At 41.4% G+C, this 288,358-nt stretch overlaps 2 protein-coding genes across 3 annotated transcripts in view; one reads left to right on the plus strand and one right to left on the minus strand.

Moving 5' to 3' along the window:
* The first annotated feature begins 105,410 nt into the window (after positions 1–105,410).
* ARHGAP20 (Rho GTPase activating protein 20) lies at positions 105,411–230,258 on the plus strand. 2 transcript variants are annotated; one of them, XM_063430021.1, is made up of 15 exons: positions 105,411–105,752; positions 128,220–128,305; positions 154,026–154,196; positions 165,393–165,542; positions 178,294–178,335; positions 180,822–180,906; positions 187,063–187,140; positions 190,132–190,198; positions 195,290–195,478; positions 208,404–208,582; positions 213,263–213,424; positions 220,069–220,178; positions 222,651–222,840; positions 225,608–225,722; positions 227,002–230,258. In XM_063430021.1, the coding sequence occupies exons 1-15, from the start codon at positions 105,654–105,656 to the stop codon at positions 228,798–228,800; spliced, it is 3,522 nt and encodes a 1,173-aa protein (XP_063286091.1). In that variant the 5' UTR covers positions 105,411–105,653; the 3' UTR covers positions 228,801–230,258. The 2 variants fall into 2 exon arrangements, with proteins under 2 accessions (XP_063286091.1, XP_063286101.1); XM_063430031.1 differs by having other exon boundaries at positions 105,677–105,765.
* Positions 230,259–271,953: 41,695 nt separating this feature from the next.
* The window catches only part of FDX1 (ferredoxin 1), a 21,990-nt gene continuing 5,585 nt past the window's right edge, over positions 271,954–288,358 (minus strand). The window contains exons 2-4 of the mRNA XM_063444906.1: positions 286,425–286,549; positions 275,362–275,491; positions 271,954–273,009 (exon numbers count right to left, since the gene is read on the minus strand). Of these exons, the coding sequence (XP_063300976.1) occupies positions 272,898–273,009; positions 275,362–275,491; positions 286,425–286,549 (367 nt within the window). The 3' untranslated portion in view covers positions 271,954–272,897. The remainder of the gene's footprint in view (positions 273,010–275,361; positions 275,492–286,424; positions 286,550–288,358) is intronic.

Here is a 288,358-nt window from a genome sequence, read left to right on the forward strand (position 1 = left end):
AATCTCCTCCAACCTTCTAGCCATCCTATCCCCCAGCACTGCAGACCCCCTTCCGTTTAGGTGCAATCCTTCACTACTATATAGGTTGTACCCAATCGCAAAGTCAGCCCAGTGCTCTAAAAAACCCAAACCCTCCTTCCTGCACCAATACTTCAGTCACGCATTAACCTCTCTAATCTCCCGCTGCCTTTCCACTGTAGCACGTGGCACAGGTAATATCTCAGAGAATACCACCTTGGAGGTCCTTTTCTTGAGTTTGCTACCTAATTCCCTGAAATCATTCTTTAGGACCTTCCATCTTCCTCTTACTTTGTCATTGGTACCAACATGGACCATGACCGCTGGGTCATCCCCAGCCCCTCCCAATAATCCATACCATCTACATCCCAAGGAGGGGATTATACCACCCATGCTGTTTTAACTAGAGCAAGTCTTGCTCTAAAGAATGTAAGTATATTTATTTTTATTTACTCAATATACCAGTACTTACTGCACCACTGGAGTTGCTTTTGTTCTTTCTACCTTCTATATATACCATTGGCATCTGGAGGACCATCATCACTCCAACCACCATATATCCTTAGACCAGGATTGTACCATCCATGTGCTACACAGCAGAGCTCTAATTAGCTCTATTATATGTGAGTGGTTTTCTTATAGTGACTACCTATACCATTTGTACTATATCATATTGTATTGCACTATAATTGTCTATTTTTTTCCCCTGAGGTTTACTGCTTTTTCCTGAAGGTTTATGTATGTATGATTTTTGAGGCGCAGTATACGCCACACTTTATTTTTTGTTTATCCATCACACAAGGTTTTTGGGAATCCTTGCATTGTATAACGCAGCCTTTATTGCAATATAGTTAGCGCCTACACCCCCTGTTTTCTACAGAATAAGCAATATGCAAATCTACCTGAATATGCAAATTATCCAGCCTTGCTATTCAGGCACTGCATATTGCTGTTGCTACCAACAGAGGGCACTACACAAGTTCCATAGAAAACAATCCACCTAGTTGGTAGCAATCCTCAGCAGTACAGGAGAGCAGGCAATACATTTAACAGTATACACACACACACACACACACACACAATATAATCAATTCATTACACACACCCTGCACCTATAATGGGTACAGGGTGATTAAAACATTCAAAGAAAGTAAAACAACCTACATAAATAGTCTGTCTGAAGGTACAGGTGATGGGGATTACCGTTACAGTCTGGTTACAGTAGAATCCCCCACCTTACTCAAACAATGGATGAAATGCAGTAATAAGGAGAAAAAGGAATTTAATGTAAGATGGCTGTTGAACGTTTTAATATAAGTTATTCATTATAGTATTTGGAAAGCATGAGCAAATTAAAATGAAATATGAGATGGAATGTGGTAAATGCAAGATAAAATAAGGTCAGGGGCATGAAATATACCGCATGATATAGAATGAATAATGGCATATAAGGTAAAATGTAGAAACATGTTGAAATATGTCAAAATATGTCAAAAGGAAATTAATGACAAATGAGATTAACTGTGGTTTATGAGAAAAAAAATGGAGCAACTAATAATATCAAATAATTTAACAGGGAAATGTTTATATTTTCTAGTTTTTAAGTATATCCCATGGGCGTAGGAACCAGGGGGGGTAGGGCAGATGCTTCCCCCCCCCCCAGCAAATCATGCGGGGGGGACAGGTTAAGGGGAAATCCCCCCCAGCTCCGTCGCCCCCCCTCATGCTGCAGCCGCCCGAGCTCTCTGTAGAGAGCCTCAGGCGGCTGCAGCTTTGCCCGGGCTGGTGCGTCCAGGGAAGGAGGGAGGGGGAGAAAGAGAGTGACAAGGGAGGGAGGGGGAGAAAGAAAGTGACAAGGGAGGGAGGGGGAGAAAGAAAGTGACAAGGGAGGGGCGGAGGGGGAGAAAGAAAGTGACAAGGAAGGGAGGGAGGGGGAGAAAGAGAGTGACAAGGGAGGGAGAGAGATTGACATCCATCACACACACATACACACACACAATCACACAATCATGCAACCCTTACACACACAGAAACACACAATGCATTCCTTACACACACTCAATGCACCCTGTACACACACTCAATGCACCCCTTACAGATGCACACACTGCATCCCGTACATACACAGAAACACACCTTGCAGCCCTTACACATACAAACACAGATTCACACAATGCATTCCTTACACACATATCAGGACATCCCCTACACACTCCACCCCCTGTGAGCAAACTCATTGGTGGAACATGAAGGTGGGCCCTGGGACCCAGACCTTGAGCTGTGTAAAGGGCCCCCAAAAAATAAAGCTGCTTTCCGTTCTCCCAGAACATTGATTTTTGTGACCACAGTTACAAATAGCCTCCAGAGAGCCTGTTCTACACCAGACCAGTGGAGCCAGACTGCAGCTAGAGCCCATCATCATCCTCATCTGGTTGTAAGTAGGCAATCTAGCATATTATTCGTGGCACTAATCTCTAATTTACCTCACATTAAATAAACACTATATTCCCCAGAAGCACTGCAGCTTAATGTAGTGGTTCTGGTGTCTATAGCCTGTCCCTGCAGGCCTTTTAATGTAAACACGGCGGCACTCCAGCACTGGCGTTAGTTAACATGGCAGAAAAATAATTGGAAAGGATTAGGGGGGCTACTAATAAGGATAGGGGGAGAGGGGTAGGTAGAAAAATAATTGGAAGGGTTTAGGGAGGCTACTAATATGGATGGGAGGAGGGGGGAGGTAGAAAAATTATTGGAAGGGGTTAGGGGAGTACTAATATGAATAGAAGGGGTAGGGTGGGTTCTAATATGCGTGGAAGGGGTTAGGGGGTACTAATATGCATGGAAGTGGTTAGGGGGGTACTAATATGCATGGAAGGGGTAGGTGGGCTTCTTTTGTGCATGGAAGGGGTAGGGGTGGTTCTAATATTCATGGGAAGGGTAGGGGTAGTTCTAATCAGGAGGATCCCGGCGCTGTATCCGGGTAAGTAAAACCCCTTCCCTGTAGTGACCCTTTAATGTTATTATTTAATCATTTATAGAGCGACTGCAAATTCCGTAGCGCTGTACAATGGGATAAACAACTCCTAGTTTACGGAATAAGAATATACCCGGCGAGTAAAAATGCTACCCCCCCAGATTTTTTTGGGTTCCTACGCCCATGGTATATCCTGGGCATCGCTACAATTTATTACTACTTGCCTTAATGGCAATCACAGTACCAGCCTTCTTAGCGTTAAGGACTTTGCTGGCTCTGCTGGGAATCTAACCTGATACCATCTACATCCCAAGGTGGGGATTATACCACCCATGCTGGTTTATCCATTTCAAAACCCTTGGCTGAGATAACTTAACCTAAGAATTGCACCTCTGTTTGATGAAATAAACATTTCTCCAATTTACAATATAAGCCATTGCGTAACAGCGTAGTGAGTACCTGAGAGACGTGAACATAGTGAGTAGTAATGTCTGGGGAATAAACGAGTATGTCATCCTAATAGACTAGAACACACAAGTGGATATACTCCCTTAAGACATCATTTATAAGGTCTTGGAAAACCGCAGGAGCATTACACAACCAGTGGCGGATCCAGAGCCTGATCTCGGGAGGGGCACTTGTAGATTATTTAAATAAATAATCCAGACACAATAACTACTACAGCTCAGTGTAGTGATTATGGTGCCAATAGTGCCAGGACCCCCTCCCAGAGTAAGTAGTCAAACCGTTTAAGAACAGTTTGACAACTTACCTGAGGTCTGCTGGGAAATGGGGCTGTCATAGGGCATAGGAGCAGTGGTGTGTGTGAGTGGTGCAGTGTGTGTGTGTGAGGGGGACAGTGTGTGAAGGTTCCTTGTGTTAAATGCGGTCATATATTCATGTTTTAATCTTGACCAGATTGTTCACACTCCTAAGGTCAAGTTGGTAAACACAGTGACCCCTTTACGTCTAACAAATAATTCCGTGATGAGGGGAATAGGATAGATGTTTCTTATAGTAATTTTGCTAAGCCCTCTATAATCAATGCAAGGTCGTAGATCTCCCTCTTTCTTGGACACAAAGAAAAACCCTGCACCTGCAGGAGAGGGAGATCTACGTATGAAACCCTTGGCAAGAGCGTCCTCGATATACGCTTCCATGATTTCACTCTCATGGAGGGACAAAGGATACACCCGACCTCTGGGTGGCATAGTACCTGGCAGGAGGTCTATGGCACAGTCATAAGGTCTGTGTGGGAGTAAAGAGTACAGATATGGCGTAAACGGTATGCAAGCCAAAGGTCAAGGAATATAGAAGTCAGAATAATCAGGAGCCAAGCCAAAGGTCAAGGAATATAGAGATCAGAATAGTCAGTAGGAAAGCCAAGGTCAAAATACACAAGAAACAATACCAGAAACGCGCTCTCGGATAACCAGAATAGAAACCACAACAGGGCACAGAGAAATGAAGTAAAGAGGTTTAAAAAGCGTAAGGTGCTCCTTGATTGGCTACAGAGGAGCATGTGACAGTGAACGCGTGTGTGACGTCACACACACACGTTTCCCAAGTTAGGCACTCAAAGGGTTAAGTAAGAACCTTAAAAGGTTCTTACTTGCAGCGGCCGCCGTCTCTAATGATTACAGATCCGGCCACTGTGTGATGGGAGAAGTGCCTGTCAGAGGACAGCAGGCATCGCAGGAGGAGATAAGTGATAGACGGCATTCCCATTACCACGTGGGAATGCCGCCACAACGGGATTCGCCTGCCGGATCCCAGTCCATTCCCGGGCAGGAGCGGCCCGGCGGGTGCCTGGAGACAGGGTGAGTATTCGGCGGAATTCCCCTTGCAATGAGTATTCGGCGTGACATACCCACACTGTCACACACTTATACAAACACATACCTACACAGACACATACACACAGATACAAACATATACCTACAGAGACACATTCACTGGCACACAAACAGATACACACACATACTGGCACACACACAGATGCAAACATATACCTACACAGGCACATACACACGCTGGCACACATAAAAACATATTTCTACACACACAAACAGATACACGCATATATACACACACACATACATATACCTACATCAACACACTGGCACACACAGATACCATACCCACACACAGATACACACAAACACTCACACAGATGCAAACATGTACCTACACAGGCACATATACAAACACACACACAGACACACACATACCTACATAAACACACTAGCACACAAACAGTTACACACAAACTGTCACACACACAGATTTACATATACACACACACACACACACACACATACACATACAAACATATACCTACACACAAACACATACCTATTTACACATAGTGAGACATGCCTGGATGTTACCTGCCTGGATTTCTCCCGGCATAGCTGAATCTGCCGGGACTCGATCAGAATCTTAAAGGGCTGCAGCTCATGACCAGGCTCTTGTTTAGCAATATTAACCACTGGGTGGCCCTTAGTGCATTCACTCGATGGCCCCCTGTGGCCTATGGGCCCCAGTGGCTGCATCAGCAGTTATTCTGCCACTGGGCATTTTCTTGTTTTACTAAAAAAGTGACCATTTGCAAATACCATATGTTCCATATGGCATTTTGTTTGCTGCTGGGAAAGCACAGACAGGGTTGGTTTACCAATGGTTAGGTCTTAGAAAATGGCTTTTTTTAAATTACTTTTTTTATTGAGGCAAGGAGAATGACATGGTACGGGCTATACTTGAATTAAGCTTCATAGTGTGATTGGTTGTTTTTACAAGTTCTTACAGTTATTGGTTGACTTGCGCTCCCTGTAAAAACAATGGCGTATATAATAACCCTGGGTTAGTCTCAATAAAGTTGTACAGTACTGTTTCCCTACATTATCAAGTGCATGGCTGATATTTGTGTAGGAAGTTCTACTATAGCTCTCTCTCTGTGGAAGATCCTTGGCTCTATTAGTCGGGTAGTGCTGGAAAGAAAGACTCCCTTAGCAGAAGGGACAAACGTTGATCAGAATAGGTCTGGGTCCGAAGCAAATAACATTGAGTTTAGCAGAATTATGTTCTCTCTAAATTATATTATTAAATTGTGGACTGGACCTTAGCTCTGTGCAAAGAATCAGAATATTGTTAGCAGAGACATTGCTAGTAGAAATTATTCTTCACCCAAAGATGTCAGTGAATACTCCTTACAAGATTAAGATGTACTTTACTAGGGATACATTTAAGAAAAATAAAATAAAAATCTAGACTGTTCTCTTTTTGCCTAGAGTCTTTAGTTCAGTGTCTCATTTCTTTTTCTTTAAACCATTAGCTTACAGATATCACAAGCACATTACTTTGCATGCCTCCGTCCAATATTTCTACAGCAAAATGTATATGATACCACCCTAAGCATTTTCCTAATTAAAAACATATTTGCTGAGTTGCATATTCTGTCAGTGAGTCACAAAGAATGAGATCTGAATGTAAATATACATCGGTATTTTTCAATATACATAAATCCAAATGTAGATTCTGAATTGATACAAAATTCTTGAGAATTACTGTGTTTGGGATAATTGCCCATATATAATTTACTGCACCTTCACCTCTATTGACCTTATATTCTTTTATCCCGTAGCTAGGCTTCATTATTTATGTATGTATGTATAAACTTACTAATACATTTTCCTAAAATGTGGCATAATGGAGTTAAAGTCCAGAAAGTATATAATGTGGTTGACAGTGTGCATAGTGTGTGCAATACAGTCCATAATGTGTGTCTTTGCACCTTTTTTTCTTAATATTATGGAAGACTGAATTATGTTGAGGTGTGCAAAGTACATGAATATGGACACTTACCTACTACCATATTTTCTATCATTTTCTATCATTTCTATCAGTTTATTAACTGCAAAAGCAAAGAATCCAATAATTTGGACCACTCAGTATACCAGATGGAGGCAGACACACAGTTTAGAAAAATATTAATAATTATATAAAGAAATCATCTGTTTAAAGTTCTTCAAACCCCACTTAAACAAAGACAGGGCATAGACTAGCTCATCCAACTGTCCTTATCCTTTGTTCTGCAGGCTAAAGGTTAAAATAGTATGCAGCAGTATCCATGAGTCACGGATCAGTATCAGAATGCCACCGATGCCCCTGTCGTCTTCTCCTCCCTCAATCAACGTGCAATGGTATGTGCCACCTTCAGACTTAGCAGTGCATCATAGAGGTATCCAACTCTTTCCACTGGCAAATGCCATGCTCATGTCCACTTCTCCAGGCATCAGTAGTCACCATAATCCAGTAAAGTGCTATAACCCCCCACCTCCCATACATCCTAATATATAAGGCATGGGGAACGAATCTTACCCAAACTTTACATATAAACAAAAACAACCATTGAAATTCTATTCTGATTTACCAAATGCAATAATCATGCTCAGAGGATAATGGTCATGAAACAAAGTTAGATCATCATGGCGGCGTGAGAAACTGACTGCAATTGGCGAGACTATGATTGGTTGGTTTGGCTTCGATGAAAGATGAGGTAAGGACCATTCACTGCACATATAGTCAGCATTTTGTTCAAAGTAAATGAGGTTAACCCCTTAAGGACCAAACTTCTGGAATAAAAGGGAATCATGACATGTCACACATGTCATGTGTCCTTAAGGGGTTAAGGAAGGGGTATGAGCTGTTTTTGTGTTCCTGCCTGATTATTTCCTCCATCTCCCATAAATGGATACTAGGCTGCAAAACTCCCACATTAACTTAAGCACTTTTTAAAACTGGCCCTATACAATGCCCTAAGTCCTAAACCTTAATTTGTCCTAACAATTACACTTGGGCATGATAACTTTGAAGAATCCAGAGTATTACAAGAACCTATATTTATAAATTCCCCAAGCTATGCTGTACTTACCCTTTACTGCTCTATATATATATATATATATGATTAACAGCATTCTAAGTGTATTTTAATATTAATATATTAATATTAAAATACACTTAGAATAATGGATTGTGTATGTGTATATAAAATTACTTAGATTATATATATATATATTAGCTTTTAAAATGTTTGTACAGGCTCTAGGGGGACAGCCTGCACAAGCTGGCTATTCCGGCCATGTAATCGTGAGGACACCACAATCACATGGCCCGAGGGTGGGGTGGGGGGCAAACAGCCGCAGGGGGGATCGCCAACGATCAGGTCCTTAACGGCCGTTTTTTGTCCGTGGTCGTTAAGGCATTAATGTCACACTCATGGCACTGAAATAGAAGCTGGGTGGGTGCCCAGATGACCCCAATCGCTGGTGGTTACTGCAGTTTCAGCATTTAAATGCATGAACATTGAAAATGTAGAAATACACAAAAATAAGTCCTGCGCTCAAACTCCTGGGCGGCAGCAATGGCCATAGTACATATCAGCCCCAATACATACAGCAAAAAACTAAAAAATAGTTACTCACGTACTATCCTAAATCCTTATTCATATTTAAATAAATGGAGGTTATTTAGTACCACTCCAATGGCCATTAGATGTAAGCCCACCCGCCACGTCAAGGCAAACCTCTTAGGTGGGTCCTACACAAACAATTCACCTTACTTTCTTCAGCTTCAGGCAAAGAGAACTACGAGACAGTGAGTGGTATTTTTCTAAACCCCTACATACATATTAACTAAATATGCAGAGTTAAGGATTGGACTAAAATTATTTCTATTCTTAAAATCTTTTTGTTTTGTTGTAACTTTTAACTAATTGTATGTTAATATTTTATTTATAGTGTTAATAATGCAGTTAGTGTATCCCTTTGTTATATCCATAATATTTACAATAATGTTTGCCTTTCATACAACACCCTCCTAAGTTTTTTGTGGTACGGTTTACTTGCAGGCCAGGTAATCTTACATGGCATATTGATTTCATTTTTGTGAAGTACTCTCTGAATCATTACATTTAGAAAAAGGATGTATCAAATTGCTCTGTTTGAAATCATTTTAGGAATTAATATTGAAAAAATAAACAGAAGAATAAAATGTGGTGCAAAATCATAAGAACATAAACTAATCTAGAATGTTTACACAATCTGGGAATGTCAGCAATGTTTACTTTTATTTTCTTAATTATGTAAATCTGTTATTACTTGACTCTTGTTTACAGATGGACCAGTAATTTGCTATTTTGTAAACTAACAAATTAAGAGCCCGTGCTTATAAAAACCCATGTATCATGTTACATTAAGTATGTATGGAAGTCAGAAAGTAGCTCAATGCTATTTACTAATATGATTTTACTTCCTAGTTTAATGTCCCACTTCCCATGCTTAGATAACCCGATGCTAGGAGGAAACATGCAGGAAGTGGTACATTTTAGCTGTAAAGAAGCAAGTTTACTGTAAACACTAAGAATGAAACTAAATATTTAGAAGAAATCAGGTCACCATCAGCTTTGGCACATTATTCATTTCTTCTCCTCTCCACAGGGATGTTGCTAGAGTAGAGCTGATAAGGGCTGGAGTCCTGGATAGGGTCCTGAAACATCCCTGGTGTAATTTTAGAATAATTTTATTGCTAGCCATGTGTGTCCTGTAGTAGTGAAAGAGAAATAGCACCTCCAATTACATAACTTGTGGCAGTGCCATATTAATGGACCATATTTGGAGATAAAGAGTTACTCCAAGCATCATTTCCACTACAGCTCACTCTAGTGGTTATGATGTATGGGGTACCCTGGGCCAGTTTCCTAGTAATGGGGCAAACTGATTAGCAATGGTTTGCTACCTTACCTGGGCCCAACTGGACTCTGATGCAACCTGGTGGTGAGGTTACAAGCTTCCAGCTTCTGTAGAGTTGCAGAAGCCGAAAGACATGGCCAACCCTAGTCGCCGAAATTTCAACAGAATTGATTTTAGTAGACTAGAACTCTAATTCCGGTCTGGCTGATGACATCCCAGACCTCCCATAGCAGAGGGGATAAATGCTGTATGTGCAGCATTTCATAGAGAAAAGCTACACATACAGACTCCAGCAACCATGATCATTTCAAATCACTGAGGTAGTTATGGTGCTTGGTGTTACCCTTTAATTATACCGCTCGATGTGAGAATATTGCTGAGGGTGCATAATTTTTATATATAAATAAAATAAAAATAATAAATAAATAAATTGAAAAAATAAAAAGTACATTTTTCTTTTAAATTAAATTTAAAAAAACATTATATACTGGTTTACATTTGTTCCAACTGTATTTTGATATTAATATATATATTTACATCAAAATACATTTAGAATGATGTTATAAATACATGTATGTATCTATATATATATATATATATTTAAATTCTACTAATATATTTATATAATATGTTTACATAATTAAGTCATTTTGTTAATTACAATTTGAGGGAAGTCTAGAGAATTTGGTTTGCATGCCTTATATTTAACCCTGTAACTTTCCAGGATACCATAAAATCTGTACATAGGGGGGTACTGTTTTATTTGAGAGACTTCGCTGCACACAAATATTAGTGTTTCAAAACAGTGAAACGTATAACAACATCAGTGAAAGTGCCTTTTTTTCTTTTCACACACAAACAACACTTTCACTGACGATATCATTGTTGTGATATGTTTTACTGTTTCGAAACACTAATATTTGTGTTCAGCGAAGTCTCCTGAGTATAACAGTACAGGTTTTAATGTCTTTTCGAAAGTTAAAGAGTCAAATATAAGGCTTGCGTTAGCCGGCGATCGGGCCCAAGACACGCTGGGGCTGCTGGCACACAGGGCATAACCAAGATAGCCGCCCAGCATAACTATAACAAGCGGAGCTCCCAAACCCAGCCACCCATGTCTCCCCTGGAGATATTTGATCAACTCTGCACAAGCCTTCAGGTCATTTTGCGTGGCAGAGGACAATCTCACCGTCAAGCAGAGAAAACTGTGATATCGTGGATACGGCCTGCTGCGCGACACAGCTATTGTAGGCAGATACCACGAACCTCCAAGATGGCCGTCCGGTAACACAAACAACTGCAGGCCCTAAGCAGAAAAACGGCGCCAAGTCCAACGGGCACATTCTCCTACCCGCAAAATAAAATGCCTGGCGACACAAAACAACCGACACAAGCAAGGAACGCACACGATCAAAAGTTCGACGCCCAGCGCAGCAGGTACAGACCTCACACGAAGAACGCTGCACTTCCAGCGACTGAGCGGCTGCTCGTGCTGCAGAGCACCGCTGGAGCTGACCCACGAAGCAGAGAAAGCAAACCCAGGGACAACGACGGAGAGATGAACAAAGAAAACACCCAGGGCTTACCAACGCTAGGCATCGGCTGAAGCGACCACTAGCTCGCCTCACACGAGCACTCTGAGCCTGGACTGTCCGGAATCCTCATAGCGGGCCACCCAGACACAGATGCCTCATGCACATCCCACACAGATTGTGCCCCAAGCCGGCATAAGGACATTCATGATGGAACTTGTAGCCAGTGATATGCTACTTAGTTGCAGAACCATAAGTTCAATATGTTTAGAGAACATAGCAATGTTACTTGATAACCTAAACAGGTTTTTGTGATGTTATGCAATAGAACATGCCTCCTAGCAAACACACAGAGCATAATGCGTATGTATACCGTATAGTACCCAGCTACTGCCACATTACGAAACGTGTTAACATGTTATACTCTCTCCTGCAGAAACCGTTGATCTGACTTTACCTAGTACGCACTCCTAAAACGTTTTTGTGCAGCATTTTACAATGTGTAAGATTCAGCGATTTAACATGTGATCTAAGCGTTTATATAATGAGCCTGCAATGCTAAGCAGGTTATTATCTATAAATCTTGGTGATGATCACATAAGCATAAGACAAGCAGCTTCAGAGTTAATATTAAACTACACACCAGATGTAACAGACAAGCATTGACTCAATTTCGCCCTTCTACCCTAGTGGCCAATTGCCGAATTGTTAACTTACCGGACAACTTAGGCTGATATTCCTCATGCCTGATGTTTATTATTTGTATATTTCTTACATTGTCTGACACTCAGGCACACATGTAGCCATACTACACTAAGCTCTCACAACGCAATCACACCCCACAGGCACACCACACCACAACACAGTGGATCGTCAGACAAGTTTAGCCATTAGTACACTAATACTGTTGTAGGGATTGGCGAGCTGCTGCTACCCGTGTTAGCCTGCTCTTATCCTGTGTAACCGCTCATGCCAACATCTAGCCTGACAACTTGATTAACTACCGAGCTCTCTATAATAGCATTGATGTTTTCTATTAGCTTACAGTTGTATTTTACAGTTGCACTGAACTCCCAAATGTATACGCTAATTAAGAATCTAAACCGTTACAATTTTGTTATCTGCAACCTACAAAAAAATGTGCCTGACAATCGATTGCCACAACATGTAACGCAAATGTTCATTGATGTACCTTGATGTCGCTGTTGTGGCACACCAAGGCGTAATGTTATTTCATGCACACACCAAAATAAAGAATTAAATAAATATAAGGCTTGCGTTTCAGTTTTTTCACACTGAAATTTGCCAGATTAGTTTTGTTGCCTTTGAGACCATATGGTAGCCCAGAAATGAGAATTACCCCCATGATGGCATATAATTTACAGAAGAAGGCAACCCAGGGTATTGCAAATGGGGTATGTCCAGTCTTTTTTAGTAGCCATTAGTCACAAATACTGGCCAAAATTAGCGTTAAAATTAGTTTTTTTTCACACACAAACAAATATGAATGCTAAATTTGGCCAGAGTTTGAGTCTTAGTGGCTACTAAAACAGACTGGACATACCCCATTTGCAATACCTTGGGTTGTCTACTTTTGCAAATGGTATGCCATCATGGGAGCAATTTTCATTCCTGGGCTACCATTTGGTCTCAAAGGCAACGTAACCAGTCCGGCGAATTTCAATGTGTATAAACTGAAAAATGTAACATACTATATTTGACCCTGTAACTTCCCAAAACACCCTAAAACCTGTACATGGTGTGGTGGAATCTCAGTAAAAATAAATTTACTAGGACAAGATTGCCATGTGGCATATTCCCCTCCTCCATTGTTCTGGGTGAGCCATGTGGTCTAACAGGTAAGGGAAGTTAGGCTTTGTTCAGCTGATTGTGTAAAGAGTATATGTGGGTAGAGTTAACTATAGGAGGAGCTATATGTCTATATTATGCATTTACACAGTCAGTTCTGGGCTCAGATCTTGTTGTATTTTGGTGACATTAGTCCCTCTGAGCCCCGGTCGGTGAATCGAATAAAGAATCTCTTCCTTCCTGAAGAAACCTGTGTCCACTTCTCTGTGCTTGGCTTTCGTCAGTTTCTCCGGTATCATTTGGTGCATTGGGCCAGGAAGCTCATCGTTCAACGGTAGCTGAGAAGCAGAGGCGTGAGACGGTCTATCTTTGCCCACGTTCTCTACGGCTGCACCCCTGAACTTCTGCGTGGACCTCCTTTCGTCTCGGCGCCACTGGTCTGTTGTCCAGGAGATCATCGGCCTCTACGTAGTAAGTGCTGGGGTGCCCCCGTCGATGAGTGTGAACCCAGGTTCAGGAACGAGGAGGTAAGACGACTACTGTTTTAAACGGTGGACCCACTAGGGGTATTGGATACCGATTGTGCGGTAGGCCCATAAGGGGTTATTTGTGTATGGAATCTGCCCCCTCCAGTGGAGGGAAGGAGCGAAGGCGCACCGCTCAATTAAACGCCCTTTAGTAAGCCCATTTAATTTTGGTTTGGAGTCAGGCGGGGTTCTGGTGTTTCTCCGTCAGTTTCTCCGGTATCAATGGGAGGTACTGTTTTACACGTGTGACAATGATAAATACAAATATGTGTATTTTATTGCAGTAACAGCTAACCATATTGTGACATTCATAGTTAAAATGTCATTCAGAACTAAAAAATTAACAACATTTCTTAATGTTTGTGTTCCTGACCCTATAGTGCTCCTTTAACGGTAATAAAATCGAAAACCGGTCTGTTACATCACAAGAAAGTTAGTTACTTCACAAGAAAGTTTTTTTTTAATAAGGTGCATAACATTATTTGCATCATGAGCATATATTCATAGTGATGTAAATAATGTCATGCACATAACACATATTTCAGCTATGACCACATAACGTTAATGATGTCATGCACATGGCATATATAATGGAACATTAGAAGTAAGTTACATCGTATGCCCATATTCTAACTAAGAGGCTAGCAATCCACCTGTCATTTGTTCAGCTTTCCCAAGTACCAGATCAGTATGGCACTTTTCTAATTCGCTACGCAGAAGAATTGTGTTTTAATTTAACTTTCTTCTTTTGATTTCTTATAATGTACTATAGTTCCCAGAAATTAGGATATTCTTTCAGTGGTTTTAGTCCTTTCTTCTAGATACATTTAAATGAATAGAACCAAGGACAAAGCCTATCAGCACTTGATCTAGTGTAAAACATATTAACAGCAATCTTTTGCAATTGTGCTCTCTTTCAAGCATAGTACACAAGTATCATGGCACAGACAAGAAAGCTATCACATTCAGGAGTCTTTGCATAGTTTAATGCTGGTAATTCAGCCTTCAATTCTGCGTTATTTCTTGTTTTCATGTTACGCTTCACTGACTTTGACCTAAATGTTTCTAATTCAGAGTTCTCCACAACTTCCTATTTAGTGGATAAATCTATTTGAGTCCTATTGATTGTTCCATATTTAGCCCTTTGCACCAGCATTTAATCGTTCTTGTTTCGATCTGTAGGCTTATGGCACAAGATTGACCTCAATTTTAGAGATGGATCACGGTTAAGAGTTAAAGGGACACTATAGGCACCGGAACCACTTTATGTAGTGGTTCTGGTGTCTATAGCCTGTCCCTGCACGCTGAGCTCTGTAAACAATGCCTTTTGAGAGAAAAGGCAGTGTTTACATTGCTGGCTAGTAACACCTCTAGGTGCAGTTGGTCAGACGGCCACTAGAGGCGCTTCTTATCTCAGTTCTGCACAGTGTGCAGCACCTACACTTCTCGTCGCCACACTCTGCATTGAGGTGCTGAATGTTCCCTATAGAGATGTACTGCTTCAATGCATCACTATGAGGAGATGCTGATAGGCACAGCACTGCATTTTGCTGCGCATGCACAATAGCCTCTCAATGCTTTCCAATGAGAAAGTATTGGATTGGCTGAGATTATCAGGTTCAGAGGCGGAACCAGGTGGGGTAAGTTTAAACACTTTTCATTGTGATCTAATGTAGGCCAGGGATCTCAATAGATAAACACTATAGTGTCAGGAATTCATGTTTGTATTCCTGACACTAAAGTGTTCCTTTTAAGAGTGAATTTATAAACCACTAGTCCCCTCTTGCCTGGATAGAACATTCTGACTTACAGGAGCTACATATCGCTCTCCCATCAACATGCAGAGCTCTGTAATACAGACAAAGAAAACCTACCAATCAGCTCAAAAGCACTAATTACTCCCTGTAGCGTAAATTATTAACTATATATTGGAGGATGGAGCCTGCATACATAAAACTATAGAGAGATTGTAAAGACTTTATGTGTTTCTTTCTTTAGAAATAAAGTTATAGTTATTGTTTGTTTATATTGTCTCACTTCCTCCTCTGTTCTATGCCTGTTTAGAACAGTTATCAAAATGATTTCATTTTATCAGATTCCAGACATTATGGTAAGACAAATCATATATAAAATGACATCTAAATCACTGATAATCGCAACACTGATATGTGTAAACAATGTAATACAAAGAAAAACAAAACATGTTCCAAATGTCACCACTAGGTGGTTTCTGTGCTGCTGGAAAAATGAGCACTAAGCTTTGTCTATTATGTGAATTCTGGCAGAAGACATGATCCCTGTTCTAACATTAACAAGGGCTACGGGCTAATGATCTGGTCATGTTAGTTCATTTAGATATCCCAATGGGAATTCACACACTTTACAAAATACAGAAAACTGCTTGAAAACAACAACACACTGTTTTCTAACACAGATATTCTGTACAAAAGGTAGGTAAAAAAAAATCTAGAAATGTAAAAGATATCACAACAGAAAGGCAGTAACGACAAACACAAAGTACATTCAACCTTGTAGAGAGGGGAACAATATAATAGATGTATGTAAAAGCTCATATAGGCAGTCAACTTTGTATACAGAAAGCATATAAAAGATACAGAATGGATTCAGTCTGTGGAAGGTATAATTTATTAAAAATACCAAAAATAATACCGCACTCAACATAAAGAAAATATAAAGATTTACTATAACATTGCCATATATCTAAGCACAGCTATAAATACCAAATATCTTAAGAGTGAAGATATATAACCCATCATAAAGTGACAAGTGCATAATTTGTGCATAAAGTGCTAATATTTATAAAATACACTATCAACGTATATTTTATATCCTATATTTTTTATATCCTATATTTATTTTCATAAATTTTTTGCTGAAATGAATTATGTATAGTGCAATCAGCGAGACATTTTGTTACATCAAATGTGGTTATTGTCCTGCAGGAGCTATCATTTGGTTGATGGAACTTCCCTTTGTATATTTGATTCTTTGGTCTTTGACAGACATAATTATATATATATATTTATGATGGGTTATATATATGGCAATGTAATGCTAATAAATATTTTTTTATTTCCTTTATGTTGAGTGCGGTATCATTTTTGGTATTTTTGATATTTGATATTTTGGTCTGTGGGGGAGACCAAGATACCTGCACCTAAATTTTGATTAAGTGCTAGCACACTTGAGCGCTTCTTTCGGCATATGAGCTTGCGCGGTGGTCGCAAGGATGTACCGCCTTGGGAGGCCCACATTCCAAGACAGCAGGCCCATGTGTGTAGAGGCATTTTCAAAGTAGATTTGCTCCATGGGGGATCCCTCCTCTCCAGCACTGCGCCTTCGATCGCCTAACTGCTGTTGAAGCAGAGCTGCTTTACAGCGCACCTGAATTTTTCTCCAGAAGGCCGAAAGTGCCCCTCCAGATGCAGCAATAAGTAGTTGCATAAGTGATTATCATGAAAAGCAGCTGCCATCTTAAATGTTGGAGGTAGCTGGAGTATGTTTCGGGGGCAACTCAGTGTGTGAGGTAAATGCGGCAGAAGTTGCTCAAAACAGTCCAGTGGGGACCAGGATAACCCACACCGGTCCAAGAGGGGGGGACATAAGAGCACTGTGGCTCTGCGACAGGAAATGGAGAGCGGAGAGATTGTCCGCCTCTCTGTTACACCAACCACAACTGGCCGCTACAAAACTGCTTGGAATCCCAGTGGAGTGAGGACACGAGTAATGTCTCTATTTGTTTGTCCGGGATCCCCCGACCCACAGAGCACACTTGAGTGGTCAGAATTGGTCCTTGGCCAGGATTAGCTTTCCTAAATCGGCCAAGAAGTCAGGAGCCGTGTAGCACATGTCTATTCCGCTCAAGGGACAAGCTCCAGCCCGTGACGGACCTTTTGAATCAACTTTTTGTCAATCTATTATAATGTAATTTTTTTTGCCTCTTTCACTAGATTTAAATAAAGTTGATTGAACATAAAATATTAGGATTAATATTAAAAATTAAAAATGGTCTCTGCCCTATTTTACATAGTAGAGTAGTCCTTTTAAAACATGTATTCATAAAGGGACTCTCTAAGCATCTGAACCACCACATAAATGTAATGGTTTGGGTGCAAGAGCCTGTCCCTGAGAAAAGGAAGTGCTTTCATTGCTTCTTCTGGGACACCCACTAGAGACCCTTCTAAGTGCAATCCAGAAATGTTTGCTCTGCATGAAGATGCTGTATGATCCCCTGGACATGCTTTAAGCTAATGTATCTCTATGAACAGATGTTGATTGGCCCATTAGGCAGAGTAGGCAACTGTCTATAGGTGCCTGTAATGTAGGGGGCACCTACACTTATAATGTGTCTTTTTGAAGTTTAGGTGGGTAGGTAAGGGACGATAAGTAACCGGAGTCTTGCCCTGTGTCCTCTGTAGTCCAGTCAGCCTCCTATGCTTGATGGCAGAGCTATAGTAACAGTTAGAGAAGTTGTAAACCTCAGTGCTGTCCCAACTCCTCAAGTGTCTGTGTGTGAGGCTGGACAGGAAGTGTAAGGGATCACTTCCCATCTACCACTAGCAGCCACTCACACAGGAAATGCCTTGCAGGAGGAGCTCTGACGCTCTGTTATCAAACCTAGGAGGCTGAGTATTTAGCAAATAACCCTTTAAACCAGTTCCCTCATGCATTGTGTACATGTTCTGGTTCTGCTTTCTATCCTGCTCCAGGTCCTGGGTTCTTCTAGCCTTGTCTTATCTTGTTTGGTGCCTATTCTAGTCTTGCCTTGTTTCAAGTACTGGATACATATCTGCATAATATCAAGCTCCTGTCATCCGCTAAGCTACATCAGGGCTCTGGTATGTTGCCGCACAAACCCTGGTGCTCAACACCGGGGGGCATGTGGCTACCTTGCACCAGACCCTGTTTATCCATTTCCACGCTGAGACTCCTATCTTCATCATTAGGCATACAGGGGATTCGCGGTCTTTGGACCGCCACCCGTGACAGGAACTAGGAGGCTTAACTGGAACTATTTTCCTTGATTTTGGCAAGGCCTTTGACACAGTAGACCATGGTATTATTTTGCAAAAACGTAAAAACTTGGTGATGATCCGCTAAACCTGGTTTCGATCATATGCATCAAACGGATTGCAATATGTTTCCATTTCTGATAGTGATTCCCTCCCTCTTCCAGTTACGTATGGTGTTCCCCAAGGCTCCATGGGGAACTGATCGCCTGGCACCCCGACTGTGCACCTCCGTCTATCGCTGCTTCCTAGTACTTGCGAGTACCATAATCACTGCACTGGAACACCATAACCACCGTAGACCCCATGAACCGCCGCAGCTTGGTTGGGGTCTCGCCGTCCTCCACCCACCCTGGACCCAAGACCAGGATCCAGCTGGGTAGACCTCTCCTAGTCCAGAGAGCGTAGCAGAAACAGGGGAAAAACGGCAGCACTCCTTGCCCTCAGTCGCCGTAGGTTGACTGGGGCCCTGGAACCACCACCTCCTTCCTGGAGCCGAAGAGAAAATTAGCTCTGACACCTCCAGGCACTGGACGACACTCAGTTCTGGGAACTCTGGAACTGAATGGGGAATTAGCTCTAGTCCTTACAAGGACTTTCCCCGTTGAATCTCCTGCAAGCTGAAACAGCAGACACAGGAGCAAATCTTCTCTCCCTTCAATAACTGGACGACACACAGTTTTGGAGTGTAAGCAGGGATCTCAAGTTTAATGGGGCACACTGGCCTTTTATACAATTTTCCAGGGTAGAGGAACACAAAGGACATAAACAAATGAGAACAAACATACAGTCTGTGACACGCCCATGTACAGCACACAATCCCTCCACTCTGTTTAGGAGATAATTGAGTAAAGTCCTGTAAGTAACTTAATTATCTCCAGGCAGAAAAAAACAAATTTTCACAAAGTTCAGAAAGTACCCCAAAATCCAACATATTCCCAGTCACATCCTCTGATAGCCCCGATCTGGGTGAACAACATATCCAAAAGTCACCCAGATCGGTTCAGGGGTTCAGGGGTTCAGGAATTTCCTAGAAAGTCATAGTTTTGACCAACCGCAAGCATGGCCCCATGCCCAAAACAGTTCCAGGGAAATCAGTGCTAACAGTCGGTCAAGTTCGGTAATCTTTTACAGGTTTCCCTGCAGGGCCCATAGTCTGTGGGCAGGAGGCTAGCAAGCAGGCTCCTCCAGGAGCTCATAGCAAACTCACTTGAAAAGGGGAGTTTGTCACAACCTGTTATGTGTTTAACCCCTTAAGGACGCATGACAGAAATTTTCCGTCATGCTGGTCCTACCCTTAAGGACGCATGACGGAACATTTCCGTCATGCAGTATTTTTCCAGCAGGGTCTATTACCTTGCTGGTAACTATGAGCCCCAGGTATCATTTGATTCCTGGGGCTCCCCTCTCTCACCTGGGGCCAGAATTAGTGTCCCCAGACTGACTGATGCTCTGTTTGCAGAGCTCAAAGTGAGCGCTGCAAACAAGCATTTAAATGGGGATTTAAATCCCCACTATTACAATTTGGTGTGATCAGGGTTAAATCCCTGCTAACACAAGGGAGTTCCAGGTATCAATGGAAACCTGGGGCTCCCCTCTATCAGCTGGGGACATTTTTAGTGACCCCAGCCTTTTTGATGAGTTACATGCAGTGCTGGAAGTCAGCGCAGCATGTATCTGCTTAAATAGGCATTTAAATGCCTATATCTAGATTGTGGTGTAAGCAGGGTTAAATCCCTGCTCACACCAGGAAACCCAGGTATCATTAGAAACCTGGGTCTCCCCTCTGTCAGTTGGGGTCATTTTTAATGTCCACAGACTGACAGCTGAGCTGCATGCAGAGCTCAAAGTGAGATCGGCATGCAGCTGTTTAAATGGGGATTTAAATCCCCATAGAGCACAATGCAGTGTGAGCAGGGTTAAATCCCTGCTCACACTAGGAAACCCAGGTATCATTAGAAACCTGGGTGTCCCCTCTGTCAGCTGGGGCCATTTTTAGTGGCCCCAGGTTTTTTGATGAGCTGCATGCAGAGCTCAAAGTGAGGTCGGCAAGCAGCTCTTTAAATGGGGATTTAAATCCCCATAGACAGCAATGTAGTGTGAGCAGGGTTAAATCCCTGCTCACACTAGGAAACCCAGGTATCATTAGAAACCTGGGGGTCCCCTCTGTTAGTTGGGGCCATTTTTAGTGGCCCCAGACTTTTTGATGAGCTGCATGCAGTGCTGAAAGTTAGCACTGCATGTAGCCATTTAAATCCACAAAGAACACTGCAGCTGAGCGATCAAGCTCAGCTACAGTCATTCTCTCAAGTGATCTGGTGCTTGGGAGACCCCCAGGGTCTGAACAAACCCTGGAGGATCACCCTCTATGCCCAAATGCCATTCTGATCAGTGCTGGGCATTTTTAGTTGCCCAGCACAGATCGCATTGCATTGGGAATAATGTCTTCAATGTAAGAGATGGGAGACTGCAATACTGAAAATAGCCAGTAGATGGCAGCAACATACCACTGTGTTTTAGTTTAAAATCCCTTTACTAATATCAGCACTGATATTAGTAGAGGGAAACCTTTGGGATTAAGATTAAATTAAGGATTACAATTAAGGATTATTATTCGGTTTAGCATAAGTACTAGATTTATTATCAGGTTTATTACTGGGTTTATTATTAAGTTTATGTTTGAGATTAGGTTTATAATTAATTGTAGTATTGGGATTATGTTTCAGATTAGGATTCAGATTATGGTTCAGATTAGGATTAGGGTCAGCACGGGCATCCCTTGCTGAATATAGCAAGGGAATTCCTCGGCTGACACCAGCAGGGGGAATCATTTTAACACTATTGCTAAAGGTAGGATTGAGATTTGGATTAAGGTTATAATTAGGGTTACACATGGGATTACGTTATGGGTTAGGATTGTGGTAATGGTTTATTATTAGATTGAGGGTTAGATTTAGGATTAGGATTTGGTTTAGAATTAGGGCTTGGTTTGGGATTAGAGATTTAGATTAATATTAAGATCGCTACTTTCCAAAGATATGGGGTATGCATATGGGGTATGCATATGGGGTATGCATATGGGGTATATTTGTACTGAGAAGATGTTGCTGAGTACAGCTAAGATAATTTTATGACAGTGGGAAACAGGATATTTAAAAAATAATCATCAGAAATACTATGTGTATGTAAAAATGTTAAAATAAAAATGAATACCACAAACTTTGAAACAAAATGGTAACAAAATGTCACTTCAATAAAGCTTATAATATTTTATATGAGGGTCCCCATGTTGTCCACTTTTGTAAATGGTATGCATTGGTGGCGTTATTTAAATATATGAGCGACTAAAATGCCCCAAAATGAAACAATGACCATTCGTCAATTTGTCATTTAAAAAAAACTGTAATGGGCCGGGTATGATTTTAGCCCTGTATTTTTTCACAAAAACCTGGCTAAGGTGTACAAAGGGGGTAATTTTGTACTCAGGAAATATAGCTGAGAATAATTTCGTGATTTAATTTACAGTAACATATCAAGTTTCCAAAATTAACTACTAAAATACAACATGTGTGTATAAAAATGCAAAAATAAAACAATATGATAACATTTGAAAGTAATTGGTGCTAACATAACTGTATAATAAAGCTCAAAATATACCATATGACATAGCCCGTGGTGTCTACTTTCACAAATGGTATGCATTTATGGAGTAATTTTAACTGTCAAACTGCTACAATGCCCTAAAATGTGATATAGACACACCAAATCCATTCATCAAAATTCTAATTGTAAAAACTGTAATGGTCAGGACTCGTTTAAGGCACTGTAGCTTCACAGGATAGTGTCAAAGACATACATTGTTTTATTCAGAAGAGTTTGCTGAGCATAATTATGGGGTTTTGATCACAGTGGCACATACCAGACTTGAAAAATGACCCCCAAAAATGTAATGTGTATGTAAAAAATGCAAAAAAAATATTTTACCACAAAGTTTGACATAAACTGGTGAAAAAATGGCATCACGCTAAGGCACAATATATACCATATGAGGGGGGCGGAGCCTGGCTAGCGAGCGAGCAAGACGTGCTCAGCTCGAGCTCCCGCTGAACGGGGAATCTCACGCCGAAAATCAGGGCGCACATATCGGGAAAATATACGAACGGGGGCTCAATAGATGGAGGAACCCGGTAGGCGCCCGCAGATACCGGCCCCGTCTCCCGGAGAGCCCGGGACCCGAAACGGCGGATCGAGGCAAGTGAGGGAAGGGGAGTTGGGAAGGCGGCCGCTTCCCGCTCAACACCCCGAGCCACGAGCACGCACGGAACATCCCCCCCCCCTTTGGACCGGTGGGGGACATCCCGGTCCCCACCACACAGGCCCAACCCGGTCACTGACCTGCTAATGCAAACAACGGCTCCAGCAGACGGACCAGAGGGGAAGGCCTTGAAAATGGCGGCCAAAAGCGACGACCGCACTTGTAACATGCAGCAGCAGCATGCAACACATTACCCCACTCCTAAAGCGAGAGACTCTCTGGACATCATTTTTGATAAGTTTTGGGCCCAGCTAATGGCCCATATACGACCAACTACAGTCATACCACTCCCTGACCCACCTAAAAGGCAAACCAGCAGCCCTGGGCAGACCGGGAAACCTCTAAGGGGCGCAAAAAAACGCCAACCCACAGCAACCAAACTGAAACGCCTGCCTGGACAGAGGGCAACGAGGGGACCAACCCGCAGGTACCGGCCACACAAACGGAGGGCTACAGAACCCGTACGACGACTCGCGTCAGATACCCGCAAGGCTCGCCGCAGCCGCCCGTCGGGAAAGACCCTGGACCCAAGTGGACCCCAGGCTCGTGGTCTGAAGATACCAGCCCTCAAACTGATCCAGGGCCGAGGAGGCGCCAGGCCTACGAAGGGCTGCATGGCTGACCAGCTAAGCCTCTTCAACTGCTCCTACACCCAGCTGCGTATAGGGATTGGATGATCGATCTGTAGGAGAGATGCAGCTGAATAGGCCTCACACACAGTGGGGCTGTAATGCTTAAACCATACCTGGACTTTCCTAAACACACTAGTAACGTTTACCTTTTTGTTCATAACCGTTGCCAGGGGTTTTAAAATCTGCCGTATTATGCAGTATTTATACATGCATAAATTTTCTCCATGTTGATGCCTTTAGCGCGATAATCAATAGGCCTAGCATAGTTTATTTTCTATCAATGTTATTAGCATATTGTTTGTACGATTCTCCAGACGCATGTTTGCTTATTCATTCGACCGACATGTTATTACTCTTACTTTAAAAATATGTGCAAAAGTTCTAGCATGTTACTTTTAAGCGATAACCTACTTATATGTTTATTAAGCCTGCTAACTAAAAAATGTGCCAGTAAGCAATTGGAACTTGTAACTTTGCACGCAGCTAAACGCACACTGATTTAGCGTGCTCCTACTCTTTAAGTTAAATCCATATAACAGGGCAATATTGAACTTGCACATTAATCTTATGCGAAGCTTAAACACTTAATCCCATACAACTAGTCTATGTTAAGCGACTGGAACTACATATTGACCAAACCTGATTGCAAGAGCGACGTTAATTCATAATATTAAAAAAAAAAAAAAAAAAAGAGGTACGAGTACTATGGAAATGTTAGACACCATTGTTATTGAACCCTTTACTGTATACTAAATGCGCATTTCCCTCTTTATATTCTGTATCCCATCTAATATGCCTCAATAAAAATACAGATTGACAAAAAAAAAAAAATATATATATATATATATACCATATGAGATACACTGTAGTGTCTACTTTCACCAATGGTAGGTCATTGAGGGATAAATTCAACAGTTAAACTGCTACAATGCCCCAAAATGAGACTTGCTCCATCAAATTCATCTATCAAAATTATCACTGTGAAAACTGAAATGGTCAGGTCTCTTTTATGGCACTATAACTTCACAGGATAGTGGCAAGGACATAGATTGGGGGTATAATTTTACTCTGTTGATATGGCTGAAAACAATATGGGGTTTTCTACAGCAGTAGTATATATCAACTTTATGAAATACACATTAAAAATCCTTGTTTTATGTGTGTATGTTAGAAATCTGAAAAAAACACAATTTTACTACACGATTTAGCAGAGATTGGCAGCGAAATGGCTACGTAAAAAGTGTCAGAATACCCTTTGGTAAATAGCCTGTGATGTGTGCTTTATATAAATATATACTTTTGTGCAGCAATTTTGCTTTCTGTGATGGCTATTAAGCTTACAAGACAAACATGCCAAATTCTAAAATTGCTCCACATTAAAAAAAGTTTTTACTCCTTGTATTTTGTGACCTGTAACTTTCAAAATAAGCTGAAATCCTAGACATATTATGTACTCTGAAAATCAGAACAACTAATTGAATATTTTTTAAATTACTTTCCTTAAGCTGCACTTATTATACACACGTTATTATTACCTAAACTGTGAAAAAAAACAATTTATTTCATTTTTTTTTCATTTTTTTGGATTTTTTTAATAATAAATAAGAATTTATATATGTATATGTCACATCAGATTAAAGCCCTTTTTGTCCTTTAAAAAAACGATATATAACATGTGTTGGTGTAATAAATAAGAAAAATGCAAACAGAGGTTGAACACAAACAGCAAAAAATGCAAAAAATGCTTGTGTCCTTAAGGGTAAATCCAGTTTTTGAAGCTGCGTCCTTAAGGGGTTAATTTATATATGTGTGTATGTGTATATATATATTGTTTGTATACAGTATTTTTTTGTAATATTGTAATAATCTCAATGTAATGCTCTTATATGTAGAAGCATTGAATTGGCTGAGATCATAATTACTGATGATCTTAGTCTAGGCAGACAGGCGGCTGCAGGGGCCCTGTGTGGCACGGGACTATAAGTGAGTAAATATATTTTATTTCCCTTTTGAAGGAGCAATGGGCAGTTTAGAAATCTAAACCAGTAGAAAAACACTTTAATATTAAAAGCACATGCTTATATTTCTAACATTAGAGTGTTCCTTTAATACTTTCAAATGAACAAAAATTATATTAAACTTTAAAAGAAATAATGGAGGCCAGACCTTTTAGTTACCCGCATTCAGCATTGCAAGTCGCTCATTGTAGCTCCTACAAATATTTTATTGTTTTTTATTTTTTTTTGTATCCATGCTTAAAATCAAATTCATTCATACAGGACAATGTTGCATAATTTAAATAATGGTTCCCTTGAGTCACTCAGTTCTTTCGAAGTATGTCTTTTGGTTTACAGACTTTTATTCTACAGATAAAAAATGTTGTCATGAGTGACACATTATAACATGCCATGTGAGTGGTACAGCCAGGGTTATTTACAGATCAAATCATTATCTAATCTGGAGGAATGGTTGTTTAATAGAGAAACAAGTATATTTTCTTACCATCTCAATCAATTAAGTTACGGTTGGTATCATATGACAGACATGCTCAGTAACGTAAGTTAGGACATATTTGTTCCACTCATTTTGTTCATCCCAGTTCAGATAAAGCAGTATGCTTATATTATTGGGTAAATTTAGCAAAACTTTAACAGTCTTAACACATCACTTGTGATATCAGTTAAAATTTCATAGATTTTTAGCCAGTTTTGAATACGTGGAAAATGATTACATGCCAGTTCTAAATTAAATATCCAATGGAATCGGGTACATTCCATTCTACCATAAATGTCATGCAGGATTGTTTTGTATCTAACCAATTGTATAATGTTTTTAAAAATATTCATTTGGCAGTGAATCCAATCCACCATTAAATTCTCGGCAATTATGTTAGAGCTTAGTCTTCTAACAACACAATTTGGTTCTTTAATCTTAATTATGTGAAATAAACCTGCTATTTGTGTAAAGTAATATTAGCACGTTAGTATAATTTTGCATTCATCTGAAATATTTGTATTAACCTCTCCAAAAATCTTCAAGAAGGTGATTAGGTGATTTACTAAAGATAAGTAGTGCTGTTTCAAAGGTATGAACAATAAAAAAACAGGGACTGACTTAGGGGCATTGCTAGGTGGTTTACATTCTAGTGGCTTCAGCCCCCAACATATATTCGATAGCCCCCTTGTGTATTTTATTAATGCGCCATGCCACACTCTGCTATATAGCTTTATATAATTATATATATATAGAGAGAGAGAGAGAGTGAGAAAAGGAACCGAAGACTGCAGTGGTGGTGGATGTGGCAATACTAAGTGACTGTAACATCAGAAAGAATGAACATGTGAAGATGGACAAATACCATGGATTGAAAGAAGAGCTAGAAAGGATGTGGGAAGTGAAGGCAGTAGTAGTCCCAGTTGTGATAGGAGCAATGGAACAGATTGGAGGTGGGACATCTGAGACGCTGTCCAGAAGAGTGCAGTTCTAGAACCCTCAGACTCCCATGCCTCTAGTAGATGACTTGAGAATGAAGAGTAAATATACCACCCAGGAGGGGTATAACATTTTACAATTTGTTTCAAATTATTTTTAAATTTTTTATTTATTGTCAATTAATTAGTATTTATTTTTTATAATAATATATATATACAATATAAATAGTTATTATATACATTATATATATACACGTGTGTAATTTTACTCTAAGTGTATTTTTTTTATTAATTTATGTATATATTAATTAAAAATACACTTAGTATGACGTTATATAAGATGTGTATATATATTGTGACAAAAGTACTCCTTTCCCTTGGTACCTTGTCCTGGGATTGGGGTGTTACACACAGTCTTTTCAGGATTTACAGACACTTCACACGCTGGATGAGGTAAAAGGACTTGCTCTTTTTATTGTGGTTCCAAAATAAATGCACAGTAAGTTATAAAAGGTAACAAAATATATAAAACAAAATCCTTGCTCTTCTGAGCACTAACTAAACAAAATAATTAGCTAACTGGGTTGGATGGCTTGTCCATTTCCCAACATAAACAACAACCTTACTGTTTCAGGGTTTTTCAGCTCTCCGTTTCCACTCACAGAAATCAAACACAAAATCTCTCTCCTCCTTTGGCAGGGGAGTACTTAATGGCACCTGTAATTAACAATTCTTTTCAAATGAGTAAAATTAGGATTGCAACTCTGGAACTGGACTTCTCACCTGTAGATTCCAAGCAACTTCCAAAATGTGGAGTGGAGCACTGGCCCACCCTACTCTCCAAGTGCTCCACCCCGGGGCCCAAATATACACATATTTAAAGTGCAACATTAATTATAACATAACACATTTCCCTGGGGCTAATTACACAAAGTAGGAACCTTGCAAAATCTGGGGAGGTATATAGATTCCCTCCAGCACAATTCCTTGCTTTCGGTCACACATCCTCCCCCCCAGCTCAGACCTCTTGGGTCGAGCGACCATGGACATTAGCGAGTGCATCCGCGAAAGACCATCTGCATTTCCCTGGTTACACCCAGCCCTATGCTCTATGGAAAAGTTATAGGGTTGCAAGCTAAGGAACCAGCGGGTTACTTTATTATTTTTCTCACTGTTTTTTTTTTTTTTTTTTTTTTTTTAATTCTTTATTTTTCTTGTGCATGGAGAGACAGGTTACATTTTCTTGCGATGCCACAACAGCATTAGCAAGTCGATTAGGAACATTAGATTTAGCATGGCATGCAATATGACGGCACATTTTTGTATTAAAGATATAAGTTTAAGCTATTGATTCTGGTAATACAAGCATACATGAGGTTAATAATAAGCATTTGCGCCAGTATACTTCAATGTCGCTTTGGATCCTTAGAAAAGAAAAAAAAAAAATTAAAAATTAAAATAAAAGAGAGCTTAAACATGTCAGGCTACATTAGACAAAGCAGCGCTATGAGGGTTAAATGTGTCCAGGCGAGAGGTTTGCATTTTATGTACCAGCAACGGACCTGGCCTCTGATAGTTCAGGTTAGGTATAGCTTTGAAGCTCAACTTATGTGTGTTTAGTCCCCTTGCTGGGTGCATAGGTGATATACAGTCCAGGTAGCGTGGTGTATGGCGTGGGCGACATTAATGTGAGACAACTGATGAGCTTGTTTCATGCCTTTAGTGTTAACCGCTTGGGGTGTAGAGAGGGCTTCACCGCTTGTGTAGATGATAAGGGGGTCAGGAGTCAGTCCCGCAGCCCAGTTCCTCGGGGGTACTCCCAGATGGTACAGGCTTACCCGAGTCCCGATCTGCTGGGCCTTCAGTGTGGTAGGGATGTGTTCAGCATAATTTGACCAGCATGGAAGGTGGTGAGAGGGGTTAGTGTGCCTTTCGGTTATAGTCCCTTGCTGCTGTTCAATCCTCCCGAGGGGGTGATTTAGAGCACTGGGGTGTCCGATATGGCAGCAGGGTTGTCGGCGTTGTGTGGTGTAAGGTCGGGTAGCAGATACCGGCTGTATGTCACCGCTGGGTTCAGGGTTCCCGCATGTTTGCAGGTCGGGTGTAGCTGTCTAGGGGAACCCCTCTGCCTGTCCGTCATCCGTGGTTTCCTAACGGTGCTGATCTGCTGTGCTCTGGTGGTTCCTTTCTTTGCCGCCATTATAGTGTTGCTCCAGAAACTGCCATGTTGGCAGCGGAGGTTCCTCCTCACTCTGGGTTCTTCGGGCCGCGGGAACAGTCCCCTGGGACCGGGATGACCCCCACCGGTCCAAAGGGGGGGGGAACGAGGCCTCTACCGCGTGGCTTCAGAGGTCCGAGTGGAACCCGCAGGGCAGGATAGCGAGGCGGCGGCCGTCCACCTCACTCACCGCCTGTGTAGGCCTCAGATGTGGCTGTGCCGATGTGCCTTTTCCAGTGTCCGATCGCTTGTAGTTAGATTGGCCTCAGCACCAGCGCCTCTTTGCCCGCAGGACCGCTTCTGCCAGACTGCAGGTAGGTAGTTTTGAGCTTTTTTCAGGCTTTAAAGACGATTTTCTGCAGGAGCTCGCCTTGTGTGCGACCTCTCGGCATGGCGGTCCGGCCCCGCCCCCCTATTTTTCTCACTGTTTTGGCTCATCCAAGTAAGGGGTGCATGGTCTGTCACTAGTCTGAATTTTCGTCCCAAGAGATAGTATTTAAGTGTGTCTACTGCCCACTTTATAGGGGTGCTCCTTACCCTGAATTTCCTGAGAGCGAACAGCACCAAGCCCTACATCAGATGCATCTGTCTGTAAAATAAATTCTTTAGAAAAATCAGGTGTTACCAACACTGGTTGGGCACAAATGGCTTCTTTAAAGGGACACTATAGTCACCTGAACAACTTTAGCTTAATGAAGCAGTTTTGGTGTATAGAACATGCCCCTGCAGCCTCACTGCTCAATCCTCTGCCATTTAGGAGTTAAATACCTTTGTTTATGAACCCTAGTCACACCTCCTTGCATGTGACTTGCACAGCCTTCCATAAACACTTCCTGTAAAGAGAGCCCTATTTAGGCTTTCTTTATTACAAGTTCTGTTTAATTAAGATTTTCTTATCCCCTGCTACGTTAATAGCTTGCTAGACCCTGCAAGAGCCTCCTGTATGTGATTAAAGTTCAATTTGGTGATTGAGATACAATCATTTAAGGTAAATTACATCTGTTTGAAAGTGAAACCAGGTTTTTTTCATGCAGGCTCTGTCAATCATAGCCAGGGGAGGTGTGGCTAGGGCTGCATAAACAGAAACAAAGTGATTTAACCCCTTCAGGACAGAGTCAATAGTACACGTTCTGATCAAAACAAAATGTAAACAAAAACTGGAATTTGCGCTATATGTCTGTTCAACCGTAATTCACCTCTTTTATATTAAATGCACCCACACTTATTATATATCTTTATGTTCAGGAGAAACAGGGCTTTCATATCAAATATTTATATATGAAACATAACTTATTATGAATAAAATTAAAAAAACTGTGAGAAATTGTAAAAAAAAAAAAAAAATTGTAGTCCCGCCTCACATTTAAGCTGTAAATGTTTTACTGCAATAAAATGCACATATTTGTAATCAGCGATGTCTCACGAGTACAACAGTACCCCCCATTAACAGGTTTTATGGTGTTTTGGAAAGTTACAGGGTCAAATATAGAACATTCCATTTTCAAATTGAAATTTGCCAGATTAGTAATGTTACCTTTGAGACGGTGTGGTAGCCCAGGAATGAGAATTACCCCCATAATGGCATACCATTTGAAAAAGTAGACAACTCAAGGTATTGAACGTGGGGTATGTTTAGTCTTTTTTTGTAGCCACTTAGACACAAACACTGGCCAAAGTTAGTGTTCATATTTGTTTTTGTGTGAAAAAAGCAAAAAACTAATATTTGGCCAGTGTTTGTGACTAAGTGGCTACTAAAAATGACTGGACATACCCCATTTGCAATACCTTGGGTTGTCTACTTTTGCAAATGGTATGCCATCATGGGGGTAATTCTTATTCCTGGGCTACCATACGGTCTCAAAGGCAAAATAACTAATCTGGCAAATTTCAATGTAAAAAAAATGAAATGCAAGCCTTATATGTGACTCTCTAACTTTCCAAAACACCATAAAACCTGTACATGGGGGGTACTGTTATTCTCGGGAGACTTCACTAAACACAAATATTAGTGTTTTAAAACAGTAAAACATATTACAACAATAATATAGTCCATAAAAGTGCAGTTTGTTTGTAAAAAATGCAAAAAACTTCACTTTTACTTAAAATATCATCATTGTAATACAATGTACCAGTTTTAAACACTAATATTTGAGTTCAGCGAAGTCTCCCGAGTAAAACAGTACCCCCTATGTACAGGTTTTATGGTGTCTTGGAGAGTTACAGGGTCAAATATAGTGCTAGCGAATTAAATTCTCTGCACTTTCTCCCTGTGTTGTCAGGCATGTCAATCAAAGTCTAATTAACAAAATCACATAATTATGTTAAAAAATTACTTAAATATACACGTAGAATTTTAATACATTTGCATTTATAGGTATTTAAATTCTACGTGTATACTAATGTAATCTTTTATGTAATTATATGTATTTATCTCTATATATATATTTGCGGTTATTTGTATTTTATATATAGATAGATATATATATATATATAGAATGTCATTCTAAGTGTATTTTGTTACCAATATATATATATTAATAACAAAATACAGTTAGAATGAAATTACATATGAATATATAATTTATTTTAAATTTTGTTTCAATATTTTATTTATTTATTTATTTTATTTATTTATTATTGTAATTATACGTATATATATAATATATGTGTATATATCTATTATATATAATATATATATACATATTATATATATGTAACGTCATTCTAAGTGTATTTTAATACTAATATATATACTAATATTAATATTAAAATACATTACGTATGACGTTACATATATATAATATGTATATATATTATATATATATAATATATATACATATAGCATATATATAAAAATGAATTTAATATTTTTTTATTTTTTTTTCAAAATTCTTTATTTTCAATTTTTCAACTGTTAATGTGGGGTACAGAATGAAAAGAGGGGAGGGGTACAAGTACAATTCACATATTTGAGTGAGTAAGGATTTGGCTTGTCTGAGCCGGAGAGAAAGAGGCCGGGATAACCATGGCTCATGAATAAGATGTCCTTTAACGATGGTCTCTTTAGCTGACGTTGTCTGATGGTCTTGAGGGTGTCATGGGGGTGAGCTGTCGCTCAGTGATTGTGTCTTTAGGTTAGTACCCTATGTGTCTGGGGGGGTAACAGTGGTGGGTAGGGTAGTTGGGAGATGGGGGGGTTGCATGTCCGCTCGTGTATCTCTGTGGTCTCCATGAGACCGGCCTCTCGCGGTCTGGTGCGGGGTTGGTCGCTGTGGTTGGGCCATGAGCTGTCAGAGTCAGTGATCTGTGGTGGCCGTTTCGGGACAAGAGCCCTTCCAGGGCGGTGGGGGCCTTGTGGTGAAAGTTATGGGGAGAGGGGCGTGGGGGTGTTGGCCCTTTGAAGGTTTCGGGTAGTGAGGGGTCGGTGTCTTTGGGGGGGGCGTGGTACCCTCGTTTCCATTGGAGAATCTTCAGTTGTGTGAGGCAGGGGTTGAAGTGTCAGTTTAGGTTGGGAATAACATTGGTGGGTCGATTGTCAGTGGTCTGGCGAAGTTGCATGGGGGGTCGGTGGGGGGTGAGGGGGTTAGGGGAGGTCGAAAAAGTGGTATCTTGGAGGGGTCGTAGTGGAGTAGGACGGCTGATGTCTGTAGGAGTTGGGAAAGTTTAGGGGTGGGTCAGCCTATATATGATCCAGGGGTCCCATATTCTGTTGTGGTGGTGGGTTGTGTCGTGAAGTAGGGCCGAGAGATTGTCCATTTCCCTGGCTTCCTCTATTTTCTTAATAGCTGTGTCCATGGTGGGAATGTTTTTGTTGCCCCATTGTTCGGCAATTGTACGCCGCGCGGCCAAGGCGATTTTAGCGAGTAGTTTGTTTTGTGCCCTAAATAGGGGGGGATGGGGTTTGGATAGTAACCAGACCCACGGATCAAGAGGGATCTCAGTATGAAGGAGAGCTGATGCTAGGTCTGCGATTTTCGTCCAGAGTTGTGCGATGTGTGGGCAGTGCCACCAGGCATGAATGTAGGTGCCCTGTGACCCACAGCCCTTCCAGCAATCGTCCGTGGTCGAGCATTTCCTTTGCTTCATCCGTAGGAGCGTCAGGTACCATCGGAGGAGCGTTTTGTAGGCCTGTTCTCTATGGTTAACGCATATGGTTAGGGATGCAGTTGCTTCCCATATTGCCGACCAGTCTGACGGGTCATTGGGGGGGCCGATGTCCCTTTCCCACGCTTTGGTGTATGCGAGTGCTTCTGACGGGGAGGAGGAGTTTAGTTGGAGGTAGATGAAGGAGATTTGGCCTTTGCGTATCGGGGTGTGTAAGCAGTCTCTTTCGAATTGGGTCAGGGTAGTGGTGGCCGTGGCGGAGTGAAGGGGGTGTTGTAGGAAGCTGCGGATCTGGAGGTATCTAAAGTGGTCAAAGGTGTTCAGTGGTGTGTGCCTGGGCAGATCTGGGAATTGGAGCAGCTGGTTGGATCGAAAGAAGTGGTAGAAGCGGTAGAGTTTGTTGTCTTCGAAATGTGCGAAGTCTCTGGGATTCATGCCGGGAGGGAATTGTTTGTTCCGGAGGATTGGGGTTAGGGGTGAGGGGGAGTTGACAAGTCGGGTATGTGGTACGGTCTTGTCCCATATCTGGAAAGAGGTGTTAAGGGCTGGGGGCGTTTGTGGAGTGGCGGGTCTGGAATGTTTGGGAACCCAGAGGAGCAGTGAGGGGTGGTCCCCACCCAACAGATCGTGTTCGAGGTCCACCCATAATTTAAGTCCTGGGGGGGCGTGTAGGTGTTGTATTTGTGTCAAGTGGGCCGCCTGGAAATAGTGTAGGAAGTTGGGGAGCCCCAGTCCGCCTGTTTTCGTGGTTTTGTACATCGTGGATCTTTTTATTCTGGGTTTTTTGTTAGACCAAATGAAATTGTCGATTTTCGTCTGAAGTGCTTTGAAGTCCTTTCGGGAGATAGGGACGGGTAGGGTCTGAAATAGGTACAGGAATCTGGGGAGTAGATTCATTTTAACGGAGGCTATCCTCCCCAACCATGAGATAGGCATGGTGTTCCAGGTCTGGAGGTCCGTATAGGCTTGTTGGATTAAGGGGGGGTAGTTTAAATCGTATGTGGAGTCGGGGTTAGCCGGTAGGAGTATGCCGAGGTACCGAATGCTGGTGTCGTGATACCTAAAAGGGTGTGAGCGTCGTAGGTCATTCAGGTCATGTTCTGGGATTCCGATTGGGAGAGATTCCGTTTTGTCTAGGTTTAATTTGTACCCCGAGACTGCAGCGTACTCGTCCAGTAGTGCCAGCAGGGGAGGTATGGATTGTAGAGGGTTTGTGAGTGTGAGGAGGATATCGTCGGCATAGGCCGATATTTTGTACTCCTTTTGTCTCACAATGAGACCGGTGATTAATGGGGAATCACGAATTTTTTGCAGGAGGGGTTCAAGGGAGAGGGCGAAGAGGAGCGGGGAGAGAGGGCAGCCCTGCCTGGTACCATTTTTTTTTTTTTTTTATAATTCTTTATTTTTCTTGTGCATATTAAAGAACATATAATTTGTCTTACAGTGCCACAGCAGCAACTGCAGGCTTGTTATGAACATTGACTTGTTATGGCACGGATTGGCTAGCACATTTTTATAACATTTATCATGAGAAACAAACGATTACGAACTGTTCTATAGCGTAAAAGGTTAAGCATTGGCAGGAGCTTTTTCGTATACGAACTGTAGGATAAGGATCGTTAGGTACATATATAATTTTTACGCATCAGAGAGTAAAGTGTTGGTCAGTTGTTATTGGGGATTCTACTAATTATCCCAAAGTAGGTGGCCAGAGGTGCCTGCTTAATTTTATATATGACCTAAATAAATTAGCTCAGCTCGATGTTATAGCATTCCCTGGTACTAGCTAGTCGTCCGAGTATGCCCTTTGCGCCTTGCTCTCAGGTTAGCATAACGGCACGCTCAGATCAAGCATAATCATGCAGAAACGATTTTCGTTTTAAGTAAGCAAGCTAGCTGGGCTTCCCTCTGCTTTAAACAGTATATCGCTATTGACTTGCTTGGTGTCTAATTCCTGCGTGTGTGTTGGTGGCTGCGTGAAGCTACCGTGGTTACATTCTAAGAATACGTGGATTAAACATGCATGAGACACTGTAAGTATATATAGCAGGTCAAGCAGAGAGAAGAGAAGTGCATAAATTAACGGCATAATAAAAATAAAAAAATAAACATAAAAACATAAAAATAAGTCACATAAAAGAGGGTCCGTTTTAAATAGGCTTGGTGGCGTGTATCTAGGGTGTAAGAGATCCAGAGGATATACAGCCGACCTGACCCTGTCATATGTTGCTGTCGTAAATCAGTCCACTGTTGGCCCCTGGAAGTAGGCCTCTTGAGAAGCCCGATATGCATGGCTGGCTCTGTGGAGCTGGGGTATTCTGATGACATTGCGCTTGTAGGTACAGTTCCCTCTCAGATGCCTTGTCGGTGGGGTTAGAAGGCAGGTATACTTCGAGGCAGAGTCAGCATTAGCCTGATATTCTGGAACATATGCATTACAGCTGACAGTCGACTGCCTCAGAGAAGGTTCTGTGCTGCATGTTGCTCATTGCTTGAAGTCTGGACAAGCCGCCATCTTAGGTGAGTATAGCATATTTCGGCCAGGGAGGCACGTGTTGCGGGCAGAGGGTCCGGTGGTTCTCTTGGTCCCTTCCACTCTCCAGCCGGTGTTCACTGCGTGCTCGTTTCGCCCTTCGTGTAGGTCAGCGGTGTGGTTATGATTGTGAGTTGCTGGAGCGTGTAATTAAGTGCTCTGGGCCGCCGCCATTTTCGCTTGTGGGACCTGGGTGTACAGCGCCCTGTAGTCGGCTCTTCTTTCAGCTTGGTAGTCCCAGTGGGGACCGGGATGACCCCCCCGGTCCAGTAGGGGGGGGGAACAGGACCGGCAGCCCCCAATCCTCCAGCACGTGGCAGTGTGGTGGGGAGACAGGGCAGCGGCCGTCCACCCCGCTCCCCCCAGGTGGGCCGCAGCCTCCGAAGCCTCGTGTTCCCCGTGTAGGTTCCGAGGCTCCCGATCTCAGGGTCCGCTACCTCTCCCACCGCTGTGTGGGTATTTTCAGGCTCTGTTCGGGTATGATAATCCGCTTATTGTGGCCTAAAGGCCCGGTTCCTCCGGAGCCCCTCCGCCATGCGACCGGTCAGCATGGCGGTCCGGCCCCGCCCCCCTGGTACCATTTTTAATCGTAATTGATGTTGGGATGGAGTTGGGTATAAGGAGGGTGGCCCTTGAGTTGTTATAGAGAGAAGACAGGGCCTCTATCAGGGGTTCGGGGAATCCAAATTTCCTGAGGGTGGTAAATAGGAAAGGCCAAAGGAGGCGATCAAATGCCTTTTCGGCATCCATGGACAATAGAAGGGTCGGGATCTTCCGGTGTGTTGCTACCCAAATGAGATCTAAAGTGCGTCTGGTATTATCATTGGCCTGTCTCGAGGGGATAAATCCCACCTGGTCGGGGTGGATTAATTTGGGTAGGGAGTGTTGGATGCGGTTCGCCAGAAGTTTCGTGAAGATTTTGATGTCTACGTTGAGGAGGGATATCGGTCTATAGTGGCCTGGGTCGGTGAGTGTCTTGTTTGGTTTCGGGATGAGGCTGATGTTTGACCGCAGCATATCGTCAGGTAGGGCCTCACCTTGGAGTAGCGAGTTGTAGAGCGAGGCGAGGTGTGGAAGGAGGGCAGCCGAAAATGATTTATAGTATTGGCCCGTGAAGCCATCCGGACCTGGGCATTTATGAGGTTTGATTGATTTAATTATGAGGGCAATTTCTTCCGTTGTGGTGGGTGAAGTGAGGTATTGTTTGGTTTCATCTGGCAGTGCAGGGAGGGGGATGCCTCGGAGGTACGAATCGATGGCTTGGGGGTCAAGCGAGTGGGATTGATCGTGCCTAGGGTGTGTTTTATGGTCATAGAGTTCAGTGAAGTACTTGGCAAAGGTGGCGGCAATTCGGTCTGGGGTAGTGTGTGTGGTGCCGCCGGGGGAGTTGATCTTATCGATATTTTTGGCTTGCACTTTGTGGCGTAGTTTGCGGGCTAAGAGCGAGTCCGCTTTATTGGACTTATCATAATAGAGTTGTTTAGTCCACAAGAGCGCCTTTTGGGAGTCCTTGGCCATGAAGGATTTGATAGCCTGTTGGTGGATCTTTATTTGGGCCAGCTTGTCTGAGGAGGGGTCTAGTTTGTGTAGGGCCGAGGCTGTTCTCAAGGAGGATATGTGGTGTTCCAGTTCTCTGAGCTTCTTTTTTTTGAGCCTGGTGGCCTGTTCAATCAGTGTGCCCCTAACCACTGCCTTGTGTGCTGCCCACAGGGAGCTGGTTGAGGTGACCGAGTGTGAGTTTTCGGTAAAGTAGTTTTCTATGGTTGCGCGTGTGTCCCTCGTGATGTCAGGGTTTTGCAGTAGAGTGGGGTTTAGTCTCCAATTCCAGGGCCTGGACGCTATGGGAATGTCCATTTCAAGGGAGATTTCTGCATGGTCGGACCATGCAATGGTGCCTATTGTTGAGTTTGTGACCTGGGGTAGCAGGGAGGGGGAGATTAGGAACATGTCAATTCTAGAGTATGAGGTGTGGGGATGCGAGTAAAATGAGAAGTCTAGGGTGTTGGGGTGTTGTAGTCTCCATACGTCCTGGAGGTTTGTGTGGAGTGCGAAGTTTGAGAGCAATTTGTCCAGTCTCGTTGGGTGGGGGGTGGACCTTTTCGTGTGGAGCGTGGGGTGTTTGCGGTCAAATTCAGGGGCCATAGTCGCATTAAAGTCCCCACCTACAACCAGGTGGTGGGAGCTAAATAGTTTTAAGTGTGCCCTGAGGGTCGACCAGAAGGACGGGTCAGGGGTATTGGGAGCGTAAATGGAAGTGATTGCGTATTTTTGGGTCCCCAGATGTCCCACTATTGTGAGGTATCTGCCTTGGGGGTCCGGGATAGAGCGCGTGAAGTGAATCGGACAGGATTTGTGGATCAGGATGGCCACTCCGTTGTTTTTCCCGTGATGGGAATTAGCTAGGTGGCATGTGGTGTAGTGTTTGTTGCGTAAAGGAAAGGGTCTAGAGTCAACGTAATGTGTTTCTTGGAGGAGGATTAGTTCCGCTCGCGAGCGGGTTGCCCATCTCAAAAGTTGGTGTCTTTTAGCTGGGTTGTTGAGGCCTTTGCAGTTAAGTGATACACACGAGAGTGTCCTAGGCATTTCAGGTGTTATAGGTGTGGTGGGGGTACGGTGGGACGGGGTGGTCCCCGAGAGAAGTGGTAGCTTAGTTGCGAGGGAGGGCTGTGAGGCAAGGGAAGGGTGGGGGTGTAACATCTTGGGCTGGAGGGTAAGGGTGTGGGGAATCGGGTCTGTAGAGTCCCTGGTCTTATAGAGTACTAGCCAGGTGGTGTTGTTTGGGGGGGTGTTGGTGTTGCCTGAGGGGTGAGGGGTCGTATGTGCTTCGTGCCCTGTCGTGGGCGTTTGTGTAAGTCTGGGGGGAGAGGAGGAAGGTTTTCACATTCCCTCTGTCCTCCCCCCCCAGCACGCAGTGGTATGGTACACTCACGGTTGTAGGTTTCTCAAGATAGCTGTCCTAGGTAGTGCCGGGAGTGGTTTCTCTGTGGAGTCACAAGTGGGAGATAGAAGTCAGTTGGCGTCCGGGATGGGTGTCTCGATGTGGGGTTGATGGTCTGTGAGGTCCGTCATTGAAGTGGGGTCAGTCCCATGTCGAGTCCATTGTTTTCAGCTTCTGGGGGTGAAGTGCTATTCCGGACTGGAACAAACATAAAAATAAAAGCATTTGAAGGCATAACTGAACAGTAATTAACAACATTGAACAAGTAGGGATTATAGGTTGCATTTACCCGCAGTTGTGTGCATAGACAATAGATATCAAGGTGTAGGGGCGCCAAGTCAGGAGTTACGGCTCCCAGCATTAGTGACTTCTTGTTTGCCCAGTACCTATGTTTGGGCTTAGTCAGTAGGACATGGAGTGTTAGAGCAGGTTAGGAGGGTTATGAGAGCAGACCCCTCTCTAGGGTTGGTTTAAAGTATAATTTCTAAGGTCCTAAGGTGTATCTTAGTGTCTGCTCCCCCCTTCCCAAGAGCTGTTCCCTATTCTGGGGCCTGTCCTGAATGTCTCAAGGTCATCTCCCTGTATCCAGGTAAGACATGAGTTAGGTAGGGATCCGTCAGGAGTGAGGGTGTCCATAGGGAGCTGCCGTGTACCCCAGTGGTCTCACTCCCCCAGATAGAGGCATACCTGGGGATGTAGATTTCACCCTTCCTTTCCCTTATCCGTATAACGTATATGCTCCCCTGTGTAACCTCCTGTTATTGGTTTCTATGGTATTATAAATGTTCTTTTTTTTTTTTTTTTATTAAAGTATTGTTGTTTTTTTTTTTTTTTTTTCCGTTGTTTTTTTTAATGTCTTTTTTTTTATTTTTTTTTTATTTACTTATTTATTTATTGATTGATTCTCCCCCTTCATTGTCTCCCCCCCACCCTATTTCTTGTTTATTTTTTATAATTTTTATTGTTCTTTTTTTTTTTTTTTCCCCTTTTATTATTTATTATTATTTATTTATTTATTTTTTGTTAGATTTTTGTATTATATGTAAATATTGTTTCCCTTCTATTTTATAGTGCTATGATAGAGGTATGTTGCTAATGGGGGGGTTAGGGTCCGGTCTTGTTACCCAGCCGTCTATCGTGGTCTTGGGCATTGAGAGCTGTGGGGGGTGATTCTCCTATCTTGGCTAGTGGCAGTACGCTCCGGTCCCTTAATAGGCCTACTTTGGGTGCGTGGAGAGACTATGGGGCAAGAAGTGACAGGGGGTCGGGTCGGGGTACCTGTCGGGGGAGTAATCCAATGGTCCTGACAGGAAAGCGTAAGTATGCCCCCCAGGTGGCTAAGGGATTGTGCCATAATTTCAGGGATCTCGACCCACATACATAACCCCGTGGACCCCCCACCCCAAGTCCCTCCGGTCCCACCCCAAGGTCCCCTGGTATACTTGCTATATCGTGGCATAGTCCGGTGGTAGAGTCCCTTTTCCTGGGCTCGGCAGGTGAGTCATATGGGCCCGGGATGGTGTCTTTGGTTTAGTTGTGGTGGAGAGTTCGGGGGAGCGCTTCCCAGGCCTGACCAGAAGATCAATGATCGGGGCAGGTGGAAGTTTGAGGTCTCGTTCAGCAGAGGGGGAGTTCATCGGGTAGCAGGGCGTCTGGTGTGTCATGCAGGGTTGTGGTGAGTGTCATCTTGGTGCAGGTAATGCTGGGGTCAGGGAAGTGTTGCGGTTACCAATCTTGCGAAGCGTTGCCGGTCTCCGGTTCTCGTGGCTGTGGTCTTTTCTTTTTAGGGGGACGTGGAGAGCGGGGCCTGGTGTCTTGGCGGGCGTCGGTCTCTCGTCGGAAGGCGGAGGTGTTTTGCAACAGTTGGACTCCCAGCGAGTCCGCAAAGGGCCCCATCTCTGCTGGATGCAGGAGTATGTGGGTTTGTTCGTCCTTTCTGACAATCAACTTGAAGGGATGGCCCCACATGTATTTCAGCCCTTGTTGGTGGAGGGCCATAGTGAGGGGTTTGAGGTCTCTCCGCTTCTTCAACGTTAGCGGTGAGAGGTCCTGAAAAAAGGTGAGCATGGTGTCTTTGTATTTGGGCTGTTCGTGTCTTGCCGCCTGGATCAATTTTTCCTTTGCCGTGAAATGGTGGAGGCGGGTGATGACGTCCCTCGGGATAGTTTGGTTAAGGTTGGGCGGTTTCAAGGCCCGGTGAGCCCTGTCTATTTCCAGGTCGATGGGTGTGAGGTCCGGGGCCATCCTTTGAAATATGGCTTTAAGCGTGGGTAGTAGTTGCTCGTGGGAGACCGCCTCGGGTAGGCCGCGGATGCGGATATTATTTCTCCGCGACCTATTATTAAGGTCCTCCATGCCGTCCTCTAGGGCTGAAATTTTGCCATGGAAATATGCGATGTCTTGGGCATGTTCCTGTGTGGTAGACGCTAGTTTAGATATGCGGGTCTCCGCCTGGTCTGTCCTGGAAGCTAGGGTAGTCACTTCAGCTTTGAGGCCCTCAAGCTGTTTGGTGATTTCCGCGGCCACGTGGGTTTTGATGTCGGCGGTGGCCTCGCGGAGCATGCCACGGAGTACCCCGATGGTAAGTGGGGCTGTTGTGTCCGATGAGGGGACGGTATCCTCGGGTTCAGAGTCATCCTCTTCTGTTAGTTGGGAGTTAGTAGGCCTCTGTGAGGTGGTCGGCGTACGGAAGAGTGTTGCTACCGACGGGGTTTGATCCCGTTTTTTCTTCCCACCGCCCATGGTGTTGGAGGTTGGGTAGGATGAGTGGCACCGTTCAATGTTGTTTGTAGATGGTTGTGACTAACAGGGGTGGCGATGTTAGTGGATTAGCGTGCTGTGGGGAGAGAGAGCTCGGGAATCAGGCGTCCATCTTCCTCCGAATTTAATTTATTTTATAACATGTTTAATTGTTTTTTTTTACACTACCTACCAGCAGGGGGACTGTCTGATATTTCAGACAGCACCCCTGCTGGCAGATCCACAGCCAGATATAGGGGGCCATGTGATCGCTCTTTGAGAGCGATCACATGGCCCCCGGGGGCCTCATTTGCTGGAAGAGGGCTGCCTGGCTGTAAGGCAGCCCTCCAGAAGAGGATCGCGGCGGAGGTAAGTACGCCGGACCTCCAGGGGCTGCAAGCCGTTACGGCGTTCTATGCCACCGCAACGGCTTTAAAGCTAATATTAATATTACTAATATTAATATTAAAATACATTACGTATGACGTTACATATATATAATATGTATATATATTATATATATATATAATATAAATACATATAGCATATATATAAAAATGAATTTAATTTATTTTATAACATGTTTAATTGTTTTTTTTTACACTACCTACCAGCAGGGGACTGTCTGATATTTCAGACAGCCCCCCTGCTGGCAGATTCACAGCCAGCTATAGGGGGCCATGTGATCGCTCTTTGAGAGCGATCACATGGCCCCCGGGGGCCTCATTTGCTGGAAGAGGGCTGCCTGGCTGTAAGGCAGCCCTCCAGAAGAGGATCGCGGCGGAGGTAAGTACGCGGACCTCCAGGGGCTGCAAGTCGTTACGGTGTTCTATGCCGCTGCAACGGCTTTAAAGCCCTTTAAAGCCGCGATGGCATAGAATGCCGTAACTGCGTTAAGGGGTTAACTCCTAAATTACAGTGAATTGAGCAGTGAAATTGCAGGGGAATGATCTATACACTAAAACTGCTTTATTTAGCTAAAGTAATTTAGGTGACTATAGTGTTCCTTTAAGCTTTCTGAATGCTTGTTCAGTCTCTGGGGACCATTTTACCACTACTGGAGCATTAGCTTTAGTAAGGTCAGTTAATGGGCTTCCAATTGTAGCAAAATTGGATATAAATATCCTGTATTATCCAATGAGGCCAAGAAATGTTCTCACCTGTTTCTTAGTCAGTGGTCTTGGCCAATTTCGTATGGCTTCAATTTTAGCAACTTGGGGTTTCACTAGTCCCCTACCAATAGAATAGCCCAAATATTTTGCTTCCTCTAGGCCAATCGTACACTTATTGGGCTTAGCGGTTAGGACAGCATTTTGTATTGAGTTAAGGACAGCATGTACTTTTGGAAGGTGAGATTCCCAATCCTCACTGTGTACTACAACATCATCCTAGTATGCGGCTGCATAGCGCACATGTGGCTTTAGTATTCTGTGGCAGGGGCACCACGCAAGCCGAAAGGCAAAACTCTGTACTGAAATAGGCCATCAGGAGTAGAAAATGCTGTCTTTTCTTTTGCTCGCTCTGTGAGTGGTACTTGCCAATAACCTTTGGTTAAATCTAGTGTAGTGAGGTACCGAGCTCTCCCAAGTCGTTCCACTAGCTCATCAACTCTAGACATGGGGTATGCATCAAACTTAGAAATAGCATTCAGTGTGCGATAATCATTACAAAACCGTACTGTATTATCAGGCTTTGGTACCAGCACAATTGGACTGCTCCAGTCACTTTGTGACTCCTCAATGACTCCAAGATCTAACATTTTCTTAACCTCTGCTCTGATAGCTTCTCTGCGAGCCTCGGGTATTCTGTATGGTTTGAGATTGACCCTTTTTCCTGGTTCTGTCAAAATGTCATGTTTAATCACACTAGTCTTTCCTGGGACTGGGAAGAATACCTCTTTATTTAATCTAATAAACTCCTTAACTTCCCTTGTCTGGTGTATTGACAGGGCCTCTGAGATAGTTACTTCGGGGTCAATATAAAACTTATCAGGGAAGGTTGAAGTCTCTGTAGTAACAAGAACTTCCCTTTCTTTCCATGGTTTTAGCAAATTGACATGGTATAATTGCACTTCCTTTCTTCTACCTGGTTGCCTTACTTTATAATTTAACTCTCCCACTCTTTCAATAATCTCATATGGCCCATGCCAAGTTGCCAGGAATTTGTTCTCTACTGTGGGAACCAGGACTAATACTCTGTCTCCTGGTTGAAATACTCGAATTCTAGCATTCTTATTATAGCTATTCTGCTGATTTTGTTGAGCCTTTTGCATGTGTTCTCTGACTATTGGCATAATGGCTTCAATACATTCCTGCATCTGAGTTATGTGTTCTATTACACTGCGATGTGGGCTAGCTTCTTGTTCCCAAGTTTCCTTTGCTATGTCAGGTAATCCCCTGGGGTGTCTGCCATATAATAATTTAAAAGGTGAGAAACCAGTAGAAGCTTGGGCTAATGGCAAACATTAAATAGGGCAATAGAAAGTCCCAATTTTTCCCATCTTTATCAGTTACTTTGCGCAGCATAGCTTTTAACGTTTTATTAAATCGCTCAACCAAACCATCGGTTTGTGGGTGATAAACAGAGGTTTTGAGGTGTTTAATGTGAAGGAGCTTGCAGAGTTCCTTTGTTGCCTTGGACATGAATGGAGTACCCTGATCTGATAGGATCTCCTTGGGAATCCCAACCTGGCTAAAGATCATCATTAACTCTTTAGCAATGGACTTTGCTGAGGTTGTACGCATAGGTATTGCCTCAGGGTAATGGGTAGCATAGTCTAGTACTACTAATATATACTGATGCCCCCTAGTGGATTTTACCAGAGGACCCACAAAATCCATAGCAATACGTTCAAAAGGCACTTCAATAACAGGCAAGGGTACTAAAGGGCTACGGTAAGCCGGAAAGGGCGCAGTGACCTGACATTCAGGGCATGACGAACAATAGTTTTTGATAGCTGCGATTACTCCAGGCCAATACAATCTCCTAAAAACTCGCTCTCTTGTTTTGTCAACCCCTAGGTGGCCACCCAAAACATGGCTATGTGCAAGGTTTAACACAGTGCGCCAATAGGCTTGTGGTACTAACAGCTGCTTTGTAATAACGGACTCTTTTTTCTCAACTCTGTACAACAGATCATTACCCACTTCAAAATAAGGGTAAGTAAGAGAATTCCTTGGATTGACAGGGGATCCATTCCTTATAGAAATATTATTCCTGGATACCAATAATGTTGGGTCAGACCACTGTGCACAGAAGTTACCAGGCCTAACCTCTAAATCAATTAACTCTATTTCTGGTTCAGAACTTCTAGAAGGCCCTGCATTATTTTGCTCTGGGTTTTCACCAACTAATGTTTTGATACGGGAGTGCTGCATATTGTTAGGTCCATCATCATGATCTCTCTCATCTGCCAGAGTATCTGCAAAAGGAAATTCATTATTCTGTTCACCTGATGGGTTTTCAAAACAGGCCCATAGGTCTAGAAAATGGGGAAAATTCCTTCCAATAAATTATCTCATGTGCCAGTTTTGGTACCAGCCCCACTCTGCAGTTTACAGGACCACACTGGGTCTTAACAAGTATATCTGCAGTAGGGTAGTTATGTATATCCCCACGCACACAAGCAATATCAACTTTTTCAGAGTTAACAATATGAGTATCCTGTAATAAGGATTTGTCTAGAAGGGTAATCGTACTCCCTGAATCTAGCAATGCCTGTATATTTTTTCCCTCCACATTCACGGTACACCCAGGGTGACTATTCAAATAACCATTTTTTCCACAGAACATACAACCTGTGAATAAAGTGCAATTCCTTCCCAATTATTACCAACACTCCATTGGTTCAACATTTTCAGGACAGTCTTTTGCAATATGCCCAAAGTTTCTGCATTTAAAGCATTTTATACCATAATTAGTACTTTTTGATTCCTTTGTAGGCTCTTCCCACCTCCCAAAGTCTTTTTCTCTTTTAACAATGTCTCTTGGGTAATAAAACCCTGTTCTCTCATCAAAAGACCCCCTTTCCCCTGCAACAGTCTTACCAGATTTGCTGGGGTTGTAGGTTTTCTGATTCTTGGGTCTCTCTTGGCCAGGAGGTTGAAGCAGTTCTCCCGCTGCTATATACCGTTCAACCAATTCAACCAATTGGTCTGCTGTTTGGGGGTTGCTCTGACTGACCCACCGACGAAGTCCAATAGGTAAGCCTCTCAGGAATCTTTCCATCACCAGTTGCTCCACAATGCGGCTGGGGAAAGGCAGCAATCGGTAAGAACATGGGAGAGGGAGGGAAGGGGTTAATTTAAAAAAAATAAAAAAATATTATTTATTTTACTGAGTGCCTCGACCCCTCGAGTTACTCAGCACAGGCAGAGCATCAGAAGCCTGCCTGATGACTTCCGATGCTCTGCACTACACGGTCGGGCACCACGTGGGGCAACACCAACACGGAAGTGATCACTCATGGGGAGCAATCCCCAGGGAGCCCGGCAGTGAGAGGGGATATTGCACAATGCCTCGACATTGAGGATCGTTTTTTGTCGGGGGTACCTGATATGTCCCTGGTCGGGAAGGGGTTAAATGGAAAAAACTGCTGGGTGAACAGACCATTGTTCTCCATCATGCCCTCAGCCATGGACAGCAGGATGGGGCTGTTAAATTTATAACACAGACAGGACAACCTTATGTCCCCTCTGCTTCCATCTGTGGTTAATGGGTGGGGGCTACTTACTGAAAGGGGAAGGGACACACACACACAGTCAGACGGCATACACACACAGGAAGACATCCACACACACACAGAGGCAGACAGTCACACACACACAGTCACACACAAAGGCAGACAGTCACGCACACAGGGCCGGACTGGGGATGCAAAGCAGCCCTGGAAAAAAAATCTATGCCAGCCCCATAAGTCAATGCGACATATATTGTCGCATGTAATATGTAAAGCTATGTCTTGCCACCCCAGATGATTGAGTAATATATATATATATATATATATATATATATATATATATATATATATTTCTATATATTGCTTTTTCTAATATAAAATATTGGTCCTTTCAGAGTAAAACGTTTAATTATATAGTAAGCATACTCACATGCCGACACAGACAATCTCACTGACACGCACAAGCTCATTGATACACAGCCTCATAGACAATCTCACTGATATACATAAGCTCATTGACATAAAAACACAAGCTCACTCACTAGCAGACACACACACACACATACATGCGAGCAAGCTCACTAGCAGGCGCACACACACACAGCTTAATGTAGTGGTTCTGGTGTCTATAGCCTGTCCCTGCAGGCTTTTCAATGTAAACACTGACTTTTCAGAGAAAAGGCAGTGTTTACATTGCTTCCAAGTGACACCTCTAGTGACCGTCATTCAGACGGTCACTAGAGGTGCTTCCTGTGTCAGTGAGTAAAAACACTATTTTTAAAACACACACACCATGGCAGACACACACACACATAACACGACAGACACACACACACACCATGATAGACACAAACGTGACACAGACACACACACACCATGACACAGACACACAGTCAAACACACCATGACACAAAGTCCATGACACACACACCCACACTATGACAGATAGACACACACACCATGACAGACACTCGCACACCATGACAGACACGCACACCATGACAGACACGCACACCATGACAGACACACACACCATGACAGACACACACACCATGACAGACAAACGCACACACCATGACAGACAAACGCACACACCATGACAGACAAACGCACACACCATGACAGACACACACACGCACACGATGACAGACAGACACACACACCATGACAGACAGACACACACACCATGACAGACAGACACACACACCATGACAGACAGACACACACACACCATGACAGGCACAAACAAACACACACACACCATGACAGACAGACACACACACAAACACACATGCATACACTGACAGCATTACACATGTGGGTGATTACCTGTGGGTGATTGGCTAGGGGGTCATGCAGGGCAGAGAGCTGGGAGTGCTGTCGGCCGCAGAAGGTGCTGGGAAGGCGGCCACGGAAGGAGCTGGGTAGGCGGCCGCAGAAGGAGCTGGGGAGGCGGCCGCGGAAGGAGTTGGTGAGGCGGCCACGGAAGGAGCTGTTCTGGCGGCCGCAGAAGGAGCTGTTCTGGCGGCCGCAGAAGGAGCTGGGGAGGCGGCCGCAGAAGGAGCTGGGGAGGCGGCCGCGGAAGTAGCTGTTCTGGCGGCCGCATGGGAAGCTGTGCTGTCTCTGCTCCCCCGCCCTCGAGCGCTACTGAATGAGACCGGGGCCGGAATATGACGTCATATTCCGGCCCCGGTCTCATTCAGTAGCGCGCTGGGAGCAAAGGCAGCACAGAACAGATCCTTCTGCGGCCGCCAGCAGACCCAGATGTCTGCCCGGCCCCAGGTGCCGACGGCCCACCGGGAAATTTCCCGGTGTCCCGGTGGGCCAGTCCGGCCCTGCACGCACACAGGCAGACAGTCACGTGCACAGGCAGACAGTCACACACACACACACACACAAGCAGTCTTCACCATAACCCCCAACCATCTGCAGCAGGTGAGAGCTATTATAATATTAAGGTAAGGACCTAATGTCTCCTCTAAGCTCCCACCCATGAACTTAGGGAGGTGGACATGAGATTGCCATTGAAATTATAATTTTCTGATCCTCTACTGTCCATGGCTAAAGTCCCCAATCGCACCCCAGTTAAAATAAATACACTCTACCTACCCCACTCACCCTTATATTAATGAGTGGGGGCATTGAAACTATTACCTGTAAAACAATAGATAAAATGATACTCTTCTTGTAAATCTTCTTATCTTCCTCCTCCAAAAAAAAGGTCAAATAGAAAAGCATAATCCTGCAACACAGAAAAAAACTGATCGCAAAACATTCCATGTAAAAATTAAAAACCCTGATGGAAAAATTCATCCATCTACACGCCATGAGGACTCCACTCCAAATGAGGTTTCAGAGTGGGAAAACCTTTAGAAAGGCTTTCCCATGTTTTGAATTCTCATTAGAGCGCTGTGATTGGTTGGCTTGTAACACAACCAATCAGAGTACTCTGACAGGCAAGTCTCCATTTTTATTGAGTCTTGTATGGGGACATTTATCATCTTGAAGAAGTGAAATGTGTCTGTCAGGTGGCTTTTGTTGGTATCACGTTTGTATCACACAGCCATGTTACAGTGCTGCCGCCCACGCCATGTGTTATTAAGGGTTAATACGTATGTAGTGGATTTAGAAAAATACCTCTCCGTCTCATTAGAGATTTTGTCATTTAGCTGAAAGAAACATAATGAATTGTTAGCATTTAGCGTACAGGACTTAGCTTAGGACTCATTATTGCCTTGACATGGCAGGCGAGCTAACTACAGTCATTGCTACGACCAGGAGTGGTGGGCGTTTCAGCATAGCGTAAATTTTATCTGATATTATTTAGAAATAATCCGTGCATAAAATAAATAATTAAACATTTCAATACATATTCCCCCCTGACAGCCAGATTGTTACTGTAAGGTTTATATCTTTTCCCCAAATAACGGGCGATGTAACTCCATAACTAAAGCTTAGGGCAAGATTCGGGAGCTTGGGTAGGCCATTTGTCCAGATAAGCTGTGTAACTGAAACTTGCACACTAATAAGCTCATCTACATAATCAAAGTATCTCACTCTGCTTCCTGCCCAGCCAATCAAATTTAGCAATTTTCACTCCGTAAAAAACCTGCCTAAACCATCACCTGCAACCTGTTGCCATGCTTGACCCAGGCTTGCCCCATTAAAATTTTGATTCTAAACTATGCCCAGCAATAGGCAATTTCAGTGCTGGCTGTAACACCAGTACTTTGCAAAAAAATAAAATAAAAACATAATAATCATGTTTGGCTTTCCATTACCCTTTTCGAAAGAAGACTAATTGTATGATTATATGATAAATCATAAAGAAACACCCAGTGACTATTTGTGTTAAATCCTCAGTGTAAACATAAAAAAGATTAGCCAAATAAAACAAACTGGATGGAAGACATATGGAATTTATCACACGGAGGTCACTTGTCTGAGAAAACGAGTGTGGTAAATTTCTCAAAAGACGGAAAATTAATAATAATGTTTTTTATGTGTATTAAAATGTATCCTTTTGCTGTTATTTTGGGGTATTCATAGAGTAAAAATATTGCGAGGTTCATCCTATATTTAAATTCAAATAAAAAGAGACAATAAAGAGAGGAGATACAAATTATCAAGTAAAAGTATCTATTTAAAGAAAAAAAATAAACACAACACTTAGACTTCTCAAAGCATACAGAACCATTGACATCCAATACTATTGTATTGTTTTGAATTTTCCAACTTTAATCAATGAGGGATTTTAGTGTATGCTGCTCTGTTTAAAAGGATACTTCACCATTTTACATAAATACATTGTAATATTGCAGTGACAATTTAGGTTATTGTGCCCTGCTTTCCCCCTCCACTAATATTGGCACCATTGGTTTAACCGTTCGATCTTTTGTTCAAAAAATGCTCACAAATGTTCATCTTTCATGGATTTTAAACAATTGCAAAAACACAGGTTTATCCAAAAAACAAAAAATATTTGATAAATATATGTGTGGCACAATTATTGGCACCCCTGTGAATTCATACCAGAAACATGACTAGGTGACTAGGAACAGGAAATGGTTCAATCGCGACTTCCTGTTTCACAGGAGTATAAATATGAGGTAACACATAGGCCAAATTCCCTTAGTCATTCATCACAATCAGTAAAACCAAGGAATCTACCTGTGATGTGCGGCAAAAGGTTGTTGAGCTTCATTAAATTAAATTACTAATCTTAGAAATATACACTGGCATGAAAGAACATGTATTTGCAAGATGGGATTATTTTCAGTTGCAAAATATCATTATTTTCAACTGAAGAATGAATTAAGGTGTGATGCTCATAAAAGATTACAAATCAGTAGGACGTGGTCTGCTCAAGAGAGGTGGGGGCACAATATTTAAGAGACATGGGAAAAAACAGAAAATGAGATAATTGTGGGAGATTGAGTTTCTATAACAGGTAGACATGTGCAATTCGTTTCCTTCTGAATATAAATTTGTACGAATTTCATGGCATTCGGACATTCGGATGCTTACGAATGTCCAAAGTCCCGAAGTGACGAAGTTTGGTAGTTCGGAAGTGCTGAAGCACTGGAGGTGCCGAAGTGCCGAAATGATTCAGATTTCTGAAAAGTGGCAAAACAAGAGAGAGGGAGGGAAAATTACATGAATGATGACAGAAATCTTGACCAATAAGATGATTTTGTGCAATGTAATGCTTGTTTGCCCAATCCGGTTTCACTATTCCCTGTCCAATGAAATGAGCAAAAGATATGTGCAATTCATTCCGTTCCAAATGTACATTCGTACGAATTTCATGCCATTCATGACGACGATCGGCAGTTCCAAAGTGCTAAACCAAATGCCATTGGTCTGAATTGCCAACGCAGACAATTTATTTTACTTACCCGAATTTCCAAACCGAACCAATTTTTTTGCCCATGCAAATCCCTACTTGAGATCCTCTCAAAATGTCTTTCTACCTATAAATCCAATTTGTTTGTTCTATATTTCCCAAGTAATTTACTGTTTTCATTGCAACATTCTACTCATATAGGCACAATTACGTGTGCATATACAGTATAATATTTTAACCAGAGTTTGAAATTTCTACGTGCCACTGGCCACATTGGCAAGTAACTATTTAGCCTTGTGAGCATTATTTGCCTGTTTGTATTATGTATGTGTATGGCTTGCAGTAGTGAGCAAATTTTGACAATGAAGAGAGCTGGGTAAGGAATTAGGTCCAGGGCAAGATTATTGGATGAGTTACAAATACAATGTTTCATCTCAAGAAAGAGCCCTTATCAAGCTTGATATTGATCAGGGCCGGCCTTAGGCCTTTAGACGCCCTGTGCAAAAAATGTATGATGTAATGTTTGTGTTGTCTGCGTATGTGATAGTACGTGTGATGACTGTGTGTGATATGTATGCTATGTGTTGGCTGTGTGATATTTGTAATGGGTGTATTAACAGTGTGTGAAATGCGTGTATTGGTTGTATGTGATACACACACACACACACACACACACACACAGAGTCAGATGGCATACACACACAGGAAGACATCCACACACACACAGAGGCAGACAGTCACACACACACACACACACACACACACACACACAGTCACGCACACAGGCAGACAGTCACGCGCACAGGCAGACAGTCACACACACACACAAGCAGACAGTCATACACACACAGGCAGTCATGCACACAGACACACAGGCAGACAGTCACACACACACACAGACACACACAGAGGCAGACAGTCATACACACAGACACACACACAGAGATACACACAGACACACACACACACAGGCAGACAGTCACACACAGACACACAGGCAGACAGGCAGACAGCAACCCACACACACACAGACACACACACACACACAGGCAGACAGTCACACACACAGACACACAGGCAGACAGTCACACTTACACTGACAATCACACAGTTACCTGTGGAGTTCATTGTGGAGGCAGTGCAGCTCCTGGAGACTGTTTGGTGGTGAAGCAGGGACTCCTTCCTGCTTCCCCTGCAGCAGTTGTCCGGCGCTTTTAGCTCTGCCCCCGCCGCACGGTAAGCTCCGCCCCCGCCGCACAGTAAGCTCCGCTCCCACCACACATTTTTTTTTAAATTCCGTCCGACCATGTGCGAGCTGTGTCGGCCGCAGGGCGCCCCCTGCTCCATGGCGCCCTGTGCGGCCGCACAGCTCCCACACCCCTAAGGCCGGCCCTGATATTGAGAAAGGCACTTTTTGAACCAAAACATTGTGTTTGCACCTATCCAATAACTTGTCAGGAGGCACAGTTAAAGTCCCTTTGTGTGTGCCTATACTCATCTAATTTTATATTGCAATTACATTTCCAGGCCTTGCTAGTAGTATAGGACTTCAAATGCTAAAACCCTGATTTTAACGGTATTTTCTTCCTGCTACTTATTGTCTCGATGCTCATTACCCATCTAGCGTGTAAGCTCATGGGCTGTGTTGCATAGTACTCAGTGGTGTATTTTGGATTTGTGCTGCCCTAGGCACGACTAAATTCGGGCACCCCCAAAATCTAAATTTTCCCCCCCAATTTGTGTCAAGGCCACTTTTTTGACTGACAGACACATGCCCTCATTGATACATGCACTGATATACACTCACTGACAGATACACAGTCATTGGCACACACATACAGTCATTGGCACACACTGTTTAACCAACACACACTTTCACTGACAGACACACACTGACAGGCACACACTCTCAGATACACATAAAATGACACACACACACTGACACACGCTCACAGGCACACCCATTCTCAATGAAAAACACACACTCACTCACTCACTCACAGACACACACTGACAGCTACACTCACTCACTCACAGTATGGTGGACAGCCCCAGAACAAGGCAAACAATGCATTTGTCTGGGAGCTAGGGGTGGCATTTTTTGCCCCCCCCCCCTCAAAAGTGCTGCCCTAGGCAAATGCCTTGTTTTCCTTGTGGTAAATACATCCCTGATAGTACTGTGTAGGCAGTGATGCAGTATTCTCTATTCCCATAGTAAAGGTATTTAATTTTTTTGATCATTCAAAGTTTATTGAGAGCATAGCACAGTACAGTAGCATAAAACATAGCCTATATAGGCAATACATATGAAAGAGTAGTCAGCATAAAAATAAAAACAAAAAATAGATAGTACAAATAAAAAAAATATTGTACATTCTGATAATACATGTAAACAACAGCGTTCGCTTGGAAAAATAATACACACTCTTCATAGCTACGCATGGAAGTTTTTCACAAGCAGCATGATGAGGAAGAGAGAGGGTAAGATTTAGCAAAAGTGTGAATTACATTGTGTGAAAGACTAGAATGGAAGAGGGAAAGGAGCGGGAAGACAAGAAAAAATAAAGGGTAAATTAGGTACGAGAAGGGTAACCACCCCGCCCCATCTGGCCTACTGCAAGCAAGGTATGCATTCTAAAAAAGGAACAGTCCAGGCCAAGGTACATGTACCATACATTTGATTGCATGTGTATGTAATATGAATGTATGTATGTGTGCATATGGTCACTCTGTCACTGTGTGAGTGAATATATGTATATATTTGTGCGTAGTGTGGATGCAGAATATATTTAAATACACGTATTTTGGAAAACAGGGTGATAGTTATGTGTGTAAGTGTGTTTGTGTAGCTTGGCAGTGAGTATGAGGGGGGCAGTGTGTTTGTGTGAAGGTGGAGTATTTGTGCAATAAGGCAGTGTGTTTGTATGAGGTGGGGTGTTTGTGAGAGTGTCAATGTGCTTGTAGGGGTCATGTGACAGTGTATGTGCATGCAAGTGGTTTAAGTGTGGTGTGCAATCCAGTCCCATTGTCCCTGCATTCACACTGTTTTGGCTCCTTTGCTTCTCTCTTTCCAACACCCCTCCATACACATTTCACGTGTTTAATTTATTTCAATACATTTATTAAATTTTACCCGGGCAATTGTAATCCTCCTACCAAAGCCAGCATTATTATTATTTTCAGCATTTATATAGTGCCAAATTATTCAGCAGTGCTTTACAATATTATAGTGGCTCTTTTTCACCTTCCCCTACCTTCCCAAACAGGGCTGTCAGATGTACATTCATATACAATGTACTTTTATTTTATTTTATTTTTTATAATTGTGTAACTTTGGGAAACTGCTGACTTGCTTTGACAGAGTTCATTTCACATAAATTAGATATGTTTAAGTTCTATAAATACAAATTCACATAGCTACAAACTTTGGAGTAGGAGAGATAGGAGAGACATCAATAAACATTTAGTAGACCAACTCTTTTTTCACAGAAGAAGAAGATAATGGAAAATATAGATGTACATGGTAGATACTCTTTAACCCCTTAAGGACCAAACTTCTGGAATAAAAGGGAATCGTGACATGTCACACATGTCATGTGTCCTTAAGGGGTTAAAGGACCACTCTAGTGCCAGGAAAACATACTCGTTTTCCTGGCACTAGAGTGCCCTGAGGGTGCCCCCACCCTCAGGGACCCACTCCCGCCGGGCTCTGGGGGGAGGAAGGGGTTAAACTTACCTCTTTTTCCAGCGCCGGGCGGGGAGCTTTCCTCCTCCTCCTCTTCTTCCTCGCGACCTCATCGTCTGAATGCACATGCGCGGCAGGAGCCGCGCTCGCATTCAGCCAGTCGCATAGGAAAGCATTCATAATGCTTTCCTATGGACGCTTGCGTGCTCTCACTGTGATTTTCACAGTGAGAATCACGCAAGCGCCTCTAGCGGCTGTCAATGAGACAGCCACTAGAGGCTCTGGAGGCTGGCTTAACCCTCAGTATAAACATAGCAGTTTCTCTGAAACTGCTATGTTTATAAAAAAAAAAGGGTAAAAGCTAGCTGGACCTGGCACCCAGACCACTTCATTAAGCTGAAGTGGTCTGGGTGCCTAGAGTGGTCCTTTAATCATAAATATTACAAACATGAGTTGTGTAAAAAGAGTTTACAGTTTCTTTTTGCCAGTAAATGTGGAATTTCTATTTCTTTATTCCCCTGGCAAATAAACTATATATCAATCCAGCAATCTGTTGTCAGGAATAGGGCCACTAAATAAGTAATTATTCTATGTATTACTTCATGTTACATTCGGATGCCATACTTAAAATTGCTACCAGATATCTAAAAAGTAATTTCACATGTTTTTCAGTCCCATTGAGATGCTTATTTTTAAAATGGTTCACAAATCAGTTGGACAGAGCTGAAAGGGAAGACACATACGATCACTGTCAAGGGAAACTAGCCTGTACAATAAAACTGCTAAAATCACAATTTATTCAGTTCAAGTGTGTAGTACATGGAATTTAAACTTGCAAAGCAACAGAGGTTATACAAAAAAATCTTCAGGATCTGAGTTTAGGTCATATCTTGGAATTGTATGAAATTAAAGAATCTCGTTTCTACCGTGCTGGATATATGGCGAATGGAGCTTTGGTTGAATTGTTTTCTAGCCTGTTGTGGAGGTCCTATCAATTGAAGATCTACGTAGTAGCCCATCTTACTTTTTGCTCAATGTCCGGAAAGTAAAAGGTCCAAATTAACCTATCATACAATGGCTGTCTGTGTTGGAAGAGGTCTATGATTTTTTTTTAGTATATTGTATGTTCAATTTTAGGGAGTTTATTAAGAAAGACTTGATATTGATATTTCTCGCTTATTTTTATTTACAGGAACTGGAACCACATCATATGACATAAGTGGTAAATCAGATTTGTTTTTAGGACAACCTTGAACAATATTAACTCGTGTAACATACTCCCAACTTTTCAAATGGAAAACAAGAGGGACAGTCACTTCAGCGATGTGTATGGAGTGCATCCAGGGTGGGGATTGATTTAGAAATGTTATGTTATTATTAATAACAAGGAGCTGCAGGAAAGGTAAGTTACAGCTCTCTGCCAGCCCCCCTCCTACACAGTGCACATCACTGGACCACCAGGGAGTGAGAGCCCCCCTCCCTGGCCAGCTAACAAGCAGGGAGGAGAGACGAAAAAAATAAATTAAAAAATATTAATAATAAAAAAAAAAAAAAAAAAAAAAAATAATATAAGAAAAAATAATATTAAAATAATAATTAAATAATAATAAAAAAAATGCCCACCCCCACCAATGCTCTGCATCACACACACACACACACACACACTGCACTCATATACACACTGCACTCATACACACACACTGCACTCATACACACACACACTGCATTCATTATATACACACACTGCACTCATACACACACACACTGCACTCATACACAAACACTGCACTCATACACACACACACACACTGCACTCATACACACACTGCACTCATACACACACACACTGCATTCATACACACACTGTATTCATACACACACACACACTGCATTCATACACACACACACACACACTGCATTCATACACACACTGCATTCATACACACACTGCATTCATACACACACACTGCATTCATACACACACTGCATTCATTATATACACACACTGTAAATAAATATTCAATTAATATAATTTTTTTAGGATCTAATTTTATTTAGAAATTTACCAGTAGCTGCTGCATTTCCCACCCTAGTCTTATACTCGAGTCAATAAGTTTTCCCAGTTTTTTTGGGTAAAATTAGGGGCCTCGGCTTATATTCGGGTCGGCTTATACTCAAGTATATACGGTACATAGCTGAAAAGAGACTTGCGTCCATCAAGTTCAGCCTTCCTCACATTTGTTTTTTGCTGTTGATCCGAAAAAAGGCAAAAAACCCAGTCTGAAGCACTCCCAATTTTGCAACAAACTAGGATTTTGAACCCTTTTTAAATATAGATACGACATCTGCCTTCCTCCAATCCTCCGGTACAATACCTGAAAAATAAAGAATCTTGAATTATTAAATACAGAGGTTCACGTATTTCCCCACTTAGCTTGCAGATGTCCCAGTTTGCTCTAACAGCTGTTCTTCCTCATTAATATTTACATTAGGTGGTTTATAAAATGTCCCAACCAATAATTGATTTTCCCAAGCAGATATCTACCCATAAAGCTTCCACATTTTCCTCGTCACGCTCCACATGCCTAAGATTTGACTTTAACTCATGGTTGACATACAAACATACCCGACCACTTGATTTTCCTATGCTTCCTAAATAACGTGTACCCATCTAAGTTAACTGCCCAGCCATGTGTCTCATCCCACCATGTTTCTGTTATGCCTATTATATCAAATTGTTTAGTGTATGCTATTGCCTCTAGTTCCCCCATTTTGTTATTTAGGCTCCATGCATTAGTAAGCATACATGTAATGTTATCATGAGTCATTTGTACTTTTTGTGAATTTTTATCAATATTACATACCTCCTCTGTAAGTATTATTGCTGTGGAACTCTGTGATACGCACCAACAATATTGATTTCCTAGAAAAAAAAGGGACATTAGGATAGAAAAGAGGGACCAAGGGATTCTTGTCTAAAAAATGGACTGTCCCTTCTAAATAGTATGAACTCGGCTTTATCCTTGACTATCAAATGTTCCAAACCAGTTGCATAAAACACATTATATGTTCCAAACCACTTGCATAAAACACATTGGATTATATTACTAAAAACATTATATTAGGCTTATCTTTGTTTATGTTTCATTTAAGACCAAGTTTAATATTCTTTGTGAGAAAAGTACAAAAAAAACTCATTTTGACTACTGCATGTTGAAAAATAAATATAAAATCTGTAGGTGAAAAATTAAATAATGGTAAATATGATACAGCATCAGCCTGTTCCCTGATTATAAAAGGTTATTGAACTCACAATTGTTCTACGTGCTGAAGTTGCATTTATGTTTAAAAAGAAAAAAAAAACCTTTGTATAACACAGTAAGTAAGCAAAGCATTATAAAGTACCAACCAATTGACATAGCAATTAAAGTAACTTTATTTAAGCATCGTTGTATGTCAAACACACTCAGTATTACAATGGGACCAACCATTATAGCTGGAATTGCTAAAGCACTTCAAGCTAAGTCTTAATGTGTATGTGCTATTGTATGAGTTTTGTTTTATGCGTGTCAAAGAGATTGCAAACCCAATACCCGGAGGACCTATTATCCTGTACATTACCTTTATGTTAAAGTTTCACAGAGTGAAAACAATAATTCGAAAGGAAATTATAACATAAAAAACTAACTAATCCATTTACAATGTTACGAGGCCTATGGCTGATCTACGTATATAGTTACGTAGTTTGAATGTTGGAAATATAGATTGAAGAAAATACGTAAATCTTTACAGTATGGCCTGTGGAGTATGGATCATTATTTAATGTGCAGTTTGCAATATATATGTATATATATTTAATACTAATGTACAATAGGTGTATGAAATATTGCAGGCCCTTTTGCTTAGATTTGAAAAACGTTACACTTTCAATGACATTTCCACAAGGTTAAAGTTAAATTAGAACAAACACATGTGCTGTCAGTTAAATGTATACAAAAACACTTCGTAAGCTAATTACAGGCAAGAGCCATTTAGGGAATATCCCAAACTTAGATATGCAATACATTACATCATGTAACAAGTTAGAAAACCTTTTTAGGAAAATCACACAGGTGGGGGCTGCTTTATGGAGAACAAAATGGCTATTTAACTGAAGGAGAAAGGATAGGACGTTGTCATTCCTTAACATTCATTCACTCAGGCATACATTCAAATTCTCACTTGCACACGGACATCATACATGCTGTAAGCCACTAAACTTTGGTAAGATTAATTATTTACTGACTATTTTTGCATTCTGTTACATTCATCCAATACACTTTTATCTTATATTTATTTGAGTCATTGTTTCATTTATTACAATATTATTACAGTGCCTTCTGGGTCTGCAGACACTGAACTATTTTTAGTGATAAATCAAAAATATCATCTAGAATGGTTAAAGAAAACAGTATTTATAAGTAATTTGGAAACGGAAAGGTCTACTCCGTATATAGCTATAGATTGCATAAAGACACGCTAAGCTTAGAATGACCCGGAGTGACCTTTTGTCGGTAAAGGTCCACATCATACCTGAAGCGAGCCATAACTATCAAAATTGAAGTATCACCGAAACCGACATTCTGGGGGCCTCGTCCTTGGGAGGTTTAGTCGTGTCTTTTGCAGTGGAGAACACGGTGTACTCAGTTGCCGGGAGGATTCTCGTTTTGTAAGTATGTCTTTCTTTAAGTTTCCAAATAGGATAGGTAATCTTGAAACTAGTTCAAGTGACCCTATTGATTTAAATGCTGAACACAGATCCGTTGATTCCCCTGTTTTGTTTTCTTTCCCTTCTGTGTTTCAAGAATTTATAAAATGTTGGATTAAAAAATATGGAGGTCCATTTAAGTTGGGCGAAAATATAAGTGATGCACTGTTTCTAGAGGACATTTTTCAAGTATTACCCTCATTAATGCAGCTTAAAGATGACAAAGTAAAAAAGGGTAGAAGTTTGCAAGCTTTACTAGATATGCTATTAATGTCCCTTCAAATGATTGAACAGTTGCAAGTTAGTTTTAATCTGCAAGCTTCTCTTATTAATACGCTGCATGTACAAATAGAAGATTACCGCACCCAGGCACAAAATGCAGCTCACACTGCTGGATTCTTACAAGATAAAGTTCATAAGTTAGAATCCAAAAATATAATTCTTGATCAAGCTGTAGACACCTTACAATGCCTGCGTACAAAGCACTCTCCTTCTTTAAAACTAGGAGGTAAAGCACGGGGAAGTGCTATATTTAAAAAATCCCCTGTTGCTCATGAAAACAAATGGTATCAGATTGCCACCTTGTCAGTCGATCTTCCTTCTGCTTTAATTAATGAAGACGACAATGCAATATGGATGGAGCATAAAAATGAAAATATTGAGTTTCCTTCACAAGTAACTTCTGTCCCCACTGCTCCTCCCACGTATACACATTTGTATCCAGAATTGCCAATTGAACATTCTAAAACTGATCTTGTTCCTTGTAATCCTATAACACGTGGTCCTCAATTAGAGGCTAACGAAGTGTTATCAGATGACAAATTGAAGGAAATTTCTGCACATCATGCTAGAATAGAAAAAGAATATAATGATATGGAAATGACTTTACATAATGTAAAACAATCGTTTTCGCAAGAAAACCAGCAGAGACGAAACTTAGAAGCAGAGTTGTCTGAGGCTGCACGACTATTAACTGAGACTAAAACTAACCTTGAACGTTTTAGGCTTGACAATGACGAGTTACAACGTGTAAATGACAAACTTAAGGCTACTACTAGAAAACAGGAAAAAACTGCTAGCATATTGCATGATACTACGCAAGACCTTAAGTCTACTAACAAACAGCTGCAAAGTGACCTTAACGAGGCTAAATCTAAACGACATGTTGTGATTTCTGATCCCGTTAACGTACACATGTCCCCTACTACATCTATTAAAGCTACGGAAGCCAGAGCTGTTTTATCTGAGATCGGACAAGCTCCAGTGAATAAGGGTACTGTTGAGGTTTTCAATAGATTTACACATTGGATCGGAAAACTCCTTCGCTGGGGTTCTTCGGATTCACAATTAATAGAGATTTTTCTAAAAGGTCTGGGATCCTGTTCAGCTGTTATAGAAGGTTTTGCACAAACCTTTCCTCAGCTGTTAGAACGGTGTTGCCATAAGCTATTTCATTTGTCTAGTCCGTTCCAGATTAACAAAGCTTTTATCTCACTTCCTAATGAGTCAATCACAGAAACTGCTAACAGAGTAATTGTTTTCCTGGCTGCTCTTACTAATGGGGCTACTTCTTCAGAAAAACGTTCTGAAATACAAGCTGACCTTAAATTGGATCCAGCAGTGCGGGAGTTAATTTTCACTCTTGTACCAAGTAACATTTCTCATGTTATGACCATCTGTTACGGTGACATGAGGAATGTGGACTTTAATTCATGGCTTGACCGTTTGCAAGTTGTAGTGATTAGATATTCTACACTCTTTCCGATTTCTGAAATAACATGACAGGCGCTGCACACAGATGCGGTGTCCGCCTTAAAAAGTAAAAGTGATTTTGATAAAAAATCTGACCTCACTGAATACCAAGTGGGAGATTCTGTGTGCATGCTTAAACAAGGACAGAAAAACCCTAGGAAATTTCCTAAAGATTGCTGGGAAGGTCCATATCTTATTGTGGACAAAGTGGGACCCTCAGTTTATCTTATTCAAAAATCAGATGGTTTAAATGTCTACAAGCATGCAATGCAGCTTAAATTGTTTAAGGGCTCTTAAAGCCCTGTGTTTGTTATTCTATATTTACTTTGTTTTTCAGAAAGTGTACAAAGGGACTGAGACTCTAGAACGGCTGTTCCAGACTCTACTGTTCATTATGAATGATCGGCGCCTTTACATCTAATCTTCATATGGACAAAGAAAAATAAAAACAGTCCTACCGGATGTACAAAACTAGCTTTGGCTAGACTACTTTCTGCATGTGTTGCATGTTTTCCTAGCATAGTGTGATACTTTTATGTATTTACTAATAATAAATAGTAACGTTGTGTAATAATCTCCTTATCCACATTTTTCATGTTATATTTTAAGTTTGGTGTCCGTAACTTACAGTTTGATCATAACTAATTATTTTATTTGTTTTCATAACCTACAAATTAGACTATGGCATCTTGGACATGTTGCTTGATGGGATGCGTTACAGTGATGTGTTTGCTCTATACCTTTACTAACATTTGGCATCCAGATAATCATAATCTGCAGAAGCGTCTTGTCACTTCTTCTGAAGTACTTGCTCCTTTTAAACCTATATATTTAGTCTCACACCCTACTACCAGCATTGACCTTATCTTTTCCTTATTGTCTAACTTTCAGCGTAATAGTGTTAAATCTAACCGTCCTATATATCATATTTCTCATAGTTCTGCATCCCCACAATTTGTTGCACTTTTTATTGCTAGTGTTCCAAAATTTGACTATGCTCAGCTATGGTTTATTAATAAAACACATCTTCTGATTCCAGAATATGGTGCACTTCCGCATCTTGATAAAAATATTTGTTTGATATGCAGTATTGATTTGCAATCCACTACTTCTGGCATTTTTCATAATTCTAACCGCCGCCCTATGGCTAACATGGATAATATTAATACCTGTGGAAGTCCAGAAGTCCAGGACTCTACTTCGGTTGCAATGCCTGCGACTATTTTGGTTGATACTTCCAACCCCTCTGATTCTGTAGGTGAATGGCAATGTACAGACAATGGTATTCCACAGTTTATAGTCAGAATTGATGAAATAGCTCAACCTTCTACTCCTATAGCTTCTGTATCTCCCTCTACTCCTATACCAGAATCTACCACACCTCCATTTAAGGAAGGTGACCCTATTCAAGTTCGTTTAGATTCTGCTACACAAGTAGCATATGATGTTTCATATCGTTTGGTTACCTGGCACTTACAATTAAATAAATGGTTGGTTTCCACACAATATTCCAATTGTACGCCATTCGTATCAGTACAGGAAAGAGCTTTTCAGTGGTGGTTTCATGAAAGCATGTTATATAATGTATCACTTCGATCACACCATCGCCCTAGACGAGATATTTTAGCTACTGGGTTAGGTACATATGGTAGTGTCATGGGATCAGCTGCACAAATTAATTCAGAAATTCTAAGATATAAACTTGCTTCTTTAGCCTCTCATACTTCTACAGGTCTGGATACCCAATATGGTATTAATACTAATATTGTTAAGCTTCAACAGCATCAAACTCATGTTATGGTAGATACAACTGAGATTATTTCTGATAAGTTTCACACTCTGGTCGACTCAGTTTACAATGTTACTCATGATACTGCATGGGCAATGCTATGTTCACAGGTTCAGGCTGATCTGTCTGCCGATCTTAAACTTCAGTTGCAAAGTTTATGGTCTGGTAGATGGCCTGCTTCGTTGAGTCTTGCTGCTTCAAAATCTGTGACTGACTTTGCGATGACTCATCTTTTGTGGTGGGAAGTTCTTCTATCTGACTGCTCACTTGAAAGATGTGCCATTCAAACATTAATACCATGGGCAGGCAAAGATGCTATTATTTATCGTTTAGCTACAATTGGCCTACCATCTAATGGTTCATTATTGTTGCCTGAACTTTCACATCAATGGGTAGCCCAGGGTACGGATAGTTCCAACTGGACCCTTGTAGACATTTCTTTGTGTCACTCGAATGCTAATTCTTATATATGTTCTCCATCCCAATATAAAACTACTACTGAAACATGTTGGGTTAATCAGGATGAATGTAGTTTTCATGGTCAATTTAATGTTACAAATCCTGTCTACTACTTGGGGTTAGATCGTGTTTGTTTTCACTTATTTCAGCCTGATCAAATTATTTTTAAAACAATGGATGAATCCCTTCTCAGCACTCACTTATTGCCTGGCACGTGGTGTAATTCCATTACTGTGTCTTATATTGCTTCTTCAGTATGGAACTTCACTATGCCTCAACTTACTAACATAAGTTTGGATTTATCATGGGAACGTATTGTTGATTTTTCCATGTCAGATTTGCCCTTGGGTATGGGTTCTGAGATGAAAAAATGGTTAACTGACTCAACATCAATTACGACATTGCTTAATTCATTAAAGAGTGTTTCGCACCAAGCTCAAATTACTGTCACACATAAACAAGGGATTCTTAAACAGGTCTCTGCTGCTGTTAAACAAGATGGTCAGACCTCATGGTGGGAATCTGTTTTGGGATACAGTAATACTGCTACACATTTTTTTAATATAATGTTGCATCCAGTTGTAGTTATTTCTCTCTTACAACTGATTTTATTTTTATTCATCTGTATCAGTGGTTGCTATTTCAAACGTTTACATCGTAATCTGTGTAAAAAGGTGGCTGTATTGGAGGACTTAGAGTCTAAGCATAAACGTCTTCTCCCATTATATACACTAAATGGTTATTCTGTATCTTTGGATCCCTCTCAGCTTCCCACTCCTCATTGATTTTGGATTGTATTCTGTGTCCATGATCTTACATTATTTTTGTTTTCTTTTAGATCTCCATTTTGCTTTTCTTCTATGTCATGACTGGTTCCTTACTTTTATTTTTAAACAGCACTTGGGCGTTTCTGTATCTTTAAGTTAAATAATAAGTGGTACATTCTGATGACAGGTTTACCAGCTACACTCTATTATCAGTAACTTTCTCTGTCAACGTACATCCAGCTGCTTTTATTACACTTATCTGTGAAGAATTTCTATTTCTAAGAAGAATTCCTACTGACTGCTCTACTGTCTATGGGTACGATCGGTACTAGGATGAAGATTTTGCATACTACCTCTGACGAAGATTTCCTAAACTTTGCATATACCTAAGGAGTTGAGGAGCTATCATGGTTATCCTACTTCTCAAACTTCCTGTTTGGTTGCTGTGAATGTCTATTGTTGCTATTTTATGGGTGAATCTCATGCTGCAAATTGCTATTTCATTCTGCGACCTGGACTCTAATTCTGAACTCTCCATGAACTATATTTCTTGCTATGTCACTGATATTCCTTCTTTTGGACTTCCAAATTTGATACTGGTATTTGACTTCTTCAATCAAAATCTCTAAAGAACTTTAATGTAGCTTTAACACAGTTTACTACGTCACTCTGTGTTATATTTCTTATTCCTGTGTTTCTGCTGGTACCACTTGTATGCAATTTATTTTTCTCTCTTTCTCTCTTTTTCTTCTCTTTGGCACAAGTGTTGTTTTGTTTTAGATTTTTCACAGTTGTTCTCTTGTTTTTTCTTTTTGGTTTTGTCATAGAAGAAAAACAAGTGGGGGAGTGTGGAGTATGGATCATTATTTAATGTGCAGTTTGCAATATATATGTATATATATTTAATACTAATGTACAATAGGTGTATGAAATATTGCAGGCCCTTTTGCTTAGATTTGAAAAACGTTACACTTTCAATGACATTTCCACAAGGTTAAAGTTAAATTAGAACAAACACATGTGCTGTCAGTTAAATGTATACAAAAACACTTCGTAAGCTAATTACAGGCAAGAGCCATTTAGGGAATATCCCAAACTTAGATATGCAATACATTACATCATGTAACAAGTTAGAAAACCTTTTTAGGAAAATCACACAGGTGGGGGCTGCTTTATGGAGAACAAAATGGCTATTTAACTGAAGGAGAAAGGATAGGACGTTGTCATTCCTTAACATTCATTCACTCAGGCATACATTCAAATTCTCACTTGCACACGGACATCATACATGCTGTAAGCCACTAAACTTTGGTAAGATTAATTATTTACTGACTATTTTTGCATTCTGTTACATTCATCCAATACACTTTTATCTTATATTTATTTGAGTCATTGTTTCATTTATTACAATATTATTACAGTGCCTTCTGGGTCTGCAGACACTGAACTATTTTTAGTGATAAATCAAAAATATCATCTAGAATGGTTAAAGAAAACAGTATTTATAAGTAATTTGGAAACGGAAAGGTCTACTCCGTATATAGCTATAGATTGCATAAAGACACGCTAAGCTTAGAATGACCCGGAGTGACCTTTTGTCGGTAAAGGTCCACATCATACCTGAAGCGAGCCATAACTATCAAAATTGAAGTATCACCGAAACCGACATGGCCGTTCCCTCGTTTCTGCTTCTTCTGATGACCCTAAAAAAACACAGTTTTAAATTATTTACAATTGTGCCATAGAAATGTGAAAAGTTTCTTATGGATTCCAAAGTGGAATTTTTTCATTCAAAAATAGTTTTTTTCTTAAAATTTATTTTTGGTGTGAAGTGGAAGGTTTGGATAGTCTCAGTAAACATACCTGCAAATTACATTCCATTTCTTGTTGGGTGGTGGGTTTTCTTTGGGTTTGCATATTCTAATGCACTATCGAAAATGTCTTGAAACACTTCCAACTACCGTGGGGGGAACTACAACCTAAATTGGAGATGTGTACTCCTAATCTGCTAAGTAAAAAGTATAAATTCTTGTTTTGATTGTTAAAGGGACACTATAGTCACTAGAACAACTACAGCTTAAAGTGGTCGTTCTGGTGAATATAGCCCGTCCCTGCAGGTTTTTTAATGTTAACACTGCCTTTTAAGAGAAAAGGCAGTGTTTACATTGCTCCCTAGGAACACCTCTAGTGGCCACTCCTCAAACGGTCAATTGAGGTGCATCCTGGTTCAATGCTCTACATGCTGAACCTTCCCCATAGAGATGCATTGATTTAATGCATCTCTATGAGTAGATGCTAATTGGTCAAGTTGGTGTTTGGCCCTGCCCCCTCAAAATGAATTGATTATAGTGACTACAGTGACGTTTGTTGTATATTTTGCCTTGTAACAGCACACCCACTGGTAGAATATACAGCTCGAGGGTCTATTTAATTATATCGGTGCTACCATGTAAATTGTTCAGGGATAACTGGCTAAAATGTGGGGATAATTTGATTAAACAATGCGATAACTTGATCATTTGGGAGGAAAACATATAAATTCAACATTGACAGGGTTTTTAACTAACGTGATATATGTTCAAAGTGAATTCAAAGTCAATGAAAAATCTATGGCTAATGTAGCCAAACCTGAAGCATAGTTGACGTGGAAATTTTTTCCAGTCCAGCTACTTGGCCTTCAAGTTGATATTTACTTTGAATTCCCTACAATTCTCACTTTAGCAAATAACCCCGATAGTTTCTTTATTTAGATGGTAGCTCAAACCGTTGTCAGATGTACAGATTTTCGACCACAAAGTTGCAGTTTAGTAGATAATCATTTAGTTATAAGAGTTATTTTGCCATAATACATGGCAGATACATAAATCACCAAAAGTGACCATTAAAACAACCAAAGAATGTATATCAAAACCATTTATGTTAAATGACAGGAATCCAGATGCAAAGAAAGAGAAGTCATCCTGGGGAGAGCCAACATTAGTCCCATTTCAACACCCATTGTGCCAGCCAAGGAAACATTATTTGTAGTAGTGATTAAACGACTCATGCCTGTATATCCATTTTTCATGTCGATTTCATCCAAAATTAGGCAACTAATTTCCAGTGGCCATAGTAGGATGGGTCGATTGTAAGATTTGGCAATGATTTGTCATAGCCCAAGGCCTGTTCTTAACATCAGTTTAATGAAACTTTTCATTACATATATTGAAAATAGCCCGAATTCCCGTTTTACACTGGTAAAAATGACTAAAGAATAATGGAATAGTGATCACGTTGATATAGCCTATGTTGTTTAGGGGTGGAGTGGTTTTATATTACTATTAATGGAGGAATAAAAGTGTACTGCATTTCAACATATTCAAATCATATTTTTGTTTTAGACAGCAATAACAAAATGTTAATCTCTGTGAAGTGTAAAGCACTTTATATTTAGAATTTTCAAATTCACATGACTGCATTTCTGACATTAATATCTTCTATTTATTTATAGGGGTCCTGATATCATTCTAGCAATTTATTATCGCTAGGCAATTTCTCTATGCTGTTTTTATTGGACCGACATCAAGAGGATTAACTCTACATATTTCAATAAGAATTTCTAGGAAATTATGTATCACACTCCACAGCCAAAGAAAAAGAGGCATTTCTCCAGCACCAGAGGTGTTTAATTGAAATAACGATTATAAATATCATTACGAAGATTAATCTGAACTAACAAAGCTGTAAGAAAATTAAAGACCATTCTTTATGGAAGATCAAGATTCAGGTCCTCTATAAATCATCTCAACATGAAAATTAGATGTTCCCAGCCCTCTTGCGAACTTGAAGGAGGACCACAATCCAAGGTTTTCTGGGGATAAGTCCCTCGTTTTCCTCACTTATGAAGATATTTGAAGATTAGCATCAAACTGTCGTAATTATAATGCTGCACAGCATTTATACACAGCGTAAAAATGTAAATTCATTTGACCTTCAGAAATAAATAATGAGCGGACAATACACATCAGTTTCAGGTCAATATAGCAGTACTGGAAACAAATCTTTAAGTCAGGTATACTTTCCATTCAGCTACTCTTACCTTAAATAACCTCTGACATTACTGAAAGAGCCACTTTGGCCAGTGTTTGTAACTAAGTGGCTACTAGAAATGGCTGGACATACCCCGTTTGCAATACCTTGGGTTGTCTACTTTTGCAAATGGTATGTCATCATGGGGGTAATTCTTATTCCTGGGCTACCATACGGTCTCAAAAGGCAACATAAGCAATCTGGCAAATTTTTATGTGAAAAAAAATGAAATGCAAGCCTTAAATTGGACTCTTTAACTTTCCAAAACACCATAACACCTGTACATGGAGGGTACTGTTTTACTCAGGAGACTTTGCTGAACACAAATATTAGTGTTTCAAAATGGTAACTTGTAAAACAGAACCCCCATTGTACAGGTTTTTTGGTGTCTTGGAAAGTTGCAGGATTAAATATAGTGCTAGCAATTTAAATTCTCTGCACTTTTTTGCCTGGGTTGTCAGGCATGTCAATCAAATTTTAACTAATTAAATCACATAATTAATAATTAAAATATTACTTAAATTTACATGTAGAATTTTAATATATATACATATATATGTATTTAAAGTCTACGTGTATACTTATGTAGTTATTTATGTAATTATATATATTTATCTGTATATATATATTTGCGGTTATTTGTATTTTTTTTTTTTTTTTTTATAAATTCTTTATTTATGTCAAGGAAGAACATTACAATAATTGCATATCAAAACGAGCCGATACAGGATATTGTTACATTATATATGCATGGTTCACATCGTATTTGGAATGACCTTAAACTATCCCTCCTAGTAAACCTTCACTTCACCAACGTATCCTGGAATGCGGCTATCAGCTTTTAACCAGTCCTTCCCAGTTTTTTATTTTTAAAATTTTTAAACTTATAACATAGATGAGAGATAAGCAAAGGCAGTAATAAGACAAAAACAGAAACCAATAAGGCAGGTCAAACAGCACCATATATGTCATACTAGTATGTTCGCATGTTAAATATGTGTAGGACATGCCCTATTTTCCATCCTGTGTTTCCATGATAATCTAACAACTCGTTTGCTGTTTTATATTTTTTGTCAAACTCTTACAAAGTTCTATCCAATTGCACCAGTAAGCCCATGTCCCAATCCTTTCGTGGTACTGAAAGCCTGCCTGGCTTTCGTGAAATAATTAAGAAGATCTCACAAGAGAGAAGGAAAGGAACAGAGAGATGAAAGTAGATATCAGAGTGTGAAAAAAGGAAAAACTAGGGGAGAGAAAAAAAAAAAAAAAGGGGGGGGGGGGAGGAGGGTGACGTCAGGAGGGTCCGGCCATCCCATGTCGTGTGAGCTAAACTCACGTATTGGCTGCGCTGGCCTCCCAAGGGCCCCAAATTTTTTCAAACTTTTTCGTCGTACCCCTAACTCGAGCTGTGAGGTCATCCATGAGGTAATTATCTTTAATTTTCCTGATCACCATATCAATCCCTGGGGCCTCCTGTTTCAACCATCCCTGTGCCAGAGCTCTCCTAGCTGCCAGAGTCACCTTATTCAATAGGGTTAGTTGCGCTTTGGTCCAGTTATCTATAGGTCTGGCTAACAGGAACACCCATGGGTCTAGTTTAACCTCCCTCTCAAATATGTCTCGTAGCAATTGCGCAATTTGTCGCCAAAACACTTGTGCTATTGGGCATTCCCACCACATGTGGACATATGTGCCCTTGAGACCACATCCTCGCCAGCATAGGTCTGTAGTAATTTGATTCATACGGCTCAACTTTACCGGTGTGGTATACCACCTAAATAGCGTCTTATAGGACTGTTCCTGCAGGGAGACACACATAGAAGCCTGCGCGGCCGCCTCCCACATCTCCTGCCACTCCACTCCCTCTAATGTCTCTCCTAATTCCGCTTCCCATTGGGCTATGTATGTTAGTCCTCCCCATTCTGAAGTGTTGTGGCATAAATGTAAGTAGATAAGTGAAATCATTTTTCCTGGGAATCGTTCTTTTGCGCACATTCTCTCAAAGAACGTCATCTGTGCCTCTGCGGCTTGTTTAACCTGGATGTTACGGGCATAATCCCTGATCTGAAGGTACCTGAAATAGTCAAAGGGTCGCAGAGGTGTTTTATTTTGCAGATTGTCAAAAGTCACGATCGAGCCCCCCTCGTATAGCTGAAATAACCTTTGCAGTCCCGCCCTTTCCATGCCTCTAAACTCCCGGGCCGACATCCCTGGTAAGAATGCTTTGTTCCTCAATAGAGGGGTCATCGGTGAGGGGGAGGACGCCAAGCCATACTTAGGTGCAGCCGTGTCCCATATTTTCAGCGAGTTAGAGATCGCTGGACAAGTCACTGTTATGTTCGGTCTGTGCTCCTTCGGGGTCCACATATAGAACTGAGGCATATCCATCCCCATAAGGGATGCTTCCAGGTCAACCCATCTTCTTTCCTCAGGCGGGGAGTGCCACAGCGCCACCTGTGCCAGTTGGGCGGCAATGTAATAAAAGTGTAAATGTGGAAGGCCAAGTCCTCCTCTGCCCTTAGCTCGATATAGAATGTTGCGTGATACCCTGTGTTTCCTGTTTTGCCATATAAATTTGCCTATGGCTTGCTGTAGCGGCCCTAGGTCTGATCTGGATACCCTTATCGGAAGTGCCTGGAACAAAAACAATATTCTGGGTAGCACATTCATCTTTACGGAGTGTATCCTGCCGATCCAAGAAATTGCCTTTTCCATCCATTTCTCCATATCCGTCATCAAGGTCTTAATCAGCGGAGTGTAATTCTGTTGGAATAATTTAGATGGATCCGCTGTCAATCGTATGCCTAGATATTTTATGTGATCTCTCGATATTCTTAACTTGTAGGTTCTCCCTATGTAGTCTGTGTCCAGCTCCGGCATCCCTATGGGTAACACACTGGATTTATCCATATTCACCTTGTATCCGGCCAATTCTCCAAATTCTCCCAAAACGTCTGCCAGTGCCGCCATAGATCCCCTCGGTTCAGTTAGCGTCAGTAACACGTCGTCGGCAAATGCCGACACCACGTATCGTTTCCCTCCGACATCTACCCCTTTGATATTCGGGGCTGCGCGTATTGCCTGAAGGAGCGGCTCTAAAGACAGGGCGAATAATAAGGGCGACAATGGGCATCCTTGTCTCGTGCCATTGCTAAGACCAAACGGTTTTATCTTTGCACCCGAAATGCGGATTTGGGCTCTGACGTTGGTATACATTGCTCGAACCGCAGTCGTGAACTGAACCGGGAATCCAAGGTGATCCAGCATTGTAAATAAGTAAGGCCATTGAACCCTGTCGAAAGCCTTTTCGGCATCCAACGATAGTAATATCGTCGGTATCTTCCTCGTGGTTTGTCTCCATATGAGGTCCACGTTACGTCGAGTATTCTCGAATAGTTGTCTAGTTGGTATAAACCCCACCTGGTCAGGGTGAATCAGCCGAGGTAGGATCAGATTTATCCTGGTAGCCAGGATCTTCGCTAGTATTTTTGAGTCGTGATTGATAAGGGAAATCGGGCGAAAGTTTTCTGGGGTCGACAAATCTCTGCCTGGTTTCGGCAGTAAAACGATGTCTGCTAGTGACATATCCCTATCAGGCGTTCCTCCATCTAATAATTCGTTAAGCCAATCAACCAGGTGTGGAACCAGTTCTTCCCTAAAGGTTTTATAATAAGAGCCATCGAATCCATCCGGTCCCGGAGCCTTATTACTTTTCAGAGTATAGATTGCCACTTCTACTTCCCCCTCTGTAATCGGTTTCCTCAAGGACTCCACTTCCGCCCCATTTAGTTTTGGTAAATCCAGCCCGGCAAGGAAGGCTTGTATCTTGTCCCTTTCGTCGCTGATTCTGGCGGGGTCTGTTGTGGAGTGGTTGTATAGTTTAGCGAAGAATTCCGTAAATACTGTAGCTATATCTGTGGGGTCTGTGCGGTATTGACCTAAGGCATCTCTGATTTTAGTAATGTGGGGTCGATGCTGTCGTGGCCGTAACGTTCTCGCCAGTAGGGTATCCATCTTGTTGCCCTTTTCAAAATAGGTCCGTTTAGATCTTACGATAGCCCGTGCTGTTTCGTCTATCATCGTTCCTTTAATCGAGGCTCTCAGTTCCCGCACCACCTGCAAGTTAGCAGGTGTAGCGTCGATCTTATGTTTCAGTTCGGCCTCACGCAAGGACTCCAGAAGGGAAGATAGCAGTTGGGTTTTGCGTTTTTTCTTCAGCGTTGCTGCACGAATCAAAACGCCCCTGATCACCGTTTTATGAGCCGACCACACCGTCACCTTTGATAAATCCGTGCCAGTTTCTCTAGCGAAGTAGTCAAGCAATTCCTTCCTAACCTCCTCAACTATTGCCGGATCACGCAGCAAAGAAGTGTTCAATTTCCATGACCATGGGGACGTAGCACTTAGTTTATCCAATGTTATGGAAATGTCAGCGTGATCAGACCAGGTTATGGATCCTACAGTCGATATCGATACTTTGGGCACTGAGTGAGTATTAACCAAAAACAAGTCAATTCTCGAGTAAGTATCATGGGGTGCAGAGTAGAATGTAAAATCGTTGTCGTCCGGGTGTTGTGCCCTCCAGATATCTACTAAGCCTGTGTCCTGCATGAAGATATGTAATAATTTGTCCTGTCCGCCCCTATTATGCGATCTAGGAATACCTTTACCTGATCCCCTATCTCTCGCCGGGCATGGCGCTGCATTGAAATCGCCTCCTACTATTATCATGCCATGTGGTAGAGTGTTAATCATCAGTGTCAATTCCGCCCAAAACTCCTTAGAGGGGTCATTGGGGCCATAAAGATTAATAATATGTATGCTATGGGAGTACAACGTTCCTGACAGGAGCACAAAGCGGCCCCCCGAGTCCGCATGTACCCTAGTAACATTAAGCGGGCATCTGTGGTGTACCAGGATTGCAACGCCATTCCTCTTATTGAGCGCTCTCGACTCATACGTGGTTCGGTACGTACGGTCTCTGAGTGCAAATTTCGCCGAGGCCTGAATGTGTGTCTCCTGCAGGAAAGCTATATCGGGGTTCAAACGGTTGAGATCCCTAAACATGAGGCGCCTTTTTTTGGGTGCATTAAGACCTTTAACATTCATGGACAATATCTTCACCGGCATGGGTCTATCCCGTGTGAATCGCTATGATAAAACCCATTGTGAAGCCTGCGCACTAAATGTATTTCGTCTAACTTTCTCTCGGTAGGAATAGATAATCTTCGCCGGCGCGATCTAGCTTGCATAGTAAGCGCTGCTCCTGTCATTGAAGTCTCACCAGTTACGTTCCGGCCGTTCCTAAGGTGTATTCCCCCAACGTCACCCTCCAGGGCTGGGTAAGGGAAGGTATAAGAAGGGATAGAAAGGGGACAAAATAAAGAGGAAAAAAAAAGAACAGTAAGTAGAAAACATATTATGTACAGTAAATGCCTGGTCTTATCTAAAGCCAGGCTCTTGTGGGGTATGAGTCCCTGTCCCTCCAGTGATCCTAAAAGGCTCAACAGGGCCAGGGATTCAGACCAACCTAAAAATAATTAAAACCGCAGCCGAATAGAAACGATTGGTGGCGGTCATTACAAATACATTCACCTAGGTAGGACGCCCCACCCCAGGCTCCCCTTGGGTATCATACCCGTACTCCTTCTCGGGCATCCCTTGCAACTCGACTTTACTCTCGCCCTGTGATCCCCTCGCTGCTCCCTGCATCCTATGGGTGGAAAGAGCTTGCCTTGCGTGTTATTTAAATCAAATGGGAAGACATTTATATAGGCCCGACCGGGGTATCCAGGGTTCGTGCGACTAAATATGGGCTATAGCCCTGGGGATATCCCACAGCTAATGGAGCGTGAGCCGGAGGCGGGAAGAAATAAGGCCTAAACCGACGTCCCCCCTCCCCCGTAAAGAACAAGCAGTATGCCCTTTGCCTCAATTGTTGGGGACCCCCCTCATCCCTAGCTCCCCGAGTCAGCCGGAGTGGAGTATACGGGTGCCAAAAATTGGTCTTGGTGGATTTCAACTATCCACCTCTATGCAGCCCAACATGTGGCTGCATCTAATACCTGGTTGTGGGTACTCGAGAGTGAAAGAGGAAGCATAAATACATAGAGGGGGGTACGAAGAAAAAACTAAAAACTGTTTAAACATGCCTATAACCGAACAATAGGTGTGCATAGTACAAATACAAATAACCCCTCCGTCGGTGCCTACCCCACCGTCCACCCCGCTCCCGCCGGACATATTAAAAGTCAGAGTCCAGACCTCACAACAATAGCGAAAACGTTAACCCATGAGCTGGCAACCACACCGTGCCTCGATTGTATGCTGGGCGCCGCCTTGCAGATGCGTCAGAATCATGTCCCCAAAATGAGTATATAATCCCACACCTTTCCAGAAGGAGAAGCCCTAACCCTCCCCAAAACACAATGGAGCCCCCCCCCGGATATCAACCCCAGGCCGAGCAAAAATCACTCGCTCCTGACGGGTACAAAAACCTTTAAATTAAAATAGATATAAGTGCCCGCAGAAAAAAGACCCCCTCCCAAAAAAACAGGATGCAAAATACCCCCCACAAGCCGTCCCCAATGGGGCACTTCTTCAAGGGGCTGGCACCAGAAAAGGAACGTAAGGGAGCCCCCCGCGGACCTCACTCACCCGCCGTGTACCATTCTCGAGGGAGGGGATGTACCGTCGCTGTCGCAGCTCCAGGCACTGCAATGTCGCCTGTGTCTTGTACCCCTAGGTCGTGCAGGAATGCCGCCGGATCGCCCCCAGGGTGTAGGATCTTAGAGCGCCCATCCTTAAAGGCCATCAGGCGGAACGGATGGCCCCACGCGTATTTAATAGAGTGCTGTTGGAGCAATTCAGTTATAGGCCTCCATTCCCTCCTCTGTCTCAGGGTGTCTGGTGTCAGGTCCTGAAATAGGGCCAATTCAGCTCCTCTATACTTGATTTGGTTTTCCCTTCCATATCTCATCAAAGCTTCCTTTGTTTGAAAAAACTGAAATTTGATGATGATATCCCTGGGTCTGGTATCATTTGGCCGTCTGACCCTGAGAGCCCTATGAGCCCTCTCAACATGCCAGAGGTTTTCCGGTATGTTTGGTAGCAATGGTTTAAATATGGCGAGTACCACCTCAATCAGGGAGCCTTCCCCCTCTCTCTCTGGCAAACCCCGCAGTCTGATATTGTTCCTACGCGAGCGGTTGCCCAAATCTTCTAGTGCATATTCAGCCACCGCTAACCTGGATGTTAACAGGTTAATTTGCGCAGCGGCTGCATTGTGAGCTTCCACTGTGGACTCCACTCTTTGCTCTAGCACTGCTGTTCTATTGCCGAGTGCCTGTATCTCCGCCTTAACTTCGGCGGTATTTCTAGCTATCTCTGTCGCTAGGTAGGATCTTACCTCCGCCAAGGTAGCCAGTATCTGTTTGGCGTCAGGCTCTTGGGATCCCGAAGTCCCGCTGGATGCCGGGCTGGAAGGAGATCGCGGCCCTCCAAGGCTTTCCCGTCCGCCATCTTGGGTGTTCCTCATGGCGCGGGAGGCCGCAAAGAGATCTGCCACCGTCGCTCCCTGTTCAGCCTGTTTTTTGGTCGGCTTCTTAGGGGCCCGCTTTTCCATCTCGGGTCTCCCTTCAGTTTGATCCGCAATCGGTCACGGAATGCCGCTTCTGTTAGCCGTTGATCCAGTGGTCCCGGCGGAGCTCACACGGACACGTCCAGCTCGCTCCCACCTCAGACCACGCCCCGCGGTTATTTGTATTTTATATATAGATCGATAGATATAGAATGTCATTCTAAGAGTATTTTGTTACATATATATATATATATTAATAACAAAATACAGTTATAATGAAATTACATATGTATATATAATTTATTTAATTGGTTTTAAAATATTTGATTTATTTATTTTATTATTTTATTTATTTATTATTGTAATTACACGTGTATATATAAATATAAAATATATGTAGATGTATTATATATATATAATATATATATCTTATATATATGTAACGTCATTCTAAGTGTATTTTAATACTAATATATGTACTTATATTAATATTAAAATACATTATGTATGACGTTACATATATATAAGATGTATATATATTATATTTATAATATATATATTTTATATTTATATATAAACACATTTAATTTATTTTAAAACATGTCTAATTATTTTTTTTTACACTACCCACCAGCAGGGGGACTGTCTGACATTTCAGACAGTCCCCCTGCTGGCAGATGGGGGCCTCATTTGCTGGGGGGGAGGATGGGGCTGCCTGGGCTCCAGAAGAGGATCGCGGCGGAGGTGAGTACATTGGTGCTGCTGGGGCTGAAAGCCGTTACGGCGTTCTATGCCGCCGCACTGGCTTTAAAGCCCATTTAATGCTGGACGGCATAGAACGCCGTAACGGCGTTAAGGGGTTAAAATAAATGTACTCTTTTGTTTACTTTGAAGCCTTACGAGTATTAAGACATCCAGTGTCAATTAGGCGACTGTTTTTATACTTTAAAAAAAACATCAAAACCTAAGTTTCTATAAAAACTGAAGATTTGGGGGTGGGGAGGGGGGGTTTGCGGCCTACATAAACTTAAACCTTGTTTATTTGGCCCGGGTTAGTTAACCTTTGAGTTTGACATGCTTGCACTAAAATGTTATAAAAGCTTCAGTTGAATCTGACAGAGTAATATTCTCCCAGTACAATTCATAAGATATAACAAAGTGAATTGGCAAAGAACTAAGATTGGCACAGTGACTAAAACAAATATATAATGTCAATATATTGAAATAATGGAACCATATCCTCATTAAAACACAAACCTCAGACCTTCTTCTTATTCTTAAAAGATAATACACTTTTTTTTAAAAAATAGCTGTTATCCTGCCAATGCCTCTCAGTCAGTCTCTAAAACAGGAATGTTTTCTTTACCGTACTGGAAGAAAAAATATCATAAAACGTGACTTTTTTACTTAGCCAAGAAATAAGGAACACTGTATACCTTATGCCAGGAGAGAGAGATGCTACACCTGGTAACGATCAACATGTGCTGGAATTAGGGTAAACTGAGATTTGATAAATTCAAAGAACTGATTGGGCTTCAGGTAGGGCACAATGTAATGTGATCTGTAAACTGAACACATTTTCCCAGAAATTGTTATATTGTATGCTGTTTATCACTTAACTGTGAATTGAAAATAAAATTGAAAATAAAATATCTGAATTTAAGAGACTAAGAGACTATTGGGCTTAATTCTGACTATTGTGATAGGCCTAATTACAGATTCCTCTAGAGATAAAATACTAAAATTACAATACCTACCATGTATCTTGTATCTGGTGGAAGTGGGGCTGAAGCACAAACCAGTGTACAAAGTGGTCTCTCGATTGACTATTCTATAGCCAGCTAGTCCACATGTTTTGTTAATATATTTTTTTATCTTATTTATTTTTTATATATATATATATTTTACTTAATGGGCCTATTCTTGGGCATGTTCCTGGAACTGCATCTCCATTATCCCCTATGTTAATCAGGCCGTGACTACACTTCAGGTTTCAGTAAGTAATATTTTATTGAGACAATTCATTAGAAAACAGACTAAACGAGCAGATGTATTTAGCAGAATTCCATTCTCATGACTTCTTTATATCTTTATAGATTACGTTTTCTCCATTTGAGGTAAACCTAACCCCTTCCACCCTCTAGAGCCCGGCGGGAGGGGGGCACTGAGGGTGGGGTCACTCTCAGGGCACTATAGTGCCGGGAAAACAAGTACGTTTTCCTGGCACTATAGTGGTCCTTTAACGAGGAGACTCTGTGAGGAGGAGCACATCAAAAGTGAAGAAAAGGTAGCTTAAAGAACATGGCCCAGTAGCTTACTGTCCTCTCCCTCACTAGTGTATGTGACACAGAGGGAGAGACTTGCAGTATCTGGCCATACTTTCTAAAAGGGAAACTTGATTCTCCATTTTCATCGCTGTAACAGAAGTGATAACACCTAAATCCTGAAATGATGGTGGGCCTTGTGGACTGTTTTCTGAACTGCTACCTTAGTCTGCCTATGGTGAAGCAATGAAGTGCAAGCATAAGTATATGAGTGAAGCTGATAGCAGCGACCTTTCTCAAACGACATACGGTAAGCACACTGTCATGGCGGGTGATGAACATAAATCTTTTTCTCCAGCCACCAGTGAGTGCATGGGTCTATTGACATACAGGCCACCATAATGCCACCCACCAAAGGGTCCAGCTTACTGATCTCAAGCAAATGTTTAAGGAATACCTACATACTGTCCAACTACAAGAGGTTATGCGGAATACTGAAGTTCCAGCTTACACACATCTATCTAGCCACAAGCATACACACACACACACACACACACACACATACATACATACATATCTAGCTACTTACACACAACAAAGCACATTCACACAGAGTTCTCTCATTAGCCAACAAACTAGTTAGTAGTAGCAGTTCATTACAAAGAAAGGGTTGCACGGCAGGCTATTTTCTCCTCTCCAGGTCCCTACAATGGTTGCAGTACCAAATCCTAGTTTTTGACTTGAAGGAGGTACAATTCATAGCATGGGGCTCTTCATGTGCCAATACCTACTTAACTTAGGTTCATCCTACAGGTGTTGTTCTACCTCCATATGGGATTACCTGACCACTACAAAGCATTCAGTGGCATGTATGATAAAAGAGAAGATGACAACTTGCCACCTAATAGGTCTAACAATATTGATCTTCTCCTGGATTCTCTCCCTGGTACCCACCTTGTGTGCGAGGTAATACCTTTATGGAAAGTGCAGCTGTGAAGAATTATATATCAGAGGCTTCAGAGAATGGATTTATTCAGATGAGGCAAATTTGTAGCAGATACAGGATTCTTTATTAGCAAAAGACCCCTTTAAAAGGAACCTATAGTCCCGAAGATAGGAATTGCTTTTTCTGGACTATAGGTTTCCTTATAGTGACGTGATCACTGTCCACCCCCTTTACTGTGCAATGGTAAGTAAAATAAAGATTAAGTATCTCATTTCTAGTGCTGGGACGCCTCCAGTTGCCACCTTCAGCGATGTCTGCACTCAAGCTGACATCATGAGCAATCTCCTCCAATCAACTGCTTACCATAGAGAAGCAATGGATTGGAACTATGCATGTGTGGAATTGATTTCAGGACTGGATCTGACTCAGTCCTGGAGGATGAAGCGCTTCTAGTGGCTGTCAGGAAGATAGCAACTAGAGGTGTATTTACTCTGAAATGTTTCTACAAAACTGAATAAAATGAAGGGGCCATTGGTGATCTGGTGACGTTAGTGGTCCTTTAAGTAATTTTCATTGTTTCTGAGAAAATAATTCAACATAACAACAGAGCACATCATGTCTCCGTGAAAGGAAAAACTGCTGGAAATGTTACCCTTCACACACCCACATTCATTTTTTAATGTACAGAATAAAGACATTTTCTTGTGGAATTTAGTTTGGCATGCTCTTTCGTGCTCAGTTCACCATGTTCCTATTTTTGAAATAAATTATTTCTGATTTTAACAGATTTTCTTCCATCTGGACAAAAATCTGCTCTGTGTTTCGTACGGCAAGACTGGGAAAATATATTATTTTTCTGCCCTGTTGTCTCTTGCAAAGTTATGTACAGAGAATAAATGTCTCTATAAGATTTAAATGCCTAAATCAATAGAAAAATATATGACTACGTTACTCTATGTTTTACTCTCCAGTTACTAAAAATCAATGTAAGTAGTAATTCAGGAACAACATGGGGGAGATTTATAAAGGCAAAACTGGGGATATTTTTGGAGCAAACTATTTATTTCCATGAAAATTGTTCCTTAGATAGTTCTTTGCCCCATAATAGCAACTGTTTTTGTCTTGATAAATCTCTCCAAATAGTTAGTATATGGGGAAATAAATAATGAAATTGTAAAAAATTAATAAAATATGTACACAGACAGAAAATAATTGACAAAAACTGTTATATTAAAAGTGGTTGGGGTCTGGTGAGCACTGTGGCGGAACTTCCAGGGTTGCAACCAGACCCCCTGTCTGGCCAGGGTCCTGGAGGTTCTCCTGTCCAGCTGCTCATTCCTGTAGTGGAACAGTATACTTGACAACACGTAGAGCGCTAATTCAGCTCCTGGCCAAGACTTAAAGGACCACTATAGGCACCCAGACCACTTCAGCCTAATGAAGTGGTCTGGGTGCCAGGTCCAGCTAGGATTAACCCTTTCTTCTATAAACATGTCTATAATAGGGTTAATCCAGCCTCTAGTGGCTGTCTCATTGACAGCTGCTAGAGGCGCTTCCGCGCTTCTCACTGTGATTTTCACAGTGAGAAGACGCCAGCGTCCATAGGAAAGCATTGAGAATGGCGGGAGGAAAGCCCTGAGGGTGGGGGCACCCTCAGGGCACTATAGTGCAAGGAAAACGAGCAGAGCAGAAGAGCCAGCTCCCCCAGCGGCCGCCAAAAGAGCTTCCCCTGCGGCCGCCAGAAGAGCCAGCTCCCTCATGCGGCCACCATCAAACTGAGCTCCCCATGCGACCGCTAGCACAAAGGTAGAAATTATGAGTGTCAGTGTGAGTGTATGTGTGTGTCTGTGTCATGGTGTGTGTCTGTCTGTGTCATAGTGTGTGTGTCTGTCTGTGCAGGGCCGGTGCAAAGAATTTTGGGTACATAGGCAAAGATGCATTTTTCCGCCTCCCAAAAACATCTGCACCTGTGTGCCTCTTAACCTCCCTTTTGTGTTTCTTATCCCGTCTTTAAATATCTGACTCCATTTAGTGTATTTTATCTCCTATTTTTGCCTTTGTGTGTCTCCTATGTCTCCTCTTTGTATGGCTCTTACATCCTCCCACATTTTGTGTGTCTTACTCCTCCCAGACCCTTTGTGTGACTCCTTTTCTCCCAGCCCTTTTGTGTCTTTTACTCTTCCCAGCTCCTTTGTGTGTGTCTCTTTCCTTCTCAAGCCCCGCTGTGTGTTTCTTTCACATCCAGCCCCTCTCCCCGTCCCTTAATGGTCCCCTCCCTTCTCTGACCCTTACTGTTCCTCTCCCCTCTCTCCTCCTTTCCCTGTCCCTTAGTGTTCCTCCCCCCTCCCCCTTCTGTTCCCTGTCGCTTAGTGTTCCTTTCCCCCCTCCCTCCTTTTCCTGTACCTCAGGGTATTTCTCCCCTCCTCACCCACCCCCATAGTAGTCCCTTCCCCTTCCTGGTGTGCCTCCTACCTTTCTTGTAGCGTGGCTGAGCGGAGCGAATCCCGGTACAGTGAGCTTTTCATGTTAATCCTGCCAGGTACAGGAAACACACAGACATGTCTGACAGCCAGACTTACTTATCTGACACACTCATTCATTGACAGACACTCACACGCACACTGACAGACACACACACACACAAACTCACAGACACACATACTCGAACACACACACACTGACAGACACACATACTCACATGCGCACACACACACTGACATACACACTCACACACACTGACAGACACACTCACTCACACACAAACTCATAGACACACTTACACACACACTGACAGACACACATACTCACATGCGCACACACACACACTGACACACACACACACACACACTCACACACAAACTCACAGACACACACACTGACAGACACGCACACTGACAGACACACACACACACAAACTCACAGACACACATACTCGAACACACACACACTGACAGACACACATACTCACATGCGCACACACACACTGACATACACACTCACACACACTGACAGACACACTCACTCACACACACAAAAACTCATAGACACACTTACACACACACTGACAGACACACATACTCACATGCGCACACACACACTGACACACACACACACACTGACAGACTCACTCACACACAAACTCACAGACACACACTGACACACACACACTGACAGACACACACAAACTCACAGACACACATACACACTGAAATACACACTCACACTCACATGCACACTTACAGTAATTAATAAAGTAATTAATAATAAATTACATTTTCATTTCCCACCCAGCCTCCCTACCTGGAGAGCTGGCGTGGGTCTCTCATTGGTGGTCCAGTGAGGCTGCTGGGAGGTGTGCGGCTGAAATGGATTAGGAGGCGGCGAGGGAGCTCTGATTTCTCTGACCGGCTCCCTCGCAGGCTGTTTTCTGATGCCGCGGGAGCCGGAATATGACGTACGCGCCAGCCCTGTGTCTGTGTCATTGTGTGTGTGTCTCTGTCTGTGTCATTGTGTGTGTCTGTCTGTGTCATTGTGTGTGTGTGTGTGTCTCTGTCTGTCATGGTGTGTGTCTGTCTGTGTCATTGTGTGTGTCTCTGTCTGTCATGGTGTGTCTGTGTCATGGTGTGTGTGTGTGTGTTTGTCATGGTATGTGTGTGTGTCTGTCTGTGTCACGGTGTGTGTGTGTGTGTCACGGTCTCTCTGTGTCATGGTGTGTGTGTGTCTGTGTGTCATGGTGTGTGTGTCTGCATGTGTCATGTAATGTGTGTCTGTGTCACAGTGTGTGTGTGTTTGTGTCATGGTCTGTCTGTGTTATGGTGTGTGTGTGTCAAGGTGTGTGTGTCTTTTTAAGGCGTGTGTCTGTCATGGTATGTGTGTGTCTCTGTCATGGTGTGTGTGTCTGTCTGTGTCATAGTGTGTCTGTCTGTGTTTCTGTCTGTGTCACGGTGTGTGTGTGTCTGTGTCACGGTCTGTCTGTGTCATGGTGTGTGTCTGTCATGGTATGTGTGTGTATGTGTGTTTTTACTCACCTTTTTTTTCCCACGTCGTGCTGGTCTCCCCTCGACTGGCCCTGCCTCTATGGCTGAGATAATCAAGCTTGATGATCTCAGCCAATCCGCACTGACACAGGAAGCACCTCCAGTGACCGTCGGAGTGTCTGTCACTAGGAAGCAATGTAAACACTGCCTTTTCTCTAAAAAGTCAGTGTTTACATTGAAAAGCCTGCAGGGACAGGCTATAGACACCATAACCACTACATTAAGCTGTGTGTGTGTGCACGCCTGCTAGTGAGTGGGCTTGCTTGTGTGTGTGTGTGCCTGCTACTGAGTGAGCTTGTGTTTTTATGTCAATTACCTTATGCATATCAGTGAGATTGTTTGTCTATGAGGCTGTGTATCAATCAGCTTGTGTCAGTGAGATTGTCTGTGTCTGCATGTGAGTATGCTTACTGTATAATTTAAAATTTTACTCTGAAAGGACCAATATTTTATATTGGAAAAAGCAATATAATATATATATATATATATATATATATTCAATCATCTAGGGTGGCAAGACATAGCCTTACATATTACATTCGACAATATATGGCGCAATGACCTATGGGGCTGGCAAAGATTTTTTTTCCAGGGCTGCTTTGTATCCCCAGTCCGGCCCTGATGCAGTGTGTGTGTGTTGTGTTAGTGTATGCAGTGTGTGTTAGTGTATGCAGTGTGTGTGTTAGTGTATGCAGTGTGAGTGTTCGGGCCCGGACTGGCCATCGGGCACACCGGGCAAATGCCGGTCTATGCAGGGCCTGCACTATCCGAGCGCCCTCAAAGCTCTCCCTCACCGCCCCCCTTGTAATAGACCTGCAGCTGGGGAGGGAGGGAGAGGACCCGGTGGAGCTCTATCTTGCAGCCCCGCTGGGTTCCTCTCGCGAGATCCAGAGCGTTGCCATGGATCTCACGAGAGTGAACTCTAGCCCGCAGGCTGTACCCACTTGAGTACAAGGGAACATCGCCACCCCATCCCAGGTACCAGCATGCCGGTCCCCCCCCTCCCAGGCTAAAGGTAAGAAGGGAGGGTGGGACATAATGCCTGCTTAATTTTATTTTGAATTTTTTACCCCCCCCCCCCCCCCCACACACACAATACCTTCTAACTTTCATCAATAGCACTCTCACACCCATCACATACAGCACTCTCACACCCATCACACATAGCACTCACACCCATCACACATAGCACTCACACCCATCACACACAGCACTCTCACACCCATCAAACATAGCACTCACACCCATTACACATAGCACTCACACCCATTACACATAGCATTCTCACCCATAGCACTCTCACAACCTTCACACACAGCACTCTCACACATAGCACTCTCACACCTCTCACACATAGCACTCTCACACCCATCACACACAGCACTCTCACACACATCACACACAGCACTCTCACACCCACACACACATCACACACAGCCCCCACACATCACACACAGCACCCCTCAAACACAACATCCTTCTCAAACACATACTGCACCCTTCACATACACACTACATCCCTCACAGACACCCACTACACCAAACACACACACACAATACTTTCGAACATATTTATATTATAATATATCATATAATATATCATATTTATATTATAATATATACACCACAGCACCCCTCACACACATACTGCACTCCTAAACACATTACGTTCCAGACACACACTAGATCCCTTACCCAACTCTGGATCATATACGCACACTAGATCCCTTTATACACTCTGAATCCTTATACACACATACTCACTAGATCTCCTAGATCTCCTACACATTCTGGGTCCTTCAAACACACACTAGACTCCTGTATACACACACACTGCACCATCTACACACACACACTACATTCCTAAAATACACACTCTGGATCCCTTATAAACACACTAGATTAATTGTAAACAAACACATACTACACCCCGAAACACACACTCTCTACAACCCCTACAAACACTACATCACCTATATACACACATGCACACGCTTACTACATCCCCTATACACACATTCTCTACAGCATCTAGCCATATATGCATTACATTACACCAAAAACACAACACAACTAAAGTCGACCTTATTACACAATACCACACCACAATCAGCTCACTCTACACACACGCAATACCACAAGCAGGCTCCATACACATGCACAATACTCTTTCCTGGCCCTTTTGTCTACTGGTATCCATTTATAGAGACACCAGAGACAAGTTGCAAGGAAACACAGTGCAAGCATGTTATTAAATTTGCTTGCACTGTGCAGAACAAATACAGGGCTTTTTTTCTCATGCTAGAGCTCTTTAGCAGAGTTCTGCGCATGGTCTGCCCTGGAAGAGCATTGAACCAACATGCTCACTTTGAGAGGGGGCGTGTTTGTCATTGGTGATGACAAAACACCTCATATATGGCCCCGCCCCCTTCTTAGTGGGCCGCTGTGTTAAAAAAAGGCCCGAGCTGAATTTTTCTCTCAGTCCGGCCCTGGCATCATGTCAAGGTGAAATGCTGCACATACAGAGAAACTGCACACTGCTATCATTGGTGGAACTCTACCTACTAGAGTGTCATTAGCTAGCCAAGAACGAGAGTTCCAGGCAGGCTTATGTTAAATCTATGCATATTGGGTATCTGTCATCAGCACACATACTATGCAAATCAATTTATAACTTTTTTGACGTGCGTTTTTCTGGATTTAAAAAAAAAAAAATTATTCTGTCTCTCACTGTTAAAATACACCTACCATTAAAATTATAGACTGATCATTCATTTGTCAGTGGGCAAATGTTCAAAATCAGCACGGGATCAAATACTGTTTTCCCTCACTGTATTTGTGCTGGTGACAGCCAGCCAATGGCGTGATGCTTCCCTCCCACCGCAATACATCATATACGTGCTGATAAGGTCACATGAATGGCACAGACCTGTTACTGAATTTGTAAACCCATCAGGCGCTCCTTCCTTACCCATTTCTAATTATTGTACACCTAACAGCATGTTAATTTGTTATACCATCTTATTTAGCAATCTTACCCGGTTTGCTTTCATCTGGTAGACTGGACAAGGCTCATGCTTGACTAACCCTCCAGCTTAGCTATTTCTTCTTACTATAAGTGAAATGTTAGGTGTGTCTACTTTAAGGCCCACTAATCTGTTACTATCCTGTCTTTCAACATTTCTGTTATGGTACCACTCAAGATCAGTACGCTGGTACTTCACACCTGCTCAGTGACTGATGAACTTCACACCTGCTCAGTGACTGATGAATCAAGTGTTGGCTACAAGAAGCTAGAAGAAGAAACAGAGCTCAAGTCAAGTTAAATGAAAAAGCCTTGAAATATAGAGATCTTTTTCGTAACGTGTCTTCCATCCACCACCTAGAATTGAATAGCAGCAGAATTTATTTGAAATTATGAAAAAGGCATTTGGTATGATGGAGCGAAATAATGTCCTTAATTTTTAGTCTGGCATACCACTGGTGGATATCAGTCCATCCTGAACTGTGGGGTTTTAGTTGGTGCCACATTTTCCAGGGCAGAGCAGAGGACACAGTTGTAAAATGCAGTTACAACACAGAGTTGAAATCAGTAAAAGGAGAAATTGAAGATCAGCAGAGAAATGCTGCTGATAAAGTAAGGGACATCATCTATTGGACTAAGAAGGTTGGGTTTATGACTACGAATGAAAAAAATATCTAAATTAAGTGTCATCAATGAAAATGTCTGGCAAATGTGTTTGATGCTTCAAGAAATGTTCCTAAACTGAGTCTACGTCTACCCCATGGCCTTCTTACAACTTTCTATTGGACTAAAACCTCAGGCAGGGAAACTTTGTCTTTTATTTAACCGGGGGTTAGGGTGAGGCAGATATATGGAGGAGAGAGAGGTTGACCTTAATTAATTAATAAATACATCTGGTCAGCATAATTTTTAAATTATGAATATATCTCTATGAAATGTCATCTGTAATTTACTTTTTATTCCATAAAAAGTCTCCACCAGTGAAATTAAGGGTCTTCTTGAGTTTTTGAAAGAGAAAGTGCTGCATTTTTGGGTAGCAGTGCCTATAATTGAATAATGTGTTGCAGAAAGAAATACTGCCACATGTGGATAACTGGATCTTTATATTTAAAGGGACACTATAGTCACCCAGACCACTTCAGCTCAATGAAGCGGTCTGGGTGCCAGGTCCCTTGGGTTTTAACCCTTCAGATGCAAACATAGCAGTTTCAGAGAAACTATGTTTACATTTGGGGTTAATCCAACCTCTAGTGGCTGTCTTCTAGATGCATCTGTGACGCTGGAGGCATATTATGCCTCCATCGCGCAGAGCGTCCATAGGAAAGCATTAAGAAATGCTTTCCGATGGACACTTTGAATGCGCGCGCATTCGGCTCCGCTGACATCGGCAGAGGGAGCTGACGTCGGCGGGGAGGAGAGGTCATCAGCGCCGAGGGAGCCCGGCACTGGAATAAGGTAAGTGGCTGAAGGAGTTTTAACCCCTTCAGTGCCACTGGAGAGGGACCCTGAGGGTGGGGGCACCCTCAGGGCACTATAGTGTCAGGAAAACCGCTTTGTTTTCCTGACACTATAGTGATCCTTTAATTCAGGAGCAAGTAGTATATAAACTGTAGCTAAAAAAAAAAAAAACAAGATAAAAAGGCACTGATACAGGGAACTCATTCCTGCTAACCATACAAAATAGAGATTTATTGGCAACATTGTTACTTTGTCTTTGTCATAAATAGCAACCAACATACCATCAGTGTAGCTCTTGGCATATATGTTGATTATTATGTATATTTATTTTTCTGAAATATTTTACCCACGTCTCATACAGGTGAAGTTCCAAATATCTCTGTGAGATATTGCATAATTGCTGGCAAAATTTCTTGAGTCACTTCCAAACATTTTTTCTTCTTTAAAATAGTGGCTGCAGGTTGGCTCCCTATGTGTGTCTTGTTGTGTCCCAGGTTTTATTTAGCTCCAACTAACCTTGCCTTCACATGCAGAGATTGCTAAATATCTTTGCAATGTAATTGATATTTAATGACTGTGTGGTGAGCTTTATCATAGTTGTACAAATATGGCTACTGCAAGGAGAAAAAGTCTGTTTCCGAGCCCCAGGTATTGTTGGTTTAGAGAGAATCGTTATTACATGTACAAGCTCATTTTTGTTGCTGTGTCAAGTTCTACATCTGAGACATTTTCAGTACAAGGTAAGGAAGTCAAGGTTGCAATTCTAATTATGACCAGTAGGTGCTGCAAATACTTTATGGCTGTGTCACCTCTACACCAAAGATTGTACGATGGATATAGTGTATACACATTTTGTTGTTTACATGGAATTGAAGAGCAGTTAGGTCATTGATTGTGCACTAAACAACCTTCCTCCTATTCTTCTGTAAACCCCGGAAGAAAGACAAATTCATAAAAGCCTAATAAAACAATTCTGTTCTCCCTTCCCAATACTCCCTGCCTGATACACAATGCCCAATACTTACATCCCAATATTCCCTGCCCAATACTCCCTATTCCCTAGCTATCACCCGCATTTACACCGTACTTCAACTGCAACTCCTTCAGCTTCGATATTGATAAATATTCAATATTCCAAGTTCTCTGTATCCATGGTTTATAATTTACTCTATGACTGTATTACAGCTTAATAAAATAAATACAAATTGCACAAGTATATTGAGTGTTTCATATATCTTGCTTACATGTCCATTGGTGGTAACTGTAAAGGTATAATTAATGCATATTTTTAGTTTGCGTCTATGTAGGTGGATGTTTATAAATGCACAGCGTTTACATGTTTTACATAAATAGGTGTATGTGCTATATTTGAGCTGAGTCTGGATACACTTTATGTATATCAGTGTATTATGCCAGGTAAGATAAATGACCCAATTAGGTGGAATTCAATCAGATCAGGCGTTACTGAGTTTTTTCACAACCCAAAATTACGATCCAATAAAAACTCATAGAGCTAATGTTTTATCCTGTCTCTGTTTACAGAATTACAAAGTAGATGGTCAATGTTTTGGTCCATCAATGACTTTTTTCACGTCCATCATTGACTGTCAATTCACAAACTGGCTGTACATACATTGGACCCATCAGAAAGTGAGACAATACAACAGTTAACGCCCAGACCTAAGACTGAAACATCTAGATGAATGCGGTCTCCATCCTCCTTCCTAAAATTAATTTACTACGTAAACAGTAGCAATGTGTGTTTGCATAAGCATTCCCTTCAGCACGCTTTTTTTTTGGACAGCCTTTGTTTAGACTCTTAAATTACAACCCGTGGACCTGCTCTGGTTCTTCCTTAGGATAAACCCAGTTATCACAATGTGTTGTTATTGCAGAGCAACTAATGTAAATTTGCTGTTTGTTCACTTTGCGGAGATCACTCGAGCTGTGCTCCTCTACAGTCAAGCAATGACTTTATTGGGGAAATAATGAGTATCATTCTGTCCTCTATCACAATGTTTTTGGGAGTAATTAAAACATTTACAGTGAGCACACAAGCTCTTTTTATCCATTATTTCTCTAACAAAGAGTGAATTGTTCTCGTTCTATATCCCAGAATAAGGATGAGGGACACTATTCTCCCAAAGCACTGTCACATTAATTACATTAAATTATTTTTCTTGTGTGTTATTAAATGTAATGCAGCAACAGATCTATAACTGTAATAATGTCTGTAAAAAAAATAGCAATATAATGATCACTTATGAATTAAGAACCATTTCAATATGGCTACTACAACTTTATTGTATGGTTTAATAACAATGCCTATCCATATGTCTGTCTGTCTGTCTGTCTGTTTGTCTGTCCATCTATCTAGCCATCAATCTGTTTGTCTACCTAGCTGTCTCTCTCTCTGTCTAACTGCCTGTCTCTCTGTCTAACTGTTTGTCTTTCAATCATGTTCTATACTAAAAATATCCTGTGGGAGTAATCTAGTAAATGATTATGTTGTGCTTAATCATAGAATGGATTAACTTCCTTCATCCATCTCCCGAACTCTGATTTAAAAGCCATTATTCTGCAGTGAGATTTTGTTTTATTCCAATAAACTCTATTACGCAGTACATGACTCTAGCTTGGATTTAATAGAATAGAGTGCATTAATTCTCCAAACCCATAAAGGGACATGCATATTTCTCTTTCATATATATATTTCTAACGACAAGTACTGATACATAGACTGGAGTTTACTGTGACGAACTTGCTAAGTAGTCCTGTAGTCAATTAACTGAGTGCCATTAAGTCCTCTCCTTGCATGTTAGTGTGGTTACATAATTATAAACGGACATATTCTCCACATAATTTCCAAAACCTTTTGACTCTCTTTTCTTTCTTTCAACTACATTTCCGAAATACATTTTGCATTAGTGTCCCTAATATCCGCAGGTTAGCAAATTGCTACAGTCACAATAATTACTCACAATGACAGATGCTAAGCTCAAAATCATCACATGTATTACAATGGTCAGCCTGTAGAGAAGGCTTTCAGGTAGTAAAATTATAATGAGAGCTGGTGCGTAACTCGAGTGTAAAAAAAACCTGTAAAAATAAGATACTTCTAAACTTATCCTGCTCAATATTCCTGCTTCTGCTGTTATACCAAAATTGCTATTTACTAAATGGTGCAACTTTGCTGCAATGTTAATTAATAAAGGGTTTCACCTGCAGTATTCACAAAATGTCATTGCCCTGTCAATGATGCAAACGGTATGCCCAGTGGGTCCAAATACTAGGTCTCATTAGGTGAGCTATGCCAGTGTGATTAACCCTTTCATTGCCACATCGGAGACTCCCCATGGCACTGAAAATAAAAATTAAATCATGCTGAAAATCTAACTGACATACTCAGCATGTAATAAGAGATATTCAACTGTCTCTTACCGAGAGCCTTTTTACGTATAAATTGCAAATATTTTTGATAATTATTGAGCTATATTACAGGCTCAGATTTAGTATCATCCACTATTGTCAGAAATAGACCTTTTGCATAACCATTAAACTGTCCTACACCCTTCGTCTTCCCAAACAATTTCAGGTTCAAACAATGAAATTGCATTTAAAAGTTGTACCCAATGCGAAGTGACATAAAACGACCGCTCTGCAGTTAAGAGTGAATGGAGCACACTGAAAACCACAAACCCTACTTAAACAAAGGCTTCATACTACCATACATCAGGATCCTCAACTTTCACTGCTTTACAATGATGGCTTAAGCAATGGTCAAATCAGAAACACATGCAATCTATAGGGCTCTTTTTCCAAATCTCTGAACTTATTCTTCAGGATTGTTCATATTCCTCTGACTCATTGGTACCAATGTGCAGCAACACCATAGGATCATTATCTAACTCTAGTCATATGGTGCCTGTTTTCTCAGCAACATGATAGAACCAAGATATAAGAATCTATTTGGTTGACTCAATGCAAGAAGTGGGTGACAGATAGCACATTCTCTTCATATGAGTTACCTAAAAGCACACATACCAGGCATTCAGTGCATTTTACATCATGTCCACTAAAGAAAGGATATAACTTAAGAACGTATAAAGCATACTTTTCTTCTACAGCAAACCCACTTCAAAGAGTGAAAGCTTTTGGGATGAGCCATACAAAAGTTAGCCACAATGTTCCTCTTCATTCTCCAGTGCCAGTCATTTATAATGGAATGCTTTAAAAAAAAATAAAAAAATTCTTTATTTATGTAGTTTTCAGTTTTCCAGGACAAAGAAGTAAAGGGGTGGGGGGGGGGGGTGGGGGGGAGAGGAAATAAGGTAAGCATTTGTGCAATTAGAAATCCATACATCTTACAACATTGCATAGTAGTTTGCATGGTGTCGGTTTACCTCTGTCTGTTTCCCATTTGGTCCGCTCGTTCAGTTGGGAGGGGGGGGGGGAGGCGTGGACTTTGTTCTTCTGATGTTGTCTATGGTAATCCTTATTGGGTTCTGACCCCCAGCTACACCCGTGCGTAGCCTGCCTTGTCACCGGTGGATCCGAGCGAGCAGTACATGGTGTGGCAAGTGGTATTTAGCTGTTCAGTAGGCTATGGCCTCTGGATGGTCATGCTGGAACGTGCGTTCCCTGAGTGTGTTTGTGGTATTGTTGTGGTAGATGTTGGCCAAAGGGGGTGGGGGGGATCGGTGGAATACGGGTGGTACCTTCTTTGTCTGGCTGGTTCGTTGAGTGGGGTAGATCACCCCTTTTGCCTATGTGGGGAGGAGGAGGAGCGAGGGATGTTGTCATTTCTACCCTGGCTCCAGTGTGGGTTGCACGCGTTGGGTCCATTTTATTATTGTGTTGTTGTTTGTTGTCCCTTAGGGTAAGCTATGTGTTCGGATTTTGGCTTTTGCCTCGCTTTTCCTTGTTCGGGATTGTGTGTCTTATGCGTCCTTTGCTAGGGACTAGGAAGGTGGGTTGGAAATGTGGGTATAATGGAATGCTTTTTAAGTCCAATAATAATAAAGAAAGAAAAAAACACTTTTTTTTTTAGTTTTTCCAAATGTTATATATGACTATATGAAGTAAAACACCATCACACTATAATTTTGCGATCTTGTGTTGCACCAACAGCATGATGGACATGTTGATAAATTAGATAAAGATTATGGGTAAACTGGTTAAAAAGTTGCCTACTTTGCTGTTGATGCAAACAAGGATTGCATGTCTGTAATCTATGGGTTCTACTGTTTTACTTTGTATATTCATTAACAGGACTGCACAAATAACAAGGGTCCACTCATTGAAGCTAGAAGATAGTAGATCTTGCCTCAGGCAGATGATTCTTTACAGTAAGAACAATGAAGATGTATATTTCTATATTCTATATTATCAGATTTAACAGATATCTTTAAAAAGCTTCTGGGTATGGAAATGTACAATATTAAGATCTATAATATGCAATTTTTCGACAACTTCTCGATCCAAAATTAATACTTAGAACAGATGTTTAAAAGGTTGAATTTGATAGACTTCGAAGCTATAAAACTCTGCAACTATGTAACAATGTAAACGCACCTGCCCTATCATGGTCAAAGGTCCACCTCCAATGCACTGCTGGTCCCAACAGATCAATAGCATGTGCACATACACTACTTGAGTGTTGTTGCTCTAAAACACATACATTATGAAAAGAGAGAGGTGGAAAGACATCAAAAGGATCATAGATTAGTTTTTTTTGGAAATAGCGGAGTTATTTAGATGGTCTGCCTACTTCAAGAAAGGAACAGTCAGGGCAGCGTTACATACGAGAAATAACATATATAGCACAGACATAATGAGCTGCTAACTGCAAGGATGAATTACATATTATATAGCTCGCAGATGTTGAGCTCCACCAATATATTCAAAACTGGATCTGTGCCTCTACTTGACTAGCCACCGGAGGGATATACTAATCCAAGGAATATGTGGTTTATTGGTTTAACTGAAACGATGCTTTATCTATGGCTTGTTACCCTCATGTGTTTCAACACCTGTTACCTCTGAGCAGTTTAATGGCTCATTAGCTAGCATTTAAATATCAGTGGCATTCAAACATTCAATAGTAATACGTAGCCTTTTTTGTGTTTTCTAAGCTCTGCATCCTGTGATCGTTGTTTTGATACGTTGTTGCCAGATCCTGTTTGGTTTCTGGGTTGTGTTAACTTGCCTGTCCTGATCTTGGCCTGGTTTTTGGTTTTTCTCTCTTCCTGTGTTCCTGATCTGGATCCTCTGCTCTTTTTGCCAAAGCTCCTGCTGCACATGCTGGACATGAATCTTTCCACCGCACTAAAGACATGATAAATAGCTGAGATCATGAGTCCTAAGCAAATAATTCAGACCTTCTGCAGTCATTTCTACATTCCAACATGTGATACCATTTCCAGGCCAAGCAGATTGAATGTTATTTTCATGTGATATTATTTGAGAACAGGGATATTTTGTTTAAATAAATGGTCTATATACATGAATTTACATGCATTTACATGCAATGACAGATACAATCTGGATTTTAGGAGTTGTGCTAATAAAAGGAAGGTGGTTACTGTTAATTTTATTTTGAAATAGTTTCTACTATGTGTCAGAAGTATGTAACCATGTAAATGGAATACAACAGCGCAGGAATGACACAACCCTTTTTTTTTTTTTTTTTTAAAGAGGAACTGTTGTTACACAAAAGGTTTTATAATTAACTAAAAGTTAGCTGTCATTTGTGCTTTTCTTTAAACAAATAAAACACAATAACATGTTTTTTTTTCTATATTTGTGGCCTGCATTATGTAACATGCTGTCATGGCACAGCCTGGCATAATATGCAAATTAACTTGACCCCCCCCCCCCCCCCCCCATGCTGCCATGTGTGTTGGCTTTGAAACTCAGAATTACTCTTCAGACTTACTTCCACTGCATTTCTCACCCCCGGGAAAATGCTCCAGTAGTGTTTATTGAAGTGAGGGAAGGAGGAACTGTCACAGTAAAATAAAGCTTCAGTTATTTTAATTTTTTTGTTCAGAATGTTACTTTTATTATAAAAGACAATGTTTTTAATAACCCCCTGGCACTCACACTGTTAACTGAAGGCTCTGATGCTGAGAGACAAGCCCCATCTTCTTGTGTGCTATTAATTGGTGATGTGAAGGCATCCATCTAAGAAAATGTCACATGGACCACTGCTAATCTGATGCTTATGCAAACATATTCACCCAGCATCATTTTGAACTATCTGTTAGTCTGCTGTCCTCACAATGATTACAGCTGACTTTACATTTCCCAAATTGTGGTCTTTGTGGTGTCCCTAAGTATTTACTGTTGTTTAGTATTTAAAAAAAACAAAAAACCTTTGTGTGACCTACTGGCCTAAGTTGCTACAGCAAATCATTGTGCTTTTAACCAAGTGGCCATTAGGCAAATGGCCTATTTTTCTAGATGAGCCAGAGGTTGGAGCTGAATCAGATTCTATTTTTTATCATGCCAGCTGTTATGTAGCACGGTGCATGTTTTAGAGAAATGTGTATAAAATGCCAATTTTACAGCCTAGCGCAATCACTATGGAAACAAATGGAGTGTCCATGCTGATTGCAACTTTTATAGAGCCTTGTACCAGAATGTTTGCTAATCCAAAACACAATTTAAATCATACAATTTTTATAGTTCTGTGGTCATCCAATCTGGTAAGTAAATTATTTTTTTATCCCTGCTGTTTTATTTCAATTCTCAGCTCTGATGTTACCTGTATGTAGCTGGCAGTGTTGGGATTTGTAGTGGAGCTTGAGAAACTACATATGTTGCCCAACCTTATTTGTGGTTACTTTTGCAAAGTCCACTTTAACCTTTATAATCTACTGCTTCCCTGGGAACTACATGTAGACCTGTTCTGTCTTTGATGTTGCATTGCCTGTACCAAATATCCATTTCATAAAACGTCAGGAAACCTGGAACCTGTTGAGTTCCTACTACACCACGGTCATAGACGTGTCATCTATGTATTACTGCAGATCCCTAATTCACTTTAGCTTGCTAATTCCTTTATGCTTGAAGAGTGTCCTATTTGTTTCATTTTACAAAAAGTGCTGATATCAATAGAAACTGGCAGTTTTATAAATTAACCTTGTTAAACCTCCCTAGCTGTCAATCAGACAACCGTTCCTCTTACTTCCTGGTTTGGTGAGCTCAAGAGGCAGACAATTGCCCAGAGCACCTGCCTTGTAAAGACCTTTCATTGAGCTGCATTGTGAAGCCTGTGATTGGACAGCCACAGAAAGTCTGGGTGGAGTTAGAAGGGGAGGGGTTGCAAAGGCTTCAGACAAGAGAACTGCAGATTTTGCGAGAAGTTTTTAGACATACTCCAATGAAAAATATTCATAATTTAATGCATGGATGTTTTCATTATGGGTATATCTGTTAAACAGTGATTTTTATTTATTTTGTAGTTGAGTGTCTCTTTAAATAATTTCTGTTACATATGCATCGGTATGCATGTGTACATGTGTAGATGCAGGTGCGCATATATTATTATTGTGGGTTGCTAAGCAATATGCCTATCGTCATTTTTTTAAGCTATTTAGTGCATGTCCTGTTTTTCACTGACAGCTTGCATTTCAAACTCTTTCCTTCTACTATTCAAGATCTCTCCATAGATTCTTCGTCTAAGAGGTTTCAGTAGCAGTGATCTGTAAGAGGGTTATGGCAGTATACCCGCAATTAGCTTGGATGTCACTGCCAAGGTCTCCTTCCCCCCTTGGTGACTAGCTCTTATTATATCACATCCCCAATTATTAGCCAAGGCTTAATGTCAGGTTGAAACAGGTTTTATTGTCCAAATGTCACTTCTTTTATACCTGGGTCCCGAACAGGAGGTGCCCAGGGAAACACTGGGTTTTGCATAATACCTGGCGGCTGGCGCCTAGGTGTCTGTAACTGGCCAGATAATGTTATTATCGACCAGACACCTCGGTGCTGAATAAAAGTTTGATATAGAAACATAGGTACCCATGCCCATATCCCCAAACCAGTGCCACCCCCAGTTAGGTCTTCCACAAGCGCCTATACTGTCCGAAATATGGTTGGATCAAAGGTGTCTAGCCCAAATAGTATGGATATCAAGTTTTGACCGGGCTGCGAGCATCCTCCTATCCGGCAGAAAGTTCCATAGTGCTGGTCACCTTTAATAACAGCGCTTTTTGTTGGTAGCTGCAGCTCCCTTAAGTCCCTGGTATCGTTTGATGCCTCACCACATCCTCTGTTATACTTCCATATAGCACCCTGTTTGGTGACTCTGGGACCAAGATTGAGACCTGGAGTTCCAGGGCCTTTGTGGGCTGCTCCTGATCAAATGCTCAGTGCCTCAGCAAGGCTCTTCCTGATGTCTGATGTCTCCTGAGCTACTAAAGTGGGCTCTGAGCTGGGAAGCACGGTCTTGAGGGAATAATTTGATGATTACGGTCCTTTTAGGGGGAGGTGGTGGTTGGAAACCAGGTTCAAGTCCTAGGTAACCGGGCTGTCTGTCACAAGGGTTATTTACTAAAGTGAGAATTCAAGGTAAAGTAAGATTAGCCAAATGGAAAGCATGGCTGACGTAGAGAGTTTCCATTTCAACTATTTTGACCTTAGATTTAAACTCACTTTGAATTCTCCCTTTAGTGAATAAACCGACAATCCTAAATAGCCACCTTAGCAGCCATGGTCTCAAGGCACCCATCAAGCAGAGGGACACATGTTAAAGACTAAATATATCACTGCAAATCCCATTTTGCTTTATATCACTTTTCTTTCCTATAAACTTCTCTTTCCCTCTTATGATGACTTCCATCACGCTTGCTTCATTAATGTCATATTTGATGTTATGTAATCAAGACAGGGATGTGGGCAGTCGATAAGAGAGTGGCGGGTCCCACTATAAAAGGGATTGTAGCAGGAGCCCTAGCCTGGACCTCTCTCTGTTGCACATGCGCCGAACACTTCTGAAGCACTCTGCCTATTGAAGCCCATGGAACAGTGAAACAGGGGAGTGGGCCTTGACAAGGCCAGGAAGTAGGCAGGTGGAAAGGTATGGGATGTTCAGGGCGGGGCTAAGTAGAGGAGGAGTCAGGTAGTGTAAATAGGCGGCCATCTTAAGTGAGGAGCCAGTTAATCTGAATTGCACTGACCTGTCACTTGTGGCTGGTCGGCGGAGTTCTTTTTCTTTTTCTCCCTCTGCAGGTAATGGCGTCCCTAGAGGAGATTCTAGACGGAGTTCGGGCGGCGGTTCGTGATAGAGGGCTGGCGTGGCTGCATGATCAGATCGGGGCTGCTGCCACCCACGCGGAGGGACCGGAGAGGAGGTCGGCGCGGAGGACCAGGCCGCCACAGAGGTTGAGCCCGGGGGAGGCCCCTGCGGCCCGGTGGCGGAGGAGCCCTTCAGCGGTCGGCAGGTCGGAGGCCGGACCGAGTACAGCGGCGGAGGAGGGAATGCGGCAGGCGCCTTCGGGCGGGCCCGCCGGGCAGGCGACTGCGGGCGCAAAACGGAGGCCACGAGGTCAGAAGGCGCCCCGCGTAATGGCGGCCGGCGGGACAGCAGGAAACGGGACTGCTGCGACAACAGCGGACCATGCGGCTGCGGATGGCTTCACCCACGCGGCCAGTGGGCAACGGACTGAGCGTCCCGGTGAGTCAACCTCCAGCGGTATCACTGAGGGGCAAAGTGGGAATGCTAGTCGGGTTACTACAGCACCGGCGGTCCGCCAGGCAGTGCGGGGAGACCAGGCCAGCAAGGGATCCGAAGGGGCGGCCGGAGGGAGGGCCAGGACTGAGATCAGTGGACTAGGAGTAGAGGACAGCGGAGCGGGTCGGGCGGCTCAGAGGGTCTCTGGAGCTAGGAAGGCGATAAGCGGCTTATCCTTAGGGGCTAGGGCAGAGTCAGACGGGGCGGCCGGTGGGGGGCCAGGCGCAGCGGCTGTGGGAGAGCCTGTGGTTTCAGCACGATACCGGGGAGCAAGGGGTGGCAGTATAGAGCGGGGGGGCCCATCCGGCTGCCCTCAGGTACGGCCTAGTGACAGGGATGCGGCTGTAAAGGGCCAGGGCGGCCAGCGGCGCAGCAGCAGCGCCAGGTGCAGCAGTGACAGGAGCTGGTCGGGAGGACGGGACAGCAGGGACAGGAGCCATTCACGGCTAGGCCGCAGTGAGTCCAGGTTCAGCGTCAGGGAGAGGAGAAGGAGGTCCAGGTCAGAGGAAGGGAGGCGGAGCAGAAGGCACAGTGCATCGAGATCTTCAGAGAGGAGCTTCAGGGAGCAGAGACGGGGAGCACTCAGCAAGGGAGGTCGGAAGGAGCAGTGGAGAGGATCCAGGGCAGTCGGAGAAGAGCGTAGGGAGGAAGGGCGGGTAGGGAGCTACTCGGGCAGACTACCCAGGATGTCTTCTCCTTACAGGTCGCGGAGTAACTCACCAGCGGTTCCGAGGCGGGACCAGGCGGGCAGGAGTCGGCGTCTATTGGGAGCTCCAGTGTCAGAAATGGCGGATGGAGGGACAGCAACCCCGCGGCCTGCGGCGGCCAGGGGCATCAGCGGTGAGTCTTCCTCTACACCACACCCGGGGACATTCATACATTGTTTAAAGTCATTTATAGATTCATGGTCAGAGGATAGGGAGCCGCTTAGGTTCGATAGGGTTTGGTCAGCAGGTGAAGGCAGTGGGTCGGGGTTGGTGGGGGTATCCTCAGGAGTGACAGGTGGTACTAGGGAGGAAACGCGGCCCACTGATAAGCCTGACGGATCATCGGTGGGGGACGGGGTACTCGATGTGACGGGGGGGGGACATTACGGAAGCGGCACGTCAGAATGTACATGTGTCCTTCGCGGGGCCGTTAGGTTGCCATTTGAAAGGGGAGGTGAAGGAGAAGATTGCGAAAGGGGAATTCGTGGAAATATTTTCCCTTCTTCCCCTGGAGGAATTCTTAGATTTAAAAGAGGAGGACAAGAAGGACGCCAAGAAGGAGGAGGAGGAGAAAAGGCGGAGGTATCGCAAGATACCGAAGACCTTCGGCAACTGGCTGCGAGCTTTTTGCATTTTGGCCAGTGTTATTGGGGAGAAGCGGCCGGAGTGCTGCTCTCAGTTGTTTTGTTACTTGGACGGAATCGGGGACGCATACCGCACCTATGGAGGGTTGGCATGGTGGAGGTATGATGAGCAGTTCCGTCAGCGATTGGCGGCCAACCCTTCCATGCGCTGGGACCAAATGGACCTGCTGCTTTGGATGCGGTTAATGATGGCGCAAAAGAACGCGCCCTTTCCAGGGACTGCCGGCACCGCTCCCGGGGGGGCGGTGGCGGCAGGTCAAAAGAAAGGTACCTGCTGGGCCTTCAACGAAGGACAGTGTAAGTGGGGATCCGCTTGTAGATTCCGGCATGAATGCTCAGGGTGCGGCGGGAACCACGGGGTCAACAGGTGCTTCAAGAAAGGTAAGTCGGCCGCAGGGGGAGGAGCAACGGGAGCGGCCGCTCCCACAGCTCCCGCTGGGGGTGTCACCAGTGAAGGTAGGCGCGATGTTGCCTTGGCTAAGACAATACGCTGATCAAGCCGTGGCAGAATTCCTTCGGGCGGGCTTTGCCGAGGGTTTCAAAATTCCCTTCAAAGCCACGGGGCCGGGGGCACCTTGTGAGAACCTCAGGTCGGTCAAGGAACACCCGGGGGTAGTGCGGGAGAAATTGGCCAAGGAGGTGCAAGCGGGGAGGATGGCAGGGCCATTTCCGGCCCCGCCCTTGGCGAATCTGAGGTTGTCACCATTGGGGGTGGTCCCCAAGAAGGAAGAGGGAAAGTTCCGTCTGATTCATCATTTATCGCACCCGAAAGGGTCTTCGGTGAATGATGACATCGACGCCGACCTATGCTCGGTCTCCTACACGTCATTCGACAAAGCCGTCGAGCTGGTTAGGAGAGCGGGGCGTGGGGCACTGATGGCCAAGGTGGACGTGGAGGCGGCTTTTCGGCTGCTGCCCATACACCCGGACTGTCACCACCTGTTGGGGTGCCACTTTGAGGGTGCAATATTCGTGGACTTGTGTCTGCCTATGGGTTGTTCCATCTCTTGTGCTTACTTCGAGAGGTTTAGTACCTTCTTGGAATGGGTGGTGCGCACAGAATCGGCCGGGGGTGCTGTAGTGCACTACTTGGATGATTTTCTGTGTGTCGGCCCACGGGACTCTGAGCGGTGTGCTCAGGTACTGAGGGTTTTTCAGCGGGTGGCGCATACCTTTGGGGTGCCGTTGGCGGGGGACAAGACGGTGGGCCCCACCACGTGCCTTAGCTTCTTGGGTCTCGAAATTGATTCGGAGCTCGGGGAATGCAGGCTGCCTAGGGATAAGCTGCGGCATCTGCGACAGCTAGTGGACGTGGTTAAGGGGGCGAGGAAGGTGACCTTGCGGGGGCTCCAGTCCCTCGTGGGGAGCCTTAATTTTGCGTGCAGGGTGATCCCCATGGGGAGGATATTTTGCCGGAGGTTGGCGCAAGCAACAAGTGGGGTGCGGCGGCCGTCGCACTACATTTGGGTGTCGGCCGAGATGAAGGACGATTTGGGGGTTTGGGAACAGTTTTTGGGCAACTTTAACGGGACAGTGTTCTTTCGGGAACCGACGGTGTCGTCGGCCGCAATGAAGTTGTTTACAGACGCTTCCGTCAGTATTGGTTTTGGGGCCTACTTGGCAGGCAAGTGGTGCGCGGAGGCGTGGCCGGGACCGTGGAAGGTGAGTCCTCTGATTAAGAACTTGGCGTTCTTGGAGTTGTTTCCCATCGTTGTAGCGGTGGTACTCTGGGGTACGGAGTTGGCTGACAAAAAGGTGGTATTCTACTCCGATAACATGGCGGTAGTGCAAGCGATCAATAGCTTGACCGCCTCGTCGCCCCCGGTAGTACGCCTGCTTCGATAGTTAGTGCTTAGTTGTATGTCATTCAACATAGTGTTCAGGGCTAGGCACATACCGGGGCTCCAGAACGTGGTGGCTGACTCACTGTCTCGTTTTCAGTGGGAACGCTTCCGGGAGGCTGCGCCGGACGCGCTGGCCCAGGGTCAGGAGTGCCCGGGTGTGATGTGGCAACTCGGGACGGCCTGCTTGGAGACTGTGTGAGGCGGTCACTGGCGCCGAGCACGTGGGCGGCCTACGTAAAGGTTTGGAAACTGTGGGACGAGACGGTGGCTCAGGTGAGTAGCGCCCCCACGGAGGGGCAACGCTTGGATGCACTTTTGTGGTTGCTCTGTCGATTGTTCGCGGCTCAGGCGTCGCCTGCCATGGTGGATAGGCATCTCTCTGCCTTGGCTTTCCTGTTTAAGTTCAATGGCTGGGTTGATGATACCAAACACTTCCTGGTCCGTCAGGCAGTGAAGGGATTCAAGAGGGGGAAGAAAACGGTAGACTCGCGTAGACCAGTGTCCTTTGAATTGTTGCGGGAGCTGGTGGGCGTTCTTCCGGGTATTTGCAGCTCCACATTCGAGGTGTCGTTGTTCACGGTGGCATTTGTGTGGGCCTTTTTCGGGGCTTTTCGGATCGGGGAGTTGGTAAGCGCAAACAAGAGGGGCCTTGGGGGTCTTCAGCTCACAGATGTGGAGGTTCGCGAGGACAGGGTGCAAATTCATTTACGCCGTTCGAAGACGGACATTTTTGGTAAAGGTTGCACAGTGGTGCTGTTCGGGTTGCCAGGGTCAGGGGCGTGCCCAGTTGAAAAGGGGTCAGAGTACCGGGCATTGCGCCCGGGGGGTGATGGTTGCTTCTTGGTGCACCAGGACGGCTCGGCCCTGTCGCGCTTCCAGTTCGCGAGGGTGTTTAAGATGGGGGTAAGTAAGCTGGGCCTAGAGCCGGGGCAATTTGGGACTCACTCCTTTAGAATTGGGGCGGCAACTGAGGCCGCACGGCTGGGACTGGGGGACGAGAGGATTAAACGCATAGGGAGGTGGGAATCCTTGCGTTTTAGATCATACGTTAGACCAGATAGGCTGGTGTGAGCAGGGCAGTGTGATGCTGTGATGGAAGTGGAATCCATCTGTTTGGTATTAACGTGTTTTTCTTTGCAGGATGGAGAGTGTGGATCTGGGGCCACTCGTATGTCTATTGGGCTCAGAAGAGGGCTGCTGTTCGGAGAAGTGGAGCACAGCTGGGTTTTACTCAAGGAGAAGTGTCGATTTCTTGGTTTGGCTTTAGGGGGTTTAGCTGGCAAAGCCTCAGTAGTTCGTTGTTTAGCAGGTTGGCCGGAGGGTCTGCTCCAGACATAGTTTTATTACACGGGGGTGGGAATGATTTGGGTCTGATTCCGCAAAGGGAGTTGGTTAGACGGATGAAGAGAGACGTGGATCGGCTGTTGGACCTGGTCCCTGGCGTGGTGGTGGTGTGGTCGGAAATGGTCCCCCGTTTCACGTGGCGGCACGCCAGGGATCCAGCTGCAGTGGCTCGATGCAGGGGCAAGGTTAACAGGGCAATGGCGAGTTTTGTGCGGCGAGTGGGGGGTATTGTAGTTCGGCATAGGGAACTGGAGGACATGCTGCCGGGCTATTTTAGGAGAGACGGGGTACACTTGTCAGACGTGGGTTGTGACTTGCTCAATCTAGGCTTTCAGGAAGGGATTAGCTTGGCCCTGTTTCAGGGTGGTGGGGGGCGCACATGTCCTTAAGGGATCAAGTCATGTGCTATGGCGGAACAGGGCGTGTTAAAGCCAGGAGTTAGCTGGAATTGGGAATGGACAGGCCAAGGCCTAGGCTGGAGTAGGCCAGATGGATTAGATGTTGGTAGGTTCAAGCTCTTCGGTGGCTACGAACCTAGGGGGTAGGGGTGTCTGGGTACACCCCTACAGTTAACAGATGGTTTTGGGGCCTCTCTGGTAGGCCATGTGTTTCTGGTTATATGTTAAGTGAATGTTAATTATTGTTCAAAAGATAGGGTCATTGTCAGGGGTATTGTGCGGGGGGATAGTAATATAATGTTAGCTGGACAATGACCCTAAATTGTTAATTTATTTATTTATATATTTAATAATTAATAAAGCTGTGGACGTTATAATCCAACAGATAAATTCGGTGTCAGTGTTTTATTTAAGGTAAACTAAAATAGCACCTGCCGAATAACGACGGTGCATATGTCATGAAGCCCATGGAACAGTGAAACAGGGGAGTGGGCCTTGACAAGGCCAGGAAGTAGGCAGGTGGAAAGGTATGGGATGTTCAGGGCGGGGCTAAGTAGGGGAGGAGTCAGGTAGTGTAAATAGGCGGCCATCTTAAGTGAGGAGCCAGTTAATCTGAATTGCACTGACCTGTCACTTGTCCCACCCTCCCTCCCTATAGTTGAGTTTTGATCCCGTTTGGTCACAGCGGCGGGAACAGGGCGTGTTAAAGCCAGGAGTTAGCTGGAATTGGGAATGGACAGGCCAAGGCCTAGGCTGGAGTAGGCCAGATGGATTAGATGTTGGTAGGTTCAAGCTCTTCGGTGGCTACGAACCTAGGGGGTAGGGGTGTCTGGGTACACCCCTACAGTTAACAGATGGTTTTGGGGCCTCTCTGGTAGGCCGTGTGTTTCTGGTTATATGTTAAGTGAATGTTAATTATTGTTCAAAAGATAGGGTCATTGTCAGGGGTATTGTGCGGGGGGATAGTAATATAATGTTAGCTGGACAATGACCCTAAATTGTTAATTTATTTATTTATATATTTAATAATTAATAAAGCTGTGGACGTTATAATCCAACAGATAAATTCGGTGTCAGTGTTTTATTTAAGGTAAACTAAAATAGCACCTGCTGAATAACGACGGTGCATATGTCAAGACTCCTTGTCTTGAGAGCACTTTGGACAGTGCTAGTGCATCTAATGAAGTTGCTTGGGCTGGTCTCTCTGGCTAATTGGTCTCATATCGCAACAGCAGAGCAAAGGACAGAAAATCTGGAATGGCAAAGCCAGAATCACAAAATTCAGACTGTCTCCCAGCATCCAGAACTGTTGGGATACAGCAAAACTATTATGGGATATGTGAACTCCACAACCCATAAACTCCTATCTCCCACCAACCTGTGCCAGTCCCCTTGCTTGGGAAGCATAACATTGCATTGTTACTTTGGAGCTAAGCTGAGACAAATATTAACAAAATATTAACAAGAGAGGGGTGACTTTATTTGAAAGATCAATTCACATGTTATCAATTCTGCTATCACAATTTGTAGCTGAATTTTAATAACAAAGATTTGAGGTATCAATCAATGACCTGCCATTGGAAGGTACAATGTCATACTATGGACCTGTTTGTGAAAATCACTCCATGGAGTACACAGCATTCATACTGAGCAGGAGTAAGATAATGCAAATAACTTCACTCTTGCATCATATAAATGCTACATACTACAATAAGTGTACATAACATTCCATAGATGTACATAACATTCCATAACTGTAGATTGCACTGCATTGTAGAATATATTTGCTCTCTAAAAACAAGAATACTCTATCTATTATCTAGCTATCCACAGACAGCTTATTTACTGAATATTAGTATAGGTAGTTTGATTGCACAGACACTCTCCATTATAAAGTCCTTATATTTAGAAGTGAGCATTGCATCCTCAGATTGGTAACATCCTTCCCCCAGCTCACCTGCTGGAAGCAGGAGGATGGTAGCAGCAGTAAAGCCTGTGTTTATTGCATGTTCCCTAGCACTGGGCTGGATTAACAAGCTTGGAGAGTGAGCAGTGAGTGTGCCTGCAAACCCTGCGTCAGGAGCCTGGAGCCCAGAGGGGAGGAGAGAGGCGGACTCCCAGCTCAGCTGCAGCACTACTAGAATGAGCTCTCATTGTAGCGGGGACTCACACAGGAGGGAGCTGGCAGCCACAATGATCTTAGGGGAAGAGTGACTTCAGCCAGCTAGTGATGGAGAGCCTACTGAGTGCCAGTGCACAGGGTGGGAGGGAGTGAGGGGCAGCTAAATCTCCAGCAAGGACTGAGCTGCAGTTATATGGACACAGCTTGATGGAAGAAATGTCCCCCCAACAGGACAATGTGGGACAAACCAGATCATCTTCTTTAACAGGAGATCTTAAAATAACCGGGGTCACAGAGAACAAAAAGGTAATCCATGCAGGTCTGATAAGTATAATTATTATTATTACATCATTATTATTATTATTATTATTATCATTATTAGCGTTTTACATTTTCATTTACCTCATTAGAGCAATATTCATTTTATTTCCAGGAGAAGCCCACATTATGTCTATGGCATTGCTATTAGTATTTTATTATTATTATTATTATTATTATTATTATTATTATTATTGCCAGTCTTATTGTCAGAATTCTTCTAAGGGCTTTTTTTTGGAACATATTTTTGGAACATATGCTTTGTTAAAAAAAAAACAGAAATAAAAGCAATATATATATATATATATATATATATATATATATATATATATATATATATATATATATATACATACACACACACACACACACACACACACATATAAACACACACACACACACACACACAAAAATGAAGTACCCCATGGAGAGCCAAATAATGTATTTTAATAGTCAGTAGTTGACAGCCCTCTGCTGGGACCATTTGAGAGAATCTCCCCCTGTCAGCTACATGCTCTGATAATGTATTGTACATGTCAGCTATGCAATAAGTGCAATCAGTAACATATGACTGTATAAATGTGTGTGTATCCCCATCAGATGTCTGTACAGATTGTGGTACAATGCTCTCCAACTAATCATTAGCAAGAATTATTATGTGCAGATCACAGAGTGTAATATCATGGTTAAATAAAAAAAATCTGCATTGTCTGAGATCCAAGAGTTAACTCTTCATTAACGCTTTCAATGCCAGTCGGGTAAGTTGTGCAATCGTTCGGCATTAAAAGGGTTAAGTCTCATTGTCGTTTCCTTTTTTTTAACTGGATAATTCAGCATTAAAAAAAAAAAAAGAGGAAACAAGCATGATCTATTTAGAACGTTTAATATGTTGTTGGAATTGTTTTGATCTCAGTTATAGAAACCTAACATCAAGATTTGATTTATTTGGGTCAGATGTTTAATGCAGTTCTGCATGTAGTGATTTCCATGATTTGTTGGCATCTGTTTAAGGTAAAAAAAATATATATATATATATATATGATTTATTTGAATGACATTGTGAAAAGCTAAAACTGCAAAGAATAATATTGCATACATGTGTTTTGCTTCTTTGACCATTTTGGTGCCACTCTGATTACATTTTAAGGAATATACAGCATGTTTTGCAGACTGCAAATCCCTCAGTATGGAGATTAATGTTGTTGATGTAGGAAATAGGAGTCATTCATCTGATCTCTCCAAATCAGGCAGTCATCATGTAGTGATGATGTCCTATAGCTCAGGTCTGCCACCTATTGGCCAAGGCAGAAATTAAGACTAGCCACCTCATATTTTGTAATAAAGCAAACATTACAAGACAAATCTGTTCAGATTCCATTTGGAATCCTGACTGAACAGAGAACTGATGATTATACAAAATTCAAAAATGTAGATTGCATTTAAACTGGTACCTACATGAACTACCTACATGAAGATATTAAACAATATATTTTTTTTGTTTAAGGCTGCAGTTTTAGAGAATTGTAACTTTTAATATTTAATTAAAGGTTTTTTGCTTACAAACAAAATCATGCTTGGATGTGATATAAATATTTTTAAATTCACAGGGCAATCATAATTAGCCCTTATACTGGTAGGAGAATGGGGATGACTGCCTTTGTTCATTTGGTAAACGAAAAGCTTAAAATGAACCATTGTTTAGTTGACAATGTCTCATTGTATCAGTCTGATTCACTTTTTGCTGTACATTGTATTTACATTCATTTATTACCTGCATGAAATGATATAGAGGTTTACAATGCTGTGACAATGGCTTATTCTGACGGATCTTTAAAGCTTTATTGTGAAAATATGTTTCTTGAGTTATTTGATATTTCATGTAGAAATATGTCTGTGTGTATACGTAGAGAGGGTTCTTTTACACAGAATGTGATAATCAAACTAATAATTGTTATGTAGGTTCGTACTTCAACCTTTATATATCATAACATTATTTTCTTGGAAGATAGGCTAGTTTTTGATATTTTATATTATTTGCTTTATTTAAAACAAAGTAAAGGTGTTTTTTTTAACAGATGTAGAAAGGCAGACGAGATCATTCACTTGGCTAATACCTTGCCTGTAAAACCTGTTCAAACATCAGTGGCACATGTTGTAGTCCCAAAAGGGACAATACAGAATTACTCCTCGGATTGACACAATCCATATCATTGAGTTGGGCAACCTACATATTATTAGTAATGCATGAGGCGTATCAAAAGAAAAGTATAGAACAAATAGCTGTTTATAGCAGTATCTTCAGCATCAAGGCAGAGATCTAATTTGCTCTTCCTCATTAAAATTGGCAAGCTTGTATTCACAAACCATAGAAAAAGCTCTAATATGCATTTGAACAACCTGTACACCTCCGTGAGTTGTTGTATTTTTACCTCTCGTTATGGTGCTGCCTTAGAGTTATGGGATTTTAGTGGAGCCTATGCTAAGGCATCATCTTGTTCAACAATGCTTTAATAACTCTATAGGAATTTGGGATTTATTTACTGAGCCATGAACTTTTCTAGGGTAACTTGAGGTCTGGGCATGAGCCTTTTTAAATTCCATATTTCACGATGTTCTCCTAAACAATGCAAACTCTGTTTAAAAACATAACTTGCTGGACCTAAGTTGGCAGAGATTTTCCATGGGATGGGTATGGAATCTTGGTGAAAATTGTTTATGCATTCAGCACTGATCATCCAGGGGCCAAAGGTTGCAGGAGACTTTGTCAATATTTCTCCCCAAGCTTGGCAGAATATTAGCCCCCAACTCCACACTAGAGACCCCTACAATTACCAGGAGTAATAGTTTCTCAACGTGACCCTCTGCTACTAATCAGTAGACCTTACTACCCAAGCTTGTAGAAATGATTGACGTTCTTTAAGTCACTTGTGTTCAATTAGAAATATTCTGAATTCCTAGTCTGTTAGTTAATTCTGGGAGGGCTGGTTTGGACCCACTATTACAATGAGTGTTTTCCAGTGATTTATTTTACAGCTATGTCATAGGTGTGTCCTGTCTGCATGAAACAAGTGTGAGCATGGTGTAGGAAGGTATATTTATTAATTATGGCATCCTTATTAAAATCCTAAATACCTCATTATCACTGACATATCCAATGAATCATGTGAATCACATTTACTGTCCATTCTCCATCCATACAATCAAGAGGACCACCTTAATCATCATACAAGTCACTGGTCTATAAGAATGAGTAATAGGTTTACCATAGAAGGATTATGAACAACTGTTACTCTTACTGTACACTAAACGACTGAGTAAGGAGAGTGTCAATTCTCCTAGGTACTGAATGCTAGTCTGGACTCAGGTGTGAGTGTTTGTGATCTTGAAGGGCTGGGCATTATGAAGAATTAATTTCAAACACATCCAGTTCCATGGCTACCAATCACAGACCTATTATGTTAAAGATAAAGATTATCAACAAACACCCATCCTTATTCTGGTTTGTTTGTTCTTCACCGCATTGATTCAAAGCTGCCTAGAGCAACGTGTATCCTGTTCGATGCTTATGCCGTTGAGTTAGTAGATATTGTTCGGTAAATCCAAGAAAATTGCATGTGGCTCAGTCGTACGGCTTGAGCGTAGAACTTGCGAGCATGTCCATTGTTGTAAACTCTTCAGTTTTGTTTTCATTGACATTAGAAAATGGAAATTTTTCTCCAATAAGAAAATCGATTTTGTTACTTTTACTGTATGTGCTGTACCCAATTCATTACTTAATCAGATCAGTAATGTGTTTGTATTTGGCATAATATAATTTTTTAGGCAATGTTGGCCTTGTGTTTTGTTTCATTCCAACTTAAACGGACACTATAGACACCAAAACAACTTTAGCTTTATCAAGCAATTTTGGTGTATAGATCATGCTTCTGCAGTCTCACTGCTCAATTCTCTGCCATTTAGGAGTTAAATCACTTTGTTTATGCAGCCCTAGGCACACCTCCCTACATGTGGCTTACATGGCCTTCCTAAACAAGTCTTGAAAAGAGAGATCTAATGATTAAACTTACTTAATTGCCTGTTTCATTTATAATTTCTTATCTCCTGCTCTGTTAATTGCCTTCTAGACCCCACAGGAGCCTCATGTGTGTATTTAAAGTTCAAGTTACAGAGCAAGAGATCAAAATGTCTAAAGCAAGTTAACAACTGATTGAAAATTAAAAAAAAATTCATGCAGGCTGTGCAAGTCACAGCCAGGGAGGTGTGGCTTGGGCTGCATAGACAGAAACAAAAGTGATTGAATTGGCAGAGAATTGAGCAATGAGACTGCAGGAGCATGACCTATACTCTAAAACTGCTTCATTAAGCTAAAGTTGTTATCATGCCTATAGTATCCCTTTAGTTACATTCTATGAAGAAGAAAGTAGACTTTGGCATTCGTATTCGTAAAAATAGATTTTTCAGACGAAAATCTGCATTTTTTTATCCATTAGTTCGAATATTGAATATCGAATGGGGAGCCAAACGAACAAACAAATGAATGACTGCCGAAAGGAATTCTTCCACGCGACATTGGTTTATTCGTTAATTAGCATTAACGTTGATCAATGCAAAGTTATGCATTCAGGGTAAAGGATACACAAGCAACTGGATAACAACACAATAAGAATTTGGGAATTGTTATAGCCAACAAACTAAGCAACAATGTGCAATGTCAATTAGTGGTTGCTAAGGCCAGTAAGGTATTGTCAGTGTAAAAAAGGGCATTAATTCTTGGGATGAAAATATAATTTTGATTCATTAGAAATCAATGGTAAGACCACACGTTGAATATGCTGTGCAATTTTGGGCACCTGTTCTAAGGTCTGATCAGCCAGATATTGAACAAAATTAACTTTGTGGGGCCAGGGTTTGTTGCTTTGGGGAAGAGTCAGGAGTTTGATAGTTGGAGTTACACTATAATCCAGCCCTGAAGAAAAGCTGTGACATTAATATGCTTCAAACCCCGAGACCCTGGAGTCCATTTACTTAGCAGCACATTGTAGGGTACTGCAAAGTGAATTGTACAACATAGGCCAAAATAGATGATTTGGAAAAATTCTCCTTCTTAACTATAGCTACAGCTTGTCTATTTTAGTGTAAAATTTGCAATCAGTTTTTCTCAGTTTATTTCTACTCACTATCTAGTTTATAAACCACATTGCATGATCCAGAACAAGCTCCTATGTGCACCTATTACTGAATTCACATCTTTTGATGGAATACGATAACCCAATTCTAAAACTAATTGAGTTGTAAACTTGTAAAATTTAAATTTTGCATTTAGATTTTTTTTATATATATTATATTTTTTTTGATATTTAAAAAAAATCTAATTATTTTAGAAGTTTATCCCAAAAAAATAGTAAGTCATTTAAAAATAAAGCTTATCCAACAATATTAAATCGAGTCCTTAATTACAACCTGAAAAACGTACATGATATCCAGTGAGAAGGAGGATATCTGCTCTTATTGACATGTTTTTATTCTACGATCCCGCAGACGAGAGTGACTGTATTCAATGACAGACATGCAGTCTAATTTTATTTCCAGCATATTTTCCTTTCAGGACTTTACTTACAGCTATAAATGAGCATACACAATGTTGATTATAGTCTCTTTTTAAAGTTAAAGTACCCACAAATTATAGTTGTCTATGTGGCCACAGATATCCAAAGGGGTGGATCTGAGACCGTGAAGCTGATTTGCAGAAAAGAAGAGAAAACAAAAGCATTGATCCAAAACTAATAGAAATGTAATGTTGGCATTGCAGATTGCCTGAGGATCATGAGAGTTTAAAAACGTTGGCATGATTGGATGCAGTATTGCTGCTGTATTACTGTATAGTATGTTATATGTTGTGTTATTGTGCTCCTCTTTTATTTCAGAAAGGGAAGTTCTGTTCTATATCTATATTTGTTTTTCTCGGCTTTCTGTAAGTTCCATGATATACAATTTTTTTAGACCAGAGGTTAGGCAATATGTTTCCCTCTAGCATTTCTATAACTGTGACTCCTATGATGCCCAGCCAATTCACTGGCTTTCTAATTGGAAATGTCATGACCGTGCGTGGACATAGTCTCGACAGCCAACATAAAAATCATCACAGAAAACAAATATTTTTAACTGTAGACTATAATTCATTGTGGACATTCCGCTATTTAATAAAAACATTGAAAATTGCCTTGTAACTTGTGTTAACCTTTTTCATGTTATGGTTCATATTCTTTTAAATATATATCTCACAATCCAGTTCAGTCCTGGCACCACCAGGGCACACATTGTTTTGGAGTGCTACCTATGCTGACAACAGCTGCAATGATTGGAACATATAACACTGTTTGACAGGAAGCTGAAATGGAAGATACCAGAAACTGTATTTTAGCAAAACAAATTAAGAGCCACTGGTTACTGTATAAGCAGCAGCAGCAACATTAGAAAGTAAAAATATGAAGATTTGTCAGATTTGTCAGTTTACGATAGTGGCAGCCAAATAAGTGATGTGTTTGTTTTCAATAGTTATTATCCAACACATTTTCCATTCTAAGGGAATAAGTACTTTATATTTGTTTAAATACTGAATGTGTAACATCGTACAAAACTAAATATATTTGCATGAAGAATTACACTGCAGCAAAATAAGTGGTCTAGTGTGTATAAAAAAAGTGGTTGCTTGTGATAGTCTATTATTGAACCGTGAATTATTAGCCCAAACACAGGCTCAATTGAGATCGGGGTTAGTAAATGACATTCCCACTCTTGCCCAACACAGAAGCCTATGCGGCTTTAAAACAACACTAAAGACACACAGTCAGGAAGAGAAAGGCATTAAAGGGATACCAACACCATAGTTCCCTCTGGTTTCCCTCTTACACGTCTCCCTACCTCCCCCCAGCCAATAAAAGTTTAAAATCACTTTAGTCACTTACCCGATTCTAGCTCCGATGTACCTAGGCGCTGGGTCGGTGCTCCACCTCCCCTGAAGTACATTGTCGGGGGTGGAGGGAAATGTGCATGTGCGGCTAGCGCTGCAAGTGCATTAGGCCCTCCCCATAGGAAAGCATTGAATCAATGCTCTTCTATGGGGTTTTCACTGATACTGGATGTCGTCATGCAGAGGGTGAGGACGTCCAGGGTCCGTTAGGTGGCCTAAAGTCGGGTAAAATCCCGTAAATGCCTCTAGTGACTGTCTGGTAAATCCAAAGAGATTAGAAAGAAAAAAAGCAAACAACGTTTTTGCTTGCTTTGATTATCATATTATTTTTTTGCTTTATATCTACACAGCCAGAACATCTACTGAAAATCATATCTTTAAATACATTTAAAAAATCTAATCTAGTTACATAGTTTCCCCTTGTAACAAAACTATTCCCCATAAATTCAATCACCTAGTGACTCAAATGATAGGAAAATAGAAGGAGGGTTTCTCCATTTATGGCTTTATTAGTTTACGGTGCCAGTGAGTGAGCACCTATGGAAAGTATTCTAATTATGTCCAGGTGATTAAACCATTGTTCTAATTATTATGTTTTAGTGATATTAATCAGTATATTAGAGTAACTAATATGAAACGCTCCTTAAAAGGATAAATAAGAGGTAAACCTAAATTCATAACCCCATAAAAAGTGTTGTGCCGTGTTATAAATAAACAAATAAACATATACGGATTCTCCCTTATATCATAGAAGACAATTCAGTTAAAATGAGTTTGTAATAAAAAAAAAATCTCAATTCAGTGCACCCCTTAGTGAATAGTGAAATTCAGTCATGTAGGCCAGAGCCACAAAGCCTAGCTCTGGTTATATAGGTGTAGAGAGAGGGGGTAGCCCCCACTGGAATACACTTCTAGAGGAACCAAACATGAAACCAGGAATGTGCAGACTCGTTATACAAATTTATTATTTAAAAGTTGTGCTTACTTGAAAACAAGGTGAGTTCCCACATTGGAGACTCACAGATAGACACATATCAGGCTTGAGGTTCCAGGAGAGAACCAGCATGGCTGTAAAGCTCTATCCATGCTCTATCCATGCTGCACATCAAGGTTGCCAAAAAACAGCCTCCTCTCTGCCTCACGATGACGTCAGATGCCACGTGATGCATTTCGCCCACTATGTGGGCTTCTTCCGACCTTGTCTGGTTTGATCTTCACTGGTTTTAAACCCCCTTACCATTCTTATTGTCTCTCTTACTCTGATTGACAGTCTATGTTGCAGAATACTTTGTACACAATTCTCTTGTGACTAAATGCAACAAACCATCATTATTAGTATTTTATAAAGATAGTATCTTTAAGAAATACTCATTATGATTGTGTTGGGATTTCACTGAAATGCCAACCCAGTCAAGAGAAATACAGAGAAAACTTTGTCTCTGTATTTCTCCTCTGCTTGACATTTCTTGACACAAGGTGGAGCCTATTTTTCAAGACCTGCAGCCGTCATCGCTGAGAGATAGGGATCTATGTTCTAGTTACTCTAACACGCTGATTACTGTCACTAAAAGCTAATAATTGGAATAATAGTCTAATCCTCTGGACATAATTAGGACACTTTACATAGGTGATCTCTTATTACCATGATAAACTAAGAAAACCTTGAATGGTGATACCCTTGTTGTTTTTTTCCTTTCATCATACCCATTAAATGATTACATGTTTGGTGAATAATTTTGTTACAAGGGGTAACTAATCTGTTTATTTCTTTCTTTATTTTAATCTATTCAATGGTTGATTTTCTCTAGGCTTTTTTGGCTCTGTAGATACAAAGCAAGCAATTCAAATTAAATATATATATATATATATTAGCTAAGGTTGTACCAGTTTTAGTGTTGGCTGTACTGTGGTGAAATAATTTTGAATAGATTCACCTCTCTGTTTTGATTATAATATTCTTAAATATAAATTAAGTGACAAATGTATTGAAAACATAAAGAGCATCATATGTACATTTGTGAGTTAAAAGGAATAATAATCGGATTAAAAAAAAACAGAAATACTTGATTCACAAATTAATATAAATACTATCCACTCTGAGGATATTTGGATAATTTTGATAAAATATTAAAAACTTTACAGGAACTTTGCTTAATACATGTGACAGTTTGAGTCAAGGAAGTAGACTATCAAGGTCAATGAACCTATGGCCAAGGGCCGTTTGCTACATTGCAGTCTTGTATATTATTATGTACATGTTGGGACTGTGGTTGTTTATTCTGTACATTCATGTACAATTTTCTTGATCCATTTGTTTGGTCACTGTTGTTCCTGTTTCATTGTATTAGTCACAAACGGAATCACTAAAATAGGGAACTCATAGTTTTAAGCTATCGAAAACTGTTAACTTGCTAAAATATGTTCATTTAAGATTGTTAGTCTGCCAAGCTCACCAAACTGGTTCTCAATGAAGAATGATGAACAAAGAATTTTATATATAGATTTTGAGACGTTATCATACTTTGCCATATTACTAACCCAAACCCTATTATTACCCCTCTCCCAGTCTTGAAAGTCACAGAAGTGATTCTCTTGAATTTTGTTTCGCGTTATTAGTGAAGCACATGTGTATTTTAATGTCTTCATGTAGGTTAAACTTGAACTACAACATATATAAATAAATATATAGAAAAAGAAGAATTAGAACAAAATAGGGAACTATAATGCTAGATGTTATGTTCCCATTGGGTTCTGTGATGTAATGGGTTTAGTTAAATACAGTCACAAGGTTCACATTCATACATGTTAAGGTTATTCTCTTAAGTTAGAATTCAAAATGAATTCCAAATTTAAGGTAAAAATAACATTTCCTCAGTCAGAGAGGCTTTCAGTTTGGCTACTTGGCTATTTGAAAGTCCGTCTTCTTTGTATCATTTCTGGCTCAGATGTCATTAAATGTCTTAATGTTTTCATTCTCATTCATAGATGAAATTATTGTTTTTCCATATAAATATGCAATTTTTCTCTTTTACAATTAATGGTCCATACTTAATGTACAGGAAGCGATTATATTTCATAGAATAATTTGGTATTAAATGCACAGCGATCTTATACCATAAAAAAATACTGGTCGTATTGGGAGCTCATTGAGTTTTAAAAATGAGAAAATGGTTTAGTGTTTCGGCACAATGCTTTCTTCATCCGTCTTTTGACAGACACTGTGTTGTTGTCTTCAGTCATGGCGTTCCAACATGCAGGCTATGTATCACAAAAGTATTCTGTACAATAGAAGACACAGGGTAGATACACGTTGATGGTCCTTAGGATGGTCAGGCTGAACGCGGTGTCTACAAAGAAGAAAAATGGCAAAAGAGTTGTCAAGATCAAGTCGTAGGAGTACGGAATATAAAGAATCCAGAAGCCAAGCTGGGTCAAGGGTTCCAGAAAACAGAGAAAACAAGAGCAGTCTAGGTCAAATACCAAAATATAAACAGAAAGATAAAGCAATATTGGGAAACAACAAACAAAAACAAGAATCATCTGAGGCAAAGCAGGATTAACCATAAAGCGACCCTAGGCAGTCACCTATGGTCCAGGGGTTAAACAGGGGTTCTGGAACGTTGGTCCCATTAATCATCCCTATGTGAAGAATGGATATGGGAGCCTAAAACTGGAGACCTATGGTCCTAGAGATCTTAATATTTCTCTGATCTGAAGTTATTATATAGTCGCCTGTGTGTGCCATTCCTGCCGCCCTAAATTTACAACTGCGTTGGTGCTCAGTAAAGATGCGTAATTAAGCAGCTTCTGTTTTAAATAATAGTGTGTAGAGTGGTGTACATGCGTTGGTATAAACTGCAGGCAGCCAGAGATAAAGTCACAGTTCAGAAAGAAAAAAGAAGATAAAAATGATTAGTTGTTTCAAAACATTGTGAATCTGTCAGCAGCAATATATGTGTATCACAAGTTCACCTACAGAAAGATATACATTTAACTATATGGTTCTGGTAAAATCTCAGCAAATGTATAATTTAGAAGATATATTATCCTGGAAACAGTATTATTTACATCCAGTGTGGTGTCATTATTCATTTTACTGTTCCACAATTATTTAATACTTGGTACTTGGTAAGGCATGTCTTTTTGCTGATGATACTAAAATTTGCAACAGGGTTGATGTTTCAGGAGAGAAAAGCCAAAGGCAAATTATTAAGATAAATTACAAAAATGGTCAGAGTTGTGGCAACTGACATTTAATGTGGATAAGTGCAAGATAATGCATCTTGGACGTAAAAACCCAAGGACAGAGTATAGAATATTTGATAAAGTCCTAACCTCAACATCTGAGGAAAGGGATTTAGGGGTAATTATTTCAGATGACTTAAAGGGAGGCAGACAATGTAATAGATCAGCAGGAAATACTAGCAGAATGTTTGGTTGTATACGGAGAGGTATTAGCAGTAGAAAGAGGGAAGTACTCATGCCATTGTACAGAACACTGGTGAGACCTCACTTGGAGTATTGTATACTGTTTTTGAGACCATATCAACAGAAGGATATTGATACTTTAGAGAGAGTTCAGAGAAGGGCTTCTAAACGTGTTCATGGATTGCAGAATAAAACTTACCAGGAAAGGTTAAAGGATCTTAACATGTATAGCTTGGAGGAAAGACGAGACAGGGGGGATATGATAGAAACATTTAAATACATAAAGGGAATCAACACAGTAAAGGAGGAGACCATATTTAAAAGAAGAAAAACTACTGCAAAAAGAGGACATAGTCTTAAATTAGAGGGGCAAAGGTTTAAAAATAATATCAGGAAGTATTACTTTACTGAGAGGGTAGTGGATGTATGCAATAGCCTTCCAGCTGAAGAGGTAGAGGTTAACACAGTAAAGGAGTTTAAGCATGCATGGGATATGCATATGCAAGGCTATCCTAGACCTAAGATAAGGCCAGGGACTAATGAAAGTATTTAGAAAATTGGGCAGACTAGATGGGCCGAATGGTTCTTATCTGCCGTCACATTCGATGTTTATGTGGTGAGCAGTTACATTTAATAGAATAGCTGAGCTAATCGAGAGATAAATTAAGATTGAGATGTAAATCTTTTATGTCAGGAAATGGGTGTCCACTAGTTTACCACATTGTCACAACCATATGTGAATTCCATATCTACCGTCTTTAAAAAAAACATGTAACAAAATAACTTTTCATCTATGCATCTATTGAGATGAAATGTTATTCCCCACAAAAATGGCACCTTGCCAAGAGGTTAGCATTCCTATTGGCTATGATACTGCTGTGGTATGACCACACCCAGTAAAAACAAGACATACAGCTGGGGGGCGTGGCTGGGGGAAAAGGAGGGAAAGGAAACTCCCAAAAACATAATGCAATACATATTACAAATGTGTAAAAAAAAATCCCAAACATTATTGTGCTTAGATTGACATCTTTTTTTATTTTTTATATTTAATTAAAATGAATGTAATTTATGGCATATAAACAATGTTGCTATATTAGACACAAGTCATTTTATCTCAAGTTTAACTTTCCTATCGGATTTCTTTATTTTTACACGTGCATTATTTGTGTTGTCTTGGTTACCTTGTAACATTTTAGTGAATTTTTTTCAGCGTCCAACTGCATTGATGTTTTCCAGGAGGATCTCACATATACAGTCTTCCAGCCAATTTCTTTTTTTCTTCACTTGTCAAATATTTCATTTGTAAGGAAAATTCCATCCCACCTTCTTATTTGACTTCTGCATTTTTTGTGGTGTGGGACCAAGTCCTCAGTTTACTTTCTTTCCAAATCATTTCATGATTTTTTTAAACTCTTCGTTCATCTTCAAGTGATGTTGCAGAGCTTGTGCAAAGCCTTGTGGTTAGCAATTCTCAGTCTCAGATTATTGTACTTATTTAGTTAAGGACATTCTGTGACAGCTGAAGGTTTCTGTCTGATTTCTGTTTTTTTTTTTGGCAGACAGGTGTAATAAACTATAATGACATATCCAGAGATAGTTGTGTTTGTGCTTTGATGTTCAAGCATTAAGCCAGTTCCTCACTGGAAGGATGGGGTTTAAGATTGTGACAAGTGGATTTGCGCTGAGCAATTTTCTTTAGTCTCCAAGTATATTTTTGAAAGTTAAAAACTGGAGAAGAGTGAAGATCGTGTCAATTTTTTTATTTATTTTTTACATTTTTCAATTAAAAATCAGCAAATAAATAAATAAATTACCAACATTTTAAATAATTGCATATCTTTCGTGGCTGAGATATTGAAGGGAAATGTCCTGTAAACCTAAATATTTTCTCTTTTTAATCCTAAATCCCCGCTAGCTGCAGACCCCCCCCCCCAACCCTAACCTTCCTCCAACTCTAAAATTTCACTAACCCCACCCTTAGGGGTGTCATAATTAAAGGAACACTGTAGTGGTTATGGTGTCATGGGTGCCTTGATACCCTCCAAGGGTAAGTAAAGAAAACATTTGGAGTTTGATTCCTTACTTGGGAACCCACCTTCTCCAGGTAACCCAGAAGCCCACTTGCCAAAAAGGTTGTGAAGTGTGTAACCAGGAAAAATGTGGAGCAGACGAAGTAAAATGAAAACACAACAAACGTTTGAAGTGAAAACAGCTGTAAACGATTGTATAATTCACCTCTAAATGTTTCTATATCTCATCTTCATTTGCAGTGTTCGCCGTGGCTTTGCCTAGTCTGAACTTGATTATGATGTCATTAGCAAAATGTTTAATACGAATTTGAAAGAAAAAAAAAATAGTTAGCACAAGTTACAGGTTGTAATTATTGGTTTATTCATTGGCTTATTCAATGGCGTAAATTCCGAAGATGTGACAGTTACCCTTAAGAAAGCAGTGACATTACTACAATGACGGCAACTTGCCATACAGACAGTGACATTTAAATGTCTATGGCATTTTAAGTAATGTGTGTTAAAAAAGCATTAAAAAAAGATTCTTGCAGCTGAATGTTCTTTCCCAATATCTGGAGATTTTGCAGAGATTTTTTTTTTACCTCTCAGCCAGTCCTGGCTATCCCTTTACACCATCCATGCCCACCTTTTCCTGGTTTTATAACAGATATTGATGTTAGGCTAATCAGTAGCTCTTTGCTATACCCGCTCCTTCGCGGCTCTGACTTTCAATGCTGTCAGAGCGCAGGCTGAAAATCTCTGAGCCTGTGCTCTGACTCACTAACTGAGCGCTGGAACCACGAGGGAGAAGATATGATCTGACTGCACCTACTGCTGGTGCGTACCAGTGGACCACTAGGGAATCGTTTAAATTGAATATGCTGGTGTCCCCAACTTGTGAGCTGTGTTGGTCGCCGGGTGCCTCTGTTGTCATGGCGCCCTGCGTGACCGCACAGCTTGCACACTTCAAGGCTGGCCCTGCTGACAGACACACTGGCACTTACTCTCAATAATACACACACACAAACCCTGACAGACACACTCACTGACAGGCACACACACACACACACACACACACTCACACAATGACAGACACACAAACACTGACAGACACACACTCAATGACAGACACACTTATTCACAGATACATACACTTACACACACTTACTGACAGGCAGACAGACACACACTTACTGACAGACACACACAAACTCACTGACAGACACACACTCACACGCTGACAGACACACACACTTACTGACAGACACACACACTCACTTCCAGACACACACACACTCACTAACAGACACACACACTCTCTGAAAGACAGACACACACACAGACTTACACAGTCTTGCACACACACTCACAGACTTACACGGTCTTGCACACACAGTCTTGTACACACACTCCTAACCTTTAGGAGTCCTCTGGGTCCTTTCCCTGGGGTCCAGTGGCTTTCATGATCTTCCTGCTCCTTTCTGGTCCCTCGCACTGTTTAGTGATGTGGGGCCGGAATTATGTCATAGAGGGCACGCAAGGAAGCAGGAAGATCATCAGCACAGTCAGCGCTCCCTCGCCGCCGCTGCCACCTGCCTCCTTTCTCTCCCGGCAGGTATATTGCTGCAGAGTTGTCACCTGCCATCTGGGACAAGCAGGAGCCTACTCTGCCTTGCTAGGGGGTGCCCTTAGGTGACCAGCTGGCCACCTGCTGGCCTCCCTGTGACATTCTATCAGCCTGCTCTGCACAGGGTGCCCTCCACCTCCTTGCATGGGGCGTGGTGCACCCCATGTACCTGCCCTTAATCGGCCCTGCAGAGGCTGTTTTTAAAATTATTTATGGCGGCCTGGGGGGCAATTGCCTCCCTGCCCCCCGTCCATGTCTGCCCCTGCCTTTGCTCATAACCGGATATCTGCATTTAGTAATTATTTAAAAAATATGCTGCAGCCAGTGATACTGAAATACCCTTGCTCACGGTTTCTCATTCATGAAAAAAATGATAAGAAATGCACAGAAGAGTTAATAGAGCTTCCATCGCAGGCGCACGTGTTTCTCATTTTCCCTTTTGTCATGATTAAGAAGCAGTAAGTGATTGTGTTTTGCGAAGATGCTCAGATGGAATACCAATATTGTAGATGTACTTTGCAGAACCCTTTTAACTGTTAATTGTTCAGCTGATAAATCGCATCTGTTTCTTTTGATAATGTCGGAGACAAATATGGCGTGGTTGTATTTAGACCTATGTAACTGGGCATACTTTAATAATATTGCTTATGGGCTGGATCCAGAGTTTGATCTACCAAGAATTTTGTGCGTACAGACGTTGGAAATGTAAATCAAGCCTGTAGACGTCTATTTATATTACTAAATGATTAGACTAGACAACAAAAAACACTAGAGTCTGCTGGTGCCTGGAGTCCCTTATCCTCATCCCATAGTAAATTTATACTAGAGCCATTTTTAAATGGCCTAAGTCATCTGGATGCACCAAGTCCCCTCTTCCGAAATATCCCAAGCAGTAGGTCTCCTTTCAATATAGATATATCAGTTTTGACTCTATTTGGACATTTACTGTCTATGAATTCCATTCAAACACAAGCAACACTTATGTCACTTGTGCAGTAGTAGCGATTTCTGCTTTGTCATATCAGAAGATGAGGTTTGACTAATGGACTCAAGTTATTGTTAAATTGTTCACAACATATTGTGAGGCAGCATCCTGTAGTGGTTATGGTGCTTTGACTGCCCCTTTAACATCAACATTGAGTGAAAAATGTTTCATGGTCATATATCATCTACACAATCGCTGAATTAGCAAAGATACATGTGATCTACGATCTGGATGGGAATTAGCAGAATGATGCTGATATATTTTGACTATCAATTAGAAAATTTTATGATATGAACTGTGCCAAACAATGACAACAGTATTTTTGTTAACGAGGAGAGGTGATCGCAGGTTACAGAGTACAATTTTTTTTTTTCTAGTGCAGATGTAACCACAATTTAAAACGAAATGCAGATTGTCTACTTGGTAAAATTCTGCTCAGATGTATATCCTGATGTATGTTTTGGATGTTCTTTTTAGCTCATTATACAATCCTGCCAAAGAATAGACCTCTGGAGAAATAAAAATACCTCTGTGATCTGATCCAAGTCAGATATAGAGCAGAAAAATGTATAATATTATGGTATACAAAAAATATCAGTTCCCCCCAACCATTCTTAAGTGAACCTCAGATGATTCCACATTCTAGATTAACTTATTTTCTGTGTGAGAGAACCAGACAGAGTTAGGAACTAGAGTTAGAAGTTCAAGAGACTTAAAATCTGAATGGCAAAATGTAGGCAAAAATAATTCATTTGGAAGAATGCTTAGGGGAGCTTCTGGCTATCCTGAAGGCTGAGGGGAGTCAGGGAGCAGCACCCAGTGTACCTCAGGTAAGAAGTCAAACCATTACTAAACGCTTTTACTACTCACATTGACGGGGGCAAGTGGGCAACAGAGCCCTCCTTGCACTGTAGCTATTATAGTGTGCTGCAGTCATTAGGGTGCTTGGAGTGTTCTTTTAAATAGATTTTAAGCTGGTTAGATCAGACAAATTTAGTGTCTCTAGTAAAAAAAAAAAAACACAATTTTCTTCTTGCATGCATCCTCTAGCTCTGTGTGCACGTGATGGAGACTTTGCATGAGCTTTAGAGTGAACTTTAAATTTGATTTAGTGTTCTTTTTTTTCAGTGTTTTTTTCAGTGTTCTTTTTTTCTTAAAAAGTACTCAAAATTTCCATCAAGAATCATTGGAGGTGTTTGCCCATGAGTTTTCGCCTGTAAATTGCATGAATTCTGCTCACTGTGTAAATGTAGCACTATTCTTATGCAATGTGAGACATGTTCGCTAGGGCACAATTGCTGGGCTCACTTTGGTAGTTGCATACTTAAAGCAGACAAATAATTACGTAGTCACAAGCAAGGCTGCCTAGTGTATTTGAACATGAACTGAATTATATTCCATGGTACTCTTTCTCGGTACAAAGGAAAAGGAAATCGATTCTTTTCGTACACCTCTGAGCTGTAAGCACAATCTGTGTTATGAGTTACTCAATTGTTGTATTGTTCTTTTCCTACTGAGTTTATGGGTGGCATATATACAATTTTGGGAGTAAATGGTGCCATTCACGTGGGAAATATATGGGAAATGGCAGAAGAAATTGTGGCAACACTTTTTATGATATTATTGTGGTGTATTATGGAAGAGCTGGCAATCTCAAAATATTTATAATGTTATCTTCCCCTCTTTTGTAACATAATCCACAAATTCATGGGGATTGGCCATGAAAACTCTGCCACCAGTGCAACAGTAGATGTCAAATAAGAATCAGTCTTTGTAGAATCATTAGACTTGATCAAATATAAAAAGCAAAAAACCAAACACATATGAGCTAATTTTTCACTTGGAATTGACTGTTTTATTTGTAATATTCATGTAGACTTAGAATCTTTAAATGCATATCCCTATATTCCATCTTTGGAATGTTAGTCTGTACATTTATCAGGTTGTTTATTGAAACATTAGAAGATAATTTTCATTTTTAATGCAAAATAGGACATCTGCATTTCTAGAAATTAAAATCATGTATTCTTGGCTTGCCTTAAAAAAAATGCAGCCTTGTAAGCCCTTGTATGACCGAAATACTATAATCAGTGCTTTGCTGGCTGAGAATTGTATGAGTCGTAGTTTAGCAAACTTTTATTCATGTTAAGATTCCGTGGTGGAATGTGAGCTGGAATTTTGGTTGTAATGTAGCCTGCTGTTATAAAGTCACATATAGTATACATTTTTACTATCAAAGTAACAAAATGTTTTATTTTCAAACAAACCCAACTATCCGTAATAAAAAAAATAAAAACACAAAATTTTTCTTATCTGTGATGGGTACATTCATTACTATTTACTGAAAATAAATCAGGTCATTTAAAGGCTATTGGTACCTTTTACCCCCTGGCATAATGTGAAATGGGGTAGAAAATGTAACCCATAACCTGCCCCTATCCACATGTCTCAGGTCTTCTCAAAACAAAGTCTGTATTTTCAATATTATCTTAAACAGTTCTGAACTGAAAATAAAAATAGCCAATATTTTTTCTCCAAATTATTGAAAGCGTTATCAGTAGTGAATAGACTTCCCAAAACAACAGGCTTCCGGCATTTTTAATTAAATGGAATGAGCCCATGGAGAAGGCACCACCCTGCATGTCTAAGTCAGGGCCTTGACTCCAACAAACCACAATTGCAGTAAGGTTTTAATGTTGTCTTTAATTAAAGGAGGAATCTAGGATGTTACGTAACATGTGGAATCAGAGGAAATGATACAGTTTTTAAAGATGCTCAGACTAAAGGAAGACTGACTGCGCAGGCGCTAAACTGAAGAAGGGGTAAAAACTCAGTTGAGCAGAAAGAGGCTCCAGGGAGACTGGGGACTTACATTGCCAGGGCGTTCTGGTTTAGAGGTGGGAACTACCCGTCTTCCTTTAAGTATACCACAAAAATAATATAAAAACCGCCAACTATTCCTTAAAACGTAGATGTGTATTATTTTAAGAAAACATGTGCAAACAAACAAACAAAATAACTCTGAATACTTAAAAAGTTTTATACTACTTAGAGACTCCAATGATACTACATACATAAATTGTGCAGATGTGTTGCCTAAATTAATATTCTAAGAGTGGAACAAGGTGGGGAGGACCAAGAAAGGCTTGATTGTGCCACTTGTGACCTGCACTGTCAAACCAGTTTTTTTTTTTATCTATCTGTTCCTCTGTGTGGTCTTAGTTGACCATTGTGGCTACTTGGTCACTCCTGTCATCCATTTTGTCCATTCTGTGACTTTTACAATTTCCCTGTGGTTTATTTTGTCCCACGTTTGGCCTTCCTCCCATCTGTGATTACACTTATTCATTTTTGTCTCCCTTTTTCTGATTGTGATTTTCCATTTTAGTTCATCCCTTGTACTTTCTGAAGCATTTGACACTCTTGTGGCTGCTCCAGGTGCTGTGTTCCCCTTCTTTTCTTGAGGCTCCCTACCCCTGCTATAGGTTCCTTAAAGCTCACTACCACTGCTATAGGCTGCATGCGGCTCCCTACCCCTGTACAAACTCTGCAAAGCTCCCTACCACTGCTATAGGATCTTTGAGGCTACCTTCTCCTGCTATAGTCTCATTGAAGCTCCCTAGCCCTGATAAAGGCTCATTGAAGCTCCCTACCACTTCTATAGGCTGGTTGTGGCTCCCTACCCTGCTATAGGCTCCTCAAAGCTTCCTAACACTGCTATAGACTCTTTGAGGCTTTCTACTCCTGCTATAAGCTCTTTGAGGCTCCCTAGCACAACTAAATCTTTGCAAGTCCATCCTTAGCTATGCCACTACCTGTCTCTGCTCTGTCCCTAACTAAGGCCTCAATTTACTAATTATCAAATGATTTCAAAAAGCTTTTACAATTATTTTTTCAAAATATTAAAACACATTTATCGTATAAAAATATATCAATATATAAAACATATTAAAATATTTTTTTTTTAAATCTAAATATGAAATCATTTAAAAAGTTTATCCATAAATGTTAAATCATTTGAAGAGGGTAACCAAAAATATTAAATCAAAGCTTATGCCAGAGTCACAACCCATTCCTTGCTGAATACATAAAGAGTACTGGTAAACCATTTCATTTCATTTTAGACTGATTACAAATAAAACATGGACATACATGATTCTATTGTCACTCTTCAATTGTTCGATCTCGTCTCTGTACTTTGTGACTTCAATAAAAATGGGTGTATCATCAACAAATCATCAACAAATCCCAGGTCTGCTTTGTACAGAGAACATATGGTGCCTTGTTTGTCGGAAAATATTCTAGCACTGCAATGTGTAGCTCTCGGTCACATCTGAGTGCAATATGGTGTGACATCACAAATGGTACTTTATTTAGCCTACTCACTAACATCAAAAACCTGTACGTATTTTTATACATGCAGCTTTTAACTCCTAGAACTCCTTGAAACGTGTTGAGGACTGTTATTTCTGTGGTCCTCTACAGAATATGCTAGTTAACAAAACCATATCTTCATAGATAGACCTACATGTGGGCAAATAGACTGACAGTGACCACGTACAGATATGGTCTCTATCCAGGAGTACTTCCAATAATTCAGGAGCAAGACTTCACATAGAACATTTCATCAGGTTCTAAGTGTTAGCATGTTGTAAAGTAACATACTTATCCAGTAGTACACGGTTATTCACAAAAGTGAACATTCCAAGTAAATTAAAAGTGAATTTCAAATTCACTTGTATCCGCCAATACCAGCAGTTCTTTAAAAAAAATATTCTTCTTCCCCTCTTTTCATCCTTTCTCTGTTTTGCTTTTTTTTATTTTTTTTTATTTCAGACGGGTACCTGCCTTGTATAAGTTTTGTTTATGCTTCTGAGGTTCAGGCCATGGAACTTTGTCATCATAAATATATCGTTGAATTCTATTAATCTCCCTAATTCCTCCCACCCGGATCCCTCCCCCCAACCCTTTTTATTAGTTCATAATGTAAATTCTTGTCTATCACATTTACTTTACCAATTTACTTCTTGGAGAGAGAGAGAACCTCTTATATCCTCTATAGTTAAAATGTTTTGTTATTCTAATTGTCTGCCTGTTTTGAGGTTGCATTCATTTCTTTTCTTCCCTTCTTCTCGCCACCTCTTGTCTGGCCCCTCCCTTCACTGTGACTGGACCTACACTCTATCTATGTTAATTGTTGTGATCGAAAGTCATAAGGAAGGAAAGTAATGATAGTAACGATAAAGTAGCAGTGATGCCTCCTGCTAGGAGTCACAAGAGTGATTTTAACTTTCTTTTTTCTTTTTTTCTTTTTTTTTTTTTTCACAATAAAAGACAATTATGTATAATAATTATGTATAATAATTATTATTATTTTAACTTTCTAATAATATTTCTTCCATTTTATTTATCCATGTATCCCAGTCTTCTATTTGCCTATATCTACTTCCTAGTTTCACTAATTCCAAGTAAATTAAAAGTGAATTTGAATCCCACGTGTATCCGCCAATACCGTCAGTTCTAGGTTCCAGACACACTTGAGATTTGAGCCCTAACATGATGACACCTATCATAGCAGAAATATGCTCAGTGTTGGGCAGCACAGTTCTGTCCCCCAGCAGAGCCTTCCAGCACAGTTAGTAGCCATGCATCATTATACTAGTGACCTTTATATATATATATATATATATATATATATATATCAGGCAACTGCATTGAGCAACTGCACTGAGAAACAGCTGTTTAGAATAAATATAGAAAAAAAAAAACCAAAACAAAAAAAACAATATCCTCCTAGCCCATCAATAGAGATCCGGGGTTGTAGTCCCAAAAGCCCCCCAGCAACTCATGTGCCAGCCCATCTTTTTTTTTTTGCAGTGGATAATACGATACGATTACATAGAAGCTTGTCATGCCCCAACAGCAAACGACAAGCTTTGCAAGATACAATAGACAGTATGTGGAAAGGAATTTAAACAGACATGCACATTTTTTGCTGTGCCTGCCAATCTTACATATAGCATCAGTCTTATAGAATTCATCACACATACATAGCTGTCAGTCTGGTGATACCCATCTCACATATTTAGCACATGCTAGAGTGCCCTGAGTCTGTTTGTTAATATTGTTAAAATCTCAGTTTGCGGCAGAACCAGTCCTGATTTGGATTTCCATGTCACTTTGTGCTGCTCTGAATCTGAAGTCTGACTGCACACTCCGAGTTAAGCAGATAACCCACATCATTCCCAAACATATAATTTCCCAACTCCACTTCTACCACAGGTGCCAGAGGAAACTTCTCCACATCATAATATACGCTTATTGTTATGTGTTTTATGTTGCTTTAACTCAAAGTTCCGAATAGAATATATCAGTATAAAATAACAATATCATGACAATGTTCATTAAAAAAAAACGTATTTTCTGTTCACAGAAAATGAAAAGCTTGGCCCAGAGACGCCAGTCTGCGCCATCTCTTGTACTCAGCAAAGCACTTAACAAATCCAGAACAATAACCAAGTAAGTCAAACTGCCTCCATTCTATCTATCTGTCTGTCTGTCTGTCTGTCTGTCTGTCTGTCTTTTGGTCTGTCTGTCTATCTAGTTCCCAGAAGAAAAATACATTTTTGTTTTTAACTTTTTGCCAATGAAACATGCAAAAATATTTACTGTCTTTATCCTTCAGCAGTTCATGGGGTGAAATCATAATGTGTAGGCCAGTGAATTATTTACTAAAGTGGGAATTCAAAGTGAATTTAAACCCAGGGCATCTGTACTGAAAGCATACCTGACTTATGGAATGTTTCAAGTTCAGCTTTTTTGACCTTAAAGGGACACTATTGGCACCCAGACCACTTAATCTGCTTGAAGTTGCCTATGTGCAGTGTCCCTGTCTCCTAAGCCCCACGACTGCGAACACTGCAGTTTCAGAGAAAGGTTTAGACAGCCTCTACTGGTGACACCTTCTTAACAGTAAATAAATTGCCTGTTTTCCACATTAGTTTAAAATTGCGTCAAAATCATAAACTCATACTTGCATCTCTTGGATATTCAGGATTTACCCTCTAGCCACTAGTACTGTAAATACCAACACCACTATTAATATAGTGGCCTAAAATAGATTTGGCTGCTTGGTATAGTGTGTTCTCTGAAGTTATTTTGGTGTATCATGTGTGTTATTTTATATAGTAAACATGTGGAGCAAAGGATTTTTTTTAATGCGTCCTGTATTTTACACAACCACAAAGCTTAGCCATTTTATTTTAAAACGCTGTGTTTTTAGCAAGAGGGATTTCACAAATAGTTAACCCTGACATCACATACTTTTGAGTGGAATTGAGGAATCCACATTTTCTTATTCACATCCACAATTAGGAGCACACCAGTTGTTAAAAAGTCCCGTATAGCTTTCCCTAATTTCTTTTACTTACCGTACTTCTAGTGAATTGATGGAATAGAACATTAGAACACATTAACTTTTAGAAAACTAACTTGGAAGAGAAAGCCAACAATGAATTCTTGCAATGTTCTCCGTGCAAATTCTTGCTGAATATTCTATATTTTGTTACACTTACGTTTTTAATCAAGGTCAAGTGCATCCCGAGACTGGAACGTTTGTGTAAATGTAACATTTGCATTTTAAATATCTGTAGAGAAATGTTATTGTTGATTAAAGGTCAAAACCTCAATACTGATATGTTAGCAGTTTACACTTGCAATGCATGCATGTCCGTAGAGACACAGCTCCAAGTCAGATAATAATGTATGTTTGAGACGTATTTTCTTGTCATCAAAACCTGATTAACATCAGGCAAGGGATAAACAATATATGTCATCTCTCACTTCCCCCTAGGCCCATCAAAACATTAAATTACCTCAATGCATATTAAATATCTGGTTGCTAGAACATATATGGAATAAGGGCAGATCATAGATGGAAGTGGGCCGACCATTTGCACATTTTGATAATACCTTGATTGAGAGGACTTTTAGCATTCTAGTTCCTTAGATTAGTAGTAAAGAAATTTTGAAAGTTATAGAGAAAAGGATATTTGAATGTGTAACGATCGGTGCATCTAGTTTGGTCTCCTCGCAGGTAGCAAGTATCGAATGTGCTGTTTGGACGCGTGACCTGCTTCCATCTAGTGAGTAGAATGCTGCCTGCTCTAAAGGCACATCCTTAAAGGGACTCTCCTGTGCCAGGAAAACAAACCGTTTTCCTTGCACTGCAGGTATCCTCTCCCTCCCACCGCCCATCCAATGTTGCTGAAGGGGTTAAAACCCCTTCAGTGACTTACCTGTATCCAGCGCCGATGTCCCTCGGCACTGGATCAGGGTCCGCCCACACTCCTCCCCCACTATGTCATTCGGCGGGGGAGACCTAATGCGCATGCCCAGCAATACCACGCACATGCATTAGACCTCCCCATAGGAAAGCATTGAATAATGCTTTCAATGCTTTCCTATGGTGATTTCAGCGACGCTGGAGGTCCTCACATAGCATGAGGACGTCCAGCGACGTTATAACGCACTTTTCGTGTTCTATGAACACGGAAGTGTCCTCTAGTGGCTGTCTAGTAGACAGCCACTAGAGGAGGACTTAACCCTTCAAGGTAAATATTGCAGTTTATGAAAACTACAATAATTACACTTGCAGGGTTAGGGTATTGGGACCCTCCAATGGGCAGAAGTGGTCTGGGTGCCTGGAGTGTCCCTTTAAGGGCCGTCAATGGGCGAACGTCACTTCTGGTTCTGCTTTGATTGCATCACCTGAGTGACCTAATTTCCTCATTTTCTAGGGTCGAAGAGGGCCACCTAAAACAAATACTCCAAATGTCCCACCAGCATCACAAAAAGAAGTAAAGCACAAAGTTCAGGGGCCTCAGGGCTCCCATAACTGTTTTATTTTAAAATGTATTGCTGCTTTCTAAGTAGCTGCAAAAGCATGTTGCTTTTGAATATAGAGGACACAAACATTTGGTTTCACAAATTTTGTTTTTCAAATTAAAATGGATATGAATATAAAGGGAACTGTAATGTTATATAGAAAAAAATGATGTCAGCGTCTCTTTTAAATTGAATTCATATGAATTTAGTTGAAAAACGATTGCTGATACTGTTGACTGAGTTACGTGAGTTACATATTTTGAGCTGTGAGGATTATGGGGTTACCTAGATCAGTGAGTAAGGATTTTTCAGAAGTATGAGTCAAAATCATAGTCACTTTAAATGTTCTTATAAGATTACATGGGCCAAATGGTTCTCCAATGCCATCTGTTTCTGTGTTTTCACTTAAATCTTCCATTAAAACGTACAGCCTTGGCAATGGCTCGATATAATCAGCATTTAATTTGTTCTGGTAAAGTATGTGCCAGAAATTACCCTCCTTAGTTTATCCTGACAGATGAGCTTCTTGCACCTGCTCTTCACAAAAATGACATATGCATGTTCGAAATTAACAAATATAATTGATATTAAGGAGGCTAGACCAATGCATTAATATTTTCAATGGTGGAGAGAATTTCTAAGTTATTTGTAAAATTTGCCCTCTACCATAAAAAAGCTGTGTTTTGACAGTGTCAAGATCTGGGTGTTCTCACTCCAAAGCACTGGTTTCCAAACTCTTTTTGTGAGAGGCCAATTAATGTACATAGCGTTAACTTGGCAGCCCATTCTTCAGTTAGAAAAATAGGTCAGTAACCTGTTAGTGAGAGTATTTAAAGTGACGCAATGATGGTTTTTGTTTCTTACAGTTTTCTTTTTTTATGCCTTTTGTATCTAAACTCACTCCTTGCCACCTGCCTTCATTTATATTTATTATATTGTCTTTCTTGTACTGGATCTTGTACCTGGGCTCCTCTATTTTTCTCCTCTGTCCGAGATTTCTGCAATTTGCCCTCCTTTGGGATTCTTTGATTTGTTTATTGTGGGTAAATTAGCTTAGCAAGAGAAATTTAACTTTGCTTAAAGGACATCTGTCACCAGAAAGCATTTTTTTTATATAATAATCATTTAATCAAGTTTTGAGATAAAATAGATTTTTTTTAATTAAACATATACGTAAATAATTTTTTTTTAAAAAACTCATATTTTTTCTTTAATAAATGACAGAATCCTTCAGCCATGGACATTTAGTCTCCATGGTCTTCCCAGCTTCTGTGCAGGAAGTGAAGCAGGGAAGGCCATTGAGACTAAATGTTGGTTTTCAAACACTGTCTGACACAAGGTGCGTATATATGGCTGAATGATCCTGTTATATACAAAAGGCAGAGATGAGGGTTTTTTTTTTTTTACATATACATTTTTAAAAAAATATATACTTCCTTTCGAAAAATGATGAAAGGATTATTATATTAATTTTGGCAAATGTTTAAATGTTAAATGAGGCTCTCTTCTCACACTGACCTTTTGTAACGATACACTGTCAACTGCTGCAACGTGACTGGAAACATGCCATTCATAGCGTGAATAAAAAATTTTTGAAAAAAAAATGTTTTAAGCTGACAGTTGTCCTTTAAGCACCATTGTCAGAGATCCCAAACCCCCCCCCCCCCCCGCCCCCCCTCCAAAAAAAAAAGGGTGACTAAGGTGAATAAAAAAACAAAAAACACAGGAAAACTAAAAAGGAATTAATTTAAAAACAACACGTGGAAAGTAAAAGCACCTCTTTAAAGGAGACCGTTGATCTAGGGAAAGCAATATTGCAAACGTAAACAACCTTGTGTATGCTATTACCTGTGTCCTATTGAATATAAATGACACTGTAATGACATGGGGACTTAGAAACACTTAATATGGTGCCAGGTGTTACTCTTATTGATCTCATACATAAGCCAATGGGATTCATAGATATGGGTCTCCTCCTGAGCTGAGCTGTAATCAGCAATGCATTGGGATTGTGCTCAAAGCTTCCTATATGTGAATGTTTGTGTACTACCGTAGAAAGTTAGAACCTGTTTAGTGTGTGTGTGTTTAACAGGTATATGGACAAACTAGGTTTTGCTTCTTGTCCATTCCGTGACTCTATGAAGTAATCTCTAATGTTCTAATAGCATTCTAAATCATGGCTTATTTCACTCTCCCTCCAACCCACCGCTTTACTTTACTTTACTGCCCCTGAAAGCACATTTAGGGTTAAATTGGATCCTGTCTTTAATCCAGATATAATATTCCGCTGTGGCTATGTTCTCTCAAACAGAGCATGCTTTATCAATGTGTCTGATTTTGGCATCTAACAAGGATCAAAACAACTACGTTTAGCAGCTGAAACTTGGGCGAAAATTGGATTCTTTACAGATATAGCTATTTTATTGTAATAAATCATGGTCTTGTGTGTAATTTAAATTTGATGGAATTACATCACAAACCATGTTTTTGTTGTAATGTTTAAAAACCAAATTCAAATCTCAGATATCTACTGGTCACTTGTATCTCCATATGGGACAGCAATTGATGACCTGTAATACCTAATACCCCATCTGATGGGAATTTACAAAATTGAATAAAACATTAAAATCCCCCTTTAACATTTACCTTTTTTTTTTTTTTTGGTTCATTTTCTTGTACATTTATATCACAATTCAGTTCAGGCCAGGCACAGCCAGGGCACACAATGCAAATGAGGAGGTGAAATAGAAACATTGCTTCATATCTCCTCTTCTCGTTATGCCTTCTCTGTGCTTACTGCCAGATTTAAAAGACAGAGCTTATAGCAATGATTGACAAGGAGCAAACATGGAGGCATCGAGTAGCAGCACAAAAGGTGTGGATTTCTAAATGTAATTATCACATCTCACAATAACACATTTGTTAACTATATAAATAAGTAAACATAATATTAAAAAATCCTGAGAAGTAACAGTACCCCTTCACACGAGTAGAGTGACCAGCTGGGAAAAGATTCAAAACTTTTAGTCCTGTAAATCTGTGAAAGTCAGTAATGCCAAAAAGGGTTGCTATTAGAGGGTTAAGCTTTTGTGTTTGCTTAATAATGAATTTAGTGTAGCATTTTTACCCAGGCGGATGCTGCCAACTCAACTAAAACCCAGAGGTAGATTCCAGGATAGAAGAATAGTAGAACTATGACTCACGACAAAGAACAAACTAAAAACGTGAGATCAGTAACAGTTTTCCTTTAGTTTATCCTAACAGGTATCAGACTAACCAGTTTGCAGTACTATTTGACAACCTTGTCAAATTCCAGATGGAACGTTCTGTAATAGCCTCAAGCATAGAGGCTGATTGCTTTAAAAATCTATTTATTGCCTAAATCAAATAACAATAGTCAAAGAATTAAAGATATGAGTTACAGGCTCTAGGGCACCTGCTCATAGACATTTATTTTTATTTTGCCATTATACATTCTTGTTACTGAGTACATGGTATTGGTTATTAATATTTTTGTCTGCTTATTATATTTATTTCTGTATTTGTTACTCATTAGGCTTCAGTTTAATTTCTGGGTTGGCCAAAATTTCACTTCAGAAAGAAAATTACAAAGATTTACAAATGGTTGATAATCCAAGAGATTAAGGTTAAAAGGCATATAAAGAATTAGGTAGATACACCTGCGCTCCGCTCCACCATAAATCAACCTACGTCGAAGCAGGTGCATCTAACACCTATCCACCGACAGCATCCTCCAGACACAATCTAGATATCTTACCACCTTATTGCTGGCATGAATGGCACAAACGTTCATTCCCTGCCCGTACCCTATTTGCCGAATGTTATGTCTACCACGCAGGGCTCCTAAATATCCTAACGCTTAACTGAGAATCATATGTCTATATACTAAAATGTGCTTTTGTCTATCACACGATGTTATTGTTGAAATGTTTTTGACTATGTGGACCTGCTCTGTTGTCGTGAAATAAGCTGTCAATTCTGTAAATCCCAGCACAATAAAATACAGAGTGGACAGCTAAATCCTGAAACACTGAGCTAATAAGCCCATATATGTTACAGTTGAAACTCCTCTTCAAAATTTAGCCTGTATTTATAAACCAAAAATGCACTACTGTTAAATGCCACTGTTTCATCTGTTTACTGTACACATATACGCTGTTGTGGCATGTGTCGTTGCTAATGTACTCACCTGTGCAACAAAAATAAAGAATAAAGGGGGCGGGGCTAAGCGGCCGCGCTGAACGGTCGCACATGAAACGAGCTCCAGGCCAAAAAGCTTGAAAATAGCTAAAATCAGGGCAAAAAACCCGACAAACGACGAATAAACGACCTGGAGAAGGAAACCCTAAACTACAGAGCCAAGCACCAAGCACCCCGACCAAATTCAGAGGCTCCTACCCGGGGATCGACCTGAGGCCTACCAGAGGCCTACTCGGACACAGCAAAGGAGGCGGCCGACCCCTAAGCTGACCGCAGCCACTCACCTGGAGGTCTCCCCGGCACACTTCCCCCCCCCCCTGTCGGTGAGGGTTATCCCGGCAACCACAGCTGGAGACACACACAGGAGCAAGACTATAGCGATGACTGGCAAACGAGCAACCACGACTACACAGCCAGCAGAGACACGGAGCAGCCAGAGTTCAGCCAAGATGGCCGCCAAGCTAAGGCCACAGAGAGGGAGCGCGGGCAACCATTCACACACTCACTCCCTGAAGGCCCTTGACCGGCTCTGCGCGAGCCTATGCATGATACTGTGTGACAGCGGAATGCCATACCATCAAGCAGCCCGTGTAGTGGCTTCATGGATACGTCCTGTGACCCGCCGGCGCTACTATGGACTCCCTCTGCGGACCTTCAGGGCGGCCACTCAGCCACGCAAGCACCGACGACCGCAATGGCGGGACAGGGATCCAAGCAACCCGGGTGCTTGCACCCACTCCCACGCACACAGGAACAGGACCGCCGGGCAACCCCAAAGACCAAGCGATGCAACCAAATATAGAATCTCAGGCCTGAGTGTAATCACTCTGCACTCCAGGGCTACAGAGAACCGCCGGAAAACCAACGCCCCGACCCTCATCTTGACCTGGGGCAAACCGCATGGTGAGAAACAGAGGGGTCATTACCTGCCGAGCACTACCACGCTGGACCACCCCCAGACGCACACCAGCGGCACCGGACTGACCAGCCACGAAGGAAAGGTCGAAGACGACAACGCCCGAGCTGAACCAACAAGGGGCATCGGATAGACTTGCTCTCTGCAACACACTGGTATTTATAGCACAGACTGCCCAGAACTTTTGCACCAGCTAAATACCCAATCTCAGTAGCCTAAGACTTACTCCACACGGACTATTCTGACTCCTTCTGCGCCTCTCATGCTGCCTGGTACACGGACTGACCTGAGACAAACCCCAAGTGAACCCTACCAGCATCGATCCAGCCTGTGGTTTATATTTGACTCCTCATTACCTAGATAGCAATGTTAGCTTGTTAATTATCCTTTGTGTCCTAGGCCTCATTGCGTTGTTTAGCCCAGCATGTTAGTAGTTAAAAATTCCTGTTACACATAGCCTGCCGACAAACCATGCCAAAGTATACAGCAAAACAAGCCCAGTTACAAAACTAGCTTGTAAAAATATAGCAGCTCCATTGGAAGCTGGAGAAATAATTTAGATGGTAGGTAATCTGATGTAAAGTGCTAGCTGCATTAGAATGACCAATTACGAGCACAAAACATAAAGCAACACCGAAAAGCAAGCAAACATTGCTAGGTGATAATCTCTTGTATTCTATTACTCAATTCCATACCTAGCGGTCCATCTATACATTGACTGTAGCTGTCATAATCTTGATCTAGAGAGATCTCTAAATAAGCGTGTTGATATTCCTGTTATTCCTATTTAAAAAATTGTGCATCTTAAACGTAATGCCTGTTTACATGTAAACTATGTATCTTACACTCTTTTGTTCATTGCTATTGGGGTATGACAAGCCCTATGTTATTCTCTGCACTACAAAAATAAAGAATTAAAAAAAAAAAAATAAAGAATAAAAAAAAAAAGGCATATAAAGAGCACATAGTGCAATGAGTTAATTCGCCATAGAAACAATTGAAGCTTTGCAAGAAAAAATATATTTTTTTACTTTAAAATTGAACAAAAATACAGTAAAAACCTCTGCAGCGACAGACAGAGCAGAGTAGGCATGTTTGCGTGTGTGCATATGTTTTAATGTGTTTGTTAATAAATGGTTGGTCTTTTACTTTGAAACCTGGATCTCCGTGTTTGTCTCCTAGGCGTGATTTCAGGCGTCAAAAAGGCCACAGACTTCATCCCTATGGCTTATTTTATGTCCTTGGGCTGACGCCTCACCCTATACTACGTCCTGCTGTGTCAAACTAAACGTTAACATTTTCTGTTAGTCACACTATGACACCATATATTTGAAGGAATTTAGAGTATTATACAAATCTTCGTTTATAACCTCCACGCCAGCTGTAATAACCTCACACTGTGCTGTATTAACCCTTCAGTGACCGTATTACCTTCAAACCTGCTGTTTTAAACCTGCAGCTCTTTCACTAAAATCCTACACCACAACTGTACCCCTGCACAGTGCTGTATAATTAACTCCAAATACTGGGCATTAAAGTGACACTGTCACACATTATGTAATCAGAGGTGCTTTTATCTTTCTCAGCACTACTTGTAACCGCGTTGAAATTAACTTTCAATGGTTGCTTAAAATGCATTTTCCTTTAGCACAATTGAATAAGGGCTGCTAGAATACATCAATCAAATTATCTGCGTTATGTGAGAGATTTAGTATGTTTCTGTTTACTTAACACAGGTTCACTTATGCTGAAAGTGTGTAATGCAGTTGACTATGCAAAGTATAAAGTGGTGACAAACCGCCAACATATATTGTGATTTATTGTCACAGTTTTCCAATGCTGAAACAGCGGGTACTTGTCTAACTAAGTAGATCCTAGCTGGATTCTAATGGAATTCAATGCTGAGAGTGATACACCCCATACATTAGTAACCTAAATAAATGGCTATAACACATACAAGTTGTTTTTGTTTGTTTTTTTTTGGATATGTGGATTGGGTTTAGGCAATCTGTATAAAGGGATCTTAGCAATTTCCCATTGCACAATGTTATGTGACCTCCAAATCCCGTATTCACTTTTTTGTATACTTTTCTAACATTTGTTTGTATACTCTCTTGTTCCAATAAACATTCATTAAACATGAATAAATTGCTAAGGATCTTGAAAAAGTCTGTAAAGGAAACACATAGACTTTTTTTTGCTGCCAACTCTTTTTGCTCAAAATCACTGTCATACTTTATACTCTATGGCAGGGGTTCCCAATTAAATTTTCCAGTTGAACCCTTTGACATAATGTATCAACATCGTGGAACCCCTCCCCCTTGCTGTTTTTTGTATGTGCCGATGTATGTCTGTGTGTCAAGGTGTGTGTATCTGTGTGTGTATGTGCCAGTCTGTGTATCTGTGTGTCAATGTGTATCTCTGTGTGTGTGTGTGTGTGTGTGTATCTGAAACACAGATACACACACACTGGCACATAGTGGCACACAGATACACACGGTGTATCAAGGTGTGTGTATCTGTATTTGTATGTGCCAGTTTGTGTATCTGTGTGTCAGTGTGTATAAATCTGACACACACATACACACACAATGGCACGTAGTGATACACAGATACACACGCTGACACATAGACACACACACCTTGACATACAGATACACACACTCAGATACACATACGTAGACTCAGATTCACACAGTGGCACATACACACATCTTGACTTACAAATACACACGCACACACACACACTCAGATACACACAGTGACATACACACACACTTGCATCCACAGATACACACACTGGCACATACACACACTCAGATGCACACATTGACACATACACACAGTGTCATATACACACACTGACCCACACACTGACACACACACACACACGTAGGCACACACTGATATCCACTGGCACATACACACACACACAGACACCAAACACACATACTGACATACACAACCCGTGACACACAGATACACACACTCTTTGATACATACACATACACTCTCACTGACAAGCACACATACACACTCACTGACAAACACACATACACACACTGACAAACACACATACACTCTCAGTGACAAACACACACACACTCCCTGACAAACACACATACAAACTCCTTAACAGACACAGACATAATTTTTTATTTTATTTTACTCCACCTTTGGGAGTGCTGGCATGGAGTCTCTATTTCCCTGGGATCCAGTGGGGCTGCTGGGTTGAGCGGCTGGCGTGCGTTCCCTTGGGTCCAGTGGGGCTGCTGGGTTAAGCGACTGGCGTGCAGTCCCTGGGGTCCAGTGGGGCTGCTGGGCTGAGTGGCTGGCATGCGGGCGTACATTGCGGGCAGCGAGGGAGCAGTGATCTTCCTGCTCAGCTCCCTTGCGCGCCTCTTAGTGATGCCGGAACCAGAGTAATGTCATATTCCGGCTCCGGCATCACTGCTGTGCACGCGAGGGAGCTGAGCAGGGGAAAGTGCTCCCTCGCTGCCCACCTTAATTATCGCGACGGCCATTTTGTTTCCCAAAATTTTGGCGGAACACCATTTGTGTTCTCGGGAACACTAATGGGAAACACTGCTCTATGGTTAAATTTTTGGTGACATAGGTTTTAATGCCTTGGGGTGAATAATAGAAATTGTATTTTTACAAGGTTTCATTAGAGTCCATATGTTTGCAAGCTAGATCCAATTTCTAATGTACTGATTCCAGGGCCGGACTGGGAAAAAAATTCGGCCCGGGCATTTTTTTACCACAGCGGCCCACTAAGAAGGGGGTGGGGCAGAGAGGGTGTGTTTTGTCATCACTAATGACAAACACGTCCCCTCTCAAAGTGAGCATGTTGGTTCAATGCTCTTCCAGGGCAGAGCTCTGCTGAAGAGCTCTAGCATGAGAAAAAAGCCCTGTATTTGTTCTGCACAGTGCAAGCAAATTTAATAACATGCTTGCACTGTGTTTCCTTGCAACTTGTCTCTGGTGTCTCTATAAATGGATACCAGGAGACAAAAATGCCAGGAAAGAGTATTGTGCATGTGTTTGGAGCCTGCTTGTGGTATTGTGTGTGTGCAGAGTGAGCTGATTGTGGTGTGGTATTGTGTTATAAGGTCGGTTTTAGTCATGTTGTGTTTGTGGTGTAATGTAATGCATATGTGGCTAGGGGATGTAGAGAATGTGTGTATAGGGGATGTAGCAAGAGTGTGCATGCAGGCTATAGTATGTGTGTGTGTATAAGTGATGTAGTGTTTGTAGAGTGTGTGTGTTTAGGAGTGTAGTATGTGTTTGCTTACAATGAATCTAGTGTGTGTGTGTGTGTGTGTGTGTGTGTATATATATAAATATGTTTGGAAGTATTGTGTATGTGTGTGGTGCAGTGTGTCGGGGGGTTCTGTGTGTATGTGAGGGGTGCAGTATGTGTGTGTGTGTGAGGTGTGATGTGTGTGAGGGTGCTGTGTGTGATTGATTTGTGTGAGGGTGCTGTGTGATGTGTGTGTGGGTGCTGTGTGTGTGGGTGCGTGTGTGGGTGCTGTGGATGATGTGTGTGTGAGAGAGTGCTGTGTGTGATGTGTGTGTGAGAGAGTGCTGTGTGTGATGTGTGTGTGTGAGAGTGCTGAGTGTGATTGTGGTGTGTGTGAGTGTGATGTGTGTGAGTGTGATGTGTGTGAGTGCTGAGTGTGATTGTGATGTGTGTGAGTGTGATGTGTGTGAGAGTGCTGAGTGTGATTGTGATGTGTGTGAGAGTGCTGAGTGTGAGAGTGCTGTGGATGATGTGTGTGAGTGCTGTGGATGATGTGTGTGAGTGCTGAGTGTGATGTGTGAGTGCTGAGTGTGATGTGTGTGGGAGTGCAGATGTGAGAGTGCTGTGGATGATGTGTGTGAGAGTGCTGTGTGAGAGTGCTGTGGATGATGTGTGTGAGTGCTGAGTGTGAGAGTGCTGTGGATGATGTGTGTGAGTGCTGAGTGTGATGTGTGTGAGAGTGCTGGGAATGATGGGTGTGAGAGTGCTGAGTGTGAGAGTGCTGTGGATGATTTGTGTGAGTGCTGAGTGTGATGTGTGTGAGAGTGCTGAGTGTGAGAGTGCTGTGGATGATGTGTGTGAGTGCTGAGTGTGATGTGTGTGAGAGTGCTGAGTGTGAGAGTGTTGAGTGTGAGAGTGCTGTGGGTGATGTGTGTGAGAGTGCTGAGTGTGAGAGTGCTGTGGATGATGTGTGATGTGTGTGAGAGTGCTGAGTGTGAGAGTGCTGTGGATGATGTGTGTGAGTGCTGAGTGTGATGTGTGTGAGAGTGCTGAGTGTGAGAGTGCTGTGGATGATGTGTGTGAGAGTGCTGAGTGTGAGAGTGCTGTGGATGATGTGTGATGTGTGTGAGAGTGCTGAGTGTGAGAGTGCTGTGGATGATGTGTGTGAGAGTGCTGAGTGTGAGAGTGCTGTGGATGATGTGTGTGAGTGCTAAGTGTGATGTGTGTGAGAGTGCTGAGTGTGAGAGTGCTGTGGGTGATGTGTGTGAGAGTGCTGAGTGTGAGAGTGCTGTGGATGATGTGTGATGTGTGTGAGAGTGCTGAGTGTGAGAGTGCTGTGGATGATGTGTGTGAGAGTGCTGAGTGTGAGAGTGCTGTGGATGATGTGTGTGAGAGTGCTGAGTGTGATGTGTGTGAGAGTGCTGGGAATGATGGGTGTGAGAGTGCTGTGGGTGATGTGTGTGAGTGCTGAGTGTGATGTGTGTGAGAGTGCTCTGTATACATGTTAGAAGGGATTGTGGAAAAATTAGTAAGCATTATGTCCCCCCCTCCCTTCTTACCTTTTAGCCTGGGAGGGGGGGACCGGCACGCTGTTGAGTGGGAGGGGGGGACCGGCATGGTGCACCTTCCCTGGTGGTCCAGCAGTGAGTGAACTCTAGCCTGCGGGCTAGAGTACTCTCGCGAGATCCGGTCGTTGCCATGGCAACGCTCCGGATCTCGCGAGAGGAACCCGGCGGAGCTGCAAGATAGAGCTCCGCCGGGTTCCTCTGCTGGCAGGCTGGCTCCCTCCCTCTCTCCCCGCCGGCGGCCGCCTTTGAAAGCATGTGGGCCGGTGAGGGAGATCTTTCTCCCTCACCGGCCCTCCATGGAATACAGCGGGGCCGGCTCTAGGATAGTGCCGGCCAGGGCCGCCACCAAAAATTTTGGGGCCCCTAACTCAGCTCAGGGTCTGGGCCCCCTGGGGCCCGCCTCCAAATACCGCTCACTGGGTCCACACACAGACACAAACGCACACACTGATACATACTAACAGCGACACATACTGAAACAGACATACACACATACAGGCATACATACTGACACACACATACTGAGACATACACACAGGCATACATAGTGACAGACAGACACACATACATACAGACACCGACATACATACATACACACACACACACATTCATACATACAGACACTGACATCCATACACACATACATTCATAATGGCATACAGACTGACATACATGCATATATACAGACATACTGACAGACATACATGCATACAGACATCCATACACACATACACACAGACCTACGTTCATAATAATATGCAGACATACATTCATACTGACATACAGACATACATATATACATATATAATGACATACAGACATACATATACACATACATAGACATACATACAGGCATACATGCATACAGACATACACAAACATACATAGACAGACATACATACGTAGACATACATGCATGCAGTCAGACAGACATAGACATACACACAGGCATACACACAGACATGCATCCAGACATACATACATACATACATACATACATACATAGACATACACACAGACATACATACATACACACATAGACATACGGACAGACATACATGCATGCAGACAGACATACATACACAGACAGACATACATACACATACATGCATCCAGACACACAGACATACATGCATACAGACAGACATACATGCATACAGACAGACATACACGCATACAGACAGACAGACAGAGACATACATACAGACATGCATGCATCCAGACAGACATACATACATAGACATACATGCATACAGACATGCAGACAGACATACATACACATACATGCATCCAGACACACAGACATACACGCATACAGACATAGACATACAGACAGACATGCATGCATCCAGACAGACATACATACATAGACATACATGCATACAGACATACACAGACAGACAGGCATACAGACAGACATACATTCAGACAGACATACATACACAGACATGCATACAGACACACATGCATACATACAGACATACACATACATGCATACAGAAACACAGACATACATACAGACACACAGACATGCATACAGACACACAGACATACACATACATGCATACAGACAGACATGCATACAGACACACAGACATACACATACATGCATACAGACAGACATGCATACAGACACACAGACAGACATACACATGCATACAGACATACATACAGACAGACAGACACACATACACATACATGCATACAGACACACAGACCTACATACAGACACACACATACATACACATACATGCAGACAGACAGACAGACATACACATACATGCATACAGACACACAGACATACATACAGACACACAGACATGCATACAGACACACAGACATACACATACATGCATACAGACAGACATGCATACAGACACACAGACAGACATACACATGCATACAGACATACATACAGACAGACAGACACACATACACATACATACACATACATGCAGACAGACAGACAGACATACACATACATGCATACAGACATACATACATACATGCACACACACAGCTCATTTTCCAGCCACCCTCCTGTCTCTTACCTTTTCTTTGCAGGAGGGTGGCTGGGGATGATGGGAGTCGGCGCTGCTCCCTCTTCATTGCTGGGCTCTCCCTCTTTACGGCTGGGCGGGCGCGCTCCTCCCGCGCGGAGTGAGCTGGGAGGAAGTGAGCACTTCCTCCCAGCAGCACTTGCGGCTGCTTTTTTTTTTTTTTTAAAGGGGCCCGGTCGCGCTATACAACGGCCGCGCTATACAGGGCCGCCGGGCCCATGACAACTGTTATGGTTGTCATGCCCTGATGGCGGCCCTGGTGCCGGCCCTGCAAAGACCGGCAGGGGAGATCCTGGGACCTTCCCCTGACGGCCTCGGCCCACGGCCACCGCGGCCCACCGGGCATTTGCCCGGTGTGCCCGATGGCCAGTCCGGGCCTGCCTGATTCCATATTGTTCTATACTGCAGACAGGCCCGGACTGGCCATCGGGCACACCGGGCAAATGCCCGGTGGGCCGCGGTGGCCGTGGGCCGAGGCCGTCAGGGGAAGGTCCCAGGATCTCCCCTGCCGGTCTTTGCAGGGCCGGCACCAGGGCCGCCATCAGAGCATGACAACCATAACAGTTGTCATGGGCCCGGCGGCCCTGGGGGGCCCGGCCGCCCGGGCCCCACGTGTGGGGCCCATCGGGTGGCCCACACACTTAGGGCCACCCGATGAGCCCCCTTCTTCAGGGGCCCGGTCAGCGCTATGGCCGTTGTTTAGCGCGACCGGGCCCCTTTAAAAAAAAAAAAAAAAAAGCAGCCGCAAGTGCTGCTGGGAGGAAGTGCTCACTTCCTCCCAGCTCACTCCGCGCGGGAGGAGCGCGCCCGCCCAGTCGTAAAGAGGGAGAGCCCAGCAATAAAGAGGGAGCAGCGCCGACTCCCATCATCCCCAGCCACCCTCCTGCAAAGAAAAGGTAAGAGACAGGAGGGTGGCTGGAAAATGAGCTGTGTGTGTGCATGTATGTATGTATGTCTGTATGCATGTATGTGTATGTCTGTCTGTCTGTCTGCATGTATGTGTATGTATGTGTGTGTGTCTGTATGTATGTATGTCTGTGTGTCTGTATGCATGTATGTGTATGTGTGTCTGTCTGTCTGTATGTATGTCTGTATGCATGTGTATGTCTGTCTGTGTGTCTGTATGCATGTCTGTCTGTATGCATGTATGTGTATGTCTGTGTGTCTGTATGCATGTCTGTGTGTCTGTATGTATGTCTGTGTGTCTGCATGCATGTATGTGTGTGTCTGTCTGTCTGCATGTATGTGTATGTATGTGTGTGTCTGTATGTATGTCTGTGTGTCTGTATGCATGTATGTGTATGTGTGTCTGTCTGTCTGTATGTATGTCTGTATGCATGTGTATGTCTGTCTGTGTGTCTGTATGCATGTCTGTCTGTATGCATGTATGTGTATGTCTGTGTGTCTGTATGCATGTCTGTGTGTCTGTATGTATGTATGTGTGTCTGTATGCATGTATGTGTATGTCTGTATGTATGCATGTGTGTCTGTATGCATGTCTGTGTATGTATGTCTGTCTGAATGTATGTCTGTCTGTATGCCTGTCTGTCTGTGTATGTCTGTATGCATGTATGTCTATGTATGTATGTCTGTCTGGATGCATGCATGTCTGTCTGTATGTCTATGTCTGTATGCGTGTATGTCTGTGTGTCTGGATGCATGTATGTGTATGTATGTCTGTCTGCATGTCTGTATGCATGTATGTCTATGTATGTATGTCTGTCTGGATGCATGCATGTCTGTATGTATGTCTCTGTCTGTCTGTCTGTATGCGTGTATGTCTGTCTGTATGCATGTATGTCTGTCTGTATGCATGTATGTCTGTCTGTATGCATGTATGTCTGTCTGTCTGGATGCATGTATGTGTATGTATGTCTGTCTGTGTATGTATGTCTGTCTGCATGCATGTATGTCTGTCCGTATGTCTATGTGTGTATGTATGTATGTCTGTGTGTATGTCTATGTATGTATGTATGTATGTATGTATGTATGTCTGGATGCATGTCTGTGTGTATGCCTGTGTGTATGTCTATGTCTGTCTGACTGCATGCATGTATGTCTACGTATGTATGTCTGTCTATGTATGTTTGTGTATGTCTGTATGCATGTATGCCTGTATGTATGTCTATGTATGTGTATATGTATGTCTGTATGTCATTATATATGTATATATGTATGTCTGTATGTCAGTATGAATGTATGTCTGCATATTATTATGAACGTAGGTCTTTGTGTATGTGTGTATGGATGTCTGTATGCATGTATGTCTGTCAGTATGTCTGTATATATGCATGTATGTCAGTCTGTATGCCATTATGAATGTATGTGTGTATGGATGTCAGTGTCTGTATGTATGAATGTGTGTGTGTGTGTATGTATGTATGTCGGTGTCTGTATGTATGTGTGTCTGTCTGTCACTATGTATGCCTGTGTGTATGTCTCAGTATGTGTGTGTCAGTATGTATGCCTGTATGTGTGTATGTCTGTTTCAGTATGTGTCGCTGTTAGTATGTATCAGTGTGTGCGTTTGTGTCTGTGTGTGGACCCAGTGAGCGGTATTTGGAGGCGGGCCCCAGGGGGCCCAGACCCTGAGCTGAGTTAGGGGCCCCAAAATTTTTGGTGGCGGCCCTGGCCGGCACTATCCTAGAGCCGGCCCCGCTGTATTCCATGGAGGGCCGGTGAGGGAGAAAGATCTCCCTCACCGGCCCACATGCTTTCAAAGGCGGCCGCCGGCGGGGAGAGAGGGAGGGAGCCAGCCTGCCAGCAGAGGAACCCGGCGGAGCTCTATCTTGCAGCTCCGCCGGGTTCCTCTCGCGAGATCCGGAGCGTTGCCATGGCAACGACCGGATCTCGCGAGAGTACTCTAGCCCGCAGGCTAGAGTTCACTCACTGCTGGACCACCAGGGAAGGTGCACCATGCCGGTCCCCCCCTCCCACTCAACAGCGTGCCGGTCCCCCCCTCCCAGGCTAAAAGGTAAGAAGGGAGGGGGGGACATAATGCTTACTAATTTTTCCACAATCCCTTCTAACATGTATACAGAGCACTCTCACACACATCACACTCAGCACTCACACACATCACCCACAGCACTCTCACACCCATCATTCCCAGCACTCTCACACACATCACACTCAGCACTCTCACACACATCATCCACAGCACTCTCACACTCAGCACTCTCACACACATCATCCACAGCACTCTCACACTCAGCACTCTCACACACATCACACATCATCCACAGCACTCTCACACTCAGCACTCTCACACACATCACCCACAGCACTCTCACACTCAGCACTCTCACACACATCACACTTAGCACTCACACACATCATCCACAGCACTCTCACACTCAGCACTCTCACACACATCATCCACAGCACTCTCACACTCAGCACTCTCACACACATCACACATCATCCACAGCACTCTCACACTCAGCACTCTCACACACATCATCCACAGCACTCTCACTCTCAGCACTCTCACACACATCACACTCAGCACTCACACACATCATCCACAGCACTCTCACACTCAGCACTCTCACACACATCACACATCATCCACAGCACTCTCACACTCAGCACTCTCACACACATCACCCACAGCACTCTCACACTCAGCACTCTCACACACATCACACTCAGCACTCACACACATCATCCACAGCACTCTCACACTCAGCACTCTCACACACATCACACTCAGCACTCACACAAATCATCCACAGCACTCTCACACTCAGCACTCTCACACCCATCATTCCCAGCACTCTCACACACATCACACTCAGCACTCACACACATCATCCACAGCACTCTCACACAGCACTCTCACACACATCATCCACAGCACTCTCACATCTGCACTCCCACACACATCACACTCAGCACTCACACATCACACTCAGCACTCACACACATCATCCACAGCACTCACACACATCATCCACAGCACTCTCACACTCAGCACTCTCACACACATCACAATCACACTCAGCACTCTCACACACATCACACTCACACACATCACAATCACACTCAGCACTCACACACATCACACTCACACACATCACACTCACACACACCACAATATCACTCAGCACTCTCACACACACACATCACACACAGCACTCTCTCACACACACATCACACACAGCACTCTCTCACACACACATCATCCACATCACCCACACACGCACCCACACACACAGCACCCACACACACATCACACAGCACCCTCACACAAATCAATCACACACAGCACCCTCACACACATCACACCTCACACACACACACATACTGCACCCCTCACATACACACAGAACCCCCCGACACACTGCACCACACACATACACAATACTTCCAAACATATTTATATATATATACACACACACACACACACACACACACACACTAGATTCATTGTAAGCAAACACATACTACACTCCTAAACACACACACTCTACAAACACTACATCACTTATACACACACACATACTATAGCCTGCATGCACACTCTTGCTACATCCCCTATACACACATTCTCTACATCCCCTAGCCACATATGCATTACATTACACCACAAACACAACATGACTAAAACCGACCTTATAACACAATACCACACCACAATCAGCTCACTCTGCACACACACAATACCACAAGCAGGCTCCAAACACATGCACAATACTCTTTCCTGGCATTTTTGTCTCCTGGTATCCATTTATAGAGACACCAGAGACAAGTTGCAAGGAAACACAGTGCAAGCATGTTATTAAATTTGCTTGCACTGTGCAGAACAAATACAGGGCTTTTTTCTCATGCTAGAGCTCTTCAGCAGAGCTCTGCCCTGGAAGAGCATTGAACCAACATGCTCACTTTGAGAGGGGACGTGTTTGTCATTAGTGATGACAAAACACACCCTCTCTGCCCCACCCCCTTCTTAGTGGGCCGCTGTGGTAAAAAAATGCCCGGGCCGAATTTTTTTCCCAGTCCGGCCCTGACTGCAGAGTATCAGTAATAGTATCAGGAAACCTGCAGATATTCTCTGATATTTTTTTAGAACATTTATGGCTAACCTCTACAATTTCAGCTGCTCCAGATTTTATTTTTCATAATGTTCAGCTAGGCTTTAGGGCTGGTGCAGGGATTTTTTGGCAATACAAGTGAAGATGCATTTTGCCACATTCCCACTGATGCTGAATTTATTTAGAAGAACTGGCACGGACACTGTGCCACATCCATGATAATGTCAGAATGATGGTTGGTGTTGTTTTGTAAGATGCACAGTGAAACAGTCCAGACATACATCGCTTGTGACAGGTGTTTAGCTGGATGTCAAGTGGGGAAGTTTTCCCTCTCCTAAAACGAGCAGTAGGAAGGCATGACTGGATGGGGGGAGATTACTGGGCAGTTACCCACTGCAAATGCCAATAGTAGCAAAGATGTTCTAACTGGAGAGGTCATTCACCCGCCAATAGGAGGTGGTGGATCCATTCATCAATTAAACAAAAGGCAGGCATAGCACGACAAGGACATATATTTTTATTCATTAAAAAACATAAACTTAAAGGACCACTCTAGGCTCACCCAGACCAAAATCACAGTGAGAGCACGCAAGCGTCCATAGGAGAGCATTATGAATGCTTTCCTATGTGACCGGCTGAATGCGCGCGCAGCTCTTGCCGCGCGTGCGCATTCAGCCGACGGGGAGGAGAAGAGGAGGATCGGGGGAGGAGAGCTCTCCGCCCACCGCTGGAAAAAGGTAAGTTTTTACCCCTTTCCCCTTTCCAGAGCCGGGCGGGAGGGGGTCCCTGAGGGTGGGGGCACCCTCAGGGCACTCTAGTGCCAGGAAAATGAGTATGTTTTCCTGGCACTAGAGTGGTCCTTTAAGCAAACTTATTTTGTAGCTCAAGCAGATCTGTCACTTTTGAGAGTCTATGTAAATTTAGCAAATACCCCCATAACTGACAGATCTGATGTAGGTCCAGTGGCCGCAGGGTGTAAGAGAGCTAAGTTTTACTTACCTCAGTATAGCCCTTGCAGCTGTTATCATCTTCAGGCTGCTGTCCATTTCAGCTCCTGGAGCCTCCTTGCCAGGAGTTGCGTCAGTGCTGTAGTTTCGCGTATGTGCATGAGTACAATACTGAGGTCTATGCAGTATCCCGTGAGACCGGGGAATCCTTCATAGACAAAGCTTGAGTATCACAGCTGGAATTGGACAAAAGTTGACGGCGGAACTCCTCCTTTTGTCAACCTCAGGGTTTATCATAAGTACCCCCTACTTTGTCTTATGGTATCTTTGGATTGTGTTGGAATTCTGTAAAATTCCAACGCAATCTTGATCAGTATTTCATAAAGAACATATCAACTGAAATACTGAAAAATTACAGATCTGCTTTAAAAAAAGCAACAAAACTAAAAAATTGTATGACCCTTGTCTTTAGCCAGATAATCACCCAAACAAGGGCTCAAAATGTCAAGTCTTACGCTGGTAAACAGGACTCAAAGTTACTCGCCACTGCAAACCTGGAGGGTCCGACACCACTGCATACTCACCAGGGCTGATTTTCTACTTCCGAAGACTGAATTTGCACTTGCCAGCGGGTGGTGTGTGAATGGAAATTTTGATCTCTTTCGATTACCGGTACTTGACAAGCGTTTGTTAAAACATTCTGAAATCCATTTACCCAAACTCAAACTTAGCCCCTTCCTATATACAAACACATTTTTCTTCCTTTATGAGTTGATATGTGTCTGTTTACATACTTAATTTTTCCATTCTCATTACTTAAAAAAGGACTTTAACAAAATATGAACCAACCATTGTTGCATTCCTTTTTTATGAAAAATATTTAGTCTTGTACAATAGACTTGTCTCACCTTCCTGTTTGTCGTTTTTGGCATTGCCTTATTTATGGTTTTATTTTGTACTTTGTATATATATGTTTTTCCATTACAAAGATTTAAGATTAAAATGCTGTACACCCCATTGTTATCAATATATTTATTTGAATGTATATAAGTGTGTGTGTGTGACTATGTGTATGTTTGTAGCATCTAATAATGACACAATAACGATAGGCAATACTATCCAAAAATACTATCCAAAATAGAAAGATTTGATTCAGATGTTCCAACTGTTCAATAAAAAAATCTTATGGGAATGATATTGGTCACGTCATATATATTTATTTTTTCACAAGGGATGTGTCTCGTTAAAATAAAAATAGTTTTATTAGGTTTGAAACATTTTTAGGATATATCTGTTACTATTAAAAAACATGTTTCGGGATGAGTCAATAACCAAAATAAAATAAGACTGTGCTCCTCTTAGTCTTTAATATTCCTAAACTGCTGTTGTTAGTCATCCTCTTTATTAGACTGTTTGAAAAAAAGTTTTCTCAGTATTTGAAATGCTAGCCTAGACGTGTTCTCTATTAACGTCTCAATGACCAAAATCCAGAAGACTTTAACACAATGTCCAACAAAAACATCATCTTGTAAGACAATGGATATTATTAGAGAAAACAATAAAACTGAAAAAAAATAATAAATATGTCAGAATGTAAGGGTGCTTTTCATGTCACATCTTGGGCTGTTAAAGGATTCTGTCTGTGAAGTGGTGTACCAAATAACAACATGTCCATCACTTAAAAGAGTATTCTTCTAGCTGCAAATTAAAAGCAGTTTCCTTTATTGAACTAACTAATCTAAGGCAGTATTTGTAAAATACCTGTTTTAGCATATAACCATAAATGTGTGATGTGTTACAGAAACCACCCTGAGACTTAAAGAAAACTTTAGCGTTAGGAATGCAAATCTTTACTCCTAACTCTATAGTGTTCCTGTTCTAACTTGTAGACAGGTCCCCCCTTTACAGTGTAAAAAAAAAAAAAAAAAATTAAATAAAGATTTACTTATCGTTTTCCAGTGCCAACGCTTCCTCAGCGACATCACAGAGGAGCCAGGTTCCTCTCCGCCAGTGTCCAATTCAATTGTCCTCATAGATGAGCATTGGTGACCTAGTGCGCATGCACGCCGAGTGTTTTAATCTGATTATATTTTCAATCTATGCATTGAATCTATGCATTCTTCTGGGGCTTCCGTGTCACGGGAACGAGTGTTACTCATTCAGTGCAGCAGCGGCACCTCTAGTGGGTATCATACTGACAAACGTTAGAAAAAGGCTTAATGTACACGTAGCATTTTCTCAAAAACTTCAATGTTTTACATTGCAGGGTTAACAGGACAGGGACACTGCACTTAGACCATTTGTAGTGTTCCTTTAAAATAATACAATACATTGGATCAACAGAAAACAAAGGAATTGGGGGTAAAAAGTATCTCCAATTTCACTAACAGGCTAGACCAACAACAAGGCACTATATGCAAAACACTTAATATTTGGGTACAATATATAAATGTGAGCAATTTTAACCAGCTCTAAAATAATTTGTTATACTGATTGTTTCTGATGGTTTCTAAATCACAAGTGTGTGTATAGTGGTACTGCTTGTTATACATCTTGTTATTGATTGTTTGTACACTAAACACGTTTGGAAGTGGAATACACTTGTGGAGTGCTACAAATTAGCTGAAATACCAACACGTTGCCAAAAATGCAATAACACCTCCAGTTATATAATATGTGATGATGCCACTTCAAGTCCTGAGATATGGAAAAACATAAGAGACGTCAGCCCATGGATAAGACCCGACCATACAATTTACCCTTGGGCTGACGCCTCTGATTTTTTTGCCTCTGAGTAACGTCTCTGTCCTTCTGTTTACCATATTCATAAATGATCTAGCGATGTCTTGTAATACTCAATTTTGCATGTAATCTACAACAAGAAAACAATCATATGACAATGTTGGCAGAATTCTGCAGGTTGAGAGATACCAAAATACAATTTGTTTCCAAATACAAACCGAATTGCGATAATGGTGTTTGTAACAAAAAAATATATTATCTAAAGAAAATAAAAAAAATATATTATCTAAAGAAAAAAAAGTATTATAAACATTAAAAGATTATTATACTGCCCCAGTTAGCTCCTATGGTTACATTGGAATGTTTCTAGACCCTGACTTCTCATTTGGACCTCTCTCATAGCATTAGAATCAAATCCTTGGTAAGGAAACAGTACAAGTGATAAAGTCTTCCATTGATTGCGGCTAATGTAAGCATCTGCACAAGTCCATCTCAGTAAACTCACCAACCTGTACAATACAGGTACTCAGGCATTTCCCACTGAAATCCAGAAGTGCTTACACTTATTTTGTCTGGTTCACAATATATCACCTTGTTTGTTTGAGCATCCCATCCCAGGACAGACGTCAAAAAGAAAAATCCCTATGTATTCCTCCTAATGGAATGCGTCATTAATAATTAAATAAATAAATGATGTATTGTAATGAACATATGTACGGTAAGCTCGAATTGTTCCCGTATATCATACATGTTTTGTTGGAATTAAATGTCTGTCTTGTTTCCTTTTGTACAACGCTACAGAATATGTGGGTTCTATAGGAATAATTGTAATTGTGAATGTATTGGTATAAGAGGGCCATGATCAATAAGGGGAGGGGAGACTGCTGTACTAATTAGAGGCTAAATAAAGATGTGAAATGGCAGATTAAGACAGGGCTAAAGTGCACACTAATGGCTCCTAGTGCCCGTAACTAAAATTCCCTGGCCTACTGACTGCTATATAAAATATATTCCTGATTATGGAATTCTCACATTTGTACAGCTGTAAACATGTATCAACAGCCAAGCTATAGGTAAGAATCACCATGTTTCAATAGGGGGCAATTTATAAAGACATAGAATGTGATGGCAGATAAGAACCATTCGGCCCATCTAGTCAGCACAATTTTCTAAATACTTTCATTAGTCCCTGGCCTTATCTTATAGCTAGGATAGCCTTATGCCTATCCCACGCATGCTTAAACTGCCTCACTGTGTTAACCTATTCAGCTGGAAGGCTATTCCATGCATCCACTACCCTCTCAGTAAAGTAATACTTCCGGATGTTATTTTTAATCCTTTGCCCCTCTAATGTAAGACTATGTCCTCTTGTTGTGGTAGTTTTTCTTCTTTTATATATACTCTCCTCCTCATGCATCAAGGGCTTTAAATTCATAAAATACAGTATTAAAAAAAAAAAAAAGGATTTACCTCTCCGGTTTATAAAGAGATATAGTATTATGGGCTTATTTCAGTTAACCAATATATTTTATAATTTGGTTTTAAGAGCCATTATTTGATATAGGTTTTTGTTACCGTTTGTAAATACAATTATAATTTATTTATTTTTTTTGCTCACAGGGAAACTTGCTTTTCACCCATCAGTCCAGAAACATGTCCTCTTGTTCAAACTTTCATCTGCCCCAGTCGAGCATTTATAATGCACAGCCCCGTGCAACTGAAGACAGGCCTGCAAACTCAAGACCGGCATCTATTCCTCTTCACAGACATTATGATCGTGGCAAAGTCAAAGTAAGTGATGGGAAGATGACGTGTTTTGGAAACATGCACTGTCTGAATCATACTGTTTCTAAACGTAATAAATCGTATCATTCCATTAGTAAAATATCAAACATTTCCAATACAACACAAATACATTACTAATAGTTAAATATAATAATTAGATAGATTAGAGAAAAGCAGCTGGCACATTGTAAAATATGCACAATCATAAAGATATTGATGTTGTTTTTGTCTGTTGTTGCATTGAGTAGCATTGTATAGTACAGAATTATACACAGATATAATTGAAAGCATTAATCTTTAACCCCTTAAGGACCAAGCTTCTGGAATAAAAGGGAATCATGACATGTCACACACGTCATGTGTCCTTAAGGGGTTAAACAATGGCCATGAAAATCAAGTTACGGAAAACAAAATATTAAATAAACAACGTTAGCTCATTGATGGCCCTACATATGAAGTGTCCAAATCCACCGAATCTTAAGACCAACAAAATATAAATAGCAATATTAACTTTTCGATAGAGAGGATTAAACCATAGATCATTGGTATTTAAAGGGGAACATTTATCCTTTTTAGAATATATGCCATTGAATAAAACAGTGAAAATCGCCTACAACCTTTTTCTCATGTCATGTGTTTACTTTGAAATTTATATTAAAGATTTAGCAAATTACTACATAATCAAGTTTACTTCAGGCACAACCAGGGCAAACATTGCAAATGAGGAGGAGAACAAGTAACATTTTTTATTTATTTATTTATGTATGTATTTATTTTGTTCCGCTGTATGTTTTCTCTATGCTAAATGGCAGGTTCAAAAGAAAGAGCTTATAACAATGATTGACAGGGAGCTAAGATGGAGGCACCCAGTTATAAAAGGCTAAAGAAGTATGAATTTCTATATTTTATATTTCAAACCTTACAAATACGTTAAATATATGAATAAATAAACATATTCAAAATCATAGACAATGACTGTTCCCCTTTAACCTTTTTTATGTCAGAGACCCAAATTACATGCTCTGTAATTATCTTGGGACCCATCCTTAAAGGACCACTCTAGGCACCCAGACCACTTCAGCTTAATGAAGTGGTGTGGGTGCCAGGTCCTTCTAGGATTAACCCATTTTTTCATAAACATAGCAGTTTCAGAGAAACTGCTATGTTTGTGAATGGGTTAAGCCTTCCCCTATTTCCTCTAGTGGCTGTCTCACTGACAGCCGCTAGAGGCGCTTGCGTGATTCTCACTGTGAAAATCACAGTGAGAGCACGCAAGCGTCCATAGGAAAGCATTATGAATGCTTTCCTATGTGACCGGCTGAATGTGCGCGCAGCGTGCGCATTCAGCCGACGGGGAGGAGAAGAGGAGGATCAGAGGAGGAGAGCTCTCCGCCCACCGCTGGAAAAAGGTAAGTTTTAAACACTTTCCCCTTTCCAGAGCCCGGCGGGAGTGGGTCCCTGAGGGTGGGGGGCTGGGGTCTCCCTGGGGTCTAGTGGGGCTGCCGGTCGGGCTGCTGGGCTGGTTGCTGGGCGGGCGGCTGGCGAGGGAGCACTTCCTCTGAGCTGTCTGCTCAGCTCCCTCGCGCGCCGCAGAGTGAGGCTGGGAGGCGGAGCCGGAATATGACGTCATAGTCCGGCTCCCAGCCTCACTCTGCGGCGCGCGAGGGAGCTGAGCAGACAGCTCAGAGGAAGTGCTCCCTCGCCAGCCGCCCGCCCGCCCAGCAACCAGCCCAGCAGCCACCAGCCCAGGATGTCTGTTAGCCGCAAGGCTAACAAGGCATTTGCCCTGGGCGTTTGGGGGCGGCTTTTTTTGCCGCCCCCTGGAAAATGCCGCCCAAGGCAAATGCCTTGTTTGCCTCGCGGCAAATACGCCCCTGGACCCAGACCACTTCATATCAATGAAGTGACCTGGGTGCAGTGTCCCTATCCTTTTAACCCTGCATTTGTAAAACATTGCAGTTTTTGAGAGACTGTAATATTTACAATGCAGGGTTAATTCCACTTCTAGTGGCTGTCAGTATGATAAAACTCAGTCAGACTTATTCAATGCTTTCCTAGTGGGTTGTTTGACTGTGTGTGCTTGCGCGCATGTGCATTAGGTCCCCAAAGTTCCTCTATGAGGTGATGTCACAATACCTTCACTAGAGCCCCTCCCTATCTCCATAACGCCATAACACACACACACAGTCTTCATTGCATTAGTGAAAGTAATCTAAACAACTTATAATGGGAGATTGCCAGTGGCCTGGTGAATATGATGTGCCAGTCTCTGCAATGACCTAAGAAGACTGACATAAACTATATAAAATCTTACGTAACATTTTGGGGTTTCCTACTGAATATATCAGCGCGTAATACATTGGCAGATGACTATGTGGCCATCGAATCTATGATCTTAGCCTTGCTATTTTACATAAGGGACATCTGGCATGCAGTCTATGCACAGTTTGGATTTAATCGGAAGCCAAACTGTGTCAGTCTCAAAGTAGTTTCACTGCGCACTAGATTGCCTCATTTATTAGGCTTAGAAGATGTGTGCATGGATTAACATCAGCGTAATATATTCTTCCACAAACAACAGGGTTCCATTTATAAAAAAAATATTGCATTTTCATTTTAACACAATTACATTTTATTTGATCTCTGGTATAATGAACAGATGAAAGGGATTGCTATAGCGACCGCTTTCTTTCCAATCATATGCAGATTTACAATGAGTTTCATGGGACAAAAATATCCCCATCTTAATAATACATCTGGTGAAAATAATCAGCAATATTTCCATTATGTAGATGATATTATTAGAATCTGGAAGCTGCCTGAGGTTCAGTTTTGAAAATGTGTTTGTTTTTGGATACCACTGTCAGGTCCCCTGCTGCCTCCGCGCCACTCACGGCGGCTTTGCTTAACCTGTCAACGCGAGCAGCGCCATCTGGTCCCTGTCCGTTGCGTACGGCTGTCCTTGCCGCCGTGCTCCAGACTGACGGTGTTTCTGACGCTGCACTCTCCAGAGTAGCATCCTTATATCTTTGCCAGACCCGGTTATGTGACCCAGCACACAGTGATGACCTCAGAGATTACAAGGGAGGGAAGAAACACCTCCCACTTGTTGTGTTTAATACTAATTGGAGGTTAGCCAATCAGACACACCCTGTGTGTATATAAGCTAACCTTCCCCTTGCCTCGGTACCCTGTTGTGGTCTTTGTTTAGCCCAATGGCGCATTATACTCTGTCTGATTAATTGGTTACCGAACTTTGGCTTGTCTTATGTTTACTCTGTTTTCTCTGCTCCCTGACCTCGGCTTGTCTCTTTGTATTCCATCTCTCTATTTCCCTTTGACCTTGGCTTGCTTTGACTATTCTTTTGCATAGCCCAGCCATTCTAAGGACCAGTATTGCAATTCTGTCTGTTGTGTCCTGTCTGTGTATTAGGTTCCCTACGAATTGTGACATTACAATAGGGCCAAATGAAACCAGCAGACAGCTGCCTGCCCAGACTTCCAGGATGGATGATCAAGACCATCGCCTGGATCAGTACACCCAGGCAGCATAATGCTTGCCTCCAACCAGAGGCACAACAGCCTGCCTCTGTCCCACAGGCTTTTGCTCAAGACCCGTTACCTATTGGTCCTTCCCATACTGTGTGCATGACACCACCCCAACGCTATAGTGATGATCTGTCTCTTTGTGGCGGATCCATAAACCAGGTCGACATACACCTGGTCATGAATCCACATTCTTTTTCCACTGACAGGTCAAAAATTGCCTTCCTTATCAACCATCTCTCTGGGAGGGCTTTGGCCTGGGCTAATCCGAAATGGGAATCTGGCGCTACAATGTTGTATGCCGAATTCCTGTCTGCATTTAGGAGGACCTTTTATATGCCAGGCAGGGTTGCATCCGCTGGGAATGCTTTATTAAGGATTAAAAAGGGGTCCAGGTCTGTGGCGGATTACACTATTCAGTTCCGTACTCTGATGGCAGAAGTGGTATGGAATAATAATGCTCTGGTAAGGAGGATAAGGAAGGTTTAGCCAGTTACTTATTGGATGAGATAGCCTCCAGAGAGATATCCGTTCTGTTGGACGATTTAATAGATTACTGCATTGTTATTGACAATCGCATCAGAGAAAGGCATCTCCAGCGCGATACGTACCATAGAGTATATGCCTCCCCTTTACCAGCCTTGACTACCTCCCCTTTGCTTGCTTTGCCTTCTCCTACGCCTCCGCCAGAACCAATGCAATTAGGTTCTACCAAATTTCCTTGAGGAGAAAAAGCAACACAGAAAGAGGGAAGGCTTATGCCTATACTGCAAGAAGACGGGGCACTTAAGGAGCACCTGCCCTGACCTTCAGGGAAACGCCAGCACCTAAAACCTAACTAGGGGCTGGTCTTGGGTGTTATGAAGTTATCCCCTCAAGGTAACTCAGCTAGACCATATGTAACGGTCAAGCTGCTTGTAAAAGATATTACTATCACCACCATGGCTCTGATCGATTCAGCTGCAGGAGGTAACTTCATGGATCAGTCTTTCTGCCCTTACTCTGATCTGGAAAACCACACCCTTGGCCATTGAGTCTCTTGATGGTAGACTGTTCACAACACCCAAAATTACACACGAAACCCAGGAACTGTGTATGTCCTTAGGTGCCCTGCATAAGGAACAAATCATGTTCCACATCGAGTAGTCGACCTGTTTTACAGTTACACATTTCTTTACCAGGTATAGACAAGGGACACGCAGGAGTTAATGTGATGTATAAGTATAAATGGATATATCACATAGCTCAATGTGTTGATATATTCTAAAATTTACTATTACGCATGTTGGACTATTGAGAGATTTAAAAAAAAATCAAACAGTGTTGTCATAGGATGGAAGTACCCTGTGTATGTAATGCATTATATCATTTCCCACTGTTAATGTGAAGAGCTCTGTATAGGCTTAGAGAAATGAGTAACAATGTTAAATAAAGAAAAAACAGCTGCTGGTTAACCCTGCAAGAAACAGAGGTTGCCTTGTGACTATACGATGAAGCAATGATTAGCCACAGATAACGCAAACAGAACCTTATACTAAGATCCCCCAAAGCTTAGCTAAAGAACCCGAGATAAGGAACACTAACCCTTAAATAAAGATCGCAGAGTTAGGTTAAATAACTCTGATCTTCGGGTAAAGAGCATTAAGTCTTAAATAAAGATTCCTGGATGTGTACTGAATTCTAGCAAGCTTTGATGAATTTAAACATTAAATGAAGATTCCTAGAAAAGCATTAAACTCTTCTAGTCTGGGCTTAATCAAATACATCATAAATCAATTGTGGCACTTATTTATTCAAATAAAAATGGAATCTTGAAAGTCCTTTTTTTACTTCCATGATATATTAAACTGTCCAGCTTGCACATTTAGCAGCGTTGATAAAAGTCTGCGGTGACGAAAATGTTCTTTGCTATATACTTTTATAGCAGTGTTGGTTGCAAAATATATTTTATTACATATAAACTGTCCAAATGCCTGTTCATCAGCTGGACTGTTAAAGGGACACAAGGTTATTGCTTGATATAAAAAAGGTTCTTTATTTACCAACACAATTTTGTGCATTTGTTTTTTTTGTGTGTTTTTTTTGTTTGTTTTGTTTTTAATATGAGCACATACAAAATATGCAGCAGAGGTTGTGATAGCAAGAATGAAGAAAATGTAGGAACACACGATATGTTTAACCTCGTGACCGTGAACTCTTATGATTGCACAGAGGTTATCTCCATTATGCAAAATGTACTGCACATGTGAATAGAAATGTTTATAGTAGTATATACACAGGTCCCTTTGAATAGGTCAAGTTGCTGGAAGTGCTAGATTCCCACAAACACGGCAGTGTCAAACTTTAAAGAAAATCAGTTCTAGACACAATGAGAGTCGAGAGTCAAGTGGTACTTAATGTTGATATCCTTGACTGCTACAATGAGTCTCCAAGGCAACCACCGGAAGACCCCAATGTAGTGGTTGCTGGGAGACTTGTAGAATAATAATAAAAATAAAAAAATTAAGCTAGTTTAGTTGAAAGTCCAACGATTAAAATGTATCCATCTAATTTTCATATTTACATTTACACAAAGCGTTAAGCGTTACTTAATCTTGAGATGTGTGGCACTGCATGAGGCAAATGGTGGTCATTCCAAATACTGACTGGTTTTCGGATCCCCCCGGACAATACAGAAAAACTGCACATTTTAAAATGGCCTTTTAATGTGACCAGCCTAAGGCACACCTGTGCAATAAACATGCTGTCTAATCAGCATCTTGATATGCCACACCTGTAAGGTGGATGGATTATCTTGGCAAAGGAGAAGTGATCACTAACACAGATTTGTGAACAATATTTGAGAGAAATAGACCTTTTGTGTACATAGAAAAAGTCTTAGATCTTTGAGTTCAGCTCAGGAAAAATGGGGGCAAAAACAAAAGTGTTGCATTTGTAATTTTGTTCAGTGTATATATATTTATGGGTGGGGGGTCGTACTGTCACATGTAGTTCAGTCCTAATAGAATTTAAAGTTCACTTAGAGTTGCCTACTAGCTTCCTCTATGAACAGTCGGCCTTTAATTACAGAGCATTTGTTTATAACTTTGAAAATAATATTCTCATTACATGTTACGTTATTGGCATGATCATTAAAGAGGGGGGGGAGCACAAAAATAAAGCTGGCAAACACACTTTCTCATATTATTTAAGGAAATCACGTTCGGACAACTTGTTTTTACGGAAGATGTGAAGTTTTCTGCACCATGTCTTCTCCAGTGGGACAAAGCAGGAAATAGAACAATGAAAACCAAAACAAAATCTTTTCCAAACCTGCTATTTAATTCGAAAGCTAGAAAACAAATGGTGAAGACAAGCTCGGTGTTTGATTCCTATCACTGTACATCCGTTATAAATGCACAAGGCTTTCCCGTTAGGATGTGTGCCACATAGAAGATGTTTGTACGAGTTACGGAATTTTTTTTTTTACAAGTATAGAGTATCATGTTAAAATTTGACCCGGTCGTCATTTATACATTTACGTAGATAAACACAACTCTGCAATACTAAAAGGATGTATTAATGCTAGGTAGAAGAAGGTGCTGATTCAGCTTTATTGAGCTCCTGTAGGACCACCTCTAAAATATTGTGTGCAGTTCTCATTGTGGCCTAGGTGTGACCAAGCTCTTCACTGTGTTCTTAATCGACTTTATTTAATTATTTCTACTTTTTTTATTTAAAATGCAAGTATCATGTTCCTTTACCAATGCTGAACAAGCTTATAGCAGAAATGCTGGAATCCAGTACAGATTTTAAAGCCTGAATTCTCACTTAACTGGGTCCCCACCAAGTGCAGACTGTTCTCTGGTGACATCTGGATTCTGCAGAGCTGCCAGGAGCAGATCCCACCGGCCATTCATTGGTTGAGAGGATCACCTGACTGCTCTCAGCCAATGAATGCAATTCTGTGCATTAGTATAATTGCCACTAGAGGCGCTTCTGCAAAACGTCACTATTTCAGTCAGATGGTCTCAGAGATCCCATTTGATTGGCTGAGATTATTAATCTCAATGATCTCAGTCGAGGAGGCAGGACCAGTTGAAGAGAGTATTGTGTTGTGGGAAACAAGCTAAGTTAACTATCGAGGAGTTACATTTTAAATTATTAATAATAATAATAATAATAATAGTACTTTTAAGTACGTTTAATAAGAATTCTTATTTTAGTAAAACTTAATAATGTATTAATTCTTTTATGTCTAATATAACATTTTAAAACTTACAAATATATCAAAGCAACATCTATAATAATATTTGCATGATAAAATTAGTCAGAAAATCCTTTTATATGCTCAACGTGAGAACTCCTTTCCTGCAGCCTTTGTGTCTTCGGTCAAGTTGTGTGCTCATATCTGGTAATTATATCTTCTCACAGGGGCCTCTATTACAGAGAAAATAAACCTAATTATGGAGTTAGCGAACAACCTAAGTGACAATTCTCAGGTTGTTCATACTCATTGTTGGCGGGAAGTCTAGATGAGAAACAAAATCACCCTGACCTCAGTATAAGAGCACTGCTCTTGTATTCAGAAAATTATTTATTGTCTATGTAGAAACCAACCAACCAGGAAAATAGCAAACTAAGCCTGCGGAAGGAACAGTCCCTTATCCACTCACTTATATACATTATTGAATATTCAGAACTAACAATAATTTGTCTCTCTATCATTGGCTAATATGAGATCACTAATAATAATGAACATTAATATTTGCACCAAAACATGTTTATCTAACAATCTCTGAAACACCCCTGGTTGTAAAATAACAAAAATTGATATTCCTGAAGGAGATATCACTCCCTGCAAATATTCTCCGCACTTCAGTTCCCGCTATAGACCTTCAGGTTGAAATGGCCGGAATATATTTTGATGGATATATCTAACACTGTTTTTTGATGGATATATTTAACACTTCCACATATTCACACACTCTCAGCACTCCCCTACATCCCTACCAGACCCAGAAACATTTCCGCACAGTCCTTTAATTATAGTCTGTTAAGTTAAAGAAATTTATCTGTTAAGCTGAGCAAAATGATATAGACTCCATGTTGTAATATTTTAAGGCATCCATTTTAGGCAACTTCAACATTATAAATAATCATGTTACAAAAGCGTCTTAGAGATTGTATGGGTTTTGTCCAATCTTAAGAACCACGGTTATAAGAAGTAGCTAAGGTTGTCTTTTTAGGCCATTTTGGTATTATGTTCTTGGTATGTACTAATATAGCTTGTGTAGTTTTTAAATATGCATTTTGCCTTATTATTCGTACCTTTCACATGTGGTGAAATGTCTTATGTTCTTTTTACGATTGTATTGTTCCTAGAAAGGGCAGTTTATTTTAGGTTGTTAAAAGATGTCAAATCTGATGAACAGCAGAGATGTGTTTAGGCTCACAGCCAAATCCAAGGTAATGGCGGCATGTATTAAGACAAAAAAAAAATAATTCCTGCTGTGACTGTCAATGCCATATATATCTTCGACTCAGTTATCGGATCATGTTTTGCTCCAAGCAGATGTCTTTAGAGAGTCATGTTCTCCACGAGAGTACCGTGGCTTTATGTAATACACTCTTGGACAACCTAAGACGAGGCCCCATAGCCACAATGCCTTTTAGACCTATTGGTCAGAGCTCACAGATGTACATTGTTCTACTGGATGGCACAGATAGATAAGAACTAATAAAAAAGATAATGTTTTTTAGTCCCTAATTAGTTTGTATTGTTTAGGGAGGAGTTAAATAATGGCAAATATAGTTTGGATCCCACAGACAACCATGACTCCTGGATGTCCTCAGCTGAAATTGAGGGTCAAGTTCTAAAAAAACAAAAAGTATAGAGCACCACTCACCTCCTATCTACATAAACAATCCAGTCTCCTTTCCTGATCCATCTTCCGTTTGTCTCTTCTGGTGCTGTTCCTCTCTTTGCTCTTTCCTCCTGTTGTCTCATTTCTAGTTCTTACCTTCTACAGTCTCTGTCCTACTTCTTTCCTCTTGCTGTCTCTCCTGGCGCAATCTTTGTTGAATGGTCACTTAGGATCTTCTGTTGTACTGGACCTTCCAGTGCATCGACCATAGAAGAGAGAACTCAAGATCGTTTACTAAGATTCTTTGATTTAAAAGCAGCAAAAAATTGAATAAAGCTAGTATGCGATTTGATTTGCCTCCTTGCAGTATTGCATTTCCCCAAACTCTGTGTGAATGCTGCTTCACAGATTCAAATATATTAAGGAGCAGAATTCACATGCAGTCAAGAGTCAGCACATACTTAGCTCCATAGGGACACTCAGATTTATGGAATATCAGTGCAAGCTAAGATTACACCTAGAACCATCTCTTTCTTTGCAACTAGCTAACTTGATCATTTATGTGTGCTTCATAGTCATGCCTAGGATTTTGTTTTAATGATCTGACCATGAAAACCAGCTTGCTGCAGTTAATTACAAAGATATAAAAGCAACTGTTCCTCATTTATGCCGGGATTTGTCGAAACGATAACTTGTCAGATCCCCAGTTCATCTATCAAACAGAAAGAAATGCACATTATTATAAACTGTTAAATTGTGTTCATTCACTGTGAGATTGAAGGCTTTAGGAGAAGATCACCAGTAGCTAATCTTACACCATTTTAGTATACTTTGGGGCCAAACATTAAAATAATTAACTACAAATAAGTGTGATTTAGTGTCTCTCTGTTTATCTTCTTGTCTTGGCACAATACCATTTTTTTTTTCGTCCTACCTTGCTTATCTTGCCCCTTTTTTGGCAGTGGTAGCACCATAAATGACAATACAGTGTATAAATACCATGCTACACATTACATTGTCACACAGTATAGAAATACTGTGCTTATACATATATACATTGTGAATGGACTGCCAACGACTGCATGTGTGTCCATTAGACCTAGCAGGAAAGGAGAACAGTTTTACCAACAGGATATCTAGAAGGAATTACTGCCATTTTACAACGGGAGAAGAAGGATACGGCCATCATGACTTGCACTAACGTTCAAATGCTATGTATGTTATATCTTATGACCTAAAATCCGATTAGAATTAATTCCTTTATATTTAATCTCCATGACCGGTTTCAGAATATTCCATCTACTTTACCTAACCACCATCAATGATATATCAATTATAATAATATATTATTATTATTCACTAAATTCCTGCTATATGGGAAAAAAAAGGTCAACTGGAAATGTCCTCTCTACCAATGTTTGAAAACGTATGAAGTCTACGTAAATCTACCCCACCTAAAGGGTAAAGTTATATTTAGATCATAGATATAGATTACAATTTACCTACAATTGATGTTCATTGTCCTTTCATCGCATGTCTTTATTTGCTCAATGTATTAATGATTAACACATTGATGTATCCATGTCATAAGAATGTTTAGGAAATACTGTCTCGGAATGAAGAATAGGCATTCTTTCCATTTCATCTATTCTTCTTGTACTACCAGGAGAATCTAAATAGCAAGTTAACCTTTAGAGTTTGATAATATTTATACTGTTTGCACTGTATCTTGTACAATTGTTCTATAGTGCATTGGTCTTCTTGTTCTACGTTGTACTGTCAATAATTGAAAACACATATTCTATTGCAGATCACCGTCTCACTATAAGTTAAAACATCATGTTCGAGTGAGTGAAATGTGGACAGCCTCGTGCATGGAAGAGGTGTGTGAAGGAAGCACCAACCCTGAGCGATCATTTGTTTTCGGCTGGCCTATCACAAATTGCGTTGCAACCTTTGGGTATGTATACTGTAATTACAGAAAGATAGTGTGGCATTCACTAACTAAGCGATTTGTAAATAAAAGTTTGGGAAACACAGTTTTCCTCTTCATTTTCCAGCAATTTCAATATAACCCCTTAAGGACCAAACTTCTGGAATAAAAGGGAATCATGACATGTCACACATGTCATGTGTCCTTAAGGGGTTAAGAGAGAGCTTTGAGCTTAGAGAGCATAAAATGATCTACAGAAGTGAAAGTGATGTGTCCTTAGTCTTATGTTATATGGGAACTAAAATAGATTTCATCTGTGACCAGCTATCCAGTGTCTCTATCACAGCATACTAAAATGTAGAACTGAAAATTTTTTATTACTGGGTTAAAGTGAAGTCATAGGTTTAAAGAACCCCAGGCATATTGAACCAGTGCCATAAGGTTCTTTACCATGCCTTCCATCTTGAATCATATATAGATTTTATTTTTACCACCTTTCTTGAAAGGGAAGCAGCAAATTAATACAGACCAGCAACATGGTACCTTAAAACATTGATACGACTTACTGTGTTCCAAATCAACATCCTGACTCTGTTCTCAACTCGTAGATGCACCCACTTACTTAATGCTGTCTTCACTCACAGCATTAATGTTTATGCTACTTGGATTCCCCCATGTTTACTTGATTTCCAGAAAAGTGTCCAGCATCTCAAACTGAATGCCCATAAATATTATTTTGGAATGTATCATTTCCCCTTGCAGTTATTTGTATACTTGCACAGGCTAAGCACGCACTGCATTCTCACAGTATTCAAAACAGCCATTGTCACATACAAGAGATGTGAACTAGTGAACTAGTGTCTACCCTGCCCCACTGAGTTTCCAGGGACATCTGATTAATATCACAACCACTACACTGTGCTGTAGTTGCTATTATACAGTGACTTTTATCTGTCTCCATAGAAACATAGAAACATAGAATGTGACGGCAGATAAGAACCATTCGACCCATCTAGTCTGCCTAATTTTCTAAATACTTTTACTAGTCCCTGACCTTATCTTATAGCTAGGATAGCCTTATGCCTTTCCCACGCATGCTTAAACTGCTTTACTGTGTTAACCTTTACCACTTCAGCTGGAAGGCTATTCCATGCATCCACTACCCTCTCAATAAAGTAATACTTCCTGATATTTTTAAATTCTTTATTTTTCTCGTGCATAGCTTTACAACGGGCATGTGGAGCCACGACAGCTTCCACCAGCGTTTTCACATTATTACAAAGCGTGGCAGGTTAGACAGCACATTTTATATTACAGGAAAACATCATATGAGTTGACAATATGTTTGTAGCATTTCTTGCCAGGCTAAACATGTTTATTATCTGACTAGTTGTGCTATAGGTAACGCTTGTATATCTTGCCTATTGTGTGATATATGGGCATTAGGGGCCCAGTGGGTGATTTAGCTAGATAGGGGGTTAGCGGGGGTAACAGTGGGTATATGCATATCTAGCATTTTAAGAGTTAGAAAGTAAACTAAGTTAATAACAGTGGCGGTAACAGTTGGTGTCTACAAGTTGATTAGTAGGAAGCAACGCCAGGGAGGTCGGAGACCAGTACTTATTTGCGGTAAGCGGTTTTTGTCCGCAGCGGGCAGACCGGCATACAAGTAGGGGATACATTCTGAATATATGTGATGTGTGTGGTGTACTATCTCTCCGTGTGTGTGTGTAGAGGCTGGGTAGTGTTATATGGGGGACGGTTAGTATGCGCTGGAGCCCCTTTTGGTATGGCGTGTATATTAAACCCCTAGTTGCTTCCCTTAGGGATCGTTTGGACAAAATCATGGGGATAGCAAAAGAAAAAAGGCAAAACAAAACGATACATATCGGGATCCAGTAGGCAGGATAGCGTCTCTTTTAGACTGAGGTGGCGGCTTTCCAGCTGGTCATCAGCGGGGTGAGGCTAGTGTTCATTCAGGTCATGGCTTTGGCCCCAGAAGTTGAGGCTGATACTCTGGGTATAAAGTCACGGGTGACTGCGGGGTCCCAGCCATGTGGATTCGGGCAGTCCGCAGCCTGTGAAGCCTGGCTTAGTGAGTCCAGTGGGAGGCCCAACGCCTTTAGGCACTTTGCTGTATCTTGCTGGTCACGTACTGTGATGGTGGTGTCTTCTCGTTGGATTAACAGCGTACGGGCCTGGCCCCAGCGGTAGCTGGTGTTCTTCATGCGCAAGTGGGAGGTGAGTGGTCGGAGTGTTCGTCTCCAGGCGAGCGTTCCCCCAGAGAGGTCAGCAAAGAATCCGAGTGCCATTCCCTCAAAGTTGTAGGGCGTGTGCCCCCTGATGGCGGCCAACAGCGCTGCTTTGTCGTTGTGAGATTGGAATTGTACCACCAGATCTCCCGAGGCTGTAGGTGGTGCTTTGGCCGGTTTCGGGATTCTGAATATCCCATCCAGTGGCACTGTCTTCGTCCGTTTAGGGGTCAGGATGGCTGTTAGGAGGTGCCTGAGGAAGTGGGGGAGTTCTTCTGTCGGTATGTTCTCTGAAACCCCTCTAATTTTCAGGTTTTTCTGTCTCCGTTTGTCTTCCAGGGCATCAAATTTGCCCTCTTGTGCTTTGGTCAATTGTCTGAGTTCGTCCACCTCCTGTCTCAGCACGGTCATCTGCTGTCCGTGGTCTCTTGAGGTATTCTCCACCGCGCCAATGCGCCCTGTCAGGCCCCGCAGGTCCTCTCTAATCAAGGCCACATCCACCGAGATTTTTATTTGGAGGTTTGTTATCAGTTCCTTGATTGCGGGTAATGTTGCTGGGGTTGTGTCGGGTGCAGGGCAAGCTGGTGCTGTGCGCGTCGCCAGCGGCACTTTCTGTGGTGAGTGGACATTATCCTCCTCCTCCGATGCTCCGTCGGAGAAGTCGGAGCAACCGCCATGGAGGGACGCCATCTTAGGCTCGTGGATGCTGTAGGCCTGGCGCCAGAGGTCTCCGATGTCCATACCCGGCCTGGGCCTGTCAGGTTTTTGTTTTTTTGTTTTTCTGCCCATTGGGTGTCTTTTGGGGTCTCCCTGTTTGTTTGTGGGGTGTGGGTCCACCTTGTTGTTCTCGTTTTGTCGTCGGTAAGGCCGGAGCTCGGAGGCCATGCGACTGTCTCCTTCGCTTGTCAGGCCACGCCCCCTTCCTGATATTTTTAAACCTTTGCCCCTCTAATTTAACACTATGTCCTCTTGTTGTAGTAGTTTTTCTTCTTTCAATATAGTCTCCTCCAGACTCCACTATATTATTTTATTTCTCTGCCATGTATATCTTTGCCAGTTTTGTCCCTATAACAATATACGTGGCAAAGCCTGGTTTAGCACATTTGCAGAGTCCTTTATATTTTACACAGTTAACATGTTTATAATCAATTCTAAAATAAAGTTTTGCATCAAAATCTTGGATAAAAAACTTAAACTCACTTTTAGAATTTTTTTTAGTATTGTATTCACAGCCATTTATCTCTGTATTTTGATGTTTGCAGAAAATACTTTAAACATGCTCAATAAAAATCCCTTTTATTGACATTTTAGATATCCAGTGGTTCCATAATAAACCTGTGGATTAGCGAAAAATAGGTTTTCATTTTCGAACCAAAACTACCTATTTAATAAGGGGAATCAATGTACTATACAGACATGCGAAAATTGAAGTACATAGACCTTTTAAAATATATTTGATCTATGAATCTCTGTGTGCAAGGTACTAATTAGCTTTTTGGGGGTGCAGAGGGTAGGCTTCCTAGTTCCATGCCATTTCACCTGCTTGGCCCAAATGTTAGTTCAATCATTTTTAACTGCATTCCGTAATTTTTGACTTTTTTTCTCGCTCTCTTGGAGGCTCTTTAATTGTATCTTTATGAAATTAGGTCTGTTTGGGGATGTAATATAAACATCCATTCATCACAACTTAATGTTTAATACTGTGTTTAGAATAAGGCTGATCGTTATTTTCCATAAAAAAAAGACTATGAATAGTCTATTACATGTTGCCAGATTGGTATTTCAGAAATGTTTTGTGCAAATAATACAGAACTGTGTTCTTCTGACTTTCAATTTATTGACTGAGGTTATACGATTTTGTGCATTACTAGAAGTGCAATAAATTACAGTTTTATTTCTTCAGCTGTAACTGGTAAAAGTCATTATACACGGTTTTGTTTCTTAACTAACATTTGTTTTATAATGTGGTTTATTATCAAATGAGAAATGCTCATAATTAATATATAATGGCTACTTATATCTAAATGAGACATATTGATTTTTTTTTGTTCTTATTCTTTGAGATATATAATGTTTTTTTGTTTTTTTTAAAGAATCTTTAATAAAATAAGAAATAAAATAAAAAATGTTTCTTTAACGGAGTAAGATACATTCCATTTTACACTGACGGCTACCTCACACATGATCTGGCTAATGGCTTGCAGTGACTGCATCAGGAGATGCCATTAATGATGAAGAAGTCAACTTACACGTAGGCCTCAATTTAATATATTTGTGTAAGCTTTTCAAATGATTTAATAACTTTTAAAATATTTTTTTCATCATATTAAAAAAAATTATCTATAAAAAATAATGCTATATCAAAAACTATAAAACACATGCAAATTTTTCCGGATGATGTGGTGATGTCCGACGCACGCGTGTACGCTCCGTGAGGAGGGGGGCTGTTGATGGAGGCGGTGTGCAGGGCCATCGCAGTATAGGGTTGGAGGAGTGGAATTTTTAACTGCGACTAGCCGTGGGTGCCTGGACACAGGAGAGTGAGTTGGAACAGAGGAGATTAGGAGCAGAGGAGATAAGGAGCGAACGGGAGGCCACCTACTCCCTCCTACCCTTACCCGCGAACACCCGTATTTTGGGACCCTGGGGAGAGCAGGAAGACACTGTGAAGTCTAGGAAGTCAAAATCCTATAGTGGACACCTAAAAAGAGTGCATAAATAGCGTCAAGGAGCCCCTAAGCTGCCAAGCTAGCTTGTTTTCCTGCTGTACTAAGAAAAGGGAGTCTGACAGACACACAGACCTCAGATAAGTACCAGCACAATTATAAGTATAAAAGTGTGGGGATTTGCTGAGGGGACATCTTACATCTAGCTGTCTTAAAGCAGTTTGAGGCATTAATCACTGACATTCAACAGATCGGCGCAAGAGTCCAGTTACTGGAAGATGAAGGAGATGCACTAGCACAACAGTGGACACAGACTCAAGCTACACAGAAAATCTTCTCTGAAGCCTTACAGTCACTCTACAGAAAACTACGGTAGATGATGTAGATAACAGAGGACGGCGTAATAATCTTAGAGTTAGAGGTGTGCCTGAACTGATTGGAAATGAACAAAATGAGGAGGTGACAACAGTACTTACCTCTCTATTCAATCAGGTCCTTAGTAGACCAAGGGACACTAAAATGAAATTTGAGCATGCAAGGAAACCGAAAACTCTCCCACACGACAAACCCAGAGATATAATTTGCTGTATCCATAATTTTTCATTAAAAGAAGACATTCTTTAAAAGGCCCGCCAATTCAAACTGAATTGATGGCACACAGAGCGCTACGGCCTATAACCAAGGCCCTGAATGACCACAATATTAGATTCAAGTGGAGCTTCCCATTTGCCTTACTAGTTATACATCAGGGTAAGAGGTTTTCAATTACTACACCCACGGAAGTACTGATGTTTCAACAGGCTCTTGACCTACCCATGGACACTATAGAAGATTGGTTTGGAATGTCATCAGATAATGTTAAGTCCTTACCCATGAAATATGGATGGCAGAAGATGTCTAAGAAAAAAAGAATGCTACTACCATTAAAGACAGACCATTCAGGTGCTACCAAAGATAAGGCTTTATGCTTAAGTGTAAATGATCATGTAATTCCTATTTAAAGGAAATTAGCATAGAGTTGTGACAAATCATTGTTTCTCTGTTGTTGTTTTTTTTGTATGTGTGTGTTATGGAGGTAAATCCCATGGAGTGGCCATCTCACTCTCTCCTGAGGTAGCATTTATGGTGAAGGACATTAAGAAAGACAAATAAGGGAGGTACATGTTTCTAAAGGGATGTATGAATGATATTACCCGTCTTACTTATAATATATACGCACCCAATAATCAACAAAACCCTTTTATTAAGACGTGCTTGAAGAAACTTGAGAGCTTTGTGGAGGGGGTTATAATTATAAGAGGTGACTGGAATATGGTTATAGACCATAAGATCGATAGTACTGCTAAGAGTAAAGATTCCCAGAAATAGCAAAGGCTACTCTTTCAAAAAGAGCTCCATAGTTTTCAGATAATTGATTGCTGGCATACCGCACACCCGCAGGGAAGAGACTATACATACTTTTCCCAGGTGGCAGGCACCTATTCCAGACTGGATATGTTTTTTTATAAATCACAGGCACCTTCACATGTTAAATGATGCGGTCATCGGGAATATAACCTGGTTGGATCACGCCCCTATATTTTTAACACTGTCTCTACAGGGTATAAATAGACCTAATCCCTAATGGCGATTGAGCAAAACACTTCTTGATGATATAAGAGTGGTAGAAGATATCCAATCAACTATATCTCTTTATTTTTCTGAAAATATAACCTCAGAAATAGATGACCCATGGGTTTGGAAAGCCATCCTCATTAAATGGCGTTCTGCAATGAAAAAATAATGTCTCGTTAAGATTCAATCATCGACAGCTAATTATTTAGACGAGACTGCACATAAATTGAATCCTGGTCAGGAAACATTCCAACGCCTTATGGCTTTACGAATGGCTTTACTAATGGAGCTACGGAATATGCTGTCTTTAAAAGTTCATAGAACGAGGAGCGATTATTTAGCGATTATTACAGTTCTCTATATCTTATGCTCATCAGCTAATAATTATCTTGATCTCAAGGACTACATAAAGAGTAACATACCCTACATTATATCAGAAACTGTAGCTGAGTTTTTGATTCACCCTTCACACCTATTGAGTGGTCTCTAGTTATTAAATCTTTGTCGAAGGGGAAGAGCCCTGGGCCGGATGACCTAACTGCTCAGTACTATCACTGTCACTGTGAAGCGGGCGTAACCCTTACACTACCTGATTGATACAACATCATACCTGATGTTTTAAAGCACGTTATTCCAAACAATTTAGGAATGTTAGGTGATTTATGCCCTTTATGGATTAAAACCAGACTCTGCATCAACGATGTAATTTTCCATGGGAGTTTTGCCATGGATCCCCCTCCGGCATGCCACAGTCCAGGTGTTAGTCCCCTTGAAACAACTTTTCCATCACTATTGTGGCCAGAAAGTGTCCCTGTGGGTTTTAAAATTTGCCTGCCTATTGAAGTCTATGGCGGTTCGCCCATTCGCGAACATTTGCGGAAGTTCGCGTTCGCTGTTTGCGAACGGAAAATGTTATGTTTGCGACATCACTACAGAATAAATATACTTAAAATTATGATTTTGTCCTTCCTATTTTTATACATAATCAATTATTTTGTACTATAAAAACTATTTTTACCTCATATGTTTGGGGCCATAAAAAGGCTTGACTATCATATAATATACTGACAGGAAGCAGAGACAAGGGAGGCATGAAATTATCCCATATGTATAGATATTATCTAGCTGTCCTCTTTACCAGAATTATGGAATAAAGACAACAAGACGCCCTGGTATAAATTGGAACACTTTTTTTCTTTACCACCCCTATATACACTTCCATGGCAAACATGGAAATTACAAAGCATTTCACCAAAAACGCATCCTTTTATATATAACATTCTTACGAAATGGAGACAACATTAAAACCATTGGAAACTTTCACCAGGAATATCTCCTCTTTTTCCATTAGCAAATACCCCCAACTTTCAGGGAAGTCATGGAACGATAACCTCGGTACGATTGACTGGAGTAGCAAACCCCAATTTAAGAGTAGTACTGACAGAAGAAGATATTCCCAATATGGCTAACCTTAAGAAATCGAATACATTATTAGACATAATGAGTTGTTTACAACTAAAAAGTTTCCTTTAGAGATCAGTTATTCCATATTGGCGACCTAGGGAAAAGACTCCCTTTAAAGTTTATTGCAGCTGTTCAGGTGTCACTTCACGACCATTATCTAAAATCTACCATATGATCTTGTCTAGAGCCAAAGGGGGAGAGGAACCATCTTTTCAGAGAAAATGGATATAGGGACTACATGTACATTTTACAGATAAAGATTGGTCATATATTTTTAAAAGGGTGATGACAGTCTCTGTGAATTCAATGAAAAGAGGATCCTATTATAAGTGCATTACTAGGTGGTATAGAACCCCGGTCCAACTCCACCATAGGTATCCTGAAATCAGTGATAGGTGCTGGAGATGTGGAGAGGGTGTGGGAGACATGGAGCACATCTGGTGGTTTTGCCAGAATATTGGAGATTTTTGGAAAGGAGTAATTTCCACTATTAACGAGATTATTCCACTGCCCTCAATACTTACGCCTTCTCAGATTTTGTGGGGTGGCCAATACATATCAGCACAACGATAAACAAACACTTCTGGGGCCACTCCTTGGCGAAGCCAACGCACTTATTCCTGCTTATTGGCAACAAAATTATATACCTTCAGTGAGACAATGGGTGGAAAGAGTCAAGGTCATGAGGGAAATGGAGGACCTTCACTGACGATACCTGATCTTCAGATACCTGAAGATATAGGACCCCTGTATACAATATTGGTTAAGGGATAACAGGTAGATTGGATTCCCTTTACTTACTTCTTGCCGACATACATATGCCTAGGGATGAATCAGAGGGATATATTTTGGTTAAGCAAAGAGGTAAATAAATACTCTTAATATTGATAATCACAAGATAAGTCTGATGTATTTAATACTATCAGAATTCCATATTCTATGGGGTTTTTTTATTTCTTCTTTCTTTTTAGTTTTCATATATGAATAACTTCTGAGAGTTAAGAGGATAGATAATTAAGATCTATGCCTAGAAAAGATTTATATAAGCTGTGTTTACGGTAAAAATGGCATGATTCTATTCGGCCCTGCTGGAGCATTGTTTTAGTATATTACAGTAACACAAGATGGTTCGCAAGATTATCAGGCATGGATGAATAGATTTTATATCAGGATATATTCATATATTTACATGTATTTTCATGTTTGTATACAACCCCTCCTTTTTTTCTGTACCCCTTCATAACAAACACATCTTAATAAAGATGAAATTATAAATAAAAAAACTATAAAACAATTAAAGTAGTATTTAAAAAAAAAAGGTTAAAAGTATATCCCAAATATTAATTAATTTGTAAAGCTTATCCAAAGTATTAAATTGCGGCAGTAGTTAGGAAACAGAAAGTGAATATACCACCCATCCTACTCAGACCTACGCAAAGTTTAACTTTTTTCTTCTATTTAATTTAATCAATCAGTTTTAATATCCCTATCCTATACTATTATTTTAATAATTATGTTGGTGAATAATGGCTCTCCTTAGTCTTTTCTCCTGACTCGTCTATACGTCTTGGCAACAGACATTTCTTTGTGGCCGGGACATCTTGTTTTACTCAGTGAAAATAACTATTAAATCTATCACAATAAAAAAATAAAAAAATAAAAAAAATAAAAATAAAAGAGTATTTGATAGATTCTCTCAATATGAATGAACACACTTCATTATGTTAACAGAACAGCATGATTTCCATGCATTATTATCTTTTGAGGTTTTGGCAAAGTGGTTAAAGTCAGGTTAAATTACGTTAAGACAAACCTGTCAATATTCTATCTCATGATTCAACCCCCCACCACACAAAAAAATAATGATTATTCTTTAGTCAACCTTGAAACTATCCAATATGTACTATGTTTATTTGGTAATCTTTATATCTGCGTAGTCAATTGTTGCCATGGAAACAGATATATAGCAAAATAATGTGTGATCCCTGGTAAACGTCTTAATCTTCCTACTTCCCCAAATGATTTATCTTGTTGTTAGTGTTTAAACGTAATTTACTAATTAAAGTGTGTTTTTATATTAACACAATGCAGTGATGTAATGAAATGTGCCATCACTACAAAATAAACACAATATATTAATCATGCAACAATACACTAACTCTGAAATACTTAAGGAGTTATTAAATTGTCATTTCGCCAAAAGATTGATTGCAGAGCACACCTGCTAAGGAACATATGTGACAAAATCCAAATGTTGTAACTGGAAAATTGGCAAGCATGCGTTGTTTCTCTAAATAACTCTCAAAGGAACACCACTCTCCTTTTTATTTACTTTGTGGTTCAGAGATCTCTAATGTTCTCTGTTCAGCTCCTTTCTCTCTCTGGACAATTTTTCTATTTGAAAAAGATTAAAAGCAGTCATGATAACGGAATGCCTTCTTTTTTTTTTTTTTTTTTTTTAAAAACAATGTTTTTGTGATTTCTTCTTATATCAGTAATATTTTTGCGATAGTGCAAGAAACGGACACACAGAAGGATCCATTCATGGGGCATACGCGCAGCGACAACTGCCATTCTGTGTGTCACAACTACAACCACACAAACAGTTTTGCGTTCTAGAGCATGTAATTTTTTTAAGTGTAAATTTGCAACGTTTTAAACACACCTGTCACTTGCGTGATTTCGCATTTTAAATCCAATTTTGCTCAGTTAACGTAGAACGTTAGCTGAATTAGCTAGTGAAAACTTAGATACTTGACATGACCATTTTCTTTCAGCCACTCGTGGAAGTCTAATTAACCCTTTGATGCTTCACTGTTCTATTATCAAGAATATTAAGTAAGCATTTACATACCCACAACCTGAAACAGGACATCATTGGTTGGATAAAACAGCGTGGGCCCAAAGGGACAGAGCTGCCCAGAAAGGGGCAGGCCCTCCCAAAGTTGGCCCGCTAAGAATGGACTATGCAGAGAGCACTGTTTTAGCACACTATGCTGGTTGCAAGACCCATGAGCATCACATAAGCGTGTCTAATGGCACCCTCGCTAAGATTTCTGGAGATATTTTCTTGGTATCCCAAAAATTAGAAAACCAGGGAACAAAGTGGAGATGATGAGATTGGAGGGTTGGGAGATTTATTTGAGATTTGATTTTATATTACTAGCTATTGTAAACCCTTCCAGAAGATGTCTGTGATGTCAACCATTATTGACATACAAAAAATAGAGGTGCTTACAAGCAGGAATGGCATGTGCCCAACATATTTATATTTTACAAGGAGTATATTATAAAAAAGCATGACGTTTATTTACTTAATGCCAAATTGTATCCGAATATCAACAAAAATTTGTGAAATCCATTTACTAATACTTGCAACTCATGAAGCCAGCTGAAAATCCGTTGTCAACTCTTTCTAAGTCCAGTTAAATGAAGAAGATCAAATTGTTTTACCAACATCAATACTTGAAAGTTATGTTGAATTTTTTCTTTCAATTCTATGTTTTCTTAATTTCTGCTATCCCTCACGATTCTTCACATAGAAAGGGTTAGATAAGCTCTTTATCAGTTACTGTAGACTATTTTATCTGTCAATGCAGAATATACCTTGTTGTATACTGTATATTTGATTGCCTGCAGAGGGATTTAGATAGACTGGGGGATTGGGCACTCGAATGGCAGATTCAATTTAATGTAGAAAAATGCAAAGTTATGAACTTCGGTGTAAAGAATGCTGAAGCCACTTATGCCCTTAATGGAAGCGAATTAGGGATTACAACACACAAGAAGAATTTGGGAATTGTTATAGACAGCAAACTATGCAACAATGTGCAATGTCAATCCACAGTGGCTAAGGCCAGTAAGGTATTGTCATGCATAAAAAAGGATATTAATTCTCAGGATGAGAATATCATTTTGCCTCTTTATATATCACTGGTAAGACCACATATTGAATATGCTGTGCAATTTTTGACTCCTGTTCTTAAGAAGGATATTATGGCACTAGAAAAAGTACAGAGGTTGGCTACAAAATTAATAAAAGGAATGGAACATTTTAGCTATGAAGAAAGGTTAACAAATTTAAACCTCTTTAGTTTAGAAAAACGTTGCCTCAGAGGAGATATGAAAACATTATACAAATATATCCGGGGCCAATACAAACTATTGTGTGGAAATCTATTCATAAACAGGACTTTCCATAGGACACGAGGTCATGCGTTTAGACTGCAAGAAAGAAGATTTAGTGTAAGGCAAAGGAAAGGTTTTTTTTTACCCTAAGAACAATAATGGTGTGGAATTCTCTGCCTAAAGAAGTGGTTTTATCAGAGTCCGTGCAGATGTTTAAACAGCAACTAGATGCATACTTGCAAAAACAGAATATTCAATCATATAATTTTTCAACTGTACGTTAATAGCGTATTGATCCAAGGATAAATCTGACTGCCATTCTGTGGTCAAGAGGGAATTGTTTTACTAGTTTGTTGCGAAAGTGCAAGTGCTTCAAACTAGGTTTTTTTTTACTTCTTTTGGATCAACAGCAAAAAATCAAACATGAGGAAGGCTGAACTTGATGGACGCAAGTCTCTTTTCATGTAACTATGTAACTATGTAACCTTTACTGGATAAACCCTGTATTTAAGTATTTGGAAAGCCTGAACATATTTCTATTTATAGAACTGTATCAATACTGTCACCAAAACATACTATTTATTCTGCAGTACATTTCAATCTCCACTTATATCATTTTATCTTTTCTTTCTTTTTTTTTTTTTTTTATTAAAGTACTCCAGAAGAGAAGGAAAAATGGCTTTCTCTAATTCAAAGGTATGTGGCTATAGTTCACTTTAAATTCATAAAAAATGTTAATGAGTATATGATGCATATTTCAAAGATGAGGATTCAGATAACTCAATATGCTGACTGATTTATGCAGATCTTTCCAGAAAAAAACACTCTAGCCAGCTAAAGAGCTTTAGGTATGTGGAGGGCCCCTTTAAAGTTGTATTTTATGGTAAGATTGCACACGTAAATAAATAAGGGTACTTGGTGGCTCCAGACACACCCAATCAGACCAATATTCAAAAAGAAATCCGGGCACTCAACGTTATGTCTCAGACAGACTTTTTTTCAGGAACATGATAAAGCAATGTTTCTGCTTATTTGTCAAGTCAAAATGCTGCTTTAGTTGGTCCAGAAGAAAACCTGCCTGCGACGTGACCTTGAGTGCCCCGACTTCTTTATGAATTGTCATTAAAACAGACAATGTTTAAGTTGTAAAATAAAAAATGTTAAAAATCATAAATACAATAGTTATTTTATTTTTGTGATTTTTGCTATCAAATTTTAAAACTGTTTAAATCAGTTGATAAGAAGGTTCCCGTAAAGCAAAATTGAAGTCAGTGGACATTCTCTTATGGGGACATATTTTTGGGATATCACATAAGTTATGATGGATGGGCTTGTAAGCACGTGGTAAACACTGTCACAGGTCCAGGTGACATTAGATGCCTGTGGTGTTCCCAGTTCCATTTGAGTTCCAGGATATATCTGTCACATTAAAAAAACTGATTCAAAACTCCAAACCGCAACTTTATTTTTATGTCAAAAAGAAAAAAATAATAATAATCTTTGTCCAGCTTCCTTTAGAATCAAAATGTTATATGCTGCCTGTATTTAATAAACAGCAGCCTGCCAAAAATAGTTTCCTGGTAAAATATATTTATATAACTATATTTGATATGACTATTGGCTAGAGCTTTCTTTCTTCTACTGCTGTTTGGACTTTGAATGAAATATCATTAATTATAGAAAAAGAGAAACCAAGCGTTTCTTACACATTTCTTACACATTTCATGGGACACTCCAATGCCCAACTAAAAAAAAACGTAAACAAAAATTATCATTTAGTGGACACATCCCAATGAAAACATGAATGCATGTAATTATGCATTTTTTGGTTGGAATATATCTAAAACCAGTCTGCAGCTTTTGCATGGCCTCCCCTTCTAACTCCGCCTAGACTTCTGTGGCTGTCCAATCACAGACTCCCAAATGCAGCTCAATGAAAAGCTTTGCCAAGCAGCCAGTCAATAGGAGTATGTACATAATGGATCCACGTACATGGGTCAGAGCCGTATACAGGAGCTGTATATCTGGTGCTAAGCTACAAAACTGAGGCAATTTAAACAAGGTGTTCAGGAAGTCTGCCTTATACAGTGTATCAGTAATTAATTTAAAACAATAGCAAAAAAGATACATTTCTAAAAAAATAATGATGAGAATACCTCATTTAGGGAAACTGACTAATTCACATTTAACAGAAGAGTCATCCAGCCGTTTATCATAATCAGTGGGGGAAGGGCTGCCTTGATTTGGCATGGGAGGCAACTCCAAACAAATTGCGACCAAAGAAGCAAGCTCTGTCTCTTTACTCACTGTCTTCCCCAACCTTCTATGGCTTCCACCAAACCCCTTCCCCCCCCTCGTTAAAATTTGCGGGGTCTTTAGTCACAGGAATGCCATCTTAGAGTTTCCAAGATGCCAACTCCCGGAAATCTCAGTTTCTGCCCTTCCTACAGTGTGTGTCAATGCACATGCCTGTTGAGGACATCCAGCAGTTTACAGCACCGTGTTGACTCTCGAGATCAAGGGATTTTATACAAATCACACAACGATACAACAAGAATACAATAATAAAGAAAGAATACAGTTACATAATATAATTTATTATAGTTTTGTGAGGCAGTCACAATCCTCTCTATACTAGCGGACCAGTGAGCAATTGTCCCCCCGCCTTGCCTGCCCTCTTCTGATTATCAGAAATATTGGTCCCAGTATTGTTTTTTTCAGCTTTCTTATAATAACTGATAATATTCTTGAGACTTCATATTATCATGAATAATGTTGGGATGTCATCTTTTTAATGGATAAAATTGAAAACGTGAAAAGAGGTAATTTCTATGTTTTATTATAACTGAAGTGCACCCATCTATGATACACTATCTTAAACCGGAATAATCTCAGAATATTTTGGATCCTATTCTATCTAGCCTAGCCATTTCTGATCTCATTGAGAAAACGCAGTATAAGTAAGAGCGAAATAGACACGTTTGCCTTAAATAACACAAGTTTCAACTTACAGTAGGTCAGTGGCCACAAGAACACAAGCTGAGAGGGAATTTAATCACTTTGGAGAAACCCAGCCACAGAACTCATGATACCTGACGATGTAACAGGAAAATTAATATTAAAAGCAGACTATTTGTTAGCGCAAATATCATTATTGTGCTGTCCTTGTTTTCTCTTGTCAGACGCATCAAGGAAGAGAAAGAGAGTGACCATCCGAAAACAATCCCTGTGAAGATCATCACAAAAGACATTGGAAACTGTGCCTATGTGAGTATTAAGGCCAAGCAAGTTTTTGTTCATGTTAATTTGTCATTAGATTGCATTTAATGGTGTGCAATAACAATATAGTTTTGAAGTATCGCTAAATAATGCAAAATTATCTAAATTGCTGAGAAATAAAAGTAAATGTAAAGTGAATTTCAAATTTTAGATTAAAAAATAGCTTAGGTAAAAACATAGCTGACTTGGGGATTTTTTCCAATTTAACTATGCTGGCCTAAAATTTACAAAATTCACTTTGAATTCCCTTTCTGGGATATTCACAAAAGTGAGAATTGTTGGGAAGTCAATGTGAACTCAAATTGAATTTCCATTAAAAAGCCAAAATAGACAAACTTTAACAATTCCCTAAATCAGCTATGCTTCCATTTTGGCATTACATTTAAAATTCACCTTAAATTCATTTTAATAACCATGTTGGAATTTCTGACAATTCACACTTTTGTGAATAACCCAGACATTGAATTTCACATTTTAGTGTAATTTGGAAACTTTCTCCATGTCAGCTCACTTTTTTGTGCAGTTCTTTTACCCTAAAACATGAAAATTCCTGAATGCCTTACAATTTACAGTTTAGTGGATTACCCTGTTAATTTATTTATTTATAACATATTTTACAAGGATATTATACTATTGGAATTCATCTTGCTTTTAAGTATTCCCTGGATAATGCAAACCTGGTCCTCTAAGATATATTTTAAATATTTGACTTATATTGGCTTCTATATTTGCAAACTACAACTTACTCTTTAATTAATCAGTCCCAATTACAAGCCAGTAATTATTGCATATTTGTGTGTCTGGAGTCATATTGCTACAACGCTATGGTCCCAATCCAAAGGATATGTAGTGTTTAGCTGTACATTAAAAAAAAACACTCAGCTGCTACATGAACTGTAAAAAACTCTTAGCTATGAATTAGCTAAACAGTGACGTGTGGTTAACTGAAAACTGAATTGCAAATTAAGCCAAAGCCTGAGTTGGAAAAGTTCACTAACTCATATTTATATTCATGTTTACAATCTTGTTCTAAACCAGGGGTGCAGAAAAGGTAGATCCCCAGATGTTGTAGAACTACAACTCCCATGATCCTTTGATTTCCTTTAGAATGCTTTAGAACAGGCGTCCACAAACTCCGGCCCTCCAGATGTTGCCGAACTACAACTACCATGATTCTCAGCCTTTTCCATTCATAGAAACATGGGAGTTGTAGTTCAGCAACATCTGGAGGGCCGGCGTTTGGGGAAACCTGCTTTAGAATGACAAAGCATCATCGAAGCCGTGGTTTAAAAACATCTGGGGATCTACCTTTTGGGCACCCCTGGTTTAGATCATCCACATTTGGTCTTCTGCAGCACACTGCTTAGTGAGTATATCCCTGGTGATGTCAGTGTCTGTGTACAAACCTTTTCACCTTTTAAGCATTAACAAACCGCAAGTGTCTAGGATATAATAAGATGAAAAGGTGCACTAAGGCTAAGTACTTATTAACTAGCATTAACCCATAGTGTGTGGTTTCTCAACACTTAATATGGTTTTAATTCCTGATATACATTACATATTACATAAACATTAAAACCCAGACTAGAATTCCATGTTTTTATTTTATCTTTGAATGTGGAATAAACAGTGAAGAAGATATTTATAATTATTATAAAAAAAATTGTTATATCGCTAAACAGTGATTTTTTTTTAATGAATGGAAAACCAAAGTCCCAAATTTAGACAAAATTTGGAAACAATCTCCAGCTCAAACTTTAGAGCTCGGCTGTTTCAGCCTCTATTTTACCGCTATTTTTGCCGTTAATTATAATTCACTGTTTAGCGAACAAACTCCTGAGGATTCATTCGCTAGATTTTCCTTTGCCCCACGTGGAATAAACCTGACTCTTTTCTACTTTACTAATACTTAGCTATTTTAAGTTCTTGGGTGAGAACCTTAGCTGTTAATTTCCCAGCATTAAATGACGGCTCACAGACAGTTTAAGTTACAGATAATCTTCTTTATTTAGGCACAACCCATTTCTTTTAAAAGCCATGCAAAAATAGCTTGTCCCAGTTGTAGAAAGAAAAAAAGAATGTGAAGAGAGCACATCAATCTAATTATGTGGACAGTTGCAATAAAATATTTGTCTCTACTTTATGTAACGATGCACAAATAATAAAATGCATAATAAAAGTAAGGCATTCTGTTGTTATCTGTCTATGACCGCTGCCAATAGAACACGACGGATACATTTTGTTTTATATTAATTAACCCGATACAGGGTCACCATCAAAAGAATTTGTGGCCCAGTACAAACAATTTCTGACCACATACCTTTATTTCACCCTGTTGTCCTTTAAGCTCCATTTTTGCATTATATGACCTTTTTACTTTGTCCTTTTATGTTTTGTTTCCCCTTTATCTTTAAATTCCCCATATTCCCTCTATGGAGTTTTTTTTTTGTTTTACACTTTATCCTCTTTGTGTTCCCATCACGTTTTATGTCCATTTTGTCCAAGATGTCAGGCAACAAAACAAAATCATTGTTTTTTAGTCTTCCCTTTTCCTCTTACTTTTTTTCCAGTTTATATCATGATCCCCCCATTTTTCTTGCTTCCCTGTTATTAGATCAAGCAGTCGTTACCAAATCTTTATTTTATACATCATATATTTTACAATCTATACAATATATGTTATATTTCGGTCCAGAGCACCATACAAAATGTCATATTTAATATCATTATTCACGACAATTTACAATGATTAGTTATAGGGAAATCTGTGACTTTGCAGATGATTTAATATATAATTAGGCCTACCAGTATACAATTAACAAACAACCCTTCATGTGACTATGTAACACGTTTATAAAAGGAGCAGACGTCAGATTCAGACAATGGGTAGAAAAGGGAATTTGAAGTTGACAGTTTGATAATTTAAGATGAATCATTTAAAGATCTAAGAGGTTGTAAACTTTTGAGTAATGACATAATTAGGAGGTAAGACCTGATCTCACACACAGATGCTCTATAAAGTAATGCGAGGAAGAATGTATGAGGTATTGGTTGGCTAACAGGTACCAGGTTTAGGACAATATGGGTTCAGTGGGCCACATATTTTAATGAAAGGGACTGCTGATTGCTTAAGCCTACAGCATCTAATGTAGGCCTCAGTTTTATATATTTGGATAAGCTCTGCAACTGATTTAATATTTTTGGATAAGATTTTAAAATGTTCTTTTTCAAAATATTAAAACATCAAAAAATACATCATAAATAGAGAATAAATATATATGGATTAAAACATTGAAAAATAAAAAAAAATAGTAATTTAAAAGTTCAGCCAAAAATATAAAATCAAGGTCATAGTCAGTTGCATATTTTACTGACAAAATGCCTCGGTATTAGTCCAATGCTTTAAAAAAAAAAAAAAATTGGGCTAAGCCACTTAGTTACAGTTAAGGAAAATCTTAATGCTTCAGCATACAAGTCCTTGAAACTGAAGAGATTGATACAGAAGAACCTACCCTCAACCAACTAATACGATACATTGTAACACCAGCTGAAAGTTACGTTTATTTGTCCAGCATGAGTGACTGGCCTCACAATTCCTTTTATAACAGAAGGTTAATTCTAAAAGAATAAATCAACCTGTAATGAAAACAGCTATACAAAACAGTGCAGGCTGTTCCAGCAGGAAATCAAGCCAACGATACCCATGATGTTGGAAGTAAATATTAGAAGAGGGTCCACATAACATATACAATGTCACAGATTTACTGTGACCATTAGGACTTGTGTATTAGCACAATTTAGGCAAATAATTAGTATTATTTGGAAACGAAAAAATTACTAATTTGATCTGTGAAGGCACATCCAACAAATCAACTTATAGTCATTCACGAATAGAAGGACTTGAGGAGAGGCTGTAGATATTAACTAAAATAGCTAAATATAATTGTTGCAATAAAAAACCTTTGTAAAAACGTTATCTGAGGCCACATAGGTGGGGATTGTACACTATAGTTTGATTGTAAATAGAGAATATAACACCTTTGCCATGCCCTGGAGTACCTTATATACCTGTATGTCCCTAAAATGGTTACATGTACATTAGCAAGTGGTTTACACAGAGATTTAAAGTTGTAAGTGTAAACCAGGCAACATTCCGTTCAGGTCATTGCAAAGATGATGTGGTGAGTTGCAGATGAAAGCTGCATATTAGCACGGGGTATATCTTGGCAAGATCAGCCTAATTTTTTCCTCTTCAGCATCTTCTAGAAAAACCACAAACTATTCTGGAGCAGGAAAATGTGGCACAGTATCTGTATTTATTCCTTGCCAAGTCCAAAAATACTGACCTTGTAATGAAGGTCACATGCCAAACCGTGGATAAATAATATGTTTTGATGCTACGCAGAATTAATTTTTACCCTGAATGAAATGGTTCGTGTACATCATTCAAATCAAATTTCGCCAGTTAGATTCTGCCAAGAATCATGAAGAATTATGAAGAATTATGTTCTAATATGTTTATAGTTGATCAACCATCTCATATAATCACCTATTTGGAATCATCGCTTGAGTATTTGGAATAATATGAGGGTTTATTCGCTGAGTAGTGAATTGCAATAAATAGAAAAAAATATTTCAAATTGTGTTCCAAAATAGCTGTATTAGAACAATTAACATTTAACAATGCAGATGTTTTCTACAGCTTGGCTATGTTAGACTAAATAATAGAAAGTAGAATAAACGCTAAAAGGCAAGTATACGTAGAATTGTAAGCAGGCAACAAACACTGATAGTAAGGCCCCTCAGCCCCTTACTGATTAGTATAGAGCAAGATAATACAAAATATATGTACAGGTAGCTCCAAAATAAAAATGTCAATAGAATATCAGATGATTGGAGTATTCTTTACTTGTAAATCATCCAGGCTTCTGATGGTGGCAGGTATATGTAATAAAGGAGAAAGATAACCGGTAATGGTGCAGAATACCTAGTACCAAGTACAGAACAAACAACAAAGAGGCCTATGATGTAGCACTTACATTTAGTAGAGACATAAAACCAACTCTGAGTATAACAGCGTGTAGAGGTAAAATCCCCTATGTTGTTCTCGGAGTCAGTCACTCGGCATGTGGGTGGACACATACAAAGATACAAAAGCAAAAAATAGTGCTCTCTGTAAAACTGTACACTAATAATTAGGAAGGTAAAAGTAATCTACTCACATTTGATGGAGCAATATACACTTTTCCAAGCATAAAAATTTCAATTTAAATTCCTGTCACTATAGTGTTTCTTTAATCTCACATCAGGACGGGTTAGATTTCTGTTTGAAATGCCTATATCCTATTTCTTCTATTTATTGTTGTGATTGTAAATATTTTCTAGTATGTTCTTTGCATTGATTTGTACATTTATTTACTGCATATTTTGGCATGAATTTAATAAAAATTTATATTTTATTGTGTGTGCTCGTCACTGTTTATATCCTCTTGCGTGGATATCTGCCCATAAGTATAACCATTGAATACTACCCCAGTATTTACAGTATATTGTTATAAAACATCATACAGTGGATTTTATCATCTGATGCAGTCAGCTAAATACAATTACAACCCAATATACTTTCAATCTGATAAGTGTTTTTGAATGTGGTTACCAAATAAGTGATAAGTGAATGCTTTAACCAGTACTCTGAACTTCCTCAGTTGTTGTACTGTATAACCCAGACAAAGCAAGGTGAGTGTCAAAGTATTCATAAACAGTTGGATAGACTACCAGTATATGTGCTCAGAGGCTTCTGGCACTATAACTACTACAGCGGGCTATAGTGGTTATAGTGCCCCAGCTGTCTTTAAAAAGTGGTTTAAAGATTACGTCCACAGATTGACATTTGTTACAGAAGTTTGTTTCTGCTTACTTGTAGCTACTAGTTGTGGTGCAGAGGTCTTCTAGTACTATAAAGTGTCTGGTACCCAAACATTGTGAATACAATGGGCTTCAATCTATTGGAGTAAAGATAAAATACATATATATTTCTCAGGCAACCCAATTTTCCTGAATGCGGCTGCATGACAAGGATTTGGTATGGATTGTATGGAATCCTCAGGAAAATCTGACTTGTTAATTTGTCATTCTCTTCCTTAGTCAAAAATCTTAACAGTAACCACAGATGATACAGTGACTGATGTTGTCAAAATGGCTCTACAACAGTTTGGAGTGGAGGTAAGTGTTACCCACACTGATATTTTGTATGGGTGCTGTGTAAATTTGTAGAATGGTCTGTTCTCCATATTGTTAGCCATATTGTAACGTTTGGAGTAACATATTCACTCAATGTGATTTGTATTACCATGAGTTTACTTTAGGGGTGCTATGCGATTTGTATTACCATGAGTTTACTTTAGGGGTGCTATGTGATTTGTTTTACCATGAGTTTACTTTAGGGGTGCTATGTGATTTGTATTACCATGCGTTTACTTTAGGGGTGCTATGTGATTTGTATTACCATGAGTTTACTTTAGGGGTGCTATGTGATTTGTATTACCATGAGTTTACTTTAGGGGTGCTATGTGATTTGTATTACCATGAGATTACGTTAGGGGTGCTATGCTATTTGTATTACTATGAGTTTACTTTAGGGGTGCTATGCGATTTGTATTACCATGAGTTTACTTTAGGGGTGCTATGCGATTTGTATTACCATGAGTTTACTTTAGGGGTGCTATGTGATTTGTATTACCATGAGTTTACTTTAGGGGTGCTAGGTAATTTATATTACCATGAGTTTACTTTAGGGGTGCTAGGTAATTTATATTACCATGAGTTTACTTTAGGGGTGCTATGTGATTTGTATTACCATGAGTTTACTTTAGGGGTGCTATGTGATTTGTATTACCATGAGTTTACTTTAGGGGTGCTATGTGATTTGTATTACCATGAGTTTACTTTAGGGGTGCTATGTGATTTGTATTACCATGAGTTTACTTTAGGGGTGCTAGGTAATTTATATTACCATGAGTTTACTTTAGGGGTGCTATTTGGTTTGTATTACTATGAGATTACGTTAGAGGTGCTATGTGATTTGTATTACTATTATTTTACTTTAGGGGTGCTTTGTAATTTGTATAACCATTAATTTACGTTAGGGGTGCTATGCTATTTGTATTACTATGAGTTTACTTTAGGGGTGCTATGTGATTTGTATTACAATGAGTTTACTTTAGGGGTGCTATGTAATTTGTATTACCATGCGTTTACTATAGGGGTGCTATGAGATTTGTATTACCATGCGTTTACTTTAGGGGTGCTATGTGATTTGTATTACCATGCGTTTACTTTAGGGGTGCTATGTGATTTGTATTACCATGCGTTTACTTTAGGGGTGCTATGTGATTTGTATTACCATGAGTTTACTTTAGGGGTGCTATGTGATTTGTTTTACCATGAGTTTACTTTAGGAGTGCTATGTGATTTGTATTACCATGAGTTTACTTTAGGGGTGCTATGCGATTTGTATTACCATGATTTTACTTTAGGGGTGCTAGGTAATTTATATTACCATGAGTTTACTTTAGGGGTGCTATGTGATTTGTATTACCATGAGTTTACTTTAGGGGTGCTATGCGATTTGTATTACCATGAGTTTACTTTAGGGGTGCTAGGTAATTTATATTACCATGAGTTTACTTTAGGGGTGCTATGTGATTTGTATTACCATGAGTTTACTTTAGGGGTGCTATGCGATTTGTATTACCATGAGTTTACTTTAGGGGTGCTATGTGATTTGTATTACCATGAGTTTACTTTAGGGGTGCTAGGTAATTTATATTACCATGAGTTTACTTTAGGGGTGCTATTTGGTTTGTATTACTATGAGATTACGTTAGAGGTGCTATGTGATTTGTATTACTATTATTTTACTTTAGGGGTGCTTTGTAATTTGTATAACCATTAATTTACGTTAGGGGTGCTATGCTATTTGTATTACTATGAGTTTACTTTAGGGGTGCTATGTGATTTGTATTACAATGAGTTTACTTTAGGGGTGCTATGTAATTTGTATTACCATGCGTTTACTTTAGGGGTGCTATGTGATTTGTATTACCATGAGTTTACTTTAGGGGTGCTATGTGATTTGTATTACCATGTGTGCTTACTTTGGGGGTGCCATCCAATTTGTTTTACTATCTGTTTACTCTAGGTGCCATATCGTTGGTAGTATAGTCTGTCTCTATAGTAGTGCTGTGTGATCTGTATTACTGTCCAATCACCCCTGGAGTGCTGTATGTTCTGTAAGATATAGTCTGTCACTGTTGATCTGCTGTGCAATCGGTATTAGTGTATGCTTGCTCAGGGTAACTATATCACATTTAATACACTCTATACACTTGATGATGTGCTACAAGTGTTACCACTTGATTGTGTAATCTGTATTATTTTCTGTCATTCTGGCTCTGACGTGCAATCTGTATTACAGCAGTCTGTTCACACACCGATTCTGACATTATGCAGTTTGTATAACCTCATTTCTATTCTGTACTTTATTGACTGTCACTGTTAGGGCACTGTGCAGTCTGTAATCCTGACTGATCATTCTGGCAATGTTGTGTAATTTATATGATTGTTTTTTTTCATTCTTCGGGCATTACTGTGTGATCTCTCTGGGAATGTTGTGTAATTTGTATTATCGTTTGTCATTTTTAGAGCACTGCGCAGTCCGCATTACTGTCTGATCTCATAGGTGCTCTGCTATTTATCCACGTATCTCTTCCGTCTGTGAGTGTTGCGCAATGTTGACTTAATCTGGGATTATTTACAACCCCTGCAGTGCCAGTGAGATCAGAGGTTAATGTCTGCTATTCTGTCCTTATGTAACCAAAGATTTTCTCTAAATATGCTGGTTCTATAGTCCTTATTAGTTGCTAAATATTACACCATTACCGTTTCCTTCTGACACGTGCCATTCTACCACTTTACCTGTTCCAGCTCTATAAAGCATCTCAAATTTTACCATTATGTGTCCCTCCAAGATGTACATGAATAAATGACAGTGTAATGATTTGTTCATCTCTAACAATCAAAGAAATGATTGACAGAAATGCATTATGGGTTATGCCAGCAATCTGGAGATTTAGCATTTATTAGGACAACTTCCTTTGATTCCCACTGTGTTATTGACATATATTTTCTCTGTCTACATGTTGCTTCTTACAGGGCTGTCATACAGATTATCAGTTGTGGGTCACCTCTGGTAAAGATGATTCACCTTATCCTCTTATTGGTAAGTTCTATGGACTGTCAGATCAAACCTTAAAATAGACGTCGCCACAAGATCAACAGCACACAGATATGAAAGGAATAAAAAGCAAGTTTATGAACCTGAACAAAGTACCGAACTTCTCATTGTTAAATTCTATTGATTTTCTTTGTCTAGAATCCCTTTGAATGTTCTTTCTTCATTGTGAAGAAAGAATGTCAGGTAACAGAAGATGGTTTCATTTATTGGTCTCCAGATTCTAGATTCTGTAACAGTTTCATCGCAGAGAATCGAGATCATAAGATTGAACCACTTTCTGTCATCACAGAAACCAACACACTCATTATTGCTGTACTGCAACTAATATTACTCTTAGTTGCTTCTAAGGTTCGTATGAATAGCAAAATGAATCCTAAATGTTTAAGCCCTAAAGTCTCAACAATGATCTTGTTCCTTTCAATATCCGAAAAATTGCAGCTGGTCGATTGTTGATGTTGTACGAACCAAACTTGACACGTAAACATTTTCGGGGATACTTTGATTCACAAAACAATGTACAGTAGTAGGACGTTTTAGTAAAGTGTGATAAAAATGTAAGGTCTAACCATAAGCTTTAAAAAAAAATAAAAAAAAATCATTATTATTTTTGGCATTTGAATATCTCAGAAAACAGATGTTCAGTACACTTTAGGGGAAAAACAGTTTATATTAAATGAACTGTAACACATAAATATTTAAAAATGCCCTTAAGCAAAAAAAAAAAAAAGTAAAATAAAACAGCCAAGAGTCATTGAAATCACAATAAACTCATTTGCATAGAGAATATTTCTAAAACAAAGAGCATGGTTGTTTTGGTGCAGCCATGGCAACAAGCCATTCTTATTTAGACTAAAGAAAGATGGAAATGAGAAGTGAAAATGATCTGTTATCATTTAAACAAGCCTCCAATATCTTCTTTATAGGGTATAATAAAATAAATAAACAAATTAGCATGGTTATATATCCGACTCATAGGTGCTATACTAGGATGTGGCTGAGCGACTAATAGTTAAGAATCAAGAATCTGAGACATGTTTTTTTTTTATTCACTAAAATGCTTAGTCTACTTTATCCTGATGTCACCCATTTGCTTTCCATGGGGTCATGAGATCCTGGACGTCCTAAAAGGCAGGCCTATGTGTTGGTCTGTCTTCTCAGGCTGTCATTAAGTAACAGGGTAGAGTTGAGCTTCTTGAAAGTGTCTGTTGTTTCCCCAAATACAGGTATCTATAGGATTATAGTGTTTAACAGGGATGAGATCTCACTGGGTCAGGGGTTGCGTAGATGAGGTTAAGTGAGCAGAGCCCAATTCAAATTCAGCAGCTCTCCACTATTTTTAAACTGTACCAACCTCTTCGGTTAAAAACATATATGTATTGATAAAGTTAGAGTGTTCCTTGTTTCTTTGATATTCAGGACTCCCCTGTAGAAAAAAAATAAAAAAGAGAAACGCATGTATCATCCAGGAGTGTGCTGGTCTCATGGCGATTGCCAATTCTCCTTCTTCTGATACGGTCAGGATGGATAATGTTGGCCAATCAAAGACTTCTACATAAAGCAGCTCTGAGGGCCTTTCTAGCAGAACTCTCCTCTTAGAGAAGCTTTATAATGCTTCAGTATTGTCAGGGTCTTACCTGAGTTGGGAGTCTGTAGCGCAGATATGTTGCTCACCCTTGCAGATAGCCACAGGCCGAGGTGGTCAGGTAAGAATTCACCTGGCCTGTGGGTCTGTGCACGGGGGCTGTGCGGGATGCAGGACCAAATACGCAGGACAGGCAAGGACAGAACCAGCAGGATAGTCGAGGGATAGCCGAGGTCAAAGGATGCCAGAGGTCAGGAACAACGAGGAGTAGCCGAAGTCAAATATACGAAGCAGATAAACTGGAACACTGGTACGACACAGGAACACTAGATCAAAGACTTGACACTGAGTACAGGGCGAGGCTGGGTTTAAATACCCTGCTGATGATCGATCAGAGTCAGGTGAGACACAGACAAGTCAAGGTGCAGCCCCCGGTGTAGTAGCCATGCCAGGATGAACAAGACCGGAATCAGTAGTCTCTGTGTAAAGCTGCTGTGGCTCAGAGGCAAAAAGCAGGACTAGGATTGATAAGTTCCCCGGTTCAAGTCCCCTGTTGGCAATTCCAGGAGCGACCACGTCTGGCTGTCTGTCTCACAGGTGAGAACCCTGACAGTACCCCCCCCTTTAAAAACGACCTCTGGGCGTAAGTAGGTTCTCCATCGAAATAATCCGCATCTCCAGTGTCACTATCAGAATCCATTGAGTCCCCATAGTGAAAGTCCTCAGTATGGCTGACGATCTGTCCAGGTTTTTTAGGTTCCGGGTACAGGTGGCAAGAACTTCCACAACTTCGGCAGGAACAGTGCTCGTAGCTAGCAGTGCTTTTTCGAACACTTCTAGGTCTTTTTTACAGACCGTAGTGCCATTAGAAGCAATGACACAATCCATAGGTAAATCCTTTTCAAGTGGGCAGGAAGTAATGGTGGTACTACAGGAAGTAACTTTGGTAGTAGATGCAGACGACTCTGGAGCAGGAGGTGTAGTATTTTCCATGGAAGCCAAGCCTGGGCAGGAATAACGGCTCCCTTGTAGCTATTTAGGCTGATATGCGGTGTACACTGGACGAAGGATATTATTACCCAGTCGGAGAGCTGGAGGTCTAGGAGGGCGAACAGGACAAAGCGTGATGAAGTGCCCTCTTTCTCCACAGTAGAAACACAGACCATGGCTTCTCCTTCGGTCCCTCTCCCTAGGTGTGACTTTGCAGTGGACAAGTCCAATTTGCATAGGTTCCTCAGGGTCAAGTGGAACACAGGATACCTCTGGAGTTTTCCTGGGAACTGGATCATAAGAGGGCATCACTGGGGTGTGGTGATAGTACTCGGTTCCTTGGTTACGTAGACTCCGCGATTTTTTAGTAGGTGGAGCTGGCTTGGGCTTAGTGGTCCTGCACTGTGAGTCCATAGCAATAATAAAGGATTCCCAGCTGACAAGGACAGGACTCTTCCTCTGCAACATTTGGTAAGACCAAACTTTGATGCGTCCAGACAACAGGTTGATAGCCGCTCTGACCCTGATGAAATCCGTGGCATAAGTTCGAGGCTTTAAAGAAAACAATACCTCGCAATCCATCCTGAATGACTGAAAGGACGTCTAGTTACCATCAAATCTGTCGGGCATGATGACAAAGGGTTCCGGAGCTGGATGTACTGCGCCTTTAAGAGAAAAAATTTCTTGCTGCAACTCCGAAACAGTCTGGGCCAGGCTGGACACTTGCTGGAGTGAGGGTGAGCACATTTCTGCGGACTCCATATTGGTCAAGTCTTTTGTCAGGGTCTTACCTGAGTTGGGAGTCTGTAGCGCAGATATGTTGCTCACCCTTGCAGATAGCCACAGGCCGAGGTGGTCAGGTAAGAATTCACCTGGCCTGTGGGTCTGTGCACGGGGGCTGTGCAGGATGCAGGACCAAATACATAGGACAGGCAAGGACAGAACCAGCAGGATAGTCGAGGGATAGCCGAGGTCAAAGGATGCCAGAGGTCAGGAACAACAAGGAGTAGCCGAAGTCAAGGGATGCCAGAGGTCAGGAACAACGAGGAGTAGCCGAAGTCAAATATACGAAGCAGATAAACTGGAACACTGGTACGACACAGGAACACTAGATCAAAGACTTGACACTGAGTACAGGGCGAGGCTGGGTTTAAATACCCTGCTGATGATCGATCAGAGTCAGGTGAGACACAGACAAGTCAAGGTGCAGCCCCCGGTGTAGTAGCCATGCCAGGATGAACAAGACCGGAATCAGTAGTCTCTGTGTAAAGCTGCTGTGGCTCAGAGGCAGAAAGCAGGACTAGGATTGATAAGTTCCCCGGTTCAAGTCCCCTGTTGGCAATTCCAGGAGCGATCACGTCTGGCTGTCTGTCTCACAGGTGAGAACAAGTATGAGAAGAATTAACTGTGTTTGGCAATAAACCATGTAACACCAGTTAACGGGTGTTGATCATGATGCAAACCATGAAGACTATGTTTTTTTACATTCTTCTCTTGGAATGGCCTCTGTAGACTGTCTGACAGTGTCAAGACGAGTACACCCCAACACGCTAGGCTTAGAGAGTTATTACAGAGAACATAGTCAAGATCAGGCAAGAGTCAAGGATTACAAAAAAGGTCGAGGAGCAAACCAGAGGTCAAGAAGTACAGAAATCAGGATAAGCAATAAACAGATCTGAGTCAAAAACAAAATCACCACATTCATAACCAAAACACATTCTCAAGTAACAAAGAGCACAACAGGCAAGCAGCAACAGCATTAACTTTTGTGCTGTGGTGGCGTCTGTATGGATGGGGATTAATTACAGACACTAGACAGGCACTAGACGCACACTGACAAATATGAACATTATTATAAACATTGTTGTTTCTCACAAATGGCAATACTTACATTTGTCACAGTACAGGGACAGAATCTAGGCACAAAGACCACCTAAGTAAGCTGTATTGGTTTTGGTGCTTTAAAATGTGTCTTTAAAATGTGGAAACAAAAAAAACTTGGAAATTACAGTCAGTGTTAAATATATAAAGTAGGTGGTTTTTATTCACAGCTAGTAGAATGTAGCTGTTTTCTTTTCTTTTATATGTGGCTTTGTAAATTATTCAAATACCGGTATTGCTTTTGCATATCCATCAATAGATTAGATTATATGTTATAATTATAAATCTGTTTTCGCATCACTGTTCCAACTTTAAAACTGATACACCTTTTGAAATTATTTGAATTATTAAAATAAGGCTCCTGGAGGCAGCCATCTTGCTTATTGGTAGGTTTCCCATGTGACACCTCTCTGATAAAACAAAACAAAAAATGATGCATTCAAAAGGAAATAATTGATATTACTTAAATCTCTGGTTATCCTCATGTTGTAATTAAGTTATTTATAATTTTTACATAATTTTAACCCATTTAAGAAATATTTATTGGCCTTCAGCAAGAGGTTATGTCAACAATAGTTCATGTATAACAGTGACTTATTTTCATGCATTTTGTCTCTAAACAGGGCACGAGTACCCATACGCCATCAAAATGAGCCACATACGTGACGCTTTGCCACACATACAGGCCTCTAAGGACACTGTCTGTCCACTAAATCTTGAGTTGCCCTTTCTTATGGAGCAGCTGCCCAGAGAGATGCAGTGTCAGTTCATATTGAAGCCCAGTCGCCTGGCACTGGGCCATCAACTAGCTGGTAAGTCCTCCATTATACAGAGGGTCCATTCAGCTTGAAAATGTTCAATCTAAAAAGTATGTTATTACTGAAAGCTGACATAATGAAAGGGTAGAGACACACATTCCAGCTGCCTGAGGTATTTTCCTAGAATTTGCAGCATGTTTACACATATTGAGAAAAGTTACATTTTCAGGAAACTGCCTTGAAAAGCAGCTTCCAATTACCACAACAGGGAGTTTGGAGGGAAAATAATGAAGACATAGTTAATGTTTTTATTGTAATAAGAGCGCCCATGGATCGTGAGGATTTAGGTATTGGAGGGATTAACTTGATATATTGGTATATATTATATAAGTCCCTGTATCGTATTGTCAGTCTTACAATTACAGTCAAACTGGCCGTGGTAACATTCGCTGAATATAAATTCATTTTTGTTGCCACATTGTACATGGGTGTTTGAGTAAAGTTATTTTACTGGCTCTTATCTCCATAGTAACACGGCATAGCACAGGTGGGACAAATACCGCATCCTGGAAATTATTTTAATGGTGCTTACAAGGGATAGGGACTGTATATATTATGGCTTTGCCCACCCTTCCTCTGAAATGCTTCTAATGAGACTCCTGCTCAACTTGGAGAATGGCATTAATATGATGTAATACCAGCTGCTTTTATAAATGTATCTGTCTGGCATAAAATGTTATAAGATTTGTGAAAGTGACATCAGATACATTTATTGTATATTTTATGTATATGAGAGCAAGTACTGACACCTTAATCCCTGTAGTTTTCTTGGAAATTATACGGGCAAGTAAGAAACTTTTCTGGGAACTTATCAACCCCTTATTGAAGAAGAAAATGCAATTGTACGCTTTTAATTATTATATGAGCACTCCCTCCTGCTTAAAGTGACACTGTAGGCACTATAACAGGGTTATCTAACTGAAGTGGTTATGGTGTGTTGAGTCACCTGGTGCCATCCTTCCATTCAGCATTAAACCATTCTTAATGTTTTAATGCTAAACAAGAGTCTCCAGCAGTCCATCACGCCTATGATACTAGGGTATCCTGAGGAGCAATGGGCATTTGTGATTGGCTGAGATTGTCAGCTGACTACATTCAGCCATCACAGCCACCCACTGCTGCCATGAATTGGTATGGCTTTTTGGAAAATTGTTTAACTGCTCAAAAATGGTTTGACCATTGAATGGAGGCACAGTGGGAGGGGACTCCAGGCACCATAACCAATTCCCAGAGATGAAATGGTTATTATGCATACATTCTCCCTTTAAGTTATGTTTTACTTGGGCACTGTGCCCTATAGTTCTATACAGAAGAATTGTACATATTTCCAAAAGCCACAGGCACGGATCCAACTCAGAACGAAAGAAGTATTAGCTCTGTGACAAGAAGGACCACTGACTTTAAAATATAAAACACTATAGAGGCTAACAACTGTGCACAATAAAGCATCTTACCAGGTCACCATCCACGCGTAGAAAGGCTTTAAAAACAATATATAATATTTGTGGTTGCACATATTATAGAGTGATAAATAGGGAAATTCTTGTGAACAAATACATAGCAAATATATATAAACAAAAAATAACTACTTGCCCGCTGGTTGAACTGGTGGGCCTGTATCATATATGTAAAAAGGTATCAGATGTAAAAGCAGCATTGCTGGCAAATAATATAATTAAGCTAGAGGTTATAAAATAATCATTGTTAGTAAAAAAAAAAAAAAAATTGTAATAATAATTAGTGCCAAAACATTTCGCAGCAACATATAACTCAGGACATACCAGTAGCTCAAGCTCCTTGAATGCTTTGTTTGTATCCAATCTGATTTAAATCACAGATATTTTCTACAAAGAAAGACATCTATTAGATTCCTGGTTAGCACGTTGCTGTAAATGAAGTATGTGTCACGATTCTGGGAACCAAAACACGCTAACACACACACAGAAAAGGTGCAGTACCGGACCTTAGAGTGGCCGGGCTAAGCACACAAAGAATAGTCAGGAGACAAGCCGAGTAAGGGGAACCAGAAGACAGAATAACGAGAGACAAGCCGAGGTCAAAGGGTAGGAGAAAGTCACAAGGTCGGATAAACAAGCCAAAGAGTACGTAACCAGAGAGAAACACAAGTAGAACAGCAATACTAGAAAGCAAAGACCACATCAGGGCAGTGAGAGACAGGAAAGGTAAGTATTTAAACCCATTGCTTAACTCTGATTGGTCTGATCGAACAAACATTTTTCTAACTTACAATAAAGTCCGTTCTGTAATAATTTTCTAAGCACCACCCTAACATGATTATGGTGTGTCTTCAAATCAGGAGAATGTACAAGTATGTCGTCAAGGTACACCACGGCACAGACATGCAATAGATCCCTAAGGACGTCATTTATGAGGTCCTGAATGTAACGAGTATATACCCCTACACGCAGGATACAGCCAAACAGAAGACAGCACAGAGGAGAGATACGTCTACCGGACCTTAGAGTGGCCGGACTCGACGTAATAGGAGAAGTACAGAGTCAGGAACGATCCGAGGTCAAGGGCACAAAGAGACAGCGTAAACGAGAACTAGCCGGGGTCTGGTACACAGGAATCAGCAAGCCGGCAAACAGTACAGACAAGGGGAAAGCGAAAACGAAGTCAGAATACAAAGCCAAGGTCAAATACGGAGAAACACAACTGAACACAACAAGCACTAAAGGGAACTGTAGCAGAAACCACGATAGGGCAACGAACTAAGGGAAAAGGGTAAGTATAAGTAGCCTTAAAACTAATGTGATTGGCTCCTGTCACTTCCACACCCCCAAAAGGTAAGTGTATGGGTTGATTGGCATGACAGGAGCCAATGGGAGCCTTTTTGCAATTTAGGCTCCCACTGTCTCTTTAAGAGCGCGCCCGAGACTCGCGGGGATAGGGTAGGCGTTTTTAACCGTTATATTGTTCAGACCCCTGTAGTCTATACATGGCCTAAGGTCACCCTCCTTTTTGGCAACGAAAAAGAAACCAGCCCCAGCAGGAGAGGAGGACCTTCTGATAAAACCTTTACTTAAGGTATCCTGTATGTACTGCTCCATGACTTGGTTCTCTTTTTTGGAAAGAGGATATACCTTACCCCTAGTTGGCATAGTACCCGGTAAGAGGTTTATGGCACAATCATATTCATGGTGTGGGGGCAGTTTATCTGCCTCCCTTTTTTCAAAAACCTTTGTTAGGTCTGCATACACAGGAGGGACAGAAACAGAAAGTGGTTTGGCTGTGGGCACGTTAAGCAAGCCAACAGGACAAACACGGGTCATACAATCCCCTTGACAAGATTTTCCCCAGGAGAGAATCTCCAAAGAACCCCAATCAAGCACGGGGTTGTGTTTAACCAACCAGGGGAAGTCCAAAATGATAGAGGCTGTAGGAGAGTCGATTATTTGAAAGGTTAACCTTTCCCTGTGCAAGGCACCCACGGTCATAACAATTTCTTGGGTTTCCTGGGTCACCAGGGTTTTTTTAAGTGGTCTACCATCTATGGCCCCAACGGCCAACGGTGTGGCCTTTTGGATCAGAGTCAAGGCTGCGATTTTAGCAAATTTCTCATCCATAAGGTTGTCTGCAGCACCTGAATCGATCAAGGCTTTGGTTGTTATAGTGGTTTGATTGACCAAAAGAGTAACCGTAATAAACGGTCTAGAGATGGACACATGAGGGGTAAAGGTCATAACACCCGAGGCCTACCCCTCTCCAGGCCTTAGGTGCTGAAGTTTCCCTGCAGATTAGGGCAGGTTCTTCGGAGATGCCCCCTCTTCCCACAATAAAGGCATAACCCCTCCCTTCTGCGATATGTCCTTTCAGCTTCAGTTAACCCTATAGCACACAATTGCATGGGTTCGGGAGATGGTTGTCTAGGAGGAGGTAAGGCTAGTAATGCGGTACTGGGTAAAGCAGGTAGCACCGGTGTATTCATCCGTCTTTGACTACGCCTCTCTCTAATACGGTTGTCGATAAGACTGACATAATCTATTACATCATCCAGAAGCACAGGCAATTCTCTGGATGCTATCTCATCTAATATGTAAGCGGCCAAACCCTCCTGAAAGGCTGTTACGATGGCGTCGTTGTTCCAAACCACTTCAGCTGCTAGAGTGCGGAATTCAATAGTATAATCCGCTACTGACCTATTACCCTGTCGGACCCTGAGCAGAGCTTTGCCAGCAGAAGTCTGTAAAGGACATTGGGGAAGCATTTTCCCATGTGGGATTAGCCCATGCTAAAGCTCTCCCGGACAGGTGGTTAATCAAAAAAGCAATTTTGGTTCTATCAGTGGGGTAGGAACGAGGATTCATCACCAAATGAATATCAATTTGGTTGAGGAAACCACGACATAACGCTGGATCACCGCTATAGCGCTGTGGTGGCGTCATGTGAACTACGTGAGCCGGGACGGGTACTGGATCAGGAATGGGTTCGGCACAGCAGCAACAGCTTCTTGCACGGTAGGTTGCAAGTGGGCAGTACGAGCCAGTATGGTTTGTAAAGCCTGGGCAAACTGATCCATACGGTGGTCTAAACCATCCATTCTAGCCTCCTGATTCACTAACAGCTGTGGAATGTCAGCAGGTTCCATGGTGGCCCTGTTGTAATGTCACGATTCTGGGAACCAAAACACGCTAACACACACACACAGAAAAGGTGCAGTACCGGACCTTAGAGTGGCCGGGCTAAGCACACAAAGAATAGTCAGGGGACAAGCCGAGTAAGACCACAACACAAAGACCACAACAGCGCAGAGAGAGACAGGAAAGGTAAGTATTTAAACCCATTGCTTAACTCTGATTGGATAATTTCCAATCAGAGTTAACAATCACACGTGGGAAATATCTATACCTCCTACTGTGATTGAGGCACTGTGCCTTTAACGCCGGGTCAGGTGGCTGACCCCGGCGTTTACAAAAATGGGCGGTCTCCCAGCGTGCAGCGTCATGCATGCTGCCGCTGGGGGACGAAGAGGAAGACGCGGGCGGCATCCGAGGCTGGGAGGATGCCGCTCGCCGAGCGCACGAGGAGAAGGGAACCGCGGATGGCTGGAGGGTGAGTGCCGCGAGCGGACTGCAGCCTCCCCTCGCAGCCGCCCGCGGGATCCTGACAGTATGAGCCTAATAAATTATAAGAAATATATGACAAATAAGAACAATTCTGCCTCTAGTGGTTGAATTGCCACGATACACTATTTGGCTGCAGTGTACTATTGAATAAGCTTTAGCAGCCAAGCTAATTATAAACTAAGCTGCTGATCTGAAGTTCATTGTTATGTAGCCCAATTGACTAACCTTGTCAATTCATGTACCTCTGACCCCACACTCCATAATTTCTGCTGCATCTTTGTGTTTTATATATATATATATATATATATATATATATATATTCTGTTTAGGAGTTCCCTCTTGATATAAACTTGTCCAAGTTATTGTCATCTTGTTTCTTTGTATATATGTGCACTGCATAACTACATTATTAGTTAATTTTAATGAGTTTAAGATATTTATTGGGTGACTTGAACACATTATGTAGCCTTCTTCTCCTAGTGGGATATATGTTGTGTTTTATAGCTTGTGTCAGAATACTAACAGTGTGAGATCTCTAGTGGGTATTGTTCAACATCTGGAACCAAGAGTTGTCTTAAGTCACATATTAAATATAGCTACCAACGAAGATTCTTTAACAGTGTACGAGAAAGAAAGCTCCACAGTTCGATCAGCATGGCATAGACGTCCATTACCAAATTATGTCAAGTAGATTTTTAATAACTCGTTTGAAATTAATTTTCCAATAAAAAGGAGCGTTTTCAAGCACAAGCAACTAAGAGCAAATTCAAAAAGCTGAATTCCTGGCTGTGTGTAACTTTATAACCAAAACGAGAAATGTATTCTTTAAGGCAACCAGTGCAGAGAAATAATACAAACCGAAAAAGGTCAATTATTGTAACAGTCCTGTTAATTAGTAGCAGCAACAACCTGCCAAGGTACTCTCTTCTTGGCTGTAGTAGTAGCTATTCACAATTGGTTGGTGGTTTGCTTCGTTGGGTAAATATGTAAAACAAAAGTCAAGAAAGTCCAATGGTAGAGTATATTTAAGTAATTGGATAAAAATGAATGTGGAAAGCCACTTACATTATATAGAGCTTCTGACCAGCTCTAGGATTTTGGACTTGGGCAGAACAACTCACGCCTTAAAATATATGGCAATATATATATATATATATATATTGAAAAAGAGGAGTGGGTGTAGTTGGACTCACCAGCTCCCACACACTCCAAATAGGTTACTAGAGGTATATACAAGGGGCTTAACCCCAGAGAAGTCAGAAAGAGGAGAAAATAATGAAAACTGAATATGGGGAACACTCACATACAATGAGTGTAGACCAGATCCGTCTTCATGGATTATATACCTCAAAATAGTGGAAGTCACATATAAAGGAAGGGGGGAAGGGAAAAAGAAAAGAAAAAACCGGGTAAACCTTTATTAAGAAGACAGATGCAATTAAAAGTTAAAAAAGGCCGTAAAAAATGGCCACAAGTAGGTGCCAATGCACACTGGAACCTAAACGGTGGGCAAATAAATTGTCCTAGAGTAGATACTCATAAGGGGCCAGAAGCTCCAAGGTATAGGTATCTAGACAAAGAGGAGGTCAAGAGAGCAAAAAATATATTATATCCTTGTGGGTACTCAGTGCCCCTGTCTCCAGGGTATATTAACTCAATATAGCACTATTATACATGAAAGTGCAAAAACTTGTGGTAAGGGGTATAGAGGGCTATTATTACTGCAAAAGGAGGGTGTGTAGAGGGTGGGATACACAGGAGCGAGGGAGGTACTCCAACAAAAGGAGATACAATCTTGCTGCTACACAATGCTGCCCGTGTCCATACCTATCCCATAAACCCCACAAAACGTCTCAAGCTTGCCCTAGGATAGCTGTCTAGCTCACATCAGTGAGTGTCAGGACTAACTGCTACTTCAAGGCAGCCTCAAGATATCCCTATATCCCCAAACCAAAACGATATGAACAAATGTACCACAATCTCTCCCACCCCTTAGTAGATGAGCCACATAGTGGAAGCTTCAAACATACAGAGCATTTGCCCATCCGGATAGGAAATGAAAAAAGTTAAATAAGGTTATAGACTCAGTCTAAGGAGTAAGCATCGGCTTAAATCATCAGCTGAGCTCTTGACAAAGGCGTGTAGATACGCCGAAACGCGCGTTGAGCGTTTAAACATTGAGCCAATGCTCACACTTAGACTCTCTACCTGATACCTGGAATGATTTAAGCCGATGCTTACTCCTTAGACTGAGTCTATAACCTTATTTAACTTTTTTTCATTTCCTATCCGGATGGGCAAATGCTCTGTATGTTTGAAGCTTCCACTATGTGGCTCATCTACTAAGGGGTGGGAGAGATTGTGGTACATTTGTTCATATCGTTTTGGTTTGGGGATATAGGGATATCTTGAGGCTGCCTTGAAGTAGCAGTTAGTCCTGACACTCACTGATGTGAGCTAGACAGCTATCCTAGGGCAAGCTTGAGACGTTTTGTGGGGTTTATGGGATAGGTATGGACACGGGCAGCATTGTGTAGCAGCAAGATTGTATCTCCTTTTGTTGGAGTACCTCCCTCGCTCCTGTGTATCCCACCCTCTACACACCCTCCTTTTGCAGTAATAATAGCCCTCTATACCCCTTACCACAAGTTTTTGCACTTTCATGTATAATAGTGCTATATTGAGTTAATATACCCTGGAGACAGGGGCACTGAGTACCCACAAGGATATAATATATTTTTTGCTCTCTTGACCTCCTCTTTGTCTAGATACCTATACCTTGGAGCTTCTGGCCCCTTATGAGTATCTACTCTAGGACAATTTATTTGCCCACCGTTTAGGTTCCAGTGTGCATTGGCACCTACTTGTGGCCATTTTTTACGGCCTTTTTTAACTTTTAATTGCATCTGTCTTCTTAATAAAGGTTTACCCGGTTTTTTCTTTTCTTTTTCCCTTCCCCCCTTCCTTTATATGTGACTTCCACTATTTTGAGGTATATAATCCATGAAGACGGATCTGGTCTACACTCATTGTATGTGAGTGTTCCCCATATTCAGTTTTCATTATTTTCTCCTCTTTCATATATATATATATATATATATATATAATAGAGGTATTTTTGATAAGAGATATAATATAGAGAAAAAAACACAAGAGCAGTATAGAGTGTAGTATGTTGCACAACCTTGGATAGTAGTATACATATATAGTATTTGCACTCACATGATACAGAGCCTAATGTGGCTCTGAGAAAACAGCGTGAAGAGGTACAACTCCGATGGTTTTCAGCTGGATGTTATTGGTAGTATCATGAATGACAAAAAACAAACTTCAAACAACAAACATAGTCCAATCTGTTTACAGAGAGCACTATGTGTGTGTGTCTTTGTCTTGAACTCTTCCCAAATACCTGTGTTGTAAATGAAGGCAAAAAAAAAGAAATTCTCAAGGCGTCAATGGCTGAGATTGTTTGACACAAACCTATGTGCATGATCTTATTCATATAAAATAAACAGCCGAAACCCTTCCTTTATATCTTGCACCTTGCAAACGTGTTTTGTTTTTTTCTTTCCAAAATTTGCACTTGGTTGTAGCCAAGTCATACAGGTTACTGAAGGCCAGCATGGAGAAATATTTTCATAATTCCACGACTTAAGAGCAGGTTTCCCGCCCAGTCCCAAGAGGGAAGTGCAAATCCAAGGAGTGAAATATATAGAATAATTAAAAATAAAAGAAACAGCCTGGAATAGTTATAATTCATATCTCTGCTGTCCTAAAATTACCACACCCCAAAAAAAAAAAAAGCAAATTCTTCATTGATTACATAGGGGACGTGTGCCGTCATTCTAAATGATTATGTGCAACTTGAGACATTTTGCATGTTAAGTCTGTTTGTCAAACTACTGAATCCTTAATATCCTTGGCTTTCTGAGGGGTTAAAGGATCTTAGTAAAATTCCATCATTCAACGTGACTGTAAATTCTTGGCCATACACTTCAATTTTTTCATAATATTATTTTTTATGTTTTTTTTTTTTCCACTGGAGCATTTTAAGGAATAGGCTGCCTCTGGTGTTGTAATCACCGAGAAGTGCAACTCCTATCATCCTTTGGCGGGATGTGAGTTATAATGATAGGAGTTGTAAATGTATTTTTTAAATTCACTTTTTATTTGGCTTTTATCCAGGATGCATTACAGACGAGCACATGCCAAAAATCTAGTTCGAAATATACATTGAAAACCCGATTGATGTTGAGTTACATTTTACATAAACAGGAGTAAGGGAGTTTGACATGGTTTCTGCAGATATTTCACAGTATTGGAATGACAATGCTCATTGGGTTATGCCCTAATTACCCTACAACCACTTCAAACAACGGTACAGAGTTCAGTGGATTCTGTGCCTGATTGTTTGTCTTTTTGTGTTATATCTCACAGTTTTTTCCCTTCAAAATACACAAAGAAAACCAAAAATATGATTTTATTTATTTTTAAATTTATTTAATTATATTAATTATTACTATTTTTCTCCTTTTATTTTACATGTTATATTGATTGTATTGGATTTCTGTTCTCTGCACTTCTTCTTAATGGTAGTCTGGAAAACCCAGCTGAGTTGCACAGTTGCACAACAAGGGCCAGCCAAAAAACCCCCATATATCTTTCTGCAATGGTAGTGTCTCTATGTGTGTGTCCTGGGGATAAAACGTGTCTGTGTGTACTGGGAATGAAGTGTGTGTCTAACTATGTGCTGGGGCTGATATGGGTATGTGTGTTTGCTGTGGTTGGAGTGTGTGTCTGTGTGTGTACTGGGGATGAAGTGTGTGTCTGTGTGAGTTCTGGGGATGTAGTATGTGCCTGTGCTGGTGATGTAGTATATGTCTGTATGTGTTGGTGATGTACTATGTGTCTTTGTGTGTGCTGTTGATGTAGCATGTTTCTGTGCATGTGCTGGGGATGTAGCATGTGTCTGTGTGTGCACTGCAGCCACTTACCTATACACTGTGTTTGTGTATATGCGTGTGTGTCAGTGTTTGTATCTGTGTGTCTGTATCTTTATGTGTCAGTGATTGTATCTGTTTGTCTATGTAGCTGCATGTGTGGCAGTGTAAGAGTGCAACTGCATGTGTGTTTGCATATCTGCATGTGTATCAATGTGTATGTGCATCTGCATGTGTGTCAACATATGTATCAAACACTGACACATAAGATATTGACATACATACATACGTACACACACACTGTTACGCCTGCAAATGTACAGGCATACACACTGACATACATACACATTCAGATACACACACTACACACACATAGATGCAAAAAGATATGGAAGGGCTGCGCCAAATAAGGGTAGATAGTCCAGTAAAGTATTGCTAGGGTGCCAATAGATGGTCTAGGATACTTGATAGAGTTCCTCTGTGGATGCGTCTAGTGTAGACCGTTCCGTATATGTAAATACAAGAGAGGTAGAGGCGACTAATGGTATAGTATGAAAGTTCAGGGTGTGATAGGTAACAAAATGTAGAGAACTCACATTCAAGAGAGCTATGGCCAGCTCTGGTATGGATTGCGTACAGCGGTATAATCCCCGCTTATGGGATATGTAGGGAGGGGGTCTCCGTCAACACCGTCTGGTAGTCCAGAACTCGGAAAAGAAAGACAGAAAGCGACAATAGTGCTCTCAATTTTGATGCGGTTCAGTGTGCAGATAAGAAGAAGTAAAAAACTCACATTTGAGGGAGCTATGGCCAGCTCTGGTGTGGATAGCGTACAGCGGTATAATCCCCGCTTATAGGATTTGTAGCGGCGATACGTCCGTCAGCACCGTCTGGTGATCCAAGGCTCCAATATAGAAAAATAAAAAGCAGCAATAGTGCTCTCAATTGTGATAGGTTAAGAGAGTAGTAGAGGAAATAAAATAATACTCACAAAGATAGAGCAGATGTACTGCTCTATGGATAGGCGCTGGTGGTATGATCCCCACCTAGGATTTCTTGGAGTACTGGAACTTTAAAATTGCCAGTGGAAGTAAAAGTAACCAGGAAAGGTTAAAATGCAAGGAATAGGTAAAAACAAAGTTTAAAGTGCATAGAGAGTGCAATAAAAAGAGGATTGGTACAATAAAGTAGCCAAAAAACTTTTATTGCTCTAAAATACACAATAAAATACAGAATTAATAACCATAATATATATCTAAAACACACAATAAACTACAGAATTAATAGCCATAATATATATGGTTATTAATTCTGTATTTTATTGTGTATTTTAGATCAATAAAAGTTTTTTGGCTACTTTATTGTACCAAGCCTCTTTTTATTGCACTCTCTATGCACTTTAAACTTTTTGTTACCTATTCCTGGCATTTTAACCTTTCCTGGTTACTTTTACTTCCACTGGTTTTCCTTCATTTGGGTTGCTGCCTACCTTGACTAATTTTGTGATTACTAGCGCTGAATTCTTTTTGTGTTTACACACATAGATGCACACATTACACACAAGCAGATACACACACTACACACAGATACACAAACACACAGATACACACTACACACATTACACACATACAAACAGAAATACACACTACACATACAAGATACACACACTACACACACACTATGCACACATTACACACATACAAACACACAGATACACCTATACAAACACACACACTACACGCATACATATGGATACACACATACAAACATACACACTACACACATACACACATACAAACATACACTACACACATACACACAGATACACACATACAAACACAGATACATACATACAAACACACAGATACACACATTAAAAAAGTAAATCACCCAGCAGTTTCTTACCTTCTGCTGGCTGTGGCTGGTGGGAGTTGGGGGCCTACTCTCCTGGTCCGGCCCCATCCTTTCGGCTCCCTCCTTCAGCGTGCCTCTGTGTCAGTGTGTGGGCTGGGAGCAAGTGTGAGGCTGTCACTTCCTCCCAGATCTCCATCCGGATAGAAGGGGCCCGGTCACGCTGTTAAAGCGCTGCAGCGCATGACCGGGCCCCTCATTGCATATATCCATCGGGTGGCCCTAAGGGCCTTCAGGCAGGTTCCCAACCCGTGCGGTGCAGCTGCACTGCCGCCACAGGTTGGGAACTCCTGTGTTAGATGTTGACAGGGGCAGCAAAATGCCGCCCCTGTCAGAGTGCCACCTTGAGCCATGGCTCCACAGCGGTTTATGGACAGGTCAGCCCTGTGCACAACCTTGTGGATTCTCTTACCTTCACATACACAAGGGAGACAAGGGTTGGAACCTCCTCTTCTCGGAATGTTAACTGGCAATAAATGGACCTCCACTTTACAAAGACATTTGAGAGGCTAGGTCATTGCCTAAAATGCTATGTTGCTACGTTGGTCATTGCCTAAAATGCTGGTTTGCTACGTTGACCATTGAACTGCAAAAATGTATATCTTACTGCAGATTTAGATGTGTAACACTTAAAAGCAGCAAAAGGCTCAGACTTCATAAATAAATGAACCATTGTTATGCTATACAGTAAACCCATACACAGCACAATTGGTTGTGCAGTGTTGTGGTGCAGATATCACTAAAATAATAAAATATTTTACCAGGAAAGATTCATAATAAAATATTTTACCAGGAAAGATTCATTGAGATTTCTCTCGTTTTCAAGTATGTCCTGGGTAAGGACTATTATCAAACAATATGTACTGGTTAATAGTACCATTGGGATTACTTCAACAGGCTATTCAACACGAGTAATAAGCCATTGTGTTATCTGATTTACATTATGTGAATATATATTATGTCTGTATCCCCCCCCAGATCCAAACCAGAAACCATTTAAAAGGAAGCGATCCATCATAAATTGGACTTTTTGGCGTGGTTCAAATACTCAATTGGATAATTTACCTCTGTCTCCGACCTCCCCAGCTCCAGGCAAACTGTTTGGCCTTTCATTACCAGTCATTTGTGAGAATGACAATCTTCCCAAACCAGTCATGGTAAGTCAAATAACAGACAGTCAAAACCAATCCTGCAAGCATGTGTATATATATATATATATATATATATATATATATTATATCTCCTACAGTAAAACATAATATATACCTGATATCAAATACAGTACAGACACTCTTCACAAACCTACCGGGTTCCATTCCTACGACCCGGTCATAGAACGAATTGGTCGGTAAGTGAGGAGTTAAGGGATTACCTGCTCTGGTGCGTTCGTCTATGTTCGGGGAAACGTCCCCGAACATAGACGACCGCACCAGAGCAGGGAATCCCTCTAGTCTATACTCAGGGAGATTTTCAAACTGTCAAATGTTTCCAAACGGTGGGCTTGATCACAATTTTGTGCTGGTTTTCAAATGGTACAATTTTCTGAACTCGGGCGGAATTCTGTGTTTGCTTCTACCTTGATTGTAATCCAAAAATTTATTTTTCTGCCCGTAAGAATGCTGATGTTTGAAATAGTTTTCAACTTAAAACTAGACTTAATTTCAGTCATCGTTGTTATTCACACAATATTACGATATATACACTGGATTATGAGGATAACAACAAACAATATATTGATAATGCAGGATTTCTTTTATTGCATCACAGGTTGAAAGTTGTTGACAGCAGTAGTTATCATAATTAGTGATATGTATGGTGTTAACTCTGTTTTTAATAGATTTTGATATTTGTGTCTATTTCTTTAAACATTTCCAAAACTGCCATTTTCAGTTTAAGGTACTTATTTGTACTGTATGTGATTTAATTGGTCAATCAGAGCTAGTGTATAGAAATTTGGGCCTTTCTTTCAAACATCAACTAAGGAAACGTGTGATGTTTTTTACTACTCTTGCAGATAACCGTGTTTTCAGTAAATGTATTATGTTTTTTTAATGGTAAATGTAAAAAGGGGAAAATGGTCCTGTTAGTATGTCAATAAATCTTCTTTGCGGTTACTGTGATTTTTTAAGGATGACTGCTCAACATAAGGCATTGGGTTGTTGCTCTTTTTGCTGAACTGATAGGGGCAAAAGGGGTAAAAACCAGTGAAAAGGTGCTACTGTGATCACATCAACATCATTAACATTAACTTGCAGATAACTATCAAACAATAGATTATAATTTAGGCCAAATCTATCCTAAGGCTAGAGTTTTAAAAATTTGCAGATAAATAGCCACATTTGACTCCCTAAAATATTGCCTAGATAAGACGAAAAATGTTTTTGCACAGAATCCCACAGCAAACTGTACTAACACACTCTTCCTAAGGCTGTGTTATAAATAAACATTAACATATGGAAGGGGACATTGTGTAAAGGGAAGAAAGAGGCTAAAGGGAATCAATGGGGACCTGATATGCGTATTCCAATAATTCCTGTGCTTCTGTTTGAAAACATACCCTCCTACAAAACTTTCAAATCCTACTCCCACCTTCACTTCCTTTCTATCCTTCTGCTCCTAGCAGCTGGTGATGTCTCTCCAAACTCCGGCCCCCTCTCAACAAACTCACCCTTCCCTTTCTTTCCCGTCATTTGAAATACATTCCATTCGCCTTTTCAAACCCTTCTCTGCTAACATTGCTGTTATTTACCGTCCCCCTGGTTCCCCTCTTCTCTTCCTTGACCACTTTGCTGCCTGGCTACCCTATTTCCTCTCTTCTAACATTCCATCCCTAATTCTCGGGGACTTCAATATTCCTATAAACCCACCTTTGACCTCTGCAGCCACTAACCTACTTTCAATTACTTCCTCCCTCGGGCTATCGCAGTGGGCAAATTCTCCCACACATGTAGCTGGCAATACCCTTGACCTAATCTTCACTTATGCATGTACAGTATCTAATATCTGCAACACTCCATATCCACTCTCTGATCATCACCACCTCTTATCATTTGCTCTTGCATACCCCCTCACCCAACAACCTCAGCCTAACCCCCCTCAACTCAGGAGGGACCTTAATTCTCTTGATCTGCAGCAGTTGTCAGCTGACATTGATTCACGACTGCTGTCCATCCCTTCCCTCTCCTGTCCTTCACTGGCCATCTCCACATATAATTCTACTCTTACATCTGCCTTGAACGCTGCAGCACCACTCCAAACCCCCAACCATGGCATACTAAATCAACGCGCTACGTGCAAAGATGCTCCCGTTGTGCTGAACGCTCCTGGAGGAAGTCTCGCACCCAATCAGATTTTCTCCATTATAGATTCATATTGTGTTCATACAGTGCAGCCCTTGCCCTTGCCAAACAGTCCTATTTTTCCTCTCTCATTAGTTCATGTTCCCGCAACCCCAGGCGTCTCTTTGACACCTTTAATTCTCTTCTTCGTCCTGCTGGGGCCACCCCCTAAACTAACCTTACTGCTGATAACATTGCATGTTACTTCACTGACAAGATTGAACAGCTTTCTCAACCACACATAGATGATGCCTTTCCTACCCTTCAGACATTCTCCCCAGCTACTGACCAAGAGGTGGCTGCTCTTCTTTGCTCCTCTCGCCCCACCACTTGCCCACTCGATCCTGTCCCATCTCACCTTATCAGATCTCTCTCCACTTGTCTCGTGCCTTCTTTAACACACATCTTCAACTGCTCGCTCTCTTCTTGCATCGTCCCTGCTGACCTTAAACATGCCACTGTAGTACCTATACTAAAAAAAAATCCCTCGACCCATCCACCCCCTCTAACTACTGTCCCATATCCCTGCTCCCTTTTTCCTTTAAAGCTTCTGGAAAGACTTGTCTTTACCCGTGTGTCTCATTTCCTCAATTCCAACTCTCTCCTTGACCCCCTTCAATCTGGCTTCCGCCCTCTCCACTCTACAGAGACTGCCCTTATCAAAGTTACTAACGACCTAATCGCAGCTAAATCCAAAGGCCACTACTCCATACTAATTCTTCTTGACCTCTCAGCGGCCTTTGACACTGTTGATCATGCTCTCCTTCTTCAAACTCTTCAATCACTTGGTCTCTGTGACTCTGTCCTCTCATGGTTTTCCTCTTATCTCTCCCAACGCTCATTCAGTGTCTCTTTTTCTAATGATACCTCCTCCCCTCGTCCTGTCTCGGTTGGAGTCCCCCAAGGCTCGGTCCTTGGTCCCCTTCTATTTTCTCTTTATACTGCCTCTCTTGGCAAACGTATTACCTCTTTTGGATTCTACTACCACCTGTACGCTGATGACACCCAGCTATATCTCTCCTCCCCGGACCTCTCCCCTGCAGTCCTGCAACGTGTCACTGCTTGCCTTTCTTCCATCTCTGACTGGATGTCCTCCCGCTTTCTGAAACTCAATCTCTCAAAAACTGAGCTCCTTGTCTTTCCTCCTCCTAATACTGATCCTCCTCTTTCGCTCTCCCTTCAAGTTTGTGGTACCAACATCAGTCCATCCTTGCAAGCGCGCTGTCTTGGCGTCATACTTGACTTTGGTCTCACCTTTGAGCCTCATATCCAGCATGTTGCCAAATCCTGTAGATTCCATCTTAAAAACATAGCCCGCATCTGCCACTTTCTTGCACCAGATACTACCAAGGAGCTTGTCCATGCTCTAGTAATTTCCCGCATGGATTATTGTAACCCTCTCCTGATTGGTCTTCCCAAAAGCCATACTGCACCCCTACAGTCCGTAATGAACGCTGCTGATAGACTGATTGTCCTCTCTAGTCGTTTCTCTCACACCTCACCCCTCTGCCAGTCCTTACATTGGCTTCCTGTATGCTATAGGAGTCAATTCAAGGTACTAACTCACACCTATAAAGCACGTAACAACTCTAGCCCCTCTTATATCTCCTCACAGATCGATAGGTATGTCCCTTCTCGGTCTCTCCGCTCTGCCCTTGACCACCTCCTGTCCGTTGTCCGCACCCGTACGGCCAACTCACGTTTGCAGGACTTCTCGCGGGCGGCTCCCTTCCTATGGAATAGCCTGCCTACCGCCATCAGACTCCCCCCTAGTCTTGCATCTTTTAAGAAGTGCCTTAAAACCCATCTCTTTAGGAAAGCTTATGGCCTCCAAGACTAACCCCTACCTCACATACCTGTCTCTTGCCCTCTCCTTAAGGGCAGCCCACCTTATTTGATTGCAAATTCCTGTCCTAATGTGTTTTACACCCCACCTCCTATAGAATGTAAGCTCGATTGAGCAGGGTCCTCTTCAACCTATTGTTCCTGTAAGTTTATTTGTAATTGTCCTATTTATAGTTAAATCCCCTCTCATAATATTGTAAAGCGCTACGGAATCTGTTGGCGCTATATAAATGGCAATAATAATAATAATAATAATAATAATAATAATAATAAAAAAGTACTGGCACTGCATGCATTACGCTAGGTTATGTTTTGAACAACATACATATACTGAAGGTGTCCAGAACTAAAAATGTAAGTTGATTATTGAGGTATTCCTGGCATATTGCTATTCAGAATCCATAACTCCAATGTAAGTTAGAGGAGAAAGAAATATTTTTACCAGTTTCCCTCGACCTGAAAATAAAGTAGAAAATCCTTTAATTTTTCATCATTGGCTGAAGAGAGAGAGACTGACGCGTTTTGTGCTGGCATGGCATGTGAGATTATGTATAGCAAAAGCAGCTTTGACATTAAGCCATAAAGAAGTTTTTCTTGGAAAATGTTAGTGTGGTGTTTATGGATAATATAATGACTGTCACGCTTTATGTCTAGGACATGCTATCTGTTCTCTGCCAAGACGGCCCGTGCACAAGGGGTATCTTCAGACGGTCAGCAAATGCCAAATCCTGCAAGGAAATAAAGGAGAGACTTAACTCAGGATATGATGTCAACTTTGCCTGTGAATCGATATTTGTCATAGCTTCAGTATTTAAGGTACCCAGATGTTAAGAAAGTACTCCGCTACCCTCTGCACATTTATAAACATATGCATACAGCAGTTTCCCTGCACAATCTATAGCTAAGGAAAATCAGATTAGATTTTATATCCAATGCCACTGCAGACATAGGCCATTCTGCTGCACAGCCTGACGCATTACATATGGACTAGAGAACCCAAAGCATGTGGAACATAATGTTACGTATTCTAGAATGCAGAACAACATATTCCAGTATTGTGGATTTATGGAAGCAATTTACTTAAAATATACATCAGTGGCACATGGCTGCATTACCTAAAGACATCCGCCACCCAGTCAAAAAACAGTCTAGATTGCAGTCTGGTTTTATGATGGAATGTTATAATTAATAATTGTGCATGTGACAGGATATTTAAGTAGTTAATTTAGAAAGTGCTGAGTGAGCCCAATATATACTCTAGAATTAAAATGCAGAAGAATGATCATTCCACTGTATTCACCGACAAATAAAATGGATGACTAATTGTCTAAGCTCCCTCAGTCTCCATCAATGAGTGTGTCTCTAAATGCATTGAGAACACTCCTGAGTTTAAGTTGGGGAACTTGGGGAAGCTCTCCAATAATCCTCAAAGATGCTCACAAGATGAGCTACTGGCATCAACAAGGAACAGGCTCAGGCAAATTTGTTTTAAATAGGTTTTTATTGTTTCATCTTTCAAAGCTTGATTAAAGTGAAACAGCTTATGAAAACACAGCCTTTGTAGACAATTATTGCATTCAAATAGTAATAACGTGCTTAGAAACATAATACTGAACAGTGATACAATGCACATCTCGAAAAGCGTAATTCGGCAGAGCGTCTAGATGCTAAACACTGAACACAGATGCAGCACTGCATAGGAAGTTCCTCTAGTGGATACCTGAATGACAGCCACTAGAGGTGAAACTAGGCTTTTCTGTGAAAAGCCATCATTTACAATGAAAATCCTGCAAGGACAGGCAATAGACACCAGAACCACTACATTAAGCTGTAGTCGTTCTGGTGCCTATAGTGTCCCTTTAACCCCTTAAGGACACATGACATGTGTGACATGTCATGATTCCCTTTTATACCAGAAGTTTGGTCCTTAAGGGGTTAAACCTTGAAATCATCATGGAGGAACCCCAATGTTTAACAAAACTGTGAACAGATCCTGAATTGTCATATAGTGTCAGTGTAGCAATAAGAAGACCTAAGTTTTTCCCATTCAAGCAGCTTTCAGTGAATCTTCCTATTATGCATAGATTGCAGAACAAAATATTGAATGACGGTTATATTACTCATTGTTGCTTGTTCTGTGAAACAGGGATATTTTACACGTAAGACCATTGCAAATACTCTCATAACATATTGTTATAGGATAACCTTCACATTCAAATTCTATTAGTAAACAGTATTAACTCTTTGTGAAAGGGGAGGTTTATGGTAGGGTGGGTTAGGGTTTGAGTGTACATATAATCAGAAGGTTTTGAATTATTCATTTGGAAAGAATGGAGGGCAAGTTAAGGTAGTATAGTTAATTGGTTAAAAGTAGTATAAGTCACAGTCATTTAAAAGTTAATTGAAAATTAGCTTCCCATATGAGTAAACAGTTTTAGCTCTAATGGGTTTTATCTCAGTTCCAATATGGCACCCTGAGAAGGTTCAATGAAAGTTTGGACCAAGGGGATAAAGAATTTGGCTAAAAACAGGCAGCCCCTGAGATGAAAAACAACAAAGTGGAACCCACATTCAATAAGCATACAACGTATGTATACAACCTGAAAATAAGACCAGAGTAGAAATATTCTATATACAATGGTAGTAGAATCTAAAAAAACAAAATATATAGATCATAGCATAACACTGTGATATATACCAAGTGAATAAGTGGTAGTGATAACTAACTCACAAACAAAGGTGAAAATCAGGCCTCTCACCCCCTTGGGGTATGTGTAGTATGAACTTTGATAGTAGCTTCAAATGCACAGTTCGAGTAGGTATATGTCTTTAGAGAAATGAATAAAAAAAGCCATACATGGTGAAGTATGTTATAAAAAGTACAAAAGAGATTTATTGGATACACTTACAAACAGAAGGAAGTTCTGAGCATATTTCCACTCTCTGTGGAACTCCAAAGCAGCATGGAACGAACAGTACAATTCCAAATAGGAGTAACAAGACCAGAAGAGATCAAAACATAATAAAATTTCGAATAAAAAATTAAGAACAATGTGAGTCCATATATCCAACGCGTTTCGTCCAAAGTAATATATAAGGGACTTCTTCAGGGATATGTAGTTGATCGTGTGAAGGAGAATCTTCTTATACCCGTCGAAATTCTTCATAATGCCGATCACCGGCGGCGTGCGTTTCAGCTTGGAACGCACAGAAGTATTTCTTGTGATGTACATCCGTTTGCCAAGCGCATGCGCGCTGAAAATCTAAGAGCAAAACGCTTGAGACTCGAGCGTATGTAAACACAAGAAAGGAGATCAAAACACTAGAGATCTAAATCACACATCAATATGTCGTTATACATCGATCATACGAAAACACAAAGTGTAAGATATATAACCAATACAGAAATAGGCAACATAATATATAAATAAATAAATAATAAGTCAAGCACAAATTCAAATGTGCACATGAATGTATTGGAAGGTAAAAATCATACCAAATCCACACATCCATATACATAAATGATAACAGACTGGAATAGGTTTGGATAGTCGAATTACTCAACAACCATCTGTGGACAGGTATATACCTCCCATTGCAGATAAAATAACATGACAGAAAATGGTATACATGCAATATAAAAAAATATCAGTAAATAAATAAGAAATAAGAGAATTCCAGAAAAAAACCCAGTTCATACCAATTTAAATAATACAGCCAATATTCAAAATATTTATATCAGACCTTGAAGATCTATTTCAGCATTCAGACCATAATGCAGCGTCTTTAGTGTATAAATCCAAAATGCTTCTTGCCGGATTAGTTCTTGGAGTTTGTCACCTCCTCTACAGCCTAGTGTGATATGTTCTATACCAAAAGCCTGGAAATTTTCCCAACAAAAAAGGGGACATGAATTACAATGTTTAGGAACACTGTGATCAAGTTTACCCCTTTTGATGTTGTTAAAATGCTCCAAAATTCTAATGTGGAGTTTTCTAGTCGTACGACCCACATATTGGGCTCCACATCCACACTGAAGTAAATAAATCACAAAAGTGGTAGAACACTGAATGTGTTTTTTAATTACATATGTTGTTTTAGTTTGAGTACTGACAAAACTAGTAATTTTTCTTTTTTGATGTTTACACGTGGAACAATGTCCACAACAATAAAAACCTTTTAGAGGTTGAAGAAAATAATTAGAAGTAGATGTAGGAAGTGCAGGAAGAAGACTAGGAGCCAATTTATTTTTAAGATTGGTCGCTCTTTTGTAGATAATCATGGGCCTATAAGGGATAATCTCTTTGAGTACACTATCACGTCGTAAAATATACCAATATTTATTTAAAATCTTTTTAATTTTATTGGCATGTGGATTGTATTGGGTAACAAATGCAAATTGAAATTTATTATTCTTAGAGTCAATCGTATTTTTGCTTTTAATGTGTTGTTTTTTGTGATGATTTTTCAAGAATACAGCCCTGTCTGTAGCTAATATATTTTGTATGTCTGTATTTATTTGATCCTGATTGTAGCCCTTTTCCAAATAACGTGCCTTTATTACTTGGGCTTGTTGTACAAATGTAACATTATCTGAACAGTTCCTCCTGAGACGAACTAACTGGCTCCTGGGAACATTAGAGAGCCAAGGAGGATGGTGGGCACTAGACAAATCTATAGCATTGTTACAATCAGTTGGTTTGAAAAATGTCTTGGCTTGAAGCTGATTTTGATCTATATAGATAGTGAGGTCTAAAAAATCTAAGGACACTAAACTGGTGTTATAAGTGAATTTGAGATTATAATCATTCGACTTGACATGATTGAAAAAAAGATCCAAACTCTCCGTGGAGCCCTCCCATATAATTAACACATCATCTATGTAGCGCCGCCATAGGACCAGATTGCCCCCCAGCTGTGGGCCTAGCCGAACATGGCGCTGTTCCCAATGGGAAACATACATGTTGGCAAAGCTGGGGGCAAACTTGGTACCCATGGCGACGCCACATTTCTGCAAAAAGTACTGACCATTAAACCAAAAGAAATTTTTTGTTAATACAAACGACATGCATTGTATTAAAAATTCAATTTGAATAAGTGGAAGACATTGATGTTTAATGAGTATATCTTTAATGGCCTGAATGCCCTTATCATGTGGGATATTTGAGTATAGGGCTGTTATATCTGTAGTGGCCAAAACATATGTGGATTTCCAATGTATTGAGGATATATCTTGTAGAATATGCTTAGTATCTCTGATATATGAGTCAATGCGAGAAACATACGGTTGAAGAAAAAAGTCAACGTACTCCGACAAATTACAGGAGAGGGAATTTATACCACTAACTATGGGGCGGCCAGGAGGTCTCTGGAGGTTCTTATGAATCTTGGGTAAGAAATAGAAAGTAGCTATTTTACAATTAGGATTAAAGATGAAATCATATTCTTTCTTTGTTAGAATATCTTTTTCAATACCCAAATCCAATAGTTGTTTTAGAGATTGTAAAAACCCAGAGGTCGGATTCATTTAGAATGTTATATGCCTCTTCCATATAGTATGATCTATCCATTATTACTGTACCTCCTCCTTTGTCTGCCTCCTTAATGATTATATTCGGATTCTCAGTTAACCTTTTTAAAGCATCTCTTTCCTTTTTATTGAGGTTAAGATGATATTTACTGTTGGTTAATTTGTCAAGGTCTGCTTGAACTAATTCATAAAAAATGTCCAAGTATTTGCTTTTAGCGGACCAAGGGTAGAAATGAGAAGTAGGTCTAAAAGGAGTATGTGTGATATCTAGTGTAGACTCAGAATCATTATTCAATACCTGACGTGGCTCTTCCTGTACTGCTGTATTATGCTGTGAGTTATCATTATCTTTATTCTGGAAAAATCGTTTAATAGTTAATTTTTTTAAGAATTTTTGGTTGTCCAAATATAAATTAAAACTATTAATGTTAGTTGGAGGTGCAAACTTAAGTCCTCTCTTCAGGAGGGTTAATTCGTCCAATGAAAATTCAACCTGTGAGAGATTGAAAATACCTTCAGTTTGATTTAATTTTGTCTGTATGGGATGTGCACTGATGTAGTCTGATCCTCCTCTACCTCTGAATGGGGTCTTTTTTTTATTGGAGATCTTAGTGCTTGAAACCTGTTTTGGGTTGGGAATGTGTATATTCGGTCTGATTTTTGGTCTCGCCCCTTGTCTAAAAAAATATCTTGATTGCCATTCTGGGAGTGTGAATGAGTAGGGGAACGAGGAGGGCTACGTTTCCTAGAGTTTGATTTAGAATACGAATTAGAATTAGAATAAGAATAATTATATGAATTTGAATTAGAATTAGAATTAGAAGTGGCAGGATGTGTACGATTGAAAGGATTAGAATTAGAAGAATTATGTCTGGCCTTAAAAACACGGCCAGCTGGGTTATGGACTCTAAATTGTGATTTCTTTTTATTAAAATAATCTTGTTGTTTTAATTGAGAATTAGACTTGGACCAATTTCTTTGATTGCCTTTTTGGTAATCATCTTGGTCTCTTTTAAATTTAGTAGATTTTGGTGTTGAGATTTTCTCATCTACAGTCTTGATTTTTTCTTTAAGAATATTATAATTGTTCTCTACGGCTTTTGAGCCCCTGAGATGCTCTGTAAGGGATTAGGGAAAGTGATACTAAGAATCAACTAAAAGAACAAACCATAAAGGTTATAGGAAGAACAAGTTAGAGATTAAGAGCTTGCTTGCTACTAAGATAGAATTTAGAATGGAAAGATACTTCACCGTATTCAATGCCATGAGCATGGGTGGTGAGGGTTAGATTTACGTTTGGTAAATGGTATTAAAGAAGAAAGCCACATCTGTGGCTCAGCCTACATATGTTCCTTGGTAAACCTTTAAGTCGTTTATTAGACCGCGTTATAAACCGTAGTACAAACATGATTTCTTTTGTAAGCTTCTGCAAACATATGCAAAGAGATAGCTTAGAACTGATTTTTTCTTCTATGTATAACCTTGAGTGCCAAATTAGTCAGGAAGCTGCAGACAAATCTACTTTTAACTTGATTGCTACCGCAAAGACAAATCTACATACGTACCTTTATCCTTAAAAATGTGCACGTTTTCAAGGCCACTGTATTCCATGTTTCTGTTCCCATACTATTGAACGCTGTTGTGGCGCAAGTTTATATTTTGTACCCTCCTGCACTACAAAAATAAAGAATTAAAAAAAAAAAATAAAAAAAAAAATAAAAGAAGAAAGCCACACCACTGTGATTGACAGTCTTGAAACCTGTCTGCACAACAACTCGATCCCATAGTCCACATGGTTATTGTCGAAGTGGTTAACATGTAGTCTTCTTGAAGTTTTATTTGTGTTCTCTGTGTGCCTAGATTACAGTTATATCTGTCCTCCTGTATAATTATACATTGTAACATCCATCATTTTCTTCTATCGCAAAAGGATTTTCTCCGTAACATCCCAGGCAGTATCTTTTCATCCAGACTTTATGACAAGTGGGTTTCTGTTATGGATCAAGGAGCCGAACAAGAAAAAATAAAAGCCATTAAAAGGTAAGCCTTGATCTATAATTTTGCTTATGTTACATTGTGTATATACCATAAACATTGCAATGCCATACAAAATACAGCTTCGAGGGATGTGGAGCCAGAATTCCATCTTGTGGGCACGCAATGTTCTCTGAGCAATAATATAACATTTATCTCAGTTCCAAATAATTTCATACACAATTGACTCTACAAAGGAATATGTCTGTGCATTCAAATATCATGATTGCGTATATTATGTCCTTGCACAGAGCATGTCATATTGAGCAATAATTGCAACATATCTACCCTTGGAATTTGTTTTTACCATATAATTATCATTCCTACATATTTTATTTCAAAATTCCAACAACAAAAAAAAAAAAGTCGTTACTATCGTATCGGTATGTAAACAGCCCTCAGTTAGAAAATAAACTTAGCAGGATTAACTAAAAAGATCCTGAAGTTATCGTATTAAATTAATGAAATAAAATGCAAATTTCAGTTCTCACAAACCTGCAGGTTGTACTGAGAGATGTATTGTACAGCAATGTATTCATGCGTTATAAAAAGCAAATTATGTTGCGCTAATGAGAGATCCTGCTGTGGTATACCCTTAGCAAATGCCTATGTGTGATATTAGCATCTTATAGCATCAACTACTACAAATGTATTATCCCACCAAGAAGAAATCCTATTGAAATGTCTTAAAAGATACATAACAATGTGTAATATTGAGATTATTTAACCAATGAGAGATACTTCTCAATGGGATATGTTAAATATGTATAGAGAAAGAGTTAGAATACATAACAGTGAACCAAAAATGAAAAGCAATTCTGTGAAGGGGTTCTAGAGACATCATAATAAACCACGAGGCCAAAAGAAAAGTTGAATGATGTGTAAACGTCTCCTGATTACATTGTTTTCACAATGTGATTTGCTGTTAAGTATCTTTTTATATCACACAACATTAAAAGCCAGGGTTAGTGTTAAAGCAAGTGTTGAGGTAGTGTTAGTGTAGGTGTTTATGTTAGTGATGGTATAGTATAGGGGTTAATGTTTAGTGATAGTGTTAGTGTAGAGTAGTAGGTAACATTTAGTGTAGTGTAGGGGTATATGTGTGTGTGTGTGTGTTTATATATATATATATATTTTTATATATATATATATATATATATATATATATATATATATATATATATATAATCCAAAAGAATGAGAGCACTCACTGGATTTAGAAAAATGTGTATTACATCTTAGGCAAACAAATCTTAGGCAAAGAAGATCTTGATAAAGACTGCTTGACGGTCGAAACGTTGATTTGTTTGCCTAAGATTTAATACACATTTTTCTAAATCCAGTGAGTGCTCTCATTCTTTTGGATTCTATATACGCACTGAGAAGCACCTTGGTCAGAAATTTTTGGCGATTGCTTTTTTGGGGAAGAGTGCCAGAGTTTGTAAATATTTGTATATATATATATATATATATATATATCTTGAAAAAGAGCACTCATAACTTTCTCAACTCAATTTACAAAAACAAACAAAAATGTTTTTGTACACACAGGTTGCATATATATAGCATAAAATAATAACGTGTTTGTCTGTACATGCGTATGTGATACTGATTCTGAAATATGTATATATTATTATTATTATTGCCATTTATATAGCACCAACAGATTCTGTAGCGCTTTACAATATTATAAGAGGGGGATTTAACTATAAATAGGACAATTACAAAGAACTTACAGGAACGATAGGTGGGGTGTAAAACACAACAGGATAGGAATTTGCAATCAAATAAGGTAGGCTCCCTTTTAGGAGAGCGCAAGAGAGACAGGTATGTGAGGTAGAGGTTAGTCTGGGAGGCCATAAGCTTTCCTAAAGAGATGGGTTTTAAGGCACTTCTTAAAAGATGCAAGACTAGGGGAGAGTCTGATGGTAGTAGGCAGGCTATTCCCTAGGAAGGGAGCCGCCCGCGAGAAGTCCTGCAAGCGTGAGTTGGCCGTACTTGAAGGGAGAGTGAAAGAGGGGGATCAGTATTAGGAGGAGGAAAGACAATGAGCTCAGTTTTAGAGAGAGAGAGAGTTTTAGAGAGATTGAGTTTCAGAAAGCGGGAGGACATCCTATTGTCCAGATATGTCCATGTGCAATAATTGCATAATGACATCCGCAAGTTTTTCCAACCTATTACTTAGGCTTGGCTCAAACTTTTCACCCTTGGCATGTGAAAATTCACCCCTGATGTGTATGTTTTGGCTTTTAGTGGCAGGTAAATTTCAAGACCTGGCTAGTAGCATTGGACTCTTAAGCCCTAACTTAAGGTATTAGTTACTTATGACATACTTACATTGAAAGCAGTCAGTGCTAATCTTAATGAATCTCTTGCACCACCAACATAGTCTACATAACATATAGGTAATGGCAAAGCTATGATGTGTTTCTGATGGATTTGCACACTATTCAAGAATTACTTTGTTTCCAATGGCAGATTGCTTGAGAAGCTTCCAAGGGTGAATGTGATGCTTCTTCGCTACTTGTTTGGAGTCCTACACTGCATCGAACAGCACTCCGATACCAACCAAATGACCGCGTTCAATCTTGCAGTGTGTATTGCCCCCAGTCTGCTGTGGCTACCGAGTCCTACAAGTGCAGAGGTGGAGAGCGAGTTCACACGAAAGGTATAAAATGCTTTGATGTTATTAAAGGATAAAGACTAAATGGGGGCATCACTTATTGATGGACACTTAGCAGTCCAAGTGGGCAAAAAAGTACAGATCACTGTTTAGTAGATAAACTCCTAAGGGATACACACGTGCATTTTCAAGACTTTGCAAGCCCTAGTGCTTTTTCCCAGAAAGAGACTAACAGTCTCATTGAGAAGCCTCTAAAGCTATCCCTCTGTGTCTGTGCGCACTGCACAGTGTTCTGATCTGAGATCTGAAAAGAGGAGGTATGGAGGAGGTAGGTAGGGGAGTTAACGGAAGCAGGAAGCACACCTTCTTGGCTGTATGATTGACAGCCTGAGGGTGTTTCATTAATTAGTTATAAAAGTACTAATTTTCACAGAATTTGGCACTTTTAGAAAGTGTTTTTGAAACTGGATACTCCTCACCCCAGTGGTGAAACTACAGGGGTCACTGAGGTCAAAAGTGCGACCGGGTACCCTGTGTTACACCTGTCATGTGGTGCTCAACAGCTGGGCAGCTGTCCAAATTAGGAACTCCCCCAAGGCAGGCGGCTGTGTGCAATGGAAGAGGTTAGCGAGGGAGAATTTATATCTGTGTTCCTCTTGCTCTGCTCTCTTGGGCGCCTTGCAATGATGCTGGTAGCAATAATATGACTTCACTCTGGCCCTGGCATCACTATATGGCGTGCGAACGAACAGATCAGGAAGATGCCAGTCACAGCAGCCACACTAGAACCCAGGGACAGAATCCCCACTGGACCCCAGCAAAATGATCCACACAGGTAGGGAGGCTGGGTGGACTTAAATAAAAATAAAAACCTAATAAAAAATTGTGAGTGTGTGGAGAATGTGCAAGTGTCTAAGTGTATCAGTATCAGTGATACTGTGTGTCTGACAGTGAATGCGTGTTTGTGTCTGTCAGTGAAAATGTGTGTATGTCTATATGTGTAAGTGTGTGTGTGTCTGTCTGTGAGTCTGTGTGTATGTCATTGTGTCAAATCAATGAGTGTTTGTGTGTCTGTGAGTGCATCTGTGTCTTTTAGTTAATGTTTGTGTGTCTGTGAGTGTCTGTCAGTGTGTGTCAATGAGATGTTACTCTCATTGAGAGTGTATGTCTGACTATTATTGAGAGTGTGTGTCAGTTAGTATGTGTGTCAGTGAATGTGTGTGTCTGTCAGAGTGTGTCAAATCAATGAGGGTGTGTGTGTCTGTCAATTAGTGTGTATGTGTTTGTCAGTGGGTATGTGTGTATATCAGTGTGTGTCTGTCAGTGAATGTGTGTCTCTGAGTGTCTGTCAGTGTGTGTCAAATCAGTGCGGCTGTGTGTCTTTCAGTGAGTGTGTATGTGAGTGGATGTATATCAGTGTATGTGTATCTGAGAGTGTATGTCTGTCAGTGAGTGTGTGCCTGTCAATAGTGTTTCTGTCAGTGATCGTGTGTGTTGGTTAAACAGTGTGTGCCAATGACACTGTGTATGGGTCAGAGATAATGTGTGTGTTTAAAAGGTTGAAAGTGTTTAATTAAAAATTATGTGATTTGTAGTATATGCACATATGTGTGAATGTATATATGTATTTTCATACACACTTTGTATATACATGCGCATGTATTGTTCATAAATCTGTATTATATTAAAGTGTATTTAAAATAAATGGATATTAAAAAGCATTAAATTCCAATTGACACACATGGTCTAATACCATAGTTTGAGTGACAGGCATTAGACCCTGTGTGCCACTGACACTCATGCTTCCTGTTATTGGGATTCTCCCCCAGCAGGCACTTGCTGTGGGAGTAAGGGATGCTCTGATGCCACTCACTCCACGTTCACACGCAGCCAAATCCCATTTACAATCACACTGAGCCAGCCACATTAACTCCACCATCTCCACAATACATATCACACTCAGCCAACTAAAACATTCAAACTCAACCAAGTCTCACACAGAATCACACTCTGCCAAACCTTGAACAGTCACACTCAGACACTACACACATCCCACTCAGGTGTATTGCATAGGGCGAGCAAGGGGACGGTAAGGGGGGCCCTTCTTTAATCCTTCCACTGATGTCCTGTGATTCCAAGTTACCCCCCTGCCTCACCCAAAACCATTCAGGAAACTGAAGTGTTTAAGGGTTTGGAGAGGTCTTTTAATAAAACCTGTTATTGTTTAACATTATTTAAAATAAACCATTACACTTCTTATAGTCCATGTGTGAATTATGAAAGCATACATACACTTAAATAACTATTTTCAGTGCATTTTTTGGCTTACTCTTGCTCCATGGGAGAGGTCTATAAAAGTCCTTGTTGGTTTGAAGTACCATAAATCGGACCAAACACAGCACAGAAAATGTCTTCATAAATTTTGGCATTATGCACAGGCTCCAGCATCTAAACAATACACTCTGAGCAGCGTTCAAATATTCATATTAGCAAGGTCGGGATAAGTTTTGCTTACGACCCAGGAGAACTTTAAGGTGGAAAACCCCTGAGGAGCAAGGTTAAACCAGGAGATGTACTGAAAACATGTATATACCTCTATTACTGCAGTACAATATAAAAACACACAGAAGCGAGAATAAATTTTGGCCTGTCAGTGCTGTGGGGAAGGACATATCTATAAGCAAAAACATCATCCAGAATATCTGTATATATTTAAAACAATAGAGCGAGCATCTCCTATTGAGTGACACCATGGTATATTCATATTACTAGAATGCTTTAAATCGTTTGATTTCTGTCTCTTTTTTTACAGGTATCAACGCTGGTCCAATTCCTCATAGAAAACTGTTGCCCCATTTTTGGAGATGACCTTTCAGTATTATATGCCAACCTGTCAGATAAAGATGATAAAAGAGAAGACAGCTCAGGTACTGTATACCGCTATAAACAAATTAAAACAAAGAGTAAAATCTTAAATAATTATAAATACCTTTTTTATTTAAAATTTTCAAGGAACGATAATATGGTTTAGAAATGAATGTTTCTAGCTCCCTGTTAGCACGTTTATTTCCAGATGTTCTTTTAAGTAAACCTGGTACCTGTAAATTATCCTTAGGATAACTTTCTCTGGCTGGAGTCTACAGTTAGAATTATCTGCCAGTCACAGGAATTCTGGGAATTATAGTTCAACAAAATCTGGAGGCCTAAAGTTGGACACCCAAAAACATGTGGAGAACAGCTGGAGAACAAAGGATGGTCATCACACAAAAATGTCTAGGTCATGGTGTGATGCCCAAAAACTATTCATACCCCAAGGCTGCATACAGAACATCACCTGGACCTTCAGTTACAACAATGAAGAATGTGCTTTCCTATACTGGTCAAAATCTCCAGCTAGCACATGAAATGAAGGCATAGGTCACAGGGATAGGCAACCTTCGGCACTCCAGATGTTGTGGACCAAATCCCTCATAATGCTCTTACACCCATAATACTAGCAAAGCATCATGGGAGGTGTAGTCCAAAACATCTAGAGTGCCGAAGGTTGCCTATTACATAAATTGATTGATACTTCCACCTCTTCAAGATTTATATAAAGCTAGTGTTTGTTTGTAAGGGAAGTCTTGTCTTAAAGAGACGGAAGACTAGTTACATATGGCCATTGCGGAAAAATTTCACCAAAATATAAAACAAATGAGAAATATGCAATTGTTTTTTAATAATTCTGTTTTACTTACATGATCAATGAGATTGCTCCCAACAAACACACTGCACAGAGGTCATTCTTAAATCCTGTACACTACATATGTGTGGGCAGTATGTAAGATAGATCTGTGAATCAGTGTGTTCTGGCAACAATGGCATCCCAGTTATGTTATGTACACTGTCGTGAAAGGTTTGAAAACTTCACTGATGGTGGACTAGATATTGCAGAACATGTTACGTTCATTAAGTACCATTTAGAAGCAACAACATAATCTTTGAGTTAGTTTAGTAAATACTAAGTGTTCTGTGTGTTTTCCGAAATTTTTTTATATTTTGCTCCAGTCACAAGTAGCAATAACAATAATGATAATATTAATAGATCAACAATCCTTGTATTTTTGTCATTTGGAAATACTTTTATGGGAACCGTCAAAGGATCCAGCAGCTAGTTATCATTCCTCTTAAAATGATCTAAAATGCAACCTTCTTTTTTTATTTCAGATCTTTGCTCTTTTAAACATATTGATTCCTCATACGATAGTCTTGAGAATGAACTGAATGATGCTGATTCTCCATTTGGGGGTCTAATCAAGAAGCTAAGCCATGACAACAGAAGTAGAGATTCTGTTTTGACTTTGAGCGACTGTGACCTTGACCATCCAGATATTGAGGAGAATCAAGGAGAACACAGGCAGGGGTCACATCCTATACAGATATCTAAAGCCTTTCATCACAAATCTGTACCACGTGAGCAATCTGAAAATGAATCCCATTGTTCTAATTCTTCTGGTTTTTCATCAGCAATGTTGTCAGATGTGAGACGCTACCGCCGATCATCTGAGCCAGCCATAGGAATTCTCGTGTCTCGGTTCAGTCAACTTAATCAGTCTCCAAAGGACAATGCAGCCCATAACACAAGTTGTGATGCTCTTCTCTCCCAGTCAGCAGATGACTACCTGAAACAGCATCGCTATCTACAAGTAGAAGGTCAAAAACTTATTGATCGTAGCTTAACTCTGGGTATTGATGTTACTAAGAGTATCAGCAAGACACAGACAGTTGACAAAAAGAGCTCCCCTGATAGACTTTTACCACCAACAGGACTAAGACTAAACATTTGCTCTCGAACCAGTTGTTCCAGTTTGTCCTCTCCTGGAACATCTCCGTCCGGATCTTCATTGAGTTCTCTAGACAGTGCATTTTCACAGTTTTCGGATTATTCAATATTGACACCAAATGATACTACTTCCCCTTCAGAGTGCACGGTAAGGTCATATAAAACGCAGATAGAACTCAGTCCAGACTATATGAGTGACAATTCCTTTTCAGGATTCATGTCAAATGAGATTTCAAAACAGTCTTGTTACAACACTATTTCTGAAAAAGATAAGTTTGAACGGCCGTGTTACAAAACTCCTGTAAGCATTCAGCCTGGTTCTTGGTTAAGAAAGGGCACATATACAGGAAAAAACTTTGCGTCAAGAAAAGCAGAAAAATCTGTATCACACCTTGATAGAAATAAAAGAAAAACTACAGAAGAAAACCAGTCAAATATGTCTAACATTTCTAAAATATCCATAATTCACAATCCAATAACTGTGCCAAAAGGTGACTGTGAAGCAAATCACCATATTATAGTGCAAAGTCATTATGATAATACAAAAGACACACAGTTAAGCTCCTCTCCTCCATTTAATGACGAAACCAGTGACAGGAAACTTTCAACAAGACATCTCACGGTGGACAGAACTGTTGACAAAAATGGTAATGGTGAGAATGAAGTGGAATGCAGCTCCTTCCTCTTATCATCTCCTGTATCTATAAACATTGAGGTATCTTCACCCAACCAAGAGAAAACACCTCTCCCGCAAACATTTGTTTTCAGTCAAAATATTGCGTTGCTCGGTCAGACAGACAGGAGAAAATCTACAAACTCTTGCAGTGTAGAGGAATCCCCGTCACTGTATTCTAGCCCAAAATGTTCAAATGAACAGAACTTTGATGTCGAGAGCCATTGCAGGAGGAAAGACAATGCAACGAAAACTACCATTGGCAGAGAAATCAGCATACGCGTTGCTAGCTTTAAGAAAAATAAGGTTTTACCGTGTAATATTGACACTGAAATTACTGTTCCAAATTGTGAGTTGGAGAAAAACTTTTGCATATCTCCAAAGCTTACAAACACTCAAGAATGCGATGCGGTGATTCAGAACAGCAGAGACTGCTATGCAAAACGTTGCAGTGACCCTAAATTTGAAGACGCAGACCAAAGGTTTTTCGCAGAAGAGTCATATGTTTGAGAATGTAATCTTCTGTACAGTGCATTGTTTTGTGCAAAATGCCTACTTTGTATAGTATCCATGTAATAACATCTTATTATCCATTAACGCTTTGAGTGCCATAGCACTATGGAAGGCAGAGCACCAGAGACTTTTTGCTGGTAACATGGTATATTTAAAACTATTAGCCCCATGCGCATATTGATCAGCATGAGGTGTGTTTTTATTTTACCCTTTGAGTGTACTGGAGTGAAAGGGTTGTGAAGCACTGCACAGTTGGCACTCAAAGTCTTAAAGGATTGTTGTTTGGACATGTTTAAGAGACAAGGGATGGTTTTAATGCTAGACAGCTTTTGTATTGCAAGTTGCATGTTTTCTAGGGCAAACTAGTGAGCGAATTTTACCAACATGTTGTGGACACAAGAAAATTATATTTACTTTAGCAGCTGGGGATTTTTTTCCGCTTTTATTCAAATAAATCAGAAATGTCGTAGATGGGCTGGTGAAATTGAATGTAACCTAATACAATTTACACAATATTGATAGAATCCTTTTTTGCCAGTTCTATTTGTGTTTCAACTGTATCCCAGGTTTTCTTTGGGTGCATAAAATATTCACCAGCAGGCAAATTTTTGGGGGGGCATCCGTTCAAGAATCCCAGTGGGAAGCAAAAAAATCTATTTTTTTTTTTTAATTCTTTGCCTGTTTTGCTATTATGCTGAAAATTTAACCTCTGTCCACGAAATACCTTATCTTTGGGAGCTATATTTGTGGCATATAATGTTTCTATGTAAGTAAAAGTTTCTCCTATAGGTAAAAGTATATTTAATTTGCATCGATCCTTATTCTCTTCTTACCATAGAAAGAACTTTGACTACGGGAAAAATTTGAACGATAAATTAGTCAGTCCTCATTCTCAAGCAAATCTTTGCGTGCCAAATGGTCCCTCATCCATCTGGAGCTCAGACAGTTAAAATTTTCTACTGTCCTTTGTGATAACGTGTTCACTTTTTTACTCCCTCCTAAGCCATGTCAAGTGTGTTATGTCTTGTAATACATTTTACGTCTCACAACTAGTGGTATGAATATGTGTACCGAGCATCTTGGTATATGTAGTTCACAAACAACTGCAGCGCTGAGGTTATCTAGCCATTGCTAGGATCCACAATACATACCAGTACTTTTGACTGTGTTTTCTAAATGTAAGATATTCTCTCTCTCTCTCTCTCTTTTTTTTTTTTATATCTTACTCCATAACTTATAGTGAATGTCTGGCTAATATATTTAAAGTAAGTCAAAATCTCAAATGCTTCATATGTTTTTATAATGTCCTGATGGAACTGCTGTTAATATATTATGCTATAATTAAAAGATGTGTATTTTTGTACTTGCAGAATATGCTGCTAACTTTATATGTTCTGTTTGTTGTTATGGCACTGATAATAATGTGTGTGCGTGTATATAAATGTGTTTGTGTGTGTGTGTATATATCTATATAGATATATATATACATACATACATGTTTAATATGTATTCTGTTATATAAAGAAATAAATCCATTGTATCATAATGTAACCCATGTGTCCAGTCATTATAGCAAGAAATGAAATATGCTTGGATTAAAGAAAATAGTTTTAATGTTGCATCTGGAAATCAAAGATATGCGGACAGAGATCAGTGTCTGTGTGACTTTATTTTTTTATTTTCAATTCTTATCTACTCAGCTGGTTTTAATAAATCCCTCAAGAATTTTTATTTTATTGTTGAACAAAACACTCAAGAATTGTTTTTCCAAATAGTGAATTGCAGTAAACTGGAAACGAAATATAGGTCAGAATTGCTGATGAAGAATATAAATAATTAGGAGAATTTGTCCAACTGGCTATTTGAGACTAATATTTGCAATTCCTTTGTGAACTCCAGACAATTCCCAAGTTTGGTGAGCAGCCTATAAAATACCTTGGTTTATAACCTCCTAACTGATCTACTACACTCCTAACTGATCTACTACTGCTCTGCTCCAGTACTCCCGCCCTACCACCTGTTCCCTCAATCCTATTCCCTCATATCTCATCCGCACTCTTTCTCGCTCTCTTGCTCTTCCTCTCCTTAAAATTTTCAATCTCTCCCATCTCTCTGTCCTCTGGCACATTTCCTTCACCCGTCAAGCATGCAACTATAACCCTGATTCTGAAAAAGCCCAACCTTGACCCCAACTCCCCACCCAACTACCGCCCCATATCTCTACTGCCATTTGATTCCAAGATCCTTGAGAGAGTTGTGTATGTGAGATTGACAGACTTCCTCGAATCCAGCTCTCTGTTTGACCCACTTTAGTCTGGATTCCATGCTCGTCACTCTGTTGAAACAGCTGTGACCAAAGTATCCAATGATCTTATCACTGCAAAATCCCATGGCCACTACTCTATCCTAATTGTCCTTGATCTTTCGACTGCCTTTGACACTGTTGATCATCAACAACTTTTTCTCATTCTCCGTAATCTCGGTCTACGGGATACCGCTAACTCCTGGTGCTTCTCCTACCTCTCCCAGCGCTTGTTTTGTGTTTCTTTCTCTGGCTCTGACTCTTCTTCCCAACCCCTCTCTGTTGGTGTTCCCCAAGGTTCTGTCCTTGGTCCCCTACTGTACTCCATCTATACTGCCTCCCTTGGTAAACTCATCAGCTTCTTTTGACTTCCATTATCATTTATATGCAGATGACATGCAACTCTACCTGTCCTCTCCTGATCTCTCTCCGCCCATCTTGACTTGTTTCTCTGACTGCCTCTCCGCGATTTTCAACTGGATGGCTGCTCACTTCCTTAAACGCAACCTGTCCAAAACCGAACTTCTGGTCTTTCCTCCCTCAAGTGTTACTACTCCCGTGTCTCCCTCCCTCCAGGTCAACGGCGCCACCATCACCTCTACCTCACATGCTCGCTGCCTGGGTGTTCTCTTTGACTCCAACCTCTCCTTCACCCATCATGTCTAGTCGATCGCCAAATCCTGCCGCTTCCATCTCAAAAACATAGCTCGCATCCACCCCTATTTAACACAGAACGCAGCTAAGGTGCTGGTCCATGCCATTGTTCTCTCTTGCCTTGACTACTGCAATCCCCTTCTCAGTGGTCTTACGTGTTCCCAGCTTGCACCACTCCAATCTATAATGAATGCGGCGGCGAGACTCATTTACCTGTCCGCCCGCACCTCCCATGCCTCCCCCTCTGTCAGTACCTACATTGGCTTCAAGTTAGATATAGGGCTTAATTTAAGATTCTGGTGCTTGCTTACAAGTCCATACATAATGCTGCTCCAACCTACCTATCCTTCCTAATACCCTGTGCTCTGCCGAAGACCTACGTCTATCTTCAGTGCGTACTCTCACATCTTTTGCTCGCCTTCAAGACTTCTCCAGGGCTGCACCTTTTCTGTGGAACTCCCTTCCCTTCTTTCACCCAGTCTCCACTCCTTCAAAACAATCTTTGAAAACACACTTCTTCAGGAAAGTGTATCAATTAAACTGTTAGCAGGTTTTCATCACCCCATGACTCCTCTCCTGCAGATGTTAAAATAACCAAAGTTCTAGATACTTTTCTAGCAACCTATTTCCTTCATTAGCCCTACTAATACCCTTTGTATCACTATACCCAACTCCCTCTAGCATGTAAGCTCATTGAGCAGGGCCCTCAACCCCTCTGTTCCTGTGTGTCCAACTTGTCTGGTTACAAATTTGTGTCTGTTAGTCCACCCATTGTACAGCGCTACAGATTTGCTGGCACTATATAAATGATAAAATAATAATAATAATAATAATAATACACTTACTTCAGTCAAGGACACAATAGCAGACTGGTAAGAAATAGCCAGGGGGCAAGTTGACTCACTGACCCTTATAAATGACACCAACCTCCAGAAAGCAACAGTGGTGTCATAAAAATAATCTAACCATAGGCTTCCGGTCTGACTGCCAAAGCGAATGGTCGCATGTGTCTGGAGCTCCGGATCACAAAGCTGACAACCACCCTAATTCCTGCTACCCAGACCGGACCAACAGGGCCCGACAGCTCTCCCGGGAGCCCTAAACCCAGATGGGGAAAAAAAACAAAAAAGCGAGACAAGAAGCGCCCCGAATGGGCATGAACATAGGAGAGATGTGGCGGCAGGCGCGAGGAGCTCAAGGGCCTGGGATGGCGGCCATTACTGGGGACTGCTCAGACCTCTCGGACGACTTTTCTTGTGGAACCGATGAGGGATATATACCAGCTCCAGCGCTTCCCGCGCCGCGGATCCCGACAGATCAAATCGTTCATCTTATCAGATCGTTAAAATGTTAAGCTGTTTTCACTCTCTCACCTACTAACCTCCGCTATTATCAGCTTGTTCTTATAATATATCAAATGTGCACTGCATTTATATGCCATGACACTGTACACATCTGTTATTATCAAAAATGATGTCGCTGTTGTGGCATACCCAGCTGTACAATACTATCTGCACAATAAAATAAAGAATTTAAAAAAAATGCCATGCAGAACTAAAAAAAAATAAAGTTTCTTAATTTAAAAAAAAATAAAAAATAAATAAATAATCTAACCATAATTTAACAACCAAGGTCATTATATAGTAAAACAAAACAAAACAAAAAAAAAACACAATATAATGATTTGTGGCATAGCCTAGGCCAGGCTTCCCCAAACTCCGGCCCTCCAGATGTTGCTGAACTACAACCATGATTATCAGCCTATTTCATTCATAGAATCATAGCAGTTGTAGTTCAGCAACATCTGGAGGGCCGGAGTTTGGGGAAGCCTGGCCTAAATCCTCAAAATTATATTTTTATACTTCCCAGTAGTTTATTTTATTTATGTATTATCTAAAAGAATATGTTTACCAGGTAAAAAGGTTTAGTAAATGGGGGGGGGGCTTACCAAGCAATCTGACCAGACGCCATTTCTCTTAGCTCCCAAAAAACAAAACATAATCCAGCGGATATCAACCGAACCGAGCCCAATCCAAATACCAAAATAGCACAACCGGTGCCAGACAGGCAGGGCGAACCGATCGATGCCTTTCTTTCAACCACCGAAGACGGCACGACGGAAATATAAAACTGGGGCCTACCACACGTTGCAAGACCTCGGGAGTTTCCTGGGAGGCATCGCAACTACCAGCGCTGCAACACCCCACAGCCTAGCCTCACCTGCTTCGCCAACTTACACTCCGAGCATGGGCAGGCGCTCCCAGAAACCGCACACCCCAGCGGAGGGCAGAGATATAGGAGCTATGCTCCAGCGGCCGGCGCAACCTAGGCCCATCCCCGTCGAACATCCAGACACAGGTCAGAATCATCCGCTCCAATACCAGGAGCCAGAGAGCCCGCAACGCTCACCTACACCCGTGACTGAGTCCTCTGATGCCGCCGACGACGCTGCACCGACCACCAAAAAGGATTTAAAACTGATGCTCGCCGAAATCCACAAAATGCTGGCGGCCGACTCAGCCATACTTAAAAAGGAAGTCAGGGCAGTGTCGGAGAGGGTCAGGAACAATGAAACAGCTTTAACTGAGGTACAGACCCAGCTCCATGTGATGGCTGATTCCATAAAAATGCTACAAGCGCAGCAACAAGCGACAACAATTAGGCTCTCCACTGTGGAGGACCGACAGAGGCGGACCCACATTAAAATCAGGGGTATCCCCGCACAGATTACAACAGAGGAACTACCCCATTATACCAGAAGGCTGCTAGCCACAATCCTGTCACACACAGTGGCCAAAAAGATGACAATAGAAAGCGTTTACCGCCTCCCAAACCCTGCACCTCACCGAATCATCACAGGGAGAGATGTCATCCTGCGCTGCAGTTCCCTAACTGACAAGATGCAGATACTGACAGGGCTGAAAGGTAAAACGCCACTCACCTTCGAAAACTCGACCCTGACCTTCTACCAGGATCTGTCAAGGTCCACACTGCTGTACCACAAAACATATACTCCAGTTACGACACTGCTGCGAAACGCGGGACTGAGCTACCGCTGGGGAGGCAATGGTTCCCTAGCGGCTACAAAAGACGGGACTGTATATACTTTGCCATCAATGTCAGAAGCGGCAACCTTCCTGGATACGCTGGGACTTTCTGACACAGCGGCCGCACAAGTGGAGCGGAGGTGGGATCCGGCTTCCATAACACCTTTCGTACCTAGAATGTCGACCCAGCAAGAATCGGCCACACCAGAATGAAGATCACAGATGGGACTCTTGTTACCTCTATTATTGCACCTCACTACACCTTATCCGCTAACCCCACATGCAACATACGCCTACCAACCCGGGCTCCGTAAGACTCCGGTTCAGCACGAACATGCCGTTTAGTCGGCAGAATAGAGACCACAGTAAGTGGCAAATTAACCCCCCCCCCGCGGCCCCCTTGGTCAGGAGCCGAAAGCTTGCATGCATAGGTTGACACAACACGTAAGTTGGGCCTTATTCTCGCCCCCTATGCCAATACCCCCACGACTCATTGTAAACACGTTACAAATTTACCCCTGTAACACTCAAATTCCGGGGAGGAAACTGATCAGGTGTCCTAATCACAATACTCATCGAGCACACAACCCACACCTGCTCACTCCACCACCGGAAGGTAACTGCGCTTTAATTCTCTCACACAGTTCCCAGCCTAGGAACTCAGAAGCCTACACGACCACCTATCACACCTAGGCAGAATGAAAACCATACAACACTGTACAATAGTACACCTGATACAGCATGTTTTACTGAAAAAAATGTGCTTTTGTTGATATGCCACATCCATATGTATCCAATGTTCTTGCTGCGGCTATTGTGGCTAAGCAAGCTGTTTATTAAGATTTGCACACAAAAATAAAGAATTAAAAAAAAAAAAAAAAAAAAGGTTTAGTAAAGCACAGTAAATAGTTCCAAAAGAAGCATACTTATATAGAATAATTATTATTACTATATTATCAGTTCAGGTGGTATTTGATCTGTGTTTGTACACGTGTCACATGTTTGTAATATTTACATTCTCCCATTTCCCCCCAATATATTGTTTTTATTGTTTCTAACATAATCATACAGAAAACATTCCATTATAAAGGTTAAATATTGTTTAGAAAACATACAGCATCACATAACAGAAAAAAGCTATCAAAGTACAGCGCTACGGAATTTGTTGGCGCTATATAAATAATAAAACAAAACAATAAAGTACAATGCGTAGTCAGTCATAGGAGGTTAACCCCTTCAGGACGGAGTCAATAGTGCACGTTCTGATCAAAACAAAATGTAAACAAAAACTGGAATTTGTGCTATATGTCTGTTCAACCGTAATTCACCTCTTTCATATTAAATGCACCCACACTTATTATATATCATTTTGTTCAGGAGAAACAGGGCTTTCATTTCATATAAAATATTTATATATGAAGCAATTTATTATGAATAAAATTTACAAAAACTGTGAGAAATTTAATTTTTTTTTTTTAATTTGTAGTTCCGCCTCACATTTTAGCTGTAAATGTCATAATACTGTTAGGTTTTACTGCAACAAAATGCACATATTTGTAATCAGCGATGTCTCACGTGTACAACAGTACCCCCCATTAACAGGTTTTATGGTGTTTTGGAAAGTTACAGGGTCAAATATAGAACGTTCCATTTTCAAATTGAAATTTGCCAGATTAGTAATGTTACCTTTGAGACGGTGTGGTAGCCCAGGAATGAGAATTACCCCCATAATGGCATACCATTTGAAAAAGTAGACAACCCAAGGTATTGAACGTGGGGTATGTTTAGTCTTTTTTAGTAGCCACTTAGTCACAAACACTGACCAAAGTTAGCGTTCATATTTGTTTTTGTGTGAAAAAAGCAAAAAACTAATATTTGGCCAGTGTTTGTGACTAAGTGGCTACTAAAAATGACTGGACATACCCCATTTGCAATACCTTGGGTTGTCTACTTTTGCAAATGGTATGCCATCATGGGGTTAATTCTTATTCCTGGGCTACCATACGGTCTCAAAGGCAACATACTGTATATACTCGAGTATAAGCCGACCCGAATATAAGCCGAGGCCCCTAATTTTACCCCAAAAAACTGGGAAAACTTATTGACTCGAGTATAAGACTAGGGTGGGAAATGCAGCAGCTACTGGTAAATTTCTAAATAAAATTAGATCCTAAAAAAATTATATTAATTGAATATTTATTTACAGTGTGTTTATATAATGAATGCAGTGTGTGTGTGTATGAATGCAGTGTGTGTGTGTATGAATGCAGTGTGTGCGTATGAGTGCAGTGTGTATGAGTGCAGTGTGTATGAGTGCAGTGTATGAGTGCAGTGTGTGTGTATGAGTGCAGTGTGAGTGCAGTGTGTGTGTGTGAGTGCATTGTGTGTGTATGAGTGCATTGTGTGTGTGTATATATTAATTGAATATTTATTTACAGTGTGTGTATATAATGAATGCAGTGCAGTGTGTGTATGAGTGCAGTGCGTGTATGTATGAGTGCAGTGTGTGTATGTATGAGTGCAGTGCGTGTGTGTATGAGTGCAGTGTGTGTGTGTGTATGAGGGCAGTGTGTGTGTGTATGAGTGCAGTGTATGTGTGCAGTGTGTGTGTATGAGTGCAGTGTGAGTGCAGTGTGCGTATGAGTGCAGTGTGTGTATGTATGAGTGCAGTGTGTGTATGAGTGCAGTGTGTGTGTGTATGAGTGCAGTGTGTGTATGAGTGCAGTGTGTGTATGAATGCAGTGTGTGTATGAGTGCAGTGTGTGTATGAGTGCAGTGTGTGTATGAATGCAGTGTGTGTATGAATGCAGTGTGTGTATGAGTGCAGTGTGTGTATGAATGCAGTGTGTGTATGAATGCAGTGTGTGTATGAGTGCAGTGTGTGTATGAATGCAGTGTGTGTATGAGTGCAGTGTGTGTATGAATGCAGCGTGTGTATGAGTGCAGTGTGTGTATGTATGAGTGCAGTGTGTGTGTATGAGTGCAGTGTGTGTGAGTGCAGTGTGTGTATGAGTGCAGTGTGTGTATGAATGCAGTGTGTGTATGAGTGCAGTGTGTGTGTATGAATGCAGTGTGTGTATGAGTGCAGTGTGTGTATGAATGCAGTGTGTGTATGAATGCAGTGTGTGTATGAGTGCAGTGTGTGTATGAATGCAGTGTGTGTATGAGTGCAGTGTGTGTGTATGAATGAAGTTTGAGTGTGTGTGATGCAGTGTGTGTTTGTGTATGTGTTGGTGGGGGTGGGCATTTTGATTGTTATATTATTAATTATTTTATTAATTATTATTTTATTTTGTAATATTATTATTTTATTTTTTTATTATTATTATTTATTTATTTTCGTCCCCCCTCCCTGCTTGCTAGCTGGCCAGGGAGAGGGGCTCTTACTCCCTGGTGGTCCAGTGGCATTGGTAGTTCAGTGGGGGGGAGATGGGGGCTGTCAGAGCTGTAACTTACCTCTCCTGCAGCTCCTGTCAGCTCTCTCCTCCTCCGCGCCGTCCGGTCAGCTCTTCTGTCAGCTCCCACTGTAAGTCTCGCGAGAGCCGCACTATGACCCCGCGGCTCTCGCGAGATTTACACTGGGAGCTGACCGAGGTGCTGAACAGACGGAGGAGGAGAGAGCTGACAGGAGCTGCAGGACAGGTAAGTAAACGCTTCCTGCCAGCCCCCCTCCTACACAGCCCCCTGTCTGTATTATGGCAATGTAAAATGCCATAATACAGACTATTGACTCGAGTATAAGTCGAGTTGGGGTTTTTCAGCACAAAAAATGTGCTGAAAACTCGGCTTATACTCGAGTATATACGGTAACTAATCTGGCAAATTTCAATGTAAAAAAAATGAAATGCAAGCCTTATATGTGACTCTCTAACTTTCCAAAACACCATAAAACCTGTACATGGGGGGTACTGTTATTCTCGGGAGATTTCACTAAACACAAATATTAGTGTTTTAAAACAGTAAAACATATTACAACAATAATATAGTCCATAAAAGTGCCGTTTGTTTGTAAAAAATGCAAAAAACTTCACTTTTACTTAAAATATCATCGTTCTAATACAATTTACCAGTTTTAAACACTAATATTTGAGTTCAGCGAAGTCTCCCGAGTAAAACAGTACCCCCTATATACAGGTTTTATGGTGTCTTGGAGAGTTACAGGGTCAAATATAGTGCTTGCGAATTAAATTCTCTGCACTTTTGTTGTCAGGCATGTCAATCAAATTTTAATTAATCAAATGACATAATTATGTTAAAAAATTACTTAAATATACATGTAGAATTTTAATATATATGCATTTATAGGTATTTAAATTCTACGTGTATACTAATGTAATCTTTTATGTAATTATATGTATTTATCTATATATATATATATTTGCGGTTATTTGTATTTTATATATAGATAGATATATATAGAATGTCATTCTAAGTGTATTCTGTTTCCAATATATATATATATTAATAACAAAATACAGTTAGAATGATATTACATATGAATATATAATTTATTTTAAATTTTGTTTCAATATTTTATTTATTTATTTATTTATTTATTTTATTTACTTATTATTGTAATTATACGTATATATATATATAATATATATATGTAGATCTATTATATATATATAATATATATATACATATTATATATATGTAACGTCATTCTAAGTGTATTTTAATACTAATGTATATACTAATATTAATATTAAAATACATTACGTATGACGTTACATATATATAATATGTATATATATTATATATATAATATATATACATATATTATATATATATAAATACTTTTATTTTATTTTAACATGTGTATTTAATTTGTTTTAATACTTTCCTACCAGCAGGGGGACTGTCTGATATTTTAGACAGTCCCTCTGCTGGCAGATCCATAGCCAGCTATAGGGGGCCATGTGATCGCTCTTTGAGAGCGATCACATGGCCCCCGGGGGCCTCATTTGCCGGAGGGGGGCTGCCTGGGCTCTCAGGCTGCCCCCCAGAAGAGGATCGCGACGGAGGTAAGTATAGCTTACCTCCTGGGGGCTTCAGCCGTTACGGCGTTCTATGCCGCCGCAACGGCTTTAAAGCACTTTAAAGCCGCGACGGCATAGAACGCCGTAACGGCGTTAAGGGGTTAAGAAAGCTAGTGTCAATTTATTATTATTGGTATTTATATAGCAATTTATATAGCAATTCCACAGTGCTTTACAATTTTATGAAAGAGGGGGGCATTTACAATAAATGAGACAATTACATAATGACACAGGAACAATAGGTAGATGAGGGCCCTGCTCAAACGAACTTACAGTCTAGAGGAGGTGGGGTACAAATACACAACAGGGCAGCAAGGGTGACAAGGTGGAAAAGTAGCATGACTGGAATGTGGCTCTTTAGGAGAGCAAGAGACAATTGTGGATAGATATAGATAAGTTACTCTGGGAGTCCATAAGCATTTCAGAACAGATGTGTTTTGAGGGACTTTTTAAACAATTGAAGACTAGGGGAGAGTCTGATGGGGGTAGACAAGCTGTTCTATAGGAAGGGAGCCACCATAAGTCTTGCAAGCGTGAGTTAGCAGTAAGGGTGCGAGCAGCGGACAGGAGAAAGTCACCGGAGGAGCGGAGAGACCGTGAAGGGGCATATTTATGAATCAGTGAAGAAATGTAAGAGGGGCTGGAGCTGGTTAGAGCTTTATTGGTAAGGGTTAGTATTTTGAATTGACTTCTATAGGATGCAGGAAGCCAGTGTAAGGATCGACAAAGGGGTGAGGCATGGGAGGTTCAACGGGTGAGAAAGATCAGCCTGGTGACAGCATTCATTACTGATTGTAGCGGGGCAGCTCGGCTTCTGGGGAGACCAACTAGGAGAGAATTACAGTAGTCCATGCTAGAGATTACCAGAGCATGAACAATCTTCTTAGAAGCATCTTATGTGAGAAAGGGGTGGATGCGCCAATGTTTTTAAGGTGGAATTGACAGGTTTTAGCAACATTCTGGATATGAGGCGCAAAGGTGAGGTCAGGTTCAAAGATAACACCAAGACAACGAGCTTGCAAGGATGGACTGATGCAAGTGCCATCAACTTGCAGGAGAAGCGAAGGAAGAGGATCAGCATTATGAGGGGGAAAAATAAGAAGCTCAGTTTAAGAGAGATTGAGTTTCAGAAAGCAGGAGGACATCCAATCAGAGATTGAAGAAAGGCAAGCAGTGACACATTGTAGGACCATGGGGGAGAGATCAGGGGAGAAGAGATATATCTGGGTGTCACCGGCATACAGATGGTAGCAGAATCCAAAGGAGTTAATGAGTATACCAAGAGAGGCAGTATAAAGAGAGAACAGAAGGGGACCAAGAACAGATCATTGGTGGACTCCAACCGAGATGGGGCGAGAGGAGGAGGTGTCATTGCAAAAGGAAACACTGAACTAATTTTGGGAGAGATAGGACAGTGTCACAGAGAGGACAGTGTCACAGAGACAGAGGGATTGAAGAGTTTAGAGAAGGAGGACATGATCAACAGTGTCCAAGGCAGCAGAAGGTCAAGAAGAATTGGTATAGAGTAGTGGCCTTTGGATATAGCTGTGATTAGGTTATTTGTAACTTTAATAAGAGCAGTCTCAGTACAGTGGAGGGGGCGAAAACCAGATTGATGAGGATCGAGGAGGGAGTTGGAATTTAGGAAGTGAGTTATACGAGTAAAGACAAGTCTTTCTCGAAGCTTTGAGGAAAAAGGAAGCAGAGATATGATAGTTGGAAGGGTAAGATGGGACTAGGGATGGCTTTTTTTAGGATGGGGACGATGGTAACATGCTTAAGAGGAGCAGGGACAACAACAGATGAAAGAGAGCAGTTTAGGATGTGTGTTAAAGATGGTACAAGACAAGGGGAGAGAAATCTGATAAGGTGGGAAGGTACTGGATCAAATGGACATTTGGTGGGATGAGAGAAGAGGAGAAGTGCAGCCACCTCCTGTTCTGTAGCTGGGGAGAAGGCCTGTAGGGTAGGTAAGGTATGGTCCAGGTGTGGCTGCGAGAGGGAGAAGCAAAGGGGGGAGAATTCTTTCCTTAGCTGTTTAATCTTGTCGGTAAAGTAGCATGCAAGGCTATTGGCTGAAAGATTAGTTTTGGGGGTGACTTGAGGTGGGCGAAGGAGAGAACCGGGGATTGTGTGAACACGAGCTAACAAGAGAAGAAAAGTAGGATTATTTGGCAAGGGTTGTGCTGTATGAACACAATATGAATTTATAATGGAGGAAGTCTGACAGCAGCGTTCAGCTGAACGGGAGCATCTCTGCAGGTAGCGGGTCGACTTAGTGTGCCAAGGTTGGAGGCGCATCTTTGAGGTGCATGTTTAGAGCGGGTCTGCGGCATCTAGGGCAGAGGTGAGGGTAGCATTATATGAAGAGATAGGCAGAGATGAACAGGAGAAGGTCCCTGTGGAGGCTACAATCTTGAAGGTGAGTCTGTGTTTAATAAACTCCAGGCTGAAATGGCTGCTAAACTGCTTGCTACTGCATGTTTCTGATGCTTTTTGGGTTTTTTTGTTAGTGTATAGGTTTCTGGATGAACCTCATTCTTGTGGTTTTTACCAAACACAGGTTGGTAAAATGACAGATTAATGCACAACTCTGTTTTCTATCCAGTTGCTGCTTGGAATAGTATCCTCAAAGAAAATAGAAAATAGGAATCTTCTGCAATCATTGTCAGAAACGATATCAGTAGGCTAGGTGCTGTCTTAGAAGGTAAGTATTTTGAGTACTTAATGAAGTTATTTAAAGAACAACTTTCATCAGTTTTTTTTTTTTACTTCTCATTTACATTAAATGAAACTTTATGATCATTTTTATAATGCTTATTGATTATTTTTGATTATTTTTTTTTTAGGAAATTCCACTTTTTCCTCTGGCCGAGTAGCCAAGTTGGGTCACACTCTACTGTTATCTGACCAACTGGTGTTCATCCTAACTTGCAGGTTCAGACAGAGCAATTACAGCAGCAGACACGTTTGGTTGAGCAGTAGAGTAAAAGTAGAATATGACCCAACATGGTGTCTGCTCAGCCAGATTAAAAAACAAAAGTTACATTTTCTCAATAAAAATAATTCAATCTAAATCATTAAAGCTGCACTGTCACTATCTGGGGGTTCTGCAGAATTTGCAAAGACCACCGATGATGACATTGCTGCTGGGGTTCTGGTGGCCAGGGTGGCAGGCAATGGAGAGATTTACTTACCTGAATCTGTCCCTCTTCTGGCTGGTCATCTTCTGCTTCTGGTGTTTCAGCTAATAGGAGCCAATGTGAATGCTGTACTCTCACCCATTCATGAGAGTACAGCAGAAAAGCTTATGGAGGATTCTGCCAGACCACGGTATCCTCCATAGGTAGTACTAATTTCCCTGCGGCCATCACTAATGACAGCTGGGGGATTGATGCTTCTTGACGGTTGTAGCTCCGACCAGTGCCAACAAGTGTCAGGCATAGGAAAAAATATGGTCTCAGTGTATCTTTTGACTGGGTTAAAAGTTTAGTGAAATTACAACAAAAACAATATATGTATTTCATAAAGATTCTATCTTTATAAAGTACTCATTTTGTATGGGGGGGGGGGGAGGTGACAGTGCCGCTTTAAATTTGAATAAATGTAAAAAGCTTCTTTTTAAATTTGATGATAAAATGTGATGACAATAGCCATTTAACCTTAGTCTGGTTTCACATCAGGTTAGGTCATTGAATTTGAGCTGCTATGAGACTACAGAATCTAAAAAACAAGCTAGTGTTAGATAACAGAATTCCTCTCAGAAAAAAAAACACATCTGTGACCGTTTGTTAAAACTGGAACAATGTTGATACGCTGAGATATGCATATATTGCACACACACAAATCTGCAGATTCTAAACCAACAGATTCACCCATTAGCTAGTGCAAAGAAAGCACACCAGACATCTCACAGACCACAGCATTAGTATTAGGATGATGCTAATACACGAGTAAAGCTGCTGGTAAAAACCTAAAATCATTCAGCTTTATTCTTAATCCCTAAAGGCCAAGGTGTTTATGGTGCATTTGTGATAAAAGCCTTCATTCTACGGGTTTATTTTTATTTCTGTTTAAGTGCACCCATACAAATGATATACTACTGATATATATTGTGACCGAAAGCAAGGAATTGTGTTGGATGGATTCTATATATCTCCCCAGATTCTTCAAGGTTCCTACTTTGTGTAATATATATTAAACAAGCCATTATATATTACAATATATTGGTGTGTGTTTGGGCCCTGGGGTGGAGCACTTGGAGAGTAGGGTGGGCCAGTGCCCCACTCCGCATTTTGGAGGTTCCATGGAAACTGCAGTTGAGGAGTCCGGTTCCATAGCACGGTTGCAGGTGCTATTAAGTAATCCCTAGCCAAGAAGGGGGAGAGAGTGTTTTTGCTTCCTGTGAGTTTAAAAGACAAAGCTGAAAGAACCTAAAATAGTAAGGTGGATATTTATGTTGGGAAATGGACAAGCCATCCAACCCAGTTAGTTCATTATTTTTTATTTTTTATTTTTTTATTTTCTTTTAGAGAAAAAAAGATTATTTTGCCTTTTATTATTGGCTCCAACCCATTTTTTATTTATTTTTTTGCAGTGCACAGAAAACGTTACAAGCAGGCATGAGGTGCCCCAAGAGCAGTCCTCAAGCTTTTTCACGCAAAACATGCGGGGCATTTAATTACAAGGCACATTTTATGTTATTGTTAGCTTATACTTTCAGTGTGTGAGAGTAGTATCACATGTAAATTAGGCTAGAACAATGTTTAAACTAGTCTGTGGGCATCACAGATTATGTATATATATGAGAGGAGAAGAGAAAACAGATGTAAGATTTAAACATGCAAGTTGTCAGGCAGGCAGGTATATCATTGCTATGTTACTGCAAGCTATACTGTCCAGTTAACCTATGCCTAGGGGCGTAAGTCCCTTTTTCCGCTGCCATCAGCTATCTCTTTTGGGGCCCCCCAGACAGTACAAGCTTGCGTGTAGTATAGTGCCATTACCCACTGGGCGACTGCAGGACACCAAGCGGTAGCTTGCTTTCGGCGGCTCTTGTGGACCCCTTTGTTCGATGGAGATTGCTGCCAGGCTTCCCAGGGAGGCAGTGTGCGGGTGTTCCATGTAGGTGTTTGCACAGAGGTATGTAGCATGTTCGGATAATTCCCTGTAGCGTGTAGGGGGTTTGGGCTAGACCGGAGGTGGCCCTGGTGCTTTCCTCCTTGTGGGGGCCTCACTCTTCCCCTTTGTTGAGCAAATTGGCGAGGTAAGGGGCACTGAAGGGGTGACCACGTGGTGAGTCCACGCTGAGGCATTGAGTGATTCACCCCTGGTCGGCGATTAAGGTGCTGGGGCTGTCGTCTACCTGCCAGTCTCCTTCTTCCCGCTTTCCAGTTCTCTCCTGAGGCCCATACCAGAGTCGCAGGCTGCTGCTTGGAGTTTCGTGGGGTTGCAGTCGGTAGGGTTTCAACCGAGGTGCTTCTGCGGGTAGAGAGCTTGGCCCAAAAAGCAGCAAACAGACGGTCAATCCGCTCCGATAGCGAGGGCAGCGGGGGCCCAGGTGCTGGGTGACTTCTGCCATGTTGTGCATTGTTGGTCCGCTGGTGCAGGTAAGCTGAGTTTGGTTCACCTGTCTCGGGCTGCAGGCTGTTGTTGCCGGGATATCCCTCTCCGGCAGGGGGGGGGGGATGGAGTGTGCCGGGGAGACCTTCTGTGATGTAGGCCGCAGTCGGTGGAGGGATCGGCCGCCTCCCTCGTGCCATCTGAGTAGGCCTCAGATCTATCCCACGGCCGCAACCGCCGATTCTGGCCAAAGACCTGATTGTGCATCGCTGTAGCGGTGGACCCCTGTCTCTGGGGCTCAAAAGCAGGCATGGAGTGGGTCGTTTACAGGCTTTTTGTCGAGTTTTTGCCCACTTTAGCCCAGAGCTCGTCTAGTGTGCAGCCGCTCAGCTTGGCTGCCAAGCTCCGCCCCTCCATTATTTTGTTAAGTTAGGGCTCAGAAGAGCAAGGATTTAGTTTTTCTTTATTTTGTTATACTTTGTTATACTTAACTGCACATTGTTGAATCTTGGAACCACAATAAAAAGAGCAAGTCATTTTACCTCATCCAGCGTGTGAAGTGTCCAGCATGAATCAATGTATTTGATTTACAGATCATCTTGAAGTCTGAAAAGACTGTGTGTAACACCGTAATCCCAGGACAAGGTACCAAAGGAAATGAGTTATTTTGTCACAATATGTATACACTGATCAGCCAACACATTAAAACCACCTGACTTATATCATGCAGGTCCCCATCGTGCTTCCAAAATAGCTATGATGCGTAGAGGAATGGACTCCACGAGACCTCTGAACATGTCCTATGGTATATAGCACCAAGACATTAGCAGGAGATACCTTAAACACTAGCTGAAACCTATCACTCGTGGCAACTCCTGACTAAACTACCTAACGCGCGTTTCAAAGCTTTACCTCTGACGAAGGCGCATTAGAGGCGCTGAAACGCGCGTTAGGTAGTTTAGTCAGGAGTTGCCACGAGTGATAGGTTTCAGCTAGTGTTTACTAGTTTTAGCAATCTGGGGGTATGTGAGGAGGGAATGGGGTTTTCTGTTCGCTTATGATACATGAGTCTCTCTCTCCGTTTGGACAGTCTCCTTAATTCATGCCACAGTGGCTCCTTTGGTAACATTATATAGTTTACTATCCCACATTACAGGGACTACTGATACAAGTGCAACTTCGTTTCTACTTGCACTAGATATATTTTGTTACCATCTGCCACTAGGTTCATTAGGATTTTACCTTCTTTTATAGGAGTTGTTCAATAGTGACTCAGAGGACTTCCTTCATTATTTTCTCCTATTTTTCTCTCCTCCATATATCTTACCCTATCTAGCTACTAGCTTCCTTGTTTGATCCCTATCTGTAGGTGGTTTTGGAGGACAATATATTATTTATTTTCATTGTCCACACCCACAGTGATTGTGGTGGCACTCCTTATTTTTCATTTTCTTTTTCTTTTTTATTTTTTTGTGTTTGCATTATTTTATTCACCCAAAATAAAGGTTACGTTTTATTTTGTAGCATTACATCAAGGGTGGGGTTTCCTTTTTTGGTTGACTTAGTGTAGGGATGAGGAGTTTCCTCTTCTCTCCCTAGGTCTACCTTTTCTGTATTTTTTCTCCAAACGTATGTAAGGGTTACCCCCTTTAAGGATTCCCCTGACACACCAAGAGGCTGGTTGACTTTGGCCACTGGCTTTTTTCTCTCTCTGTTTTAGAAATTCACAATTTAGCATATAATCCTGACAGAAAGGCACGGGAACTAGTTCATATCTTTATTCATTTGCTGATCTGATTTTTTTATGTCTTACTAAAGTTTTCATCCTGCTCGAACTTTTATGCATCTGAAAAAAAAGCAAAAAAACCTTTAATCTGCTATTCTATAGAAAAATACAGGCATGTTGTATTTTCAACACATTAATGGAATTATCATAACACAACATATGTATTAATGGGCTGTAAATTGCATGTTATTGCCTCGGGGTTACTAATGTCAGCTGGCACTTATTTAATATGTGGTTCTTGTAATGTCATTATATCGAGTGATGAATAATTCTCTGTTCTGACTGTAAAGGACACAAAGGGGCCTCTCTCTAGAAAACATTAATAATGAGTTGCACATGTCCTTACTGAAAACACATGTACAATATTCTTCTAAGTAATAGCTTCTGATTCAGAGTATTACATTCAATCAATGTATTTGATTTACAGATCATCTTGAAAGTATCACTCTCTGTTTTAAGTAATATGTGGACCAAGAGATCCCCCTTCTAGCGAGTGATATTATTCTATAATTAATAGCTAATGGCAGTGTATGGCTGATACACTACTAACCTCAGAGCCGGATTAACCATAACGTGGGATAGGCCTTGGAGCTCTGGTTCTGTTTGTGAAGGAATTATCTATGAGCTGCGTGGGAGATCAATGGAGGGATCTCTTTTAAGGAACCCTGTGTGCCGGTGGCGTTTTTTTACACTTGGCTAGTTGTGGGTAGTTTGTAGGCATAACCACCACTGCCAAAGTAAGATTTTTAAATCTTGTATTTGAATAAAGGTATTGTGATATTATTCAATTTTGGGTTCCTGCCTCTCTGTTTATGTCCTACACATTTAGTGGATTTATATACATCGAACAATGCAATGTTTTGTGGAAAAAGACCCAGGACATACTTGAAAACGAGAGAAATCTCAGTTGTATCAATCCTGGTAAAATATTTTTTAAATAAATAAATAATATAATATACATCGAACGGAATACACAATTTGGGGACATCCATCTGAATATCTTGTTGTAGGAGAACTAGGGATGATAGGGCTCTGGTACATGTGAGTTCTCTACCTGACAAGCCTTATATATATTTGTTGTGGTTTTATCAGATACTCAGCACTATGTATATTTATGTTATTATTTTTTAGAATATCATTTGAAGGATCAACTTCAGTTTAAGCGAGCTATGTATGTTTGGTATATTTCTTTGTATTACTTGATGTTTAGCAGACATACGCTCACTCGCAGATGGCAAGATGGTACATGTAGGAGGTTTAATACCTCTCTTGTACTAATATGGAGATTTGTTTCCTTAATTTCTTTTTTTATGATTAACAGGGTTAATCATTAACAGAATTATATTGGCATGTCCCTCTTGTTTTAACCCTGCAATGTAAAACATTATCATTATGCTGGAACGGTAATGTTTACATTGCAGGGTTTATCCCCATAAGGACGGCGGGCTTTCTATGCCGTCCATTTTTAGGTGGTCCGAAACGCCGGCGGGCAGCATAGAACATCCCCGCCGTCCTTTGTACTTACCGGGTCCCCGCTGTTCCCCCAATGGCAGTAGCGATGCTGGGGTCTGCCCGATCTCATGCCTGTAAAAAGTTTGTTAAAGTTAATAAAAGTTATAAAACAATGTTTAAACTAAAAAAAGGACTTAGATTATATATATATTTATATATATATGATCTAAGTACTTTTATATACACAAACATACATCATTAATAAAAGTGTATTTTAATATTAATATATATAATTATATATATATATATATAAAAATACACTTAGAATGACGTTAATTATATATATATATATATATATATAAAAAAAATAAACAAAATAATAAAAATATATTTTAAAAAATTATATACCATTTTTAATTTGCTCTAACTGTATTTTGATATTAATATACATATACATTATACATTAAATTCAAAATACATTTAGAATGATGTTATAAATACATATGATCTTGAGAAAGACCTAAATAGGTCGAAATGCCGATTGTTATATTTTTTTGAAAAATAAATCTATAGCACAATATTAAGACCAGGAGTGCACCTTTATCTGATTGTTTAGTATATATATATATATACACCCTGTTCCAAATTATTATGCAAATTATATTTTTCTCATTTACCTAAATAATTGATGTAAATAACAGTCAGCAAAATTCTCATGTTATCAACTATTAAGAATACAATTCAAATTTTATTGAACAAACCTCCTAATGATAACAGTAGTTTTTAAACATAAAAAACTTACAATGCACTGTTCCAAATTATTACGCACAGTAACTTTCAAAACACTTTATAGGTTGTAAAGAACTGAAAATTGGCATTTGTTGTGTTTGCCGCATATTTACTGAAATCAAAAGCTATTTCAATCAAACTTATAACAACATTTTAACAGGTCACGTTACATTTTAACATAGAACCCCTTATTTGATAGCACCTACACAAGTCTTGCATCCATTGAACTTGTGAGTTTTTGGACAGTTTCTGCTTGAATTTGTTTGCAAGATGTCAGAATAGCCTCCCAGAGCTGCTGTTTCGATGTAAACTGCCTCCCACCCTCATAGATCTTTTGCTTGTGGATGCTCCAAAGGTTCTCAATAGGATTGAGGTCAGGGGAGGATAGAGGCCACACCATGACTTTCTCTCCTTTTATCCCCATAGCAGCTATTGATGCAGAGGTATTCTTTGCAGCATGAGATGGTGCATTGTCATGCATGAAGATGATTTTATTACGGAAAGCATAGTTCTTCCTTCTGTACCAGGGAAGAAAGTGGTCAGTCAGAAACTCCACATACTTTGCAGAGGTCATCTTTACACCTTCGGGGACCCTAAAGGGGCTGACCAGCTCTCTTCCCATGATTCTGGCCCAAAACATGACTGCACCACCGCCTTGCTGACACCGCAGCCTTGTCGGAACAGGGTGGCCATCCACCAACCATCCACTACTCCATCCATCTGGACCATCCAGGGTTGCACGGCACTCATCAGTGAACAGGACTGTTTGAAAATTAGTCTTCATGTATTTTTCTGCCCAATGCAGCCGTTTCTGCTTGTGAGCATTGGTTAGTGGTGGCCGAATGGAAGGTTTATGCACAGTTGCAAGACTCTGGAGGACTCTACACCTTGATGACCGTGGGACTCCAGAGGCACCAGCAGCTTCAAATATCTGTTTGCTGCTATGTTATGGTATTTTAGCAGCTGCTGTCTTGATCCGATGCATGGATCTGGCAGAAATCTTCCTCAATGTGCCTTTGTCTGCACGAACCCGTCTGTGCTCTGAATCAGCCACAAATCTCTTAATAGTGCGATGATCAAGCTTAAGTTTTCGTGAAATATCTAATGTTTTTATACCTCGTCCAAGGCATTGGACTATTTCACTCTTTTCAGCAGCAGAGAGATCCTTTTTCTTCCCCATATTGCATGAAAATGGTGATCTGCTTAATAATGTGGAACACCCTCCTTTAGTAGTTTTTCCTTAAATTGGGCTCACCTGGCAATCTAATTATCACAGGTGTCCGAGATTGTTTTCAGTGATCAAAAGAGCCCTGAGACACAATGCCATCCATGAGTTAAACTGAAAAACAAAATATTTAATCTTTGTGACACTTAAATAGAATTTGCATAATAATTTGGAACAGGGTGTATATAGATGTAAAAATCTGATAAAAATGTGTATATTGTAATACCTTTTTTATTGGACTAACATAATTTTTTTTTTTGTAAATATGTGTTTATTGAAGTGTTATGTTCAGTTAGTCAACTTTGAGTAGACATTAAGTGGGACACGCAGGTCCCGGCGATCAAAACATCAACGGTAACATGCAAAAACTGTAAGTTATCTTTTCAATTGAAGCGACACGCAGGTCACCTCTGAACACGAGCATATCATCATTAACTGCCAACATGTTAACATTCTGTTTTCTGTTTTCCTTCCCCCCATACCTCCCCCCCCCCTGCCGACCCCCCCCCCCCACCCCCCGCCCCCCGTGTGCGGCCACTCAGATCTCGGGGAGAGCCATTGGAAGTGACAAGTGGGGCCATTGAGCGTAGTATCTATAGCTTTTCACAGAGGGACGTGTCGAGAGATACATGCTCTAGGTGTCTGTTTAGCAACCTATCCAACCATAACATACACCAGGGTCTAATGATGTTAGGTGCAAGACTTGGTTCGGAGCTCGGAGAGTGGGTCTAGCACTTCGAGTATGGGCCTATATATCCCTACTTGAGCTTGGGTTGGTAGGTATCAGGTGGCAGTTGTGGTGGGAATGGCAGTACAGGACACAGTTTACTACTAGGCTGGGTCAGGGGTTAGCTGTTACGGTCTTATTACCATGTGTTCTCTGGGGTGCATGAGGCATCCGCTCCCCCACCCCCCTCCCCGGTAGCCGTCGGTGGGAATTATGTGGTGCCTTGAGGTAGTTCTGCGTTTGGGAGTTGATATGACTCACCAGTGGTTTGTTCATGTGTTCTGCTGGTACCAGGGTGTCCAGTGTAGAGAACGGGGCTAGGGTAGCGTCTGTGGACCCCCTGCTCCCCTATTTGTCCCTGCCATCTAAGTGGTAGCTGTCGGGTCATGCGTTCCCTGTGGTCCATAGCCAGTATGTTCCCGCTGTCCATCTGTCTGCTAAGGTACCCAGTGTCTGGGGAGTCATCTCTGGGCCAGTCTTGCTTCAGGTGTATGTGTGGGTGTCAATTTAGGTGGTCATAGGTGCTGGTATGTGCGTGTGGTGGTAGGTGTGGTGTGCGTCCCATATGTACCTCTCCTTGTCTCTCCATCCGCCCGCCCTCCCCCGTGCGGCTCAGTGTGGTGTCAGTCTCTCTTGTGTTGCATCGGTTGCCAGTGTGTGTGTGTTCTATATTATAAGAAAATAGTTATCTCCCTACGCGCGTTGCATGTAAGTCTGGTTACTCTGTGCGCTGATAGCGTTCCCTTAACCCCGTCCCCCGGATATCCATTCCCAACCGTAGTGAGGCCTCCGCTCCGGTCCCACCGGGGTCCCTGCCCACCTGTCCCCCAGCCCCTGGCGAGGATATGGCAGATCAGTGGGGAGGTAGGGAAGTTGTATCAGGCAAGCCCGGGCCCCGTATTCCCACATCCCTTTCAGTCATCATCTGTGTTTTGCGAGCGGTAGAAGAACCAGGGTCCCCATTGATCCGCATGCTTTTCTTGTTTGCCCAGCAGGTTGGCTATTATGGATTCAGCTTTTTGGATATCATCCACTTTACGTCTCCATTGTCCGATCGTCGGCGGGTGCGTCTTCTTCCAGAGCAGTGGTATCAGTGTCTTCGCCGCGTTCAAGAGGTGTCGAAGGATCGACTTTTTATAAGCTGAGAGCGATTTATCCGTGTGGTGCAGTAGGGCTAGGTCTGCCGTCAGGTTCTGAGGTTCGCCTAGTATCTTTCGTATTTCGTCTCCAACATTCACCCAGTATGGCTTAATACCGTCGCATTCCCACCAGATATGTTGGAGGGTCCCGGTCTCAGTCTCGCATCTCCAGCATGTGTTTGGAATTTCTGGGCTGATTCGGTGTAGCAGAGATGGGGTGCGGTACCAGTGAGATAGCAACTTGTAGTTCGTCTCCTGGTATTGTGAGCTAGAAGAGCTCTTATGTTGTAGCAATAGTACTTGCTCCCATTGACTTTCTGTGTATTCTCTGTCCAGTGCGTCTTCCCAGCGCCCCTTGAAGGTATCTTTCCTCTCCCTCTCTCCTGTCGCCAGTCGCTGGTACATTGTGGAGACTGTACCTTCCGCCTCGGGTGTCTGGAAGCATAACTGTTCAAACCACGTTAAGTCTCTGTGCAGTCTATTTCTATGCGGCAAGTTGTGATAGAAGTGTTTAAGTTGGGCATAATGAAATTGGTGCATCAACGTGGGTCTCTCTATTTCCGATATGTCCTGTAGCGTCTTCATCCCCCTGTCTGTGACCGCCATATGTAGTGGTATGAACCCGTCTTGGTTTGGTAGCGGCCATGCTGGAGGCGGTATTCCGTCGCCTATGTAAGTGTTATGGGCAATGGGGATCAGGGGGCTCGGGGTAGGTGAGATATAGGAAGTTTGTCTCAGTCGGGTCCATGTCCTAAGGGTCTGGGTGATTGGCGAGTCCTCCCCGAGGTCCTTCTTGGCGTCTGCTTCCTTGTACCATAGGAAGAGGTGTAGGTGGTTGTTCGCTAATTCCCGGCCTAAGGAGGTCCACCGTTTGTGAGGGGACGCCAAGTGGAAGTCTCTGATGCGTTGTAGAACCGTGGCTTGGTAGTACTTGTGGAGGTTAGGCAGGGCCAGTCCTCCCCACGGTTTGGGAAGGCAGAGTGTGTCATGTTTGATCCTGGCTCTCTCTCCCTTCCATATATATCTGAGGAACGCTGAACGGAGAGTTTTAAAGAATGCCGGTGGGATTGTGCGAGGTATGGTGTGGAACTTATATAATATCCTTGGCAGGATGTTCATTTTAATGACTGCTATACGACCTTGCCAGGAGATGTGGTTGAAGTTCCATCTCTTAAGGTCGTCAAGGATGTCTGTCAGGAGGGGTGTGTAGTTCTGCGCGTATATATCTCTAGCTTCAGGTGTGACCCGGAGCCCGAGATATGTCATATATTCCGTGCACCAGTGGAACGGAAACTGGTGTTGCAGGGTGGCGCATTCCTCTCCCCTGACCGTCACATTCAAGACCTCGCATTTGGGCAGGTTGAGCTTAAGCCCCGATAGTGTACCATATAACCGGAATTCGCTCATGAGTAGTGGGAGCGACTCAAGGGGTTCGGCTAAGAAGAACAGCATATCATCTGCGTAGGCGGCTACTTTGTGTTCCTGAGTCTTATGCGTAAGGCCCAGGATCCGGGGGTTGTTGCGGATTTTGTCAAGGAACGGTTCCAGGGTGAGCGCGAACAAAAGTGGCGAGAGTGGGCACCCTTGCCTGGTTCCGTTTCGAATCTCGAAACTGTCCGTGAGGGCTCCATTCACCCTGACTCTGGCATTAGGTTGATGGTACAGCGTCTGGATCCAGGTCATCATTCCCTCTCCGACACCGACCCTCCTCAGTGTCTCCATCATGAAGTGCCAGTTCACCCTGTCAAATGCTTTTTCCGCATCCGTGGATAGTAAAAGTAGCTTCTTCTGCAGGTGTTTCGCCAGGTGTTGTAGCATGAAGAGCCGGAGCGTACTATCTCTGGCTTCCCTGCCCGGGATGAAGCCTGTCTGATCAGGGTGGACCAGTCTAGGCATGAAGGCCTGCAGACGGAGGGAGAGTATCTTCGAGAAGAGTTTTATGTCGGTGTTGATGAGGGAGATTGGGCGGTAGTTACCCACCTGTTCCGTGTTCTTCCCCGGTTTAGGTATCACTGTGATCGTCGCCGCCAGGGATTCCTTATGAAAGGAAGCTCCATCACGTAGGTTGTTAAGGGCTTTTACTAATCTCGGTATTAGGTCATCGCTAAATTTTCTGTAGTATTCCACCGGGAACCCGTCCGGGCCCGGTGTCTTACCGTTTTTTGCCGATTTTAGGGCTAGCTTAAGTTCCCCTTCGGTGATGGGCGCTTCAAGACCCTCCGCTTCTTCTGGGGTGAGGGCGTCTGGGTTGAACCCTTGTAGGTAATTGGTGGTTTCAATTCTCTTCTGTGCGGTACTGGTGTCACCATCTGTTGCAGGGATGTTGTATAGTTGTGAGTAGTACACCCGGAATTCGTTGGCGATGTCATCTGGGAATTGCGTAAGCTTGCCCTGTCTAGTGCGCAGGGTGTGTACTTGCGCCTGCTTGTTAGCGTGCGTGTAAAAGAATGCCTTTGAACGTTGCACCTGTCTCATGTGGTTACGTTCCAGGATGTCTGTGAGTTGTTTCCTTTTCAGGGTCAGCTCACGGTAAGTTGGGTCGTGTTGGGTTCTTTTATGTATCTGTTCCAGATCTGCTATCTGTCTGGTGAGGTCTTTAATCTGTGCGCCTGCCTCCCTCTTTTTTTGTGTGGCCATTCTGATGAGGTGGCCCCTCAGAACACTTTTGTGCGCCTCCCAGATGGTCATGTCCGAAACGTCTTCTGTGGAGTTCTCCTCGAAGTATCGACGAATGTGATCCGCAATCAATGTTCTCGACGGTACATCTTGGAGTAAGGCGTCATTGAGTCTCCAAGTCATCCTAGCTGGGCGATAAAGTGGTGATTCCAGTTCTACCCTCACTTCACTGTGGTCCGACCAGGGGGTCGAGTGGATGTCAGCCTTTCGGAGGAATGTGAGTCCTTCCTGTTGTATGCATAAGTAGTCGATCCGGGAATACCTATGGTGTAGCGTGGAGTAATAGGTGTAGTCCCGGTCTGTAGGATGGAGCGCCCTCCACGCGTCTGTCAGGCGAAGCGCTCTGAGGGATCGTCGAATAGTTTGCAGGGCTGAGTCAGGGACACAACTCCGTCCCATGGATGTATCGACCAGAGGATCTAGTGGGACGTTTAGGTCGCCTCCCATTATCAGCACTCCTTCCGTGAAGTTGGCTAACTTTCTCAGTGTCCTGCGGAGGAAGCTGGCTTGTCCCGAGTTCGGGGTGTATATGTTCGCTACTGTATACGTCCTTCCCGCCAGGATTCCTTTAACGAAGATGTATCTGCCATCGCCGTCCGACAGATGGTCTGTGGGCACGAACTGGAGGTTAGCCGCGATCAGGATAGCCGTCCCCGTTTTTCGCATTGTGGGGTGATTGCTATAGAAGTTGAGTGGGTAGTGTCGGTTTTTGAGTAGCGAGTTTGCCTCCACTCTCAGGTGAGTCTCCTGCAGGAGAGCAAACAAAACGTGTTGTCTCTTGAGGGTTCTCAAGAGGTGTGATCTCTTTTCAGGGGTGTTGAGGCCCCTGCAGTTCTGCGTCGTAATGATCAGGGGTGCCGGAGAGTAGGCCATTGTCGCGTCCCACTCGTTGGTCAGCTGTAAGCGGTCCACTCCGTGTCTCCAGCCAGGGGTCTCCCCCTCTTGTGTGCGGGAACGGGGCCGGGGCCTGCCGGATCAATCGCCGTAGGGCGGCAGGGAGAAAGAGCGGGAGCAAGGGGAAGGAGGGAGAGCACAGAGGGGGGAGAGAGAGGCAGGAGGGGGGGGGGGGCGGGGGGCCAGGTGAGCACCCCCCGGGGCGTCCAGCGAAGAGTTAGAGCGCTGTGGGTATGAGGTCCCTCGCGACACAGCGTCACAGTCGTAAAACGTCTGCGGGGTGTGTCTCCGTAGGCGCTTGTGTGCCTACCTGTGTTTGGCTGTCCCCTGGAGTGTGTGCGGGTGATTAGTCGTGTGTGGTGGTGGGAGTGTGTGTGTGGCAGTTATGTAGGGTGTGTCTGTGTGTGTGTGTATACCAACTTATGTAGTAGGTGTTGGTGTACCCTTCTGTATAGGATGTGGTCCCGTGTAACTGGGTGGGTGTCCAGAGCCGTACCACTACACGGTATGTACCGGAGTAGCCGCGGCTGTGGCCCCCTCAGTGGTTCTGGTTTACACGGGCTTGGTTCGGGTCGTGGCCTATGCCAAGTCGAAGTGGTGTGCGGGTGTGTCTGGAAGTCTCAGGTGGATTACCTGTCCCGCTGAAAATATAGCGTTTCGTGTGCACTTTGTTGCTGGTGTTACTAGCGGTTATGTACTCTCCCTTTGGGTCTGGGTCAGCACTATCTAGAATTACGTTAGTAGAGTCTCCCCCGTCCGGTGGGCCAGGCTCTGCAGAATCCCATAACCAGTCAGCTCTCAGGTGGCATCGGGCAAGTCAGAGTCAGTTAGGTTAGTTTTAGGTTAAGCGCAGGTCGTTACAGTTCGTCGTCGTCATGGTGGTGGGGCGCATCATCTAGGCGTCGGTCAGTGACAATGGGCGTGATTCCTGGGTGCCTGTCTCTGCAGTGCGAGTGCGGTCTGGAGTGTGGGATAGTCCGCGTTAAGAGTGGGGTGGTTGAGGCGTTTAAGCTAAGTCTGGGATGTGTGTCCGGGGTTTCACTGGGTTTAAACACTCCATATATGGTACCTGTCTTATCCAGTGATCCCGAGACTTTCCTGTGCTAAGTACAGTGCTCAGTGGGCCCCGTGTTATACAACCATCTTTCCCATCATTATACATTTTCATCCTCCCCCACCCTCTCCCACCCGCCTCAAGCATTTTTCCCTTCCAACATTCAACATTACCCTGATCCCCCTCCCCCACATTCTCAGTCCTGCAGTAGAGCCTGGAGTAGCATCGGGTTGTACCCCTAGTTTGGCGGTGATCCGGGTGCAGTGGCACTACAGTATTAAGCGGCAAGGTCCCATTTCCCAACTTACTCCCCCCCTCCCAAGGAGCGTCTAGGATCCCACCCCTTCCATTCAATAGTGCCAAGCTGTCAATGTCTCGGTGGTGCGTAAGTGCCCCTGACCACTTCAGGTGAGGGAGATGTCGTCGGGTGGGTGGCAACAGTCCGCAGGGAGTCAGTCCATGCCAACATCTCTAGCGTGTGTTTTAGGCGAGTAAAGTCAATAGTCTCGGGTCAAAGTCAATACTTGTCAGTATAATAATATAAATGTACTTAGCTGTCATGATCTCAGTCGCAAGGATGCCTCTGTCCTACCAGCCGGGGGAGACGCCAGGTCGTCCACCTCAGTGCCAAATCGTTAGTCAGCCTGCTGGGCCGGGTTGCGTGGCCGGTGCGCCGGCGGTCTGTGCGGCGATTCTTCTCTGCGGCGTCGTGCAAGTCTTTGTGCCATCGGGCCAGGGCGTGGTTCTGTCGGCCTCAGGATCCAGTCTTCAACCTCCGTGGGCGGCAGGCCTAGTCGCCTCAGGAATATCGGCACTTCTTCAGGCCACCGAATCGGGATCCATTCGTTATCATGGCGGGCCAGTAAGCTAAAGGGGAAGCCCCACTTATAGGGGATGTTGCGGCTCCTCAGAAGTTGGGTTACCGGCCGGAGTGCCCTGCGGGCCTCAAGAGTGAGGGGTGACAGGTCCTGGTAGAGGGCCACTTCTGAGCCTTGAAACGGCCAGGACTGTTTGGAGCGGGCCTTGGACATTATCAGTTCTTTTAGTTTGAATTCTCGCAAGCAGCAAATAATGTCTCTGGGAGAATTGTCAATGTTTCTCGGTCTTGTGGCCCTGTGAGCTCTGTCGAATTGGATATGTTGCGGTGCATCCGGGCCTAATATACCTTTGAAGAGGGCAGTGAGTATAGCCTCTACGTCTTCCTCTCCGTTGGATTCAGGGAGGTTGCGAACTCTTATATTAGATCTGCGCCCTCTGTTATCCAGATCTTCAGCTTGTCTTCTAAGGTGCAGAAGGATAGTCCCCTGTCGGGTAATTGCTAGGTTATTAGCTTCTATGCGGCTAGACATTGCCTGTTCTGAGGCCTCCAGGGTCTGAATGCGGTTACCTTGTGCTGCCAATTCGTTTCCTAAGATGGCGACCTCCGCTCTAATTGCCTCATGGAGCGTGTCCGAGGTACTTTTGAGGTCGTCCTTCATGGTTGCAGTAAGGGCCCTGATATCAGCTCTTATGTCCGCTAGGGATAGCGCATGGGGTTCCGTCTCCGGCGGTGAGCACTGGCCGTCGGCCATTTTGGGGCCTTGTGCGCCGCGTGGCTGGCTGCTCGGTGTTTGCAGGTAGCCGTCCAGGGAACCGGCGTGCGGGCTGTTCAGCGGTCTCCTGTGGGTCTGGTGGGTGTCTGCCCGTTTGGTGCGCCCCATCGGGAGAGTATTGCGGCGTGTAGTGCTGCTTACAATGCTGCGCGGGTCGGAGCTCCGAAGTTAAGCGGCCATCTCCGACGGCTTCCAGGCCACGCCCCTCCGTGAGCTTAACTTCTGTGGCTTTGGCCAGAGGGGTTAATCCTTCTCCCAGCAGCACTGGAGCATGCTGTCTCTCCCTGAAGTGCTGCCTCTAACACAGATCAGGCAGCTCCGCACGGCTCCCTGACCTTTTTCCTAACATAATTTTTTAATGACAAGCTTTCGGGAGAAGCATTTATGAGCAAGACACACATAGAATTCAAAGTTGAGTTGTGATACAGGGGTTAACCCCTTAAGGACACATGACATGTGTGACACGTCATGATTCCCTTTTATTCCAGAAGTTTGGTCCTTAAGGGGTTAAACCAACATGAGTGCAGATAAAACACAGGTTTCATAGAAAATAGCCAACATTTTTGGTGAGGGTCATAAATATCTTTCTGAAGATCAGAGTGAGGGGGAGAGGGAGAAAAACAAGCAGACAGAGCAAAAGATGGTACACTTTATACATACACACACACAAATATATATATATATATATATATATATATGTATATGCAAACGCAGTGAACACATATACATATACACATATACATACATGCACATGAACTCAAATACACAAATATAAATGCACAATCACATATATAAGCATACATGCATAAGAGTATGGGAAAGCATAGGTCTATACATAGTACTTTGTATATTGATAGAATAAACATATTGGAATGCATTATAAAATGTTGATACATATGACAGAACAGTAAGATCTGTATGTGGAATTTTGCTGTCCAGAGATTCCACATCCATGGTTACAAGGATGGTGCTAACAGGGAGATTGGTGATTTGGCTGAGTTTGTTGAGGAAGTCGGTTGTGTCTTTTATGAAGCTGTTGTAGTTGGTGACTTAAGGTTTTAGAGTATTTTCTATCAGTCCTGAGATCTGTTCTGTGAGAGTTCCCATTCCTGTAATTATGGGTCTTCCAGGATTACCTGTTTTGTGGATTTTGGCAAGCATATAGAAAGTGCCCATGCTGGGCTAGTTGGTATGAGTGATTGCAGTTCTAGAAGCGAATTCTCAGGGAAGGATTTAATGAGCTCCCTAAGTTGTAATGTATATTCCTTGGTGGGGTCTTCATTAAGTTTTCTATAGTATTTGTCATGTGACAATTGCCTGTCCCCCTCTTTTATGTAGTCCCGGGTGTTCATTATCACTACTGCTCCTTTGTTGTCTGCTGGTTTGATGGTGATAGCGTGACTATTTTTCAAGTCATTTATAGCCGTTGGTTCCTGTACTGAGAGATTATGAAACATTTTATTTTGGTTTTGCTTGGTTGTCAAGGATAATGTTCTTAGACGGAAACTTTCAATGTAACTGTCCAGTTTGGCATTTCGTCCTGGTGCTGGAGTGAAATTACATAGTTACATAGTTACACAGCTGAAAAGAGACTTGCGTCCATCAAGTTCAGCCTTCCTCACATATGTTGTTGCTGTTGATCCAAAAGAAGGCAAAAAACCTAGTCTGAAGCGCTTCCAATTTTGCCACAAACTAGGAAAAAATTCCTTCTTGACCCCAAAATAGCAGTCAGATGTCTCCTTGGATCAAGCAGCTATTACCCCACTAATTAGAAATGATATCCCTGTATGTTATGTTTTTGCAAGTATTTATCCAAATGCAGTTTAAACATCTGTAGTGACTTTGACAAAACCACCTCTTCAGGCAGAGAATTCCATATCCTTATTGCTCTTACTGTAAAAAACCTTTTCTTTGCCTTAGATGAAATCTCCTTCATTCCAGCCTAAATGTGTGACCTTGTGTCCTATGTATAGCCCTGTTTATGAATAGATTTCCAGATAATGGTTTGTACTGGCCCCTGAATATATTTGTATAATGTTATCATATTCCCTCTAAGGCACCGTTTATCCAAACTAAACAGATTCAATTTTTTTAACCTTTCTTCATAACTAAAATGCTCCGTTCCTTTTAGTGTTCTTTTTTGTGTGGTAATCCATTGTGGTTTCAGTGCTCTCTTTTGTCATGGAAGTATTCCTTAAGTCGCATCCTTCTGAAAAATTCATCCACCTCAGAGTAGAGCCCAATGTCATCAAGTTTTGTGCTAGGGCAAAATGATGGAGAGAACTGATGCTTCTAAGTCAGATAGTTTATAATCCGAAATGTTAGCAATACCAGATTTCTCTTGCCAGATGTTTGTGATAATCCTGCTGGAGTCTGATTAGTTTATTATTGTTCATCTTAAAAAGGTCCTGTTGTTGCTTTTTGTAAAAATAGTGTAGAGAAAAAAAAATAGTCTAGTTGTTTAGCAATATATGTATTCTCCTCACGTAGATTTTGGAGTAGATATTGTTTTTTATGTTGTATGCTATATTTCTCAGCACTTTGAAAAAGACCATCGGTCGAAACGCGTTGTGCAGTGTATTCTTCATTGGAGATCCAGGTTTTATGCTGTATTGTATGAATAAAGATTTTGTTCCTGCATCTACATGCTTGTTTGGCATTTGCGAAAAAAACGTCCAGGAGGAAAGTAGAGGATCTGCAGTGAACCCCTTATACCGCAACTCCAGCATTTTGGTCTCCTATTTACTTATCAAGGCGCTTATAGTCTGAGCCACTTTCATAAGGCTCAGTAATATGTGAGTGAGATATTTTCTTCTCCATTTGTTTTATTTCTATATACAGGCTATACTATGTCTTGTGTTTTATATTTTTAGGACACATACAGATACATGGTAATATTGCATGTTTTATTTATTATTCACATTTGGTTTATTTACCACACATTTTGCTCTCACCATACTGTTTATTATATGCTATATTTCTTGTTGTAGAGCTGGTGGATGAGATGGTTCCTTAATTTAACACCAGTGCGTTTACACAGGTTTTCAGCATACTGCGATTTGTGCAAGTAGCAAGTGGATTTCTGATTTTTAGGCCTTTGGGGTTCAGCTGTCTATTCTTGCAGATGGATAGAAAGTGTATGTGGCTGTTGCTTCTTTTGTGGTCATCTTGTAGATTCGCTTTTTTAGGCGACTGTATGCGTTATCTTCCATAGTATTCAAGTAGAGATTGTAGCCGTATTAGTCCAGACTTGAGAAAGGGAGGTTCTCCTGAAAGCTTGTCATTAAAAATTAGTCCAATAAAAAAGGTATTGCAAGATACGAATTGTATCTGTTTTTTACATCTACATCACTGGTCTAATACAGCTACAATCTCTACTTGAACACTATGGAAGATATATATATATATATAAAAATAAAAAGAATAAAAAAATAATATATATATATATATATATATACATATATATTTAAATTCTACAAATATATTTATATAATATTTTTACATAATCAAGTCATTTTATTAATTACAATCTAAGGGACCTGCCCGACAACCCAGGCATAAAGTCCAGATAATTTGGCTCACAAGCCCTATATTTAACCTGTAACTTTCCAGGACACCATAAAACCTGTACATGGTGGGTACTGTTGTATTCGGGAGACTTCACTGAACACAAATATTAGTGTTTAAAAACAGTAAAACATATCACAACGATGATATCATCAGTGAGACATCGCTGAATACAAAAATGTGTACTTTATTGCAGTAACAGCTAACAGTATTATGCTATTCAAAGCTAAAATGACATGCAGAACTAAAAAAATAAAACAAAAAATGTCTTAATTTTGTTTTATATTTTATTCATATTAAATTATGTTTAATATACAAATATTTGATGTGACATAAAAACCCCGTTTCTCATGAACAAAATGATATATAATAAGTGTGGGTGCACTTAATATGAAAGAGGTGAATTACGCCTGAACAGACATATAGCGCAAATTCAAGGTTTTGTTTGCATTTTGTTTTGATCACAACTTGTACAATTGGCTCAGTCCATAAGGGGTTAAATGTTTCTAGTGGCTGACATACTGATATCCACTTGAGGCATGTCCACAAAAATAGCCGAGTACGAGTAGAACTCAGTTATTTCAATCAGATGGTCTCATAGAAACCTTTTATTGGGTTCGTCTGCTTCTATTTAATGGGCGAGGATTAAAATGGGTTGCAGAAATTGTAGAATTCTAAAGAGATTATATAGCACCCTCTAATTTAGCATAACATTTTACCTGGCCATATGAATGGGACATAATATAAAAATATGTATTTGTTTTATGTTTATGTTGTGCTGATAGGATAAACACATGGATCTAGCTATCTGCCAGCAAATTTGAATCTGAAAGATGTTATAATTCATATCAGACTACGTAAGTGGGTCAAATGCTTCTGCAGTGATGCAATCCCTAATTAATATGCATCGGTAAGGTGTCCAACCACACACTCACATTCATGTGAATGCACTGAATTAATAAACATTTTCTGCACTTACAAAAGTTCCAGGAGAAAAATAAGGAAATACGAAATGCAGGCAAAACAGCAGCATTTAATAACTTCAGTTGGAGTTTTCCATAAACGTTTTTAGTATGGAGGAGAGTCAATTTATACTATGGACAATGAGAAATAGAAGACATTGTAAACATATTTAAATGGTTATGTCCTGATGTAGTATTTGTAAATATTACGGTAATTTATGTACATATCTATAAGTTTGCGTTTGTTTGCGCCCCCTAGTGTGCAATATTATTTGTGTACTCATGTTTCATATTGTGCCACTCAGTAGGCTCCGTGTTACATTTGCTGTGCTTCACATATTTTAGCATCTGTTATGAGCTCTGTAGAAGTATATTCTTTTTTACCTAACAATACCATATTCAGAACTTCTTAGACATTAAACGGACACTTTACCGCCCAAACACAAAATAAATAAAAATATTTTTTTAGTAGATATGCCCCAAATAAAAACGTGCATGCATGTAATTATATAGAACAAAAATGATGGGATCAAGCTGATGTATTTACAACTTAAGAAAAAAACAAAAAACATACTCACTCCCCCCGATGGTTGTAGGGGGTTGTAACCTCTCTCATAACGATCCAGGAACCAGGCTTGGGAAAAAGAGGTGAGATATTGTCGATAGAGTGAACAGAAGATAACATAGGCAAAATGTTATATTACTTATTTTTATTTATTACTAAAATATTTTAGCAGGAAGGATTCATTGAGATTTCTCTCATTTTCAAGTATGTCCTGGATGTGTCTTATCTGGTTATAGCTCGGAATAGAAATCTCTAAAGAGCTGTGAGGGGTTGTTGATCCACCTCGACTGATAGGTCCGGAGAGTTCACGGTCTAGTGCCAGTCAGAACCTTGGCCAGTGAAGCATGGTAGCACCATTCCCTGCGTTGACCCAGAGCCATGTGCATCTATATGTCTGAAACCTTAAGGGTAGAGCCCCCCTACTAAACTAGAATTGGTCCCCCAATGACACAGGGGAGAAAGAGAAAGGTGAAGAAGAAGAGGGAGAGGGGAATAAGGGGGAGAGGGGATAGGGCAGGGAACTCCACAATACCCCCTCCACCATCGCAGGGCTTTCCCCACCCCTCAAGACTGCCAACCCAAAAGCCCATCTTTCCACTTGCTCAATCAGTACACCGGCACTCCCGCTCCTCAGCATGTCCGTCGTCACCCGTCTCTATTGTGACCGCATCTCAAAACAAAGCCAAGTCAGGAGAATCGAGGGTGGTAAATTATTGATACATTTTAACACACTGTGTTGTGAACAGAGTATACCAAGGACAGGGTGAAGTCACAGAAAAAAAAATATACATCTTTACATTGAGTGACACATAAATGTTACTAAAATCTATAACAGGACATACTTGAAAACAAGATAAATCTCAATGTATCTTTCCTGGTAAAATAGTTTATAAATAAATCAATAAATAAACATATTGACATTGGATTCAATCTCCCTCCCTGTTTCCAGGTCCTGTGGCTGCTAAACAAGCCCAAATCATCACCCATCCACCACTGTGCTTGACAGTTGGTATGAGGTGTTTGTGCTGATATGCTGTTTGATTTTTGCCAAAAGTGATGCTGTGCATTATAGCCAAACATCTCCACTTTGGTCTCATCTGTCCAGAGGACATTGTTCCAGAAGTCTTGTAATTTGTTCAGATGCAACTTTACAAATCTAAGCCATGCTGTCATGTTCTTTTTAGAGAGAAGATACTTTTTCCTGGCAACTCTTTCAAATAAACTATACTTGTTCAGTCTTTATCTAAATGTACAATAATGTACTTTAACATTTAACATGACAACTGATGCCTGTAAAGTCTGAGATGCAACTCAGTTTTGAACTTTTGAATAATCTATCTCATTGTAGAATGATGGACTTTTAAGTGTTTGGAAACGGCCTTATAATTCTTCACAGTTTGATGGGCAGCAACAATTGCTTCTCTAAGATCATTGCTGATGTCTTTCCTCCTTCGCATTGTGTTAGCATACACCTGAATGCTCCACACCAGCAAACTGCTAAAACTTTGGCTTTTAATTCTGATGATCAATTGATCAAGGGCATTTGATTAGCAGCTCGTGACTGCTACTTAGCCTTTTAATTAATATGGAAAAAAAAGAGCTTTATTTTTGTTTTATAAATCATGCGACAGTATAATGTCACGTGTTGTTCATTTGAGGCTGTATTTACCTAATTTTAAGAGCTGCTAAGGAACAGATGATTGTTATTATGTTCTGATATGTAAAACCATATAAGACAATTCATTTTTACTATAACTGTATGTCGATCATGCAGTTGTTAAAATGAAAGTCCATTTTAATTACTATTTCTTAACTAAGGACCAGCAGGGAGTAACTCATCTTTTAAACCTGTGTAAATAGTGGCTACTGAACTTCTGTATAGTCTCTGCATTCCTCTTATCTTGCTACAACCTGTGTGTAACTTTGCTATAACTTATAGTGAATTGTCTTCTGAAAACTTTTCCTTTAGAAGTGAAATAATCGTCTTGCTGAGTCCATGACCTATAGAGTACAAATCTATTGATATAGTGTTTGTTAGCACGAGCGTAAGAAGCAAAATAAATTGGTTACCAAAATCTGTTAGGCAACTGTATCCCCTCACCTCCACAGCTGGGTCCTTGTAACAGAAGAATCCTGGAAAGATAAAGGTGGATTCTTCTAAAAAAAATAATATATTTTCCCCCTCATGTTTTTTTTCATAATCCTTTTTTCTCGTATGTTTAAATTCCTTTTTGTGAATAACCATGTGCATACCGGCTGGCCCCTTAACGCAATACGTTTGTGTCTAGAATGCTGACATGAGCTCTTACATTACCTTCCGCTTACACTACTAGCACAAAGCACAGATTTAAAGGCTTACCCTGTAAAAAAATATATAAAATCTCCCTGCCTTTCTTACTTCATACAGAGGCTAGTTTATCCCTATAGGCATGCGCAAGGGGTGTGCCCAGGCAAACCTAATACAAGGCCAAACATTCCCAACTATTTAGGTCTCTGCAGACACATTTGCATGTATTTGGGTTAACATATTATTGGGGGGGAAAATCAGGACTATCTCTGAATATACCTAGTTAAAACAAAAAAAGTTTATTTTTAAAAAAATGTTTATTTTTTTTTTATAATGAAGTTTAGATAGTAATTTTCTCTTGGTGCACATGCTAATGCAATTACCTGCACACACCTGTGTCCCTAATGATATTCAATTAGTATCTGTAAGATTAAAGTACCCTTTAGAATGTGCCACTGCAGTCTATTTGCATTTTGCATATAACAGAAGTTAGTAACATATTACAGATGCAAACTAATGTGATCTAAACATCAAAAGGACTAAGTAGAAAGGTGAACATACAGGTAGCTACGGTCACTCATTGCAGCCTTCTCTTCATTAGAGTCTCTGAGTCTGGGCTGAGTGCACACATTGAGAGCATGAGCCTCTTGAACTCCACCTGTTTACGATTAACTTATTACATTGCTTAGATAGCGGGATATGATGTAAATCATGAATTCTGTGAATTCTGTGGCATGAAACCCATAGAGCAGATATATTCCATGTCATGCCCTAAGTGCTCTGCATTGAAGAACAGTAATTTCAATAACAGTGGCAGTCCCTCATTACCTCATCTTGGTAAACAATATTGAATAATGCAGAGCAGGTATGTAACCTTACACTTATTGCAACAGAACTTCTATACACAACACGTCATCAGAGCTTCATGATTCTCCAGTCACATTTATGTCTCTGCCAAAATGTGTAGCAAAAGTTTACATTAATATAGAGCTTGATAAAAAATTTCCAGTGGACTTCTCTATAAGAAACATTGTATTGGCAGAGTGTGGTGTGCTACGCATGTCCAGGTCCACAATGCTTCTTTATGAGAAACAATCACTTGGGCACAGACTGTTGATCTCACAGAAGGAAAGACTGTGCTGCAACTGTGTTAGTACAAAAATAACTGGGAGCTACAATTAGACACCCTAAATCTACAGTCTATACTTGAAAATGGCTTCTCGAATTATGTCAAACTTTTTATTATATAATTCAACAGCACGAGTTGGAATATTTTTTTTTTTTAAATATTATTTATATTTTTCCCCCTTTCTTTTTTAAATGACAGAAACCTGACCCTAGCGGAAGACCGCAAGAATCCTTTGATCTGTGTCCTAAAATAACACCAAGTACTTCAATTAAACTGAGTCATCTTTTTCATCTTCTCTTTTTGGCTGTTGACAATTTCGTGGTACAGAAAGCTACTGTCCATGTGACTTACAGAACCAAGCTAATCAAATTTTCAGCAGAAAACTTGTGACTAGTTCTATTACGATTACAACCATGTTTGTGTGGGCTTTTGTGCCCGTTCTAAAATAGTATCTTTATACTAGTATCCAATGGTATTAAAAATTATACATTTTGCATTAGAAGTAAAAAAGCAAAGCTTCTTTGCTCTAAAATAACAAAACATATTAATAGATTAAAATGAATAGATTAATTCATAAAAACAAGTTGTAAAGAACTGATAATTCTATTAATTTCCCACTCAAATATTACATATATATATGCAAATGTTTAGGAACGATTAAAGTTGACCAGAAATGTAGGAAAAATATAAACAAAAAAAAGTCTTTAAAACATACAAGGACCAAAGCTAAATTGTTTTCTAAATGGCTTCAGAAATCTGAGAATAGATTCATTTCCTCTAACAATCCTTAAAGGAACACTATAGTGACAGGAATCAAACGTGTATTCCTGTCACTATAGTGTTATGAACGCAGTTTAGGTCCCCAGTTCCCCTTAGCACTTTTTCAGAAGATATAAAATGTACCTTTTTCAAACCGCAGCTGGCTCCGCCCACGATCCACCTCCTTGGCTGAGATTATGAAAACTGACCATCTCAGCCAATCCAATGCTTTCCCACAGGAATGCATTGGGAGGCTATTGTGCATGCGTGGCAAAATGCCACGCTGCGCCAGACAGCATCTCCTCATAGAGATGCATTTAAAAAACGCATCTCTATGAGTAATGTTCAGCGCCTCCATGCTATATATATATATATATATATATATATATATAATTTTATTTTTTCTAAATAAACAAAATAATTGAAATTTTTTGTTTTGGTTGCTATACAGTTAGCTGCCATTTCTATGGGACTAGTCTTATATCACTAAATAATTGTGAGAGCACACAACAAAATGAATGTAAATGTTGCCACAGGTTGCAATTAAATAATTAGACCTGCGAGTTAGAAAAGAGAAAAGGGACAATAGGGTGATAGAGTATGGACACATGTATTAATGGTGGGTATGCTAGAAATCTGCTTTTTCTATTCCCCAGGTATGCTGATCATTGAATAGTATGAATTATATGTGGACATATTTGATAAGTATTCAATTTACAGTATCCACATAAGTTAACGTAATGTCCAAATATGCTACAATTATTGAACTAAATATTAATATTACATGTTTCTTAAAAAATATATATTAAATGTGATTTGTATTATAAGGATAGTATTATTTGTACACACCCACATTTGAGGGGGGAGGGGAGGAGGGGAGTTCAGTTTCAAGCTGACCATGGTTCCTTTTTGATAGCTGCTGTATCATGATGGAAGGTGGACACTCTTCCTACACTAATGGAAACCCTTGCTGTGCCCATATCACACTGTGTGATAAACTCTATAGAAAGTTAAGTGAGCATCAAGCCTGGCTGAGTCACTTCCAGGTTTGGCGAGTGTTCACAGCAGAAACTACCGAGGAATAAGTTGATACTATAAATTGCTATTTTTAACAACTACAAGAACTTCTAATCTCATTTTATTACTCTTAATGTATTAATGCTATAATAAAAAAAAGTACCAACTGCAGCCAGATGTGTCCCTTTTAAGCAAACTACTAAATCATTAAATCTTTGCATTAGTTTAGGTCTAATGTACAACGCTGCGATAACAGGGCCAAGACCGCACTCTAGTGGCCACTGTTAATATCAAGTCGATACCCAATCTCACATAAAACTGGTAAATGGTGGGAAGAAGAAAGCAGAATGTGGAGGCATTAGGCAGTGGGTAATACGAGTCATTTGGTGCCATGTATTCGCCTGCTAAACTAGCAGCAGACAACATGCAAATACTGTCAATTCTGATAAGATATCAAACCACCAACACAGTCAGTTGAAGTTTTTCACAGATTCTCTATGGAGAACACATCACTGTGTTTTAAATTTTGATACAATCAAAATATGGCAAGAGAGGTTTCAGTCTAGCGAACATCTTCCTATCTGCATTTAAGAGGGAGATAGAGCAGAAATTTGCACAATTCGTGGGCGTTTGTCCGGTTTTGGAAGTGAGGACAGCCACCAACCTTTAGGTGTGTATGACGTCTGTATCCAATATATGAATGGAATGCTTAGTGAAGTGTGGTGCCAGTAGACTGTAGGCAAATGTAAAATTAATTGAGAACCCCTCTGGACCTGGGCTTTATGTTTAGAGGTAGATTTACTTGCCTTCATCACCTCTTCTTCTGTAAAGGGTTTACCGAAGGCCTAGGCCTGTTCGCTGGTTAAATGCGGGAGTAATATGTCATCTAAAAACCATTTATTGTACCGACAGTTGGCTGTATCACAGACCGATCAGAGCTTAAATTATACAATTTCTCGTAAAAGGAAGCAAATTTCTCCACTATGTGATTTACTATTTTGTTCTCTTCCCCTTTCAATAAATATGGTATTTTAGATTGTAAAAATGTTTTGTTCAGCTGTGAGGCCAGAAGCTTAACTGCCCTATTCCCCTGTGAGTAGCATTTGTGTTTCAATTTTCACGTGTCATTCAGTAACTTGAAAGTTGAGCTGTTCCAGCCTTCTCTTCAACTTTAGAAGCTCTGCTGTCATTTGCTTGGTTGAGCTACTTTTATGCTTGGCCTCTATCGCAGCTAGGGTCCCATGCAACTGCGTTCTCCTTTGTCCTCCTAGTTGTCTTATGCACCAGCTATGTAGTGGCTACTGAGGTGTCAGATTATCTCTAAAGAAATATTTTATTTTCTACCCCATCTCCCACACTGCTCCCAGGCGGTCCAGAAGGGCCTCATTGAGGCACCACATCACCCTTCCCCTCACTGGGTACGTAGCGGCAAATATGTAACACTTGGGTGCATGGCCTGATCAAATGAGGGGGGGGGGAGGAAGAGCTATAGCAGCATCTATTAGACACATGTCTATACTGTAATAATTAATAGGAACACTTGAGAAAAAGTATAGTCTCGAGTACAGGCTACAGAGAACTCAATGTATAATTAAGGCCATGGTAATGGGTCAGGTCATACAATCTGGTGCTCAATGTCCTTCCTAGCAATGTCTATCATTCTCAGACAGGTCCAATGCTGGGTCACTGCAGACCTACAGACTACCCGCCTTTATTTGATCAATTTTCCTAAAAGCTTCCCACAGAAAACTCATCGGATCTACATTAGGGGTGTATAAGTTCACTATAGTTCCATTAGTATTGTTAAGGTAACCCACCATAATGAGCAATCTACCTTTTCTGCCTTTGTATTCAATGTAATTTTAAAATACAAATCAGAATGGAACATAGTGTTCCTTTTAATTTGTTTGGGGCATGATATGCTACAGGGAATTTGTTGGACTTTAAGCTAGGTGATTTATGTACACAGAAAGGAGTTTCTTGCAGGCATGCAAACAATGCCAATCTCCGTTTATGGCTAAGGTCTTTTACAATTAGGGCAAGAACATTAACCGTGGTGCGCCATAAGTGGTAGACAGTAAGAGAGCCATTGAAGAATAACACATACGTTAATAAAACCATCTCCCAGAGCAATAAAATACTGCCCACCTCCAGATCGCCAAGCCTATACTTAGACCTAAAGGTATACCTATATATGATGGTATATAAAGCCCCATGACCTCAGCGTAAAACTTTCAACCAAACTTAAGATTAAACAGATTTATTTACAATAACCCATGCAGATATGAGGAGCTGGAGTACTGACCAGTGTCCATTATACGAATGTTGAAAACCTTTTGAATTCTTTAGTTTTAACTTCTTATATTTTGGGGTGGTGGTGGGGGGGTTAAAAGAAAGCAGGTGGTATTTCAGGGTGTTAGCCAAAATGGTCACCTTTGAAAAGAAGCTGGTCTAGCATGTACATTGGGTGAATGTGGAATGAGGTTGATTTCGTGCATTCGCCATCTTGGTCAGGCCTACCTTTTTCTTTTTGCCTTTGGCAGAAAAATGCATGGCTCTTCTGTGTTTTTGCCAATGCCACAGTCACAATTACCATATGGAGCACTCAGGTGTGAGTTTGGTGTCACTCACTAAGGAAGACAAGTTGCTTGAATTGATAGCTTTTGGCAATTCAGATATGGAGCTAGCCTGCCATGTGGTTGCTCTGCTTTGCCGGAAGCTACCTCCCTCAAAATTTCGAATGACACAATGTTCATTAAACTTTTTTTATGATAGTATTTTCAAGTCTGTGTAGTCCTCTTTTCTCCTTCTGCCATTTCCAAGAGACGGATCAAGTTTAATTATTAATGTGAGGCTTACTCTTTGGACATCTAAAGAACACATATGCAAACACACACCCCTTAAAAAAAAAGAGACATTTAGATATTTTTTTTTAAACAAAATTGTTTAGAATGAATTTAATACATTACTATAATCAAATCTAATGTTACAGGAGCTCTAAATGAGCTAAAATATGAGAATTGTAACTAGAGACAACATATTGACAATGTGTAAACAACTGAAACAGTCAGATTTAAACTTCTGGTCTATTTTGCTAAAACAGGAATTTGGATTAAGTGTTAAGAGTATAGCAAATATAGGCCCAAAACAGCAAAGTAACAGAATTGGCACATTGTTTTCAATTTTGACAAATATTGGATAATTGCATAAAGTTGTCAATTCTTTCCAATTCAGGATTTTTTATTTTTTTATTTTTTTTTAAATAAAGCCCTATAACTTCGTGCAGCAACTAGATACAGACTTTAAAAAGGAATTAAAAACATTTGAATTGCTTATGATAGCATCATAAACATTGATACAGGATGACTGAATGAGTGTCGAGTCCCCAAAAGGGAAGCTTCTATCTAAAATTAAAGACATATAGTGACTGCAGATTACCCTTTTACGAATGCAATGCATAGTACGTGTCCACCACCTAGTGGCAATGCTAATAGCAGCAGCGAGCTGTGTATGTAATGTAACGGACGTAGCTAGATCTAAAAATTAGGTCTCATCACATCTGTAAAGCGCTTGCTCCACTAATGTTAATTTAGGTCATCGTTTCAGACTCTTACTGCAGTGCAGTCTGTCCATAATTAGATACATTATTCAGGCTCATGTAAAGGCACTATGAGGTCAGCAATCTGCATTACATAAAATTATGGGGATATCTGCACAGATTACATTACGGCAAACTAAAAAACAAAAAAACAAGAAAACAAAAGATTATGTGATATATGGTAAAATTAAAAAATAAGATTAAGATATCATTTATTATAAAAAAAAAGTCAATGTTTTAGAAGTAATTCCACGCTATAACAGGTTTCATTAACTCTTGCCCATGTCCACTGTCTGCCTGACATCTGCAACAGCCTCCGGCACTTTGACAGTCATTCCGTTCATCCATTTCTGCAGGCAGATTTGGCAACCCAACCTTGACCTAAATAAATAAATAAATAAAATTAAATGTTTAACAGGGACTGCAAATAAAGAAAACAAAAAACTAAAGAAAACATGTGTACAGGGTCATTCACTAAAGTGGATATTGCCAGGAATTTTGTTTGTGTCCCCCCCCCCCCCCCCCTAATTTCAGGCTACTTGTTCAACACATAGAGGGGGGGGGGGGGGAGGGGGGGGGGGGGGCAACTAGCACTCAATAGATCAATAATTTCCATAGCACACCTGCAGTTTGGCTGCTTTGTATTGCTGCTCTTTCCAAGTACCGTAATCTACACCGCTTCAAATTATTTAGAAGTCAGTTTTATTTTCTTAGTTGTCAGCCCTACACTACCTACACCACTGGCTAAAACCCACCCTAAGCAATGTCACAGTTTCTAGTCAATGTACATGACTTCTCTGGACAGAAAAATATACCTAGCATTCTGCATATGCGCGCTGTGCCACATTTTGTGGCCCCCTCCAAGAAAGTAATCTGTAACACACTCTGAAATAGTATCTCGCCCAAAATTTCACTCGCTCTTGAAATGTGTACTTTGGGGTCACATGCCAAGAATGGTCTTTCTGATAAAAAGCAATTTTTTTTGGACTGTCAACATTTGTGCCAACAATGAATGGGCTGCCCAGAGTCCAAACAATAAGCATTTTGTGCTCGAAAGAGACATGACAGTGAATTATATACAAAACTGTGTGGCAGGTGGAGTAAATGGGCAGGAGAAAGGCATTACGACACATCAAATCACCTTTGTAACATTCTATGCAAGTGTGGCATACTCTAAATTCATATCTTTTTTAATCATTAAGCACCATACATTGTTGCAGGAGACCGATAACAGCTCAGTAAGACATTCCTTATCTGAAAAGGATAGCTGTACATAAGGCAAGTCATAAACAGTAGCAAGGACTGAAATATAGGTCAATCACATGTACATTCCAGGAACACTGAATGCCATCATTACACAGAAGGATTTAATGATTAAACACCACATTGTTGTGAAATGGAAAATATTGCAAAATGTAGGTTAAAATAGCCAATCTCTGCCCATGGACAAGTTAGAGAATTTCCCAAGTATATTTTTATCTAAATTCTAAATAATTTATAGTTTAAATAATTAAATGCCAGAGTGACATACTCTAGACATTCAACTGACTTAAGCTTACTGAAGTCGGTTTGGTGTATAGATAATGCCTCCGGAGTCTCACTGTTCAATTCTCTGCCATTTAGGAGTTAAACCACTTGTGTTTCTGTTTATGCAGCAATAGCCCCACATTCCCTGGCTGTGGCACGTGGAAAAAAAATGGTTTCATTTCCAATCAGATGTTAACTTGATTTAGACTTATCTCCTGCTCTGTAAATTGAACTTGAATCACACAGGTGGCTTCTACAGGTACTAGAAGGCTATTAACCAAGCAGAAGATTAATTCTAAATTAAACAGACTGTGCAATAAAGGAAGCATAAACATTAGATGTCTTTACAGGAAGTGTTAAGGAATGCGTGACTAGGTCTATATAAACAAAATGTCTGAGAATTGAGCAGTGAGACTGCAGGAACATGATCTATAAACCAAAATGGTTTCATTAAGCTAAAGTTGTTTTGGTACCTAGAGTGACCCCTTTAAGACAAAAGAGCTTCAAAGGCTAAATCTCTGACAGACAGGACCTTAATTACCTTTTGTGTTCAATGTATATTGTGCTGTCTTTTTCCTCCACCCCCCCCCCCCCCCTTTTACCTCAATTGCAGCTCATTTGTTGGTATGAAGATACAGTGATGAACACAATCTTAGCTCTTTCCGGTTATTAGGGGATTTTGAGAATCTTTGCTCTGTTTACTTTGCCCAGCTCTGTGTGCATGCAGAAGTAATGCATATTTAATACTAAGGGCAGATTGTGAATTCCAACCTTAATCAAGAGTAATTTGCAGATTGCTTTTAGCAAATTCAATTTAGCTATTTCCAAGCAATCCAGGTTGAGTAGGACAGGAACCAAGGACACTATCCAGCAGCAATAAATGTAACCATATTTGTATGGGTCAAATTAATGCTGCAAATTTGACCTAAACAATCCTAGGTTCTAAAATACTTGACACTTCATAATATAAACCATCATAAGTTTTAAGCCATATTTTCCCATTTTATACAGTATTATGTACTCCTTTCAACAGAAATCTAAGTATATATGACTTGTGGATTGTTTTTTTTTTTTTAAAAAAAGAGGCTTTCCTGGTCAAACAAAACCGGTTTAACAGACTGGTGTCAACACAACTGAAACAAATGATGAGAATATTCTACATAGAGATTGACAGCATTATTGAATGGACAATGAAAGCAATCTTACGTTTCCGTCAGTCCGTAGGCAAGGTCCAGCATATCCATTTCTTCATCAGTAACAGTGTCCAACTGCTGGAATACGGGATCTTCAAAAATGAGGTGACAAGTAGAGCAAGCCAGGGTACCTTCACAAGCACCTGACAAGGAAGGAAAGTCATGACATTCAATAAAATAATCCAGAGACACAGAATATAAATACCAGGATGTTGTATGTTTCAATAAATGTCACCTGGCTTTCAGCAATCATACAGATCTAAAGAATGTAGACTAATACATAAGAGCAAGAAATTCTAGCTTTAAAAATAATTATATATACACATACACGGCTTTTTTAGTAGGGACTTTAGTAGCCACTAATAACAAACACTGGCCAAAGATAGCATTTATATTTGTTTGTGTGTTAAAAAAATGCAATTATAAGCGCCAACTTTGGCCAGTGTTTGTGACTAAGTGGCTACTAAAAAAGACTGGACATACCCCATTTGCAATACCGTGGGCTGTTTTCTGTTGCAAATGGTATGCTATCATGGGGGTAATTCGCATTCCTGGGCCACCATACGCTCTCAAAAGCAACATAACCAATCTGACAAATTGAAAGAAAGGGAGAAAAATAAATAAAGCATTTGACCCTGCAACTTTCAAAACTCTAAAACCTGTACATAGGGGGTACTGTATTACTCAGGAGACTTCGCTGAACACAAATATCAGTGTTTCAAAACAGTAAAAAACATATCACAACAATGATATCATCAGTGAAAGTGCCGTTTGTGTGTGAAAAATGCAAAAAACATCACTTTCACTGACAATATCACCGCTGTGATATGTTTTACCGTTTTGAAACACTAATATTTGTGTTCAGTGGAGTCTACAGAGTAAAACAGTACCACCCCATGTACAGGTTTTAGGGTGTCTTGGAAAGTTACAGGGTAAAATATAGTGCCAGCAAATTAAATTCTCTGGACTTTTGGCCTGGGTTGTCAAGTAGGTCCCCCAAATTGCAATCAATAAAATTACTTTATTATGTACAAGTATTACATAAATATGCATATATATATATATATATATATATATATATATATATATACACACCGTATATATACACACATACACACACACGTGTAATTTTACATTAATAAAGAAAAAACACTTAGTATGACATTATATATAAGATACACACACGCATATATACATAATACAAAACTTTTAAAGGGATATGTGGAGCTCGCTTAATAATCCAGTGCAGCCTAATACAAGTGTAATGTCACCTTATACACTTAAAAATAGTAGAAAACACAACCAAAAAGTGTTACAGCTCACACAATAAATCAAAAATAATTTACCTTTTTAAAAATGAATGAGAAGGGTATTGTAACATACATTCAGATAAGAAGACCCTAAATAAAAAATAAAAAATCTTAAACGGAAAAATGAAGTGCACCGGACTGCAGAGAATCCAAGCAGCTATAATGTCTGATGTTTTTATTGTACTTCTATTATATTAATGTTGTTGCTTACCCAGGAAGAGTATTTATGGCAGTTATTTATTACTATAGTTTGCATTCTAATTAGCGCTCTAATTAGCCGCAGACGTACCTGATACATCCGAGGCCACTAAGGGGTTAAAGGACAATAGTAGGGCTTGAAAAATCCCAGGTGCCAGGTCGGGACAAGAAATGTTTTCCTGGCACCTAATATTTCACAGCCTGTCAGCAAAGGTAAGCATTAGATACGGCCGCCAAAGGGAAGCAGCAATCTTCCTGCAGTTCCTCTGTGCTCCCTCGCACACCATTTAATGATGCCGGGAGCTGGAATATGACGTCACTCTGGCCCGGCAACACTACAGAGAGGGCGCAAAGAAGCAGAGAGGAACTGCAGAAAGATCAGAGAGCAGCTCCACTGGACCCCAGGGAAAGATCCACCCAACTCTCCCAATAGTAGGGAGGCTGGGTGGGCTAACATTAAAATAAAAATGTAAGTGTGTGTGTGTGTGAGAGAGAAAATGTGTGTTGATGTGTGTGTGAGTCAGAGAGACTGTACTCGCACACCCGTCAGAGCGTGTGTGTTTAGGTATATGCCCCTCTCGGATCACATGAGAAGGGTGTTTTGACCCAGCTTTTTTGCCATGCCGTGTGTTTCGTCCCAGCTGGTCCAACCTCCATGACGGAGATCAGTCTTTATGATCTCAGCTAGGTCAATGCAAAACATTGTGCTGCACCAATCAACACTGGAGCAATGCATCTCTACAGGTAACACTCAGTGCCTCTATGTAGAACATGTTGCTATCTGTTTGACTGCCGCTAGAGGTGTTAAAAGGCAGCAATATAAACACTGCCTTTTCTCTAAAAAGTCAGTGTATACATTAACCCGTTAACGCCGTTACATGCCGTCCCGCATTTAGTGGGCTTTAAAGCCGTTGCGGCGGCATGGAACGCCGTAACGGCTTTGAGCCCTGGAGCGCCCGGGATACTCACCTACCCGGCACTCCGCTTCGGGAGGACTGCCCGACAGCCCAGGCAGCCCCCCCACGGCAAATCAGGCCCCCGGGGGCCATGTGATCGCTCTCAAAGAGCGATCACATGGCCCCCTATAGCTGGCTATGGATCTGCCAGCAGGGGGACTGTCTAAAATATTAGACAGTCCCCCTGCTGGTAGGTAGTGTAAAAAAAAAAAATATTAGACAGGTTATAAAATATATATATATATATATATATTATATATATTTAACGTCGTACATAGTGTATTTTAATACTAATATAAGTACATATATTAGTATTAAAATACACTTAGAATTACATTCTATACATCTATAAAATGCAAATAACCGCAAATATATATATATATATATACACATACACACACACACACACACACACACACATACATACAGATATATAAATACATATAATTACATAAAAGATTACATTAGTATACACGTAGAATTTAAATACCTATAAATGAATATATATTAAAATTCTACGTGTATATTTAAGTAATCTTTTAACAGAATTAGGTGATTTGATTAATTAACATTTGATTGACATACCCGACAACACAGGGAGAAAGTGCAGAGAATTTAATTAGCAAGCACTATATTTGACCCTGTAACTCTCCAAGACACCATTAAACTTGTACATGGGGGGTACTGTTTTACTCGGGAGACTTCGCTGAACTCAAATATTAGTGTTTCAAGCTGGTAAATTGTATTACAACGATGATATTTTAAGTAAAAGTGAAGTTTTTTGCATTTTTTACAAACGAACGGCACTTTTATGGACTATATTATTGTTGTAATATGTTTTACTGTTTTAAAACACTAATATTTGTGTTTAGTGAAGTCTCCCGCAAATAACAGTACCCCCCATGTACAGGTTTCATGGTGTTTTGGAAAGTCAGAAAGTCACATATAAGGCTTGCATTTCATTTTTTTGACATTGAAATTTGCCAGATTAGTTATGTTGCCTTTGAGAGCGTATGGTAGCCCAGGAATGAGAATTACCCACATGATGGCACAGCATTTGCAAAAGTAGACAACCCAAGGTATTGCAAGTGGGGTATGTCCAGTCTTTCTTAGTAGCCACTTAGTCACAAACACTGGCCAAATATTTGTTTTTTGCTTTTTTAACACAAAAACAAATATGAACGCTAACTTTGGCCAGTGTTTGTGACTAAGTGGCTACTAAGAAAGACTGGACATACCCCACTTTCAATACCTTTGGTTGTCTACTTTTTAAAATGGTATGCCATTATGGGGGTAATTCTCATTCCTGGGCTACCATACCGTCTCAAAGGTAACATTACCAATCTGGCAAATTTCTATTTGAAAATGGAACGTTCTATATTTGACCCTGTAACTTTCCAAAACACCATAAAACCTGTTAATGGGGGGTACTGTTGTACTCGTGAGACATCGCTGATTACAAATATGTGCATTTTTGTGCAGTAAAACTCAACAGTATTATGACATTCACAGCTAAAATGTCAGACGGAAATACAAATTTAAAAAAAAAAAAATCTTCTTTTCTCACATTTTTTCTTTTTCTTTTATTCATAACGAATTATGTTCCATATACGAATAGTTAATGATAAATTAAAGCCCTGTTTCTCCTGAACAAAATGATATATAATAAGTGTGGGTGCATATAATATGAAAGAGGGGAACTACGGATGAACAGACATATAGCGCAAATTCCAGTTTTTGTTTACGTTTTGTTTTGATCAGAACGTGCACTATTGACTCCGTCCTGAAGGGGTTAAAAAGCCTGCAGGGTCAGGCTATAGATACCAGAACAACTACATTAAGCTGTAGTGGTTCTAGTGACTACGGCAGTGGTGTATTTCAGAATTGTGTTACCCTAGGCTCAACTAAATTCGGGCTACCCCTAATCTAAATTTGCCTCACTAATTTATGTCAGGGAAATTTTTTTTGACTGACTGACATACACTCACTGACAGATACAGTCATTGGCACACATATGCAGTCATTGGCACACACACTGTTTAACCAACACACACTTTCACTAAGACACAGACTTACACATCTACTCACTGACAGACACATGCACTCAGATACACATCCTTACTGATTTGACACACTCTGAAAGACACACAAACATTCACTCACTCAGACACACACTGACAGCTTCATGCACTCACTCACTCACAGACATACATACACACACTGACAGACACTCACGACACACACTCCCTGACTGGCGCGCACACACACTCCCTGACTGGCGCGCACACACACTCCCTGACTGGCGCGCACACACACACACATTCCCTGACTGGCGCGCGCACACACACACACACACACACATTACCTGACTGGCGCGCGCACACACACACACACACATTACCTGACTGGCGCGCGCGCACACACCCACACATTCCCTGACTGGCGCGCGCGCGCACACACACACACATTCCCTGACTGGCGCGCGCGCACACACACACACATTCCCTGACTGGCGCGCGCGCACACACACACACACACACATTCCCTGACTGGCGCGCACACACACACACACACACATTCCCTGACTGGCGCGCACACACACACACATTCCCTGACTGGCGCGCGCACACACACACACACACACACACATTCCCTGACTGGCGCGCGCACACACACACACACACACACACATTCCCTGACTGGCGCGCGCGCACACACACACACACACACACATTTCCCTGACTGGCGCGCACACACACACACACACACACATTCCCTGACTGGCGCGCACACACACACACACACACACATTCCCTGACTGGCGCGCGCACACACACACATTCCCTGACTGGCGCGCGCACACACACACACACACATTCCCTGACTGGCGCGCACACACACACACTCCCTGACTGGCGCGCACACACACACACACATTCCCTGACTGGCGCGCACACACACACACACATTCCCTGACTGGCGCGCGCGCACACACACACACACACACACACACACATTCCCTGACTGGCGCGCGCACACACACACACATTCCCTGACTGGCGCGCACACACACACACACACACACACACACATTCCCTGACTGGCGCGCACACACACACACACATTCCCTGACTGGCGCGCACACACACACACACATTCCCTGACTGGCGCGCACACGCACACACACACATTCCCTGACTGGCGCGCACACGCACACACACACATTCCCTGACTGGCGCGCACACGCACACACACACATTCCCTGACTGGCGCGCACACACACAAACACACATTCCCTGACTGGCGCGCACACACACAAACACACATTCCCTGACTGGCGCGCGCACACACACACACACACACACATTCCCTGACTGGCGCGCGCACACACACACACATTCCCTGACTGGCGCGCGCGCACACACACACGCGCACACACATTCCCTGACTGGCGCGCGCACACACACACACACACACACACACATTCCCTGACTGGCGCGCGCACACACACACACACACACACACACATTCCCTGACTGGCGCGCACACACACACACACACATTCCCTGACTGGCGCGCACACGCGCACACACACACACACACACACACATTCCCTGACTGGCGCGCGCGCACACACACACACACATTCCCTGACTGGCGCGCGCGCACACACACACACACACACACATTCCCTGACTGGCGCGCGCACACACACACACACACATACATTCCCTGACTGGCGCGCGCACACACACACACATTCCCTGACTGGCGCGCACACACACACACATTCCCTGACTGGCGCGCACACACACACACACATTCCCTGACTGGCGCGCACACACACACACACATTCCCTGACTGGCGCGCACACACACATTCCCTGACTGGCGCGCACACACACATTCCCTGACTGGCGCGCACACACACATTCCCTGACTGGCGCGCACACACACATTCCCTGACTGGCGCGCGCACACACACACACACATTCCCTGACTGGCGTGCGCACACACACACACACATTCCCTGACTGGCGTGCGCACACACACACACATTCCCTGACTGGCGCGCGCACACACACACACACATTCCCTGACTGGCGCGCACACACACACACATTCACACACATTCCCTGACTGGCGCGCACACACACACACACACACACACACATTCCCTGACTGGCGCGCACACACACACACACACACACACACATTCCCTGACTGGCGCGCACACACACACACACACACATTCCCTGACTGGCGCGCGCACACACACACACACACACATTCCCTGACTGGCGCGCACACACACACACACACATTCCCTGACTGGCGCGCACACACACACACGTTCCCTGACTGGCGCGCGCACACATTCCCTGACTGGCGCGCGCACACATTCCCTGACTGGCGCGCGCACACACACACATTCCCTGACTGGCGCGCGCGCACACACACATTCCCTGACTGGCGCGCGCGCACACACACATTCCCTGACTGGCGCGCGCGCACACACACATTCCCTGACTGGCACGCGCGCACACACACATTCCCTGACTGGGGAGCGCGCACACACACACATTCCCTGACTGGCGCGCGCGCACACACACACATTCCCTGTCTGGCGCGCGCGCACACACACACACATTCCCTGACTGGCGCGCGCGCACACACACACACATTCCCTGACTGGCGCGCGCACACACACACATTCCCTGACTGGCGCGCACACACACACACACACACACATTACCTGACTGGCGCGCACACACACACACACATTACCTGACTGGCGCGCACACACACACACATTCCCTGACTGGCGCGCACACACACACACACATTCCCTGACTGGCGCGCGCACACACACACATTCACTGACTAGCGCGCGCACACACACACACACATTCCCTGACTGGCGCGCGCACACACACACACATTCCCTGACTGGCGCCCGCACACACACATTCCCTGACTGGCGCGCGCACACACACACACATTCCCTGACTGGCGCGCGCACACACACACACATTCACTGACTGGCGCCCGCACACACACATTCCCTGACTGGCGCCCGCACACACACATTCCCTGACTGGCGCCCGCACACACACATTCCCTGACTGGCGCCCGCACACACACATTCCCTGACTGGCGCCCGCACACACACATTCCCTGACTGGCGCGCGCACACACACACACACATTCCCTGACTGGCGCGCGCACACACACACACACATTCCCTGACTGGCGCGCGCACACACACATTCCCTGACTGGCGCGCGCACACACACATTCCCTGACTGGCGCGCGCACACACACACACACATTCCCTGACTGGCGCGCGCACACACACATTCACTGACTGGTGCGCGCACACACACATTCCCTGACTGGCGCGCGCACACACACACATTCCCTGACTGGCGCGCGCACACACACACATTCCCTGACTGGCGCGCGCGCACACACACACATTCCCTGTCTGGCGCGCGCGCACACACACACACATTCCCTGACTGGCGCGCGCGCACACACACACACATTCCCTGACTGGCGCGCGCACACACACACATTCCCTGACTGGCGCGCACACACACACACACACACACATTACCTGACTGGCGCGCACACACACACACACATTACCTGACTGGCGCGCACACACACACACATTCCCTGACTGGCGCGCACACACACACACACATTCCCTGACTGGCGCGCGCACACACACACATTCACTGACTAGCGCGCGCACACACACACACACATTCCCTGACTGGCGCGCGCACACACACACACATTCCCTGACTGGCGCCCGCACACACACATTCCCTGACTGGCGCGCGCACACACACACACATTCCCTGACTGGCGCGCGCACACACACACACATTCACTGACTGGCGCCCGCACACACACATTCCCTGACTGGCGCCCGCACACACACATTCCCTGACTGGCGCCCGCACACACACATTCCCTGACTGGCGCCCGCACACACACATTCCCTGACTGGCGCCCGCACACACACATTCCCTGACTGGCGCGCGCACACACACACACACATTCCCTGACTGGCGCGCGCACACACACACACACATTCCCTGACTGGCGCGCGCACACACACATTCCCTGACTGGCGCGCGCACACACACATTCCCTGACTGGCGCGCGCACACACACACACACATTCCCTGACTGGCGCGCGCACACACACATTCACTGACTGGTGCGCGCACACACACATTCCCTGACTGGCGCGCGCACACACACACATTCCCTGACTGGCGCGCGCACACACACACATTCCCTGACTGGCGCGCGCACACACACACATTCCCTGACTGGCGCGCGCACACACACACACACATTCCCTGACTGGCGCGCGCACACACACACACACATTCCCTGACTGGCGCGCGCACACACACACACACATTCCCTGACTGGCGCGCGCACACACACACACACATTCCCTGACTGGCGCGCGCACACACACACACACATTCCCTGACTGGCGCGCGCACACACACACACATTCCCTGACTGGCGCGCGCACACACACACACATTCCCTGACTGGCGCGCGCGCACACACATTCCCTGACTGGCGCGCGCGCACACACATTCCCTGACTGGCGCGCGCGCACACACATTCCCTGACTGGCGCGCGCGCACACACATTCCCTGACTGGCGCGCGCGCACACACATTCCCTGACTGGCGCGCGCGCACACACATTCCCTGACTGGCGCGCGCGCACACACATTCCCTGACTGGCGCGCGCGCACACACATTCCCTGACTGGCGCGCGCGCACACACATTCCCTGACTGGCGCGCGCGCACACACATTCCCTGACTGGCGCGCGCGCACACACATTCCCTGACTGGCGCGCGCGCACACACATTCCCTGACTGGCGCGCGCGCACACACATTCCCTGACTGGCGCGCGCGCACACACATTCCCTGACTGGCGCGCGCGCACACACATTCCCTGACTGGCGCGCGCGCACACATTCCCTGACTGGCGCGCGCGCACACATTCCCTGACTGGCGCGCGCGCACACACATTCCCTGACTGGCGCGCGCGCACACACATTCCCTGACTGGCGCGCGCGCACACACATTCCCTGACTGGCGCGCGCGCACACACATTCCCTGACTGGCGCGCGCGCACACACATTCCCTGACTGGCGCGCGCGCACACACATTCCCTGACTGGCGCGCGCGCACACACATTCCCTGACTGGCGCGCGCGCACACACATTCCCTGACTGGCGCGCGCGCACACACATTCCCTGACTGGCGCGCGCGCACACACATTCCCTGACTGGCGCGCGCGCACACACATTCCCTGACTGGCGCGCGCGCACACACATTCCCTGACTGGCGCGCGCGCACACACATTCCCTGACTGGCGCGCGCACACACACATTCCCTGACTGGCGCGCGCACACACACATTCCCTGACTGGCGCGCGCACACACACATTCCCTGACTGGCGCGCGCACACACACATTCCCTGACTGGCGCGCGCACACACACATTCCCTGACTGGCGCGCGCACACACACATTCCCTGACTGGCGCGCGCACACACACATTCCCTGACTGGCGCGCGCACACACACATTCCCTGACTGGCGCGCGCACACACACATTCCCTGACTGGCGCGCGCACACACACATTCCCTGACTGGCGCGCGCGCACACACACATTCCCTGACTGGCGCGCGCACACACACACACTTTTCTTCATACACTCATACTCACAAATTCTAAATATATATATTTTTTAAAGTTAAATCCGCCCAGCCTCCCTACCTTTGGGAGAGCTGGAGTGGATACTGTCCCTGACAGCTGCTGGGCTGGCTCGGCTGGTGGCCCCTGCTGACTAGGCTGGCTCTGCTGGCGTTCAATGGAGGTGCTCAGCTTCCTCTGCACTGCTTAGTGATGCCAGGGCCAGAGTGATGTCATATTCTGGCCCCCTGCAACTCAGAAGGGAGCAAGAAGAGCGGAGGACAGTGCTTCCTCACCACCCGGATAGAATATTAGTAGTTTAACACCATAGGGGGGCCGAAGGTAGCCAGCCAGCCAGCCAACTCTTAGGCCCACCAGGACACAAGGCAAACAAAGCATTTGCCTGGGTGTTTGGCGTTGCGTTTTTTGCTGCTCCCCCAGAAAGTGCTGCCCTAGGCAAATGCCTTGTTTGCCTTGCGGTAAATACAGCCCTGCACTACGGTGTACCTTTAAGAATTGCAATTTTCTTGTTGAAATTTAAACTTTGTTAGTTTAAAAAGAACCTGGCTACTATTTGTCAAGCCCTGCATTATAGGCACCCAGACCACTTCATTTTATTGATAGAAACTGTATATGTGTGTATGCACATGTCATATTGCAGGGTTAAGAGACTCTAGTGACGGTCAACCAGATGTGCATCCTGCAGTTTCACAGAGTTTAACTCCTTGAAACGTCGATAGACGTTAGTCTTCACACTTTGCATGAGGATGTCCAGATTCTTCACATTCCCCATAAGAAAGCACTGATTCATTCTTCCTTATACTTCTGTATCATTGTGTGAAAAAAAACACAACCAAAGATATCTCACCAAAACCATCAATGTCCAGATTTTTTTCTACAACAAGGTCAAGGAGTGACTCTCCAACTTTTCCATCTGCAACAATGGTATTTCCATCACGATTAATAAATTTCACCATGACTTTATCTTCTGAACTGAAAGACAGAAATATATGGTACATCAGAATTACAAAAAAAATAGCAAAAATAAAAAAAGGAATTTAAGATGTCAACTTAAAATGTGAAAAAAAATATCTTCTAATTTCAAGTGTATTTTTTTATTTTATTTTGTAATTAAAAAACACGGGGGGGGGGGGAGGGGGTGGCCAGCCGTGCAACTAAGCCAACATGTTTGCATGGAGCTCCTGCTAAACACCCTGAAAACAACCCAAAAAGCCACGAAAACCAGCAAAACTAACCCTACAGCTGGAACCCTAGTGACCCTGAACCCCCCCCAAGAGAGAGATGGGGCGCAAACACCGTAAACTACTGACATCGGAGGCTTCAGAGTATATCAAAGGGAGGACTCCGACTCAGACATGTTACCCTCTACCAAAGGGGACATTAAAAGGCTCCTGCTTGAGCTCCGGGGGGTGTGGAAGAAGGACCTGGACGGAGTGCGAGGAGAAATGGGCGGAATCGTGTCACGCTTAGGAGCGGTGGAGGCCCGAGAGGTGGAAAGGGACACCAACCTCACAGAGACCCGAGCTACCGTCGCAGAACTCTCCCAGCAACTCCAACGACTCATCCGCACCGTCACCGCCATAGAAGCCAGGCACCGAAAGAAAATATACATATCAGGGGGGTGCCGGAGACGGTGGGACCTGAGTCGGTGTTGGAGTTCGCCAACAAAGTGGCCACCGTGATGAAGGTGAGGGGAGAAGGCAAACAACCACCGATAGCCTCTGCATTCCGTATTCGGAAGGCCGCTACAGCCCCAGTGGACGCCCCCAGGGACATTATTGCAGTCACTGGGAGCACGGCGGTGAAAGCCTCACGGAACACCCCTCTCATCGCTGTGGAAAACTGCCAAGTGCGAATCTTCGACGACCTGCCATTCGCAGTACTGCTGGAAAGACGCAGATTCATGCCGGTCACCAGGATCCTCAGAGACCATGGAGTCAAATACAGATGGGGCGCCTTGGGTACCTTGGTGGTACCGCATGGAGACAGTGATGTCGCTGTCCGCGGGGGAAGACCCAACTGATTTTTTGGGGACTCTCCAACTGCCACGGCTGCCGCCAGCAGCGCACCAGACCCCACAAACCCACAAACACTCCACCGAGGGAAAAGATACCCCTTGCGCAACGGTGGCGGAGCGGAGACCTGCTCACCAGTACCCTCCGTAAACCAGGTAACCCAGAGGGGGGACCACAACCAAGACGATTGGGAGACCTAAACAGAGGGTCAAACGGGACTTAAGTCCAGTTATTCAACACGAGACTGACTCCAAAATTGTTTTTATATTCTATATTTTACTTTTGTCCCTCTCGGGCTCTCCAGACTTTCACCATCCCACTGCTATCCATGTGGCCACACAGACTACCTATGAACTGCCACTGCGGTCCAACAAAGGGTGTATCCCACCTCCAAAATGTATATATTTTACCTCCATAGGAGTAACGGACATGTTTCCTCCAAAGTGCCTACTTTAACCCCACAAATGTTACTAACATGTCCCCCCGATGTGTTCATATCAACCCCACTCTGACATGCTTCACTACTGTACCCACTCTTGCCCTACCACAGCTACGAACAGGGGATACCAATGAGCTTAATTTAACTCAATGCGGGTAGCTCACGTGGTCCGCCAATGAGCATAAATCAACTTTGTAAGAGTCACTACCAATTGCCTCTAACATACTTACCTTGACCCCACACGAGTCGCTAATGTGCTCTACCAATATGCTATACCTTTAACTCCACAAGAACTACTAACGGGACGTACCAGGTAGTTACACTTAA

Source organism: Pelobates fuscus, chromosome 1 (genome assembly GCF_036172605.1).
Source record: "Pelobates fuscus isolate aPelFus1 chromosome 1, aPelFus1.pri, whole genome shotgun sequence".
NCBI lineage: Eukaryota > Metazoa > Chordata > Amphibia > Anura > Pelobatidae > Pelobates > Pelobates fuscus.

What these genes read in the sequence shown, in the direction of transcription:
- ARHGAP20 (XM_063430021.1), top strand. Translation starts at nt 105,654, where the DNA reads ATGGAAGAAATGTCCCCCCAACAGGACAATGTGGGACAAACCAGATCA. An exon ending in ATCTTCCCAAACCAGTCATG is followed by an intron (nt 208,583 to 213,262) that starts GTAAGTCAAATA and finishes CTTTATGTCTAG; the next exon opens with GACATGCTATCTGTTCTCTG. An exon ending in AGAGCGAGTTCACACGAAAG is followed by an intron (nt 222,841 to 225,607) that starts GTATAAAATGCT and finishes CTTTTTTTACAG; the next exon opens with GTATCAACGCTGGTCCAATT.